Source organism: Esox lucius, chromosome 15 (assembly GCF_011004845.1).
Source record: "Esox lucius isolate fEsoLuc1 chromosome 15, fEsoLuc1.pri, whole genome shotgun sequence".
NCBI lineage: Eukaryota > Metazoa > Chordata > Actinopteri > Esociformes > Esocidae > Esox > Esox lucius.
The window spans coordinates 6972675-7207669 of NC_047583.1; the positions used below are offsets into that span (position 1 = coordinate 6972675).

Here is a 234995-nt window from a genome sequence, read left to right on the forward strand (position 1 = left end):
GAATACAAAAAAGATGATTGCACTGACTGTTGCTCTGGACGGTGGGTTTGATAAATGACCCAAATGGCCCTGAGACCAGGTTCTTCCTGAAGAGGTAGGCCAGGTCCAGATGTGTCTGTCTCATTTCTTTCCTCACCCTGAGATTCAGTGTTGTGTATAACTGTGCTGTGATCCACCCTGAGATTCAGTGTTGTGTATAACTGTGCTGTGATCCACCCTGAGATTCAGTGTTGTGTATAACTGTGCTTTGATCCACCCTGAGATTCAGTGTTGTGTATAACTGTGCTGTGATCCACCCTGAGATTCAGTGTTGTGTATAACTGTGCTGTGATCCACCCTGAGATTCAGTGTTGTGTATAACTGTGCTGTGATCCACCCTGAGATTCAGTGTTGTGTATAACTGTGCTTTGATCCACCCTGAGATTCAGTGTTGTGTATAACTGTGCTGTGATCCACCCTGAGATTCAGTGTTGTGTATAACTGTGCTGTGATCCACCCTGAGATTCAGTGTTGTGTATAACTGTGCTGTGATCCACCCTGAGATTCAGTGTTGTGTATAACTGTGCTGTGATCCACCCTGAGATTCAGTGTTGTGTATAACTGTGCTGTGATCCACCCTGAGATTCAGTGTTGTGTATAACTGTGCTGTGATCCACCCTGAGATTCAGTGTTGTGTATAACTGTGCTGTGATCCACCCTGAGATTCAGTGTTGTGTATAACTGTGCTGTGATCCACCCTGAGATTCAGTGTTGTGTATAACTGTGCTGTGATCCACCCTGAGATTCAGTGTTGTGTATAACTGTGCTGTGATCCACCCTGAGATTCAGTGTTGTGTATAACTGTGCTTTGATCCACCCTGAGATTCAGTGTTGTGTATAACTGTGCTTTGATCCACCCTGAGATTCAGTGTTGTGTATAACTGTGCTGTGATCCACCCTGAGATTCAGTATCTCTGTGAACATCTACACACGTCTATTACAACTAGGTAGTAAATCAGTCCGAGCTTGAGAGTAGAATCATCTACTCAGAGATTGCAAATGGACATCCCGTCACCTAATTGGTTTAGCTAAGATGTAACTAGATGCAGTTCAGTTCATGTCCTACAGGGACATGTACAGAGATGTGTAGTTCACATGATGTCCAGCAGGGGCTGTGTACATTAAGATGTAGTTCAGCTAATGTCCAGTGGGGGCTGTGTTGCTACAGTTTTAGATACTGTCGCTTGGTTCATGATTTCAGGCAGACAGGAGCACTTCCCTGGAGAACACTTATTCTGTTCCTCTGCCGTTGAACAAGATAATGATGTTCAGAGGTGTCGCTAACTTATTTGTCCCACTGCTTCTGTCTCCAGGTAAACCCATAAAGCGTTTGGAATTAAGCGTTGTAAATAGTGTTTGGAGCATCTTAAGAGGACAACCTCAGTGCGCACACGTAGATATAGCTCTGCTAGTTCTATTTCTAAATGTTTGTCTACTTATCTGAACTGTCCCATTTCACCTCAAAACGGTATGTATCCCCTGTCTCTCATGAAGGCATTTTGAGTGGCAGCGGAGTTTCCCAGTGGCCTCCAGCTGTAGTGGAGAGGGTAGCAGAAAGCAGACAACTCATTTGTAGCCACAACAATTCAGATGCCTTCTTCATGTACTGGTACAAGCGAAAGGAGCGGAGCAGAGCCCTCACACTGGTGGGCTACCTTTACTCAGATCTGCCCAACATGGAACCCGACTTCACTGAGCCTCCCTTCAGTCGCTTCAGTCTCCAGGGACACTCGGGGGGCCGCGGAGAACTGCGGATATCTAATCTTACCACAGAGGACTCTGGGGAGTATTTCTGCGCCGTCAGCTTGACACAACGCTTCAGACCCCTGTCCTTGCTCTACAGAAACCCCTCTCTCCCTTAACCCCATGTCGGCGCCTACGTCCTTTGTCCTGATCATACCTGATTCTGGCTATGCACGCGTTGCGAGGCAGGTGAAGGAGATGCTTTGTGATCTGATTGTGAATAAAACTATGAGTGTAAGCAGACAATGAGGATTAGGACAATGTCAGTACAAACGAGGCATGTTAGAGCCATGTATAAAGAGGGCTTCTGGGCTCAGCCCATACTGGAAATTACACCATAAAACGGAAAAACTGAAAAACTTAATGAAACTTAATCGATGTATTTGTGTGGCTTAGGGTGGTCCAGTAGTCTAAACCCCTCCCCCTGGTACACATGGACTAATGCAGCATGAGTTTTCATCTGTTAACCCATTCCTGTCCAATAAATCATGAAACATTTATTTGTGAACTTTTGAAGAGTCCTTTGTTTCTGATTCTTGTTCTTTGTTGTTTTTTCTTTCTTGCCATGTAAATAAAGATCAGTCAGACATCGTTGTTGTGGTTACAGACGTTGTGATGATGTTATTTCCTGCCTGTTCCCTTTCCCCAAACAGCTCAGGGATGCTAATACTCTGTCACCCCTGACAGCTGTCAACATGATCCCAGGTCTCATCTCTCTCACTGTCTTCTTGTGCTGTCTTACAGGTACTGAGGGGATTTATGGCAGACAAGAATAATAGTCTGTAGACTGGCCTGTTAGTGTCAGTATATTAGTCTGTAGACTGGCCTGTCAGTGTCACTATATTTGCCTGTAGACTGACCTGTCAGTGTCACCATATTGGTCTGTAGACTGGCCTGTCAGTGTCACCATATTTGTCTGTAGACTGGCCTGTCAGTGTCAGTATACTAGTCTGTAAACTAGCCTGTTAGTGTCCGTATATTGGTCTGTAGACTGGCCTGTCAGTGTCAGTATATTTGTCTGTAGACTGGCCTTTCAGTGTCAGTATATTAGTCTGTAGACTGGCCTGTCAGTGTCAGTATATTAGTCTGTAGACTGGCCTGTCAGTATCAGTATGTTAGTCTGTAGACTGGCCTGTCAGTAGAGGGAGACACAGCCCCAATTTTATTTCAGTTCTCAAGAGGAAGTGGTGGTGGATAAACCCTCTCTGCTCTCCACACCCTCTCTGTTCTCTCAGTTGTTTTTCCTCCTCTCTCTCACTTTCTTCATACATCACTGCACTGGAAGGTAACTGGTCATTTCTGAAGGATGTCTTCAACAACAAATGGACTTGGCTTGTTCTTTATCTTGTTTCTATGTGAGATTAATTCATTTGACATATAACTACATATGTGTATGACTGTGTCGATACATCTTAAAACAACTGTATCAACTCTCTCATTCAATTGTTTTGGTGAACTCTGAATGCCACTCTCTCACCTGTCTTTTCCACAGGTCCTGTAACGTGTGTTGAGTTCCATCAGTCTCCTTCCCTGATAGTTAAAGATGGGGGAGACGTGGAGATTCACTGTAGCCATGATGACAGTAGCCTGTTGCAAATGTTGTGGTACCAACAGAAACAGGCCAGTTCTGCTTTGTCTCTGATAGGTGATGAATAAACTCACATTGAGAATACATTCTCCCATTCAAATTGTAACTCCTACTCACTAGTTTTACAAGGTAGCGTTCAATGATTTCGTTTTTTCAACAGGGTACAAATACGGCACCAGTGAACCTACTAACGAGCCTCAGTTCAAGGAGAGATTCAAGCTGAACAAAGCAGGTGGTCTGAATGGATCTCTAGTTATCTCCAGTCTGATGGCAACAGACTCGGCTGTTTATTTCTGTGCTGCCAGTAACACAGTGATGTGGGTTCATATCATACCTGACTAAAATCCTGATGCACAGAAATTCTTCTGTACACAACACGCACACAGGAAATCCAGTCAGATATAAAATACTGTGGTTTATCCACCACATGTCAAGTGTAGAAACCGCTTGATTGGTGCTGTGGGAGGGGCAAGAGTCAGAACTGTTGTGTGAAGATCACAATTAACAGAAACACAAATCCAGAATGCAAGCCCGCCTGCTCATTTGGTTTGGTTGGCTCACAACAACATGCTTTCTGTTCATAAGTATGAAAATACCTGGTGATTTCTAGATTGGCTTGTTTTTTCTGACTTTTGAATCATTTCCTCATCTCTCCACGCCACTTTTCTCCTCACCACTCCTCACCACTCCTCACCTCTCCTCACCACTCCTCACCACTCCTCACCACTCCTCACCACTCCTCATCTCTCCTCACCACACCTCATCTCTCCTCACCACTCCTCACCACTCCTCACCTCTCTCCTCTCTACAGGTCAGTGTGGAGCAGGAGGCGAGTCGATTAACTGATATAATTTATAAAAACGCAAACCAGAAATGTGTCTGGTGGAGGGGCGGGGCTACCTTTATAACATGCTGTGGTACAAACAGGTCCGCTACGGTGGCCCGGTAGTGTTCCGCATAAAGGAATACGATGCCCCTACGGGCCAGTACCAGGTGACCTTGGGCCCGACAGGGAACAGCTTCGTCCTGCAGGTGATGGACCGGTGTCTGATCCAGCTAATTCCAGGCCGGGTTCTGTTGTATGAACCCTGTGACACTTCCTGAAGCATAAACATGTTTCATGAATCATTTGTATTGATTTGTTGATTGTTTTGTTCATTCATTAATTCACTGGTTTCTTTTTATTGATGTAATGACTGGTTAATTGGTCAGTTGTTTGGTCGATTCATTAATGGATTAATTAATTTCTGCATTAATTAATTGCAGGTCTCAGACCTGGTTGTGGAGGACACTGCTGTTTACTACTGCGCAGCCAGTCATAGTAAAGCAACAGGCTGGGGGGCCATACAAATATTTCAATTTTTATGTCTCTTTACTGTACTTGGTCTGTCTGCCTGTCTGCCTGCATTTCGGTCTGTCTGCATACCTGCCTGCATTTCTGTCTGTCTGCCAGTCTATCTGTCTAACAGATGGTGTATCTGGCAGGAAGACGTTGTTGATTGTGGTTCTTCTGGTTTGAGGATAGACTGTCTCTATATTACAGTACAACAAAGAGAAAAAAATTTGTGCAACATCCATTCATTATACTCTTTCAAGATTGACGCATGAAGCCATGTAACCATTACTGTTTCAAGATCACCCATGAAGCCGAATAGTCCTTTACACTTACACTGTTTCAAGATCACCCATGAAGCCGAATAGTCCTTTACACTTACACTGTTTCAAGATACCCCCATGAAGCCATATAGTCGTTTACTGTTTCAAGACACCCACATAGTCCTTCTCTGTTTCAAAACACCCCCATGAAGCCATAAGGACCTTTGCTGTTTCAAGATCCCCAATGAACGAATAAAGCCAAATCTAATAAGTAATCTGGCTTACCAAAGAGGTGTTTCAGACTGTAAAGATAAACTTCAAACTATAGAGCAAAAAAAACTCATACGGAAGCCAATGTTACAATATGAGAGAAAGAGGTGGATGAAAAGAGAGAAAGGGGGAGGGAGATGGAGAGGGAGAGAGGCAGTGGAAGGGAGAGAGAAGTGGAAATAAGAGAGATTGGGTGGCGTGTCCTTTTACAGTCCTCTTTTGGAAATATGAAGTTGCATTGTGTGATGGTGTTCTGTTTCCTGACCACCAGTAAGATCAATATCAACAGGACCTTTATCACCATTATTAACACTAGATTTGTTTAAATCATTAATAATGTTTTAACCCACAGGATCAACGTTAGCAGTAAACATTGTTCAACATCCTCCTAGTCTTCTCTCAGCGGAAGGAGGAAAGGAGACTCTAGAATGTTCTCATGATGATGCAGATCTCTACAGAATGTTCTGGTACAAACAGAACACCAACAGAACCATCCAACTGGTCGCTTATTCTCTGGGGAAGGGAGTGACAGAAACAGACCCCATCTTTGACAAGAAGAAGTACACGATGACCCGTGAAGAGCAACTGAAGTCCTTCCTGCTGATAAAGGACTTGAGGACCGGAGACTCTGCTGTGTATTACTGTGCCGCCAGCTCATCACAGTGGAAGAGACCTGCTCCCCTTCTTTGCAATAACCTGTAACAGCCAGATACTGGAGGAGGGGAGGGGAGTGAGCGACAGAGAGAGAGAGAGAGAGCGAAAGAGAGAGGGAGAGATAGAGAGAGAGAGGGAGAGATAGAGAGAGACAGCGAGAGATTTGATTTAGATTTTTTATCCTTCTTTAATAAGACTACATTACATTAAGAAATCCCCACCCACCTCCAGCACACACACAACCCAACCCCCATAAAAACATATGGTGTGCTGCTACACCACCTACACAAACATCTTACACCACACACAAATACATACCTCAAACCCCAATCACAATTGGACCTCAAAGCCCCCTTGTCCGACCACACAGAAGTCCCCAAACCTCCTCAAATAGTTCAACACTGTCAAAAAGTTTGTAAAATTCAAACTCGACCCTAAGGCGCACAGAGACCATCCCTCTAAATAACAACACCGGGTCCGTAACCCCTGACCCCCTGACCCGGTTCTTCCTTGTCCACCAAACAGACAACTTAGCTTGGGCAAAAAAAAAAAAAGCTGGGAGTTTATAGAGCACCCTCCACCTATACCCAGCCATGCCATCAGAGCCCAGAACCCCCTGCCATTGGTGGCCCCTAACACCCTCCAACTCCCTAATGTGCCTGACCTTCACACAGAGGGAGTACAAACCCTTGCTCCCCACCTCCCCACCCAGTTCAGGAGAGATAAAAGACAATATGTACCCCCGACCCCCCTGCCAGTCCCCCGTCTCTGCCGTCACCTGTAGTGGTGGAAACGGTGGTGGCGCCTCCCCTCGTGCCCACTCGAAGACTCCCCCCCGCCAGCACATCCTGTACCTCACCCATGAACCTCTCCAGCAGCCGGTGTGACGTAATCCCAGACTGCCCCAGCATGCAACATTTTAACCCAGGGAGAAAAACGCTCCCCACACCCAGAAACAGACAACACCCTAAACAGACAACACCCTAAACAGACAACACCCTAAACAAATATGTGATCCACCCTGTCAAACGCCTTTTCCAGGTCCAAAGAAACCAGTCCAACAGCCATCTTCGAAGACCCTGACAAATCCAACATGTCCCTGATCAAAAACAGATTGTCTGTGATAGTGCGACCTGGCACACAGGAAGTTTGGTCCACATGTACAACCGGAGTCCAGTAGGGATTTAAGCCGATTGGTGAGGACCTTTGCAAGGACCTTATAGTCCGCACAAAGCAAGGCTACATGTCGCCAGTTCTTCAGGTCGCTCAAGTCCCCTTTCTTCGGGAGAAGTCCCCTACGGCAGCTCAAAGGCAACTCCCCAACCCTGACACACTCATGCAAAACACAACATAAATCTCCACCAATGAGGCCCCAGAATGTCTTATAAAATTCAACTGGCAACACATCCAGTCCTGGAGCTCGGCCAGAGTTCATCTGGTTGACAGCTGCCTCCAGTTCACCCAATGTCAGAGGAACATCCATGTCACTCCTCTGTGACTGTGACAGTGTGGGAAAGTGCGTAAGCAATTCTTGGGAACAAGCAGGATCACACATTTCGGTCCTATGTAAATCAGAATAGAACTCCACAGCTCACTCCTGCCCCACAACAGAAGACACCGCCCATCTCCTCCAACACAGAAGACCCCGCCCATCTCCCCCACAACAGAAGACCCCGCCCATCTCCCCCACAACAGAAGACCCCGCCCATCAGCCATACGTAAACAGTGCATACGCTTCCTTTCTCCACTCTGTGTTTCCAAGCCAAAAAAGAAGGAGTTGGGAGCCTCCATCTCATTCAACATAGAAAACCTAGTTCTTACAAGTGCACCCTCTGCTTTCAACTGAAATGCACCCAGATCTCTACGCAATTAAGGCAGGTTTGAAACCAGCCCCACCCCGTTTTGCCTGAGCAACTCAGCCTCCTCCTCACTTAAGTTCTGTTCAAGCTTCCCCAACACTCTCCTAGATTCAGCTGAGGAAAAAGTAGCAAATTGTTGTCAAAAAAGCAAAATCTGTGCCTTCCCACCACAGACTAAGAGACTCATAATCATCCTTCCACTGCCCCCAACTCCCCCAAAATGTAAGAAAACTAGAGCAAAAAGCAGCATCTTGTAAGAGCTTTACATTAAATTTCCAATAGGACGAATGTGATTTCTCTGCGTTCTGGGTCAGACGTACTCTAACAGAATCAATACATCATTCAGCACCCCTGCAGAGACTGGATGTGGCTCCTCACAATTCCGGTCCCTGGTAGAATCAATAGTGCTATTCCATTCCCCCCCCCCCATACCAGCACCTCAGCCTGATCTATCAGTGCCAGCTCTGACACCCCACTCCCACCCTGTACTAGGTGCATACACATTTATAAAAACAAACAGTACATTGTCAATCTCTGCCTTAACAACCAACCTGCCGCCACACACTTCCTTTGATGATGTAATATTGACGCCCAGACCAAGGGAGAACAATACTGCCACCCCTGCACTACTGTTGGTACCATGGCTCAGCCCCCCTGCACTACTGTTGGTACCATGACTCAGCCCCCCTGCACTACTGTTGGTACCATGACTCAGCCCCCCTGCACTACTGTTGGTACCATGACTCAGCCCCCCTGCACTACTGTTGGTACCATGGCTCAGCCCCCCTGCACTACTGTTGGTACCATGGCTCAACCCCCTGCACTACTGTTGGTACCATGGCTCAGCCCCCCTGCACTACTGTTGGTACCATGGCTCAGCCCCCCTGCACTACTGTTGGTACCATGGCTCAGCCCCCCTGCACTACTGTTGGTACCATGGCTCAGCCCCCCTGCACTACTGTTGGTACCATGGCTCAGCCCCCCTGCACTACTGTTGGTACCCATGGCTCAGCCCCCCTGCACTACTGTTGGTACCATGGCTCAGCCCCCCTGCACTACTGTTGGTACCATGGCTCAGCCCCCCTGCACTACTGTTGGTACCATGGCTCAGCCCCCCTGCACTACTGTTGGTACCATGGCTCAGCCCCCCTGCACTACTGTTGGTACCATGGCTCAGCCCCCCTGCACTACTGTTGGTACCATGGCTCAGCCCCCCTGCACTACTGTTGGTACCATGGCTCAGCCCCCCTGCACTACTGTTGGTATCATGGCTCAGCCCCCCTGCACTACTGTTGGTACCATGACTCAGCCCCCCTGCACTACTGTTGGTACCATGGCTCAGCCCCCCTGCACTACTGTTGGTACCATGACTCAGCCCCCCTGCACTACTGTTGGTACCATGGCTCAGCCCCCCTGCACTACTGTTGGTACCATGGCTCAGCCCCCCTGCACTACTGTTGGTACCCATGGCTCAGCCCCCCTGCACTACTGTTGGTACCATGGCTCAGCCCCCCTGCACTACTGTTGGTACCATGGCTCAGCACCTGTGCCCCATTCCACCAGAGCCCCCAGTCCACCTCATTTACATCATCAGAGTGGGTCTCCTGCAAAAACAGGACATCTATATGTTTATGTTTGACATACTCCCCCAACAGACCCCTCTTTCCCTGGTCTCTGGCGCCATTCATATTAAGAGAGCCAACCCGCAGAGCCTCCATGAAAAAAGAGAGGAAAAGAAGCAAGAACAAACCCCAGTAGTGAGAACCAAAAAACCAACATGTTGGAAGAAACCAAGCCATTTAAGCTGTATCAGAAGGCAAGCCCTTTCACACCGCAGTGACCCATTTCTTCAACCGGAAACGTTTCTTAGGTGAGAGGACACCCAGGCCCTCAGTTCTCATAGCCTTTTGCACTGACCTCACAAACCTCACAGAGTCAGGAAAATGGGACTCCAGAACCACCTTCTTCTTACCCTTAGTACCAGTAAAAACTCAGCTCCCTTACTGTGTAAGTAAGGCTGCAACCTGACTGGCTGGCAGCACTGAACTCAGAGAGCAGTCACAGAAGGACATCTCCTCACGCTCCCCTTCACCAGATTCTCCTACCTCCTCTTCTCCCTGACCCAACACGGTACTGACCTGCACCCTTTTCTTACCCAGGCCCTGCTCCCCAATGCCAGGTGAAATACCCAGGGACGCCAACACCTCCTCCACCACACCTTTCTTCACACCTTTTTTCCTCCTTGGTGCGATCCACGCTACCACACCACCAACAGGCTTGTGAAGCCCCCCCTCACTCACACCCTCCACTAACACAGCATCCACGACCACGCCTTCCTTCCCAACAGTCCTCACTGGAGAATCTCCCAGCACAACCTTCTCCACTGCGACAGCACTATCCACCGATACCACAACCTCTGTACCATCAACAACACCAACTAACACCGTGGGCTGCACACCATCACTCAACCCAGCCACACTCTCCCGGCACCACGACCCCACCCGGTCTGCTGTCCCAAACCGGAGCTACAACCGGCCACAACAGGGAGCCCCCCCTCCTTCACCACCGGTTGGACACTCCGCCCGGCAGCCACAGGCGGCTGCTCTCCCTGTCCTTGAGTCCTGTGCGGACACGCAAACCTCTTATGCCCCAGATCACCACATTCAAAACAACACAGACTGTCTGTACTAGAGAAAAACCTGCGGACACGCCATCCCCGAGACGGATTTTAAAAGAGGCATTGAGCTGCTGATCCACATTGTTAAGAAACATAAACACCTGCCTACGAAAGGAGACAACATGCGTCACTGATTCTGCCCGAAACCCAGCCGACAGGACGCGAAAACAGCTAGTTCCTTTCGGATCTGCTCATCCGTAATCAATGGCGGCAAATTCGCCACAACAACCCTAGTCGAAAGTGTAGAAAGAGGCGAAACCAACAACAAGAAACCAGGCCCTCTCACCACACAGCCACCTCCAAAACTCCTCACACCCTAACCTCCCAGCATGCAACACACACACAGAGAGAGAGAGAGAGAGAGAGAGAGAAAGAGAAACACAGAGACAGGACATGAAGAGGTCAAACTGTGTTGTGTGCGTGCCAGTATGAATCTTCTGTGTGTGTCGCTGGCTCTCCTCACTGCCAGTAAGAATTGTTGTCTATTTTGACCTACATACATTGATACAAAAATCAGTCAGTTTAAAGAGGGCTTATTTTCTCTTCATTCTGATCATTTGTTAATCAATTATTATTATTATTTTACTTTAGGAAAATTAATAACTCATGAGGTTGCTTTTGTGTCTGTTTTCAGATTTCTGTGGTGGCTTAACCATTCAACAGTCTCCTGCCCAGTTCATGAAAAAAATATAATGGAATTAATCATTTTCTAACACCAAACCGTCTTCCGGCTGTTATCTTTGTATCAGACAACTGATCTCTGGATACGACCAGGTGTCCTGGAGGACCAGGTGTCCCTCTGTATCCTCCTCCCTGTGGAGATGTAGTGGAGGACCAGGTGTCCCTCTGTATCCTCCTCCCTGTGGAGATGTAGTGGAGGACCAGGTGTCCCTCTGTATCCTCCTCCCTGCAGGTTGGTACCAGTCAGAGCTGCTGTAGTTTCTAAGAGAGGAATCAGGAACAGTATGGGTGTCTGTCTGGCTGTCACACATCCCTGGTGAATGCAGACATACTCCTGTCATGAAATGAAAAACTGATTTATAAGATGTTTCTCAAAGATGATCACACACTGACATCTGGAGGATAGCTGTTGAATTACACATTTAAGTCTCACCATAAGAATGACCTACCCTACTTAATCCAATTCCATGGCTTGAGAAATAAAACGAAAATAGATACAATTTAAGATCACCCCTATAAACAATCATAAACAAAGATAAATTGTTCAAACGTCTCCTCTGGGACCAGCAGACAATTCTCAAACGACTCCTCGGGGACCGGCAGATGATTCTCAAACGACTCCTCGGGGACCGGCAGATGATTCTCAAACGACTCCTCAGGAACCGGCAGACGATTCTCAAGCGTCTCCTCGGGGACCGGCAGATGATTCTCAAACAACTCCTCTGGGATCGGCAGACGATTCTCAAGCGTCTCCTCGGGGACCGGCAGATGATTCTCAAACGACTCCTCGGGGACCGGCAGACAATTCTCAAGCGTCTCCTCGGGGACCGGCAGATGATTCTCAAACGACTGAGTCAGGCCCAGCTCCAGGATGAGATGACTGAGGGGGCATTTTTTATAAAGCCGAACTAAACGTGTGACTGTGATGACCGGGGGGGATATACGGGTAAAAATACTATGGCACAATATTAAGTTACGAAAACTGATTGAAGAAAGGCACGTTTTCTGTTGTCAGTCTATTGATGACAGTGATGATAATAAATGACAGGAGTAGAGAGGAGGAGGAGTGATTCAGGACTGTGATGATGATGATGAATGATAGGAGTAGAGAGGAGGAGGAGTGATTCAGGACTGTGATGATGATGATGATGATGAATGACAGGAGTAGGGGGAGGAAGGGGTGATTCAGGACTGTGATGATGATGACGAATGATCCTCCTCCTCTTCTTTCACCATCCTCCCCTCCTTCAGTCTCTCAGTGCTGCTGACAGAAATAGAAGTAGTCAGTAAAGAAGAGGGACAAACTCCAGCAACATCAGCACATTTCATCATATTCATCATAAACATTCACATTGGAATATTGTCTTTTCTATTCAAATGTCTTGTATTCATGGCATAAATAAAAAAGACAACAATCCAAATGTAAATGTTTATAATTAATATGATGAATCTGACTGACTATTTATAGAGCTACAACATATCCGGTCCCATTAAACCCCGTCTGCCAACACACCTGCTGGAACAGACCGATACCAAGAAACAGAGATGGGGAGACAGATAGAGGGAGCGACGGGGGGAGGGGGAAGAAAGACGAGAAAGAAGAGAATTTATGTTTTTGTGTGATGCTTTAACACTGTGGGGACAGGGGGCCACAGTGATATATTACCATAGACACGCCGTACAAAAACCTCCCTCCATTCACCTCCTGCAGGAGAGAGCTGGGGTCCATTCACACACACTGAGGAGACGCTTCAGGAGGTTGAAGAGATGCTCTGAAGACCACAGTTCTACTGGTGGATTAAACAGGATCTACTTTAGGCCCGAAACATTAACATTTATCTTCTAAACACAACTTCTTCAAGTCAAGTGTGTTCGAAATGTAAGTCCTGTTGTAGACAGCAAACCTTCACCTAAATGGTTAGTCAAGTAGGTGACTGCGTGTTTTTTGCTCCTGATGGATTATCGGAGCATCTCTGTTCATTCCTCTGGGTTTGATGAAACCTAGGGCTGGGCATTTTGGAAGAGGAGGATAATGATGTGACACTGGAAGTGCAGCCTACTTTGGCGAAGGAACTAAACTCACTGTTTTAGGTAAGTCTTAAAGATTCATGGCATGAATATTGATCTGAAAGCATGGAGATGTTTCATTTCTAAAAACAGTATATTCAAGTGTTCATGATCAACTGACCAAAATGGTTGATGTGAAAACACTGTGACGAATACCAATCCAGCCTACTTTGGCAAAGGAACTAAACTCACAGTTTTAGGTAAGTTTATGTCTTTAAGACTTGTAACATTTGTATTGATCTGAAACTGTGAAGACATTACATTGCTAACAACAGTATAATAAAATGTTCATGAAAAAGACAAGCTAAATGGTTGATGTGAAAACACTGTGACTAACAACCGACAAGCCTACTTTGGCAAAGGAACGAAACTCACTGTTTTAGGTAAGTCTTAAAGATTCATAGCATGTTTATTGATCTGAAGTTCATGTCTTTAAGACTTGTAAAATGTGTATTGATCTGGAGCCGCAAAGACATTACATTGCTAACAACAGTATAATAAAATGCTCATGACAATGACAAACTAAATGGTTGATGTCAAATCAGTGTGACTTATAACCAACCAGCCTACTTTGGCAAAGGAACTAAACTCTCTGTTTTAGGTAAGTTTGTGTCTTAAATATTAATTTAATAGATATTTAACTGAAACCGTAAATATATTTGCTAACAACAATATAAAAGGTACTTGTGGTAAACTGAACTAAATGGTTGATGTGAAAACATTGTGAACAACCTCCAACCAGCCTATTTTGGCGCAGGAACAAAACTCACTGTTTTAGGTAAGTCTTTACCCAAAACATTCATGGTATGAATATTGATCTGAATGGAGATATTTTGTTTCTAAAAACAGTATATTCAAGTGTTCACGATCAACTGAACTAAATGGTTGATGTAAAAACACTGTGACAAATACATATCCAGCCTACTTTGGTAAAGGAACTAAACTCACGGTTTTAGGTAAGTTTATGTCCATAAGATTTTTTTAAATGTATATTGATCTGAAACCGTGAAGGCATTATATTTAAGTGTTTACGACAAAGCTGAACTAAATGGTTGATGTGAAAACACTGTGACTAACTATCAACCAGCCTACTTTGGCAAAGGAACAAAACTCACTGTTTTAGGTAAGTTTCCGTCTTCATCAGATATAACATTTATATTAATCTGAAACTGTGAAGACGTTACAGTTCTATAAACAGTACATAATAGGGTTTACGACAAAGCTGTACTAAATGGTTGATGTGAAAACACTGTGAACAGTGGCCAACCAGCTTACTTTGGCAAAGGAACTAAACTCACGGTATTAGGTAAATACCAATTTACTTACTGTCCTTGACGATGTTATTAATATGACTCATGATTTATTAAAACAATTGACCAGTAATGACAAGGCATTAGTAGACAGACAAAAAGCAGTAGCGGTGACAAATTAAGGTTCAGTACATGTGCACTGTGACAACCAGTACCCAGCATACTTTGGACCTGGAACCAAACTAACTGTTCTGGGTAAGAGAATATTAACTGTGTTTGAAGTAATGTTGTAAATACCAATTTACCTACTGTGCCTGATGATATGGTTTATGATTCTGGATTATCCATGGTTTATTTATTAGAATGATTAACAATGCCGTTAATAAAAAACAGAACGTAATGGAAGAAAACAGTACTTAGTGGGAGAAAACAGAACTGAGTGGAAGAAAACAAAACTTAGTAGAAGAAAACAAAACTTAGTAGGAGTCTGTAGAAGTTGACATATTATTGCTCAGTACATGTGCACTGTGACAACTATGATCCAGCGTACTTTGGACCTGGGACCAAACTAACTGTTCTGGGTAAGAGAATATTTACCGTAAAAGAAAAAACTAATGTTGCTCTAATTGTCATTGTTGATAAAGTGATGGAGGAATTGGTTGAATGTGGAAACAGTAGATTGATACATGATGCTGGTTCCAGTCCACTCAGTGCTTTTTGATGTTAAGCCTGTGCACTGTGTTAACTATGAGGCATACTTTGGGTCTGGCACCAAACTGACTGTTCTGGGTAAGTAATCCATACAGGCTGCTATTCTGGTCTTACAGACAGTACATGTGACTGAGACAACAAACTTTAGGGACAAGATGTTTGATATCATAGTTGTGAAGTGTGTTTAGCTCATATGTTTTTATGTTTCAAACTGGTTTTATTACAGTGTTGAGCTGATGAGAACTAAAATGTTATCAACAGTCAGATTTTGATTGGAATGTAAAATTGAAGGGAAATTACTTTTATTTACTCAGTATAGCATGGCAGGGAACCAGTGTATTCAGTATATTACAGTAGTGATCCAGTGTACTCAGTATATTATAACAGTGATCCAGTGTACTCAGTATATTATAACAGTGATCCAGTGTACTCAGTATATTACAGTAGTGATCCAGTGTACTCAGTATATTATAAGAGTGATCCAGTGTACTCAGTTTATTATAACAGTGATCCAGTGTACTCTGTATATTATAACAGTGATCCAGTGTACTCAGTTTATTATAACAGTGATCCAGTGTACTGTGCTAGCGGTAGCTTCAGCCAGGCGTATTTCGGTGGTGGAACCAGGTTGACTGTTCTAGGTGAGAAATCGCACCAAAATAGTTCAAAAATCTATCTGGTTATGAACAATTTAAACTATTCAGTTGATGTTATTATAATGTATGTGACCGTAGATCCTTAAAAACATCTACTACTGTGAAGTATATTTAAATGATCTTGATACGTGGTCACATAAAGGTTGAATAAATCCACTGTGCTACTGGTGCTGGTGCCCAGGCTTACTTCGGTCGAGGAACCAGGTTGACTGTTCTAGGTGAGAAATCACACAAAAGAGTTCAATAATCTAATTATATACCTTCTTAACTATGCAGTTGATGATTTTATAATGTACGTGAGTGTAACTTCTAAGACAAAACGGTGTGAATTAGCTCGTTTCGTGTTTGCGTGAAGGTTGAATAAATCCACTGTGCTAGTGGTGTCGGCCAGGCTTACTTCAGTGGAGGAACCAGGTTGACTGTTCTAGGTGAGAAATCACCCTAAATAGGTCATGTTACATCCATGATTGACATAATGATCACAGTATTTTCATATTATAGCTAGAATCTGTAGACTGCAGTGTTTGGTTGATGTTGTATGGATTTGAAAGTTACGTTGGTCTGGCTGGAGGGGAAAAGCACCTATATGTCAAAAATAACACAGTAATATATGCATGAAGAAACAATGTCAGATTAATCCCAGGTGAAAGTTTTGGGAAGTTGGGTTACTGTAAAGGGAATCAGAATGAAGTTCAACAGAGAAACTCCAAAGTTGGAACTGAAGCTGAAGGAACTGGAGGTTCAGTAAAGTAGTAGACGCTTGTTATACAGCCTCGTAACTCTGTGCTCATACTCAGAAGCATACTTTGGATCAGGCACCAAACTCACCGTTTTAGGTAAGAAAATTACCAACAAGGTGTGGGGTACTCATTTTAAAAAAAAATTACAAATTGGAACAGCAAGGACAAAAATGTCTGTATAAGAAATATGTAATTTTAATATAAACTAAAAATATTAAACAATTACTGACAGAATATTTCGATTTTTGTGGGTCTCAGTAAAAGTAGGTTGCTAGTTCTGTTTCCAGGCTTGGTGATGGGGTATAAAGTGGTCTGGCTCCATGCCCAGAATGTCTCCACAACTCTCCCAGTTCTACTTGTCATCAGTTAACAAAGTTTCCAGAAATGACTTTAACAGTGGAAGTCAACTCACAGTCTAAGGAAGGAAAAACATGAGAATCTGGTTGTGAGTCTGCTGTAAATTATTGTCTGATGTACAGACTTCATAGAATCAGTAAATTAAATGTAACAGCAGATTATATATTAGGATGTACATTACTAATAAGGAGTAGTGAGGAGTTGTGAGGAGAGTTTTAAGGAGTGGTGAGGATAGTTTTAAGGAGTGGTGATGAGAGTTTTGAGGAATGGTAAGGAGAGATTTGAGGAGTAGTGAGGAGAGTTTTTCTTAAAAAGCTTAGTGGAATCTATATGATTATTTTGTGTATTTGAGATTGATGAAATAAACAGCAGCGGGTTAAGGTGTATTTAGCTAGAGTCCTGAGGAGAGGGTTTTAACTGTAGCCATGCATCAGTGTGACCTCTGGCAACCAGGCATACTTTGGCAGCGGAACCAAACTCACAGTTTTGGGTAAGAAACCTGTTTCTTTAATCAACCAACTGTAAAGACTCAGAAATCACCATATACCTGTAGATGGAGGTGGATGTTAGAGAGACTGTGGCGTATTTAAAATCCTGTGTGTAAACTGAAGAGAAAACCCCACTCGTTTGGGTTCTACTTATTCCCAGGTGTTGAATTGTAGCATTACATCAGCTTGAATTAAAATGTATTTTAGGTTGATGTGTGAAGTAATAGAAGTGTGGCAACTGAAATGCAGGACCATAATGAACATTAGGGTTTCTCTCTGTGGAACACTGATAAGGCAGTGTTTGCTCCAGGAACCAGACTAACGGTTCTAGGTAAGGTATGCACCTCTTAATAATAGTATTATCAATATGCAATAATTACATCAATAGGAATTTGAGGTTATTGCATTGAAAAATTATTTGAGCTACGAAATAAACAATAAAACAACAACTTGGTTTGTTTTAATCCAGTGAAAAGAGATAATGGACAAAGTCATGACTCTTGACAAAAACCTACTTAAAGTATTAGCCGCTTTGCTACAGGAGAATACAGTAGACTTAGCTACAACCATTCCTACAAACCAAACTGCTGTAAAAGCTAGAATCATGTTGGTTTTCTGTCGGTGAGTATGTGATGTGTTCTGGTGGTTATCCTGCTTACTTTGGAGAAGGAACTAAGCTAACTGTTCTAGGTAAGAATAATGTAGTAATGCTGTTAGAATACTAAAATAATTCTGTATAAATATTGTAAAAATACATTAAATGTACCGTAAGACTGCTATAAGGATACTGCAAGAATGGCTAATAATACTAAGCAAATTATTTATGAATACTTTTAAATTACTGTAATAATAATTTTAAGAATATTGTAGAACTTCTTGAAGAATACTGTAAGAACACTAAAATCATTTTGTAATAATATTTTAAGAATACTGTGAGGATAGAGTAAAAATACTTGAATATGAATGTAAGGATACTGTTTGAAATGTATAATAACACATTTGAATAATAATAATACCATTTGAATACTGTAATACTAATTTAAGAACACAGTATTTTGTGGTAATACTTCCAGAATACAGCAATAACCATACATTATAGCCTTCATGTTCAATGGTGTCTGATACGTCTTTGACAGTTGGATTTAAAGGTGTTCAATCGGATCTGCAACATATAGAATGTTTCTGTGTGCTTGTCTGGACACTGGACTCAGTGGGGGTTGATGTTGTCGTGATGGAAATGCTCAGAAAGACACGGTTATAGACGTCTGACCAGTATAACTCTGTTCTAGAGCACTCCGGTCAGCAACAAACAGAGCCACTGATTGACTGTTAACACGTTCTTCGTTCTTCCCTCCTAACAGATCCAAATAATGAAATTACTAAACCCAATGTGAAGATCCTGCCCCCCTCCTCTCAGGAGGGTAAAGGCAAGGGGGAGAAGAAGACCCTGGTGTGTGTGGCCACTGATTTCTACCCTGACCATGTCACTGTGTCCTGGAAGGTAAATGAAGTCTAACAAATACAGCGTTGGTGTATGTTGTTCTGATACCGGGAAGGATAATGAGTGAAAGACAAATCCATCTTTATGCAACATAGTTTGTCACAGACCCTTTATCATGTTCTCCTTATTAGATAAATGAAGACAAAGTTGTTGAGGGAGTGGGGACTGATAGCATGGCTAAATGGGATGACAACACCAAGAAATACAGCATCACAAGCAGACTGAGAGTCCTGAACAAAAAGTGGCACAAAGAGTCCAACACCTTCACATGCACTGTTGACTTCTTCAATGGACAAAGTAATGAAAATGTGACTGACTCTATAAACGGAAGCTCCGAAGGTATTGTCCTGATAGTAATATATTTGTATTATATTTGCATTTTGTCTTAGAAGTTACATTTACTATCAGAATGTATGGTGTTCTTTGATGTATAATGTCATGTAACTTTCTCCTGTTTGGGTTCCTTTAGGTGCTGAACATGATGCATTTAACGTTGGTATGTGTCCATATACAAACCTTTCATGATCATAGAACCTACTGAACACAGTTTATCAATGTTTTCCTGGTTCTGGGAACCCAAAGGTGTGGACATCTTTTCTCCCACACACCTGATTCCACTAATCATCTCAACATTCACTCTTTGAATAGTAGAATTAGGTGTAAAGGGCAAATAGGGCCCTTATTTATGTCCCCAGGATGAACAAACACACAAGCCAGATCACTGATTGTGAGGAATTTGTCTTATTTGATGATTGGCTGACAATATTACCTGACAGTCTTTAACAAGGTAATATGACTATTTTCACTTTCCTCACAGAAAACCTTGTGAAGAGCTCAGTTTTTGCCAAACTGGCCTACATCATCGTCATCGCTAAGAGTACATTCTACGGGCTAGTCATCACGGCTCTATTTTGGAAGTTCCACGTGGGTACAATGCAACTATGACACCACACTCCTCTATCTCTTCTTTAATGTGATACAGGACATCCACACTCCTCTATCTCTTCTTTAATGTGATACAGGACATCCACACTCCTCTATCTCTTCTATAATGTCATACAGGACATCCACACTCTTCTATCTCTTCTATAATGTGACACAGGACATCCACACTCCTCTATCTCTTCTATAATGTCATACAGGACATCCACACTCCTCTATCTCTTCTTTAATGTGATACAGGACATCCACACTCCTCTATCTCTTCTATAATGTCATACAGGACATCCACACTCCTCTATCTCTTCTATAATGTGATACAGGACATCCACACTCCTCTATCTCTTCTTTAATGTGATACAGGACATCCACACTCCTCTATCTCTTCTATAATGTCATACAGGACATCCACACTCCTCTATCTCTTCTTTAATGTGATACAGGACATCCACACTCCTCTATCTCTTCTATAATGTCATACAGGACATCCACACTCCTCTATCTCTTCTATAATGTGATACAGGACATCCACACTCCTCTATCTCTTCTTTAATGTGATACAGGACATCCACACTCCTCTATCTCTTCTTTGTTGTCATACAGGACATCCACACTCCTCTATCTCTTCTTTAATGTGATAGAGGACATCCACACTCCTCTATCTCTTCATTAATATCATACAGGACATCCACATTCCTCTATCTCTTCTTTATTTTGATAGAGGACATCCAAACTATTTTATCTCTTCATTATGTTAATCTGTATTATCTGTCTGTGGTATTCATGTTATATTAATCTGTCTGATATTCATGTTGTATTAATCTGTCTGTGTTATTCATGTTATATTAATCAGTCTGATATTCATGTTATATTAATCTGTCTGTGTTATTCATGTTATATTTATTTGTTTCTTATTCATGTTATGTTAATCTGTCCTTGTTAATCATGTTGTTTTATTCTGTCTGTTATTCATGTTATATTAATCTGTCTGTGGTATTCATGATGTATTAATCTGTCTGTGATATTCATGTTATATTAATCTGTTTGTTATTTATGTTATATTCATCTGTCTGTGTTATTCATGTTATATTAATCTGTTTGTTATTCATGTTATATTCATCTGTCCTTGTTATTCATGTTATATTCATCTGTCTGTGTTATTCATGTTATGTTAATCTGTCTGTGTTGTTCATTTTATATTCACCTGTCTGTGTTATTCATGTTATATTCATCTGTTTGTTATTCATGTTATATTCATCTGTTTGTTATTCATGTTATATTCATCTGTTTGTTATTTATGTTATATTCATCTGTTTGTTATTCATGTTATATTCATCTGTTTGTTATTCACGCAGGGCTCCTCAGAGAAACGTTGTAACTGATCACTGGCCAAGATCCATCAGTCCATGGAAGTTGGGCTCACTAAACTGGTTCCACAAACACACATTTCCTTTATGTGATTATATTGTACATTTTGCTTAGTTTCTGAACTACTATTATGATGTTCTTTATAATTTCCTATGAATGTAACCTTGCAATATTTGTCTATGTATGTTGTTGTAATTCATTTTTCCATTAAATTACAACACAAAGGCACATCATGTTTTTCATGAGTAATGTATAATTTCTAAGAATGCATTTTTTCCCTAAATTTATAATTTCATCAATGAAAAATAAAGGGTATATAATCAGTCTGTCTGAGTGTGTCAACCAGCAGTACTAGGGGAATATACTGTTACATCAAACTCATTTCTTATTCCATTATGCTGAAATGTCAATTTATGACAGAAAAACATATTTCGTCCTAAGTTAGTGATGTTGATACCTGGCAAGAGTCATAATTTACCACAAAGAGCCATTATCAGAAATCAATGCACTTACTCCCAGGCTATTTCCACACGCCATGACATGCATTTCTCTATGATTTGTAAGATAAAGTGAAAAGAAACGCATCACAGTGTAACAAACAAAATATCAACTGACTCAAAGCTCTGACAACTCTAGAGATCTTTAAATTGATGTCACATTATTTCCAGAACATGAAGGAGGATGTTTAGTGCAGGTGTTTTCATTCTGATCTGTCTCTTCCACTCCTAACCACAAACCTGTTTCTGCAAAACCCACCACTTCCTGTTTCCTGCCTACACAGACAGGAAGTTTCCATGATGCTCTGCAGGCTGCAATGTCTCATGGTCACATGACCTACCTAAGTGTTGTTTATCGGGGTCACCTCTTTATTCCTACTCTGCGCCAATTATGTTTTATATGTAGGCTACATTTAACAACAGTTTTTTTGTCAGTCTGAAATCATGAACACATTTTCCCTGCAGTTTTGTATGGCTGTATACACTTTTTGAATGTTTCAAAATTGATTAATAGATTTACAGTCTTAGGGGGTAATCAGCAGAGCAGCAATGAAGTGGTTAATACATGACAAAGTTGTACCTCGTACCAGGAAGTCAATTCTCCCTCCATGTGTTAGTGGAGGATGGGGTTAGTGTGTGTTAGTGGTCACAGTGAAACTGAACCTGTCAGCCTTGCAGCTCAGTGGGGGTGAAGTGAGAGGAGCAGAGAAAGCCGAGAAGAGGATGTGGTGTCAGACAAAACTCTGAACGCTGAAGAACAGGCAGGATGCTAAGAAACAGCACCCTTACATTTTGCTAGAACACAAAGCACAGCTGCACAGTTGGCAATCTCCTCTCCTCAGGTCTCTGCAAAAACAGCCGTTTGTCACAGAGGGTTTGACACTGGAGGTCAACTGTCAAAACATGTCCCAGAAAGCTACTGTCTAAAACATTGTATATAATGTAACCATCACATACACAGCTGTTTCTGTTAAATTTGGTCAAAAAAATTACGAAGTAATTTCTAATTTAACAATGGATTAATTGCAGGAATTAATTTAACAATTCATTCCTGCAATTTCCATATTTTACCATGCACTGGGAAAGGATTTCTCATAGTATTTCTTTTGTTTCTGTTTGTTTTCTGTTACATGTCACTTTTGTACAACGTCTTTGGGACCTGACTATATAAATATAATGTATTATTATTATTATTATTAAGGATAGGGTTAAGGTTAGTTAAGTAGTGAGGTAGGGTTGGTAAACTAGTGAGGTAGGGTAAGTAAACTAGTGAGGTAGGGTTTTTAAAGTAATGAGGTAGGGTTAGTAGAATAGTGAGGTAGGGTTAGTAAAGTAATGAGTTAGGGTTGGTAAAGTAGTGAGGTAGGGTTAGTAAAGTAGTGAGGTAGGGTTGGTAAAGTAGTGAGGTAGGGTTAGTAAACTAGTGAGTTAGGGTTGGTAAAGTAGTGAGGTAGGGTTGGTAAAGTAGTGAGGTAGGGTTAGTAAACTAGTGAGGTAGGGTTGGTAAATTAGTGAGGTAGGGTTAGTAAACCAATGAGGTAGGGTTGGTAAAGTAATGAGGTAGGGTTAGGAAAGTTTTTGTACAGTGCCCTGTCTGACTTGTCTTACTGTGGATGCTGGCAGCACAGTACCAGACAACCCAGACAGCGGACCGCTCCTCCAGAGCCACTCCATCTGACTCCAGGATAATCTCTAAAGCATTTGGTCTACTAGCTCTGAACCCATCTACACTGGCTGGGTCCATATTCCCTTCTACCAAGGAGCTGAACACAACCCTAAACCCGCCTTCAGGAGTCCAGCGGTACCAGTACAGATTTGGGTTGCTGTGTATGGTTGTATTGCAGGTAATTTTAACAGGGGAGCCAGGATGAAGAACCAGGCTCAGGGGGGTCTGGATGATAGACGTGGTCTCAAGGCCTGAGATAGAAGAGGGGGAGAAAAAGAGAGACAGAGAGGGGGAGAAGGAGAACTTTGGAAGATCAGAAAGATCCGACAGAACAAAAGAAACACTTGATGATCATCACTCTAGGTATAGTTCATCCCTGACACCTGCCCTATTCTGGATCATGTGGATGAACTAGTGAACTCCTGATTCTGATTCTGCCTTAATGGTCAACCGTCGTTATGTCTCCTAACCAATCGTCGCTATGTCTCCTAAACAACCATCGCTATGTCTCCTAACCAAGCGTCGCTATGTCTCCTAACCAAGCGTCGCCATGTCTCCTAACCAAGGGTTACACTTACACTTCCACTGAAGCGCCATGAGGAAGAGGAGACGGGACGACTGCATGTCTGGCTCCAGACCAAATGACTTGAGTGTCACCACAGGTGTTATAACAATTTAAAGCCTCACCGACGTGAAAGAGATCAGGTCGCAGATCCTGTCTCAGGTTTGGCCTGACATCTAGTGGTTATGAGTGGTACTGCCTATTATATCTAGAGTCACAGCTTCGTATAACCTGGGACACGTCTCCAGACGTCTGTGGGCTGCGCTTCCTTTGGAGAATCTGGAACTCCGCTTCTAGCCTATGGCCCAGTGTCAAAGCGACCAACACGCAATGCCCTTTTGAAGATTTGAGAGGATTAGACAGATGTAGGCAATAAGGTAACAGCTCCACCTAGCTGTCTGAAAGGTTAGGTGCAAGACTGACCATATTCCTTGCCATTCAAATACTCTCAGGTTCCTACAATCACACAGGGCGTAGAGCCAGGAGTCTTCAACTCTTACCCTACAGCAGGTCCCTACAGCAGGTCCAGGGCCTGCTGGTTTTCTGTTGTACTCTCATAATTAATGGCACCCATCAGGTGTTGCGATTAGAGGGTTGCAATGAAAAAATGGAGTGGAACTGGATTTGAGGCCCACAGTGGAGTTTAAAGGAGTGTAGAGTTTAGGGTGTGGGGCGTAGGGTTTAGGTGTTAGTGACTAGATTGGATTCAGCCTACAATGTATTAGATTCAGTCGCCGTGTCTATGGATACTTTCTATATAGATTTGACTCTGCTTTGTAGATTCTGAGTTTCTGATTATACTCAGGGAACCGAAGCAGCCTTGAAAAGTGTTAAATAGATTCTGTCTTTGTTTCGGTAAAGTATATTATGTCTTTGTGTCTGTAGATTGTGTCTGTTTCTATACATTATATGTCTGTCTGTAGACTGTGTCAAGAATGTATCTGTTGATGTCTCAGTGTTTTGGATTATGTCTTTAGATTTGGTCTTTGTTTCTACAGATTATGTCTCTGTATCTATAGGTTATGGCTCTGTAGATTATGTCTCAATGTCTGTAGATTATGGATCTGTAGGTTATGTCTGTGTCTATAGATTATGTCTCTGTATCTATAGGTTATGGCTCTGTAGATTATGTCTCAATGTCTGTAGATTATGGATATGTAGGTTATGTCTGTGTCTATAGATTATGTCTCTGTATCTAAAGGTTATGGCTCTGTAGATTATGTCTCAATGTCTGTAGATTATGGATATGTAGGTTATGTCTGTGTCTATAGATTATGTCTCAATGTCTGTAGATTATGGATTTGTAGGTTATGTCTGTGTCTATAGATTATGTCTCTGTATCTATAGGTTATGGCTCTGTAGATTATGTCTCAATGTCTGTAGATTATGGCTCTTTAGATTGTCTCGGTGTCTGTAGATTATGGATCTGTAGGTTATGTCTGTGTCTATAGATCGTCTCTGTAGGTTATGCCTCTGTGTCTGTAGAATGTTACTGTTTGAAAAATTTCAGGTAGACTCAGACAAAACAATGAATCAAAATATATTTTATTAATCAAAATATATTTTATTATTTATCAGAATAATTACAAACAGTAGAATAAAAGATCAGAAAGAATTGTGTAGTTTCAACAGAGTTGTTGTAAGGAAGAGCAGTAACATAGTTTAAGATTACAGTAAAAACAGTACTGTAAAAATATTGTAAACAGGTTGGAAACAGGAGATGTTTGTGTGGATCCCCAGATGATCTTCCTGGCATTCAGAAACACTGAAACGTGTATAGACTGGAACAGTCGCACACGTTTAAAATACAAGAAAACACAGAAACACAACTAAAACCAATGTGTGTAGAATGTTGAGGTCAATTTGCTAATCCTGAATAGATTAAATAAATTACTCATTTAGCTCACAGACTCCAAGTCAAGAAAGATTCCCGACTTACCAGATGTATCTGTGTGTTACTCTGTGAAAGGTAAATGGGGGCAACACAGGAAATAAGTGATATACAGTCCTCAGACCAAATAGTCCCTCCTAGCCAAGAAACTATCAAACCCGGTTGTAAGATTTCTGAAATCAGAATAGAATGTGCAGGAAACCCAGAATCTTCCTCACTGGGTTTCTGGAAAATCTGTGAATTTCCTACTGGAATTACGTGAAAATATCCTAATGACAGAGGTGGTTCTTAAACTTGAGTATATACATATACGAGCAGAAGCAAAGATTTTACAGCATATTTGATTCCCTGAACAAAAACATGTTCTTTCTAGATCATAAACCTCTATCAGGACAGATTCAACTACACGTCCCTTTCTGATTTTTGCCGTGATACATTTTAACATGATGACAGTCCCTTTCAGGACGGAGTCTCACCATAGATACAGAAGACTGGCTTCTGTATGTAATTCAGTTTGACAGTTTAAAACCCAGTTTCCCAGACTAATTAAGGCCAGTCCTTTAGATATTTAGCTACAAGCACTTCGAACATTACACAGCACTGGGCTTAATCTGAGTCTGGGAAACTGGGTTTTAAACTTTGGGTCTGGGAAAGGGTGGTTCTGAACATCCAGGGATGGAGGCCCTAACCTGAGTCTTTACCTGCCCACAGTCTGGCCCCGCTGGTGGAGAAAGCAGCTATTGCGCCCCCACCCCCCTGGACCTCACGGCCCGCCCGCAGGCCCCTCTGGCCCATGACTGTGTTCAGCCTCACCCTGCCTGGGTGTAACGGCCCTCTTCCTGGGCATGCCTGGCACAACTGGCACAGCAGAAACTGGAGTAGTACTGACTGCTACACAGCCGGGCATAGACTATCAGCTCACAGTTGGCCAACTCTGGTTGGTCCACACATTCTGCTGGCACTCCTATGCCTGCATTCAGCACTAGAATGAGAGAAATGGGGGAGTGGGGGGGGCAGAGAAAGGAGAGAGGGGGAGATAGACAGAGTGCGGGGAGAAAGGGAGGGGGAGGAGACAAAGGGAGAGAGGCGAAAGAGAGGAGACAGAAACAAGGCCAGTTACATATGTTGGACTGATGAATGTACTGACATTTCGTGTTTGTGGGTAATAACATCTACGCACATTAATGTTTGTGCGTAGATGTTTACTGACTGATGAATGTTGTTTAATGAATAATGTTTGTGGGTAGATGTTTACTGACTGATGAATGTTGTTTAATGAATAATGTTTGTGGGTAGATGTTTACTGACTGATGAATGTTGTTCAATGAATAATGTTTGTGGGTAGATGTTTACTGAATGATGAATGTTGTTTAATTAATAATGTTTGTGGGTAGATGTTTACTGACTGATGAATGTTGTTTAATGAATAATGTTTGTGGGTAGATGTTTACTGACTGATGAATGTTGTTTAATGAATAATGTTTGTGGGTAGATGTTTACTGACTGATGAATGTTGTTCAATGAATAAGGTTTGTGGGTAGATGTTTACTGACTGATGAATGTTGTTTAATGAATAATGTTTGTGGGTAGATGTTTACTGACTGATGAATGTTGTTCAATGAATAATGTTTGTGGGTAGATGTTTACTGACGGATGAATGTTGTTTAATGAATAATGTTTGTGGGTAGATGTTTACTGACTGATGAATGTTGTTCAATTAATAATGTTTGTGGGTAGATGTTTACTGACGGATGAATGTTGTTTAATGAATAATGTTTGTGGGTAGATGTTCATTGACTGATGCTCGTTACCTTGCTGTGAGGGCTTGCTGACACGTACTTCCGCGGTGGCGCTGACAGAGTAGGTTCCACTGTAGGCATTACAGGTGTACGAACCCTCGTCGGCCGGCTGCACGTCGTTCAGGATCAGACTACCATCTGAGGACAGCTGGACATGTCCGCTGTCTGGACGCACTGGAACACCATTCCTATGGGATGGAGAAGCAGAGGGATCAAAGCCTGACATTAAATAGATCAAGTAAAAGACCACTGATTTCTGCAGTTTTTATTGGGATATCCGCAGTGCCTGTTCTGATATCCGCAGTGTGTATTGTGATATCCGCAGTGCGTTTGTGATATCTGCAGTGCGCATTGTGATATCTGCAGTGCCTATTGTGATATCCGCATTAGGTTTTGTGATAGCTGTAGTGCCTATTGTGATATCTGCAGTGCCTACTGTGATATCTGCAGTGCCTATTGTGATATCTGCAGTGCCTATTGTGATATCTCCAGGATGGATTAGGGAGAGGCTCCAAAGCAGAACCATCACAGCTCCATGTCCCACCTGGACCAGCCCACGTTGAAGTTGTCCCCAGAAACCACACAGGGAAGCACGGCAGTGCTGCCCTGAGACACCTGGATGTTGTTAGGGGCTGTGGTGATCCTGAGGTCACCTGTGAAATAGAACATTTTTATAAACTCATTGATCAATTAATTATTAATTAATAAAAATTTTAAAAAGTACATTATTTGCACACATGAGCTGAGAGGAAGATAGGAGACTCAATGAGACAGGCGTGTCAGATGGGTTCATTTGGGAGGTGTGTTGAATAGATCACCTTGCACTTTGAGCATCAACTGTCTCTCCTCCCGCTGTTGATTGGTGGAGCCAGAACAGGTGTAGACTCCTGAGTCAGCTGACGTCAGCTGCTTAATCACTAGAGTGCCATCTGAAAGCTGCATATGTCTGCATAGCAACAGCCAATCACAATGACACGTGGAATGACAACAAAAAAATCACGGTTACACAAGCGACAGTGCTGATTGGGTATGAATGTAGATATAACTTAGCCAAACATTACAGTAACAGAATGATTTATCTGCCCTTTTGTCTTTGCCACATTCAAACAGGTGAATGGTAAGTCACGGTTTGCCGTTATGCTCTCAAAATGGGCCTTTGTCAGGACCGGCATAAATGGCCAGCGAAAATGCCAGTTATTTTTTTTTAAATGACAAAAATTTACATAAATGAGCATCTGGAATAACCCGGGAAAACAGACGTACATTCGGCAAGTTTCAGAATGGAACCACAGCCAGTGAGCGACCATGCTACCTGAGAGAGGAGAGTGGCTTTCCTCCTCTGGTCCAGTGGATGGAGACGGAGGAGAGGGCGGAGGAAGGGACGATCCTGCAGGGGAGTCTGACCGTCTGTCCTGCCTTCCCCTCCACCGACGATGACCCTGACCACTCAATACTGAACCTGACCCACACACACACAGACCGAGACATGACTGGTGGACTGATGTGTGTTTGACTGTTTGTCTGTGTTTATGTGTGTGTATATGCGTGTGTGTATATGCGTGTGTGTGTATATGTCTGTGTGTGTATATGTGTGTGTGTGTGTGTGTGTGTGTGTATATGCGTGTGTGTGTGTAAATGTGTGTGTCTTCCTACTTGGATGAGGGCGGGCGCCGAGGTACAGATGGCAGTTCTGTCCCTGATGGAAGTTCTGTCCCGGTTTTGTCCACTCCACCCTGGTGAACATTCCCTGAGGTGCCCAGGAATCATTGTGCTTAGGGTTAGGGTTATACACACACACACACACACACACACACTAGGCTTGGCTTGAGGACCAACTAGGCTTGAGGACCCCAACAAGCATTGAAAAAACTATTTACATTGCCACAGCTGAGTTGTTACCTGAGACACCCAGGTAAATGTATCGGTGATCTCTCTCACGGTCGCGTGTTGCCACGCACAGCAACCAACCAGAGTCTGCCGTAGTCAGAGGGCCCACCAACAGGGAACCATTGGGCTGCTGCTGATGCCTGGGGGAAACATTTGACAGTTGCGCAGTTATAACATGCATTATACAGCAGGGTCTGTGAGGGGAGTGTGCAGGTGTCGCGCGCTGCACTAACCTGGAGGTAGTCAGAGGGACGCCATCCCTCCTCCACTCCACCAGGACCGTGGAGGATGGAGGTGGGGAGACTCTGCAGGGCAACACCACGGTCTGACCCACCAGGGCCTCCACGACGGACGGGTCAGAGTGGTCAATCTTTACCCCCACGGGTTCGGTCAGGCTGGTGGAGGGGTGGGGGGGGGTTGAGATGGGGGAGGAGAGAGATGGACGCATAGGGACAGGAAGAGCGAGGGAGAGAGAAGGAAAGTGGGGGGAAAATACGAAAGGAAAGAGAGATGAAAAATAAAGGAAAACGGTAAAGAAAGAAAGAAAGAAAGAAAGAAAGGAGAGAAGGAAGAGTTGGAGGGGAAGAAAGAAAGAAAGAAAGAAAGGAGAGAAGGAAGAGTTGGCGGGGAAGAAAAGACAGATAAAAGTCACTTTATGCTTGATACTTCTGGCAACAGTAGGTCCCGTACTTTGCCACCAAAGCTAAGCATAAAGTTTAGCCTGCTTCAGCCTGGCTTGTGTCATAACGTCTTGCCTGGTTTAGCTTGGCTTGAGGCAGAGAGCTTAGAGACATAACAGAAATAGAATTACTAGAAAGGGGTAAGCACCTCAAACCGTGGTAGTTTGATATTCTATGTGAGACAGAGAGGTTTGAGAGAAGGCCCACATAACTGGAACACCAGAACGACAAAGGGTGACGGGTTCTACAGACCCAATGTCTTCAAGTGGTCATCGTGCTGATGCAGGAAATGAAGTTGATGTTTTAAGGCTTTTGAAGTATGTTATAACAGTTTCCAAGGACAACATAGATTTTCCCAAATTAAAAATGAAAAAAGGTATCATCTACATAACAAGTGACATTATTTTCCTTCTGTGGGAAACTGGCAGAATCTGTTGTAGCATCTTGTCTACAGATTAGTTGTGACCATTGGGATAATGTAATTAAAGGAGCTTGTGCAATACAGTAATCTGTGTTGGAATTTTTTTTTAAATCAAATGTGAATCTAACAGTTTGTTTGGATGACTGAGGCGCCCCAAGCCCAGGACAAGATGCCAATCAACCAATGATTCTGCTGATGAATGTGCTAATTATCCAAAATGGGGAAAAGAGGACAAGCAGGACATAAACATAAAGAGTGATGGGCAGACGGACAAATGTAAAAATGCTATTGGATGATGGAGGAGCTCAGCTTAGCATCCTGCAAATGTGAAAAACGACACAAAGATCACCCTGCGTGTATTAAAGATGAAAGAAGAGCTATAGCAACTAGACAGGTGGAAGGACATTTGGAGTCATAGACTTTATTAGTTTGATTGAAAGACATCACATTAGTTTGACTGGATGACATCTTAGATGACAGGAAACCCATAGACACAATGGCAACGCACAAGAGAGGTAGCACTAAGACAACAGTATCATCTATCTACAAGCAACACACAAGAGAGGTAGCAATAAGACAACACTATCATCTATCTACAAGCAACGCACAAGAGGTGGAGACTAGAAGAACACAATAACACAGAGAAAGTTTCAGAGTCCCAGAGGAAGCACAGTCCATCATGGAGAAGTAAAGAACGTCCGGGACAGGTCCAAATAAAAGCTCTTAGAAGGAAGCCAGTCGATATACCTGCGCAAGCGTGTGTGTGGCGTGTGTGGTGTGTGATGTTGGTGGTGTGTGCGCGTTGTTTATGTGTGCGTGTGTGGTGAGTTTAGGTGTGATGTGTGTGGTATGTTTGTGTGTATGGTGTGTGTGGTGTGTCATGTTTTATGGTTTGTGTGCATGGTGTGTGTGATGTGTGTGTGTTTGGTGTGTTTGTGTGTATGGTGTGTGTGTGTGTGTGTATGTGTGTGTTCGGTGTGTTTGTGTGTATGGTGTGTGTGTGTGATATATGTGTGTTCAGTGTGTTTGTGTATATGGTGTGTGTGTGTGTGCGGTCTGTGTGGTGTTTGTGTGTAATGTGCGGTGTGTGTGTGAGTCTGTCTCTGCTGTGGCGTGTTATTATGCTCCTCTGTTGTTCTCCTCTCAGGATCCTTGAGGGGAGAAGCAGTGCGACCCAGCGGCAGTGGGGCGGGGCATCAGGGGTGGGTGTGGCTCCCCCTTAGCGGTGGGGCGTGGCCGGGTGGCCCGTTCGGACCTCGGCATCTTACCTCGACGCAGGGTGGGTGTTCTGCAGGGCGTTGGATGAGGGGCGGCGGGGGCGGACGTGGACCCTGGCCCGGTGGGCGTGGCTGGCGGCACTGGTCCCCTGGCGCCCCCCGGTGGCGCCCCCTGAGCCACCGCGCGGCACCGTGAAAACTCTACTCAGGTCGTGACCTGGCTGGTGGACGTGACTTGTCTGGCTAACCAGGGCATCCGGGCACGTCCGCTGGCACTCGGCCAGCGTCAGGAAGTTATTAGCGTTGCCATGGCAGCCGCCATACCAGAAGTGGGAGCATTTGGAGGCGACGATGTCATAGAAGTAGCGGCCCGTCCAAACACTGCAGGAACCTGCGGCCTTGGGCAGAGAGCAGGTGGTTCTGGGAACTACGGAGGGAATAGACAGCATTATTTTCATATTCTGTCATATCATTTTCTACATTTTAATGACACAATCAGTTAATATTAATGCAATTAAGGCTAGTCCTGGTTAAGTGTCAAATACCATATCCCAGAATATTCACCGTCTGTACTGATTGCTTCTTTGATATTCACCAATGTGATTATTGCAGCTGCATTTTAAATAAATACCTGAAGTAGGAGATAATTTTCTCATTTCATCCATCACAGTGTTTTACAGGGTAGCTTACTCACCTAGAACAGCTGAGCAGCGTGTTCTCGTTACTCAAGTGAAAATCACACGAGATTGGCTTTAACTTATCAGTTAGTTAAGCGTCTGAATTATGAAAAGGCTTCATAGCGTTACAGCGGTAACTCTTTGCTGTGTTTAATAAGTAAACAAAATATTCTTTTTGTACCTTTTCATTTTATCTGATAAAATTAACTAACGTTAATACAAAATCGTTAGTTGTAATGCAAATCTTTTTAGCATTCGGAGAAGACACGTTCAGACTGCTTATTTTTCAAGTTTTTTCACAGTTTATCGTATCATTCCGGGATGGAAAGAGGGAACGGTAAGAAAGTCTGGATAGCGGCCAACCCTAATTAGGGCAGTCACTCAACCCCCCTGTCTGGTTGCCCCTCCCTCCCTCACCGCTGTGGGGCGGGGCCGGACAACCCTCTCCGTTTGGACCTATGGCGGCAGACACACGGTCAAAGCAACAGCCATAGGTGGTCAGGCGACACTCTACACTGTTCTCTGCTGGAAGGACAGGAGCAGCCTGGGGTGAGGAGATATGGAGGGAGAGAAGGAGAAAAGGAGGGCAGGGGTGAAACAGGGATAGAGAGGAGAAAAGAAAAAACAAAGAAAATGGAGCTAATTAATTCTTCTTTCAGGGGAAGACAAACTGGCTACCAAAAGAAGAAGTGCACTTCACATTAGAGACACACATTTTACCTCAGATCACACAGACCCACAAAACACTGATAAACTCCTTATGTAAGGCAACATTTATTTCATATTGTGAATCATTGCCATGAGAAAGAGGCAACCGGTGGGGCAGAAACATAAAGACACATGACCTAGGGTGGTGACCCAGATTTGGTGACCTAGAGTGGTGACCCAGATTTGGTGACCTAGGGTGGTGACCCAGATTTGGTTACCTAGGGTGGTGACCCAGGGTTGGTGGAGGGGAGGATAAAGGTGGACAATGGAGACTGTGGGTGGAGGATGGAGGATGAAGGATAAAGGTGGAGGACAGGTGACAAGGCTGGATGATAAGGGTGCAGGATGTACTGGGAATTACTTACCGTAGGAGCCAGGGGGACATATTCCAAACAACCCTCCCTGTTGAGCCCCTGAGCTGCAGTTACACCATCGTTGCAACAGCCATACCTGATGGACAGACAGACCGAGAGAGACAGGGATGAAGGATTGGTTAAGAGCCGATGGCTACAACAACTGACGACCAATATATTCACAGCTATAAAAATTATACTGACATGGAACCAACGCTTCCCTCTGTGTTTCAGCCTGTAATGAAAAGTGACCAGTACCTGGTGTTGACACAGCCATACTCCTGACAGCCCTCCCTGTTGGGCCCCAGAGAGGCAGTCACGCCATCCCTGCAGCAACCGTAACTAGGGGGAACAGGAAATACAACTAACTAACACAGTAACAGGTCCTCCCTCAGTAAACTGTCTATATGAAGTGTTACGGGACCTCCCACTGTAAACTGTCTATATGAGGTGTTACATTTCCTACCTCAGTAATGTGTCTATATCAAGTGCTACGGGACCACCCTCAGTAAACTGTCTATAAGAAGTGTTATAGGTCCTCCCTCAGTAAACTGTCTATATGAAGTGTTACGGGACCTCCCACTGTAAACTGTCTATATGAAGTGTTATAGGTCCTCCCTCAGTAAACTGTCTATATGAAGTGTTACGGGACCTCCCACTGTAAACTGTCTATATGAGGTGTTACATTTCCTAACTCAGTAATCTGTCTATATCAAGTGTTACGGGACCTCCCTCAGTAAACTGTCTATATGAAGTGTTACGGGACCTCCCTCAGTAAACTGTCTATATGAAGTGTTATAGGTCCTCCCTCAGTAAACTGTCTATATGAAGTGTTATAGGTCCTCCCTCAGTAAACTGTCTATATGAAGTGTTATAGGTCCTTCCTCAGTAAACTGTCTATATGAAGTGTTACAGGACCTCCCACAGTACCTGGTCTGTCTGCAGGAAGGCTGGGCAGGACGCGGAGCCACGTAGCCCTGGCAGCCCTCCATGTTGGGACCCAGGGATGCAGTCACACCATCCCTGCAGCACCCATACCTGACAGACATACAGACAGACAGACATGTACACAGACAGACAGGCAGACACACACACACACACACACAGACAGACCAACCGACAGACAGACACAGTTAGAGAACGGAATAAAACTCGAACCCCTGAGACCCAAACAGAGCCCACCCCGCCCCACAGCCTTCTGATGATGAGGGGTTAAGTGTGCCAGGACGGTGCCACTGCAGAACTAAGCGACGGAGGTCCAGGCGGGCGTTTGTGTGTTCACGTGGTCTACCTGGCGGTGGCGCAGAAGGACTCAGGGCGCCGAGGGTCCGCCGGGCAGCCCACACCCCCTGGCCCCCGAGATGCCGTCACCCCGTCAGGGCAGCACCCGTGGTACGACCGGCTGCAGTGCTGGTCCGGGCCCAGGCCATAAGGGTCGTGCACGGTGTTGGTCTGGGAGTCCACCCCATCCGGTCTGTGGACTGAGAGGGGCATGGAAAGGGCGTATGTGGGGGAAAACACAGACGGACGTTATTTGCGGGGCGAAGGCAAACGCCTCAGAAAGCTACAGATTCGGCATCTCTATCTGATCCTTTCTGTCTCTGAAGGATTCCAGCAGCATCAGGATGAGAGTGGACTGTCACAGTCCTGAGGGAACGGAATTACCTCTGTTTACACAGTAGCATGGCAAACACACCCTCCGGCAAACTTTGGGAAAGGGTACCATAGCAACTACTCACCTTGTCATGTGTAGTAGTTACGGCATGGTCATGCTGTAGCAACACACACTCAAAGACAAATATGAACAAAGCCAACACACATTTACACCAACGCTCTGGCGTGTCAGGACAAATGCAAGCAGGCATTAAGAGTTAAACAAACACACAGAAACACAGACACAACCACAAACTCACAAACGTACACACACACACAGATTTACACAAACACACAGTGTTTAATCCCCTGATCTCGGCCCAGCCACACTGGCAGAGACGGCCAGCAGAACGGTATAAATGAACAGGCCTAAATCAAACAGCAACACAGCAAAACAGACGACAAACACACACACACACACACACACACACACACTCAAGGCCAGCGCTCACTCACACACTCCACTGCATACTAAGTATTTCACATCACATCCAACTAAGCTGGTTACATAACTGGGACCCCCCCGAAAACATGTCCATCCGCATGGCTTAATTACACAGACTGTGCACAGGGGGAGGAAGCACGGCGACACAGTGGCAGGACGGAGAACAATACAGCCGGGATGGGTTTAGGTAGAGTTTAGGAGGAGTTACAGTGGCTTTTAGGGGTTCAGACTGAGCTTGAGCGGAGCTTGGGAGATGTTTAGCTGGGGTTCAAGATGTAAAATGTCAACAAGCACGGGAGGAATTTGATCAGTTAATGGTGAGAACGGTTCTCGCATGCCCTCCTCGCTCACTCCTCTAATCGCTCTGAACACACCAATTACAGTGGTTACAGTAGATACATGCAGAAACCTAAAAGGAAATCTACCTGAAGGGAGATCGGGGAGATAGCGAGTGTAGCCATGCTGAGAGTTCTCATGTCCTCTGGGATCCTGCATACTGGGGACCTCTACAGAAACAGGAGATCCACATATACACATTAAGATATATACATTACGGGGACCACTTTAGAAACAGGAGATCCACATACACACAATCACATATATACGTAATAGAGACCACTATACAGACAGGAAATCATCTTTTTCCTAATCCATAAAGTCTTTATTGGTGGAGTTCTGCAGAGGTGGTTGTCCTTCGGGCAGGTTCTCCCATCTCTGCAGAGACACTCAGAGTGACCGCTGAGTTCTCGGTCACCTCTCTGACCAACGCCCTTCATTCCCAGTTACATAGTTTGGCTGAACATCCAGCTCCAGGAAAAGTCTTGGTGGTTCCAAACGTCTTCTATTTCACAATGATGTGCTCCGGAGAACATAACGGGCTGTTTTCGCTGATTATTTTTGTCCTAGACTAGGCTTAATCCGTGTCTTTGAAACCAGCCCTAAATGCTTTACCAAGCATAACCTCCCTCAGATATCTGCCTCTGCATCTCGGAGCCCTCCAGGGAGCCCCTTGGACTTCATGACCTGCTTAGGCATGCCCTGTGAAGTGGGGGACCTTAAATAAACTGGTGTGTGCCTTTTCTTAACCGCGTCCCATCACTTACATTTGGGACCAGTGACGGGAGTACAACCTGAGTTCCCTCACCCTGTGATCTGTAGCAGGGCTGGGTGTTGCAAGCCTCCACCGTGGGGGGTTTGGAGACAGAGTTGCAATGTTCCACTGGGTACACGCTCCTCTCCATGTCAGAACAAAACACCTGACGCTCACGCAGACCCGACTCACAGCTCTTAGAACACTGAGGGGAGGAGAAACGGGATTAGCTGTGTGTGTGTGTGTGTGTGTGTTTTAGGTCTAACTATACTCATGGGGACCAAATGTCCCCATGAGTATAGTAAAAACAGAAAAAATAATACTAATGGGGAACTTTTGCCAGTCCCCATGAGGCAAAAGTCAATTTCCGGCTCAGGGTTTAGGTTTAGGGTCAAACTTACAATTCATTTTAGAGTTAGAATGGGGGTTTCTTTAAGGGTCCAGGCATTGTTGGTTAAGTTTAGGGTTAAGGTTAGGCATTATATCTAGGTAAAGTTTAGGCATAATGTTACTTTATTGAGGTTAGGGTTAGCGTTTGATTAGGGTTAGGTTAAGGTTGGGATTAGGGTAAGGGTTAGGTTTAGGGTTAAGATTAGGGCAAGGGAACATGCAATTTCTATTTTCTGGTCCCCCTGTGGATAGCCATACAAACGTATGTATGTATGTGTGCGTCTGTGTGTGTAATTTGTGTAGCACTCACCAGTCCCCAGTCGCCAACATGCCAGCTGACGGGCAGTGAGCACCCAGGCATAGAGCAGGTTTGGATGGCCAGTGGCCGGAGCGAGGCGACACAGGAGGTGTCTGCCAACTTGGCCGACCCAGCACCCACACACATGACCTCTCTGGTCTGTTCCCCGGTCCCACATGTCACCGAACACTGTGGAGAGTCACACAGACACACTGAACACTGTGGAGAGTCACACAGACACACTGAACACTGTGGAGAGTCACACAGACACACTGAACACTGTGGAGAGTCATACAGACACACTGAACACTGTGGAGAGTCATACAGACACACTGAACACTGTGGAGAGTCACACAGATATGCTGAACACTGTGGAGAGTCACACAGACACACTGAACACGGTGGAGAACTGGGATGTCAGGTCAACCCCTGTCCTCCTCCTGTCCTCCCCCTGTTCAGCCTGCCTGGCCTCGGTACCTACCGGGCTCCAGGCTGAGGCCCTCCAGGAGGCGCACCTCTGCATGTTGCATGTCTGCAAAGTGGGCGGGGCGGGGGTGTACGCTGCACAGACTGCATCCTCAACCACGCGGGGCCCCAACGCTTCATGGGAAACACACTGCACGCTGCGCACCTGGGAGCCCCCATCGCACGACACGGAGCACGCGTTCCATTCACCTGTCGTCCAGCTGGCAGGCATTAAGGACAGAGTTAGCGTGCAGATTTAACTAACCCCTGAGGAGGGTTCTAAATTCCAGGAACTTCCCAAACAAATTTCAGGTTTTCCAGACATTTCGGTAGGAAATCTTCTATCATCAGGAGGAAATGAGCAGGAAAACCAGAACTTTACTTGACTGGAATTTTACTGGTATTGACAAACCCTAGCCCTGAGATACGGCTTTACATAGAGTTGGCAAACTCAATACCTGCAGGACAGAGCGTCCGCTGGATTTTTCACTCCTGCCTTATACTTGATTGATCAGCTAGGGTTGTTGATTAGTGAGGAACTGCCTTCCCCTGGGTGTTTAGGTCTTAACTGGACAGATATTGCAAAGGATACAAACCAGCAGACACTCTGCTCTCCAAGTGACGTTTTTTTCCAAAACTATCCACCTGCATTACACATATCTGATAGAAAATCATTCAACCAAATACAATGAATGGAACAGGAGCCCCATACATATTAATCCTAAACTACTAGTGAAATCTCAGTAGATAGCTTTTGAAAAAACTTTCCCAGGCGATTAGTCTGACAACCCTTTCCTCTATCTACAACAGGAATGGAATGGACATCTCCAATCCTCCGGGCCACATCGGTGCCTCACATTTCCCCTTTCCCAGCCAACACAGCAGATCTGGGTGAACTAACTGCATTCTAAATGGAAGACAGTGATAGGTTGACGATTGGAGTAAGGTGTGTTAGCTGGAACTGGGGCAAAACAATGTGCCACCTGTGGACTTGAGACGTCCATCCTTGGTCTACAAGCATGTTGGAGGGTTATGTTATTCACAAATGCTATACTTGGTCAGACAGCCCTGCAGTCCATCCCAGCCTCCGGGCTCTAGCGAGCAACAGCCCCATGCACACCACAGCCCCAAAGCAGACGCAAGCAGCTAACCAGGAGAGCTACAGGTTATTTCCCATCCCTGGTCTAGACGATAACACACATACCACTAGAAGCGAGGGATGACTAAACAAATACAGACACTCCGCTATAACACAGAAACGGTTAACATAGAAACAGGTCTCCTGTAAAACAATTTACGTGAGTTAAGCGTAAGAATTTCGATCACTCCTGGAATTAAGCAGTGCATAACTAATTCACATAATCAAAGCTTGTTTGAGTTGATTATTGTGTAGTGAGCAAAAACTACAGATGTCCATCCCTTCAGGCATATGTCCCTCTTTCGGGCCCTCATATCTGCAAGTCATGTATTAATAAATAAGGCTTCAAATATTTTGGCTATTCAATGTTTTGTTTAGTGACAGACGTATTTTGACATTATAATGGGAAGTTAAGTGCTACGCAATTTTTTTATCATTTGACAGTTGCTCTAGATAATAGTGTCAGATTAATGAAAAACATTTAAAATGTTAAATATTACAGTCTCCTCTGCTCAGCGATTGGTTCACCTATATTTTTCTATCAATACCACAACTATTGCATGTGGAGACTCACCTTCATCCTTTTAAAGAAATGAGGTCACACTACACTCGACAGAGAACACACCTACCTAGGGTTGCTACCCCACTACCCAAGATACATAGCTGTCTCAGGTCTCTTAGCAACAGCATTAAAGGGAACCAAAAGTAAATACCCAAGTGGGAGTCACAAAGGGACAAAAGAGAGGAGAAAACTCCAGCTTTAATACACTGCTTCTAGACACAGCTAGCCCACTAGCTGGTGCTCAGATTAACTGATGTACAGACAAGCCTACACAAGTGTTTATGTTGCATTTCCACAATGACCAGTGCTTCAGCTAAAGCTTCAGGTTTACGTATTCATAACTAAGCTTAGGGGTACTCTTGCAGGTATTCTATCAGTCTGTGGTGGGCCAGTAACCAAAATAATCCCTTGTTCTGCCCTTGAGCAAATGGTAGTTAACCTTAATTACCACCTAGGTACCCAAATAAGCAGAAGTTGATTCTCTTTGTGAATACAGATCCAGAGTTCTACAGACCGAACAACCCCATTGTATTTATGATCTAACATATGTCCATTATGATCCATTATGCACACTACATAATGTGCATGGCCAATACATTTTTCCAAGTTATTTAGTTAATAGTGACTTGGGACACAAACATGAACCATGTAAACTGTCACAGACTGAATGACACACAGACAAAGAGACAAATAGAGACAGCAGGCTTTCTATGACATCACTAAAAACAACCAGACAGCTACCCAGCTTAGGGATCAGGGTCAGGTCAAAGGTTATTCAGAGAGGGGACCACTTTCAAGAAACTCAGCAAACACTTCCCCTCTCTCAGCGAATAAAACAGCTTCTTAAACCTGCCCAAGGACAAGTAGGAAGAGAGGATGGAGGAGACAGGATGGAGGAGACAGGATGGAGGAGACAGGATGGAGGAGAGAGGATGGGGAAGGTGGGAGAGGTGCATGATGGGGAGGAGGGCGGACTTGAACAAGGCAGGGATGAGGAGGAAGAAGGAGGAGGAAGAGAGGGTGACAGAGTTTGGATCTCTGAGCTGGATGGTTGCCCAACGCCTTGGTTCTAAAGTCCAACATTGAAGAACCGGCTTTTACACGGAACACAGACTGACACAGGACTCACAATGAACTCAAACACATGTCAGGGAGCAGTGCTGGACACGCTACACAAGCGTGCGAGATGTGTTCGCCTCAGATGTGTCCCAAATGGCACTTTATTTCCTGACTGGCTGCTATCTATTTACTGAGGACCGATGCGACGTGGTCTGTCAATGCGACTTAACAATGACGGACCAAGTCAGAAATGTTCCTACTACAACTGATCAGTGGTGGGCCCACCTTGCTATCTGAAGGTGTACGTCACTCCAGATGAGAGCACCTGTTAAAAGACTAAACGGTCAGTGTAATATGAATACTGCTCAAATGTAGTGCACTAGGTAAGGGGTAGGGTGCCATTGGGGATGCATCGTCATTTGTGAAGCTCTCCGTGTGTTTGAGGTCAAATGTCAAACGGAAGCTGTTTATGCCTGAATGTTTTCCGTTTCCCTGGGTTACCTGTACACATATGTTCTGGGGCTTTCAGAGGGCTTCCACACATGTGGCTGATACAGGAACGCCATCCTTTATGAACAGGGACAACAACATCATCACTCACTCAAGTGAGAACTGGGGTGTATTCACTGGCGCACACTGAGGCAAAAAATAAGAATTGTTTCGCAACAGAAAAGCCCCAGGCTATCTGTAGACCCAGGCTAAGACCTGGTCTCGGGGCTAGCTTATCCCGGATTCATGGAAGCATTTGTTAACCCTGCGCTAGGCTGTAACCTTTGGCGAAAGAGTCAGACATGTATCCCAAAGACCTGGTCTAAGTGCAGTGTGAAAGTTCTTCCATTTCCATACGTAGCCACACTCAATGCAACAATATTCATTAGCGCTGCATGCTGTTACGGTGACCTGCCTTGGTCGTGTCTAGAAGGGATGTTGCTAAAGATCTCAAGTGACGTCGAAATATGAATATTCGAGTTGCATTGTTTTCATTTCGACTAACACTAGTCCTTTTCTTCTACACTGTGGAGTGCGTTCTACCTGCTATGAAAAGCATCTACCGACAGTAGCAGCATCCCATTTAGCCGAAACCGTACAGACACCGGATAATACAGGGAAATTGGGGTCTTTATCTGCCTAAGAAAGCACAGCAGATGTATTACTTTGATCCAGCTTCAATGCACTGTCTGTAGCTAACACCATTCCCTGGGGCCGTCTCAGTGTAGTTTCACAGGGGTTTCCGTGAGATCTGGCGCCCCCTACGGGTGACTCACCTGCGGGTCTGGGGGCACGTCTGAGGGTTGCAGGTACGGTTATTGTGGGGTCTTGGCAGGGCGGCACACAGGTAGTCTGGGTATGCCTCGTTGTCAATGGTGCAAAACACCAGACGAGACTGGTACCCTAAGGGGTGAGAGCAGAAAGAGGAGGGAGAAGAAGGTGGAGGTGGCGGGGGGTAGTGTTCACATTAGTTCAGCAGGGAATACTGTGACTGTGTACTTTGGTCTAGAACAACCAGCGGTATGCCTCAATTCAGACTGAAATACACAGACATTTACATTTTTCTACAGTAATAATTTAATGGGCGTCTGACTATTTTGTCAAAACTATATGCAGGGTTTCTGGGAAATATCATGACTGAGTTTGTGGCAACTGCTATCAATGCTAATGTTAGCTAGCTACATTCATTGTTCTTCAAATCTATCTCAATCTTAGCTAGTTAGCTAATGTTGTACTGCAACTAAAGTCACTCAGGGATCAAAACATTGCCCTCTTTACAAATTTAATAGTTATCAATATATTAGCACCTACTGAGGGTGCCATTGACTAAAACATTGTAGTATCAGGCATAAGTTCCAAAACAAATGTTAAAAACTTGTTACGAAAAGTGTAGCATATAGATAGCCTGACATTAGATTCCACTGACATTCCATTTGAGTAGAGTAAGGAGGGACAAGGATTCCGATATTCCATTAACTTTCCTAGAATTCAGAGATTTTCCAGAAATCCTGGTTGGAGAATTCTGGATTTCGGGTTGATTTCAGGAATCTTGGAACCGAGATAAAACAAAAAGAGAGTTTGGACAAAGCCATCGCTACCGCAGTCACTGGTACCTGATCCACACTCCTTGCTACAAGAGGACCAGGAGCCAAAACTCCAGTAGTAGCCCTCTCTGGAGCGACCGTTAGGCAGGTAGTACTCATAGTCCACTCCCTGGTTGGGCTCCTGGCTGATCAGCTGAGGGGATAGACGAGACGAGTTCAGTAGGTACAAAACAACATTTCACTATTCTGGCCTTTTACCTCAAGCTTGATTTTAATTTACTCGGAAAGACGGGCAGAAACCAATGCCCTCATCACAAACGGCCTGACTGTGGTTTGGGGGAAAGAGAGGCTGATAAATTATTATTTGTGAGCTGCAGTTTATAGCCAGACAATTGGGACCATAACCGATTGATCAAGTACAAGGGAGGAGTGACCCCCCAGTCAGCAGTATGCGGAAGGAGTTCAACTAACTGACCTCTATGACCAGGGGCTCAGTGGTGGGTCCACGACCAATGATGGTCTCTGGAGTTCTCTCCCCCTCAGCCCCCCGCTGGTAGTACAGCATGGTGCCAGCCACAGGAGTGGCCCTGGAGAAGTCTATCACCCAGTGGCCATTCAGGTAGTACTCTCCCCGCAGGTTCTTCACGGCTGGCGGTACGGACACAGAAACAGACACGGGCGAAGAGAGTCGCGGTCACAAATGCAGTCACAGACAGCCACAGACACAGACTTGGTCACAGACAGAGAAATAGACACAGAGACAGCAACAGTGGGAGACACAGACAGTCAAAGAAACAGCCATCACAGACACAGACAGACTTGACCTAGCCTTGGTTAGAGTCACAGTTTTTACACCATTAAATACAGATTTGTTTATGCTGTACTACTGTATCAAGTCATTTCGTTTTAACTTCTGTTAGACTGTCCAAAGGCAAAGTCACCGAGGTCAAAGTCACCGAGGTCAAGGTCACTGAGGTCAAAGTCTCTGAGGTCAAAGTCTCTGAGGTCATGACCCCTTACTGATCTAAATCAAATCAGTAGAGGTCAGTATTATCTACCTGTATCTTCTCCATCTAGTCTAATCCTAACCATCCAGTAGTCCAAGTACCAGACTCACCAAGGTAGTTTCGGGTGGCGATGCTCTCTTTGATGCGGATGGAGGTGGCTCCCACTGGGATAATGAACATCTGATTATACCCTGGGAGGAGGGATGGAACACAGTATGGAGTGATGTCACCACAGTAGCATGGAAATATACCACTCCCTGACAAGCCATTCGAAGAACAATTTTGAGTTCCATGTAGAACTCTGTTAGGTTACATGTGGAACTGTGGTGGGTTCCATGTAGAGCCCTCTACAAAAAAGATTCTAGCTGGAGCAAGCAGATCCATGGATCCTGTCATACTGGGTGGAGAGCACTGATCCCTGGGCCTCGGGCCTTTGGGTAACAGGGTCTTTAAAAATGGACAAATACCTTTGGGCAAGTTGTTCATGCTGAAGGTGCTCCTAACGATGAAGCAGGATTGTCCATTGCCCCCACACTCCAGACAGGGGTCCTCCTGCTGAGGGGATTCCAACATGTTGTCACAGCCCAGGCGCTGGAGGAGAGAGAGAGACATGGTTTAGAGATACACCTGAAACACAGGGCATCACAGCCTGAAACACGGAGCATCACAGCCTGAAACATGGAGCATCACAGCCTGAAATACGTAGCATCACAGCCAGAAACACAGGGCATCACAGCCTGAAACACGGAGCATCACAGCCTGAAATACGTAGCATCACAGCCAGAAACACAGGGCATCACAGCCTGAAACACGGAGCATCACAGCCTGAAACATGGAGCATCACAGCCTGAAACACGGAGCATCACAGCCTGAAACATGGAGCATCACAGCCTGAAACATGGAGCATCACAGCCTGAAACACGGAGCATCACATCCTGAAACATGGAGCATCACAGCCTGAAACATGGGGAATCACAGCCTGAAACATGGAGCATCACATCCTGAAACATGGAGCATCACAGCCTGAAACATGGGGAATCACAGCCTGAAACATGGAGCTTCAGGCTGTGATGCTCCATGTTTCAGGATGTGATGCCCCATGTTTCAGGCTGTGATGCTCCATGTTTCAGGATGTGATGCTCCGTGTTTCAGGCTGTTATGCTCCATGTTTCAGGATGTGATGCTCCGTGTTTCAGGCTGTGATGCCCCATGTTTCAGGCTGTGATGCACGGAGCATCACAGCCTGAAACACGGAGCATCGCAGCCTGCAACACGAAGCATCACAGCCTGGAAGGATAGAGGCACTAGGCCTAGAAGATCTCATCAGTGGGATTGTCTTAGGGCCTTACAGGATACAGGAAGCGTTGGGGGCTGTAACTACTTAATACAGGCTGAAGTTATAGGCAATGTAAAGATGTAATGAAGTTCTAGTAAAACTTTGAGGTCTTTGTGAAACTGAAGTCACAGAAAAACTGCATTTTCTAGGGAGAGGTCATAGTGAAACTGGGATATTCAGACCTCAAAAGAATTTGAAAACAACTTTTAAAAACACAAACACACACACTTACCTTACAGACTCCATCCACACAGACGTCTTTCCTCCCAGGGTGGCAGGGTGTGCCATCAACCACAGAGCTCCTGTGGCGGTAGAAGAAGTTCTCTCCTCTGGGCATACAATTTAGTTCACATGGGTTCTCAGCTGGTGAAGACGGACACAAACGCACACATACACAAACCTATGAAATTCTTTCTGACCTCTAGATGTCAAAACTTGGAGGTTGAGTTTCCAACTTATAAAGACTAAACCCTATATTTCACTGGTCTACAAAACATTGTGATTCAGCACACTCTGTTATTAGTTAGAACTGAGTCAACACTGACTCATTGCCAAAACTTTACCCATAATTACTTGCCCAAATACCCCTGCCTCGGGCTCACTTGTCTGTAAAAAAAAAAAAATTCCTGCACTCCGTAATCTTAAGGCTTTACCTGTCCTGACTCACTTTCACAGCCCGTGAGACACTTAGTATCATGGTAACATGAATTAAAGATTATTTCAAGTAATGTACACATTTGTAGACGCACAGATGCAACCCACCTTTACTCAAACCAGTGGACCGGCTCCATTAATCCATTATTGCCAATCGGTCCGAGCTGTATGCACTTGTGTTGACTCAACACTGAATCCTGACACCAGTATTTATTATCTATTTCTCACCATCGGGTCTCATAAATAGTTGTTGAAGGGGCATTTCCCCCTTGGGCGTGCCCACTGGTGGTGTGTATTATGTTTGACAGATTTCTAGGTCACTGAGGTTTGTTTCACACATAATTGGCCTGAAGGAGTGCGGCAACTGGATTTGCGTGATAAAACAACACACTCCAGTATGTCAGAACCTGTACTGAAGAGTGAGCCACATGTGGAGAATAAATGTTGTGTTAAGGCAAGTCTGATTAGCAGGTACTGAGATGTATTTAGAAAAGTAAAGGCCCAATTTACTAGGTCATAATGAGGGCCATAGTGCAGTACTGGAGACCACACGAGCCCTTCGCAGCATCGGGCCTTGAGGTTCCATTTACGTTGCAGTCACAGTTATCCTTGTTTGATAGGGCCATTGGATGTCTTTCAGGCCCAGTCCCAACACTGAACGGGGCTATGCCTCCTACTCTGGCCTAGTCCCAACACTGAATGGGGTTGTCCCTCCTACTCTAGCCCAGTCCCAACACTGAACGGGCTGTCCCTCTTACTCTGGCCCAGTCCCACCCCTAAGGCAGCAAACTAGAGTGTACTGTGATGTATGTTTTTTTCACACAAGTACATAATTGCTAAAATGAGTAGTTTGTTCATTAACTAGATGAGCTATGGTGAAATTCCCCTTTGACAATAGTTCTCACCATTAGCCCTCATGTAGTCGTCACAAATTGAAGGTTTATGCAAACTGACCTCCATAGTACGGGAGCCACTTGTAGCGTTTCCCTTGGAAGTCAGATCCATCAAACTGGGAACACTGCTCCTCTCTGAAGTCCCTGGATCCCTCAGGACAGTCCTGTGTGATAAAAAAGGAGAGGTCAGAGGTGGATGTCCAAATATCAACAACTGCTGTGTTTTTACAGTGGCAATGGGTGGCAAGAACAACCTGAAGTCAGTCAGGGGTCGGGAGAAGCGGAACATTGAGAAAACTGCATTTACAGTATTTACAATAACAAATGAATGAAAAAGGATAAGGAAATACAAAAATAATAATAAAGAATGAATCATTGCATTTAAATTTGAAATCACATCCTGAGTATTATATTTTCTTGAATTCAACTGTACTGTGTCCCGAACGCGTGGGTCACATTTTGTTCACCTGGATGTTGCAGGCGCGGAACGATCTGTCAGGCCCCACACAGTTACTCCCTCCATCAGTCCTACAGCACACATTAAAGGAGACAGGGTCACATTATCTCATGAATGAGACAGAGATTACGTTTTTCACAGACAAAAGCAGTGGTTTTCAAACTTCTCCTCTGGGACCACAAGCTGTTCAGTGACCCGCCTCAGACCCAGCACACCTGATTCAACTTGCCAACTAATCACCACCTCCACTGATCCGCAGTGGCTGAACAGCACAAACTGACCCGGGACCAGGCTACCTGACGACAACAGCAGTCTGCGGAAACATGTAGCGTGTTCGTCCATTCACGGGAGACGACCTAAAGTAGACGTCACTGGCAGCATCATGAACGCTGGCTGACAATTTGCCTGCACCAGCTATCTATTCAGGCAGCCAGCCACAGCGTTAAAACCAGCGCCCAGGCCTCAGGCAGTCAACTGCCAGGCAGCAAATGCTTTGGTGCGCGCCCTATCCCCTCTGTGGTGCTCTACTTTTGACATGGGGCCTGTGGTATCTACATAGGGACTAGTGTACCATTTGAGCCACATCCTAGAGGTAGCCTTGTGCTCTGTCTTCCTGTATTATGTACAGGTAATGTAGGGTCAAATTGCCCCAAAGGCTGATCCTGGGTCTGTTTTTAAATTCCCCTCAGTAAAGGTTAAAGTCAGGACTGGAGTAGAGGAAGCTGACCCCTGGAGCTGACCCCTGGAGCTGACCCCCGGAGATGACCCCTGGAGTTGACCCCTGGAGCTGACCCCTGGAGCTGACCCCCGGAGATGACCCCTGGAGTTGACCCCTGGAGCATGTAAACAGGGATGCATAAGTGAGATAGAAGAAGACTTTCCCTCCAGACTTGTTCGTCATCCTCAACAAGGTCTTCAGACAGACTACCTCAGGCTCAATACCAGACATGTTTCATCCACATGGCCTCTTGGGTAAAGAGTTTAGAGCCGGAATATGTTAGTGAGAGGAGTGTTTCTCGTCCATGAGTAGTTAAAGCCTGAGGCTAAGGGAGGGTGAGGCTGCCTCCCACATTTAGTACCCTCATTTTGAGCTGAGGCCTATGGGTCCTACTCTGAACGAGGGCTCTATATGGGGAACAGGGTGTCATTTGGGAAACACGTTAAGTGTTGTTCACCTGAACCCAAGCTTAGACTAGCCTAGACACACTCCTTCTCCTCTGACTCCCCCTCCTCCCCCTCCTGTTCAGTCAACACAGAAACATCTGGGGAGGGAACATCAAGACTGCCTTTGACTGGGTGCTGGAAGAGTTCATGATAATAAAGTCATCTAATAATGAAAGGTATGCATACGGGAAAGGGGAAGCTGCTGACTAATGTTCCAGATGAAAGAGTTTAGCAGGTAGCATTAAGGCCAGCGAACTTGCCGTTGGGTTTGGGGGGGGGGGGTTCGGGGCAAGCAGCCCTGGGGGGGGACTTAGTAATGGACTCAGAACAGCAATGGAGAGCAGTATGTATGTCTGTCTGACTGGGAGTGTAAGTGTAATGTTAGAGGAATGGGATAGGAGAGGCGTGTTAGAGGAACACAGGTAAGGATTGAACATAAAGACGGGTTTAATGGTTGCTGAGGGAACTCGGGCGTGGAGGGAGACGAAGGCACAATACAGTTTTTCTCTTTCGCTCTTTCTCATCCGCCCGTAGCTCAATGCCCCTTGGCCAAGTCTTGGAAAAACACATCTTTTTTTACCTCAACCCTCCAGTCATCACTTGGATGGTGCGGCTCACAGCCACACCCTTAGTAACAGTTGTAGCTGTAGTCACACCCTTAGTAACAGTTGTAGCTGTAGTCACACCCTTAGTAACAGTTGTAACTATAGTCACACCCTTAGTAACAGTTGTAGCTGTAGTCAAACCCTTAGTAACAGTTGTAGCTGTAGTCACACCCTTAGTAACAGTTGTAGCTATAGTCACACCCTTAGTAACAGTTGTAGCTATAGTCACACCCTTAGTAACAGTTGTAGCTGTAGTCAAACCCTTAGTAACAGTTGTAGCTGTAGTCACACCCTTTGTAACAGTTGTAGCTGTAGTCACACCCTTAGTAACAGTTGTAGCTGTAGTCACACCCTTAGTAACAGTTGTAACTATAGTCACACCCTTAGTAACAGTTGTAGCTGTAGTCAAACCCTTAGTAACAGTTGTAGCTGTAGTCACACCCTTAGTAACAGTTGTAGCTATAGTCACACCCTTAGTAACAGTTGTAGCTATAGTCACACCCTTAGTAACAGTTGTAACTGTAGTCAAACCCTTAGTAACAGTTGTAGCTGTAGTCACACCCTTTGTAACAGTTGTAGCTGTAGTCACACCCTTAGTAACAGTTGTAGCTGTAGTCAAACCCTTAGTAACAGTTGTAGCTGTAGTCACACCCTTAGTAACAGTTGTAGCTGTAGTCAAACCCTTAGTAACAGTTGTAGCTGTAGTCACACCCTTAGTAACAGTTGTAGCTGTAGTCACACCCTTAGTAACAGTTGTAGCTGTAGTCACACCCTTAGTAACAGTTGTAGCTGTAGTCACACCCTTAGTAACAGTTGTAGCTGTAGTCAAACCCTTAGTAACAGTTGTAGCTGTAGTCACACCCTTAGTAACAGTTGTAGCTGTAGTCACACCCTTAGTAACAGTTGTAGCTGTAGTCACACCCTTAGTAACAGTTGTAGCTGTAGTCACACCCTTAGTAACAGTTGTAGCTGTAGTCACACCCTTAGTAACAGTTGTAGCTGTAGTCACACCCTTAGTAACAGTTGTAGCTGTAGTCAAACCCTTAGTAAAAGCTGTAGCCAAAGCTCTGCACCGTAGACTGCACCTTGAAAGGGGGATTACCAGGGAAGAAGTGAAAGCCACTTATATATAACCAAACACCGTGGGAAGGATGTCTGATGCAGTGACCCTAAGGAAGACTCCTCAGCTGCACCTCCACAACCAGTCCTAATGGGTCCTACGGGTCCTACCCTTCACCTCCTCAACCAGTCCCAATGGGTCCAACGGGTCCTACCCTTCACCTCCTCAACCAGTCCCAATGGGTCCAACGGGTCCTACCCTTCACCTCCTCAACCAGTCCCAATGGGGCCAACGGGTCCTACCCTTCACCTCCTCAACCAGTCCCAGTGGGTCCAACGGGTTCTACCCTTCACCTCCTCAACCAGTCCCAATGGGTCCAACGGGTTCTACCCTTCACCTCTTCAGTAAATTCTGATTACATTGTCATAAGGCACAAGAGGGAACATGTAGAGTGGATTCCAGCTATGTGATTTATGTAACAACACTTAGCCACTATGTGGACTAGCAGGACACAGTAGTCTCTCTCTCTCCCTCCCTCTCTCTCCCTCTCTCTCTCTCCCTCTCTCTCTCTCACCCCCCCCCCCCCGTTCTCTCTCTAAACCCTCTCTCTTCCTCCTCTCTCCTTCCTGCTAACCTAATCACAGGAGTTCACACATGATAAACCTCGTTAACAAGCCACAACCACACAATCACATATTCCCTCCAACACAGGCAGAAGAACACACACACACACCAAACCCCGGCTAGTCAAATGTACCACAGCCTAGAAAGTTGACGCTTCATCGGCGTGTAACAGCCATTCTGTGAAGTGACGATAATGTGACAGTTCTCATCCTGTCCAACAGAACACACCAGAACACACCAGAACAGGCTCCCTTCTCATTACCGTTCTGCTTCATGCTGACAGTGCGGGTGGCCCCACCCAACATAAAGATGGAGTCACTCCCTACAATCACACCCTGATATAGTACAAGGGAAACCGCATCCATAGCTTCAGGATGTTATTTGTAACTCATGCCAATCACACACACACACACACACACACACACGTATACAGTACACACACAAACACACACACACACCTATACAGTACACACCCACACACATGTATACAGTACACACTCACACACGCACACACGCACGTATACAGTACACACACACACACACCTACACAGTACACACACACACACACGTATACAGTACACACACACACATGTATACAGTACACACTCACACACACACACGTATACAGTACACACACACACATGTAGACAGATCACGCACACACACTCTTAGCTCTTACCTGTGGGTAACACATCTCCTGGTCCTCATGGTAACCCCACTGCCGCAGCTTCGACTACATTCTCCATACGCACTCCAATCCTCCCAGTAATCCTGACTGGGTACCTGAAACATACAAAACATCTCGGTAAACAGCTGAAACATACAAAACATGTCGGTAAACAGCTGAAACATACAACACATCTCGGTAAACAGCTGAAACATACAAAACATCTTGGTAAACAGCTGAAACATACAAAACAGCACTTTAAACACAGAACATACAAAACATCTCAGTAAACAGCTGAAACATACAAAACATCTCGGTAAACAGCTGAAACATACAAAACATCTCGGTAAACAGCTGAAACATACAAAACATCTCGGTAAACAGCTGAAACATACAAAACAAGTCGGTAAACAGCTGAAACATACAACACATCTCGGTAAACAGCTGAAACATACAAAACATCTTGGTAAACAGCTGAAACATACAAAACAGCACTTTAAACACAGAACATACAAAACAACTTGGTAAAGAACTGAAACATACAAAACAATTATTTAAACACTGGAAATACACACAAAAAACTATTTAAACATAACAAAAATAGTATATAAATAACTGAAACAGACAGTCTCTGTAATCAACTATAACATACAAAAAATTTACACAGCTGAAACATACAAACACTTAAATCAGCTGAAACATACAAATAAAATGTATCAACAGCTGAAACATACAAAACAAAACATGTTCTAATTGACTGCTAAATATAATTCACATGTTCTTACCAGGTGGGCTGGAACCAGGAAAAGCTGCAGAGCAGCCAATACCCACTTCATCCTCATATTTTACTGGTGAAGACAAGAGGACAGTTAGTAACTATTATAATGAAATGATACAACTAAATAGGACATAACCATTTAATAAATGTTATAATAAAGGGACAATAACTAACTAGGACATAACCAGTTATTTAATATTATATTTTTCAAGTACCTTTAAAAGATAATTTAGATACCTTTTCTTTTTTAGAGTGTTGGGTTTAAGATCATATTTTTTTTTTTTATCTGGTGAATTTTGGTTCTTGAAATATGTGAATTGACCATTTTGCTGTGTAGTTCAGAATAAACTTGGGTTTTAACCTCTCTGTCTTGTTTCATGGGGCTCACAGTCCTTTTGTTCTTGAATAGCAAAGCTCCAAGTCCAAGTGTATTTGAATAGCGGCAAAACATGGGGCAAAGTCGCATGCTCCCAGACAAATGTAATTGTTCTTTTCAGAAAAGTGTTTGCCGTTCTGGAATCTTTAAACACTCAGATTCCAACAGCATTGTTCAGTATTGGAGATATACATGAGGGAACATGCTAAGATCTTTACAGATGGCAGTAGACCCTAATGTTCCACCCGGCAGAATCTGCTAAAGACATAATTCTCCCGTCAAAGGTCATACATTTGTAAAAAAGAAACAGAAGTATTTTTTTACAAGCAAGTGTAGTTCATGTGGAATCACTCCAAAAGAAAAAGTACAAATAGTTCTTCCTGTCCCAGTTTTTCTAAGGCACATTGCACAGTTTTAGTCTTGGTAAATCATTAAAACTTATTTGATGCAGAAAAATACAATTATTTAAACGTTTAGATTGTAGTCATTTAGAAGATTCTGTTATCCAGAGCAACTTTCCGTTAGCACATTTATTGTAAGGTAGGTGGGACAACCAACAACCTCAGTAGTAGTTAGTACACCTCATTCAATAAGAAAGTGACCAGCAGCAAAGACAGTGCTAGAAGAAAAATTGGGGGAACATGTGGGTAACAGAATTCTCATCATATATTGCAGATCAAACTCACTCTCTTCAAGGAGTCCAATATCATCTGCCTTCATTAGTTACAGACTAACATTATTAAACCCCTTAGGCTGGCAGTCTTAAATTGGCATGTCCATTTACAAAGACGGGCCTCAAATGTAATAATGATAGAGGGAACTTTTGACCATAAATAGATTCTGGTACAGAAAGGTCTTTGGATAAAATGTATGATGACAAGCAGAAAGACAATTGAACGTTTCCAAGTGGTTGGCTGCCCACAAACGCTGGCAGAATGTCACAGGCTTCCACATTGTCATTTTGGTCTCTCTCAATTGCATCTAATAAATGTATTCACTCCATCTCTGTATCCTGCATTTCCACACCTCGGACCAGATATTTACTTCTTATCACATTCAACCAGAGTCCAGTCTGTAATGACAGACAGTTTGTGGAAACCAAATCCTTCCAGAGCTTTAATTCTGAATGGTCCCTCTGATTAAAGAAACCGACTAGTCCGTGGAGGAAACAGAAATGTTTGTACAATAAAAGAAAGCAACTCCCTCTCTCCTCTCTCCTCTCTCCCTCTCTCCTCTCTTCCTCCGCCTCAGAATCGGAAGGCTTAATTGAAATCAAACATACTGAGTGTTAACCGGCAGGAAAAGCCTGTTGTTTGTTTGTTTTCCCTGGCTGTTATGTTATCAGGGCAGCACAGGGGTTTCTGAACTAGCTGTCTTACCCCCCGCCCCCCGTGACAGACTCTGAAGACCAGTCCTGCCTGCTTGCCAAGTCTTCCGGGGCTGCCCGCTGTTAACCACTCAAGCCCACTGGAGGGGGACTGGATATTTATTTTCTTTGGGTGTTATCAGGGTAGCAGAGTCCCCCCCCCCCATACCCCCCGGTACAGTAACCAGCCAGTCTGCCAAACCCCATCTCTACCTATAGCCTGGTGGACTGGAGATGCCAGAGGGTGGTTGACACTGACCCTTTGTGAATGGGGCACAGACGTACCATGTTGAGGAGGACAGAGCAAGGTGGCAGAGCAGAGGGTAGCGAGGAGGGGCAGCCAGGCCAACAGAGTTTTGGGGCAGAGCCATGCCAAGGGGGCTGGAGGCACAGCAGGGCAACGAGGGGCAGCCAGAAGCCCAGCTACGCCTGCGAGTCTGGTGGCGTTGAGGGGAGGCAGGCGAACGGAGAGGGGCGAGGCGCGAGGCACAGTGAACACTTGGCTCTGTACACACACGACTGTCCAGAATTGCACTCGCTTGCGGCTTGTTACTGATGTCAGTAGTTCTATAAGCCTATTGTGCCAAAGTTCTTACAGGAACAGCCAGAGGTATGGGGGTTGGGGCAGATTCCCCACTTCAGGGGGCCAGGACAGGTCAGCACAGAATGCACGTGCACAATACAAAAGCATTAGAGACACGCTGAGAGAGCCGTTGATACATAGGGTTAAAACGTAGTGTTAAGGGGATACTTTTATAATTTATCACAGGCATTTTAAGCAGGGGTATTTTGTGTATCCTGAACACTTCAACTTTGTATTTACTTTTAGCGTGGTAATAAGGGCGCGGAATAAGAGTGAAATATGTGACGCTATTAGCACTGCCAGTCCGTGCATGCTGTTGAGAGTCTCTCAGCAGGGGAGTAGGTCCCCTAAAAAACTTTTAGGAAAAAAAAAAATGACCCAGCAAAAACAGTCGGCACTCTTGGTCGATTCACCGTCAGTTCAGCATTAAGGGCGGACGTATTACATAAATGTGACAGGCGAGTAAAACAAGGCCATATATCGATACAACTGTCCTCTGCGCAGTGACGATATGATTTCCAACAATTGCAGGGTATGCGCCACAAAAAAAATTATAGTAGGCTATGTAGAAAAAGAAAAAAAAAACCTACAAGTCCATGTACATTTAAAAACTGCGAAAATAAATATCAGTGTTTTAAGCTACATATGTAAAAGGTAACTGGAGCAAAACATCTTGTAGAACAATAATGTACAAAACTACATGATTAACTGACTTTGTTATTGTACAAAAATAGCACAAACTCTAACAAAAGTGGTACGTACCAGCTGAGCGTTCCTGCGTCCTTATTAGCTTCCAAAATACCTGGTGAATCCTTGTTGCGCTTTATTGGGTGGTTACCCAGCGCCTGGTCTAATATTCTGCGTGCTGCTGCCTCCGTTTGAAAACTGACTTCTTTCTTCTTCGATTCGTCCCTGGCCCAGTCTAAGACGTTCAGATGAAGTTGTCGCTGCTGGACTCTATTCCTTGCTCTTTCCGAAAAGGAAATTGTATCTAACGAGTTGAAACAGTCCACTCGGTGTTATTAAAACCTCCGCGTCACAGCATAACCGCATCGTGCCTGCGCGTATGGTGATTACAGAAGTCTTCTTGGGAGATCATTATTGTGAAGCTGTAATTTCAGATTTTAAAAATAACATAATGAATGTTTGTACATTTCAAGATCTTTCTTCTCAGAATAAATTATTCTCGGTTTACATGCCAGTGGTTCTCATCTCAGTTCTATCATTACGCTATGTGAGTTCAGCCGTGTCAGATAGGTTAATAGTGGAATAATGCGTTATGGTGTGTAATAAAAGTTCATTTGCTTCCAGTTTTGCAATGACTCACAAAAACACCTTATATCAGCAAGTTGCATATGTATGCGTGTAGTCGGCCACCCTATGTAAACGGGCAAAAGATTAAACCAGAGGACTAGGCTATACTCACACAACTAAACAACACTAGTTACTAAGATGAAGTGAAGAACCTCTGAACTCAAACTGTCAACATCAATACAAGGCCCAAAATCTTTACTCATATCAGTCTTGTCTACATTTTGCAGAATATAATTAAAAGAGAAAAAATACCTTTAAAGTGTGTATCTTTATTTTTACCTGTGGAAAGCCCTTGTAAGAAAGAAATGTTATGTGCGTTGACCACTCCTGAAGAATAAACTGTTTGATTTGATAAGAACTACCTAGAGATTATCCATTAGTTAATTTGTTCGTAAACAGAGCTACTATTTTGTGTTTTAGAAACAGACAACCACAAGAGCCGCTCAGGGCACTGTGTTTAGGAAACTGTCAACATGTGTTTCCAGAACTGGCATCCCTTCTCCTAACTCACCCCACCTCTCCTCAACCCTCTCCTCAACCATCTCCTCCTCACCCGTCCCCTAACTCACCCCACCTCTCCTCAACCCTCTCCTCCTCACACCTCCCCTAACTCACCCCACCTCTCCTCATCTCTCTCATCCTCACCCCTACCTTAACTCACCCCACCTCTCCTCAACCCTCTCCTCCTCACACCTCCCCTAACTCACCCCTCCTCTCCGCACCCCTCCCCTAACTCACCCCACCTCTCCTCCTCACCCCTCCTCTAACTCACCCCTCCTCTCCTCAACCCTCTCCTGCTCAGCTCACCCCTCCCCTCCTCAACCTTCTCTTTTGCGGGTGAAGAAAAGAGGTTGGTTTGGTTTCAGGAACACGGATCATATAGCCCCTGGAACCCATCAGGACAGATAGAAGGTGAAGGGGCCCATGGAACCCATCTTGGACAGATTGGAGGTCAAGGGTAGAACCTATGTGTACAGATAGGAGTAAGAGGTTCCCCTAGAACACATTAGTAAAGATAGAAGGTCTAGGGTCCCCTGGAATCTGTTCAGACAGATAGGTTAAGTGGGCCCTGGACCCGATCGTTACTGTTGGTACCACTGTTGTAACCATAACATTCTTTCAGACTAAAAAGAGACATTTTTCATGATAAACAACGGTTGTAATGGTGTAGTCTCCATGATCAACGCGTGTTTGGCATTTAACGATAGTCTGTCTGGAATAGTATGGTTGCCTGCTTGACACAGGGCTGGTTACACATTAACATTCCAAGGCAATTTTGAGGGTCTTTACAGAGGTTTTTCTAGGTTTACAATGGTTTTTAATTACATTTTTTGTAGAAGTATTGAATTATGCATTTACGCGGTAACTCCCTAGCACATGCAGGCGAGTTGAAGATTGGGATGTATTGAGACCACAACAGAATTCCTCCCTCAGCATTAATAGTGTGAGAAGAAAAACTCTCAAGAAAGATTGTCACATAATCATCAAGGAGTTTATTTAAAAGTCACAATTACATTTTGGTGAAATCGTTAACTTTATCATAAACTCTTGGAATGTGATGCACTTTTTGGGACATGAAAGTAGGAAATGTAGCAAAATAATATGTTTCTACATTGCTCAGTTGATAGTGCATGGCGCTTGAAATGCCAGGATGCTGGGCAGGAATCATTACTGAAAATACCTCTGTTGGAGTGTCTGCTAGAGTACTTGAATGTAAATGTCTTTATTCCTTCTGTGAGAGGCCAGGTCAGACCAGAAGAAGGTTCTCCCCATGCCTTGGCAGCATGATAGTCCACCCTCCACAATGTCTCCTGCAATTGGAAGTTCCGGTTTTCAGGAAAACGGATAGAGAGCCTGTGGAAAAAGATTTCTGCCTTTGGATGTTAAAAGGGTGGCACTCCTTATTTGCTCGTCGTCCACGTTCACTGGATGGTTTGCGCAGAAGAGAACCCAACCCATAATGGAAAAACATTACGTGAAGGATCTCATTTCAGGCGTTTCTTTGAACACTTGCTAGACTAGGTTAACCACAGGCAGAGTAGCATGGTGGGGGATGGGCATTAAGTCAGAGAGTGCAACAAATGATCTGTACCTAGTGGACTCTGATACTAGATCTGTACCTAAAGGAAACTGACCCTAGATCTGTACCTAGCGGAAACTGATCCTAGATCTGTACCTAGCGGAATCTGATCCTAGATCTGTACTTAGCGGAAACTGACCCTAGATCTGTATCTAATAGAAACATCACCCAAGAGCTCCATTGTCCATTGTGAAAAACGTCCATCCTGTGTATCCAACAAGTGTATGCGTGCCCAAATGAATATGAATAAAGGACAGCAGCTCCTGGGCCGGGCCCAATGCCCATCAGTGAATGGCTCCTTTGCAACAGTCAGGTGTGTCCTGATCTTCTCATTGTGCCAGCAGTTTTGTACAGAGGAACAGGTTGTGTAGAGGGCTCATCTGATTGCAATCTCAAGTACTGTGTTATACAAAACAGGGATATACAAATCCAATTCTAGTGGTACTGCTGATTTTCTGTTTTAGCTGGTAATCAAATGCACCTACATTTGATTACCTACATTTGATTTCAGTCCCTTATGAAATAGAACAAACAATGAAAAAAAGAACTGAAAATAATCAGCGGAACTTGCTTTGAGGTCCAGATTCTTAAGCACTTCCCAATGGGCCAGTTCTCACATGCCCACGTCCCAGGGAGAACAGAATTATCCAATCCAGTATCAGATGCTGTTTTCACCCTGTGAACACTATACCACCTAGTCAAACACTGAAGTTAAGTAATTGGATAGAAGCTAAAGATTTTCTCTGGTCCAGTTTAGCAGTTAAGGACTTGAGATCTCAGGGCTCAGGAAGATCTTTGGGGGGGGGGGGGGGGGGGGGGGGAGTAAAGGTCACATCACATAACTTGTAATCCCTCCTTGTCACTGTCCACACACTCACCCTAAGCATGTAACCACCCCCGCACACACACTTCCATTCACGGACAGAGATAACAACAATCTACACATTTCAGAAAGAAAAAGACATCTACATAGAAACCCTGACTCAAACCACAAAACAGGCCTTTTCCTCCAGAATGCAATCAACCCAATTTCCCAAGATGCTTTACAAAGTTTCACCCAACAACTGAATACCTAACCGTAGTCACCTAGACGGCCGCATCGCCCTGCCTCATCCCAAGCACCTCATCCACCCAGTCCCTTTTTCCTCACCCTATCCTCTGGGCACAGATCAACCTCTACATCTGGCTGATATCTGGTCAACTAGCATGAATTCAAAGTGACATCGACAGGTCTTACCACACCATTGTATTTAGGTTAACAGTTCGTAGCGAGTAGGGTTTCCCCCGCTCCCATTTCACCCACTCCCCCAGAATCCTTCTCAGAGCTGCTTGCTGAGTTTACGAGCCTGTCTTTCCTTGGCGTCAAATGCAAACTTGGTGTCCTGTAGTTGTTCTATAATCTCCCTGGCCTCTTTCATCTCTTGGGCCAGCTGATTGTATTTCTCCAGCAGCTCCTGGTTCTCCCTGCGGAGTTCCACCACCAGTTGGTTCAGTTCTTCACTCTGCTTCCCGCAGTGGATCTTCAAGGACTCCATCTCAGTCAGGGTCACCTCCATGCGCTTCACCAGACCCTCTAGCTTGTCCTTTGACATCTTGACTTTGATCTCAGTCAAGTCAGGTTGTGCTTCCTGTAAAGCTTCTTGTCAAGCTTGTTGACGATCTTCTTGTCGAAGCTTCTTTAACTCAGTGCTCAAGAGCTTCGCTAGGTCGTCGCTTGTTTGGTTGGCCCAAGAGAGACCAATGTCATGGGAAACAGCAGTAAGCCAGGCTTCTTGATCTCTCCCTGTTTGGCCTGCGGATATGCGGATGGTCGCTTGGTTTGTCCAAGAAAGACAACAGCGGGAAAGGTGTTTAGCGTCACTAATCCCTCTCTTGGCCAATTAATATCTGTGCTGGCTGGTCACCTGTTCTCTGTCCTGTTCCTTGTGACTAAAGCCTAATCTATTCCCTGAATGTTTCAGATGAGCTGTTCTCTCCTCACTGTCCTCCTACCACCCTAACCATCCATGCCTAATCTTGTTAGTGAGAGGTATCTTGAGCCATGACACATGCAGAGATACAGTCTCACACACTCCACACCTACACACACCTAAACCAGGTTAAACTGTAGAAATACAGTGCAATCCATAATTAACAAGGATCGTTTTCATCTTTTGGCTCTTTACTCTGAAAGTTTTCTCTGGTGACGGCTGAATACTGCAGCTGTGTTCCGCTGTTGTTGCTTCTGCCTTGTAGCTTTCATCTTGAGCCAATTAAAGGCATGTTCATCTGGATGTATTGGAAATTTTATGACAGTATGTTTGTGGCCACTGTCTTGTGGTATAACAAAGCACTGTTTAATTATAGTAGTTTGAAGGCATTTGCTAGTCCGCCACAGCAAACAAGACGGTCCTGTATGCTTTAGAAGGCAGTCTGCTGCTGTCAACAGTTACATCATCGATTAAGACAAATGGGCCGGTCCCAGTGACAGCCAGACGTAGCAAAGCCATAAAAACCCTGGGCAGTTGCCTTTGGACTTTCGCCTTGCAATCACTTTTGTATGATGTCTCAGCTGTCCACATTATCTTTTTTTCCACAACGCCAAGGGCTCTTTTAGCCAACTGTTAGCAGGCCATCTTGTTTCTGAGGCAAGCAGTTTGTAGCTTGCAGTGTGGCCTCTGTAGTTCTGCTGGTAAAGTCTTCTGCCAATGGTAGTGGCTGATAAATCCGGTCAACCTCCCAGAGCACTCCTGATGTGTCAGACAGTTGTTGTTTTTTTTTCTTCATTTATTAGCAAGCATTTCTCAGGACTCCAAATAGCAAAAGGTATTACTGTCCCAAAACTTACAGGGGGGTCCTTGTGGAACAAAGAATGTGTTGTTATTAACATGACAAAGGACATCTGATTTGCTATTTCTAAATCCAGATTGAAAGGAAAATTAAAACTGGGTCCAGGGTAAAATCTTGTCTCCTTCCTCCTCTCTCTCAGCCAGACACATACTCTCTTCTGGGTACCGAAATAAAGTACTTTCTATAGTCTCCAGATGACATCATCTAAACCACAGTATACCCTTGCTGAGAGAGGAATGAGGCAAAGAGCATTAGAACAGGGAGGAAGACAGCAGTTGAGCACTGGGACAGTAACAGAGTTTGAATCCCAAACCAATAAGGTAAAAAGTCTGTTGAATCATTAAACAAGGTGCTAGCTCTTGTAAACCGTTCTTTAAAAAATTTAACTCTTATACCAGAGTTGAAAAACGACTATGTTTAGTTGTGTGGGAGTTCCATTTCCAGTGATGTCTGAGCAGCATACATGAGTAACATTGACTTGGATGGACTGTTATGCAGACATCAGCATGATCAACACTGGTTGCCTGACAACCTTTACCCATCCACCTCACTCTGCCTGACAACCCTTACCAATCCACCTCACTCTGCCTGACAACCTTTACCAATCCACCTCACTCTGCCTGACAACCTTTACCAATCCACCTCACTCTGCCTGACAACCTTTACCAATCCACCTCACTCTGCCTGACAACCTTTACCAATCCACCTCACTCTGACTGACAACCTTTACCAATCCACCTCACTCTGCCTGACAACCTTTACCCACTCACCTCACTCTGCTTGTTACGGTGTGCCCAAATTAATACCCCCCAGTGCAGCCAATGGGCGCATCCATGGGGGTGAGGAGCGGGAGTTGGGGGGGGTGGCTGAGAGAGAGAGAGAGCGCGAGAGACACAGAACACCATCCTTGATTTCGAAACCTCACAAAATTACATCTAGGGTGGCAGTTTCAGTATCAATGTATTTAGTGATCATTCAGGACAAACATGTACTTCTCCTAAAATGTGCCTTTTCTAGTATTCAATACGAATTGTCCCGAAACCGGCCAACCCACATCGACCATGGCCTCGCTTGATTCTGTTGGCTACAAAAACATTTGCAGGTTAAATACCGAATAAACTGGCACAGCATGGATTCCTGTGCCTGCCGTCCTGTCCTGTCCGACTGGCTACCAACCAAGCGGTTCCCATGGTTACGGCTAATGTCTGTACACATCCAGGCATGGTGCCAGTCAGCCTGGCCGCCAACTGGCAGAGGAACCACATGGAATCCAAGCATACCAAATATTCCACAGAATTCCCACATTGTACCCACAGTGCCGACAGGGTCACTCTCGACTGGGGTAGAAGGATCAATAAGGATGGACCAAAACAAAGGGAGCCTCAGTTTGCTCAGAGCCGGGAGTGTGGGGGAGAAGGTAGCCACGACTGGACAAACACATTCCAAACCACTTCAAAAAGGCGAGTCAACACAGGTTAACCTGGAAATAACCTTGCCTCATGAATAACTACACATTGATTGTCGATTCAGTCAGACCATTCAGCCAAGATAGATCATGGGTGAGACACTCGATTCAACAGAATAACGAGGTACCATAAGAGACATCGTTCACAGCGATGCTAATTTGATGAAACATTCCAAGTGGGTTGTTTGAGATCGTGTACAGCCTAGGCTACTTTGCAACCTGTTGTTTCTGTTAAAACAGCAAAATGAAACAAAAAAACTAAGTCAGGGTTGTTTTCTAAACCTTTTTCAATCTGTAAAAAAAAGGACACTTACATACGACCATTCACTTATTCATTTATTTAAAAAAGGAAGTAACGTGAAATGAATAACCGTGCATAACGCACATGATCATGTGCATGTGGAGACAAAGAAAAGCCAGTTAACCAGCATCATAATTTCCTGGAAAATAAGAAAATCTGAGTACAACGATTTAATCATCGTTCAGGTGCAGGTACCTCAGCAGAAAAGCATTTAATCAGAGCGCAAAAATACACCTCGTCCTGGGGCCTGTATTCATAAAGAGCTTAAGAGAAGGCCAAGATGTGAAACTAGACAGAGACCATGGTCAACATTCAGGCGCTTGTGAATTCGGACACAGGGCAAAAAAAAGATAACGGACATCTTTCCTGTGCAGGACTAAGCCATGTCCAGGAACTTGGCCCTGAGACATCTATGGACCCCTTGTTCAGTTTTAGGCCAAGCATGACCAACCTTTAGCACTTCTTAACACTAGGAGAAGGCAGGTCAAATGTTGTTTAGTGAGTTTCTATAGGTCTAGTCTGTCACCACAATCACTCTTAGTCACTCACCAGAGTCAACTCCGTATCACCTGCACTCACTTCAGAAAGTAAAAAATTCTAATTCCTGAATAGACACTGTCGCTCATTGTAATCCTGACCTGTAGGCCTGGTTAAGATCAGCTGACCACTGGATGTAGATGTAGCTCTGAGAACAAAACACAGTCAAAAGTGGGGGGGCTGGTGTGTAGAAGTTCAAAGCTCCTAAATACTAAAGACATACAGTTTCAAAATGTCCTGGTCAGAAGAAAATGTTGTGGGACAGCCCACAGGGATTTGGAATCATGGATTGAGGGAAAAAGTTGAATAAACCCCGGAATGCAGGAAATAAGATACACCCTAGTTCTGACAGGTGGGCAAAGCAATCATCAACAGTTCAATTGAAGAAGCATAATCAATGGAAATCATTAAAAAACAAATACGAGTTATAATCACTATAATCGTCATCAGTTAACATTTCACATGTATATATTAAAGGCCTAAACCATGTGTAGTGATCACTCTCTTTTCCCCAGTGACTCTGGGTTGTGGGCTGGTTTGGTGTCCTGGTTCTTGGTTGGTTCGATGACTTCGTTACATGATGGTTATGTTCGCCAGGACAACATTAGAGCACCTTGATTATTTGGTAACCATAGAAACAAAATCGGAAATTCAACTTCTGGTTTCGGGGTAGTGCCGGCGTTTCCGGTAGACCGCGTGACCTCACTCCAACGGTAGGTGGCCCGTGACAATGCGTCAATCACTTGTGAAAAATGGACACAGTATGAATAAATCGAAAGTCATCATTGTTAAGACCTTGAAGCACAACAATAGTTGCCATGGGGATTGAGGAACCCCACCCCCCTTCAAGCCCTAAAAGGCAGATGAAAATAAATCTCCCATCCAGTCATGAGTTAATGGAAGTAAAGGGGCAGAAGAGTAATGCCCCACCCCGCACGGCCCCCGGTCCGCTGAAGGCTGTGGGCCAGGGTGTATTCACTAGGAAGCAAGGAGGGACAGGCCTTGATTTGTCCAATATGAAACTGTTAATTTTCATTCCAAAACATCTGCTGTGAAACATTTCGTTACGGTGTGCCCAAATGAATACCACCCCCAGTGCAGCCGATGGGCGCTTCCATGGGGGTGAGGGGCGGGAGTTTGGGGGTGGGGTGGGGGGGCTGGGTGTGTCCTGCTAAATGTAGAATTGATGCAGGGCCAGCTGGTCCATGAAGGGCCTGACCAGGTTGTCTGTAGCGAAGTAGAACACCAAGCCAAAGAAGATGGAGATGGGCAGAGCAGGAAGGGCCTTCTTAAAGATAGCCAGGAGGAGAAGAGTCAGACACAGACCCTGGACAGAGGGAGAAAAGCCACTGTTAATATCTAGAAAGAGAGAAAATAAACTAAGAAAGCACTGTAATTTAGGATATGTTGTGAAAATGTCTTGTTTGCAAGACAGTGAGTGAGCAAGACAGACACACAGACACAGAGAGAGAGACACAGAGAGAGAGACACAGAGAGAGAGACACAGAGAGAGAGACACAGAGAGAGGCACAGACAGAGACACAGACAGAGACACAAACAGAGACACAGACAGAGACACAGACAGAGACACAGACAGAGACACAGACAGAGACACAGACAGAGACAGAGACACAGAGAGAGAGACAGAGACACAGAGAGAGAGACAGAGACACAGAGAGAGAGACAGAGACACAGAGAGAGAGACAGAGACACAGGTAGGTGTTTTCTGTGTAGACGGTGTACTGACGATGAGGATGGCTACGAAGCAGGCCAGGGTAGTGTTCCAGTCTCCGCTGGCTGCAGCAGAGGCCTTCCCCACCAACATGCTGTAGAAGATGAAGTCCCCCAGACCCAATTTCACCCCGCCTGGGAACACAGAGACACAGGACATTTACATTCAGGCCACATTGACGAAACAGATGACTAAATACTAAAGACAGCCTCTATAGAACCCCACTAAAGACAGCCTCTATAGAACCCCACTAAAGACAGCCTCTATAGAACCCCATCTAGTATAGCAGGGATTTTTCTGCTGTAGATCCCTTAGGCGGGCCGTCTAAACGTTTTCCCGGCCTGCCCAAGTAGAAAATGACAAAAATACATTGAAATATACCGATTACTTTGGTAAGAAATTATACATGCATTTTTTTAAGGAATACGGTACCAGGGAGCAAAGTTGGCTGTCTGATAGCCAAACCAGTTTTAAAAACTCGTGCTTTGGATCTTGGGCAGAATTCTACCACCTAGCTAGCTCTGTAGTAAGATAGCAGTTTCTGTACAGATGGTGAAATGGTAAAGATTTTCGAAGCGAGAGAAACCTGACTGAAGACTCTACATTGTCTATAAGCATAAAAGTTAGCCATGGTAATGCTGCCGCCTGCGTTTTCGTTTTGTGAATAATTAGACAGGTAGCTAGATTATAGGTTCATATTTTGCCTGTGAAACCATGGAAAAAGGCAAACTACCGTAAATTTTCACATCTGAGTTAAAGGCCTCGAACGGAAACTACGTTAGCAAGGTGACCACAAAGCCTAAACATTTCACTGAGAAGACTTTAATAAAATGTTGAATCTAAAATAATATCTCATTTCAATAACCACCTGGAACTGCTTTACACATTTCAAGCAAGTTTTAAATTTTGGAAGATGGATTGTAAACTATCCAGTGACGGAAGCTATGGTAGTGATGCGGGAGGAAGAGCAAGCTGGGGGACAGCCGGCAGTAGTTGGAAGACTGAGGGGCCCCAGAGAGTAGTGAGACAGTGACTGAACCAACAGAGAGACTGAGTGGCCCAGAGAGTAGTGAGACAGTGACTGAACCAGCAGAGAGACTGAGTGGCCCCAGAGAGTAATGAGACAGTGACTGAACCAACAGAGAGACTGAGTGGCCCCAGAGAGTAGTGAGACAGTGACTGAACCAACAGAGAGACTGAGTGGCCCCAGAGAGTAGTGAGACAGTGACTGAACCAACAGAGAGACTGAGTGGCCCCAGAGAGTAGTGAGACAGTGACTGAACCAACAGAGAGACTGAGTGGCCCCAGAAAGTAGTGAGACAGTGACTGAACCAACAGATAGACTGAGTGGCCCCAGAGAGTAGTGAGACAGTGACTGAACCAACAGAGAGACTGAGTGGCCCCAGAAAGTAGTGAGACAGTGACTGAACCAACAGAGAGACTGAGTGGCCCCAGAGAGTAATGAGACAGTGACTGAACTAAGAGACATTCTTAATATAAGTGTAGGTAGTTATAAAGCCTTTAATAGAGAGGGGCTTAATAAGCTGTTTATTCAATATTTTCAAATTACAATATGTAATTTATTAGTTCTCTTATTTGTAACCTCCCCACCCCCTTTTTTTTGCCAACATGTAGGATAACATAGGGCAAGTGGTTTTGATACTGAATAGAATAACTTAAATGTAAATGATTTCATAGGACATTGATATCTGTAAAATATCCAAAACAGTGTGACATGGAATTTTACTGAAGGGCTATTCTCAAGAACATTTTGTTGCTACAATAATTATATAGGATTTTATACACATCTAAAATGCTGAATGTGTATGCTCTGTTACAGTACCATCATTCTCTGCCTCATGGGATCTTTTTGAATTTCAGTAAATTAGAATAAAAATAAACATATCCTTGGAGAATTTGAAATTGTTTTAAAATGTAATTAAGATAGGGAGCGGCCTCTAAAATTATTACATTATTGGGCTAACAATGCCTATCCACACCCCATGACCCACCCCTGGCCACACCCCATGACATGCCCCTGACCACACCCACAACCTAAGCCCCTTTTTGATCCAGGAAAAACCCTGACAGGCTCTATAGAACCACACATAAAAACAGGGCACTTTGCTGTTTATTTTTGCGAAGAAACAAAACGTCATTGTTTTAAGTTAAGAGATTCTTACTAAACATATGGCAGCGCTATTCTGAGAAGCACACACAAACACACACCAAATGATAATGAGAGGTTATAAAAAGTGAGAGGAGAAAGCTGTTGAAATGATTATACAGAGCCAAGTACCAATCAAGCCTCCAGGGTGAGATGAATACGGTGTGGAAGCTGGTGGCCTGGAAATCTGGGCCTGGCTGACAGCACTGATCCTCAGCCAGTACCATATATAGTAGTGTTAAAGATCCGTACTGACTTCCATTAAGGACATCTCTAGCCCTGGTGTAGAAGATCCGTACTGACTTCCATTAAGGACATCTCTAGCCCTGGTGTAGAAGATCCGTACTGACTTCCATTAAGGACATCTCTAGCCCTGGTGTAGAAGATCCGTACTGACTTCCATTAAGGACATCTCTAGCCCTGGTGGTAGAAGATCTGTACTGACTTCCATTAAGGACATCTCTAGCCCTGGTGTAGAAGATCCGTACTGACTTCCATTAAGGACATCTCTAGCCCTGGTGTAGAAGACCCGTACTGACTTCCATTAAGGACATCTCTAGCCCTGGTGTAGAAGATCCGTACTGACTTCCATTAAGGACATCTCTAGCCCTGGTGGTAGAAGATCTGTACTTACGCTCCTCGTCATCATCGTCCATTACCGGTGGTCTGGCAGAGGGGAGCTGTTGGATCTCGCGCCGTGATTCCTCCGTGGACTGCAGGGGGCCCAGCTGGTGCTCCTGCTGCCCCACCCAGTTAGTGGTGAACCCTCCGTCGTCCTCTGGAGGGCTGAGGGGGGCCGGACCCAGGACTACAGGTGGAGGGGCTGCTAGGATGGGGGAACGGGAGGAGAACGTCACATTAAAAACGGAGGGGAGCTTTGGACGCGGGGTCAGGAGACAGCACAGGGATTAAAATGAAACGTTAAGGCTGGTTACTTCCGGAGCACTGCATGACACGAAACGCCGGAGATCCAGCTTAATTCCTCCCACGAAGAACACCAGCATGAAGCGTATATAGACGGAATGAGGTGGCGCCATTATGGTTCGGTGTAATCGGTTTATGGACTGGCCTGCGGTCGGGTCGAAGCGGGCTCACCTGGACTCTCTGGCTCGGTGACGGGTGTCTCTGCAGAGTTCTTCCTGGTGTGGGGCCTGTGACCAAGGCCAGTGTCGGCCATGTTGACCAACCACACCATGGTCGCTGGGTGAGGAAACACAATCAGGGAGTTACACGAAGGACTGGGAAATCTGTGTGTGTCTGTCTTCGCGTCTCTCCATGTGTAGAGGTGTGTGTGTGTGTGTGTGTGCCTGCGCGCGCAGCTTACAGGAGTATATGAGAGCAGGGAAGATGGGTTCGTTCCTCTCCTGAGCAGTCTCCACCAGGATGCGTAGAGGTCCTTTGGGACAGAGCACCGCCAACAAATCTAGACACCAGAGAAACCTCACTGTCAAGATAGAATAGGAAGCATCTCGATTCCCTCATGTCTCCTCCTCTCTCCAAAGCACACAGCTCTTTAATAGAGGCCAAGACTAAGCCCAAATCCAAAACAAGGCAAGTTTAAATCGAAGTTAAAGTTTGTCCGGGACTGGCTGAATGAAAAAACACCCACCATCCATAGGTTTTGAGCTTGTAGAACTAAAACACAGAATACTGACCAGTGACACTTAACTTTAATTGGACTACTACCGCAACCTGACCAACGTTAAGTAAAATAAACCTAACACAAATACTACTCTGAGGTGCCAATCTTACCACTGCACGCCAGTTATTCTCAGACTGGATCAGTGTCATAAATGTCAAAAAGGTTGGGCACTAGATAGTGAACTGAGGGTCCTTTGGAAAAGCTCCTGAACTAGACAGATAGCTGAAGTTCCATGGAAAAGGTCTTGCACTAGATTTTTGGGATGCAAGCTACTGTGTCAGCCAGGAAGTGGCAGTCTTTTTTAGAAGGAAATGAGCTTGTATTTATGTAAGGTTTGTCCAAATTAAGATTCTTGATCTCAGCTGTTTTGCCTTTAGCTCTCTCCCCCAAATCCTGTCTCCTGGGTATTTCCTGTTTGTCGACCAGTTAGATCCTTCCTCTACACACAACAATTGTCAGCAAATCTTTGTGCTGCCATGTCTGTGTTTAAGAAGATATCCCGAATCTGATCTTTTTCCCACTCATTTGTACTGTGAAACGTTTTTACACCATTAAACCATCCGAATTAGGTTAATTTGCGTAAACGTGGCTTCTAATCTTCTCCTGAAGAGACCATTAAGGTCCTCTACAATAAAGGAAAATAGAAAAGTTTATCCCTCTAATATCTCTGTTCTCTAATACAAGTGTTCAATACAACCATCTACCAGCAGGTAGAAAACCTGGCGTTTCCTTAATTAAAAAAGGCAGGTGAACAGAGACAGGACAGATAACTGGGACAAGATCAGAAACAGCAGTACCAAACCTATCACAGGCTTTAAGCTGATACAGTTCTTTAATAGAGAATGTTTAATAAGAAATAAGAAATAAGGTGCTAATGAGGGTAATATTAAGGACATTTCACAGCAGCTTTAGGGAGAACCAGAAACAGCGGGTTTCTATTTACCATTAGTGCTTAAATTCATGCAAATTACCACAGTATGGATTTGGTTTGTTCCAGCTCTAGCCGGGACAGCGAGAGACCTCCCAGGGGTGGCAGTACTGACCGTAGACAGATATGACCGCCAGGATGAGCCAAGCAGTCCACTCCGGAAGGTACTTGATGAAGACGAGGGCCATGAGAGCAGAGATCATGATGAGGTAGGCCTGCTGCAGACGAAGGGGGCCCTTCCAGTGGATGCAGACCATCCCGACCACGCCGAAGTTCCAGATGATCACGGCCAGGGTGATCCAGTCCATCGCCACGTTGTACGTCTTGAACACCTCCCTGGAGGACGGAAGAAACGCGTTACGGCTCAAGGTCTCAGTTTCCTCCCCCTCCTCGTCTCCTTCTGAGTGCCCCCCCTGGAGGAGGGGGCCTACGGTGCCTCCCCACTGACCGCCCCCTCTAATTGGGCTTTAATGAACCGAGGAGACCAGGAGAGAGGATACACAGGTTTTTCACCTATCAGGAAAGCACGCATATAAATAGAATAAAAAATAAAAAAACAGACAAACTACTGACTTGAAAGGAGACTTCCAACCCAATCGCTCCATTTGAGATAACGGGTTATCCAGATTAACTGACTGCGGGCATTTGATGGTCAGGGTTTATTAAACATTTGACTTCACTGTTTCAGAGTGTAAGTAATGGACATGCGTTACCTCCAGATCACCAGGCTCGGCTAACATAACAATAGGATCTGCACTGTTGTAGATGCAGCCGTGCGATTGGACAGAGAGAGCCACTCACTTGAGGTAGATGAAGGAGAAGAAGAAGAGGAGAAGAAGAGAGGAAAGGAACAGCCAGCCAAGGATCACCTGGAATGACAGATATCGGTCAAACTGACTGTGTGAACATAAGGTATGTATCTCAGGGTCAGGGGTCAAGACAGTTCAGGAAGTATACAGAAAGCCTCATTTCAATTATCGTCATTGAAAAACCTCCAGAATTTGGTTTGTATCACTTATCCAAACCCAGGTTAGGAACACACTACACCAGGGCAAAGTTCATTAGAAACTAACAACAGAATGAAACAGGGAGGGCCTTCTCCAGGAAGAGAAAATATATGAAACATTAATTTACTGTTGCAGAACATTTAACATTGCCGTAATGCAGTTTCCCCCGTTTACTTCCTTCAGTACAGAACACAACTAACCATAACCCTTCAGCCCCACAAACCAGCACAAATTATTGTCATCACTGTAAACAAACAGATATATATATATATATATATACACATACATGTACATACATACATATATACTGACTAGTAGAACCAGACCCAGAAGGCGCTGTCGGACCAACAGTACTCACTCTGTAGCAACGGTACTTGTATAGCAGTACCAGAACCATGGTCATGACTATGATGACACTGATCATGATGGTGGCGTTGAGGACCGAGTTCAGGGCCCGCTCGCCAAGAGTGTCTGTGTCCTCAGGAAAGGGTGTGTAGATCCTGGACAAGACACAGAATATAATTACAGATAAACTATCCTAGAAAGACACGAGCAACAATACCTAAAATTAAATCATTCACATTAAGTAATATAACATTTTATTTGTTATGCATGGAGAGTCTGACATCAGATAATAAATTTTTTTCTCCTCTGTGTTATGTGTTAGTATGTACAGGCCATAGGTGAAGTAAATCTGTGCCGACTGATGTTTAAGGGTACATTATTGCCCCCTAGTGGCTCTGCTAGGACTTAACCTGTGAAAAACAAACAAATGGGCCAAATCATGCATAATCTTTCCCCAAATTGTGTCATTTAGTAGACATTTGAGGTTTCCCTATGTTTTCAGATTTTTGCTCTCAAAATCAGATATTCTTAGCAGACAGCCATCCACATTAGGCCCTTGTTTTACCAATATTTTCATAACCAAACATCAAATGTATTTACTTTAATCTGAGACAGCTATCTGATTAGTGCCTGTATCAACAAACCCAAACATTTCAGAGGTCATGGGTCTGTACCAGTCTATCTCTTGTAGGCCATTGAGCATTCATGCATGTGTTACCCATCATTCTGTCCTCATTCTCTTGTATAGGCAGTGCACCAGTACTTTGTCATCACACTGTCATCACTCACAGTCTCTGTCCGTCATTCTGGGTGTAAAAGCTGACAGACTTGATGGTTGCCACAACGACCACCATGCAGAGCGTGACGGGGACAAACAGCATGATGACGTGCTTGGCCCCATATTTCAGTGTCAACTCTTCGTCCTCATCTTCATCGCCCTCTACCACCTGAGCGGGGCGTTGCTGGGAAGCTGTGGAGGGGGGCTGTCCGTTCTGCGCCGTCCCACCACCACCTCCTCTGGACCGTACCCCTGTCCCCCCAGGCTCAGAGTGCTGGTTCTGGCTGGGCACTGGGGCTTCAGTCGCCTGGAAGAAGTACACAGATGGTGAAATATTTCCCAACATGTCATTTAAGGTAATGTTTTTCAATACTCAGCACACGGTACAGACCACGAACCAGGTAAAAGCAATATGGTGGAACGTTCGCCTAGCCTATCAGAAGTCAGGGTTCGGCGATTACCATATTGCTTACACCTGTAAAATCCTATGAGATCTCCAGGAGTGCATAGCGTGTAGGGCTTAGAGGTCAACTTGTGATTGTAAACAAAAAGTTGGTGGTTCAAACCCCTGAAAGCTCCTGCAAATAGCTCAGAATCAGAGCATTTGGTAAATGACAAATTAATTCCACAGGGTTATATTGTATCTCAACTAACAATTTTTCACTACTTAAAGCAAGCCTCGTCCTGGATCTGTTTCCACAAGTGCTGACTAAGGATTGGTCTAAATGATCAAATAATGATACTCAGTATGATCTAAATGGAAGAACAGATCCCAGATCTGCACAACGACCAATAATGAAGCTCAACGGAGACTCTCACACTGAAATGCTTCATACTTGAGGGATGTAAGTGACATCTTGGCCTCATTATTCCCTCACACAGATGCTGCCTCAATACAGGCCCAGACAGAGGCCTGTTCAGGGGGAGGAGACGTGCCCAGTCAGGCAACCTGGCGAGTCCAGGCATGACAGCCTTCAATTCTGATACAGTGGGTCATGAGTTACCCTGGCTGCCACTGATCCTCTTTTGAATAAATAGGGTTGAATAACTTCTCAATATTCCAAGAAAGCATTAGCTCGCTTTCACTGAAATTACTATTAAAGGGCAGATGTTTAGAGAACTGTTAGTTAAATAAACGGATTGCTATGATAACATGTTGAAGTTAGCAGTTTGGTCTGAGGTAACTGGAAGGAAAAACCTCAAGGACTTCTGGCTAGGCCACACCCTCAGGTTCCACCAGCAAATTGAATGACATCATCAAAGGTGTAACGGATTGGATGACAAACATATCCTTAATCAATCTATTTATTTCAGTTTGCATCATTTACACTGCAAATATACTGCTGGTAGCAGTCATTAAAGACAATAATTCCTTTTCATAATTGAACAATAAAATAACTCACCATGTTGTTTTCAATATCCTCCACAGTGTTGGCCATGATTGGCTGAGTTGACTCCTGCCTTCACATACAAGCCAAGTCTGGTCTGCCTGGCATACCAGAATCACAGTAAATGCATGGCAGCCAAATATGGTGGTATAATGCAAATTAATCAGAAGACAGCAATCATGCACAGTGTATAACTATATGCTTCACTAATGCATTACCAAAACACGGTGGAGGTGAAGTCGTGTGCAAACTGAAAATAACGGATTACTTTGTTTGAGAGGACATGAAACGCAGTATGTTAGCGAACTACAGTACTGTATTGGCTTAAAATATATAAACGTCCGGCAGCAGCCTCTCCTTTGGTCAACGTTAGGTTGGAGTTCGCTGGCCTAGCCCTTATTTAGCAAATGATCTATTGCTAGTATGTAGCTTTATTACAGTACAACGTACAGATGCTGCATAGCGCCCCCCCCCCCCCCAAAAAAAATAATTATTATAATAAAAAAACTGCCTCCTATGAGCGTGTGGTTACAGTTAGCAAGCTAGCTTATTCTCGCCCCCCTTCCCATTCACCGTGTTTTCAAAGCTTGATTGCTAGCTAGCATGTCAAGTTATAGCGGTTAACTCGCTAGCCAATGTGGTTATGTACGATCTGCTCTGGTCAGAGATGACCGACTTTGCTGAGAAGCAACCTTTATGTGGATTCGTACCTAATATCACCAGGTGGTTACTTGCTTCTGTGGTTTAAATATCATAAACAATTCTGAAAATGTGTTGAATTTCAGCGTTAAACCTCGGCCATTGACTCCCTTCCTTATTGTTCCTTCCGATTTTCATGAGTCCTTCCGACCGCTGTGTAGCTACTAGCCTGGATGACGCGTCCCACGTGATAATAGCTGTGGTCCAATCACAAATCATATACCCTGCGCACTTGTGAGGATCTGACTATTAGCAATAGTAATACCAATAACTTTTTACCTATAATTCAGTATGACTACACCAATATAATCCTCTTAGATTTACACAAGTAGATTTGTTTGAAGAGATTGTCGGATTTTGCCAGTGGCAGGTAATGTAATATACATCAATCAGAAACCTGCAAGTAACAAGTTTCTTAATGGTATATATATATATATATAAATATATAATATTAAAACTAACATTTGAACCTCAATGGAAAACATGATTAACCTAAGTCGTTAGGTTCGTTTATCACACACTCACTGGACCAATGCCCTGGACACACCCTTTTTCGCATTCCTAAAGTTATTTTTCCGGTGTCAAGTGTACGTAATTTCCGCTTTTACATTTCTGCTAGTAAATCGAGTAGCACGAGAATTTTTGGAGAAAGACCACCGTGAACCAATTATCAAAAACATGGTTAGTTTAAAAGTAACATTTCTGTATTTGAATGCAAGTAGTTTTCCAGAGTGAAAACGGAGTAGATTACTAACTACACTTATTTTGAAATTGAGCATGCATGTCAATCAACGGATGCTAGCTAATGTTCGCTAATCCTACATTAGCTTAACATTAGCAGTACTAGCTAACGGAACGTAGTGAAGTTAATTGTTTAAACATACGCAGTAAACACGTCTCAAATTTTTCTTGGTGGGGGATTGGTTCATATTTAGTTATATGTTGTAGTCTGCGTTTTAACTGACCCGACATTAACATCCTATCTATGTTAAATTCCGACTAAGGGTAAGTCGCTGAAGTTAGCTCCAGACGGTTTGTTTCCTAGCTAGCTAGGTAGCTAAAACTACAATTTAATCAATGGGGGATGGTACCTGAAAAAGATGCCTGGTTTTTGATAATGTCGTTATACTCCTTTCCTGAACTGATTAATGAACATTAATTTACTGAAGTTATGGCAGTAGATGATTAGTATAAATAGTTATACTAATGTCTCATCAGGTAAGAAAAAGACACATCATCACTTTAAAACTCAGAGGTACAAAAACACATGTCAAACTAATGATGCACGAAAATAGTTTTGAAACTTCAAATGGCAGTGTTGATTGAACTGAACGTTTCTACTATGTTTTGTAATTGTTGCAGTCTCACACAATCCTGCTGGTCCAGCCTACCAAGAGGCCAGAGGGAAGGACGTATGCTGATTATGAATCAGTCAACGAATGCATGGAAGGTAATTTGACAGGCACTTAAACTAACAGACTAAGGTATTAAACCCATTTTGTGTATGAAGCCTACCAAGCCAGTATGGTTTATGATCTAAAAGTGTTACTTTTAGATTATTGTGATATGTTATTGATAGTAAACCAAACACATTATATTTTCTTGGTCTCACAAATCTTGAAGTCACGACCCTGGACCCTTCACAGATTTAACAAGTCCTGTATAATAAATATATTGGTGTTTGACATGACACATTTAAAACACTTATTACTTATCTATTTTGATGTAAAATATTCCAAACCACTTTAATCTCTTGGATTATAGCATTACAATCTAAATGCAAGGAGCATCTTAGGCACGACCAATTTATACTATTTTATTACTGTAACAATCAATTTATTACTGGAGCTTTTAGGACACATCACAGGATAATGTGTCTGTTTATTTACAAAGTATTCTTGCAGAAATGTACAGCATATCTCACATCATAACTAAAAGTAAAACAAAAAACTTTGTACTTGATACTTGACGGATGAAGGGTGGTTTCTGAACTCATCCCAGAAGTGGAATAAGTAGCCGCATTAGGCCTAATAATCTTAAATTCATTTAGAGGACTGCAAGAGGTGTCACTTGAAGAAAACTCTTTGTTATGGATGGTTGTGTTTCTTTCTTTTTAATGTAAAAAGTTTCCTGGTCATCCACTAGAATCGTAATAGACTGCAATTGCTCGCCAATATGTACATTTATCTCAGTCAAAGATGTATTTCCAACAAACAGCGTGCCCCTGTTTGTCCTGGCTGGAGCTGGTGTTGTTTTCCCTGTGGCTGATTGTTAACTCTAATTCCAGGTGTGTGTAAGATGTACGAGGAGCACCTAAAGCGAATGAACCCCAACAGTCCATCAATCACGTATGACATCAGTCAGCTGTTTGACTTCATCGATGACCTGGCTGATCTCAGTTGCCTGGTGTAAGTTGTCACCTTCAGGCGTATTGGTGGGGTTTCCGGTCCACTACGTTGCTGAAGGGCTGCAAGATGTTTGTCAAAGTCCGCTCCCTTGGGCCCCCAGATGTTATCACTGTTCAGAGTTCTGGTCTGTTTCAGCTGATCAACCCAGGCAGGGGATTCTTAATTAGCTGACATGTTGAATCCGGTGAACCTGCTCTGTAATGGCTTACCTGGGCCCTTGGGAGAGGGTCCGAGGATCCCTGATAGATGGCGATCTGCCTATGTGTCTGAACTGTGTATCGTTTTATTTATTTGGCAGAGGAAACCTATTGTTTGGCAGACGTGTTGACTTGACCAGCAGGCTGTACCCACCTCATCTCCTTCTCTCCTTAGGTACCGCGCGGACACACAGACATATCAGCCCTACAACAAGGACTGGATCAAAGAGAAGATCTACGTCCTGCTTCGTCGCCAGGCTCAGCAGGCTGGGAAATGAGACCATGGCCGCGTTCCAGGCTGACCGGCCTGCAGGCGCACGCAGGACCTTGCCGCGCCGCCAACGAGAAGGCTTGCAGCCATTGGACGCAAACGTCTGCAGTGTGGTTTGCCTGTAACGTGACCGGTCTTTGGTGTCACTTCAGAGGTTATTAGGGTGGGGGTGGGGTTGTTGGATTGGAAGGGAGATGGGTTGAGTTGTTAGTCAGGGATATTTTACTGTTATAAGTTGCTTTAATGAGAGATCTTTTGTAGTGGGATGGGTCGATGCAGTGTGAATTGTTTTAATTGTTGGTATTTAAAAATGTTTCCTCCTTTATGAAGTTTTTGTCTTTACTTAAAATAAAACACCCCAAAAAGGATGGGTTTTTTTGTGTGTGTTCTGTACTCATTGAGACCCGAGGGTAAGAGGTGGCAACCGGGCTGTCCCATTGTGGCCCCTGTGAACAGGCAGGCAGCACACATATTTCGTAGTCATGTTCATAGTGGATTCACCATGACTCCAACGGGGTGGTCAGTCAGCCAAATAGGTTAAAATACACACTTAAGAGGTTTGGAGTTGTCTGACTTGGAAATATAAATATATGTAGCCTAAATGTATTTAAATTTATTTCACAATTTAACAAGGTAAGTCTGAGAGTTATTTTCAGTCATGAAATTCGTTCCAGTTAGGGCTGACGACTGAAATGATTGACTGTCAAAGCAAGTATTTAAACTGTTACCAGTTTAAGATGTTTGAAAGTACGTAAAACCATTTGAATAGCTGATGTTGAGGAGCGAACTGAGGTTAAGGGGGAGTATGTGTAAAAGTTATGTAATTTGTCTGTTTTTGTCATTGTGTGCGTACCGTCTGGCCACTGGAATGTGAAGGTCACAGCTGTTAATAATAATTATAAATAGGAACATCTTATTTTGGACTGAGCTGGGGCTTTACAGTATCGCCGAATAACAGCAAAGCTGCGTTAAAAAACTAAGATAAAATGTTAACTAGGATTTTGCCAATACGTTGAACCATACTTCCAGAGCCGTCTTGTTCTTTTTTATTTATTTATGCTGAAACGGTGTCTTGCTATTATGGTCAGGTTACTTTTAATCTCAGTGAAATTTGCCTACAAATGAGAAAATACCGTAGTAGTATTTTGGTCATATGTAATCTGGGTTTATTGTGTAGGCCTTTCAGTGCATCAGACATCATCTTATAATTATGCACGATTTGCTATAGCCTATATTTTTCTACAGGCCATTTATGCAATATTTTACATTTACAGAATGTAACATTTTATTGAAGACTGTCACTCAATATTGTTGGCTCCATCTACGAAATAACAATTAGTGACAACCGTTTGAACCTGATGGAACGCTGAAAATGGGACACGTATTTACATTGGGTTTCCATAGCCATCCAACTAATGAATAATTAAATCGCACTGTGATCATAATGGAGCATTATTTATCCAAGAGAGCGGGGATTTTTGAAGCAGCGTTTGTAAAACGCCAGACGAGATGAGCACAAGAGAGAGCGCACGCACTGAGCATCCTCACCTCTACTCTCCTCTACCACTGAAGGACGTAGCGGCAGCTGAGACACACTGCTGCTGCCGCCTTCTACTATTTTCTACCTTTGTGTTCTGATCAGCTCTCTCACTCTTGTTTCGCACCCACCCCTGTTCCCCCACCCCTTTCTCTTAGCATCTCAAAAGACCACTGAGTGAGAATCGATGGCGCAGAGGCCCGCCTTGCTGACAGGACAATAAACCACAAAAGGAGAAGGGGTGAGTTTTTTCCAAGTTTAATTGCGGAATTTCTGTAATGGAAGAATGAGAGGGAGACGGGGGATGAAGGAGTCTGTGTAGCCATGATATTTACAGAGCATCCTTTGTTGTTGCTTGAAGATGTGCGGGCAGGCAGGCGTCTGCGCCGCTGGTCCACCCCCCCTCTCCTCTCTTCTCGAAAGAAACAAGCACCAGAACACCACCGACCATGGCAACGATGTGTACATTATTTCACACGTTACATCAGTCTCACTCTTAATTCACTTTGCATTTATGAAATATAATGGCAAAACCACAGGTGTATCATTTAGAACATTTATACATAAACATTTAAATTGTGCGTGGTGGCGCCGCTGAATTTGAGGTCGCCTTAATTCACCAATGCTCGCTGCAGTACCCTTCACCGTGAGTGTGTTTGATGCAGCAGCGTGTTTGTCTGTGTTTGTGTGTGTGTGTTCTGTGGTTGTAAACAAAAATATGATAGATTTGTGGAGGAGGCTGGTCTATTTTCTGGGACCTCCCCTGAAAATTTAGCAAAAGGTGTAGGAAATGGGGCGAGAAATGTCGTTACAATTCGTTTGAGGTTTAATTCGCGTTCACTTCGCAAGAAGGAAGATGCTCTGCTTGCATAAGGTGGCAGCAGTCCCCATATTAGTCAAATGGAATTGATTGGTTTCAAATAAGATTGCATTTCAAAACCTATAACATGTGTGGGATGGGAAATACCCCTTAATATTAAACAGGAATGTTTTGGCCTTTTATTATGCTTCCAGACGTCAGCCGTCATATGTCTCTGTGTTGTGTGTCATTAGACCAATTAAACATGAACACACTGACACACAAACAAATGTTTTAGATACAAACGAGGAACCAAGCATCACACAAACACACGCACATGGTTTATTTGTGCAAACGTTAATGACAGTATCCAAAAGACTGACTCATTAAGGGAGAGGTCAGGAAGTTGCAGGACTGTGGTTGTGTTCAGTAACAGACACAGGTGTAAAACAGAGGACCCGTGGTAGCAATCTATGTCATCTCAACATGCCCGCCGTGTGTCCCCAGGCCCTGCGAAGCATTGTTGCGCTTCACTGTGAGACCCCGCGGTGCTCCAGTGATGCCCAGGCTGACGGAAGAGTTGCCCCAGAGTCCTGCCTCTGCAGCTGGGTGCCCACCTGGACAGAGCCCCTGAAGACACTGGAGCCTCTGAAATCCTGACCCCTCGACCCTGACCTCAGGGTGAAGCTTTCCATGAGGCCCCCGCGAGAAGTCCCTGACCCCTGACCCCTCGACCCTGACACCTCTGCATGGGGCGCCCTGCGTATGAACTAGGTACGCGTCCGCCCACACTGAACTTGAGCTTTCACGGTAAACCACGGATGTTGAATGGTTGTGCTCTCACGTCCAGTTCTGTCTGCTCCCGTTTTGCCACTAAACTGGCACGTATGTAGTTTTCTCGGTGGCCGCTTGTTAAGGCTGTGAATAATTCTGGCCCTTCTAGAAACGTTAAAGTGTCTTCATCCACAATACTCGTCGTGTGACCACACAGTTCTAATTGAATAGTAAAAGTATCTATGAGAGCGCTCACCTTGGCAGTAGCTGTAGGTTTGTGTACAGTACCCAATACCAGTCTGATTGTAGTTGTAGGTTTTCATACAGTACGAAAGAAAAGTTTGTGCTAATATGACCATTGTAAAAAGAGCTACTGTGTAAATTCTACAATCCTGGTTTGATTGAATTAAGCAGTAAGTAGTCTTCCTTTGCCCAATTAAATGTTTAGTGCTGTACTTCTAACATCACAAATGTATGTGATGAAAGAAGTTGGTGGATCAGTCGGATCTGATTTGACCTTTTCTCCTTCAGTTGACATGGAGGAGGAAGACGGGACGTGTCTACTTGATGTTTTGTGGTGAGTCCTGCTGACCAAAAGGTTTACATGAAACATGATTCAAGTTTGAAAGCAATCTGACACCAGTTTGTTTTTGGTTCTAACTCTTGTCCACATTCTGATTGCACCGACATTGTTAGACCATTTAGATGATCAAAATGAGAGCTGAGATCTCATTGTAATCAGGTCTTGGAAGGGTTAACAGACATGATCAGGATATGATCAAGATGAAATATTCATGTTACAACCAAATGTAAACAGGGAGTTAGATAAGCCACCATATTAACACTGTTTTATTTCCTTTTAGTGATCCTCAAGCCTTGAATGACTTTCTTCATGGGACCAATGAGGTAATCGTCTTTTTATTAAGCAGTATTTATCAGTACCACCTCTTAGCGAGACAATGATACATTTATTTGTTATTGAAACGCCTTCTCTTGGGCGTCCACACAGAGCCATTCAGATTTTTGCCGTACCATTCGTCCATCCAGGAAATAGTGTGGTTTAATGCATGCCAGGGCATTATCGGTAACCTCAGTCAGCTTTGCAGGTACCCAGGTCGCCTGAGGGAGTCAGTAGGTTGTGAGGAGACCAAGAAATCCCAGCTGATAACACCTCTCTGCTCCACCAGATGATAATGGCCACGTTGCTTTGCCCATTGAGGTTCTCAGCCGCCCGTCAGCTGGCAGCACTGACAAAACGTGAACCTAGACTGTGACAGTCAGCTTGGCACTGCGAAAGAGTGCCTTAGACCGCAGCGCCCCCCTGGGAGGCCAGTATAATGGATGTACTATGCGAATTGTTTATAATTGGCCGTAGGTGTGATTTGTAAAATCGTTGAGGATGGCGGGGGCGATGTTGTCACAGAAGAATAACGATGACATCATAAACTGCCTGGCATTGTTAGTGTGCTGGTGTGGTAACAAGCCCTTCCTCTGTCAGCTGCAGAATGAAGACCTTCTCATTGCCTGTTCATCTGGGGAGCCTTCCTCCCTCTTCACTGACACCCCGGTGAGTCTCCCCCTTTCTGTCTCTCACTCTCTCTCTCACTCTCTCTCTCTCTCTCTCTCTCTCTCACTCTTTCAAGCTCTCGTACTCTTCCTTCCTCTTTACTGACACCCCGGTAAGTCTCCCACTTTCTGTCTCTCACTCTCTCTCTCACTCTCTCACTTTCTCTCTCTCTCTCTTTCAAGCTCTCGTACTCTTCCTTCCTCTTTACTGACACCCCGGTGAGTTCCACTGTCTGTCTCTATGCCTCTCTCTCTCTCCCTCCATTTCTCGAGCTCTCATACACTTCCTCCCGTTTCTTCACTGACACCTCGGTGAGTCATGCTTTCTGCACACTTTGCACAGACAGACCCCCACCCACACAAGTTCAAATCCAAGGCTTACCGTTATCCCTAACACTCCCAGACACACTATCTTTTTTTTTATCCCAGGTGTCTGTAATATAGAGCAAGTATATATTCACACCAAGCAAACACACACTTTGTCTAAAAGGTGTTTAAAGTCCAAGACCTGCTTGAGCCTTCTAGAGGATTATTAAGCATTACTTCTCTCTCCCCCCTTTGTCTTTCTTCTTCCCTGCACCCCCCCCCCCCGCCCCCCCCGGCCCCCTCCCCTCAGAGCCCTGTGTCTCTGTTGGCAGATGACATCACCAGCTCTGAGGACACACCCCCTGCAGGATGCATGGACCTATCCTTCCTGGAGGAGGCTCTTCTGGGTTCACCCGAGGGAGGGAAGGGAGACACGGAGGAGGAAGGGGAGCAGGAGGAGGAGCAGCAGGAGGAGGAGATGGCCTGTGACATCCTCCAGCAGAGTCTCCAGGAGGCTGACATCACAGAGCACACCATGGCCCTGGAGGCGGGGCTCATCCAACCAGGACCAGGAGAAGGCCACGCCCAGTCCCTCTACACGCCCAGCCCGCCTGGCCCTGCACTGCTCCCTCCTCCCGCTGCTGTGCCGTTCCTCTCCAAACCCCTACCTTTCCCCCAGCCTCACCAGGCGCCCCCCACCTTGCCCCCCATGCCCCGGGATACCCAGGCAGCTGTGGAGCCTCCCCAGCCCTCCCTGCTGGCGGTAGGACCAGGCTGCCCCTCCCTGAAGCCTGCTATTACCCAGCTGATGGGACTTCTCCCCGGAAATGTCTTCCCTGCGCCTCCCCCAGAGACCTCCTTCTCCCTGACCCCTGCCCAGGCTTCCAGCACCTCCTTCTCCCTCATACAGAAGGCAGTTCCTAGCCTAACAGGGCTTACGGGGCACCCCTTGTTGGCTCCAACCATCAGAGGGGCTGCTGCTCCTGGGATCTTTCTCCAGAGAGGGCCCCTGCCCATTCAACCCAAACTACCTATCAGCATCCAGCCTCGATTGGTTCAGATCAGCCCCAAACCTCCTGGACCTCCAGGTCAGAACACCTCCCCAGGCCTAACCTTCCTTCCTGGGACACCATCGTCAAATATCCTCCTGTCCCCCCCTCCTCTGTGTTCCAAGCCTATTCCCCAGCCACCTCCCCAGCAAGCCCCCCACCTCAACGCCCCCCACCTCACCAAACCCCAGCCGCTCAGCCTGCAGCTCGTCAGCCAGGGGGGAGGATCCTTCCTGATCCAGCCCCAAGGTCTCTTCCATGGCCAGAACCAGTTCCTGTTGCCCAGCCAATCCCCCGTCACCCTGTCCCAGCTCCCTGGCAGCGCAGCGCGGCCGCTGTTCACCCCGGGCCGCCAGGGGGCGCCGGTCCAACCGGTCCAGGGTGTCAGCCCCTCCGCCGGCCACCACCTGTTGGATGGCTCCCAGATACTGACAGCCGTGCCTCACCACCGGCAGCTCAACTTCAGCCCGCACACAGTCTTCACCACCGCCACCCCCTCGGGGCAACTGTCCCTGCGCCCGGGCACCCTGCTCTCTGGGCCCCTGCAGCTGCAGACGGGCCCCCCCACTGTCTTCCAGATGCCGACCCAGCTGGCGGGGGCCTACGCCCCTCAGAGGGCCCAGGGCCCGGGGGCTCCGGGGCGGCCACAGCATGCCACCCTGCTCCACAGCCCAGCTCTGGGGAACATCGCCCTGATGCAGTGAGTGGGACTGCACAGACACGGGCCGTGTCCCAAATGACCCCCTATTCCATATGTGGATTTGTTCACAATTTGTGACGCTACACAGGGAATAGGGGGGCTAATTAGGGCACATTCGGAGTGACAATACAAGTCACCCTACAACTTCTGTGTCTTCTCATTCCAATGCTCTGTCTGTCCTTCTTAGCAGCTCCGGGATGCAGCTTGCCTCCAGCCACCCAGACAGTCACATGACTTCCATCTCCATCCTCAACGCCCCTCCTGCTGTAGTACAGGCCATGCCCTTCACCCCGCAGACCGCCAGGCCTCTAGTGGGCACGACGGATGGACAGATCAGCGTCCAGCAGGCCTCTGTGGTGTTGCTGCCTGACAGAGCTGGCCCCGGTGAGAAGGGGGACAATTCGCCACACGTGATCCAGGTGAGAGGTCTACACTGAGGACTGTGTTCTAGACACAGGTTGAGTCTAGTCCCGGTCTGAAAAGCATTATCTTTTAACAATTTGTATTATTATTTTGTAATACAATACAAAAAAATTTCTATGCAGCAGAAAAGTCTTAATCGGTTTGTGGGTTCTCCCAGTCGAGCAAGCAGCCTTTCCAGCATCATGCCTCACCACAGCCCTCCACCGCTGAGCTCCAGGCCGCTTCTCCTGTACTGACGCTCCTTGAGGCCCTTCAAGCCCTGGACCCACCCGGGACACTACCCAAACACCTACTGGATCCGGCAGGGTCGCAACCCAAACATTTCCTGCACCAGACCGAGACTAAATCAGGGGTGGAGGAGATTCACAGCACGGTCACGCACAACCAGTCCCAGGACTTTATCCATCAACTGCAGCAGGTCAGTAAAAAGGGAAAAGAAAGGAGTAAATTGAGGGAAATCTAGAAAAAGGGAAAACATTTCTGTCTGAAAAAATTGACAGAAAAGTTGTATTGTGTTTATTGAGTTAGAAGTTTTCTTGACTGTTTAACTTCCACAACCAATTCTACCACAGCAAGCACTTACTTCTCCAAGCCCCATCCAATGGCCTGAGGTCCTGGCTGGGACCGTAGCCCTGTCTGGGCAAGACCCCGATACCTCCCCTCTGGCCAGTGAGATGACAGCTGAGCCCCCTCCACCCATCCAGCCAGTGGTTCTCCGCCAGGCAGCATCCCTCTCAATGCCCTGCCCCAGTATGGTGCTGGCCTCTCCACTACACCCAGAGACAGAGGAGGCCAACCTGCCTGGCGAGTCTCCAACCCTGCTATGCGCGTCTCCACCTGGGCAGGGTTTAGGGTCAACACCCCAACCGGAGCGATGCTTAGAGACGACTTCCAAACAAGACAGTTTTACTTCTCCATTGGGACTACCGGGGCCTGGATCTGGGCCTGGAATTACTGGAGGCCAAACACAGACTGGCGTTTACAGAAGCCCCTCCCCTTTGTCTGTCAGACCCTACCCACATCCCAACAGCAACTCCCCTCAGGTCCATCCTGCAGTGTTCGGCAGCCCTAGCTCTTCCACCTCTCCTCTAGCTGCTTCTGTGCCTCAGGAGGAACAGCCTGACCACCTTCTAGAAACTCTTCAGGAGGAACAGCCTGACCACCTTCTAGAAACTCTTCAGGAGGAACAGCCTGACCACCTTCTAGAAACCCTTCAGGAGGAACAGCCTGACCACCTCCTAGAAACTCTTCAGGAGGAACAGCCTGACCACCTTCTAGAAACCCTTCAGGAGGAACAGCCTGACCACCTCCTAGAAACTCTTCAGGAGGAACAGCCTGACCACCTTCTAGAAACTCTTCAGGAGGAACAGCCTGACCACCTTCTAGAAACCCTTCAGGAGGAACAGGCTGACCACTTTCAAAAAACAGTTCACGAGGAACAGCTTGACCCACTTCTAGAAACCTCTGATGAGGAACAGCCTGACCACCTACAAGAAACTTTCCAGGAGGAACATCCCAACCATCTTCTACCAACTCCTCTGGAGGAACAGTCCAACCACCTTATAGAAACTACTCTGGAGGAACATCCCAAACACCTTCTAGAAACTACTCTGGAGGAACATCCCAACCACCTTCTAGAAACCTCTCTGGATGAACAGCCCAACCACCTTCTCAAAACTCCTCTGGATGAACATCCCAACCACCTTCTAGAAACTTCTCAGGGTGAACAGCCCAATCACCTTCTAGAAAATCCTCTGGAGGAACATCCCAACCACCTTCAAGAACCTTCTCTGGAGGAACATCCCAACCACCTTCTAGAAACATGCTCCAATGGTGAGGTGGACCAGGCTAACCAGCACCATGCTGTACAACAGCACATAGAGCAAAGCAGTGAGTCTGACCATACAGAGACTGCAGCCTATTCCATATACTAACTAGAGTCTTATAATATAGACCATCACAAATGTTATGTCAACAGTACTGCTATACTATAGACCATCATTTAACAGTTACACCAAAAGTACTTTTACATTAAAGACCATCATGTGTGTTTTATCAATAGTACTACTATATTACAGACCATCACGTATATTATGTCAACAGTACTACTATATTATAAACTGTCATATAACAGTTATACCAACAGTACTATTGTATTATAGACCGTCATATAACAGTAATTACAACAGTACAACTATTCCTAACCTTTCACTTTGTATCCCTCCCTTTCGCTTCCATCTCTCACCAACATCACCATCATCACCATCACCACTATGATCATCTTCTGTGTTATCCTGCTCACCAGCTGTCTTGGCCATGGATATGGAGAGACAAGTCTTTATTGATGTCCACCCACCTTCTCCCAGACTCCATGGAAACCAGGGGCCTCAAGGGCCCCAAACCCACAGAGACCAGGACCAGAGGCCCCAAGCCCACAGCCAGTATAACCAGGGTTCCCAGGCTCACAGCCAATACAACCAGGGGCCCCAAGTTCACACCCTGTATGGCCAAGGGACCCAAGCCCACAGCCAGTATGACCAGGGGACCCAAGCCCACAGCCAGTATGACCAGGGGCCCCAAGCCCACAGCCAGTATGACCAGGCGCCCCAACCTCACAGCCAGTATGACCAAGGACCCCAAGCCCACAGTCAGTATGACCAGGGGCCCCAAGCGCACAGCCAGTATGACCCGGGGACCCTTGCCCAAAACCAGCATGACCAGGGGCCCCAAGATCACAGCCAGTACAACCACAGGCCCCAAGCCCACAGAGAGCATGACCAGTGGCTCAGAGCGGTCCAGACAGCCCAGCAGATGAGGGTGAAGGTGAGAAACAGCTGGTGTACTGGCTACCTCTGAAATGACACGCTCTTCTCTGTACAGTACACTACTTACAGCATAAATATTTCAATACTTTCACACTGCACAGTCTTTTTATGTAGTGTGAGGATTTAGAGATTCTGCATTCGAGAATGTCTATTCATTCTGCTCAGATTCTTCAGCTTCCAGTAAACGTGCTGTATTTTTTTATACAAGGTGGCTGGCCCGGTGGCTGTAGAGAGAGAGCAGAGGTACACTCAAGCTATGCGCAAGCACAGGTAAGAGATGAGGCAACAATGCCATTTTCAGGTTGACTTGACATAGACAAAATCAATCAGATGTGTTTACTTTGAGATGCATTTTGGGACTTTGGCAAAATAATGTGAAATAGGTTGAATGTATAATAAGTTGTTTATAAAACATGTAAGTAAAATCACTATAGTAACTCAGTTAGCCATGAAATGTTCTTTAGAGTGTCTGTATTGTTCCCCAGAGGGTCTGTGTTGTTCTCCAGATGGTCCCTGTTGTTCTCAAGTAGGTCTGTGATGTTCTCCAGTGCCTATGTTGTTCTCCAGAGGTTCTGTGTTGTTCTCCAGGGGGTCTGTGATGTTCTCCAGTGCAGCTCTGAGTTGAGCTGGATGTTTAGTTTCCTGGGATAGTTGTTGTATATTACTATGTATCTTAATATATGAGTGTGCCTGTTGGTTTTAGGTTCCATCAGCAGCTTTGGCAGGACCAGGAAGTGGTCAAGAACCCCCAGACCTGTTCCTCCTTCTCGTCCGTGGAGGAGGCTGTGACCCACCTGTTACCCTACCACACCTGTGCCAGACACCTGCCGGGCCTGGACCACTTCGATGCAGGTCAGATCACCCTGCCTTTAATCCACTCTGTGACAAATAGTTTTTGTGGAAACGGTTCCACATGGAAACTAAAATAACTTTTTACCTGGAACTAAGTTAGGGTAATAGGCAACCAAATACCACTTAAAGTTTTTTGAATCATTTCTCGAGATAGTTTAGGTAGGGGCCTGATGGGAAATGTAGTTCTACAGTACATGTCTCTTTGTATGACTATCGTCTGTCCCTCTCTCCAGTGGATGAGCAGTTTGACTCTGTGTCAGGGTTTCTTCTGAAACGCACCAAGGACATGCTCAACAGATACAGACAGTTGCTGCTGGGGGAGGCACTGGTAACAAACAACCTGTTCAAATAGACCCCAAATGCCATTTTACAATGTATTTCTGTATTATGCTTTAAAAGCTTTGATTTATTAAATGCATTGGTCAATATTGCCTTGTGTTAATATCCACAGCAGGTAATGCCATCGGCAGAGATGGTGATGCTGGATCGTCTGTTCCTTCAGTCCGAGAGGTTTTCCCTGGCGGAGGACAGGAAGATGGCCCGCAGGGATCCAGGTAGGTGTCCTGCTGCCAAGGCAGAGTGGGGTTTAACCTGAATACCCTTTGATTACCCAGCAGACTTTTGAAGTTAAATGAACTCAATAGACATGATCAGTCAGTGTAAATGAATATACTGGTACAGATGGCGTATCGTAATTTCAGCCGGTTTGCTACCGCAGCACGTCCTTTAATAACAGGAGCTGAATTATGTGGATACAAGGTGAACAACGAGCTCAACTCACTACTTTGTATATGTGCTGAATACCCCCCAAAAAAACTCAAGTAGGACCATTTTGTAGTGGTGATCTTTTTTCATTTGGGTAAATCATGCCTGACATTTCCAAATGAAAATGACAAACATTTTACAGCCAGGAATGTACTACTTTGTATCTAGGATTCGCCCCCCCTTGTACTTCACGCTTGGATCTTTTACAGAATCCTTCCTGATGGCCCTGCATGCATCCGAGTCCCCCAGCGCTGGGTCGTCCCGTGTGGGCCTGGATGTGTCCAGATGCCCCCCATCCAATCCTGCCTGGACCAGACTCTCAGACCGGCCGCCGGGACTAAGGACTTACTGCTCCTCCAGTCGCGGTGGCCTCAGGCTTACAATAAAACACCAGTCTGGATCTCGGAAGGTTATTCACAACTCAGCATGCGACACCATGCAGCACAGCGCCCCCTCTGCTCACAAGCGGGACTACAGCGGGCAGCCGAACAATGGGAGCGGTGTTCTGAACGAACAGAACCTGCAGGGCTCCTCCCATAGAACCTCTTGCCTTGCGATCGGTGAAATCACGTCAAAAGGGGCCCCGCCCCCTGATGCGATAGACGTCCCACATGTTGCCTGTGACAACGGCAGGACCACCGTCCCGCCAACAAAGACGGCAGGGCTGGACTCACAATATGGAAGTGTCTCTAACACCCATACTACTCCGAGCTTAGAGCGACAGACTGACTGCCTACAGCAGCCGTCTCCAGACCAAGAGATGAGTGCCCCTAAGCTGAAACGTTTCCGGCCCACGCCTCAAGACATCCCTTTCCAAGAGGACAGACCGAGCCCTCGTCCCAAGCCTCCAGACCTCACATCTAAGGCAGGCGGACCCACATCTCCAGATCTCCTTTGTCAGGCCTTGCAGCCCGGCTACAGACTAGAGGCTTGTCCTGGCGCCACACCGCCCCACCTAGGGGAAAATGCCCTCAATGAACATTTGCAGAGTGCCATTAACAGCATCCTGGAGCTGCAGCGCTTGCAGGGTCCCACAGCTGCAGGTCAGCCCCGGCTCCAGGGGGCGTGCCAGACCACAGGCCCCACCTCAGCACTGGACCAGGCCCTCACCAGCATCCTTCAGGGGCGTCTATAGCAACACTCGGAGGGAGGGGCTTATAAAGCAACGTAGGCTGTTTATCAATATTTCTTTCCTTGATTACGCGCCTCGTCAAAACACGAGGGGGGGGGGGGGGGGTAAACAAGGAGACAAATGAGGAGGGGGAGAAGGGAGCGGACAGGAAGCACCCAAACACAGACAGACACTCTTCTAGATGTTGCATACTTTATTTAATGTACATGTTTGTGAGATTAATTCTAATTCAATATGATAGATATTGTTAGATAGTCGTAGTTTGAGGACTTTCAGAAATTCCTCCATGAGCAAAATACCTTGAAATTAATATTTAAAATATGTATTTTTGATTTATAAGATGTTGAGACAACATTTTGATGTGTCACTCAATGATTAACATCAGCATATTTATAAGTAGTTGTTAGACCAAGAAACAGAAGGACTAGACTGAGATTATTCATTTGATACTTAAAAAAAGGTTCAGTTCAATTAAAATACACTGTAGAAACGACATACAGTGTATTTATTTCAATAATCTGTGCCAACTGTGTAAAAACCGAGCATTGGATTGATCAAGAGCAGAAAGTGTGTGTGTGTGTGTGTGTGTGTGTGTGTGTGTATATATAATTTCTTGATGTGAATCTTTGTGCCTGAGGCTTGGTGGGGGGGGGTTAATGATTCTTAGATAGTGTGTGAGTGAATCGGTCAGACAGTATTTTAAGAAACGTCCTGAATGACCTGAGGATGCATTCATCCAAACTGACAGACTCCGGTTCAGATTGTCGTACCCCAAAGAAACAATGTTCATCCTGAATACACCAGCAGCCAATGGCAGCATTGCGCCAATGATGGAGCATGGAGAAAAGAGACAACATTCACCTTTCTAAGCAATCTCTTGGATGCGCTCGATCGGAAATTGCTGGAGGATGTAAAAGATGCAGTAGTTGGTTGGACGAGTGGATGTTTTTCATTCACGCTGGACTAAACAAGGGTGGGTCCATTGCTAAATGGGCTGGTCCATTCTTTTGCCCGGTAGACTTTCCTAACTTGAGATTTTAATGATGATGATGTGGGGGGAAAATGGGCTGGTGTGTTTAAAATGCCAGGTCCGATTTCTGGTCCAAGTCCACTGCTGAATCTAGCTGTCTTTAATGTCTTTAACTTTTGTTTTAAGAGAACAGCTCTCAAACATCTTTACAAGTCTGCACTGAGAGGAGGGCCACTATTCCGCAGTATTGTTGCAGCCCTTTCAAATCAGGCTCGTACCAAAATGGCTAAAAATGGCTAAACTAGCCAGAATACACACATTTTCGGAACTCTTGTGCCTGGTTATGAAGAATTTCCCTGAGGCTAATTGAACAGGCCCAGCTGGCCACAACTCGCCTGTAATGCCAGGTAATCACATGGCCTGCTGCCACACAGTAAGTAACAGCCTCTGTAGTGCACTACTTTAACCAGCGCCCTATAGGGTGCCATTTGGGATGCAGAATATCTATTACTGGCCAGTTAACTTGCCGCATCACGGCTCCAGAACCAATCACACGGTCTGGCTCTGATCTGGACCTTTGAGCAGCCTCGGACCAAAAAACAGACTGGAAGAATCATAAGCTTCATTTAGTGTAACCACAGAATTAGGCTGTTTTTTTATTACTGTTCATCAGTGAACTTTTCTAATAATAAGAAAAACAAACAGAAATGTGATTAATGTTAAAACAGTTGCTGTGAAGCAACTTCATTTGGTTTGTACACTTGACAATCGATGGTTTATGTTTCACACAATTCTATTGGCAATACTTTTGTGTTTTTTTGTTATATGTTGGTCTTTAACTATACACTGCATCAGCTAATGTTTTAATGGCCACCAAAATGAGGGTCCTGGAATTGTGAAAGCACTGTAACTCAGAATAGGAAAGAACAAAGTTAAACTCAATACATTTCTTTGCTTAAATATGACTGGGAGTCATCTATTCTATATCATAGTTCTAACTCACAGTTGAATGGAGTTTGATACAGAGTGACATGCAGTGTTCATAGAACACAGCCTTGCTAAGGAAGAATATATACTGCATTAATGATTAAATACAATTGTGATCGTTAAAGTTCATGACTGAGGATGCACTGAGAAAAAACACATTGTCCTGTTTGAATTCAATAATAGTTTGTAGTAGAGGCAACACTTCTGCTTATTGAGCCACGTCTGATTTGTCTTATTTACTGTAATGCATTTTGTTGTTTTGATGGAGCTGTGACACTGGGGGGTGTGACCAGGTCCCACCCTATCCTAAATGCACTACTTTAGACCAGGTCCAGTGAGGCTCGGATCACAAGCAGTGCACTCAGGAGGGGACGGGGTCATTTGGGATGCATTCCATGAGAACGACAAACCATTTGACTGACAGATTGTTCCTAATGCCAAAATCAAGAGGCCTTAACTCCGCAACAACCGATTGTAAAAACGTCAATTAAACTGACAAGATCCAACTGCTAAAGAGTACTCGGAGCTGAATGAGATGAAAGACGCGATTCACTCGTTCAAGAAATGTAAAGATGAATGATTTTGTACAACATTTTTTTACAGACTATTTATTAAACTGTGATTTTGTATGGAAACTAAATAAAAACTGAGAATATTTCATTGTGTTTCTGCAGCAAATAGGATTAATAAAAATGATGAATAAAAGTGACTTTTACTTTGGAATTCAGATTCACTAAGTTAATTTAAGTTGTCCCTTATTTAACTAAATTGTTAATATAAGAGTAGAAAGAGACATCATTAGGTATAAAGATTCAAGTCAGTAGTATTATTGTAGTGATAATTCTGCAATACATCCCATTTGAATAGTCACTCCTCACAAGCATACAAATATGATACTTTATTTAATTTACAATTGTAGGGAAACAGAACAGCTTTTACGGGGTTACATCTGGACAAATGTAAATAAAACAAAATGCTGCTGGTTTCTTAAAGACTAATCAAATGCAATATAGTCATGCCAGAAAACATGAACATCTCAGGTTTGCAAAAAGGTTCCCTGCTCAGTGACTTTAAGGTAGTCTTCACTAACCAATGGAGCTTGTCCCTCAGCATATTACTTCTCAACATTGAAATGATTAGGAGCTGATTAGGAGGCAAAAAGTAGAAAAACTGATTTGGGCTGGTCAGATCAGGGACACTTACCACCTGGACTGAAGCAGTAGTGTCCTGTTAATTGTGTGTGTGTGTGTGTGTGTGTGTGGTACACAGCACCAGTAAAAAGTAGTACACTATATAGGGACTGGGCTGCCATTTGGGACACATACTAGCCGGTCATCAGCTGGAGTAAATTCATGTCTGACTTGTAATCGAAGATCAACAAACATGACCAAAGTTAGTGTTATCAAATGTAAAAGTTACCTTTGCCAAGCAAACCAATGATTTCTGAACGCATGGAAATTATTCGTATTAGGGCTGAGACCTGCAGGGTAAATAATTTATATTTAATGAGAACCAAGAGCAGGTTTCAGCGACATCTAAAATACATTTTCTGAAAGTGATCAACAAGGGTTGTGTTTCCAGATTGCCGGTTAAGTATCGTTCTGGAAAATCTGAATGGAAATAGATTTTTAGACCAGGACACGGCCTCACCTGGCTCTGGAAACCAAACCATTAAGTTTTTTTTTCTTTTGTTAAAAAGTGTCCATATGCAATAATTCATCAGGAACCCTCCAACAGAGTCAGTGTTCCAAACGTTTGTGGTGTCTTTACCTTGGTCCAAACGAAAGCGGTCCGTCTCTCCTTCAGTGAGATTTGGCTTTGGGTCCAACAGAACCTTACTCCCCTACACACTGCTATACCTGTGGGCCTATGAGACAATCCTTACGGAATAAAAAGGTAGAATTTCACACCATTAAGAGTTCATTGAGATCCTTCAGGTTCTGCCCGGCTCACTAGCAGCGTCTAATGTTCTTGGCACTCAACACGTATAGCACCATATAGAAATAAAGCCAGGCTCACAAGTACATTTCCTCAACCAGCCAACATCACCAGACCGGAGGGAGACACTGGAACATCAGGGGCCTGCAGGGATCACCCAGGCGGGTTAACTCTCTCTCTGGGCAACGGTGGAGACAAGCCAGTGGTCACCCAGGAAGAGCTGCGGTCGTAACAGCTCAGCTGACTCCAGAGAAGTCCATGGATACAGACTAGCTGGTGCCCAGGCTACAGAGACCGGCGTAGTGTGGGCACCAGCCCGTTTCCTTAACGTTCCACCAAAACAGACCAGCCTTCCGGGCTAGGATAGACAGGACTGTTTCAGTTGAGCTGGATCAGAAGGTCCTCTCCGAACTTGCGTAGGAACTTGTCGTGGTTGTGACTGACCGACCAGAGAGGCGGGAGGAAGCGGGGCGTCATGGTGGACAGGAAGTGCTGCCTCCAGCGGCGCTCCAGGCCCATTAACCCTTTCAAGCCTTGGTCGGCGTGTGCCTGGACCACCTTCAGTCCGTGGGGAATATAACTCTCGTTGAAAATCCTGGGAGGAAGGAATGGTGGGGGAAGGAGGGAAAATTAACGAGCACCAACAGCCGTTGCACAGTAAGCCAAATCAAACTCTGAAGAGCCAGGGAAAGCCCGCTGTGCCGGCCTTGGGTCAGGCTTCATACCGTGTCTCCAGGCCTGCAGCCCTCTGCAGAATGTCTGGTGTCAGCTCCAAATCCGGGTTGTTGTAGAAGCTCCTGATGATGTCCTGCAGCTCCTGCCTCCGGGACCCCGGGAGCCCCTCCCCTGCGGTGAGGAGCGCTCGGGCTGCGGAACGAACCCTCCTGCGGTCGGAGTCCTCCAGCAGACGAACCCCTTCCTCACACCCCTGGCCGACATAGTTCGAAAACAAAATCCGTTATTCTAGATCAGCCACGTTTGCCATATCACAGCAAAGATGACGTTTCAAAAGAACAAACGCCATTTTTCTTTTCGTAAAACATTGTTTTCACCATGACAGACGCTCGTTTTCTCAAAACATTACCATGACATTATAATTGTGACACGTACAGGAAATAGACGGCATCAGCTGCTAACCACCATGATACCGACTGGCGTCCACCCTACCTGAGGGGCAGAGTACTCATCAGCCAGCTGCTGCTTCAGGAAGCCATCGTGGACGTTGGAAGCTGCGTGACAAGACGTACAAAGCAGCAAGATGTCATGGGAGTTGTGGTCCTTCATTTCTGTGGGGAAATGGCGCCTGTATTCATGAGGGACAATGTTTTTCCTGTAAGAGCAACAAGAAGGGAACCAGATTACTTGCACAATTTTTGCATCTGGATGAATCAGCCAGTTAACTAAACTCATGAGCAAACATTCCATAATTGCATGTACAATAAATGAGCCATCATGGTATATAGGCTAAATAGACCGTTTAGAGCCCCTGTATATAGGCTAAACAGACCGTTCAGAGCCCCTGTATATAGGCTAAACAGACCGTTCAGAGCCCCTGATATAGGCTAAACAGACAGTGCAGAACTCCTGATATAGGCTAAACAGACCTTATGTAAGAGTCACTCTTGCCACACACCACACAGAGGTTCTCCTTTGCAGTCAGGTAGTAGTCCTGCTGGGAGTCCGGACGACCTGACGGCTCAAACAGGAGACGCACGATAAATGGATCCTCATTCTGCAACACTAAAGGAAAGGAGGCAGAGACGTGGGGAGGAGATGAAGAGGGAGCCTGATAGTGTGTTCTGGGTAAACAGGCTGTACTATTGGGGTGTACCTCCTATTCCTTTGTCCAGGTACCACTTGGCCTTCTTTTTGTCACAAGTGCAGAGCGGCTGTCCGTCTGGGGCGTGGAGGAAGCAGTTGTCGTAAAGAGGGGACTTCCTGCAACAAACACAGAGCCCGCAGAAACATGTTCAGTTACCACACAATTAGACTGGCAGTCCGACAACTGCATTGTGTGGCTGTGTGCGCGCAAATGGACAGTAAAAACTTTGACCAAAGCAACTATCTGGACAACACTAACATGAATTTGAACACCCTTAATTGTGAAATATCACTTTAAGCTTCATACACCTAGTGGTGCCAGGGGCACACGGCCTTCCACGACACTGGTAGAGGGCAGGAATATACAACACTCGGGGCAGGTACAGCTTCTATCCAGCCCTACACTGACAATAATCACACTCGCCTTGGATGCAAACTGAGCAACAGAAAACACATCCTGTCTCATACTCAGACGTGGAACTCCTGATATAGACTAAACAGACCTTCCGGAACCCCTGATATACCGCTTAGAACTCCTGATATAGGCTAAACAGACCTTCCGGAACCCCTGATATACCGCTTAGAACTCCTGATATAGGCTAAACAGACCTTCCGGAACCCCTGATATACCGCTTAGAACTCCTGATATAGGCTAAACAGACCTTCCGGAACCCCTGATGTACCGCTTAGAACTCCTGATATAGGCTAAACAGACCTTCCGGAACCCCTGATGTACCGTTTAGAACTCCTGATATAGGCTAAACAGACCTTCCGGAACCCCTGATATACCGCTTAGAACTCCTGATATAGGCTAAACAGACCTTCCGGAACCCCTGATGTACCGTTTAGAACTCCTGATATAGGCTAAACAGACTGTCATGCAAAGAATAGTTACATATAGTGGAACTGTCTAAACAGACGTAGTCATCTAGCCCCAGCTGTTACCACCACCCACCCACCAAACGTAGTCATCTAGCCCCAGCTGTTACCACCACCCACCCACCAGACGTAGTCATCTAGCCCCAGCTGTTACCACCACCCACCCACCAAACGTAGTCATCTAGCCCCAGCTGTTACCACCACCCACCCACCAGACGTAGTCGTCCATGCCCCAGCTGTTACCACCACCCACCCACCAGACGTAGTCGTCCATGCCCCAGCTGTTACCACCACCCACCCACCAGACGTAGTCGTCCATGCCCCAGCTGTTACCACCACCCACCCACCAGACGTAGTCGTCCATGCCCCAGCTGTTACCACCACCCACCCACCAGACGTAGTCGTCCATGCCCCAGCTGTTACCACCACCCACCCACCAGACGTAGTCGTCCATGCCCCAGCTGTTACCACCACCCACCCACCAGACGTAGTCGTCCATGCCCCAGCTGTTACCACCACCCACCTTGCGGAGTAGCCCACACCCAGCGGTTTTCTCTTGTTGTTCCTTCTGGGGTCTGGAACTTGCTGGTCACCAGACTCTGGGCTTTCAAAAGTAGGCTTTCTATTCCTTCGTCTCCTCTCCCCGTCCTCGCCATCTCCTCCACCACGCCCCCTGAAGGGCATATCCAACAGGCCCTGGCAGCAATTGGCCAGCTCTGTATAGCCACGCCCACTGCCAGGTGAGGTAGGAGTGGTGTCAGAAGGTAGGCCGAGCAGGTGAAAGAACAGGGCTATGGAGACCTGGGCGTCCCTGGCTGCGTAGGTCATCTGGAGGTCACGGGAGAAGGAGGGGGAGAAAAAGTGGGTTATTTGGGAAAAAAAGCTGAATGGCAGATCCACTACTCTGTAATTAACATAACGTAATTGGCTCTGAACTGATTTGCCATTTTCAGTTGAAAACCTGGCCTTATACATACAACTGCCAGGGCACAGGATAACACAGAACCATATTATATAAAGAGATATATCCAACCAACAATAAGAAAAATACAGTAAAATACATTAAAGGAACACGTACAGACAGATCAGATGATTCAGCATGTGCACTGAACCTTCTCAGTGTGTTTTGAAGTATTTTATTCAACCCTTAATTTAATAGGCAAGTGGACTAGGAAAACACACATTCACTTAAATGACCTGGGAACACCTGTGTTTTGATCAGGGACAGAACAGATTTTTTTTTTAAACTAGCAACCGTTCAGTTATTATTTCAGCACGCTCTTACCTCAGGGCTACCTGGCACCTCTGGGGTGTCTATTGTATTTACTCCAGTCACACCACAAGGTATGGAAGTACCTGTTCCACAGTCAGCTGGTCCGCTTCCCAGTCACTGCAGCGAAGCTCCAAGGATTTATCCAGAGACACATTGAGAAGATCAGCAGCTAGAGACTTGAGGCTCAGGCCATTGCTCAGAACCGCCTGTCTGCACAGAAACATGCATCCAGGTTAAGAACGACTCGTCTTCACAAGAATACAGAGCCAGCGCTATTCAGGATTGACAAGAAATAGCCTAACAGTGTTGTGTGCGGAAAGTGAAAATGAGCACACGAATGTAGCTTTTACAGTGCACACACTCTCTAAGCAAATGTCAAATCATTGCCTTTTTACATGCGAGTTCCACTTCACAGACCCCAACTGAATTGAAGGGAGGCCACAGTTCGATGTGGCATGAATGTTATGCATTCAGCATCAGCATATAGCAGGGAGAAATGAAGGACTGAGACAACTACATTCCCGTAAGGCAGAAACACTTCGGTTTTCCATCCTCTACAAACGAGCGACCGGTTCAGAGTGGACACACCCAGAGCATCCAGAACCAGAGCCCGGTTCAGAGTGGACACACCCAGAGCATCCAGAACCAGAGCCCAGTTCAGAGTGGACACACCCAGAGCATCCAGAACCAGAGCCCGGTTCAGAGTGGACACACCCAGAGCATCCAGAACCAGAGCCCGGTTCAGAGTGGACACACCCAGAGCATCCAGAACCAGAGACATGCAACTGAAGCACATTTCAACCTTACATGCAGGGCTGGCCCTAAGCATAAGCGACATAAGCGGTTGCTTAGGGCCCCCGACCGCTAGGGGCCCCCGGACAGCTAGTGAGCCCCGGGCCGCTAGTGGAGAGGGGGCCCCCAAAAGGCTAGGACTGCTTACATGCAATCTCCAGTTCAGTACCTTTGTCGCAAGGCGAGGTACCTCAGGTCGAGCGTACACCCGAGAGCGAGGCCATAGTCACGGGTCAGGCGTTTTCCATCCTCATAGCAACCCACCCCTACCTTCAGGACATGAGGGTCTCTAAGGACCTATATTGTAAAACAATAAATAAAAAAATACCGTAAACAATCACAAAAACGAATGAGTCATCCATCCAAGGTCAGTTACAAGTGTGCTTTCCCTTTCACATTGGCAGAAGTCAAACCCACTACAGCGGCATTTAAACCACCATGCCCCACCAACACGGACACGATGGGCCCATACGCTACCTCCTTCAGGCTGAGAGGGAGGTCCTGCCAGGCCCCGCGGAATGGCCGCAGCCTCACCAGAACACACCGGCCGGAGTAGGTCGCCATCTGGAGCAGAGACACCGCTGACGTCCGGCCCTTGACCGACACCTGGGGGGGCAGACGGCCAGAGGGAAGGAGGCGACAAGACGGAGGGAAGAGAGGAGGAGGTCGCGTCAGGGATGAGAGGATCGGCTGGAGAGGATCAATGACACACGTTTTGTGAAAACAATAAACAAATTCTTACGCCCGGGCCCTCGCTTTGAGTCTTTACCCATTCACAGTCCAGCCCAAGGACCGGGTAGACGGCCAGCTCCTTCTGCAGCGTGGGCCACAGCTGCTCCCAATCCTCCTCACAGTGTACAGTCACCGGCTGGATCGCCAGGACCTGGTCAACAGAAGGCAGTAAAGACGCCTGGGGGAAGCCCAGACACTGCCCATCGGGTAGCTGTGACTGACAGGGTTTACATGGAATCTGAGGTTGGGACTCTGACACTGGCTTTTTACTCTCTACTACCACCGGCTCTGGTTCGACGGGGCACGGCTGTTCCACGGTTAAGGGACCAGAGATGACCCCAGCCGGACCCTTACGACCCTGAACAGGAAGCTGCTGCTTCTTCTTCTGGATCCTTAGTCGCCACAGCATCAGGCCTCCCAAGGTGGCCCCCAACAGGGTCACAACAGCAGCAGTTAGGGCGTTTTGCCTAGAAGACATCTTTAGGTTTCAAAGGTGCAGTGTCGGTTCGGGCTGGTTGGTTGTGTAGACAGGCGTAGGTAAGTGAGCCTGCACCCAATTTACAGAACAAATGTAAGTTTGCTCAGAGTGTTTGCATTGGGTAGAGAGAGATAGGCCAGTCTTTCCTTTGGTGGTGCCTAAATCCATGTAATGAGAAACGGCTGGACAGTAGGCTCTGCTCCTTTATTGAGGGCAGAGACCTCACTCTCTAGAAAATAAACAACAAATAGGCACGTTACATCAACCTGAATCTACATACACTGACTCCAACACACTGTCCACAGGCCACATCAAGAACAGCAACGCAGTACTGTGATTCACAATATCTATACGTCATCTATCAAAAACAGTAAATCACTTGTTTTCTAGTCGAACAATGCCACATGTTGTAAACGATGTTCGCTTCTTGCTTGACTGTATAGGACATGACAGCTGAGACAGCATTTTGCGTTGTTTACTACGGCAGTTGGCTAACTGGTGCTAAAAAAAAAGGAGGTTGTTTATGACATAAGAAATACTTGCCATCCGGGTTAAGGGGTCGGCTTAGCAGCAACTATGCACATTACTGATTGCTACCAGTATGTTCTGGAAAATCTTACGATTTGATTATTGACACCAATTTGGCTAGTGAGCCCACTGAACAGGCGAAATGCATGGCTAGGTATTTAGCTGAAAATTCCGAGCTAGCTAGTCATTTAGCACACAGCTGATGCTAACGACGGCGAGAGATGGCTAGCAAGAAGTAAACTAGCCACTTAGCTAGCTATATCGATTAAAGTGTAAAAAACCCTAGAGGGTCCTAAAGTAATGCACACGTCTAATGTTAGAATAGCAATTCGTTTGTTCGTCACGTTGCGGTGGTTGTCACTAGTGAGCAGGCGTTTGTTATCGTTTCCGCAAGTTTTTTTAGTGGAGTTTTAGCTTACTTGTACACTTCAGTAGCTTGGTAGCCATGCTAGCTAACTTTACTAGATGAAGATAGCCACGTTAGTTAACACATCCAATGTAAGCTTCATTAGTCAGTTCGTTAACCTACGTCAGTAACGTTAAACACCTTAGGTGTACAACTTCTTTGGACTAACAAATGCATTTAGTTTCTCACGACTTGCGTTTGCTTATTTTAAGCCTTGGCTACCTACCTTGGCGTTTCATATCAACATCATAACGCAACACTACTTGCATGCACATGTCCACTTGTTTTTAGAGGTGATGTATACTGCTTCCGGCTCTATTTATCATGATCCGAATAGGGTTTTGAAAGTAGAAGCCCTACCATTTCAGTTATACACATATATTATAATAAATATAATCAGAATGAGCCCAATAATTTTTTTGTTGACAAAAGCAGTCCTAAGAAGCATACAATTCAGAAATTGGAACCATATGATGGGATAGGTCAGACATGTCGGCTAACAACGGTTTGTCGATGCTGTGATGATCTGAATTTGAAATATGCATCTGCACTCTATATTTATTCGCTAGCTTGCCAGACAGCAACCTAGCTTTAGAGGAATGATTCCACACATTTGCGAAATTAATTATCTGCTTCACAATGACAGCATTCCATTCATTGGAGTCGGTCATCACTTAGAAGTTCTAAATGCAATAAGTACTGATGTTATATACCAGCAATTACAGCTTTCAATTAAAAAAAGAGGCATGAAACCTGTATAATCTGTATTTATAATTATCCAAAAATATTTTAAGTTGGCATTAATTCATTTGGACAATTTCTGACAAACAACATCAGAAGGATAATTAGAGATACTGCCATTCATTTCTATTAGGCTGGTTTAGATTTCTTCATAGATTTCAAATATTATTTAGCGGATGCTTTGATCCAGATTAGTAAAGTTGCCATCAAAGTATTTTTTTAAGAAACTGAACAATATGGCTGGAAATGGGTGATAATGACACAGCCTCCAGTCATTTAATAACATCACTACATAAAGATGTTAGCCATAATGGTCCTAAACCTTTCTCTAGCAGGGGCTCCCAATGTTAGTATGGAGACATGAAGATCTCGTTGATATTTGGACAGATCTCCGCTGTGATGGGCTACCAGGGACTTTGTCTAGAAGGTGTGAAAGTTACATAAAAAAAACCAATTCATTAAAACATTTGTAATGTAGGGAGTGCTTGGGTCCCATGGGCCTGTGCTTCTTTTCTATTCCGGGAACAGAAATCTGGGTCCTCAGTGGCACAGCGGTCAAATCAATGCCTTGCAGTTAGCTGTCTCATTATGATAACAGGGTTCAAAAACAGCTTGTGACTTAACTCAGAGGTCCAGTTGAGGGTAGTTAAAATTTAGTGTTTAGTAAACTATTGTTGTTGCCTTGCCTCATTGCGCTCTAGCAACTTCTTGTGTGAGCACAGTTGAGGTAGAAGGCCAGGGAAAACCTTTCTTCGGGTGCATAAGGATTCTGGTGTAGACGTCCAGGTTGAGTAAGCAGTGTGATGAGGAAAACACAATGGGCTAATTTCACAAATGTTATGAGTCATTCCTCTTAAGCTAGCTTGCTGTCTGGCAATTTTCTTATGTTTTAATGCAAATACTCTACATACGGCACCTTTAATTAATAATTCTCTCTGAGAAAAAAACCTCCTTTTAATATATATGTTGCTGTATATATTGCTGAGTAAGTATTTTTTAGTTCAGTTGCTATCTTAAAACATGGAAACTACTAGCAGCAGAGTCATCATAAATACATTAAAAAACAGAATAAAGAATTCTCCCAGAGCTCTTTTTCCTCTATCACCAACAATTTATTCAATAATTTTAGCTTCAATTGTTCTGAAAGAAGTGGAATAAAGTAATGAAATAATTACAAAATGGAAAATAAAAACTAGATCAGATAACAGATCATATTCACAGGATAATAAAAACAAAAAAACATGACATGTGAGATTGAGAAACAGAACGAGTCCCAAATGGCAACTTAGTCCCTATAGTGGACCCTGATGAAAGGAATATCACTATGTAGGGCATAGGGATCCATTTGGGACAGCATGGGGATGCAGACGAACAGATCCACCCATCAGGTCTCCCTGCAAACAGCAGGGGTGTATCCATTTTGCTGATCCTGTTACGAACAAACCATTTTGCAACAAAAACAAGAGGTTCTGTAGCACAAACTCAAGTGTCGTTGGAATGAATGAACCCAGAACATACGGTCAGAACCACAGTTAGACTGAAGTGGTGTGGACCACACCATCCTGCTACAGATAAAGTTGCGCCATTCAGGTGACCTTCCCACAAACTCCCTGGTTTTCCAGAGATCCCAGCCAGACTGGTATTCCACAGATCTACTGTATGTTACCTTGAAGTTGGCAGATTCTTCACACCAGGATGGATTTAGGAAAACAACAGAATTTAGGTCAGAGGTGTCAAACTGGTTCCATGGAGGGCTAAGAGTCTGCTGGTTTTCACTCTCATTTTGTACTTGATTGAATAATTAGGTCAGTAATTGGTTAGGAACCAATTTATCGGAAAAAACTAAAATCTGCAGACACCCAGCCCTCCGTGGAACCGGTTTGACACCCCTGGTTTAGGTGAAGATACCAGACTTGAACACTTGTTGTTAAAGTTACTGTAGCAAGAACCGTGACTCAACAAATTAATACAAACCCACAGCCACACAACCCCTGATCATCATTCACCACTGTGGCCAAATGATCAACTACTATATAGTGCTTGTGCAAATAAAATGTGAGATCAATCAATTGATCAACGCCATTAAAACATTATATTTGAAGGAGGAAAGAAATTAATTGTGAGATGACTGTCTATAGTGTTAAAATACAAAAAAGACAATGAACGTTACCACAAAAATAAAAGACAATGAGGATGCAAGACAGACGATGTAGTTGAGCACAACTGAGTACTAACGAGTACTAGACTATTAAAATCATAGTAAGGAGACCAGAGAGCGCAGAGCATTGATAGCCGAGGCAATCTGAGGGGCATTCAATAGTCGAACAACCTGGCAAAATGTTTCTCACCATTTCATCTAAACAGATAACGCTTTGCAAAAAAAAAAAAAAAAATAGAGTTTCTATGAGACGTATTCAGGTAGTTCCACTTGATTCAGTTTGGTTGCCAGTGAATCCACCCATGGGAAACTCCACAAAACCACCACTACCGTTGTGGTTCCACGCTGATTGTTGCTGCAATGATGACTTCCTATTTACAGTGAGGTGACATCCAATCCCAGGAAGCAAAAAAATGGCAGTGAGACCGAATTCCGTAAAAAGAAATAAAACAACTGTCGCTTCAACGCACACACTCTTCGTAGAACTCAGCAGCGCCGCCACGGGGTGCTGCCATGTACGCGATTATAGTCTTTACAGTTATATCTTTTATGTATAATATATGGTCATTTCTGGTATACACATCGCAAAACCACTCATTGCCATTGTCGCTAGCTAGCCTCTGTGCCTTTGGCAAAGATTACTTACATCTCTTTTGCTATTTAAAATATACCTTAATGCATAAAAATAAAGATTTTGGCATTCTCTCACTTCTGATTTTGAAGTTTTAGATGAGAAGCTCTGGTCTGGAAGCTCTGTCCCCTTTCAGTGCTGCAGTCCTTCAGCCTGCCAGATGGCCGGGGGGGGGGGGGGGAATCATAGTCCGGCCACCCAGGGGGCGCTGCGAGCTGGACCAGGAGGAGAGGGAGGAGGTGGGGCAAGGGGGACAGAGCAGGAGCTGCGTCTTCGGGTGGTGGTTTGAGCAGGCTGGGAGGGCTCAGGGGATAGGGTCAGTCTGAAGGCCTTGACGTCTTCCTCCCTGCTGACAGGTCCACCATCCACCGCCCTAACCCCTGCTCTTCCTCTCCAGTCCGGTCCTCCATTAAGCCTGACCGGGCCGGTGGGGGGGGGGCGGAGGAGGGGGCTTTGCCTTCTCTCTGCCGTCTCTAACCAATTTGTACAATCAACAGAAGTGCCTTCCTGGCTCCGCCTCCTCCTCTCCCAGTCTCTACAGCTGGATCTCAAAGGTCTGGTGCAGCTCGGTGGAAAAGGGGTTGGTGGGCGACGGAGTGGTGCGCTGGCGGGAGCGGCTTTCCAGGGCCGCCCACTTGGCCTCGAAGGGGTCGGCAGCAGGCTGGGGGGGGAGCGGCGGCGCCGGAGAGGATGGAGGCGGCAGGGAGGGAGGGGCCCAGCCGTCACCCGCCACGCCGTTAAAGGCTAAGCTCCCATTGGGCGGCTGAAGGGGGACCTGTGGAGGGTTAATGAAGGGGACGCCCACGGCGTGCTGGGCGGGGTCGTACTGGGTCACGGGGTACGCCTGGGGCTGCGTGGCCGAACCGAACACGTTGGCCACCATCTGGGAGGGGGTGATCCCCACCACAGGCACACTCGGCTGGCCGTAGGATAGCCCATTGGACATGGGGTAGGGGGCCGGAGTCTGGTAGGACGGCTGGCGAGGGGGCAGCAGAGGAACGGCAAGGGGAACGGCGGGCATGAAGGCCACTGGGGCAGCCGACGCCACGGGCATGGGGGCGGGGAAGGGAGTGGCAGAGAATGCCGGGGGGTTTGGGGCCAGGAGGTTTTGGGAGGTGTGTGAGGACGCGGGTTGCGGAGCGCGGACAGACTTGGTGACCTCTTCCAGCCAGCGGTCAGCCTCAGACGGTGTGCGGCGGTGGGAGTGGTGAGATGGGGAAGCCGCGGCGGAGGGTGGAGCTACAATCACTGGTGTGGTCCAATCACCACCTGGTGGAGAGCACAAGACACACACAGACAGGCAGACACACAGAAATGTCAAATGATCACCAGTCAAAGGTTTGGACAGTCACCCATTCACTTGAATGGTTAAGTGTGTCAACATTTCGGATTCATATTTGAAGTGCAAATGAATTACAATCAGTTTCTCTAGATTGCCTTGTGAAAGATGGCTTTTTACAACTTAGATAGTCATTTTGGCAATATTACTGTAGTGGCACTTCTTTTCATTCTTCACCATCGTAACTGTACCAGGTTCAGATGATTAATTGGAAAACACAAACTTATAATGTCCAACGCACGGTCAAAAAACTCCCAAACAAACCAAAGCTACGTCCACTCTAAGCTATTACTACACACTCGCATCATATTTATATATTCGGAAGTAATTTATACATTACTAAATTCAGAATTTTAACTAACACAAACCTTACAAATTATAATGAAATTATCATGACCAATTCTTAATTGATTTGAACTAAATTAGTATTATTAATCAACTAGTTCCTCATTGGTTCTTACAATTACAAACTTTCAAGTGTCAGTCTGACTAGCCCAGCTAGGAGATCCCTGGCAAGGAGATCATTCCTTCAAAAAGGTGCATTGAAGTGATTGTGATGGAAGAGATGTGCGTATATTTGGACACTCCAGGTGCTGACCAGACAGCAGTGTGTGGCGGAAACTCCACCCAACTCTGGTCTCAGCCTGTATTCAGAAAGTGTCTCACAGTAGTGAGTGATGATCAGCGCGTCCCTTTATGTGCCGACAGGAAGCTGACCGTCATTACTCCCACTGTGAAAGGCTTCATGAACACAGCTGTGGTCAGGTGCTTCAGTCCTCACCTGGGTGTGTGGAGGAGGACGAGGCGGGGGCCTCGGCCCAGGGGTTAGTGTCCCGGGCAGGCAGGGGAGGGGCCATTGCTGGGTGGTTGGCAGTGGAGGGATGGAATAGCGGCTCAGAGCCGTTCACTACAGCAGAGCGAGGAGCAAACAGGGTGGCGGATAAGAGCGAGCTTGTTGTCGTGGTTCTGGTAGTGCAGGCAAGCATGTCCTGGTTGTCTGCAGAGATGGTAGTATTGGATGTGAAGAACATTAATGGGCATGCAAGTAATGGACAAGTGTCTTGTACACTTCATAGTGCGTCAGTGAGCCAGACAGGCTTAAGTGAATAGGAACACATTCACATCAGGCGACGGAGACAGACAGGCGACGGAGACAGACAGGCGACGGAGACAGACAGGCGACGGAGACAGACAGGCGACGGAGACAGACAGGCGACGGAGACAGACAGGCAGTGTTATTTTGCGTCTCCCAGGTCGGTGTCATGGTTACCTGGCTGAGCTCCGGCCGGCGCTCCTGGGGACTGGGGGGAGGAGGCCGGTCGAGGCATGGGGGCCTGGGAGAACGGATCTTCGGGAGGCCCACTGAAGGCTGAGGTGATCTGGGTACACAACGAGCTGATGCTGTCTCCCTCACCTTCCAGCTCCGGGACTGGGGAAACATTAAGGAGGTTTTTTATATATTGTGCAGTCGGTGCGCATTGAGAACCAAGCAGACCCATTTCTACCGCGCTGGACCGCACTGAACGCCTGAAGGTTAAAGGTCACACAACAACACACTGATGGAACAGAGGGACAGCTGAGAGGAACAGAGGGTGCGAACTCTTGACTCACCCGTGTTCTTCATGGGGAAGTCAGACTTGCGCTGCATGGTGGAAGGCAGCTCGTTCATTCTGAGCGACAGCTGCCGTTTGAAGGGAGAGGACTTGTTGTTGAGGGCAGGGAACCCTCTGAAGGAGCCCTGTCTGGCCAGGGTCTCCACGGGGGCGTGTCTGCGGGGGATTACCTGGGGGCCGTGGGTGCTCGGCCCCAGGGGAGGGGAGGAGGAGGGAGGGGATGGAGGCCCGGTTAGGGGGGTCACAGCCTGGTTCACCACGCCAACACTGGGGCCCGAGGTCACAGGGACGGAGGAGTTGACATGGTTCTCCGCTGTCAGAGGGGGAACAGTGTCAGGGGACAGCACTGGGTGCACCATGCTGACGCAGGGCTATGAGGAGGGAGACACCCACACACCTTTCTTGTCCTGTAACTGCCTCATGACCTCCTCTCGCTCGGCGGCTTCGGTTGCCGTGGTGACTCGGAACGATCCCTCCCTGGTGAAGGTGGTTCTGTTGGCGTCGAACGTTGCCGTGACGCCGCACTCTTTCTCCCGCTTCTGTTTCCTCTCCAGACAGGCGGCAAAGGCACAGCCTACCGCGTGGCTCAGACGTTCCCCCTTGAACACGTTAATAACACGTTCATAACATGTTAATAAAACGTTAACACAACCCGCCACCTGGCTCAGACGGTCCCTGGTTCAGGGTCTAATCAGTCATCACTAATTTGGTCAAATCAGACCCTCACTCCTAACAACTTGTTCGAATGCTTTGCCAAATCTCAGAGGGTGACTTCCAGAGAGCGGCAAAGAGATAAACAAGCCTGTGAACTTGAGACTTGAATAATGCAATTGTTCCACTTTTAAAGGAGCGGTTAACCCAATGTTGCAATCCTGTTAAAAAGAAAAAAATCTGTACTTTGACTGGTACAATAATCACCACAAAAGTGTTCTCACAAACACGCATTAGTAATGTTGTTCCAAGCATCCATCCCCTTGGGTAAAATTAGTACACCATTTTTGCTCTGACCTGGGGAAAAGGCTACTCACTAATTTAGGAGGTATGCCCTCTATTTGATTTGAAAGCCAAATTAAATGCTTGCGTCATATAGGATGTGTAAACGTTCTGAAGTGTGAAATTGCGCAAGCTCCGAAATAAACTGGTTGCCTTGTGGTATTCCTCTTTGCTCATGGCTGAATCATTGCACACTTGCTCAATCATTTTGGTCTGATCTAAATTTGAACATGATAATGGAGGGCCAAGAGGCAACTCTGCTGTTGAGAGATTACAGCATGATGGGTTAGTACATCAAGGCTCTCACTAAATCCACGGCATATTAATTTAGGTTGGGGTTGGGGCCTGGGTTCAGGTAAGCGGGTCAAGGTTTAGGGTGTCCTACCGAGTCCTTAATGGCCATGAAGCAGTGACAGATCCATCTTCTGGTGGTTCCATCTCTACAGATGTAGGAGAAGGCTCGCTCAAAGTTCCGGTCCGGAGCGCAGAATGATACCTTCTCTATCGTCTGATCTAGTATCAGGTCCTACAGGGGCAGACAATATAGTTCATACATTACCATACCGACATGACTGTTGAAACTTCCTTGTCACATTACCCTGTTATAGCTGTCTGTCAACACAGAATGACATTACACTGTCATTAATACATTATCGCATTACTCAATAATTTATCACTGAATTATCATATTAACCTGTCCGTTATTACTACATCATCACAAACATCCTATGCACCTCCTGTTCATACTACTTCAGACTCAAAGTCCATTTGAGTGATCTTACCTGGATCATGAGTGCAAGTTTGGAGTGTTAATTGTTTGGTTATGCGGCAAGATTAGTTCACATGTAATAACGCCTCTATCCAGTAGGTGGCAGCTAAACATAGTTTAAAATGGACACGCTCTATTAATAGTCCATGAAGGAGTTTCTAAATTAGCTCACTGGAGTATAGTATTACAGTTACAAAAGAGGAACCTGCGGCTGACCAACCAAACGTCAGCAGACCAAAATCTTACAAACCAAGCAGTCATTACACCAGAATGTTACAAACCAGTCAGTACACCAGAATGTTAAAAACATTTCTGTATACAAATATCTTACAAACCAAACCATCAGAAGATCAAAATGTTACACACCAAGGTTTTAGCAGACCAAAAAATTTGCAGCTCATTGAAGTGAGACATTCCAAGTCATTGGTGTGTAAGTGTTCCCTCTTGGGGAAGTAGAAATGCTGCAAGCATTTCCTCTGGTTGAATTATGACATGCTGTGTGTGTTTTGACTTAGCTGCTAAGCTGTTACCTTAGTTTTGTCATCTACAACGCGTAGTCCATCTGCCGAGACCCACAGCACAGCTCTCACAGCCTTCTTCCCTGCCTGCAATGGGGGGGGGGGGGACAGACATGAGGCAGAGAGAGATGAGGCATGAGAGGGAGACAGAGAGAGAGAGAGAGAGAGAGGGCAGACCAGCCAAAGATCTCTCAGTTGTCTTCCTCCAGCTGATGCTTAAATCCTTATAACCCCTGCACACAACACACCCACAACATCACAACCTGGAAGAAAACAGAAAAACATTGTAGAGAGAGTGATTTGAAGAGGACAGAGGGTGTTGAGTTTAGTGTTCTTGTGCTGTGAGTACCCAGACTGGAATAAGAAAGAACAGGTAAAGGAAGGTTAAAACACTGCAACACAACAACTGACAGTGGCCTTCCCACAACATAAATAAGACACGCGCGCACACACACACACATACACACAAACACACACACGCGCACATCCCGCAAAGTAGTGTTTGAGACGTCCTGTAGAGCAGTCAGTCAGAACAGTGAGGGGTTATATTATATTACAGAAGGAGAGAGACAGGCACTCTGACTGACACACAAAGCAGAACTTACTTTTGTAAAGAAGCCTTTGAAGAATTTCCTGTCCTGTTGTTGGATGGTAGAGGAGGAGGGGGGACAAGGTCGCACAATGTTACCGGGGTCTGACGAAGGCTACACACAGGGTCTTGTGTATATGTGTGGGTGTGTGTGTGTCTGTGTACAGTACAGGGGTGCATTCACTCCGCCAAACAGTTGTGTTGCGAAACATTTTGCCAAAGAGAAGTAAACAACCAAACTAAAGAGCTAGGGACTGTTTCACCAAATAGATTTGGACTGGTTTTGTTAAGCTGACTGAAAACACGCCTGTTTAATTGTTTAAGGGGGGGGGGGGGGGGGTTTGAAGGAGCAATGGGAGAACAGAATGGAAGAATTAATGTTGTTTGAGAATGATAGATGGATTAATGAATGAGTGGGTGGGTGGTACATGAACAAGTTCACTGAATGTGATTCCAGCTTGAGTGCTTGGGGTAATGAACACCTCTGGAATTGTTGGGCACACCAAGCATTTCATTTTTTTTGTTAACATTTTTGAGGTGACAGAAATAAGACATTGCATTTGGTCATATACAGTGCTCTCCAGAATTATAATGGGCACCCTAGGTAAATATTTAAAAAATAGTCTGAGAAAAAAGGTCATTCTTGTTTATCAGCTGTTCATCACTCAAAAAGTCATAAGAATCTTACCTTGAAATTATTCAACAAAACAATTGTCATTATTGACAATTTCTCTTATTCAAAAACATGTGTGCCACACTATATCGCACCCCTGTACTTTGTGCACCCTCCCTGTGCCAACATTACAGCTCTGATGGATCATCTAGTTTCGTTGATGAGATGGCACAAGCCATTGAAAGGGTTGGGACCACTCCTCCATAGAACAACCATAAAACAACTTACTTCCTGCCTGCCCGTGGCTCTTCTTACACCAATCCCAGAAAAGCTGAACTTAAGTTTAATCAGATCAGAGAATATGGTTCCAATCAAAGTTCCAATTACATGCATTCAATTCCAGGCACTTTATGTTTGCAGTTTGGTGAGGCTCTCTTCTGGTAAACCTTCTAAATAACTTGTTGGCATCAAGGTAGTCCAATCATAGTTTTGGAGACTTGGTGACCCAAAGATAGGCAACGTCTGCAATACTCCAAATTGTGCTCCTTGGAGACAGGCGCAAATTATTAGAAAATGATTTGTGAGTAGCTTTGGAGACCCCTGCCTACTAAAAAGAGTAGAACCTTGGTGTAGTCTGGCCTTGGGTGCGTGGTAACACATTATGGCAAGATCAATAGACTTACTGATGATTCCTATGAGTCTGGTAGGGGTTGCCAAGCCATTTCCAAGCCATTTCCAAGCAAAAAAGTACATGGTCATCATTTCAAACCACTGGCAATCTACAATGGACATGTCTTCCTACCAAATTCAGCCAAAAAGATCACGAGCTAAGTGAAAGATGCTGATTGAAGCATCTAAGAACAACAGGGTAACATTACTAGACCAAAATTACAGGAACCATGTTTTCGGTTTTCTGGACAGATATTTCATCGTTGGAGTTGTGCAAAAGAACCTCATACCAACCGTATAGCGGGGAGGCGGTGGCATTATGGTTTGGGGCTGCTTTGCTCCATCAGGGCCTGGCCAAATTGGCATCATTCAGTAGCAAGGCTATAAAATCAACCATGAATTACATGTTGTACCAGAGAATTCTTGAAAAGAAAGTGAGGCCATCTGCCAAAAAGCTGAAGCTAAACCAAACATAAATCTTGCAACAGGAGAATGATCCAAAACACACAAGCAAAGCATCATCAGAATGGTTAATGAAGAAGAAATAGAGGGTTACGGAAATGGCCGAGTCAAAACCCAGATCTCAGTCCTTTCGAAATGTTGTTGGGGGACTTGAAACAGGCCATGCATGAAAGAAAGCCCTAGAACATGAAACAGTTGAAGCAGTAGTGTAAAGAATAGCAGGCAAAAAAATCCTCCCAGTCAAGGCAAGAAACTGACAGGCAGTTACAAAGAAACGGCTACATAAAGTTATTTCATTCAACACCAGCTATTAAACCTAGGGGTGTACTGACTTTGACCGCACTATGAAATGTCATTTCTGATGATGATTTTGATCAAGAAAGGATTACAAAGTATAATCTTTCAATGTCAATTGTTAAATTAGATTTAACCACTAGGTTTCCTTCCTCTGTCAATAGTGTTAACATTTCAGTCATTAAACTGAAGCCTTAACCAGAGCAAACATGAGACCCACCAAAAATGTCTGAAAACCTTTCTTAGGGTGAAATAATGTATTAAAAGTGTTGTTAAAGTAAATATAATTCACAACTATAGGCCAGGTTGTGACATCATTTTGTGCCCGACCCAGCAGAGCAAGATGAGGGGAAGCGCTCATTAGATCTTAACATCCGTCATATCAAAAGGACAGTTTTGTAATGTGATCAGAGTCCGACTCACGTCTGTACAGTTCCTCAATCACATATATACACCACTAGCTGTCCTAGCCAGCGAACCAGAGTCTGTTGGACCCAATCAGATCTTAAACCCCACTACTCCGACTGGCTTGGCTCAAGAACTTCTTCTCTGCACCTGTGTTAAAAACAGTAGGACTGACTAGGTGGTTGTCTGAGTCACTAGCTGACTAGCTGGCCTACACATTGATCCTGTTAATCCAGTGGCAGAGAGGAGATAAAACTCAGACTTGCAGAGCATTTCGTTAAGGCGCCATGTTAATGTACCATGATCACAGTGGGTTGTTACTAGCAATGGAGGAGATGGGAAGGGGGGAGGGGGGGGGCTTAGAGAGAGGGCAAGCCAGAGACAAAGTTAGTGTGACTGTAGACTGGTTTGGGCCTTCACTCCAAACTGCTGTTAGAGGTCAAAAGTTAGTTAAGTAGGTTAAACAATGCTGTGATGGTGAATTATTAGATGAGACAGGAGACATTTTGATGGGGACATTTCAACAGAATCTGCAAAAAACAAACAAGACAAACCAATAACATTCATGTATCAAAAGGAGGGGGAAGGGGAAGAGGAGAAACAGCAGGAAGTACAAAGTGAAGTAGATAAAGCAAGAGTGAGAGAACACCTGACTGCTATGACTGAGTCAAAACTAAGAAAAACCTTCACCATTAGAATGGCCTTGTTACGGAGAGACATCCAGGCCAGACCTGACCAAGAACCCCCTCTCCTATTCACTACTCCCCCACACTGCATAGAGTCATGGGTCTGGGAACAGTGAGAAAAATCTTCCCCACCGCTCCTAAGGATTCTGGGAGGACATTGAGTAGAGAGAGGCCCCTAGTTAGTAAACCTTTACTACTGCACAGAGCAGAAACGACACACAGTGTATAAACCGTACCGCTTCACACACTGGACTGAACACAGAAAGAGATACGGTATATAAACAGTACCGCTACACACACTGGACTGAACACAGAAAGCGTGTCACATGTCTCCACAGCCCCAAGCTGCTCGTCTGACATCTGGGTGGAGTTCATATTGTGACTGCCCTCTCAGGCCTCTGCCGGGCCCCCCTCTCGGCCCTGTCACAGTATTAGCCCCCTTCTCATTCTCTGAATCCTAACGGCCCCCGTATAAGGGCCACGGTTCCACACATAGGTCCTGTAAGAAAATGCAGCAGCAGGAAGATTGACTCTGGAAGTGTAAAAGGTGGTGTCTGCCAGTAGATGCCAGTAGCGAGTACCCTGCACAGGGTTCACTGTTTAACAGACTTAAACAGGCATCTTCCATGTTCTGGGTCAAAGTTTGGAACAAACACAAGGCTACACGTTTTATATATATATATTTCTCTGGCATGCTAGCGGTGGCCTAACAGGAACCTGTTTGCTCTCCCTCTTCCTGGCCCAGCAGGGCAGGACCCTCATAAAGCCTATCCATAAAACCACGCCTGTACAGGCCAAGCGATAAGGTGACCGGGCTGGTTCAGTAAGGTACACGTGCTTTGTGATGTCATTACTGTGACGTCTTCAGAGAGCGGTCTAGTGGTGGTTCAGGACATGATGTTATCAAACAAGACAAGGCTGGAGAATACGCATCCATATTAAGATGCACACATGCAGAGTGTGTGTGTGTGTGTGTGTGTGTGTGTGTGGTGACTCACTCCTGCAGGTTCTGGCTCTACAACATCACTAGAGCACAACCTTACCTGACACAGGAAGACCGTGCAGGTACTAATCCACTTGTCATCACGTCTTTACTACTGAAACCAACTGTTGGTCAAGATCCTCGCTGGCGCCGTCAAACCCCTGCAACTGATGCAAAGAGCCACAGCCTGCTTGGTGTTCAACAATCCAATGTTTGCCCATGTCATCAGGCTCCTCAATTTCACTTCCTGTCTTTAAATGTTTCCACTAGCGCCAAGTCACTCTGGATAAGTAGCTCTGGATATGATCTCCGCTCTGGATATGATCTCCGCTCTGGATATGATCTCCGCTCTGGATATGATCTCCGCTCTGGATATGATCTCCGCTCTGGATATGATCTCCGCTCTGGATATGATCTTTCACACTAGGTGCACTCTGCACGACATTCAAAACATCGCCAAGCCTCTCACAGTAATCTACAGCTTTCCTGTTGTTTTTTTGTCCCACCAAACGTAGCGGTTCACACAGTATTAGATGTGGCACAAAGGCACGTCACAAGGCTCCTCACCTGGTTGTTCACCATGATTCTGGTTACGGAGCAGCAGGCCGTCTCGAGAAGACGACCACACAGCCATGCTGTAACCATGGCCGGCTCAAGTCCATCTGAAACGTCTGGGATTTTGTCTACGACCTGATGATGCCGGCCACAGCTAAATCTGAGCCAAACCCACGTGGTGTACATCTGGCATCAGTTAACAGAGACATCAACTACAAGTTGAATCAAAGCCAGTCACGGCCAGGTCAACAGGTCACAGCGAACCTCACAAGAAGTGCACAGGTCAACCGAAGGCTACTCCGACAAGCCTCTACAGGGGCTGGTGAACCAAAACGCCAGAGGCCCTGCACACAGGGTGTGATGGCGAAGGGGGCTTCAGGCTAAACGGCCAGTGGTGAGCCTTCAATGGGAGCATCGAGGCTATCGGGCTGGATGACAACAGAGTATCAGTGATTTACCAGTGGTGGCTCTGCTCTATGTCAGAGGAAAGACAGGGTGTTACTGGACTGCGGGTAAAAAAGGAAGAAACACATCTCCCCTCCCTCCCTCCCCCTCCCCCTCTCCCTCTCCCCTCCCATTACAAAAGCCTAACCAGAACAGATCGTTCCCCCTGGTGATATCTGCAGTAGGCTACACAGCGGTGTGAATCACAGGACCGAGCAGAATAGATAGGAGACAGGAAATCTGCCTTCCAAACTAAACCCTATTCCTATACAGTGCACTTCTTCACACACTAATACCACAGGCCTCGGTCTACACATGACCTCACTATGTAGGGTGTCATTTGTGAAGCATGAGAGTCTGGAGAGGATCACAGAACCGTTCCTCTGTAGGGACGTCCCAAATGAAACCCTATTCCCCGAGTAGTACATGACTTTTGAGCAGGGGAATAGGGTGTGATTTGGGACATACTCAGCCTGTCATGCTAATGTAATATAGGACAGGGTGTAGGATCTGGGTGTGGCAGCAGGAACCCTGGATATGGAACAACATCACCCTATGCTTTTCCTCTTGGTCCCTATGTGGCTGCTGGAATGTGCCCTTTGACCTTACATCTCCAGACCCTGCGGTGGCAGGAAGTAACCTGCCTGATATCCGTTGGTCATGGGCTCAGAGAGCTGAGGTTCAGCCAGCAACACACGCGTGTGACCAAGGAGGGTCTGTAGCCCAGGATATAAGAGGGATAAAATAAAAGGGGAAGACATCAGAGGGACAAAGAAAATGTCCGTCCGTCCCAAAATGGTCGGTGTGACGGCCCGCAGCCCGAGGCATGCTGACCATACCAGCGCCGTCTGGGCCCCCTGTCTGGGCCCCCTGTCTGGGCCCCCTGTCTCGGCCCCTTTGCGACCGGTGCAGCCCTCTACCTTCATACCCAGGCGGAGGGCAAGCGTGCTGGGTGGAGCAGCCGTAACAGTCCACACGATGAATGGCTCAGGCCCACTGGGGGCCAGAACCAGCGAAGACTCCAGCCTACACAGAGGAAGACCGAGAATAAACAGGGCCAAAGTCTACAATGGAAAACACTACGTAACCAACAGTCACCAGGACATGGGCTGAACCATGGTGGAGAGAGAACAGGAGGACACAGGAGAGGACAGACTGGAAGGAGAGGACAAGAGTAGGAGAGAGGAGGGCTCCCAGACTGACAGACTCTAGGCACAGATTGGAGGAGGAGGTGTACCTACCGTCTTAAGCCGCTTCACTGCGTCTTCACATATATGCATGCCCCTTGACTCCTCCACCTCAACATGACCCAGGTACTGGAGAGGGAGACAGGGGGAGAGAGTTAGCATGGGCAGAACCAGCAGGTTAGGAGTAATGACGTCCCCTTCCTGTCACCCCATCCCAGAGGCCCCAGAAAAGGCCATGGTGCCACAGGGCCCAGTCCGCTCCCATGGGCTCCGGGCTGGCTCTGTGGATGAGTTGACCATGTGTCAGAGTCCTAAATGGCACCCTATTCCCTAGTTAAGCACACTAACCTTGGCTCAAGGCAGTGCACCATTTAGTGAATACGGCCTCATTTGGGACACCTAGCTGCTGGAACTTCTATCAATAGACGGAAAGAGGCTCCCACCCTGGTCCCCGAGTAGCAACCCCTCCTCCCTGTAGCCCCGCCCCCCCCCCCGATCTCCAACAGCCCCCTGGGACGTCGGGCAACAGTCCGTCCTGGAGCTCTGGAGGCAGCCAGTGTTTCGGCTTCAAGTCCACACAGGAAGCCCTCACACTTCCCAACCCTTCCCCTAGAGCATGCGCACGCACGCACACACCGTAATCCCGCCTGCCACTAAGGCGGACCAGCCCCACGACAGCAGTAATGATCCATCCTTTGTGTTTAAAATGTCAAAACCAAGGCTTCAGCCCAAACGGCACCCCATTCCCTATGTAGTACACACTTCTTTGATCCAGGACCCATGGAGTTATGTAAATCACTAGATGTAGGGAATATGGCTAAATTTAGGACACAGCCGGTCTAACATTACATTAAAGGCATCTTTCCAGACATATTCCCGGTTATCCAAAATCCCCAAAATAACCACAGTAAAGACACTTATTACGCTGTTTTTAGATTACTGCGAATGTTGGGCATTCAATGAGTTGTTCGGACAGGAAGTCGTGATGTAATCAGTCACCCCTTGCTTCAGGAACAAAGTAAGCATTTTATTTCTAGAGTTCACAAAGAGAAGTAGTAGCAGGTTAAGACACTGACAGACTTCCCCTTCCACCCCCTCAACTCTCACTTGTTCGGGGCCACGCTGCTAATCTGACCGCAACTATTCAAACCCACACGACAGAGCTTCTCAAGGGAACGGGGGGGGGGGGGGGGGGGGCAGAGAGTGAGAGAAACAGAGAAACAGAGACAGGGAGACATTTAGACGTTTTCAGGCATATTACCATGCACCGCTAACTCCACACAAGCATATTTCCGTGTCTACAGAGGCATTGCCACACACCACAACCCCAGTACCCTGTAGTACACAGACACATTACAACACATGGAGACCGGGAGGGGAGGGGAGGGGGGGGGGGGCGGGACTATCATGCTAGGTTGCACGTGCACAGTGTGAGAGCGGGATGAACATCAACGGATCCTGGATCAGAAAAGCTGCTCTGGACCCGGTCCGTTCAACACCTAGACAGGCCCACAGGACGGACACGCGCCATTCAACAGAGCTCCAAGGACATGCAGATGGCTACATTGTGGGAATAGATTCCCATGTAAAGGCCTAATCTGGGCTGAGAAGTAGGCCAGATCCGAACAGGAGCGTCCCAGTGTGTCTGCTGGCTGTAATTTATGAGGAACAGGTGGATGTCTTGCAGGACAGGAATCTAGGGAGAGTCAGAGACACTCATACCGACTAAAACATTCCCTTCATCTACGTCACCATTAAACCCCACATGCCATCTCTCTTACCCAGTCAAACCTCTCCCTCCTAACCTTCTGAACTCTCCTTCAAAGTCTCTCTCACCTCCTCGTTGCCACCCCCCCCTCCAACTCCCGAGGACTAGGCAGGTCGGCGTACAGACGAAAGGTTAGAGGGGCTAGCGTCGGGAAGGCGGATCATTTCATTTCTGTGTTGTTTGATAAAAGCCAACAGGTCTGTTGCCATAATACAGTAAACAGGCCGCTGTCCTGGCAGAGAGACGCTGGGGATATCTACTAACTGGGACGACGCGTCCCAAATGGCTACGCAATTCCGGAGCACACTGCTTTAGACCAGGACCGGGGCCACAGTTGTGCCCTTGATAGGGCGCGGGAAGCCATTTGGAACGTATCAGCTGAAATAAAGAGCGAGGAGAGCAATGTCCAGGGGCTCTACCACAAACATATACTACTAGGTGTCTGACCTGGCCGTCCAGTGGAAACGCACCAGCCTCTGACACACATTGTCAGCTACTGCCCTTTGACCCCCAACCTCTCCATTGTTCCAAGCTGACATATTTCCCCCCCCCCAACCTCTCGGCTCCACAAAGTAAAAACAGACCTGGAAATATTTCCAATAAAACTATAAGCACTGTGGCTGTGAGAAGGGCCATCATGTAGCCCAGATACCAACTGACCGGGCTCCGGTATCTGTGATTAATGGTGAGTGTGTGAGTCTCTCGAGGAGGCGCGAGGAGCTGGTGCTGAGTGTTAGAGCGGAGGCGCTGGTGTCACCTTGACTGCGAAGCTGCACTTGCCGCTGCGGACCGCCTCCTCATCCGTCTGCCACTGGTGGGGTCGACTGGACTCAGGAACGTACACGTCTTTCTTCCGGCGGAAACTCTGCCGTAGCTTATTCATCCTGAACCTGGGAGTGGAGAGGGAAAACCCATCAAAACCCAGCATGCAGAGCTGTGGAAGATTCTCCCACAGACAAAGGACCCAGGACCAGAACAAAATTAACCAAATGACACCACAGTCAAAACCACATGACCTATTAGGAAAAACAAACATGTACAACACCACGGCACAGTTTGACCAGGACCACTGATCAAAAACTAAAAAAATACAGGATCAATGAGCAGCCGCCTTGACACTGTCATGGGTAGACACAGGAAAACCTGGTTCCCTGTAGAGGAAAGGAGGTGCAATCACAGTACCGCAGCAGAACTTGAGACAGAGATGCATTTCCTGACAAGAGGCCAAACAAATAGAACAATGGGACAAAACCATTACTCAAGGTTTCAAAGACCCCAATGCAGAGAGTTGGTCTTTCATTCCTTTGGTAGAGAATATAGAGAGCTGCAGATTGGCAGCACAATACTAATGCTACCTGAACTAAAATCAGAGCCAGTTTCAGAGTGTGTTACTTTTGCTTTGTACCCTATAGGACCTGGGATTTGAACCATCAACAGTCAGTTTACTGGTCCTACACTCTAACCTAAAGATTTCACTTTGATATTCAATGTGATTCACCCTCCACTGATTAGCCGAGCAACACTGCATTAGAGAATCAATTGTTGTAACAGTAGTAGTGGCGTTAGCAGGAATGATTCCCCTTCTGAATGGCCTGCTGGTTAGCTGAGCAGCGCCGCGTTAGAGAATCAATTGTTGTAACAGTAGTAGTGGCGTTAGCAGGAATGATTCCCCTTCTGAATGGCCTGCTGGTTAGCTGAGCAGCGCCGCATTAGAGAATCAATTGTTGTAACAGTAGTAGTGGCGTTAGCAGGAATGATTCCCCTTCTGAATGGCCTGCTGGTTAGCTGAGCAGCGCCGCATTAGAGAATCAATTGTTGTAACAGTAGTAGTGGCGTTAGCAGGAATGATTCCCCTTCTGAATGGCCTGCTGGTTAGCTGAGCAGCGCCGCATTAGAGAATCAATTGTTGTAACAGTAGTAGTGGCGTTAGCAGGAATGATTCCCCTTCTGAATGGCCTGCTGGTTAGCTGAGCAGCGCCACATTAGAGAATCAATTGTTGTAACAGTAGTAGTGGCGTTAGCAGGAATGATTCCCCTTCTGAATGGCCTGCTGGTTAGCTGAGCAGCGCCGCATTAGAGGGATGTGTGAAGCACAGCCAGGCCAGAGGCCAGAGTGTAGCCGCAGTGAGGGGGAACACTGTCTACTGAACTTCATAGTATCAGGGCATGTTAGGGAGGGACCAGGCAGCTTCATCCTGGCCCGGCCCCAGCAGGGTGCTCTGGTCCTGGGATGGCTGCCTGGGGGTAGTGAGCCCACTACTAAGAACCCTGGTAGACTGGGGCTCAGACGGGGATAGAGGCAAAGCGAGACGCAGAGAAAGAACCATACGAGAGTATGTGAGTAAGAGAGTTTACCAGAGACGCCCCTATACAGAGCTACTGACAGGTGAATCAGGTTTAAGAGTCTTGCTCAAGGGTACAGCCTCAGATTTTTTAATCTTAACGGATTAGAATTGAAATCAGTGGTGGTGGGGGGGGCAGAGAGGAAGGACTGCAGATGCGATGTGCCAGGAGAACTATTAAAATAATCTCCTGAGGAATGGAAAATGGATTAATCCCTGAAAAAGGATCCTGTGAGAGACTACAGTACAGTATAATGGGGAAAGAGAGGGAAGGAAAAAGAGAAGGGAGAAAAGGGGGGGGGGGGGCAGAAGAGATGAGTGTGGAGAAAGAAGAAGTAAAGGATATTAAAGATTTAGGATGTTTAGTTTATAAAAGACATCTTAGTGAAAAATGAGTTGATGCTGACATTATTTACAAGGCATTTTACCCTTCCACAATATATGAGAGTGCATTGTCCAATTTGTATAATTAATTGTCAAAATGATTTTAACATTTTACAATCCTGTTTCCAAATATATTAGAAAAATATATTGCCCATTTTGAATTTGATACCAGCAACAAGTTTTTAAAAATGTTGGGACAGGGGCACCTCTTCTATTAACAACACTCTGTAAGCGTTTTGGAACGGTGGAGACCAATTGCTGTAGTTTTTAAAGTGAAATGTTTCCAAATTCTTGCTTCCAAAAGTTGCAGTTTATCAGCGTTACAACATACTTTTGTTACTTAACATAATCAATCTGTTATAAAATGCATTCTGGATACAGTTGGGCTCATAAGTTTGCCTACCCTGGCAGAAATGTAGGCATTGATTTTCAAAATATAACTGATCATGCAAAGAAAACTGTCTTATTTAAGGATAGTAATCATATGAAGCCATTTATCATCACATAGTTGTTTGGCTCCCTTTTAAATCATAATGATAACAGAAATCACCCAAATGGCCCTGATCAAAAGTTTACATACCCTTGAATGTTTGGCCTTGGTACAGACACACAAGGTGACACACACAGGTGAAAATGTCAATTAAAGGTGAATTTCCCACACCTGTGGCTTTTTAAATGGCAATTAGTGTCTGTGTATAAACATTCAATGAGTTTTGGTTAGCTCTCACGTGGATGCACTGAGCAGGCGAGATACTGAGCCATGAGGAGCAGAAAAGAAGACCTGTCAAAAGACCTGCGTAACAAGGTAATGGAACTTCATAAAGATGGAAAAGGATATCAAAAGATATCAAAAGCCTTGCAGATGCCAGTCAGTCCTGTTCAGTCACTTATTAAGAAGTGGAAAATTCAGGGATCTCTTAAAACAAAGCCAAGAAACCAAGAAAGATTTCAGCCAAAACTGCCAGAAGAATTGTTAGGGATACAAGGAAAAACCCACAGGTAACCTCAGGAGAAATACAGGCTGCTCTGGAAAAAGACAGTGTGGTTGTTTCAAGGAGCACAATACGATGATACTTTAACAAAAATGAGCTGCATGGTCGAGTTGCCAGAAAGAAGCCTTTACTGCGCCAATGCTACAAAAAAGCCTGGTTACAATATGCCTGACAACACCTTGACACTCCTCACAGCTTCTGGCACACTGTAATTTGGAGTGACGAGAACAAAATAGAGCTTTACGGTCACAACCATGTTTGGAGATTGGTCAACAAGGTCTACAGTGAAAACAATACCATCAATGTAAAGCATGGTGGTGGCTCACTGATGTTTTGGGGGTGTGTGAGCTCTAAAGGCATGGGGAATCTTTGATGTCAAGATGAACGCAGCATGTTATCAGAAAATACTAGCAGACAATTAGCATTCTTCTGCACGAAAGCTGCGCATTGGACGCTCTTGGACTTTCCAGCATGGCAATGACCCTAAGCACAAGGCCAAGTTGACCCTTCAGTGGTTACAGCAGGAAAAGGTGAAGGTTCTGGAATGGCCATCAAAGTCTCCTGACCTTAATATCATCAAGCCACTCTGGGGAGATCTCAAAACGTACAGTTCATTCAGGACGACCAAAGACCTTGCATGAAAGAAATACAAGACGTGTTTCACCTGCTCACTCATTTAAAAAAAGAAATGTCACAAATGGCATACATATTACCAATTCTCCAAGGGTATGCAAACTTTGAGCACAACACTAACTCATTTATCCCTGGGGGACCAAGGTGACCGACTGGTCCGTCTTAGTTACGAGGTATGCAATTGTAGTAAGTCATGCGATCACCAAATGGGCATCTGCATTTAAATTCCTGCCCAGGACAGTTAAGGACCCTGAAGACGGACTGTTAGCCAACCGCTTGGCTGTCATGCAGACCAGGTAATCTTTGCTATAGTTGTCAGTGCCTTTGTATCCTTCACTGCCTTCTTCACTTGAGTGACTCGCATGAATTTTTAAATGTTTAATTGAAAAACAATATCAGACTGCCACATCACATCACTCCACACTTGACTGGCCAACAGCACGCGCAAAGAGCTGCCAGGTAGTTATTTGTACGTGTGCCAGGTGACTAAGCAATTGGAGGATGTAGAGTTTATAATGCGATGATTATTTTCAATGGCCCAATCGGGACAGTGACTTGCTAGTTTTATTAATCCCGACTTAACGATGGCTCCGGGCCAGTAAAAAGTCATTGTCGAGCCCTGTTTTCAATGGGTGACAGGTAGGCCAGTTTAGCACTCGGCCTCTATTACTGTGGAGACATGCTGTTGTAACACGTGCAGAATGTGGTTTGGCATCGTCTTGCTGGAATAAGCAAGGCCTTCCCTGAAAAAGTTGTTGTCTGGATGGCAGCATATGTTGCTCCATAACCTGTATGTTAGTTTTTGAACTGATAACAAGCCGGATGGTCCTTTTCATTTTAAGCCCGAAGCATGCAGCGTCCATGATTCCCAAAAATAATTCGGAATATTGATTTGTCAGACGCCCAGGACAGTTTTCCACTTCACCACAATCCATCTTAAAAGAGCTAAGGCCCAGAGAATGAGGCGGCGATTCTGGATCATGTTAATATCTGGTTGCTTCTTCGCATGGTAGAGTTTTAACTTGCATTTGTGGATGCAGCGACAGACTGTGTTCACAGACAATGGTTTCGTGTTGAGTCCATGCAGTGATGCCCACTACAGAATTGTGTCCATTTGAATGCAGTGCCGCCTGAGGGCCCGAAGATCACGGCCATTCACTATTGGTTTTCGCCCTTGTCCCATGCATACAGAGATTTCTCCGGGTGCTCTGAATCTTAAATGATATTATGTACCATAAATGATGAGCTCCCCAAAGTCACTTACGTTGAGAAATGTCATTCTTAAGTTGTAGCACATGTTTGATTAACAGGCTGAAACATGAGGTTGCCCTATCAAGGTAATCATCACATACATCCTGTGATCTTCCAACTATTTAGCATCTTGGACATTTAATGTCCCCAATATCATCCAGGCCTACCTGTTAGAGTAAGGGACAATTTAGACTACAACAACTGTGGTGAAAACTATTTCACACCAACAACAGGAAACTCACTGCGTCAAAAGGAAAAACACATATGTACGGCCAGACCCCCGACCTGGAAGGCTTATGAACTTACTGACAATGTTGTAACTAACAAGTGCTGTTGCTGGTGACAGTAGAATTGTTCTGTTGACAGTGTGAGATGGTTTTGTTGATTCCCAAGGGCCGAATCCTTTCGTTTCGGATTCTGTTTTTGAGTCTGAATGGAGCAAGAGAACCAGACTCCCGGCGTCACCGGTTATTCCGCTCCAGTACACACCGACCCAGACGTCGTCTTTAGACCTCAGTAGCCGTGGGAAGTATCTTTCGGAAGTGTCCCGCGTCACCTTGGAAGGTGACATGCGACAACGGACATTTTTAAATCTAGCAACAAAGTCTTGTTCGTGTGAATGAATCACTCAGGGGCTCAACTGTGAAAGGAACATGAGTTTCAGCTCGACTTCCCTGTATAAATAAAACTGGGTAAAATGCCCTTGAGTTCCACTATCCTTACACTAAACATTTATCTGTCTGAGGGTGGCATTTTACTGCAAGTTAGCTGACAACTGACCCATGTTAAATGTATCCCAACTCTCCTGTAATGAACTGTGAAGCGTTAGTGCATTAGCAAAAGCAACTGCTAAAAGGGTATAAATTTGTGATGTTTGCTTTGAGAGATCTGTTTTTTTAAACAAAGCTATTAAAGCTGCTGTTTTCCCATGATGCACTTAGAGTGCTTGTGCTGTTCACGCCCCCTGGCACCCACTGCTCAAGCCACATTTCTCTCTGTAGAACACACGACAGCAAGCCAACGTAGCTATAAACTATACTACTATGGGGTGGTCTGTATTTTCTACTCATTACTCACTTTTGCAGAGGAAAATGTAATGTGGGCTGTTCAAGTAGCATCAGTAGACTGGGGCATGTTTAGCTCCCTAGGTAGTAGCATAGTCTGTTGTGTCAATGTCAGACCCAGCACTGCCTAACCACAGCAGGGCGGCAACTAACAACGGTTTTGATGAGTTACTGATTGAGACAAAATCGATCGTTAAGTGTTTTATTTATCACATACTAAATTAGTGTTTTTCCCACATTTGCACAATTCACACTTGAAAATCAAGTTGAGATAGAATTAATAAAACAAGAAAATATTTCTTCTGTGCATACAGTATAGCAACAAAAGCTTTACCTCTTAGTTTGAAAGGTCCTACTCTAAACTGCTTTGATAAATAATGAGTAAAGAAAACACTGTAAAATATGATGCTAAAATACCACTAAATAGTATGATTTAACATGTTGGAATTCACCTTGAATTGCAGTAAGGACGAAGAAAGAAAACTTGTGTCAAATTGATGAGACTGTTATAACAAGCAGCTTTAAGAGTAGCTGAAGTATCCAATAGCTTGAAGTACACAGACAACCTCCCTATAATTCAATAAACAGAGGTTGATGGAGATGGCATGGTCATGGCATTATCCTCCACATTAGAAACATGTGAATTCCTAGCATGCTCAAATGTAGACTCCATAGATGTGATAGTGGTAGCTCTGGAGTGGGGAAGAAATTATTTTACCGTAGTAATTCAATTTTCCAGCATTGTCAGCATTGGACGGGCATGGTTACATAAAGCAGGAGTGGAAAGGGGAGAGAGAACAGGAGCAGGAGAAAGGGGGGAGAGAAAGACAGTCAGTGGGACAGAGAGAAGAGGGGGGAGAGAGAGAGAAAGAGAGACGGTCAGGGGGAGAGAGAGAAGAAGAGAGACTGTCAGGGGGAGAGAGAGAGGAAGAGAGACTGTCAGGGGGAGAGCGAGAGGAAGAGAGACGGTCAGGGGGGAGGGAATGGGGGAGAGAGAGAGGAAGAGAGAAGATGGAGAGGCCTACCAAACTAACTAGAGATAAACAGGGTGGGATGGGAACTACGGGAACAGGCGCACTGGGCATCCAGCAAAGAGAGGTCAGGGGTTACTTAGGGGTCAGGGTGGGTGAAACAGGTTAGGCAGTACTAAGGGATTGGTATAGCCCACAACAACTGTAGAGTTACAGCACTATTTAAACAGTCTGATATTGTATGTTTATTGAAATAACTGAATGAATGAATGAATGACTTGATTTAGCTGGAGAGAGAAAAATCCCTTGTTTAAAAAGCCAGAGAATGCAAGAGGGAGAGATCAAGAGACAAATCCAGGTTTTTTTACAAATCCAAGGACACAGAAACTTTGTGCTTCTAGCCCAGCTGAGACCCAGCATGAGCCTTCAAACCCAGTAGCATTGTTCATTATGTTCTTCATTACAATGTTAGTCACTTGAAAAGAGTAAACATGGCACAAACAGTGGTGAGAAATCCAATGCCTGAACGGAACCGGCTGACAGTTCCAGGCGTGGACAACACTGAGCAGGGGTCAGCTGACACTTCACAGCTATTGACTTCATGAAGTTAATCAACATAAAGTACATAGTGGTCAAATTAATCAGACATAAAATCTAGAGATTGTGTAAGTAATTTGTAGAAACATGAAATGGGGTCATAATATGATGATCTTCGGTACACTAAGTAGACAGCATCAGCAGAGCATCTGACCAGTAACCGAAAGGATGTTAGATCCAAAACCCAAGCCTGCTAGGTGAAAAATCAGAAGCGAGATGCTAATTAACACTAACTGTTCCCTGAACGCCCAAACTGGTGAACCGCACAAAACGGAGAGATTGGGTACAAAGCGTAAATAAGTCTGGTCAGATATTTCACAATTGACGACGAAAGCAATTTTATTAACTTATTCCAATAAATCAATCCAACATCCACATAATGTAACTTAACATGTAAGCTGGACTGTTTAGAATAGATTTGAAAACAATGGCAGCCCACCTGTGTAACACACACGCACACAAGCACGCAGGGCCTTCAGCTGGAATGTCCCAGAATCCTGTAGATATCAAAGTCTTTCGAAACACAGCAATGTCCTTAGTCAGCAGATATTCCATTGAACCCACACACACCGCCGTTAATACCTAATGTATTAACCTGTGTGGGAGTGTTTTACACCACCAGTCTCAAATCAAAACCTTTAGAATTAGAACGTTTTAACTGGACAGACTATGTCAAGGTTGCCATTAGAATTAGAACCTTTGACCTCAACAGACTGTGTCACGGTTGCCATTAGAATCAGAACCTTTGACCTGGACAGACTGTCAAGGTTCCCATTAGAATTAGAACCTTTGACCAGGACAGACTGTGTCAAGGTTCCCATTAGAATTAAAACCTTTGACCTGGACAGACTGTGTCAAGGTTCCCATTAGAATTAGAACCTTTGACCTGGACAGACCGTGTCAAGGTTCCCCTTAGAATATTTGATTGGAGAAATCCACCGGTGCTCCATATGGACCGTGTGTGTGACCCATTAGGGGGTCGACCCGTGGTGCTCTGAACAAACAAAACCACTTCATTCATCAGCGTTTGTTGAGAAACCCAACAGCCTGAAAGACTGCAGCCTCTTTCAGCACCACCCTCTTAAAAAGAAGAGGTTCCCAGGGAGTCTTCGAGGGGTTCCTCAGGTTCATATTGTAGGAGGGGTATTCAACTCTGGACCCGGAAGACAGTTCCACCCTCTGATCAGGAACTTATTTAAACACTTTTCCTTATCTAGTACATTACTGTATAACCCCCTTTCCTTATCTAGTACACTACTTTATAAACCCTATTTCCTTTGTATAACTGGGTTACCTGGTCTATTCATGCTAAGCTTAGCTACCAGTTGGTTCTTGCCTCAATTAGACTGTGCCCATGTCGTGTTCATCTTTCAAAATAATATCTGGCTACGTCATTATTCTTGTTTTGTATTATAGTCCAGTCCTGGCATCAGACCAAGTCATGGCAGTAATTTTCACTCACAGCTTAAAATGATTCTGAACAAACGATCTGGACTGGTGAGAGCTGAGCTGGTCTGCTTCTCTGACTTCTGTTCAGCAGAAGGGGGTTTCTGTGGTAATGCACTTAGTACTTCCCAGTTCCATAGGTCTCCACTCTCCCAGTCCGTATTAGAGGCAGTTTCTCGGTCTCCACTCTCCCAGTCAGTATTACAGGCAGTTTCTGTCTCCACTCTCCCAGTCAGTATTAGAGGCAGTTTCTGTCTCCACTCTCCCAGTCAGTATTAGAGGCAGTTTCTCTGTCTCCACTCAGGCTTCACACCTCGTAGGGAACAAGTTAAGGGAACCCCTCCCTACAAGTTATATGAAGAAACTTCAAAGGATTTAAAGGTTTCCCACACATTTTGAATGTGAAAGACTACTGAGAGATCATCCAGGAATGTTTCTCCTCAGAGAGTAGCTTCTGAATCCCCTGGACGGCATTGAGAGGCTTCCCCTGCGTGTAAACTTAGTGAAGACTGTAGAGCAGCTCACCCCCACGGGAAGGCATTAAGCGGTACTCTGAACACACGCACAGGCAACAACAGCACTGACTGACCCTAATGCATGCTGTAGTATGGGTGTGTCTGTGTGTGTGTGTGTGTGTGTGTGTGAGCTTTTGGTTTATGTATGTAGCCTGTGCGTTTGGGAATGTTTGTGGATTGTGTATGTTGTGTTTTAGTTGTACGTAGTGAGGTTTACGTGTATGTAGTGTGTGCGTGTCTGTTAAAACTGAAACCGTTTACTAGCAGCATGACCCCAGGTATTAAGCCAGAAGTCAGACTATCTACTGATGGAGAGTAATTACAGAACAAAGCCAATTACCCGTCTCCCCTAATGAGCTTATGAATAAATCTGCATGGGATTAACCAGCATGGAGCTCGCTTGGGACATGATTTCTGCAAGGGCTGGGAATACCCTGAGACCTTGTGATAGAAACTGTCAAAATGCTGAGGGGGAGTGTGTATGGATATTTCAATTGTGTCCAATACTGTGATTGAACTGTATGATCCAAACATATATTATGTAAAATATGTCTGGTATAGATGGACAAAAGAGAGCCATGAGAAAATGCTAGAGGTACCAGAGTTTTGGCAGACGCAGCTTCTTTATCCATTTCACAGAGTGAATATAATAATGCAATGCCCCATCGGTCTCTGACTACACAACAGGACGCTCCTGTATGATGGCAGGAACAGTGCGTGTTAGTAGCAGCAGGAGCAACGACAGAACAGAGTTCAACAGGAACTTCCTGCTGGGAGAACAGATGAGCTACCGTACAACTAGCCTGCCCTTGTGAAATGGCCAACACACACACACACACACACACACACACACACACACACACACACACACACACACACACACACACACACACACACACACACACACACACACACACACACACACACACACACACACACACACACACACACACACACACACACACGGCCCACCTGTCTAGGCGCTGGCTAGGGCAGAGAAATCGCTGAAAGCGGGTTTTCCCCCCCAAATATGCTGACCCCAGCATTCTCCTCAGCACCGCTTTAGAGCCACTGACGAAGCCACAGCACAGACACACACAGCTGTTCTCCCAAACGAACGACATGAATCATGAAACCACTGGGACGCAAGTCTTTCCCACCTAGCTCTACCCTGTTGTCCCCAGGCCACGGGTGAAGACGGGGAAAACAGCTGCTTCAAGCTTCAACAGCCCTTACTGGGACAGGACGACAACTAATTCGGGGAGACGTTTCACTGGAGGGGACTGACATCATAACCTGTGTGTGTTTCTCTGTGTTTGTCTCGGTGTGTGTTTGTCTCGGTGTGTGTGTATGTGAGTGAGTGAGTGAGTGAGAGAGTGAGAGAGAGACTTCCTTCAGTTGCAGTATGGGAGGAAGAGAGAAAGAGGGAGAGACAAAGAAAGAGAGACTAATACTGACTGGGAGAGTGGAGACCGAGAAACTGCCTCTAATACTGACTGGGAGAGTGGAGACAGAAACTGCCTCTAATACTGACTGGGAGAGTGGAGACCGAGAAACTGACTCTAATACTGACTGGGAGAGTGGAGACAGAGAAACTGACTCTAATACTGACTGGGAGAGTGGGGACAGAAACTGACTCTAATATTGACTGGGAGAGTGGAGACAGAAACTGCCTCTAATACTGACTGGGAGAGTGGAGACAGAGAAACTGCCTGTAATACTGACTGGGAGAGTGGAGACAGAGAAACTGCCTCTAATACTGACTGGGAGAGTGGAGACAGAGAAACTGCCTCTAATACGGACTTGGAGAGTGGAGACCTATGGAACTGGGAAGTACTAAGTGCATGACAATAATGAAGACACTATGACCAACAGTCTACCATTACCACAGAAACCCCCTTCTGCTGAACAGAAGTCAGAGAAGCAGATCAACTCAGCTCTCACTTGTCCAGATCATTTGTTCAGAATCATTTTAAACTGTGAGTGAAAATTACTGCCATGACTTGGTCTGATGCCAGGACTGGACTATAATACAAAACAAGAATAATGACGTAGCCAGATATTATTTTGAAAGATGAACACGACATGGGCACAGTCTAATTGAGGCAAGAACCAACTGGTAGCTAAGCTTAGCATAAATAGACCAGGTAACCCAGTTATACAAAGGAAATAGGGTTTATAAAGTAGTGTACTAGATAAGGAAAGGGGGTTATACAGTAATGTACTAGATAAGGAATAGGGTTTATAAAGTAGTGTCCTAGCTAAGGAACAGGGTTAATAAAGTAGAGTAAAGTGTACTAAATAAGGCAGGGCTGCCCAACCCTGTTCCTGGAGATCTACTGTCCTGCCGGTTCTCTCCAACTCTAATTCAGCACACCTGATTCTTATAATTAGCTGGATGAAAGGCTTAATCAGGTTAGTCACAAATGGGGTTGAAGAGAAAACCTACAGGACAGTAGATCTCCAGGGACAGGGTTGGGCAGCCCTCAGATATGGAATGGGGTTTATAGAGTTTAGACACACTCATTCAAGGGTACGTATTTAGTTTTACTATTTTGCACACCGTAGAATAATCGTGAATATCGGTGACATCATCCGACTCGGTGAAAATCCCAACTGCATTTCTTTGCCTTCTCAAAAACCACGGAATGATTAAGTCAGATGCCCCGCCCCTTTGAACTACCACTCCAATAGGAATTGAGGAGGAAGAGCGCCAAGCATCCAGGAAATGCCATGAACATTCTCCAGCAGAGCATGAAAGGAGAGTTGTAGTAAGATGGTAGTAAGACATTGTGAGATATAGACATCACCACTGAGGTCTGAAGCCAACCAAACCAGTCTGGCTGCTGGCTCTACCTGAAACAGGAACTGTTGAGCAATACACCTGCCAGGCTGACACACACAGAGTTGAGTTATATACCTTAGTGTCAAAACCCAATAGCCTCCAACCCCGACAACAGCCTCCACATTGGGCCTTCTGACAACCTCCACCCCAGACAACAGCCTCCACACATTGGGCCTTCTGACAACCTCCACCCCAGACAACAGCCTCCACACATTGGGCCTTCTGACAACCTCCACCCCAGACAACAGCCATCCACTGGGCCTTCTGACAACCTCCACCCCAGACAACAGCCTCCACACATTGGGCCTTCTGACAACCTCCACCCCAGACAACAGCCGTCCACTGGGCCTTCTGACAGCCTCCAACCCCGACAACAGCCGTCCACTGGGCCTTCTGACAGCCTCCACCCCAGACAACAGCCTCCACATTGGGCCTTCTGACAGCCTCCACCCCAGACAACAGCCCAGACAACAGCCGTCCACTGGGCCTTCTGACAGCCTCCACCCCAGACAACAGCCCAGACAACAGCCGTCCACTGGGCCTTCTGACCAGGGTTGGGTATCAACACGGATCTCTCGGATTTGATTCAAGCTTGATTAACAAGGTCATGATTCGATTCTGATGACATTTTGATTTAATTTGGACACAATGATAATTAAGAGAGATCCTATAAGAAGGAAGGCTTTGAACTGCACAGGGAACCCTCTAAAAATCGATTTCAGATTGTCCAAACAAGAATCCCAATTAATCTGAAAATCATTTGCTTTTCTAATCCAAACATAAACCACGTTTGGCAGTCAGTAGGCCCAGTCTGTTTCCAAACCTTCCCACCCAGTCAGAGTTTCCATCTACAGTAATGACAATATGAAATGTGCATGCAGACAAAACTTGCTATTAACACATCAATCCTTTCTGAATTGGATGAGTGTGAAACGGGGCGGAGTTTGGAGTGGGATGCAGCAGACATGAGGGAGAGACAACTCAAGGAGCGAACACAGTGACCTAGAAAAGCAGATTTTACACATGCCCATCTGTGTACACCATTTAACACAAAAATGACCTTCAATTTCTGCCGTAGTGTGTAAAGGTCAAAAGCAAACCGGCCCGTGCATCAAGACCAAGTGTATATTGTAAAACACTCCAGAGAATAGAGAGGGGTCTGGCCCCCCCAAGTCCCAAAACAGACAGGGGGTCAGGCCCTGCAGAAAGGAGAGAGTTGCCCAGACCATGCCAGTCACCACCACGTAGATTGGACAATTAATGGGTCCCACAATCAGCTGGGATTCTGCTGAGGCAGAGCAGAGCTCCAATTATTCAGATCAGCAGCGGCAAGGGAGACAAGCCGGCAGGGAGAGAGACAGAGGGAGGCAGGCAGGCAGCAAGGGAGGGCGGGAGGCAGAGAGGGAGTCAGAAGGAGGCAGGCAGGAGGCACCCTCATTGGGCCTAATGGGGTCTGAGCAGAGTGACACTACGTGTCAGAGAACAAGCAGCAGAAACAGTCCCACCAACACAGACCAACCTGGCTGATGGTCCTGCTGCTTCTCTGAACACTCTGCTGATGGAGCAAAGCCAGTGGGCAGAGAGGAGGGGGAGGAGTACAGGGCATTGTTTCTGCCCCGTCCACTCAACATTGACACTGTCTAACCAGCCTGGCCACTGCCGTCTGTCTGTCTGTCTGTCTGTCTGACCAGCCTGGCCACTGCCGTCTGTCTGTCTGTCTGACCAGCCTGGCCACTGCCGTCTGTCTGTCTGTCTGTCTGACCAGCCTGGCCACTGCCGTCTGTCTGTCTGTCTGTCTGACCAGCCTGGCCACTGCCGTCTGTCTGTCTGTCTGTCTGACCAGCCTGGCCACTGCCGTCTGTCTGTCTGTCTGTCTGACCAGCCTGGCCACTGCCGTCTGTCTGTCTGTCTGTCTGACCAGCCTGGCCACTGCCGTCTGTCTGTCTGTCTGTCTGACCAGCCTGGCCACTGCCGTCTGTCTGTCTGTCTGTCTAACCAGCCTGGCCACTGCCGTCTGTCTGTCTGTCTGTCTAACCAGCCTGGCCACTGCCGTCTGTCTGTCTGTCTGTCTAACCAGCCTGGCCACTGCCGTCTGTCTGTCTGTCTAACCAGCCTGGCCACTGCCGTCTGTCTGTCTGTCTAACCAGCCTGGCCACTGCCGTCTGTCTGTCTGTCTAACCAGCCTGGCCACTGCCGTCTGTCTGTCTGTCTGTCTGTCTATTGTTTAAAATAGCTAAAACTTTTTACACAGGGAGCTGATAGTTCTCTGTTTTCCTGATATTAACTGGTTTCCTTGATATTGGATGACGTGTTACATCATGTTATTTCAAAGGAACTCAGCCTGACAGTGTGTTGCCTTCAGCTTGCAGACCTGTCTAAAACCCAAGGACACCAACTAGTGAGGCAGTCAGTGTCCTGAATTGATGTGTTAACGAGACATTTATTTATTTATTACATTAATATAATATAATTTAATCAAGTTGTCATGTAACAATCACCCATATTAGCAAACATATAATTTCAAACACAATCCTTTAGTATCAAATTGCAATCAACCATCTCAACACAACGCCTGCAGTAAGTGTTCGGGACTGTCTGCATCAACTGGCTCTGGTGTGTGGGTGTACCTATCTTAACAGCTGCCACCAGAATCCCTGATCCACAGCGTATTAATAATGGAAAGGCCATCATGTTGAGATGAGCTCATCACTGATTACTAACAGAACATCTAGAGCTAGCCCAGCTAATGCACTGTTAATCAGACTCTGAACGGAAGCTAAAAAGGCTGCTGCAATCTTCAAGCAAACCAGGCAAATGCAGTCACAATGCACCCAAATTTAGTTCTACAGCCTTTTGTGCAACTAAAATTTTGTAACTGACAATATAAAACACAACTGCCCAACTAACTATGTCGTAGCTTCTCAGCTTCTAGCTAGCTGGTTCTACGTCATAGCAGCTTAGCTTCTAGCCAACCAGTTGTATGTGGTATCTTAGCTACCTAGCTTCAAGCCAACCACCGCTTGGCCTTAATTGTAGCTACTTAGTTGCTACCCAACCAGTTCAATATTGTGGTTATTTAACTGCTGTCTTTAGACCAAAAATACTGCTGCCTGACACTGATCCATGAAAAGGACCGTAATCTCTTTAGCAGGACAACCGGTCACAGACAGACAGGTACTCTCCCACCTGAGTAAGCGTATCCAGGCCACAGAGACCAGGTCCTGTGGCAGAGCTCATGTTCCCACAGTCTGGCTGACCATGAAGAGCATTCTGCCTGCCAATCTGCCAAAGCCAGATATTATCTAACAGCGCTATTGTCAGCTGTCGGAGCGGCATTGACAGAGCCACAGGACACGGGATGAGAGAGTCTTGTGTTACACACAGAGCCGACCAATCACACACAGACAGGGAGCAGCCCGACCAGGGAACCATGAGTCAGGGAGCCAGAGGAGCAGGTGTAATGACCAGACAGGCAGGGGGAGATGACACTGTCCTATTACTGACCATGGAGATTATGTTGACAACAGGAACACAGCCACACAAACAGACAACGCAGGGAGAGTGACTAAGTGTGTGTGTGTGTGTGTGTGTGTGTCACAAAGTAAAAACACCATGCGGTATCTGTTTAACTAGGCAGCATGGTCCTGAACACGCCGACCTGGGTCTCCTCACCTCATCACCCAGCAACCGCTGTAGTTACCAGGGAACAAAAGCCACGGCAACAAGCACATTCACACAGTGAGGTCAGCAGGGTCCAGCCACGACGAAGGCAACCACACCACAATAACACACACAACCCCGTGTTCGGTAAGACTGTAAAACCGGTTGCCTGGTTACCCGATCATTGCAGCCGCACAGGAACTGGGCTGATGGACGTTTATTGAGGGTTTTCACAGGGAAACGCCACTGAAATTCAACACTGCTGTTTGCTTGCTCCTTGGGGTTTAAGGCCGGGTGTTTCGTAAAAGCACTTTGTGACATCTGCTGATGTAAAAAGGGCTTTATAAATACATTTGATTGATTGACATATCTACTATATATGTAGGAGATGTTACCGAAAGGCACAGACCACTCGTGGTTTTGAACAGGCAGAAACTCACCGTTTCTGCCTGTTCCTAACACAGGCCACAGACAGCTTAGTATAAACACACCCGCCTATAGCGGTCTGTTTTGTTGTCCAATGCGTCAGACCTCAGGCCTACTATGACCTGCAAAGGGCAAAGTCCAAGATGAGAACCCCCCCCACCTATAATGTGTACTCAGAAATCCTCCGTATCTGTTGTGGAGCCCAGACAGCACTGGTAAACAGATGAGCCTCCCTGCAGATGTCCAGCCCAGCCCAGCCCAGAGCAGAGCACCTACTGTAATAGGAGTAGGGTGAGGTCACTGCTACACGCTGAGTCAGTTCAGCGTGTCACCAACAATGGTCAAAGGCCAACTCGGGGCAAGTTACTGTGAAATGCTGAGTCTCTCCCCAATTAAAATCTCACCACATGAGTGTTGGTGAACGTGTGTTCGGTGGTTCTTCGATGACATCTTTAGGTTTCTCACACTTTGCATCCAGCATTTAGAGGACACTGTAGTTCCTGCCCACAGCTCCTTCAGGGGGCCATTTCTACACGTCTTTTTCACAGCATTATCTTTGGGACAGAAGCTGTGGTTTGATAATAAATGGCCCTTTGGGAGCCAAATCACATTCTAGACCATGTCTCATGCCCTTCAAGCAGTAGTGCGGTGGTTCATTTATCAGTCATACAGCTCAATGCCCATAGCTGTATGCATGACCATGGTCCTTAAAATACATCTCACACTGCCTTAAACCACAATAAATAAAAGTGCCTCAAAGTCAGTTCGAACACTTACAACACTGTCATTCAGCACAACGCATTCCATTTCAACTTCAGGAACAGGTCCAGGATCAGTTTTCCCTCCACACAACCATGAGTGTGGAAAATGCTAAACTGGCCCAAGATCAGTGTCTAGGGGCCAGCTGGCCTCGGTTCAGGGGGCACTGGAGCTGGAGCCAGTTGGGCTGTAACGGATATGGAATGCTGGGTTATGGTTATTAGTGAATCTAAATGTCCAATGGCACTGCTATAACCAGTGCAATACTGACCGCTCTGTCCTCTCAGTCTGACCAGCCACTGCGGTAAACAAGTCCAGCACAGCGGCGGCCGAGGAGTAGCGCAAGGCTGACTGACCATCTACACTGGCCAGCCTAGCATTTCAACTCTCACCACTCGATCTCAGATCCACATTCACCTCAATGTCCAGGCTCTCCCAAAGTTACATTTGGAAGGGGACTTCTGCAGAGTCGGGTGGCTTTCAGCGCAGTGTTTTCATCTTTACAAAAACAGATAGGACAGGTAGAGACAAAACATTTTTTTGAGGTTTTAAGAAACTAAACGCAACATTACAGATCAGGTTACAGCTCCAACTAAGCAGACTACAGGTTGCAGGGAGGAGATGCAGACAGGCAGACTGATGAAGGTAGAAGAACTCGTTTTAGGGGTGTAACGGTGCCCAGAGCCACTGAGCCAGGAAGACCCCGCCTCGTCAGTCACCGTGCCAACGGGCAGGCGGGGTGACAGCACCGACTGCTGGTCCCAAATGGCACCCTGGTACCTAGGAGTGGATTCGGGGAGTCAGGGACGACGTTGCTAGATGAATATAGGGAGAAGTGGAGCTGACGAAGGCAGGGAAAGAAGAACTTTGAACTAGCTCTTTGATTTCAGGAGGCCTATTTTAAGCTGGTTGTACTGAAAACGAGGTCACCACATATGCTGTCTGGTTCTTTCACTACCCATCAGTTGAATATTCACAGAGACAGAGACAAAGGGACAGAGACAGAAAGAGACACTGAGAAAGAAACTGCAGCTGGAAGATTTAGACCAAGCTGTATCTGGGTGTTTTAAATTGGTCCAAATGCTTTGAAAAAACACCTAATATAATGCAAATGACCCAATTAACACATGACCCATTAATGGTTATGACTTCGTTAAGTGATCAGCCTGCATTAAATATGCTGTCATGGCACCAGTCCCTGGGGCACCAAACCCATGTTATCAACCACCAGCTCTGGAGGAGGAGCGTCTCCCTCAATCATTAACAAGTGTTTCTGCAACCCTCTGACTTGGCTGGGCAAGTATTACAATGTGACCCGAGGATGTCATGATGTCTGTCTGTTTGTATGTCTGTTTGTCTCCGCACTCCCCTCCTTCTCCCTGGAACGCGGAGAAATGTGACAAAGAACTATGCTGTCGATGTTTACCGGATGATTCAGTCCTGAGTGTCAGACTGACGTGAGCCACTCCAACAACACCAAGATTGAAGGACTGAGCCTCACATCCTTGCGGGCTACCAAAACTCTTCCAGTACAGGGCCCCGCCCCCATCACTCAACAAATATGGGCAGCACAGTGTGGCCTTGCTGTTTCCACTCTTTCAGCGTGCTACCATTGATACACTGAGCAGAAAGACATTCGACCCCCCCGATGCTTCTTAATATGAACCCACATGGTTTCAGCATTGCATGTGTACGATCAGTGTGTCTTGCGTGTTTGAAAATCACAAGTCAGTTGGCATTAGAATGAGGAACCAGACATTCTTCGGAATCATCTTAATTGCTAGCTTGTAAGGGCACTGGACACCGCTCGCTAAAGCAAAGCTAACGTTAACTACAGGTGGCTACTAGTGGAGGTGTAGTTCAGCATATTGCTTGGGATGTTCGGAAACAGACAATACTGCATTATATTTCCAAGGGACAAAAGTGAGCAACACTTTGGTTGCTACCCTGTCATAATTCATACCTTCAATTATAATGTGTTGTCCTGTCAAATACCACCAACCATACAACTAGAATAAAACACTTAATACCTTTTATTATATTATACGCTGCATCGTTGAATCCAAAGGACTGGTTACATTTTTCAGAAAAAAACAATCCCTTGCTGATTATTTCTTACATCACTCCAACACTTTTTATTGTGTGAAGCAACAGAAATTCTCTTTTGGGTGTGACCAAATCTTGGGTCGGTGCCACCAACCAACCAAAGTTAGTGGCGCCAGTGCCACCAGGGTATAATGTTGAGTGCAGTGTCTTGCTTACGCCTGAACACACACAGACAGAAAGACAGACACACCCCTCAAACATGTTACAGCTGATACCTTATGAATAGAAGAAGCACAGGGATATAGTAGATACCTGATAAATAAAACAAGAGTTAACACACAACTACATAATGTAATGTAAGGTAATGTACTGCTACTGGGTACAGGTCTTAGGATTTGCTTACATTATGGCACAGAGAATAAAATGCTAGGTAGACTTGTCTAATTGTGCATAATCATTTCCACAGTGTTTGAATTTACACTGGCATGTTCAAGACAACGCAGGATTTGGGGCATCAATCAACAGAATAATCAAGATCGAAGGATGTTAACCTTTTCTTTTAATTGTTTTATTCATGTTTTTAATTGCTTCAAAACATTGTTGAAAAATAAATGGCAGTTTCTCAGAAAGGGTATTGACATTGTTGTATATAAAAAATAAGAAATCCATAGCTTTTCGCGCATACATTAATCTACAGTAATCTGATGTTTTGCTCCACAACCACTAACATTGTCAAAACGCTGCAGAAACCCTAGGCACGCGAAAGCACGTTTGCAATGGTGAACACCCGCACACAAATATGTTTTATCCGCGCGAACATAACATGATTATTAGGGCCACCAGCAATTTATTTTTAAAACGCAAATGATAGAAATAAACTGTGATAATACACCTGCACTCTTAGCTTTAAGTCAATGTCCTCAGCAGCCAATGATCACCAATGGATTCAATATTCTGAGAAGCAAAGCAAGCAGAACCACATTGCCTGCCTGTATGGACAGAGTTGAGGTGGTTGCGTCAAATACATAATCATCCTTCGGTAGAGTGCTTCCCAACACACCTTTTCTCCTTAAAATTTCGTAATTAATTCCACATAATGTTTTATTTTGAAGGCAGCCCATGTAACAGCTAACAAATAGTTGCCTAATCTTCAAAAACATTTCCTGTCTGAGTATCAGTGCAAATCTTCTCGGCTGTGTTTTTCGGTTCATTTGACAAATAAACCTTGAAAACTGAACTATATAATATATAACACGAGGTAGGCCTATCGCCTATCATTGTTCTGAGAAAGATGCGCCAAGTAGATAACTAAATCACTTTTAAATGAGTCGGCTAATATCGATTGATTTACCAATTCAACTAGCGCTTCATCAGTCAATAACTGCTTATAAGCGTCCACGTTTACTGCGCGCATAACGATCACACACAACAGCTGAGGTGTTCAATTGTTATTTTGGTTCTGTTTAAAAAATATTTTATAAAATAAAAACAAGTCATTAGTTCGCACACCTATTATTTTTCAATTGAAATATTTCAAAAGTTATCATATATATTTTTTTTTATATCTGTAATCCGATTACAATATTTTAGTTGGTAACGTAATGGATTACAGTAAAAAAAAAAATGTATACTTGTAATCCGTTACTCCACCACTCTGCTCAGAAGGTGGTATCTCAAGCAACCGAAATCTGCAAATGTACACAACAAAATAATCTAGCGACTCTGGTCTTATTCGATATGTCTCAGGAAATGTATTAGATTAATCTTTATTGTCACTGAACAAGTACAGTACAACCAAATTCAGTTAGCATCTAACCAGAATGGCAAATAGAAGAGGGCAGAATATATACAAGTATGGTAATGCAAATAACATTACAATGCCTCCAGAACAATGTGCTTTTCTTTTATATATTATATTACATTATATATATACACACACTTCTCTCACAAACCACAGAATTGCAGATTGCTAGTGCCAGATAAGCGTGGTCCCTTGACCACATCTCTGAATGAGATGCGATGCAAAGGATTGGCCCACAACAGCAGAACCCCAACTGGCAGGACGGAAGACACTTTGTTATCACACAGAGGAGTGACTGGTAGGGATCACATCAAACATCAGTAGCAAGCAACACACTCTCAACACGATCTCTGAATGCACCGCCATAGTTCAGCCAGCCATTCTGTGATGCTTGTGTAGGGGTACTGCGTCACTGATCAGTCAGTCAGGTAGATGGACGAATGCCAGGAGGGTTGGCCCCCAGAAAGCCAACCACACCAACCACAGGCTGCCCTAACAGCAGTCTCAGTAACCAGAGTACTAAATGGCACCCTCAACCCCACTGAGCGCATAACTTTTGACCAAGGCCACTCTGTTCAAGATAAGTACACTACGTAGTGAAAAGGATGCCTGCAAGCATTACGGTCTTCTGTCACGCTGCTGCCTGTCACAGCCAAGGGCTTTGATACAATGTCACACTCACTCATTCTCCAGAGAGGGCCTAAATATATGAGCTCAAACCCTTTTGAAAGACTGGTTGTGTTGACTTAGTCATCGCCACAGAGATTCCATTAAATTACCAGAGTGGCTGTTATAATCTTTAAAAGTTCCAGACCTTTTTAGTTCCAGACCTTTCATCCCATCAAAAAGAAGGTTCACGTTTAATGTTCTAAGTCCTTATTCTATGGATGTTGCTCTCAAACGACCGGCTAAAAACGGAGAATTGGCGAGAGTGGTATCCGTGCAGCAGAGAGACTCATTTCTAACTAGAGCATCATATTGACCAACAAAACAAACCGGATATTTTCAGCAACACAATCAATAGTAGCCGGGGAGGAGGGGGGGGGGGGGAATAATTAAAACAACAAACGAACACATGTGTTGCCGTCATTTCCTTCCCCTAATGGCAACACACAAACCGATCATTATCGGTTGTCTAACGAGTAATCAAAATGCATCACAGGAACACGATTCAAACGATCTGTTGGGTGGTTGTTCGACCACATCACCACAGGAGAATAGGGAGAAGATGGTTGCTAGGAGTTAAGGTGGTACATGTTGAAAGCCAACCAAATAAAATAATCCCTGTGGGAATTTATTTAAAAAAGGGGGTAGAGGTAAAGCGAGTGAGCCATGAGATGGATCGAGGTGGAGTTTGTGTCAGTCTGATCACATTCCTCGCTTTTATTTTTGACTCGATTACAGTGGAAAATCTCAACGAGAAGCTACTTTCTCATTCAACGGAACATGCCCTCAACTGGGTTTGCGACAAATGTTCACTCCTGGATGATAAGATTTATCGTGGTGTTAAAAAAATTAAATAAAGTCAGAAAGAGTACGCTGTAGTGCCACACAACCGTGTACATTTAAGGCAACATTTGGGAAACTTGCTTCATGGCAAATACTTTACTCACATGTTCAGTTTAATCCCAAACACAAATGTTGTTGACTTTTTCTTGACAGTCATCAACAATAGACGAAAGAGATTGGCTGTAACATTTAAACAAACAGTAGCGAGCGACATAAAAACAGAGCCCCAACCATCAAGTACTGGAAGCCGTGGAAAGACATCAAACAGGTTTGCTAGCATTCGAGCTAGTTAGCTGGCTAATTGAGAGAGCTAACTAATTAGCCAGCTAACGTTGGTCACGAAGTCTTTTGGGACTCTATTGCACAGATACGCAGTGAGATAGCTATGCTTTACTGTATTATACGGTAGCTGCGACCTGGTCTTTATTGCATATGTTAACGTGGGGTACAGTATTTCTCGTTAACTACTCTAGCTACCTATGAAGTAGCTATCGCTACCTGATTAATAACCTAAAATCAAAGGATATACACATATTCACCAAATTTGACAAGCCAGCTAACATTGACTAGAGGTATTCAGCATACAGCTAGCACTGTCAACCCAGCAGTAGCGAAGTTAACCAGAGTACAGTAGTTACGTTTACGGTACTGTACCTGGATGGCTAAGTTAACTAGTTAGCTTATAGAGCCGTCATAACCCTTTTTGCCTCGTTACTGGGTTTATTCGCTTGTAAACTAGAACAGCTATTTTAGTTGACTAAAATGTTGTATAGTTCGCTGACTACAATCTACTGTGCTGTAATGGTGTACACATATCAACTAGCGATCAGCTTATTCGGTTCAATATGTACAGTACGCAGCTGTAGCTAGCAATGTAGCATTTTCTGTAGAACTACAGTACAGTAGTTGGCTAGCGTTAGCGTCGCAAGCTAGTATTGAACACAGTCAAATCAAAACATACATTTTCTATCGTTAATCGTTAAATATCTAGTTTAAATTTATACAAAGACGTGTCTCCTTACCTATGATCAGCGCCCCGACCCAGAAGTCAGTAACGTTTATTATTCAATCACCTATATGTTGAACCTTGCCGATTCAATTTAAATTCCAGAGAAGTATTGGGAATTAACTCTATCCTGCTGCTGGTGGCAACTAACGTTAGCAGTCTAGTTTCACCTGCCAGTTCACTAGCGGATTCAACCAAACCTCGCCCCTAGCAACGGACCGCCTTGTTCCTTATCCATTGGGTAATGTCTGCAAGTTTACACTGAAATTCAATGTGGTCGATTGGGACAAAGATGTGATAGACATAAAAAAAGGGGCGGGACCTAAACCGTTTATTTTGTGATAAGCACTTTCAAACGCGTTTTGTATCAAAAATATTTACATATGAGTTGTACATCTGTACGTCTACTAGTAAGGCAATTTTACTTTGAACTGAATGAAATAAATCAGGTGTAGCCTTCCACGATATTATGTTGGGATGAGTGAGACAATAACAAAAACAACTCCTTTGCGAGACACAGGGATATATAAATAATCCCCTGGAACTCTGCTATGAACCAATCAATGGGACAGCTTCTTTTTTTTTATAGAACTACTAATGAAAAGTTGCTTGTGCAATATTTAGTTTAGTTTTTTGGGTTCCCCATTAGCTTTCGCCAAATGAGAAACTATGGGATGAACACAGAACATGCCAAATAACAAAACAATGATATACTGACTTGCAGGAAAGGTCAAACACATTATAATAACGTGAACGTATATTGTACCAAACCAGGTATTGAAATGTAATAAAAGGAATATGGTGTTTTTAAGGTTACGATCTCTACGTGGTGGCCAGAGGACACCCAGATAAACAGGTTGGAATCCAAGAACAATGTCCACAAAGGCCAGCTCACTACGCCCACCCAGTTTCCCGTCCTGTCCATTCAACCATTCTCTAATCAATTCCTAACTGGCCGTTCACATTCACACACTTTCTTGTTCATATGGGTTTTGTAGCTCAACTTTGAGGACAGAACGGTATATGCACGGTTTCATCAAGCTCACCATTATGCTACACAGAAATGGCCACACCAGTCCATTGTGTCTGGTTGAAATATCAGTGACTGCTGAAGAGAAAAAAGCAAGTACAAATGGCTCCTTTGTTGTCCATTCTGTGACTCCCTCAGGTCCCATTCATTCTGATAAGAACTGACTCCTGTCAAAGGGCAACCTGCAATTGCTACATTCCTTTTTCTCAAAGTTTACAGTATAACTTAATACATGTGTCACTAGCTGAGTTGAACAGTGGCCTCCAGTTATATAACCTAAGCTTTTTTACTCTTATTTAATTGTATTTTAAACATCTTATAGTCTCTGTGCATGGTTAAAACTATGCTGTCATTTTTTATATTAGTGCTAGTCCTTATATCATGACTTAGTTGTAGGAATGGTTACATTTATTCAGACCCATTGCATTTTACATCTTACATTCAGCTCCATGATTCAGCTGTTTGTCAAAACAGTGGCAGACTAGATTTACCACTTCGTTATTCTTTGAACTGTAGATTGGCCCTTTAAATTCCTGTAGTTTATCAGTGTCAGGCTGCATTCCACACATACCTGAGTATTGGGGATAAAAAAGGGGTTTTAGCAGCCGACAGAGGAAGCTAGAGCGCACACACTTCACAAAGCACATGATGTGCTTCTCAACAATGTGGTCAAGCCTGTTGTCCTTATTTATCTCCTCAGCCTCTTCCTACCTGCCTATCTATGTTTACACTAGGATACAGACAAACAACCTCGCATATACACACACACACACATGTTGGCACGCACATGGTGAAATACAGACTATGTCACCCTTTCTGGCCTGGCGAAGCAGGTTTCCCATTACCACCAGGCCAGTTGCTATCAAATCTGTCACAAAAACAGATCAGTGACAGATATGAACTGAAACCTGTCTCTGTGGGTCCCCATTAGGGTGCCCTGGGGCTACAGCATAGGTCTTCTGGGGACCCCCCAGCCGTTCCATCTGTTAGATGTATCCCCGAGCTAGCACACCTGAATCAACTTATTAACTAATTAACAAGCCCTTACCTGTTGAGTCAGGTGAGCTATCTCAGGGCAAAAACTAAACTGTGAGAAGGCTGGGGGGTCCCCAGCAAAGAGTTGAAGACATATGGGCTACAGGGTGCATGTCACAGTAGGTATGCCTACTTGATTTATTTGGGGTTAGTATGCCCTCTAGTGGTTTTCCACTGCAGTCTAAAGTTCTCAAAATAGTGCTTCAGTATTTAAAAGGCCCATAAGTAAGATTTATATTGTACTACTAGGTTATATACAAGCATACATTAACAGAAGACATCTGCAGCTAATATTTTAAGTTAATGTTTCAGATATATTTCTCTACAAAATTCTTGCCGGTCTATCATCAGTTTGCATTAATGTTAATGTCAAATTTTACCAGCCTGGGTATGGTCTGTTTGTGCAACCATCCTAGTTCTTGTTATGTTGTTCATTTGCAAGAAATGCAATAATAGCACAGTCAGACTGGTACCTGGCTACAGTTTTGAATGAAGAACAAAGAAGACCTCATAGTGTTAACATAGTTTATTTCTGGAACAACATATAGGGTACTATATAACTTTACACAAAATCCAAGCTAACTTTAGCTTACAATATTTACATAAAATCACAAAGAATAACACCACCTTCTTTGGGCTTGACCATGCAAAACAATAAATAATGTTCCTGAAAATGCTTTGCATGGCACTTTTAAAACAGCTATTCAGTCAAATCTAGGTACTCTGCTCAGTCATATCAGTGAACTGGGGGAGTCCATGGTCTACGGTCTGCTTCTGTCACAAACCCTGGCCAGACAACAGCCAGACAGATCGGACTTGGAATCAGTTAACTGTACTGTAAGTGCATTCAGGTGCGTATTCTACAATACATTACCTTCTGGGCAGGGGGGCTATAATCATCATCCCTAATTTGATATTTAGTTATCCAGGTTTTGTTGATGGAAAATAAAATGCGAGATGTGCAAGAAGAGTTACGATTGGTGAGAGGCTTGGACAGCCTACTGCAGGAGAAACAACGACCTCTTATACGCGGCGGACAAAGGACTGTACAGGTACAGCATTTGACCTCTGTATCCGTCAAATGAATTAGCAGGAGTGCTGATCTAGGATCAGGTCTCTTCGTGTAATTACTCATTAAGATTTTACGGCCAACACTGGTCCTAGATCAGCACTAATCCCACACCTCTGACTGTGTATAGATGAGGACCTTAGCGGTAAAAGCCTGGTGTTCCCCCCAGGTGGGATGGTGCCGCCCGGCCTTTCATCTTGGTGTTGTTGGAGTGGCTCACGTCAGTCTGACACTCAGGACTGAATCATCCGGTGAACATAGTTTTAAGCATAGTTCTTTGTCACATTTCTCCGCGTTCCAGGGAGAAGGAGGGGAGTGTGGAGACAAACAGACATGCAAACAGACAGACATCATGACATCCTCGGGTCACAGAATATGACTATGCATCTCTCTGGTCATCACAGTCCCCCTCCCCACATCACTCCTCCTCCTCCTTCTCTTTCTCCCCCATTCTACCCACCCACACACCCATCCATCTCCTGCTCCCAGCCCGCCCCTCCTCCTCTCCTCTCCCCCTTCTCTCCACTCCCCGCTGCCTCCTAGGTTTGGGTGATCAGGTGATGAGTTGGGGCTCCCAGGCCTGGCTGGCCAGTTGGGGGCGACACTGAGCGATGGCCAGGGGGCCGTCCGGAGGTTGACTGTCCAGACACAGGCCACTGACCATGTGCTGCAGGGCTGGACCCTTAGGCTTCCACTTCTAAAGCAGGAGGACAAGGGAGGGAGGGAGGGAGAGAGGGAGGGAGGGAAAGGAAGAGATAGCGAGAGGGTAGGTGAAGAGAGACAACCCATTAATAAGCAGCTGAATTGGAACAGCAAACCTACATCTTACATTGCCCCATGACGCCCTTTGGACAGCATACCATGAATACATCCTCCATATCTAAGCAAAATATAGCCGTTCCTATATGCCAAGTGGTGTGCAGGATGGATGAACAGACCCTGCGTAATGTCTGGGGTGTTTTGGTATCTGAGCGGACCAGAAGGTTTGAGTTAGAGTTGAGTAATGGGTTCTGACTCAGCCGTGGATTACGGCAATCAGAGTGATTGAGAGTTTCTCCATGGAGAGACCAGAAGCGGTCAGAGTAGAAGGACCAGCTGTGGACCACAGAAATACAATCACTGCATTCTTTTTATTTTGACAAGGCAGAGAGATCGTAGAATTTAACCTAGTTCACAAACACACAGACTGACCTACAATATGGACATCTCAGCTTATGGGTTTTTAATGAATAGTTCTGATCTTAGGACAAAAACATAATTTTAGTTCTGATATTAAGTGTAAAACCCCTTAATTGGCTTGGCAAATTGGCCTAGATTGGAATGCTTTGGAAATGGTCCTGTTATGTCATTCATGTTTGTGTAGCATATGATTAATCAACAAATCAATGCACATGCTAAAATACAGCTGTTAGTATCCTAAACATCTACAGACCATGGAGGGAAATATGAAGTCGGTGTCAGAATGAATTAAACTCATTCCAGACAGATTTGTTGATTCAAAGTACAAATGTAAGGAAACCACCTCCAACAGGATTGCGGGTTTGCCTCAGCATATAGTTGATCCAACATACAGTGTTGCCTTCCAAAGACAGACATCATTTAGAAAATGACTCAGCGAGCCTTTACTAATTCAGCTCATTCAGAGAAAAATTTGCTCAGATGCTTCTGTCCTGGGGGTCACATTACAGATGAAACAGTGACAATGACAGGTCAGTGAGAGTATGACAGAGGTGAGACAGCTCTGTGGGAAACATGTGGGGGGTGAGACAGCTTTGTGAGAGCATGACGGAGGTGAGACAGCACTGTGAGGGCATGTGGGGTAAGACAGGTTTGTAGAGAGCATGAGGGGGGTGAGTCTCTGAGGTACACAAGGGTGTTTTGAGAGGAGTCAAACTGCACCCTATTCAGTGCATTACTTTTGATGTTAAGTCTTTTGTTTATGACAGCCTCTTAGGTTCTGGTCAAAAGTAGCGTACTATGCAGGGATTAGGGTGACATTTGGGATGCAGACGTTTGGCTTGAAGATAAATGGAGTGATTCTGAATGGCTTGGCAGAGATGAGACAGGGTTTATCCCCTGGGCTGATGATAAATGAATAAGATCACACTTCAAACAACAACAGTCTCTGATGGGCCAAAATACAGCTAACCAAAACCAGCTTAGTCTTGTGCCTGTGTTGATAGTAATGTTCTAAGGCTATACTGGTTAAAGTAGTGTCCTGGTAATTAGGATTTAATCAAGTCCACACTCTATGTACATCCAGGAATGTAATCATCCCAACATTTCCACATTGTTACTGGAAGGCCAAAACCCATGTGGTCAACACTGTGTATTTCTGGGAGCTACTCTGGACTCATTTGTTTGTTCTCATCTCCCGTTTAATGTTATTCATCACTAGGGGTTATTCAGCCATAGTTTAGTGTTATTAATCTATATGTTTAGCATTATTCATCTCTGTCTTAATTTTATTAATCTCTAGTTTTATTTCTCTCTATTTTAGTGTTATCTCTACTTGTTAGCAGGGCTGGATGTAGATTTTTGGGAACCCTATGCAACATTTTATTTGGGGCCCCATCCCCAAGGGGTTGGGGGCCCCTTAACGGTTGGAGGCCCTAAGCAACTGCTTATGTCGCTTATGCCTGGAACCGGGCCTGCTTGTTAGTGACCTGTTATTCAGGGTGACCCCAGCTCCTGTCCTTTACCCCTAATATTTAATGCTCCCACGGAAATGCGTTGAGTATATATAAACAGTGTAGGACATTTCTTTTCATTTTGCTTGACTTTTTCTATTCATTCATATTTTCTGAATGTTTAAGCATAATTGGATGGAGAGGGGACAGAGTTTCTTTTGCAGAAAGAGCAGTCGGCCAGATTCGAATCGCTGCTGCAGCAGTACATGTGATCCGAGACACACACACACACACAGTCCACCCTGATCCCTGTTGACAGTGTGCATGACAACCTCTGACTCACAACATCTGGCCCCTCAACATTACTGACATGTGGCTTTATGGCCAGTCTCACAGTGGGAAACGTGTCTCTAAACTCAGTGATTTGTGTTATTATTCTGGAATAATAGTACTCTTTGGTTGCTGTGGGGTGGACCTCTCACCAGGAAAACTGCCGCCCAAAAGGCACCCAGTTTTCTACACAGCACACTACTTCTGATCACAGCCTGGTGGTCCTAGCGCACTATCAAGGGTGTAGGGGGAGTGTTTAGGAGTCAGGCCAGGGTTATTCCGTAGAGTAGAACTACATGAACCCATATTGTGGGACGGATCTCCTGGGACCAAACAGATGGAGAACGTGTCCAGAATGGCCCCCTATTCCCTACTTAGTGCAGGTCTTTTGAGCCCAGGAACACTGATGGTAGACTGACGGGTAGACTGACTGAATACTGATGGTTGTGTATGTGAGGACTGACTGGCTCAGGTCCCACATATACACTCACACACATGCACTCGCACAAACGCACACACACATACACGTACACACACATGGTTCAAGTTAGAACTCCCGCTTTGTTCCCATAAATCAACAACGGAGCTGGTCCAACTCCAGGAGAGACGGACTGATGGAAGCATGGAGGAAGAGAGGGACGGACATGTAAAAGAATATAGAGACAAAGGGACGAAGGGATGGATGAGGAGGAGGATGGACAGATGATAGAGAGATGTAGGACTGGAGGTGAGGTGGACGGATAAACTGTCGGGTTGGACAAAGTGAGAGATTAAGTGACGGAGGGATGAAGAGAGAGAGTTGAAGGGCTGGAGAGATAAACTGATGGAAAAATGGAGGGATGAAGAGAGAGAGTTGAAGGGCTGGAGAGATAAACCGATGGAAAAATGGAGGGATGAAGAGAGAGAGTTGAAGGGCTGGAGAGATAAACTGATGGAAAAATGGAGGGATGAAGAGAGAGAGTTGAAGGGCTGGAGAGATAAACCGATGGAAAAATGGAGGGATGAAGAGAGAGAGTTGAAGGGCTGGAGAGATAAACCGATGGAAAAATGGAGGGATAAAGAGAGAGAGTTGAAGGGCTGGAGAGATAAACTGATGGAAAAATGGAGGGATGAAGAGAGAGAGTTGAAGGGCTGGAGAGATAAACCGATGGAAAAATGGAGGGATGAAGAGAGAGAGTTGGGCGCATGGAGAGATCAACCCCATTGGAACTTCCACATGTATCTTCTGTTATATACAGTCGATTTTATCCTGGATTTTGATTACTTTTTACTCACATAATTACAATGGAAAAGCAATGGAACTGGTTGTTCTAAGACCATTAGTGTATTTTAGATCTGGATGAACAGTTTTATTTAGCTTTAATCAGGCATGGGGCCCTTTTAATGCCTTGCTGGCCATAAGATCACACAGAGTGACACACATACACACATAGGATGAAAATGAATGCCAGATACTGTTGGGTTTGGCTTTTTAAGCCTACAATGACTGAACAGAGTTGGGGGGACATCAATGTTATGCTGGTCAGATATTAGATCAGAGCCTGCAGTGTCTGGTACGGTATGAGTTCTATGATGGGTTCTGACAGCTTTTTGTGTTACTACCGTTGTTGTCTGTCTGTCCGTCCGTCTGTTTGACTCACCTGACGGGGCTCCTTCATGCTGCATGGCTCCATTCTGACCTTTGACCCAGCAGTGAAAGCGGTGATGGCGAGACACAGGTCCTGCTGGCGTAGAAGTGGTTCCATCAGCTCCCATTTCTGGACATGAGGGAGATATTAGTAGTGGCAAATATTAACCGTCCTAAAGAATATTTAGTAGGAATAGGGCAGAAACCATAATCATTCAAGTAGTGACGGTCCTCTTAAACACTGCCCATATGAGCGGATACACAAACACAAATATTTCATGTTACTCCCCTTATCATGAACCTAACCCTAAGCTGAAAATAGCCTTTTTCCTCATTGGCCATGGCAAAGGTCACGTTTCCTTTTATTTACCACCCTGGGATATATTTACGTAATGTTTATCACAAAAAATATAATTCAGATGGTGGTGTGGGGATGGTACAGACCTACAGTAGCCCTAGAACTACAGTACCCCTAGTGGTGTGGGATGGTACTGACCTACAGTACACCCTGGTGGTGTGGGATGGTAATGACCTACAGTGCCCCCTGGTGGTGTGGGATGGTACTGACCTACAGTATCCCTAGTGGTGTGGGATGGTACTGACCTACAGTACCCCTAGTGGTGTGGGATGGTACTGACTTACAGTGCCCCTAGTGGTGTGTTGTGGTACTGACCTACAGTACCCCTAGTGGTGTGGGATGGTACTGATCTACAGTACCCCTTGTGGTGTGTGGTGGTACTGACCTATAGTACGCATAGTGGTGTGGGATGGTACTAACCTGCAGTACCCCCTAGTGGTGTGTGATGGTACTGACTTACAGTATCCCATAGTGATGTGGGATGGTACTGACCTGCAGTATCCCCTAGTGGTGTGTGGTGGTACTGACCTACAGTATCCCATGGTGGTGTGGGGTGGTACTGACCTGAAGTATCCCCAAGTGGTGTGTGGTGGTACTGACCTACAGTATCCCCTGGTGGTGTGGGGTGGTACTGACCTGTGACTGTGGCCTCATGGCACCAGCACCTCTACACTCTGACAGACTCAGGCTGTCGGAACCATGACTCTCCAGACACAGCCCTCCCTGTCTCAACACACTGGACAACGCATCCTGCTCTGGGATCCTGGGAGTGGGCGGAGGGCGGCAGAGTGTGAGAATGGGGGAATGTATGAGAGAGACAGAGAGGGAGGGAGATGGTTATTTAGTGCATTGCCGTCGTAACTGAGAAAGCCAGGGTGTGTGACATTCTTAATGTATTCATGACGTATGGTTGATAAACTTGAACAGTTGCTCCATTTTGTATAATAAATCAGGTGTTTCAAATCCTTTAGGCTGATTGTCTGACGTGCCATGTGTCCAGGCACTCTGCAATGCGTTGTGTCTAAGAAAAGCTCTTAGCCATGGTATACTGGCCGTATACCACACCCCCTTGTGTTTTATTGCTTAAATATAATCTGTTGCCAAAGAAACAACAGAAGAGCATAAAAATAACGAAACAGGATTCATTGAAGTGGCATCGTTGAATATGGATGAATATTGTTAGTAGATCAAATGTCTTTATCTGATGAAGGTGCAACCGTGGGGTCGTAATTTGATCAGTATCTCATAGCACAGCAGGAAAATAATCTTGCAGCAAAGGGACTTTCAAATTATTGAGTGGAATATAAATAATGGACACTTTTGGATGGGCTAATACATTTTAAATTAAGCCTTTGAAAAGTGGAAATTACAAACATTAGAAGAGTTTTTATGAGGTGACCATAACGGTGTGACAGGTCCCCTGGCTGCCCAGGCAGTGAGACAGGTCACCTGGCTGCCCATGCAGTGAGACAGGTCCCCCGGCCAGAGAGTCAGGTCAGGTCTCCTTGGGTGAGGAGGTATGAGGTGAGGAAAGACGAGGAGAAGTAAGGAAGTGGAGGGGTGAGGATAAGTCACATGGAACAGCCGGGTGGCCAGGACCAGTACAGTCAAGGGCCAGGACCAGTACTAGGTGGTCCTTAACGTCTCAGCCCCCCAAGCCAATCCACCACTATTCATTGTGCTGCCAATCTGCGCACTCCAGGAGGTAGGACACCGTGTCTGGACAGAACCCGAGCCTCTCACCTGAGTTCAGGGTAGACGTTCTCCAGGTACCACCGGAAGGACTTGCAGTTCAGCTTGCGTCGTAGAGTCAGACGGTCTGCGATGCTGCCAAAGGCCTTGCCCTGTGCTGACGGCCGAGCAGAGTAGTAGTACTGTTTATACTCGTCCATCCACACCTCTGCTGCTCGACGGGTATTCCTGACAAGACACACATAAACAATTCAAACACTTAATGCGAACGCGCATATTAAACATTTAGTGTAAAAAGTACTTAATATTTTCACGGCCTCCGTAATTGAGGACATGGCTGTCCACGACCAGGGGTACAGCACAGCTGTCACTAGTACAACACTTCACTGTCTGTTGCTCCTATCAGAGTTGACGCTGAGAGATCTGGCCAACTCACTTGATGTATGTGAGGGCGTTGCCTTCTGGGAAGTCGTAGGGGTGGCGCTTCCTGAAGACGTGTCCCACCCGACTGCAGGGTAGGATCTCCAGGCTGCCTCCACACATCCACACCCTGAAGGACAGCTCTGGTGGAAGGAGGGAACAGTGTTTCTAATGAACACCCTGAAGGACAGCTCTGGTGGAAGGAGGGAACAGTGTTTCTAATGAACACCCTGAAGGACAGCTCTGGTGGAAGGAGGGAACAGTGTTTCTAATGAACACCCTGAAGGACAGCTCTGGTGGAAGGAGGGAACAGTGTTTCTAATGAACACCCTGAAGGACAGCTCGGGTGGAAGGAGGGAACAGTGTTTCTAATGAACACCCTGAAGGACAGCTCTGTTGAAAGGAGGGAACAGTGTTTCTAATGAACACCCTAAAGGACAGCTCTGGTGGATGGAGGGAACAGAGTTCGTAACGAACACCCTGAAGGACAACGGTGTGTGGTGTTCAGACAGAGCTGGGAGCCTGATCTGCGTGTGTGTGTATCTCTGTGTGTGTGTCTGTGCGTAGTCTTTACTCAGTAGTAACATGCCAAATACTTGGAAAAATCCCGTCAACATTATAAATGCTTTCAACATTTGCATTAGACCGTCTGGAGTGTCAGATGGGGGTGGGGACATTTAGGAAGACAGCAGATCTCTAACAGGCAAACGTCCAGCTCAGGCCTTCCAGGTGGACGACACACTGACCCATTCACGCACCACAGCGACATGCTCTCCCAGTCACAAACCTTATGGGGCAACATAGAGATAATCCAAGAAGAAATCTGGTGAAATTCCAATCCGACATTTGTAGTTTACGATTGCTCTTCCTGTCGGGGCTGGTCTGAACAGATGCTCATTTTAAATAACTCATTAAGCACCATTTTCACGTTGCTTTCTTTTTACTGGCAAAGCGAGAATGTGCAGTATATCTGATGTGGACACAGCTGTTATCACAATGTCACGTCACAACTTCTCCTTCACCGTCAATTGGTCAGTCACCTATTACCCTGTGGCCAATCAGCTTTGACCAATACATTCCTTAGAATGTGGATCCTCACAGCATCCTGCCAGGCCAGGAGAAGGACAGTTTGGAGGCTGCTGGCTTTTACGGGATGTACAGGACCTTTTCTCCAGCCACCGCATACCTGGTCCCATTCCAAGTATGCGGTGATGCTGTGAAGCTGAACATGTGACTTGGTAAGTTGACTTAAAACTCAGGTCCTGATCTGCGATTATTTCTTCAGGTAGGCCGACAGGTGAAATTAGTTGATCTGGAGCTTAGCTGGAGTGTTCCTCAACATTCTTTCATATTGGAAAATGGCTCTTCCATCACAGGCAGCGGACACAGAATCCCTAGCAACAGCTGACGTGTGGAACATGACTGGAAAAAATCTGCACCATCTGTAACTGGAAGTGTTATTCTGTACAAGTAAAACCAATGCTGGACAAATGCCTTCTTTTACCTTGGTGACCTGCCTCAGGGACACAGGGACCAGCCTTAGAAATACAATGACCAGCCTTAGAGATACAATGACCAGCCTTAGAGATACAATGACCAGCCTTAGAAATACAATGACCAGCCTTAGAGATACAATGACCAGGCTAAGAGATACAATGACCAGCCTTAGAAATACAATGACCAGCCTTAGAGATACAATGACCAGCCTTATAGATACAATGACCAGCCTTAGAAATACAAAGACCAGCCTTAGAGATACAATGACCAGCCTTAGAAATACAATGACCAGCCTCAGGGACACAGGGACCAGCCTTAGAGATAAAATGACCAGCCTTAGAGATACAATGACCAGCCTCAAAGATACAATGACCAGCCTCAAAGATACAATGACCAGCCTTAGAGATACAATGACCAGCCTCAGAGATACAATGACCAGCCTCAGAGATACAATGACCAGCCTCAGGGACAAGGGGACCAGCCTTAGAGATACAATGACGAGCCTTAGAGACACAATGAACAGCCTTAGAGAAACAATGACCAGCCTTAGAGACACAATGACCAGCCTTAGAGACACAATGACCAGCCTTAGAGACACAATGACCAGCCTTAGAGACACAATGACCAGCTTTCCTATGTATCACCCGGTACCTTGTAAAGTCTCAGTGAATAAAAGTGTTAACTTACACATTCACACACACACACACACACAAAGACATGTACATACATTAACAGTGACCTCACCAAAGTTCTCTCCACCCCAGATGTCCATGTGTGTGTCGTACTGGCCCAGGTGATTGAACCAACTCTTGTCCATCACAAAGATCCCTCCAGCTATCACTGGGGTTCTGTTCAGCAGAGAACAGGGAGTACACAGACTGTCACCACACACAAACACCTGGGCCTTCAAAATCTATCCGGATTTTGCCTACTGGATAAGATTAACTGCATAGACGTATAAATACTAGAATAGACACATCATTGACTTGAATGGGTGATTCAGTATTCTTGACTAAACCGCAGTGCAAATATTGGTCGACGCAGAACAGGTGGAAGACGTGGGACCACAGCAACATAACTGTCTACCTAATGGGGAGTGTCGGGTCACTCCTGGACATCTTCTGTTCAATAGGAATCTGCTCCCATTTAAAGTGCAGGCTCCAGTCAAACCCTAGACGAGAAGAGAAAGAGGAGCAAGGGAGAGCCTCTTCAGTTAGAGATTTTCACTGTGAATTTGTGGGATCACATTACGTATTTAATATGTGTGTGTGTGTGTGTGTGATGTAATACAGTAGTACTGACCTCCACGGAGGTCCGCTGAAGCTGCCAGGTAGGCAAAGTTATCCAGACTGATGACATCAATGATGGGGCTGACCACCCGGGTGTGGTCCTGTGGAGAGAGGCGCCTGTCACACGCTCATACTACACGCATTTGCTAGGATCGTCAAGACAGAACGGCCCAGAGGGCAGCTATCTTCTGTTGTTACAATCTGGGGCAGAACTGCCCAGAGGGCAGCTATCTCCTGTTGTTACAATCTGGGGCAGAACGGCCCAGAGGGCAGCTATTTCCTGTTGTTACAATCTGGGGCAGAACGGCCCAGAGGGCATCTATCTCCTGTTGTTACAATCTGGGGCAGAACGGCCCAGAGGGCAGCTATTTCCTGTTGTTACAATCTGGGGCAGAACGGCCCAGAAGGCATCTATCTCCTGTTGTTACAATCTGGGGCAGAACGGCCCAGAAGGCATCTATCTCCTGTTGTTACAATCTGGGGCAGAACGGCCCAGAGGGCAGCTATCTCCTGTTGTTACAATCTGGGGCAGAGCGGCCCAGAGGGCAGCTATCTCCTGTTGATACAATCTGGGGCAGAGCGGCCCAGAGGGCAGCTATCTCCTATTGTTACAATTTGGGGCAGAGCGGCCCAGAGGGCAGCTATCTCCTGTTGTTACAATCTGGGGCAGAGCGGCCCAGAGGGCAGGAACCCATCTCTAATTAACTGATCTCAGTCATTTACCAGGCACTGTCATCCAGAGACACTCACAGAAGCAGTTAGGATTACATGCCAGTTAGGGTTAAATGGCTTGCTCAAGGACAGGTCACACAATTATTATCACCTCATCCACTTATGGATTCGAACTAGCAAACTTTCCGGAGAGAGTGGACAAACCTAGGTTTACACTGTGTCCCGGTTTAAAGCAGGCTCTGTTCACTAGAAGCGTCTGTCCTGAGCAGCAAGGCATGAAATTAAGGTTGGATGGCCACATCCGGGAAAGAAGATGATAATATAATGGCTACCAGATCCAGCTGGGCCCAGCCTATCCATATATGTGGCCTCGGGAAAGAACATATTAGAAACCCACCTCTTGGCGGCGGAGACAATATTTCCAAATTTCCTGCAATTCTAAACATTATGCCATGGGGCTGAGAGAAAACGATGCCATTTTAAACATAATTTCCTGCAATTCGACAAGTGTTGCAGGTGCCAACATGGCAATAACATTTAAACCAATGGAACCCTTAGGCTGACCTGTGACCTGTGAACCCCAGGGTCAATACAGCTCAGAACAGTGTTGTGAGTGGCCTGTGTGTTTAACAAAGGGACAGTCTCTGTGTCTGTTTCCAATTAAAGCAACATGCGTGCGTCCTAAATGGCTCCCTAATCCCTGCTCAGTACCCCTGCTTTTCAAATGCAACACCCCAGGAAAAAGAAGACAGGAGAGAAGATGAGGGAAGAGAACGAGGGGGAAGAATGTGCAAAGGAGGAGGGAAAAGAAGGATGGGAGAATTGAAAAGAGGATGGGAGGAGAGGGGAGCGTAGAGCAGGCAACAAGTGAGAGGAAGAAAGGAGACAGGAAAGAGCAGAGGAGACAACTGAGAGAAAGAAGGGAAAGGGGAGAGGATGGGAGAGAGGAGAACTAAGGACAGGGGAGGGGAGGGGCAAAAGAGAAGATGGAGAAGAGGAGAAAGGAGCGGAGAGGAGAGAAACTCACAACAGCTTGAATCAATAATCCTTTATGATGTCTGATTACATTTCCATATGGATATCAATAACAACATCATGTATCTAGATCTCCTCCTCCCCTCCCCCTCTCAAAATTATCTTTTCACTCGCTCCCCCTGCCCTCCTCACCCTCTCTAAATAAGGTTTGCGTTTCTCCTTCCTTTTCTAGACAGCATCCCAGTGTAATCCCACAGTGTCTTCTGATCGTCAGGCAGGGACAGCCAGCCCCAGGGACCTAAGGGAAGGTTGTGAGCAGTTGTGTGTTTTTCAGAACGTTGTGTGACATTCCTCCATGGGGGACGTGTTGAAAGGAAGAGATTGTGCGGCGTTCTGTGGAATCCAGAATAAAGGAGGGCAATGGAAGCCCAAAGGAGTGACGCTTTGCTCAGAATGAGAAGGAGGAGAATCACGTTGACCCAGTGATGCAGAATCTGACAGGATGTACTGTGGGAAACGATGTAGCGGAAAGCGATATGGCCACCAGCAAAGACGTTATAGAGGAAGTGGGAGGACTGTCTATGCTAGGACAGGACTATGCAGGGGAGAAACACGGGGGGGAAGGGGAGAAGTCGTTGACAGGAGGTGATGGAGTAACTGGAAATGTGGGATGGTGCCTGGGAATGGTTGGCCGGCTGGGGGAGGCATTCGGTACGGGAGGTCGGGGAGTAATTTGGGGTGGGGAGCAGCTGTGAGGTGAGAGCCCAGCCAGAGTGACACCTCTCTGGGGAACGAGAGAGAGAGAGCCGGGTATACAAGAATGAGGTCAGGATCTCTTCATACAAAGCATGCCACTCCCTAAGAAAGAGTGAAAGACAGAAAGAGAGAGAAAGAGAAAGGAAAAAGACTGACAGGAAGACAGAGCGACTGACAGCGCGCGTGTGTGTGTGTACCTCTTTGACTCTCTGTATCATGGGCTGGAGCCAGTCAGTGTTAACTTCACAGTGGCTGTCCAGGAAGGTCAGGATGGAGGCGGAGGCCGCGCCCGCCCCTCGGACCCGAGAACGGATGAGACCTTGTAGGAGAGAGCAGGCAACAGTAACAGAAGTGGCTAGAATAGTAGCTAGTCCTGGATTACAAAGCTACAGAAACTATTCTTATGGTAACTCACTTTTATAATCATTGTTTTTTCTTAGAAATAAAAAATGTGTCCTGTATGTCTCATGGCCAGGCACACAAAGATGTGCACAAAAATGCACACACACACGTACACACACACACACCCACACACACACACACACACACCCACACGTACACACACACACACACACACACGTACACACACACACGCACACACACGTACACACACACGTACACACACACATGTACACACACACACACACGTACACACACACGCACACACAAAGGCACAAACACACCCACCCTCTCTGCGTCCGTTCCTCAGACAGTGAACTTTGGGGATCTGAGAGAGCAGCTGGCAGTCCTCAGCTGGAAAAGGAGAAAGATGACGTCACAAACAAAATATGCAACACAGAACCACACACACATACAAACTAAGCAACGTACACTTCACAACAACACAGAATTACACACACATACAAACAAAGCAACATACACTTCACAACAACACAGAATGACACGCACATACAAACAAAGCAACATACACTTCACATTTTACAACCCAAACATTCTCATTCAAAAACATAACTTAAAAGCGAATTCTAATTTATAACCCCAACTCTAATTCTCACCGTAACTTTAATTAAAACCCCTAGGCCCAAAATAATGGTTGAATTAACCTTGTTACACTGTCCTTGTGGGTATTTTTTTATCATTAAAACCAGCACACACATACACACAACCGCAGAACTGTGATTTGGATCTTATCCAAAGCAATTTACTGCTATGCATGGAGCTAGGTAAGACAGCCATCATTTAATGTAAATAAAATAAATTAGTTACAATGTGATTGGAATATATTAAAGAAGTTACAATTTGTAATCTAAATATAATAAAGAAGTTATAATTTTATATAAATAAAATAAAGAAGCTATAATTCGATATAACAAGTTAGCTAAGAGGATTACGAGCAGAAAGAACTCCTGAGGAGATCAGGTGAATGTTCTATCAAACACACAGACACAACACACACACACACCTACTGAGACACAAACAAACACACAGGGATTACAGAGGTATCACAAACACACATACACACACTCACACACTGAGAAACAGACACACAAGGATTAAACACAGTTATCACACACACACACACACTTACTGAGACACAAACACACAGGGATTACAGAGAGGTATCACACAAACACACACTTACTGAGACACAAACAAACACAAAGAATTTACAATGGTCATATGGTTCGGATTAGCTTATTCCTTAAAGATCAGCGAAAGCATCCCCGATGAAGGACAGCCCAGTAGCGGTTATTTATTTACCAGTGTTTATTTATCCACTATTATTCTCAACACATTCTCATTTACAGTTAGGACCTGGAGAATGGTTACATGGGCGAGGAGGGGGAGCCTGTCAGAGGCAACGCCTGTCTAACGACTGAAACAACAGTCCTTCACCGCGACACAGATTAAAGTTAGCAGTAACACCATCATGTCTCTCTGATCCGCCCAGTCTGTAGGTATAGAGCACGTCCCAGATAGCACCTTAAACCCTTTATAATGCACTAGGTCCTTTAAGGCTTTGGTCATGACTAAGCCACAAGCAGGGCACTTACTTGATCCTAGATCTTAACCAGGCTGTCTGTCTGTCAGACTGTCTGTCATGTGTCTGTTTTTCTGGTGTCAGCAGACCTCTAGAATCAAGATTAAGCTCACTGACAATAACTGACCTGTCTGGCCTAGATTAAAGAATACAGATTATATGTTTTATTACACAGACAAGGTGTTTTATTATACAGATGGTGTTTTATTATACAGACAAGGTGTTTTATTATACAGACAAGATGTTTTATTACATAGACGAGGTGTTTTATTATACAGGAGAGGTGTTTTATTATACAGACAAGATGTTTTATTATACAGACGAGGTGTTTTATTATACAGACGAGGTGTTTTATTATACAGACGAGGTGTTTTATTATACAGCTAGTGTTTTATTATACAGACGAGGTGTTTTATTATACAGATGAGGTGTTTTATTATACAGACGAGGTGTTTTATTATACAGGTGAGGTGTTTCATTATACAGACGAGGTTTTCTGAGGGGTTTTATTTTACGGAAGAGGTGTTTTATTATACGGAAGAGGTGTTTTATTATACAGACGAGGTGTTTTGAGGTGTTTAATTTTACAAATTAGGTTTTCTGAGGTGTTTTATTTTACAGATGAGTTGTTTTATTATACAGACAAGGTTTTATGAGGGGTTTTATTATAAAGACAAGGTGTTTTATTATACATGTGGGGTAGGTGAGGTACAGAGATAATAAACCTGGCCTACTTCTAACCAGGTTCCAAAGACAGTTAGCAAACATCACGACTTAGCAAAGTGATATATGACTTGGTTCCCCAGCTAGTTAAAACCCCCAAGTCAGCGAGGTAAAACACCAACTCAGCCAATTTTGCCCACAACTAGCTAGGCAACACCCAATTGGCTGTATGACCTGGTTCCACAGCTGGCTAGTTAACACCCCTACTTAGCAAGGTGACAGGTTGTACTTTTAGACTGGGTACTGGCGATATGACAAGGTCGACACAGCTAGCTTGAAATACCCGGCCAGAGCCACAGCCACAGCCGTGGGAAGTATGGGAGCTTTAGACCGCCCCGACGTAGCCTCCGCACTCCCCGGCAAGACTCCCGCAGTCTGTTTTTCGTTCCACGAGACGCGTAATTTCGTCTGAAGGGCGATCAATTCCTCCACGCGGAACATTATCAGCACTGACGCCTATATTTCCCAATCTCACCCGGTCGTGTGTGTTTGAATGTGTGTGTGAGTGCTCGTGCATTATGGACAGTTAATGGTTCCAATAAGGGGAGCGTTGGTTGGTTCCCGGAGCGAGTGTTGTGGATAATGTTCTGAGGTCATGCAAATATTCTAACAGGGATTGGGGGGGAAATCGATAATAATGACCCATATGCCACTTTCCCTGATCTTTACAACCCGGGAGAAATACTACTTACGTGTTATTAACGTGACACCTGTTCCTCTGTGATAATCTGTCCCCAACTCATCTCTAGACAAAGCCTCTATGACCAGGTGAACATGTTTTTTGTATTCATTCTTGCACTCTCTCTCTCTGCCTGTCCCATGTGTTTCTTGTACGTATCCCGACAGGCAGACAGGACAGGCGGACACAGAACTACTCATGAGTCTCACGTGTCTGTGTAAAGAGGCAAAATAATTGCTGGATAAAAATCTCCCAACTAATAAAAAAGGATTTTGCTCCAAAACACCAAAGAGGGGATTTTTTAAAATGTGTTTCTGTAAAGACATTCCTAAGTGTGTCCACCCAGTTGTATAATGGTTTTAGCATTGTGTTCTAACAGTCACCCACCAGGAGGGTCTCCAATATGGTCCATTAAAAAACCGTAATTATTTAATGGATATAAAACAACAAACATTAATTTCCCCAAGGTAATGTACAAAATAAAGGTGTTTATTCTGCTTCCAGAGTATAAAAACAACCAAGTAAGCAAACATTTAATCCTAGAAATGATGTATTTTCATTTATATTTCCATGGGTTTTATTAATGAATGTATGCTTTATAAGGTTTATCTATGTGTGTGTGTGTGTGTGTGTGTGTGTGTGTGTGTGTGTCGGTCTGAATCTGTATGTTTGTATGTATGTTTGTGTATTTTACTGTCTTACAAAATAAAATCAACATGGTTTTGGAAACTCAACAACACAAAAACTTCCATATTGTCAAAGTGAAAAAGGTATACTAATTATTCTAAATTAGTAACAAATAATTAATTGCATAGGTATTCACCCCCTTCAGACAATATTTGAATTTACTGGCAGCAATTGCAGCCATAAGTCTATTTGGAAGTCAGAACCCGCTTTGCACATCTGGCCACAGCAATGTTTGTCCATTCTTCTTTGCAAAATTGTTTAAGTTCCATCAATCTGGATGGGTCCTTTGGTGAACAGCAATTTTCCACATATTTCCACATATTCTAAATTGGACTGAGGTCCAGCCTTTGACTGGACAAACTTGCTAAGTAGGGGTGTTAGCTAGCTGGACAAACTTTATCAAACTCTTTTTCTGAACATATCAAAAACAAGGAAGCACCTTTTCATTGTAAGACAAACAGCAACTTCCAAGACATTAATGTGTAAACAATAGGAACCACCTCTTCTTGCAGACAACCTACAAACTAGCTAACCTTTGGGGATTTAAAAGGAGAGGTCAACTGATGAGGTTTACGGAAATCATTCTCATTCAAAAAACCTCAATTTTCTTTGGCAAAAGCCCACGTAACAGGACATGCTGGGAAAACGTACTCTGGACACATTACAAATAACCAGATTTGGTGCAATCTCAACACCAACCAATAGACCAGCTTCATGTGCAGTTAGGCCTCACTCCAAGGACCCCTGAACCAGAAACCAGATCAGACTCTAGTTCCACATTATAGATAATAAACTTCTATGCAACCACACCCTGAGCTAACACAATGTCACCAGTTGGTGTAGTATCAGACAAAGACAAAACACACAAAAAAATAAAGGACTGGGCTCTGTGAAAAAGACATACTATTTTCACTGAATATTTTTTAACAGCATCACACACTGCACACACACAAACCTAACTGAGACAAAAGGTTCAAACATATTTGACCCATACTCTTGTTCGGGGATTAAACCAGTCCCAACCACACGCTTAGAGCTCTAAGAATAAATTGTTTATGTCAAATATTTTATTCCTTGAGCGACCATGTGGCTTTTCTCATGGCACTAACAACAAACTAGCCAAAATAATGAACTATTTTCTTGCCTATCTTTGTCTTTGGGCCAATGGGGAAAAAGACTGAAACCTCGGTGGGGGAGATCATTGCCTTGTTTGTGAAGTTAGTTTTATGTGTCAACAAAAACACATCTGCAAGGCTGGCTCCGAAGAAAGAAATCTTTGTTTTCACCAATATAGGTAGCAACCCTTTCATTGACGCAACTACACAAATAGTTTTATTGTTTTAAACCCACAATGTTCTTGACATGAGATTCACAGAAAAATACATTCCTTGCAACCTTAAAGATTTATCATACATTTGTGACTAACTTTTGCAATTTGCTAAACTTTTGCTTGTATGCTTCTGGTATAAACAGGTAAGCCCAAAGGATTGGTTCATAGACTGAATTTAATTCAGTTTCATAGACTGATTTGAACTCTGTTGAGGGTGTGAGATGGCCTGCCTTGATTAAAAGTGCTTCTATCTACATAGTTCTATCTCATGTAATCCAGTGTCATGCTCATATTCGTGTTGCTATTGTTCTTGTCTTTCAATGTCCTCAAGTTCTATTCTTTTGTTGCTTTAACTTAGCCTTTAGTTAACTTTCAGTTGCACTCATAAAATTGCAAACTTTCCATCAGCCTATCTCTCGGGGAAGCTTTTCCTCTCTCCCAAAGCAGCACAAAGCAACTCCTTGATTACTGGACAGATGTCAAAATGCTTTGCAATTGTGATTAGATTTTGCATTGTATTATTATCCAGAATTAGTGGATTATCCAGAAAAGTACAGTCTTGCTTAAGTGAAAGTCCATATTTTTAAAAGCCTCTGTGATGATGAAACTTTCAAAATGATTTAGCCAACCTGATGAATGCTATGTTGGTTCGTCAGGGACAGAACCTCTGCAAAATAAATGGTAGTGATGAACACGTAACTATATCAGCACAGGAGAGTTTAGGAGTAGGCAAATGGAGTGGAAACATAATCCCGGACGAGACCGCTTTTTCAATATTGATTGCACACTTTTCAACAGTGATATAAAGCCAATAGAGCCTTAAAAGGGAATAAACAGAGAACTCGTAAAGAGCAGGGGCAGTTAATAAGACTGACAGCGTAGGCAGGTAAAAAAGCAGAACTATGAAAAAGGAGAACAAAGAAAAAAATGAACAGACTTACGATCGGTACTGAAGTCATCTATCAGGATGATCTCTTGGATCAAGGAAGGAGGGCTACGCATCAGGACACTGTAAAAAGGAGAGAATGTAAGGATAGAACGAGAGGATGGAGATAGTAAGAAGTTCCCAAAAAATTCATCACAGAGGGAAATGAAACATTATTAAACACTACATTTAACAGCAAATGATATAGTCATTCAGCATTCCTTACCTTTTGATGGTGCGTAACAGAGTGGAGCGAGCCTCATTGTGAAAGGTAATGATGATGCTTGTAGGAGGCAGGTTAGCATCATAATTCACTGAGGCACACCTACAGAGAAGTAGAGGAAAAACGTTATAAATTATTCCCAACTATGGTGCATCCATTCCTGTGTACATCCTGCACTTGATCGCTATTGTCCTTTAAAACCTGATTCATGCTATGATATTATGAAAACAATATCACCAACTCCATGCCACAAACAGGATAATTGTTATAGGATGAAGGATAGTGCATAATGGACGGATAATGGATTAAATAATGGTTGATGGATAATGGATTATGATTGATGGTTGATTAATAAAAGATGATGGATGATTTTGATTGATAAAAGGTCATGGACGATGTTTCATTATAAAGGGATCACGGTTGACGGAGAGAGAAACCAAGATGTTTGACAATGCAGACATTGTGTTATCTCTATGTGTACGAGTGAACTGCAATGCAGTGTGTCTCTGGCGACCTGGAACTGAGGTGATCATTGAGCGGATGTGTGATCACCTGTAATGGCGTGTGTCTCGGATGGCCCGCTCAGAGCCCAGACGGTCGCTCTCGGCCAGATTAAAGGCGTGGTCCCTGTACGGGTCATCGCCCGTCTTCAGCTGTTTCTCCAACAGGTACGCCTTCTCATCAAAGCTACCAATCAGCCGACCCTGCTGCTGTTGCTGCTCCGCCCGTGGAGACTGGGTCACCTAAACGGGTGGACAGACCACATAGAGGTCAGGGGTTAGAGGTTAGAACACAGGATGCAGAAGTCATAAGGAAATATGAGCTGCCACAAGTTAGTGGACATATTCTAATGTAATCTCTTGTATCGCACACAGCAGAGTAAATGGTGACTTAATCAACCCTTGTTGCATGGATTGGATTGTATCCAGATTTACATTACTTCCAGATGTCAGGGTAAACCCTGTTTTATGGTTTAGTGGTATCCAGATTTACATTACTTCCTGATGTCAGAGTGGAACTTAGAAGCCCCGCATCGTACTCACAGGTAGAAGACACGCACAGATAGGGATCTCAACAACAAACCTGTACAATATCTCTAAACTTTTAACTTAGTTGTTTAGTTATTACAAGGTTTTCCAGTCCAGAGTTATATAATATAACATTTGCAATGCCTACATCCTTTTGAAACTTGTAGCTCTTAGATGATATATACTTTCAGATCTTTTTCTTATTTTCCACTTGCTTTGGCAATGTAAACACTATATATGTGCCATTACATTTACTTCAGATTAAATTGTAATTGATAGAAGAGTGGAAAGAAAATTACATTCTCTAGTTCTGTGTTATTAATGATCTGTCAGGAGACACACACACACACACACACACACACACACACACATACATACACACTATACACACGCACACTACTAGACTTAGGGACCATCACTGCCTTACTTCTGTGTCCCAAATGGCAACCCTATTCACTAACAGTGTATTACTTTAGACCACCCTATTACTTATATAAGGTACTACATTACCACCCAATTCACTATGGTAGACTACTTTAGACCAGGGCCCATATGTAGAGACTAGGGTGCCATTTTGGAACATGACTTGACAGGAGCAGCCTAAAGCACTTTCCAAATCCACTGAATTAAATATGACCTTCCATTAGATGCTGTTGAAACTAAATTCACATTATATCTGCAGTCTCCCAGACAGAGAAAGTTTAAAAAATGTCCATATTAGCAGCTTAGGCACATAAAGTAAATATAAAGTTCGAGTTCACTTAGTTTACTTTTTGGTTATCCAGACACGATCGACATGGAAATATCCCTTTGGGGTGTGTGTTTTCTTGAAACTGGACCCCAAACTGTTCAGCAGTGGATGCTGCAGGTCAGCTGGTGTAGCAGGTTTTGTGTTTCTGCTCAACATTGGATTGACAACCTGTGTGATGTATACTAATTCAGTTACTTTGGACACAAAGCTCCCCATCCACACAAAACCCAACCAAACTGACTGAGGCTGTGTGAATCTATATTAATGGCTAATAAAAAGAGGACCATGGCTCTTGTGCAAACAGGTATTTGGTGCTTATTCAGATAGAAATTAGGCGGGCGCACTCTTAAAGGTGTCATGAAGGCAAACGCCTTTCTCTTAAGGCCGTAAATAAATGTGTAAAGGTCTTATAGTGCGGACTCCTCTCAGCCGGTTTATCTACACGGTTGGGTATTCATAAAACACAACAAAACCAGCTGGGGAAAAGCAGGGAAAATACTTGAGGGGATTTGGTGAAATGACAGATGCTCCTGACAATTGCAAATGTGAACCCCATGACTTCAACTTTCCTTCTAACAGGCTTGACAGTGAGTTTGACATATTTGGTCGCCATGCCAGAGATTATATGTGGGAAAGCCACCAATGCACACAAGCTTCAGTAATGGTTACAGATCACTTAAGCAGTGGTATTACAACACTTCACTATTCATCTCAGACGCAGAACTGAGGTCTTGCCTAACTGGTCACGTGCATAATCCAGTTCTGAATCCATATCTGTTATGCCTCTCAGCCAATCACAAGCATGTATTTGGGCCATCCAAAACGTGAAAGAAAGATGCTAATGTCAGCACCACTGTCATTCGTCCAAAGCAGCATAACTAATGGTCCTTGTCACCTCAAGAATAAAACAACCAGTCCACGGCACCATTCATGTTAACGTGGCCTAAGCACAAGAGATTCCCTCTTCCGGACCTCTGTCTGATAGCTTGGAGACTGCCTCTGGGCATTCTAGGGACATAACTGGCCATTTTGTCCCAACGTGGGCTCCCGTGGCTTTGTCTCGGCGGTCTCGGTGTGTTCTCAGATGACATAGCCCGGCATGTGGAGACTGGGAGAGACATCGCAACATGTAGCAGCCGGACAAGAAAGAATGCCACGCACGCCCACACGCATGCACAGTATTGCCAAAAACACACATGGTCCCTCTAGGACTTAGGGCTCTGTTCTCACTAGTAATTATTTACCACCCTCGAGTAAGCTAGAGGAAAAAGACGTATAAAAAAAACAAAGGCTCACAGAGAACACAAGCAGTCAGCATCTTCAGTTGGACCATGTTACGGATAAAATGCACTAGTTTTCACTAAAGTGGTGAGTTGGGATGCCATTAAAAGAAGCGTCTTCAGAGAAAGGCCCGGACCAATTGGATTTAAGAAGAATTTCGGTGCTCAGCCAATACAGATTTTCAAGGCAAGAGATGTAGGTGTGGGCTCAAGGCAAAGTAAATATAATCTAGCCTTGCACAGCAGAGAGTTGCAAACTTCAATTACTTTACTGCAAAATGTTATCATAACATCAGAGAATCTAATTCATCACCATGGTTACCAAGAAAAATTATTATTATGTAGACATGCACCCTGAAGACGAAATGTAGGAAACAAAGAAACAGAAAAGAAACAAAGAAGAGAGGGAGAGAGTGGATTAAAGCTGTTATGTGTGCAACAACCCGTTGTTTGTTTCTTGTTTCCTATTGGAGTGAGATCTGGCCTTGTTGTCATGGTAGTGTGATTGGGGTCACATTACCGGAGAGAGGGCCAAGATGAAACATCACCCAACCGACACATTCTGTACACACACACACACACACACACACACACACACACATGACACAGCACACACAGCATGACCACCACAGATTAGGGTGAATTAATGTGCTAGTTCAGAGATCAAATTCAGCAGAGGACTGACATCTGTTCATATCAATGATCAGACACATGTAGTTCCTTTCTATCGGTCTGAAAGCTACAGCCTCATGACAAACAGAAAATAAAATGTATTCCATATAAAGGAAAATTACCACATTTTGAAATTTCAACAGTATCCAGAATAGGCCGTATTTATAATTAATATTAGTTGAGGGAAACTTTGAGGGATTGGTGTTTCTTGTCTTCTCTTCCATCTCTGAAACAAAATTATATTAGGCCTACATGAAATAAGTAATAACAATAATATTCAATGTAATTTGCAAAATCCTTAAAGAAAAGTGCTTTACAAATTACATTTAACAGTATTGTTATTATTTTTTTCAACGCTCCAGTACTATTAGATATGCCCTATTAACAGGCCATCCGATTCCCTCCTGTTCATGTAGGCCTAATATAATTTTATTTCAGAGATGGAAGAGAAGGCAAGATACACCACTCCATCAACTTTTCTGGTTCAATGCAAGTCAATGAACTAAGTAGACGGTTAACATCTGCTATCGCTTTGGCTTTTAGGGGAGAAATACCCTGTTAAGCAGACCGGAACTGTCATTTTTTGTTTTTAAATCTTCAATTCAAACCCACAACCTTTGACTGAGTGTGATCTGAGGCAGGGAACAATGACTGGGCCAAGACATTAGTCATCATGTATGATGTCATGATCCCTGGATATAGAGGGTACCCTGTTGCCATGGAGTCAATGGAACCACACACTGAGAGACAGAGAGAGAGACCGAGAGAGAGAGGGACAGAGAGGTAGAGACAGAGAGGTAGAGACAGAGAGAGAGAGACAGAGAGGTAGAGACAGAGAGGTAGAGACAGAGATAGACAGACTGAGACAGAAAGAGAGACAGAGAGAAATAGAGACAGGGATAGACAGGAAGACAGAAAGAGAGACAGAGAGAGATAGAGACAGCGATAGACAGAGCAAGACAGAAAGAGAGACAGAGAGAGATAGAGCAAGACAGAAAGAGAGACAGAGAGAGATAGAGCGAGACAGAAAGAGAGACAGACAGACAGAGCGAGACAGATAGAGAGACAGAGAGCGATAGAGACAGGGATAGACAGAGCAAGACAGAAAGAGAGACAGAGAGAGATAGAGACAGAGATAGACAGAGCGAGATAGAGAGAGGCATAGTCTTATGGTCTTATTGGATGTTTAAAGAACAGGGGTTAATGTTATTTGTCAGATTTGTCATAGATATTCATATCCAGAGGGTTATTTACATGTGAACATCCTGGAAGGGAGCAAACCTTAATAAACCTTGGACTGTGTCCAGGAATGCACTGGAATATTTAAATAATAATATTTAAATAATGCATTGCCTTGCAAAGTTATTCAGCCCTCGAACTTCTCTCTCATATTACTGCATAACAAATGGTACACTGAAATGTAATTCAATTTGAGATATTTTTATAACATGGGAGTACTTTGAATGTATAAGTATTCACCCCCAAAACACTTACAGAAAAGCAACTTGTGCTACAACAACAGCTTTAAGTCTTTAGGTATGTACCAGCTTTGCACACAGTGTCAGAGAGATTTTGGTCCATTGTTCTGGGCAGATTTACTCCAGGTTATTCAGGTTGGGTGGACAATTCTTGTTGACAACTATTTTCAAATAGTGCCGCATATTCTTAATTGGATTGAGATCAGGACTTGGTTTGGGTCACTGAAGGACATTCACCTTTTTCATCTCGTGCCACTCCAGTATGTTTTTTTGGCTTTGAGCATGTGACTGACCTGCTCCATCCATTCTTTGTTCAAATTTAGGAAGATGCCCAGTCACATCTGATGAGAAGCATTCCCACAGCATGATGCTGCCACCACCATACTTCACCATAGAATGTTTGTCTTGAGGCATGGGCAGGGTTAGGTATACACCACACATGGTATTTTGAGTTTTGGCCAAAAAGCTCTATCTTGTTCTCATCTGTCTATAAAACCTTTTCCCAGATAGCAGTTACCTCAAACCTACCGGCTCCATATGGAGACGGAAGCACATTGTAGCCCACTGTGTCTTATAGCCTGAAGGCCCATTGTAGCTTATAGCTTGGAAGCACATTATAGCATATAGCCAGGAAGCAGAAACTAGAATATAACCTGGAAGCAAATTGTAGAATATAGCCTGGAAGGATATTTTAGCCTATAGTCTACAGTATAGGTCAGAATCTACAACCTTTTCCTTTGGCAATGAAGAACAGTTTTGGCACAGAACCGGAAGCCACAACAATGCAGCAGTTTCTTCTGATATGTGAGACCCTGGAACACAGCTGAGTAGATTTTTCGGGAATCTTGTAAAAACTCTCCATAAAACTCCCCCCAAATATCACCCTTTTTACAGCTCCATCCAGGTCCTGTCATTTACAGTTTTGAAAACAGTCACGACTCAGGAGTTATATAGGCCAATGTGTAAGGACACTGACAAGGTCATAGAAAAGAAAATCAAGCAAAATATAATATGATGTCTCAGAACAGATCATTAGCAAATACGATGTCTCAGAACTCATTAGTGAACATTTCAAAATGTTCCTATATCCCTAACGTTAAACCTGGTACTAGGCAACTATACTTGACAACACAATCCCAGATATGCAGGAAGGACAATGGCCTAATAGATGTATACTGTGAAATAATTTTCCTTTCCACTGCTCTTGGGGCCTTTGCTAAGATTAATTGCATTATGACCTCTCCTAATCAGCAGGATATTTTAGCTAAACATCTCTGCTAGAAGGCTGAAATTTGGAAACAAGTGAATCTTCCAGCAAGGCTATGACCTCAAGCACATATCAGAATTCACAATAAAAGTTTTAATTGACCACAAAATTATTGTTTTTTAACTGCCATGTCAATCTTCAGACTTCAATCCCATCAAAAACCATGTGGTTTGAATTAAAAAGGGTGGTCCGTAAGCGCTTACTGAAGGATCTCAAGGATTTGGAAATATTCTACCAGAATAAATGGTCTAAGATTGATTGCATTGTTTATATGGGGGTGGAAGGATAGCCAATTGGTCAAGAGCTTGAGGCCTTGACGAAAAACCCAGTCCTTCTGTCCAAGAGAACGAGTTAACCCTAACTGTTAAATTGCTGTAAATAAGTATGAGTTTTTAGCATAATCCCCTGATAAAATTACTGTAAAACAAATTCACCTAAAAAAGTAAATACAAAATCTCAGTTGTTTTATTCTTGTCTGGGGGAGCAAATACAGAAAACAAGGATGCCAATGATTTTAACACATACTGGAGGTATCTGAAAGGCTGCTAAAATATAGCATAATCTCCATACATAACGTGTCAGTAATTCCCCCACTGTTACTCAAGACAGTGTAGCCCAGAGATGTCAAAGAAGAAGACCTAAGCCTTGTACCACCAAGCATGAGTTTTCATTTTAGATCATGACTGATCCTTTTTCAACACACCTGGTCTGACTGGATTGTCTTTCGCATCTAGACAAAATACAGCTGAACCGGGAATAAACAGATACGGCAGTCTGTACATTCTTCGATCGTTTTTCTCTCTACTAATTTATTTAAACGCTCCGTGTGTACCGCCCTTTTACCGGACCAATGGGTCTCGGTTTTTATTCTCTGCAGAAACAATGCCGTAGAAGACAGAATAGGCGGCCGCGGACCACTCGCCCGAGGGTTGACTAGGTTCAGTGTCTTACACCGAAAGCCTCTTACGCGTTATTCAGGGCATGCACTGCAAGCATTGTAGCCAACCGACCACACCGCAACTGATGAGAGCGACGGGCATGAAAATAATGCAATATCATCAGTAGCAGAGGAATTATATTTTGAGCTCTGAGTTATTATGAAATTGACCACAGCGTCGACGTACATACAGGTTATTCACGCCCAATACATTCAGGTATTATATGCTCTTTGCTGAGATGTGCCGGTGAACAACACCCCCAGCTGTTCATCACAACACAGATTAGGCTACCCCCCACGAATTAACATGCTACACACTCTCCTGCAGCTCCGCACAGCCATAGCTATCCGCTTCCCATCAGTGAGACACAGCGCAGCATCTCTTTCTGTCTCTCTCTCCACCCATCCGTCTACCGCTCCCTCTGTGCCCCATACCGCTCCTCTCCTGTCACTTACGATCAGCGGAATGGTCCTGTCATCTCGGTGAATGTCCAGTCGCCCGCCGGCGGCATGGCTCCTGCTGCCACCTGCTCGAGGCTGCGAAGCGGAGGACGGGGATGAAGTGTGCGGCTTATTGTCCTGCCACAGGTAATAGAATGTTCCCAGGATCCACGCTACGGTCAAAATAGCGATGGCGTTGGCCCGTATCCTGCGCATTGTGAGCCCATAAGGAGGGCTCCGTCCTCCGGAGATGAGCCCAGGTGGATAGTCTCCGTTTCAGGTTCCGTTTCAGGTTCAGCGAAAACCAGAGCTGGAGCGGGGTGAGAGGTGTGCGCTGCAGAAGGTGCTTCCCCGGTGATTGCTCACCGCACCGCAGCAAACCGCCTCTCTGGAGCTATGATGGAGCGAGCGAGTGGTCCCTCGGTGTCTGCTGGGCTGGGATTTGCGCACTTACACCGACGTGCGGTCCTAGCGCAGTACGGTTCCTCTCCGAGGTGTCGTCACTTATAGCTCAGAGGCTCAGCTCAATGTGTCTGGCTGCATTACTCACAGCCTTTCTGACATTTGGTTTCCGTTAAAATAACACTCTCCGTTCCGTTTGCTTAATCAGCAAAGACAAGACTTAATGAATACAGATGACTGGATGAGCTGTCTATCGTGGTTCTAATAGCCTTTTTAACCATCTTTAACTCAGTCCAATAAGCAACCCAAGTCAGGCTAAACTAAATGCGGGTTCTTTAAGATTGTGAACGAAGTGATAAATACTCCCCATTCCTTGGGGGGAGGGGGGGGGTCAATTTGTAAGGCTGGCTGACCTGGGTGACTTCTGATGCTGTCAGTGCATTGCCCAGCCACCAGACATACACCCACACGGCAAGTCAAATCGGGACAGACACGGTAAACTAAGCAATAACTTTGTCCCAAATTGCAGTGCATTCCCCCAACGGCAGGGGTTTAAAGTTGTACACTTTTTAGAAAATAGGGCTCCAGTTGGGACACAAGGATGGTCAGGGCGAACGCCACTGTTATGAAAAGGCCCAGCGAGCTTAACGGAACAGACATTCCTAGGCACCGCAGAACCGCAGTGCAGAACCTTGTAATAATAGCCTGCACCTAATGCTGGGAATTTGTTACGTATTCCTCTTAAAAAGTGCCCAAATTCTGTATCCCAAATAACACACCCCTTTTTACCCTTTATGATGCGTTATTAATGGCCAAAGGTCTATGGGGCCCTATACGGGACTCTGATTGATACTAGCGCGCTATAAAGGGAATAGGGTGCAATTTGGGCTCAGAGAAACAGAGCGGATGATGTAATTTGTACTCCACCTAACGACAGTATAGAACTCTGTGAAATTCGCCACAGCTGCTCCACCGGGCTTAAATTCACACCATTAGAAACTGAGATTGCCAAGTGTTTAAAAAAAACAAAACAAAAAAACAACACTAACATCTGCAACATGATCCAGAGGGGTTTGGGCGAACAGCGAGAAGTGGGGAAAATACGGGTAAAACTTATATATGTCCGTCACAAATGGAAGCCTTTTCCTTCTGTAGCACACTAGTTCTGGTTGGATCCATAGGGCTGGGCTCAAAAGAAGTGCATTGTAATGAGAAAGGAGAACATTTGGGGAATGTTATTACTGTACATTTAGAACATACATCTGGTTCACCAAAAATAATGCAGTTTAAAGGTTTGCTTGATTTAACTGAATCACTTAAAATGTATTTAACTTGGATTTAAATTGCAAGCCTGGTACAATATGTAAAACACACACATGAAGTGCTTTCAGCTACGCAGAATAACAGCAACCCCACAGTAACAGTAGTTCTACACTAACAGCATCCCAGACCAGACCTCAAAGAAAATTCCTCAAAGATCATGTTTTGATTCAGAGGTGGTCAGTGGCATCAGTTTCCCATAGTGTGATGAAGTCTCTATGAAGCCTTGCCTTTGGATAACCTCCTCGTGTGGCTGGGTAATCTCATTATACAACACCCGTAAACCCTGCGGCTCAATGTCAGGTCCCACCTCACTCTGTCCCGGCCCGGTTTAAACGGACACCAGACCAAGAACCACCGTCAAGACCTGTGCGACCCTACCCGGTGCTCCGATCAGGGGGACCGCATTTCGAAAGTACTGCCCAAGCCAGCTAACCACAGCGAGCCACCTCCAAACTCAAGCGTGTCTGTTCATCTGACTGTATCATAGTGACACTGAAAATGGGTTTGTCTCTCCATGTATGTGAGTCATAGCTCATAATGTGATAATTTAAAATAATGAGATTATCTAACCGTGTGTGTTCAGCGCTCATTGTGTGTGACAGTAGGTCAGCGTTGCACTGACGTTTTACCTTTTGTCCCGATGTGTCCCTACAACTAGCAGGACCATTAAACCATATATAATTCTCCCTCTGTTGGTAAATTGACTTAGCGAATAAAACCAGCTCTGAATCTGTGAATGTGTAAATGGACTATGATAAAACAGGTTCTAATTCTGCAAATGTGTAAATGGACTATGATAAAACAGATTCTGATTCTGTGATTGTGTAAATGGACTATGATAAAACGGGTTCTGATTCGGTGAATATGTGAATGGACTGAAAAGAAAAATTCTGACTCTGGGAATGTGTTAATGGACTATGATAAACCAGGTTCTGATTCTGTGCATGTGTAAACAGACTTGGATAAAATGCTTCTGATACTGGGAATGAATTCCACACCCAGTAAAATTCTGACCTGGTCCTGGGAATCCTTCAATGTACTTAGTGAATAAAGGAGGTTCTGACATCCAGATTCCCTCCCTGTTCTCTGACATCTGAGCATCAGTGCTGTGCACTATGTAGTGTTTCTATAGATATATCCACAAGGCCTAGTAGTGTACTACTTGGGGAATAGTGTACCATTTGTGACCAGCATCTGCCTGTTATGTCTATACTGTTTCTCCAGGCACACAGCTGTGTGTCGGTGTGTGTGTAGACGGTCAGACAAGGTCAACATTTGTCTTGTCTGACAGCGGGCATCTAACCGCCTCTCCCTAACCGACATCAGTGAGCCTTTAATTCCACCGAGAAACCCTGACGGTATTTGGGGCAGCTTTGCCAACGCAGTATTGTCCCAGGCACAGAGGAACAAATTCAGACGGGCGCGCATTCATTCGATTTCCAGTCATTAGGCAATCACTCGAATCCAGAGCCAGTCACAGGAATATAGATGTTTGTACTTCATGTAAAGTGCTTCATTACTCCTGCAAAATAAATGACAGTAAATTAGACGAGATCTCAACATTTGCTCTATTCACTTAGCACACTGGAAACAGAGGAGTCAATGGAATTTCACTGCGATAATATTGGAAATTTAGCATGGGGCCCCAGGCTATAAAGTGCCGTCAGGATGCTGGAATGGTGTGTGATTACTGTGCTATGGCTGTGCAAATACACAGACAGCCAGACAAACAGCCAGACAAACAGCCGGAACAACAGCCAGACAAACAGCCAGAGAAACAGCTGGAACAACAGCCAGACAAACAGCCAGAGAAACACACGTAGTCTGTATGTCCGACAGACTGTCTAACAGACAGACACCAGGAATGTGGACAGCAGAATGGATGGAGCTTTTGTTCAGTCAATATGGGGTTTAATAATACAACCGTATTGAAAGTGTACGAGGAGTGTTTTAACAGAAGTTACTGTGTTGTGTGTGAACAGGATTCATTATGAATGAACCAGGAAAAGAAGACAAACTGAACTGGGACATTTCTGAGTCCAAAGTGTACTAACTTTTATATTTAAAAAAATATATTAGGAGAACATAACCAGGCTAATGTGCATGACAAGCTGCTACAAGGAGCTGTCTCAATAAGGCCACTGCAGTGGTCTAGTGGGTATACAGGGCCAGTCTCAATAAGGCTGATGTAGGGAAGAGGGGTACACAGGGCCAGTCTCAATAAGGCTGATGTAGGGAAGAGGGGTACACAGGGCCAGTCTCAATAAGGCTGATGTAGTGAAGAGGGGTACACAGGGCCAGTCTCAATAAGGCCACTGTAGGGAAGAGGGGTACACAGGGCCAGTCTCAATAAGGCCACTGCAGGGAAGAGGGGTACACAGGGCCAGTCTCAATAAGGCCACTGCAGGGAAGAGGGGTACACAGGGCCAGTCTCAATAAGGCCACTGCAGGGAAGAGGGGTACACAGGGCCAGTCTCAATAAGGCCACTGTAGGGAAGAGGGGTACACAGGGCCAGTCTCAATAAGGCCACTGTAGGGAAGAGGGGTACACAGGGCCAGTCTCAATAAGGCCACTGTAGGGAAGAGGGGTACACAGGGCCAGTCTCAATAAGGCCACTGCAGGGAAGAGGGGTACACAGGGCCAGTCTCAATAAGGCCACTGTAGGGAAGAGGGGTACACAGGGCCAGTCTCAATAAGGCCACTGTAGGGAAGAGGGGTACACAGGGCCAGTCTCAATAAGGCCACTGTAGGGAAGAGGGGTACACAGGGCCAGTCTCAATAAGGCCACTGCAGGGAAGAGGGGTATACAGGGCCAGTCTCAATAAGGCTGATGTAGTGAAGAGGGGTAGACAGGGCCTGTCTCAATAAGGCCACTGTAGGGAAGAGGGGTACACAGGGCCAGTCTCAATAAGGCCACTGCAGGGAAGAGGGGTATACAGGGCCAGTCTCAATAAGGCTGATGTAGTGAAGAGGGGTAGACAGGGCCTGTCTCAATAAGGCTGATGTAGTGAAGAGGGGTACACAGGGCCAGTCTCAATAAGGCCGATGTAGTGAAGAGGGGTACACAGGGCCAGTCTCAACAAGGCTGATGTAGTACAGAGGGGTACAGAGGGCCTGTCTCAATAAGGCCGATGTAGTGAAGAGGGGTACACAGGGCCAGTCTCAACAAGGCTGATGTAGTACAGAGGGGTACAGAGGGCCAGTCTCAATAAGGCCGATGTAGTGAAGAGGGGTACACAGGGCCAGTCTCAATAAGGCCGATGTAGTGAAGAGGGGTACACAGGGCCAGTCTCAATAAGGCTGTTGTAGGGAAGAGGGGTACACAGGGCCAGTCTCAATAAGGCCGTTGTAGGGAAGAAGGGTACACATGTTTCTTCCCAAACTTTCCCTCGCTCGCTCTCCTTCCTGGCTCTCCCTACAAATGAGCCTACCATTAATACCTACAAACCTCAGCAAAAGTGTGCAGAGGACAAAACACTAGCTCACACTCTCTTCTCCACCTTCCCCTTCCCCTCCACACTCCCCACACACCTTTCTCCTCTGCCCTCCCCCTCGATACGCATTGGATTTATTTATTTATTAGCAACAATGCTTCCTCTCAGCGTAGTGTGCCGTAACTGCATGGTTGCAGTTATACTGGTTGCACCTCTTAAGTAGGTGCTAGCCAATGATCATATAATCTGCAGTCCAAATGGCACCAAGTTCGCTACCAAATGCACTGCATTTATAGACTGCGGTTAAAAGTAGTGCAATAAATAGGGAAAATGGTTCCATTGGGAACTTAGAAATACAGTATGGAATCCAGGTGAGCAGTTTCAGACTCAGTCACGTCAGAGATAGTGCGTGGTATTATTCTGATAGGGCAATTGCAATGGCTCACGCTGAGACTGTGGGTGTCAGACTGTGCACCAGGCAATCCTGTGTGTGTGCTAGAACAAAAATCAATGTGTGTGTAATTCTGTGTGTATGTGTGTAATAAGTCCAGGCAGGAGGCTTTGCTCTAATCCCCTGAGCAGTGAGAGTGGGCATGTGAACTAGAGATTAAAACCCAGCCTGCAGCTCTAGGCGAAAAGCAGCGCTGAAATGCTCTCCATTTGATCAGAGCAAGGGAGACTCAACACAGTACAGGCCAGGGAAATTCAGCACAGTACAGGCCTGGGAGACTCAGCACAGTACAGGCCTGGGAGACTCAGCACAGTACAGGCCAGGGAGGCTCAGCACAGTACAGGCCAGGGGGACTCAACACAGTACAGGCCAGGGGGACTCAACACAGTACAGGCCAGGGGGACTCAATGTGTTGATTACATTGAACTGAACTGCATGAAGATTGATTAAAGTCTACATTAAAAAAAAGGGGATGTCAACACAGAACCACTGATTAAATTTCCCAACACATCGAAACAGGACATCACCTAAATTCCTATACTTTCGATTAATGTAAAAGTGTTGGCACATTTTTCCATCAACATTTGAGAGAGAAAAAAAACACTGACACAACAGTCATTTTTTTACGTTGCATTTTTCTATTTTTTTATTGTTTTGTTTTTTCTCTCCAGGGAATCACAATTGCAGATTTTTAGTATGTTTGGGCTGATGTGTAAAAGTACAAAGCCGAAGTAGTTGGTTGTGTTCAACAGCTGAAGGAGGTTCCTTCTGACAACCTAAATTGCCAGGTTAAAGGGATTTCATTGAGTTCATCATTAGGAACTTCCCCTCACCTGGCGAAACACAACCAAGTACAGGTGAACAATGGTTAAGTAGTTTTACTTTTTACACATCTGAATTTGAGATTGTGTTTGGATTTAAATTTACTTTTTGGAACAAATTACATGAAAGGGGACTATTTTGCTGTGGCTTCATTTAAGCTTAAAAAGTTGAGATGAGATTAGCCCTAATTGTTGAGCTAATTCTACTGCAATATAAAATGTAATCCATGATGTACATAAGCATTTTAAACCCACCAATTTAACTTAAATTGTCCCCCAAAGCCACTAAACCAAGCATAGCAGAATCTATTTTAGTTAGGAGGGCAGATAGCTTTAAAGAATGATAAATTCTTAAAGTCTTATCACCCACACTTTTGAGCAGTAGGTGACCAATATCTTGAACCTGGGAATACAACAACAATGCAATGATTATGATAACTAATGTTAACAATCATCTCCAGATCCGGGTCAAATACATACAGATTTCACTTGAAAATCTGTATGTATTTCAATATATATATATACAATTTAGGTAAAGTATATATAAAGAGATAGAATAAATAAAGTAATCTTTATCTCACTGAAGGATTGACCCAGATCTGATCTGCGCAAGGCAACTGTGTTTGGATTCTGATGGACATCTGGTACAAAATGTAAATACCACATTATGTGGACTGGATTCACTGTGCCGCTCTGTGAACACAATGTTAGCAAAGACGCAAACAAAGCTGTTGACGGCATTCACAATGTGACAGTCCTCTGGTAGATGTCCCATCTTCCAGGATTGGTCCTTAAACCATCCGTACTTCATAAGGTCGAATTCTGCATCGCTGACCGGGTTTCCTTAAGATTGCCTTGAAGTTTTGCCGGCACAGTGTGCTACCCTGGGCAGTAGCATGTTATTTCCTGTGGAGAAACATCTGTTTTAAACAACACCGTTAACAATGCTAGGCTACTTCATCGTATATGTAGCATTTACAATCTAACCCGACGACTTGTCAGTCGATACAGGCTATGACATTAGGCAAAGCTACTGTGTAAACTACAACTAACGATAATAACCAATGACTCACTAAACCATGTGTAAGGTCAAATAAAAACAGTGAATTAGGAACAAAACAGAAAATGACTGGGCTGTACCATTGCTACATCGTTGCTAAGTAAACGTTGATAGTGAAACGTTGATAGCTACCTTGTATGAAGTGAATTGTAGGCATGGTTGCTGTCATCACCTTCATTGTCATCCTAGTCCATCTCATCTGCTACCTTCTACAGAGAGAACCAGGTGTGTTAATGTATGTAGACAGGCTTCTGCGATCCACATGTGGGTACTACTTATGTAGCACTGTAGCTTACAGATAGTATTAAACAGGGTTTTTATGAAACAGGGTTAAGTTGCGGTCGACAAACGGGCTTCGGGATAAATTCTCCAACACATCAAAACAGGGAATAGCCTATATCACAAAACATTCCATTATGACTCAGTACATCTCTCACGGTAATTGCTAGGCCTTTTGTAATTGGCTACATTTTACTTCCCTCAAAACCAAGTCAGCGTCAGAATGTTGCACAGAAGTTGAAATGATGTTGTCATTTATGTTCATATTTTAAAGGAAAAACCCAAATCTTACCATAAGAAGTATTAGATGTCTCTATAGGACTTAGGAGAGTTTAGAGCAGACTGGAGGGTTAACTGCAGCCTGCAACTGCAAAGACAAAGGGCACATTCCAGGTCAAAGAATTCTGCATTGTCCCGACACATGAAGATGTGGTATTTAGCACACAGTTTGTGTATCTGGAACATGTCCAAACCCAAAATCTCTGCTTCCTCAACAAGATCTGATGAGGGACTTTCCTGTGCGCCTTCTAAGCATGCACAGGCAAACAAAGATCTTGGTGTTTTTTAGCTGTTTGTCTGTCCATCCTTTAGTTACATTTTCTATGCTGAGGTAGGGTGTATCTTGGTTACTGAGGTGTAAAACGTACAACGTAAAAGTACTTGGCTGTGTTCACCAGTTCAGAGAAGTTACTAATTCTGAGCAAAATTACCAGGTAAAGGGCTTTAACCAGTGATTCCCTTAACCCAGTGATTCAGGAACTCTACATACATAACCCAAACCAACACAGTAATTGTACTATGCACCTTTTACACCCCTGCTTGGTTACTAGGTGCAAAATAACACAAAACAAAATGCCTCAATCCAAACAAACTCTGCATTACAGGATATTCACATTAGCAATGTTTAAAATGATCACATTCAGATACTAGTCCTGACTCAACACATGTTTTACCATAATTACTAGGGCTATTGTAATGAGCTAATGTTACTTCTCTGGAAAATAATTCAAAGTGCGAGAATGCTGCACATAAGTTATAAATAAGTATTTATTGATGTCAATGCTTTAAAATATAAAGATCAGTCTCACCTTTATGAAGAGTCATGGATGACTGTAGGAAAGAGAAGCGATCAAAGCATATTTGACAGTTCCTGCAACAGCAGAGTCAAAGAGGCGCGTTGCAGATCAACACATTTGGTTGTGGCCGACACATTGAAACACGCGAGGATGTAGTATTTTGCACAGTTTATGCATCCGGAAACGTGCCCAAAAACTAGTCTCCACCTCTTTAACAAGATTGGTGGAGAGATTTTCCTGTGTTCTCTGCATAGTTTCCACCGTGCAATTACAGTTGTCTACGCCAGCTAGCTTTCTGTTTCATTTCTGTCAAAGTCTATTTTTTACTTTCTATTTCTATACTGAGGTAGAGTAACTTGTTGCTTAACAACCCAAACCAAACTAGCTTGATTCAATCAAACCTGTATTGCTGTATTTACACAGTAGATCTTCTGATAACTCACTGACTGGGATTTGGGGATTGTATAGAAAACTACAATTAAACACATTAAATATTTTGGTCTCATATGACCAATATAGATGAGGCATGTCCAACCGTCAAACAATCAACTATTCAGAACTAAAATAGTTATTTTCACATATCATAAAAGTTCACAGCACACGTTCTGTCTCACAAACACACACACAAACTACACAATGAGCAAAAAAAAACAACAACCAGAAAGACATAATTTTAAGGTATTTTCAATGACCTCTTAGTGGGTAGCTGGTCTGCTGAGCAATGATAAAAGTGACAATGTAAACCCTGGAAAAGTGACAATCCATATTCTCCCTCTGTAGTTTGTCACATTCAGGACAGGTATCAGTGGTGATACTATGTCATTTGGCTTACGACTGTATAATCTGTGCAGGATCTTGAATGTAATATGATATGAGTTGATTCAACAGGCATTCCAAACTCCCAATTCTTCAAAAATACTTTCGGTCCCCTAAATTGGGGTGACTTTGTACAGGACGTAGTGTAATTGTAAATGGTTCATCCTACATTGATCAAAATAATCTTCACATTTACGATGAAATGCTGCACTTTTACCCCGTCGTAATTGTATCTTATCAGAGCGAACGTTTGGGAATACCAAGCCAAAAACAACACAAGTCATTGTCCAAATACTTTTGGAGTTAACGATATCCATACATATAGTTACAATCAGTTTTATGAACATTTATCCAAAAATATTTTACCATCTACATTACTTAACCACACATATCATATAAACCATTAAGAGTAATGGCACTCCAATTTCCCGTACCTTCATTGTTCAAGAATTTTCTTTAATTTCCGACGTGTATTAAGCTAACACTTACAATAATACGACAGTTTAGCAATTTTATTCAGTTTTAGGTATTAAGAAACCAATGTTGAATAAAAAGTTTAATTTAATGCTATGCCTTATGAAAATAAATCAAAGCATTTGTAAATGGCTAAATAGGTATTAAAAATAAATCATAAAGTATCAAGGTGTTGAAACACCCGAGAGGTTTACTTACTCTCAAGACCCGTATTTGAAACTTTTCCCATTTTCATGCTAATATTGTTAATTAAACCCCTCCATTTGAAATACCTCAGCACTTGCATTCCTTCAAAATGCTCCTCTGAAGTATGTGTGCATCAATAAGAAACAATCTCTTTTCCTAAGAAGCCACTGAATGTAGCCCATTCGACTCAGTTCTGTTGGTTTAGCAAGAAGACAAATTCAGGAGAAAGTCACAAGCATCCCTTGATGAAGCGAACAGAAGTCAGATATTCAACCAATTTATTAACAGCTTGCCAATGATACATTGATCACCTTGCTAGAGTAAAGCGTTCCTTCTAAAGTCTGTTAAGAGTTCCCAGCCACTTGCCAGCTAGTGGCAGAGTGAAGGCCCAAATCTTCATTGTGGTGGTCAGCCTGGCACTATGAAAGAGTACCTCAGAGCTCTGCGCCAGCCAGGAGGCCAAACGCACTGTTTTTGACCAAAAAGGGGATGCCATTATGCTGCCTTTGGGACGTATTTCACTCCAATCAGATCAATATTACACATAATGTACAGTATCTACATCAGACTAACACTAACTTCAATGGAAACCTTTCCAGCGCCCAACATCTGTGGAAAGGATAAATAAGCCTTGTTGACTTCATCTTTCAGGATCTTTCAAAACAAAGGATTAGATGCTGTGTCTGGTGAAAAGAAAGACACTTCATAGGCAATAAGTTGTAATTCTGGTTGTGCCAGTGCGGTATTGTAACAGTATGTGCATGGAATTTGGACAGACACGAAATACACACATGCAGACAAACACTTTTCATCTCAGTTGCACATGAAAACAAAAGGCGCCGATCTGCAACTGATAGGTGCTGGTACCCAAAAGGTCCTGGTTTTCCAGAATGAATCCTGGTTGGAAAACTGCCCCATTTTAATGTGATACAACTGGAATGCTCAACAGTGTTTGAACTTCATCAGGCTGGGTTTGCTGTTCCTTTAAATAACCTATGTGGAAAAAAAATACTTTTCATTTATTTGCATTCCATTACCAGAAGTTGTGTGAAGCGTTTACAAGTACAAATTAATTTTAATGATTTCTTACTCTAAAGGGAATTAAAAATATATATGTATTTTAAAATGAACAGCACAATGAACATCTCTGCTTAGACTGCTGCCCCCGCGACCCGGCCCCGGATAAGCAGAAGAAGATGGATGGATGGATGGATTGTGTTTGTTTAGTTATTTGATTGGCTCAGATTAAAATCTACCAAGCCCTAACATGTAATTACAATGTTTTGTCACATTTGTAATAAATCAATTCACTTACATTAAGAGTAGGTTAGAATCTTGTATTGTAAGTATAATCATTATATTTATATGAACGCTGTTCTACTTATGAGTTATTTATAACAAGTAATGTGTTTTAGAGGGCAAATTGGTCAGGGGAATTAGCCAGGAACAGAGATGTACATAATATTACGTCCTTCCTAAGATTAGATGGGGTCTGGTGCAGAGAAGCAAGACACAGCATGTATTTCATCAGCATGTGACCCTTATTGTGCTAAAAACAGGATAGAACTATAAAGGCATGAGTGTGACGTAACCTTTTGTATACTGTGGACTGCGAGTATTTCGGGGTGCTCTCATGATGGTAACCAGTGGAATAATGAATATACTGCAGTGTTTCCCAATCCTGGTCCTCGGGACCCCAAGAGGTTCACTTTTTTGTTTTTGCCCAAACACTCACACACCTGATTCAAATGTTGCCCTACCACTTACACACTTGATTGACATAATCAACCTATCATCAGGGGTCATCATCTTCCACTTATCCGGGGCCGGGTCGCGGGGGCAGCAGTCTAAGCAGAGATGCCCAGACATCCCTCTCCCTAGACACTTCCTCCAGCTCTTCCGGGGGGACACCGAGGCGTTCCCAGGCCAGCCGGGAGACATAGTCCCTCCAGCGTGTCCTAGGTCTTCCCCGGGGTCTCCTTCTGGTGGGACGGGACCGGAACACCTTCCCAGGAAGGCGTTCCGGAGGCATCCAAAACAGATGCCCAAGCCACCTCAGCTGACCCCTCTCGATGTGGAGGAGCAGCGGCTCTACTCTGAGCTCCTCCCGCGTGACCGAGCTTCTCACCCTATCTCTAAGGGATCGCCCAGCCACCCTGCGGAGAAAGCTCATTTCGGCCGCCTGTATCCGGGATCTTGTCCTTTCGGTCTTGACCCAAAGCTCATGACCATAGGTGAGAGTAGGAACATAGATTGACCGGTAAATCGAGAGCTTCGCCTTGCGGCTCAGCTCTTTCTTCACCACGACAGACCGATACATCGACCGCATTACTGCAGAAGCTGCAATGATCCGTCTGTCAATCTCTCGTTCCATCCTTCCCTCACTCGTGAACAAGACCCCTAGATACTTAAACTCCTTCACTTGAGGCAGGCACTCTCCACCAACCTGAAGTGGGCGAGCCACCCTTTTCCGATCATCAGGGATTTCATTTTAATCAGGCATGTGAGTTGTTGGGCAAAAACTAAAATGTGCACCCCTTTGGGTCCGGAGGACCAGGATTGGGAAACACTGACATACTGTATTCAATAATGCTCAAAACGTTGTTTGGAATGGACTTGAGTTTTGCCTCAAAACGTTTTCTGTTATTTTGAGTATCAAGTGGATAAACAACAATGTAATTTTTCCATAACCTACTGTATCAGGCTAATCTTTACTAAGGATTCAGTAACTCTGGAAGGCACTACGTACAGTAAAACGCAAAATCGGTGAAACTAAATATAATTTTAAAATAAATGACATCACAATTCAGGGCACAGGGACAAATCTGCTGAAGGGAAGGTTTCTTACTCCATTTGTACGGAACAGCACCATCCGCAACCTTTCGTTTATAACAAGACATTTTGCGACCTATGGTTGTGTGTTAAGAATGAATAGGGGAGAGGACAGCAATGCACGCATTAAGATTCAGAGGCAAGCCTGCATTCGGACTTTTTGATAAACATCACTGACCGGTTTTGTCATCAGGGACCGTGTTTGCATCCGATGAAAATACACCAGACTGGTTTTGATGCTCAACAGAAAGAGCTTCATTCCAATGACTTATATTTTTTGCCCTACCACATTTCTGGCTACGCCCTTCGCATTGTTACCAGTGCATATTTTAATGTTCGATACAAATCACGAGTAGTCACATTTCACCAGGGCTTGTGTGTTTGCCACAGATAAGAACTCACCTTTGTAATTTTTACTTTCGTTCGAACAGCAGCAGTCAGGTGAAGAGTTGAGGCGAGGTAAAACCTTTCAATTGTTGCTTTGTTTTCCTGTTCATATTAACTGAGCAAAAACTATTAACACAATTAAGCTCCCTTTCTATAAACTGTTTGGTTCATAGCAGCTTAATTGTGTTCCAGACGACTTCCATTTGTAATGAGACAGGGATGTGACTCCTGAAATCTAGTAACACACCAATGTAATATCTTAAAAACTGAAGAAGGGAGAGAATGGCAAATACCAAAATAGCCACCAGTGATGTGACCTCCGGTTCTGGTAAGTAATGTACCTCAGATTTGTGCAAAGGGAACTGACGGGTACTGTATGTTGAATGTATTTTGAACTGTTCTCTATCACTGAAAAAAAATCTGACTTCAAACTCAATAATAGCTTGATTTGGAATTAAATCCCCAAAGTCCAGGACTTAAAATAACCGCTCCCCCTTTTTCGGAGACTACAACTCCGCAGGGGCGGTACTTCTCATTCTGGCCCAGGTACACTCTCCCACTCTCCCATTAAATATCCCGGTAGACTGACTGGGTACAGCTAGCTAGCTGGTTGACTAACTTTGTTGCTTATTTACCACTGAGATGTGCCACGCAATCTTACACTCGATGGATGCAATACTCTTCTGTTATGGCTACAGTTGATAAACTGGACTCCCAACATTTGATCGCTAGCCATGCTTGGTAAATAGGGACGGGTCTGCCTGTGTACTGTCGCTTTTATTGTCTTTAAACATTTGCTTCTATTCTGACCAACGCACGTTTAGTAAAACAGTGGCATCCTTCATAGAACTAACAACACGATTTAGTGGAAAGATGAGAAAGCATGAATTTGCTTGTCAAAATAAAATTGAAAGTTATTTCTACTGATGTGTGTTAATGTTGAAGGTAGTCTACGCAGTATGTACAACTCCCCTGTGACTCTCAGTCCAACACTAATCTATAGCGTCAAAGTGAAAAATGAAATCTGCCAATTGTGCTAAATTAATTACTAATATCATACAAAACCAAAGATAATTGATTTCAAGTATTCGCCCTCTTGGCTATGGCAGATCTGAATGAGCTGTGGTGCAACCGGCTGTACCACTTCGTTTCCAAAAAGGTTGGGACGCTGCGTAAAATGCAAATAAAAACAGAATGCAATGATGTGCAAATCATTTATCCACATATTTAATTGAAAATAGTACAAAGACAATATCAAATGTTGAAACTGAGAAATTGTATTGTTTTTGGAAAAATACATGCAACATGTTTCTAAAAAGTTGGGAAATGTTTAGGAACCGAGGAGACCAACTGCTGTAGTTTGGAAAGAGAAATGTATTCCCATTCTTGCTTGATATAGGATTTCAGCTGCTCAACAGTTCGGGGTCTCCTTCCTCTTTTCATAATCTGCCAAATGTTTTCAATGGGTGACAGGTTTGGACTGCAGGCAGGCCAGTTTAGCATCCAGTCTCTTTTACTACGGAGCCATGCTGTTGTAATAGGTGCAGAATGTGGTTTGGCATTGTCTTGCTGAAATAACTAAAAGATAAAGAGTCAGTTAAGAGAATTATTTTAGAAATGAAGTGTCCAGATGTGCTAATTTGGTATAGATTTCACCAAATCTTTCATGACTATCATTGCTGCAAGAAAATTGAAATGAGGTACACTCTATATGGCCAAGGGAATGTGGACACACCATGACACCTGTATGAGCTTGTTGGCCGTCCCATTCCAAAACTGCAGCCATCATTATGGAGTTGGACCCCCCTTTGCAGCTGTAACAGCCAAACCTTTCCTGGGAAGGCTTTCCACAAGATGTTGTGGTGTCACAATGGGATTATGTGTCCATTCAGCCAAAAGAGCATTTGTAAAGTCAGGCACGGATGTTCGACGATAAGGCCTGGCTTGCAATCGCTGTTCCAATTTATCTCAAAGGTGTTCAGTGGGGTTGAGGTCAGGGCTCTGTACAGGCCACTCGAGGTCCTCCACACCAACCTCATCAAACCATATCTTTATGGACCCCACTTTGTGCATAGGGGCACAGTCATGCTGGAACAGGAAATGTCTTTCCCCAAATTGTGGCCACAAATTTGGAAGCACCCAATCCTCTAAAATGTGTCTAAAAAGTGTCTTTTAGCATTATGATGACCCTTCACTGGAACTAAGGGGCCTAGCCCAAACCTTAAAACACAGCCTCAGACCATTATCCCTCCTCCAACAAACATTCCAGTAGGCACTGTGCATTCCAGTAGGCAGTGTTCTAACTGGCATCTGCCACACCCATATTCCCGCCAGATAGTGAAGCGTGATTCATCACTCCAGAAAACACATTTCACTGCTTCAGAGTCCAGTGGCGTTTTGCTTGGCATTGCACATGTTGATGAGAGGCTTGCGTACAGCTGCTCGGCCATGGGAAGCTACCGGCGCACAGATCTTGTGCCAATGTTGCTTCCAGAGGCAGTTTGGAACTCTGTGGTTAGTGATGCAACAGATGATTAGCAGTTTTTACGGTACACGTATCAGCACTCAGCAGCCCCACTCAGTGAGTTTGCCTGGTCTACCACTTCGTGGCTGGGCTGTTGCTCCTAGACGCTTCCACTTCACAATTATAGCACATAGTGGATTGGAGCAGATCTAGTAGGGCAGAAATTTCATAAACAGACTTGTGGAAAAGGTGGCATCCTAATGAAAGTGCCATGTTTAAAGAGCTATTCAATATGACCCATTGTATTACCAATGTTTGTCTACAAAGATTTCATGGCTATGTGCTGGATCTTGTGCACCTGTGAGCAATGGGTGTGGCTGAAGCACCTGAACTCAATAATTAGTAGGTGTGTCCACATACCTTTGGTCATTCGGTGTACCACTACCAAATATTGACCAAAGTTACCAAAAATCTACACCTGGAGCTTCTCAGTGAGTCAGTCTGGAGTTACACGATACTGCTGTTCACCTATGGGGACTGTCTGGGAGACAAAACCATCGAGCAGCTACATTAATAGTGAAGGGAAGGCCCTCCAGTGGCTTGTTGAGAAATGTGGGAACAGATATCATGTCTTCAACAATGAGAACAGGGCTTCTGCCACTCAGGTCACAGAGCTGCTGGAGAAGATAGAGGAGGTGGTGGCAGGAAACAGGGGACATTTAAAAATAAACAGAAAGACGTTAGAGACATTTCAGAGGAAGATGAAAGGTGACCTCAGGAGAGCAAATCAAAGGCTGATGGAGTTGCAGAAAGCAGTAGTAGACATCAGAACTCACCCCAGACATCAGATCATTTCTGTCTCCTTTATAGGTGTGCTCTAGCAGGTTATGTTTATAGACCTTAACGTACTACTGTGTTTGTCATAGCAGGCCTATTCCACCTATCAGAGCTGAGGATTGTGTTGCTGGGGACCAGAACATGTGGGAAGAGTTCAGCAGGAAACACCATACTGAACAGAGAAGAGTTTGAACTGACACAAACTGACCAATGTTTGAAGAGACAGGGTGACGTAGCAGGGAGGCGGGTCACTGTGGTCGACACTCCAGGATGGCGGTGGAATGACCCGGTAGAGAAGACTCCTGAGCTGGTGAGACAGGAGATAGTGAGAAGTGTGTCTCTCTGTCCTCCAGGACCTCACACTCTCCTCCTGGTCATAACGTTGGTTCTTCCATTCACTGACAAAGACCAAAGATCCGTAGAGGGACACCTGGAGCTTCTCGGTAAGTCAGCCTGGAGTCACACTATAGTCCTGTTCACCTATGGGGACTGTCTGGGAGACACAACCATTGAGCAGCACATTGAGAGTGAAGGGAAGGCCCTCCAGTGGCTTGTTGAGAAATGTGGGAACAGATATCATGTCTTCAACAATGAGAACAGGGCTTCTGCCACTCAGGTCACAGAGCTGCTGGAGAAGATAGAGGAGGTGGTGGCAGGAAACAATGAAGGTCACTACGAAATAGACCAAACAGACGTCTCACAGACTCACCAACAGCATCCACAGCCAGAGTTTGTAAAGAATCCGATCAGCAAAAGCATTGTGAAGGAGGAGAAAACTGATGGGGGCCAGAGGAAGAAGCTCACCAAGGAAATGATAAGTAATCCCACTAACTTCAAGCATGTCGACCATATTGGCTGGGGGCCAACGTTAAACTCTTAATGCTAGGTTTAAAAAAGGGGGGGGGGGGGGGGGGGGGGGGGGGGGGGGGGGAGAGAACTATATTCACTGAGCAAATCTAGTTTGAATCAAAAGTACACACCTCACATGAATATAGGCTTCAGTTCCCACATTGGGATATCAACAACAGTGTGTGACAACAAAACACTTAGTGTGCATACACTGATGAGCCAAATCATTATGACCACTCACAGGTAAAGCAAATAACGTTGATCATCTCCTAACAAGGACACATGTCATGGTTTGGGATGGTGATGCATAAAATCAGTTTTTGAAATCAGTGCCCTTGGCATAGACGGTCGCTTAGAGCCCCCAACCTCTAGGGCGCCCCAGTCCGTTAGTGAGCCCCAGAACCAATAGGGAAGAGGGCGTCCCCAAATCAAATTTGGCTTAGGGCCCCAGAAGGCTAGGGACAGCCCTGCTTGTAGTCAATGTGTTGGATGCAGTAAAAATGGGCAGGAATAAACACCTGAGCGACTTAAACCAGGTGCAAATTGTCATGGCCCCACAACTGGGTCAGAGCATTCCTGAAACAGCAAGCCTTGTGGGGTGCTCCCGGTCGGCCATGATGAGTACCTACAGTAGACAAACCACAAAGCGATGACAGGGTGTTGGACGCCCAAGGCACGCCGACGTTTGAAGGCAATCCGGTCTGGTCTGAACCGACAGAAGGTTTACCGTGGCACAAGTCACAGAACATGTTAATGATGGATACAGGGGGAACGTGACACGACACACAGTGTATCACACCCTGCTGCATATGGGGCTGCGTAGCTGCAGACCGGTCAGTGGTCTGCAGCTACGGTCAGTGGCCACTGTCGAAAGTGCCTACACTTGGCACGCATGCATCAGAACTGGACCTATGAGCAGTGCAAAAAGGTTGCCTGATGAGTCCCGTTTTGGTTGACATCGTGGACGGCCGTGGACGTGACGGCACCAGGATGCACTGTGGGCAGACAACAAGCCGGTGGAGGGAGTGTGATGCTCTGGGCGATGTTCTGCTGGTTCTGGACGAACATGAACAGTTCAATGTGTTGCCCTGGCCTCCATATTCCCCAGATCTCAATCTGATTGTGCATCTGTGGGATGTGCTGGACCAACAAGTCTGATCCACAACGTCTCTACAAAGCAGCTTACAGGACTTGAAGGATCTGCTGCTAATGTCTTGGTGCCAGACACCTCAGGATACCTTCAGGGGTCTTGGAGAGTACATGCCTCGGTGGGTCGCTGCTGATTTGGGGAAGACCAACAACATATGAGGCAGGCAGTCAAAATGTTTCTGCTCATTAGTGTAGCTATTCATCAACTCTCTGAATTCTATACCTCTCTCCTGGTCTTCTGGTGTGAAATGCTGACTACACATACATTCTGACCACACACGCATACATTCTGACCACACACACAGACATTCTGACCACACATGCAGATATTCTGACCACACACGCATACATTCTGACCACACACTTATACATTCTGACCACACACACAGACATTCTGACCACACACGCATAATTCTGACCACACACACAAACATTCTGACCACACACGCATACATTCTGACCACACACACAGACATTCTGACCACACACGCATAATTCTGACCACACATGCATACATTCTGACCACACATACAGACATTCTGACCACACACGCATACATTCTGACTACACATATAGACATTGACCACACATACATTCTGACTACTTCAATGGCAGTGGGTTCAACACTATTTCATGTGTCAAGTAATAAACAGATTATAGAATTATCCTGAAAACAATAACCAGCAACTGCAGTCATTTCGATCTTAGCAATGATTTTGCTTAATGTGCTTGTTCTATAAATGTTGCTGTACAAGTAAAAAACAAGCTTTGTTGCCCCAAACCAGAGTTAACTAATGTCTTAATAGCAGCCTACTATTCTCATACTCATGTTACTAGAGAACGGTTTGGTTCCAATGTACCTCCTGTCAAGCTTCTGTCAATAAAAATTATATTATATTTCTCTGATGTAAACTCAAAAACATTCTTCACTGATGTACAATTTAATTAAACCATTATTTTTGACATATACTCAAATCAAGCCACTATTCTCTGATATATACTCAAATCAAACCACTATTCTCTGATATACACTCAAATCAAACCATTATTCTTCCCTGATGTGTGTTAAAATATGGCCATGTGATGGAGATGACGGAGGCATAGATTTTAACATTGCTTTCGATAGCCATCTAGAAATCCGGCTTGGAAATTGTCATCACTAGACACCTCCACCCATTTGCACCATCATTTAAAAAACAATAATCCACTGTAAGGGAAATTAAGAAATGTGAAAACCACTTTCCTCTAGGAGTGAAATGATTTCTGCCATCCCTGCATTTAATAAAAACATGACAACTTCCATGTGTGTAAATATGTTTATTATTTCAAGCAACAGACACACCTGTTGATTTGCTCTGTAGAATAAGAAATAGCAATAACAATAAACACTTTATTATCACTCACTCATTATTTACATAATGGTACCAATGATTTGAACTTCCAACAGTGAGATGTTGCAACAGTCTTAGACTAAGATAGTAGCAAGCTACTGACCTTCATAACAGTTTCAGCTAAGAGGGGAGCTAGGTACAGACCTCCGTTAACAACTGCCAAGGCAAGGACAGTAGTCAGCTACAGACTTTCATTAACAACAGTCAGGTTGAGAAGATAGCAAGCTGCAGACCTGACTAACAAACAGGTGGACCGTCGGCTGATGCTGTAGCTATCCGATTAAAATGTTGCTAGAATCTGTGATACACAACTTACTTCTTATCCAGTGCATTACCTACTTTGTCTCAGGGGCCCCGGTCTAAAGTAGTAATATAGGGAATAGGGTGCTATGGACCCTAGTGAAAAGTAGTGCACTACACTGTTAATAGGGTGCTATGGACCCTAGTGAAAAGTAGTGCACTATAGAGGGAATAGTGTGCCGATCACATCCTTGATTCCATTCTCAAATACATCTTCCTCCAGTCCCAACACATTAGAATAAATAAAGACATAACTTAAGAGCAACCTTTTAAAGTGCCATACTTCGGTGTTAATAAACAATAAGCAGTGTTTCCAAAATGAAGAAATAGGAATCAATAAAAAAAAAAAGAGATGGATTTTGAAACTCCCAAAACAGGCTTAATGCAGGCAGCAGAACTACAAAAAGAACAAAAATAAAACCGTTGTCGGAGCACATGGAGCAGACTGGACGAGCGGTGGAGTCTGGCTTTCAGAAAGACGCTAACTGGAAACAATAAAAAGTGTAAAGCAACAGGCTGCCGTTAAGTTACATTCTTAAAAGTCCCACAAGGCATCAGGTAAGTCAAGTTAGACCATGGCGTGTTGAGTCAGAGGCGGCGGCGAGGAGGAGAAACAGAACAGCAAAGGGAAAAAAAGCAAGAGCAGTGTTTGTTTTCCGTTTTCTCACACAGGCAACATGTTACATACAACAAGGACAAGAACAGAAACGCACTCGTACCGTGAGGTGCTCTTTATCTCCGGCAGGTGTGAGCAGTTTGTAGCTACATTAGTGATCCATGCTTAAATGTTAACATCTTCTCACACAATTGGCCACGCATCTTCCCCCACCACATCTCATTCCACCTGCCACCTCATGCAAACAGGGAGAGCTGGGGGGGGCTAGAGTAATATAGAGGGAGGGGGAAAGGAGCGTCCTGGACACGGGGCAGTCTTCCGATTCCCGATAGACCGTCTGCAGAGGAGTGTTTCGGGAAGAAAAAAAACTAAAACAAAACACTTCCTGCCTTTTCCTCCAGAGTGCAGTTTGGGATTTGTAGTCCACAGGAGGGCACTATTCTGTACCATTCTGACTTGAGTACACAGGGAACATTCTGTTAGTCTCCCAGAATACTTTGCATCCAACGGGGTGGGGGACAGAGGTGTCACTGCTCCGTAGGACACACTCCTCGGTCCTTGCAGCAGAAGTAGTGGACTACAACACCATTAGGATACCTGGCAAAGGCACTGAACAGAGACAGACAGACAGAGACAGGTGTTTCAGGATCAGAATATCCTCAGAACCATTCATTCTGATTTACTAGTAGGTAAAAACACATGCAGGGTTTTACCCGTTTCCTACAAAGACCACAAGTTCAACAACCGTCTTACCTGTTTCCGATCTTCTTCTTACAGACCCTGCAAGTCTTTTCCTCAGTGATGATGCACTTGACTTGCTGGTGGAAGATCCGCTCCTCCTGGACCTGAACACACACACATACACTTTTAGAAAAAAACCAAAATGTAGCAGGGGTAGGAATATACAGTGACCGTAATAAGTAACTGTGGCAAGATTTTGTCACATAAATGCTAAAAAAGTTTAAAGGAATTAATTGGAGCTTGTCAACAGTCAGAATTTGTGGATCACATTTTAAATGTCTAGTTTGAAATATTCTCAGTGTTGAGTCTGAAATATTAGACAGATAGTTCCGCAACTACTGTTAGCGAAATGACTAGTAGCCTTCGGGATCAGCTTGTCTGGCCAGCCCACCCCCAGGTCTCCTACCCGTAGGAACTCAGCCTGCAGTAGACTCTTGAGGACCTGGTCAAATCGTTTCCTCTGGGCCTTCTCCTCCAGGACACTCTCCAGAAACACACGGATCTCTCTTATCTGAGTGTTGGCTGGCAGCAGGTTGATGGCCTGGTACAGAAGAGACAGAGCTAAAGACAATATAACACATTGATGGCCTGACGGATAGTCTGAATGTACTAAATACTACTAACTGAATGTACTAATAATATCAAATGTATTTATGAAGCCCTTTTTACATCAGCAATTGCCACAAAGTGCTTTTACAAAACACCTGGCCTTAAACCCCAAGGAGCAAACAACTGTAGTGCTGAATTTCAGTGGCTAGGAAAAACTTCCTAAAAATGCTGAAATTTAGGAAGAAACCTAGAGAGGCACCAGGCTCCGAGGGGTGACCAGTCCTCTTCTGGCTGTGCTGGGTGAACATATTAGGAGTACAAATGGTAATAATTCATAAACGCACGTGGGCTAACTACTACTAACTGAATGTACTAACTACTACTAACTGACAACACTAACTAATATAACCCCCATTATCCAGAAGAACAGGTTATATATAGACATGGATCTTAATAACCCACATGATGAGGGGATGACATAAAACCCTGTGTCCCTCAGGGATCTTAAAGGTGAAAACCCCCTCTTCATATCCCCTAACCCTCAGCAAGGCAGCCAGGGGAAATTAAACTCTGTGAGGAGGCGGAGCAGAGAGGAGCTCCACTCTACAGGTTACAGAATCCTGTTTATAAACCCTCAACTCTGATGCCAGAAACAGCCTAAAAACAGTTTTAGGGAAGGATTAAAACAAGAGCCTTCCCTCACCTTGGTGGTATTCAGCTTGCTGTGATGCAACTCCAGAACCTGCAGGGCTGCTTTTAGATTGGCTTGTGGTTCGGACAGCTCCATTTTGATTGGTCCGAGGCAGTGGACGTCAGGAGGGGACAGGTACATGCGCAGTAGAGACAGGTACACCTGTGTAACGGTAACGCTGGAATTCAGACAGGTACACCTATGTAACGGTAACGCTGGAATTCAGACAGGTACACCTGTGTAACGGTAACACTGGAATTCAGACAGGTACACCTGTGCAACTACAAGATCACTGGAATAACACACCTGTAAGACTATAAAAAACTGGAATGCTTATGAAGCCCAGTGCCTTGTAGCATTTTATATTGCTCATTGGGTGTCAATATTACAGACGGACCAGAGAGATACTCACATCTCGGTTTCCTTCGGTCTCTTTGTCGTAATGGCTGTGGCAATACCTGAGGAGACCGAGAGAAAAGAACTGAGATATATATGAGCAATGACCTGTGGCTTACCCTCCCGGTGGAGGGTGTCAGTGAGTGTCTTCTGGACAACTGTCCAGTCAGGAGTCTTCCCCCTGATTGTGGTTGTGTGTACTGAAGGCTCAGGGAGTTAATTAGCTGATTAGAGCTCCTCTCACGTCGACATTTCTGTATTATACATTTTTTATTCAAATATTTTGAGATACTGGATTTTTTATTTCCATGAGCTGTAAGCCGTAATCATTGGATTGGGGGGGGGGGGGAGGCTTGAAATGTTTCCCTTCATGTGTAATGAATATAGAATATACGAATGTGTCACTTTTTGATGGGAACTACGGAAATAAATGTACTTTTTGAGATATACTGTAAATATACATGGATGGGTCAGTGGCGGAGAAAAATCTTTCCTTCCGTCGGATTCCAGGTGGTTCTGGGAAAAGATGTAGGTACAAAAGAACTGTCCCGGGAAGGACCTGACCCCCCTGACCCCCCCCCCCCCCAAACAAGAAATGACTTGTGTATCATTGGTCTGGTCTGAATGTGACCCTGACGTTTCTCAAAAGATGGGAAGTGTGTCAATCACCAAAAATGTACAACCGCCACATTAACGCCTATCCTTTTCTCTGCCGAAGTGACAGCTAACCTGACAGAGTCAAATCGGCCAAGCTAAAGTAAAGTGCTTCAGCAACGTGACGGGTGTAGAAGAAGTCCAAAACGCCAAAGGCCAGGGCCGTGAAAACCCTCCCAATCCAAAGTCTGATCGGAAGAGGTGCTGGTTCTGGGGGATACCAGGCATTTTGAAAAACATGATCCATGCTGTTGAAACACTCAGTGTTGTTTTCCGTTAAATGCTGCCCGACAGTCAGGGCGTTACAGTGATGAAGCTTGTGTGTGTGAGTGAGTGAGGCAATTGCCAGGCAGAACTACTCACTCCTCTGCCATCCGTGTGTCCTGCAGGATGTGTACATAGATGAAGAGGGCCTGTTCATGTTTCCCCATCCGTCCCAGCAGCAACGCCCGCTCCTCCAAGAGACCTGAGGCGGCAGCAACCAACCACAGGTTGTAGTGACAAACTCTTGGTTTCAGCCCAAACTTCATGAGTTGTCCATAACCGTTATTCAGTGATAGAAACAGCCCCGATAAAAACGACGTTTAGAATTGGCGTGGACTCATTCCGGTCCTACGGTCTACACCACAGTGTCCTTACCATCGAAGGGGAAGTCGCTGATCAGCTGCCCCGGTTCATAACTTGTGGAAACCTCCAGGAAGCACAGCAGCTTGTTCCGGAACTCCCCCAGGTCCCCCTCCTCCTTCCCAGCAGCCACCGCTGGCACCCCTAGACAGAGGCCTCACACATCAATTATAACGGGAGGAGAATTCGCTCTCAAACTTCAAAAAAAGCACAGGGCGAGAATTAAAATGGAGTAGCATACAAAGTACGCGGCTCCAGTGAGGTCTGAAAGTAGGTTTCACTGCTTAATGAGGCCCGGGATCGTCCCGGGGACCAGAAGTATTATTGGTGCTAAGTAGTAGTATCGGTGTTAATAGAAGTAACTGGAGTTACCGTCAGGAAGGGAGTTGAGGTACTGCTTCATGAGGCCCTGGACTCTCTCCAGGTACAGCTGGACGAGGACGTTGTGGAACTCCGGCCCGGTCTCGTCCCAGACGTGGATGATGTGCTCCAGGTAAGGGATTGCGAGCTCCTTAAAGCCCTCCTTCAGGAAGTTCAAAACCTTGTCCCGGGGCAACGTCTCCACCTCAGTCAGGTCCTCTGTGAAGATCTGGGACAAACGTGAACTCTGAGATCATTCCGTCCCTCAGAATCCCAACACCATCCATGCAATGGATTTATTGATCCTCTCCTTCGATCACGGATTACGCGCTACTAAACATGAGCCTCACGCCGTCAGGCGGGGTCAGGGAGGGGCCGGGTCAGAGAGGGGAGGGGTCAGGGAGGTGGGGGGGGGCTTACAGAACCACTCATACCTTCAGTCCATCTTCAGGACACATTTTCAGCACCCAGGGAGAGAACTCAAAGATGATGCCCAGATTCTCCATCCCTGAGGACAGAACATTGTATCACTCAGGGCAGCACTACTGAGAGTGTGTGTGTGTGTGTGTGTGTGTGTGTGTGTGTGTGTGTATGGCGCTTGGTCGTGTTGTTGTAATCACAATGGCTAGGGCGCTGGCGGACTCACCCAGTCTCTGGAGGTACTGCACAGTCCTCTCATGGCCCTTCAGAGGGGAGTTAGCCTTGGTGGACTGGTCCAACAGAACCTGCAGGGCTGGAGGAACAACAGGGTCAGGAGGAGGTGAAGAGGAGGATCAAAAAGTGACACAAGAAGAGAATGAAGGTAAAAGGGCATGAGTGGCTGCACAATCAGATCAGTTGTAATGCAAGAAGGAACTGGCAGGAGAGAGGAGACGGGGAGCAGAGGAGACGGGGAGCAGAGGAGACAGATGAGTGTGAGAGAGGGCAGAGAAATATAAGCAGCATTACATCACTGGAACAGCTTGTGGCAGACTGATTAAAAACCCTCTGGCCCAGAACCACAGCTATAAAATAAGTTAACCCAACATAAACAGCTGTTCTGAAGGGTTCAGAGATGACTGGTTCAATGGCGTGCTGGGCCGGCATCCAACCCAGTCCCAGGAGAGCAACAACTGGATCTATCTGGGGAATGCATCTCAAAACAGGAGACCTTGTGTGACACTGTTTGCTTTTTATTAATATGACAGATGGCACATGGTGGCTATTTTTAAAAGGTTTAACTTGCAATAATTGTAATGGGATTTAGTCCCTGCTCTTTTTTATACTGATAATCAGGTGTGTCTACTGAATGACTTCCATGTTAACATAGTGTTAGTGACCTACAGTGCCTTGCAAAAGTACTTCTGACCAATTCTCAAATGTTACTAAATTACAAACGGTACATTGACATTTCATCCCATTCATTAGTTTATATTAAATACTGACACACCAAATCACGGGCCAACATTGGCTTAGGTTTATGTCCACCTTCTGTGGCCATAACAGTTTAAGTATTTTGGCATGATTCTGGCCCACTGGCCAGCACCACCACACTTCCCGGCAGGATGGCTTGGGTTAAGGCATTGGCCGGGTTAGGTTGGCGTTTGAGTTCTGGACAAAGATTTGGTCTAATCTGACTAAACGACCTATTCCGACATGGTACGCAGTTCACTCACGTGCTTCAATTATATTTTTTGAGAAACGGCCACCCTCCAATAATAATCAGTTCAATGCAGAGCCCCTAATACGATTGCTCTGTGCACAATCAACCCCATACAATGAAATCTGTAGCTCCTTCAAAGTGATTATTGGCCTCTCTGTGGCTTCTCTCATAAGTCCCCTTCATCTTTGTGAGCAGATTTTTTAGGGAATGGCTTTTCTTGACAGCACCTGGCTGGTGAGATGCAGCTTCCACTTCCTGATTGCCGATCCACCTGTTGTCACTGGGATATCCAAACACGTGTACCATTTAAGACCCTTTCCTGTCTGTGTATTTGTATTATTTCTCTAACCTCCACAGAATTCTTTATGGTCTTAATTTAACTACCAGAAGATCTTAGACGAGCCCCAATTGTATCCATTTTTAAATCCAGGTTAAAACACTTCTTTTCATGTGCCTATGACTGAGCACTTAAACTTAACCACACTGTTTAGCCTTACAGCTCTTATAGCTTCCATGTTTTTATTCTATTATCTTATTCTATGTTTTGTTATTATGATGTTGTTTTGATGTTTTCATTTGATTATTTGTTTGCGATTGTATTTTTTACAAATAAAATTTAATTGCATTTATGTATAAGTTGTGCTATAGAAATAATCTTGCTTGCTTCAGACACTCAGCCTGAGCAGTGACATTTAGCAGGGCAGTTTTTGTCGAGAAACACCACAGTAACGTCAACGGTTCACACGCGGGGGCCAAAAAGTAGCGGTGTCTTGGTTTCTTTAATCTGTCCCAACTGGGAGCTTTCACAGCACAGGGGTTGAGTACCTGGAAGTAACATGTTTCCCAACATAAATGTCAGCATGTAATAGATTTTGCAGTAATAATAAAAGATCAGATAGATGTTTGTAAAATAGAGGTTTGTAATTCAATTCAAATGTTTGTAATTCAATACTAAGAGAGATTTGATTAGTGGTCTGAACACTTTTGCAAGGCACTGTGCATGTGTATTTAGTCTAGCTGTCCTTTTGACAATGCGCCATACACCAACTCATTACCTTTCTGGAACAAGTCCTTCTCCATCCACCAACTCATTACCTTTCTGGTGCAAGCCCTTCTTCTCGTAGAGGATGATGAGTTCGCTGTACTTGTGGGCTTTCTTCAGGACGTACTCGCTCTCCTCAATGTGACAGTGGTTATTCTCCAGACGCAACAGAGGGGACACCAGGGCCACATTGGTCTGAAAAGACAGAGGGGTGACGAGCCAAGTCATGTGAGGCCAAAAGCAGCGCGCTACATAGGGCACAGGGTTGCATTTGGGACAGAGGTTCTGCCATACGTACGTGCAGGTAGCACTTGAGCAGTGTGGTGTCAATGATCTGCAGCAGTTTCTTTCGGCTCTTGATGGTGGGCGTCCCTTCCATGAGGGGGGAGGGGGTGGAGGGGTCCGAGTCATTCAGCTGCTTGACCAGGTGACTGCGTTTCTGGGACACGAGACGGATAATTAAATCCAGGTCGGGGAAACACACACACACACACACACACAGAGAGAGAGAGGGAGAGAGAGGGAGAGAGGGAGAGAGGGAGAGAGAAGGCAGGCACACATCTCCCTGCCGCACAAGTCCACCCACCTGTGTCAGGTAGTCTATGAGAGCCAGATGAGCCTTCTCCAGCTCTGCTCCAGACAGGGCAGGCAGGGGGTTTGGGTAGTGCAGCTGCTTGCGGTAGTCGGAGGGCAGCAGGTCAGGGTACAGCCCAATCACGTGTGTCGGGTCTGGGGGGGGGGCACGGTTAGAATACAGCAGGTCAGGGTACAGCCCAATCACGTGTGTCGGGTCTGGGGGGGGGGCACGGTTAGAATACAGCAGGTCAGGGTACAGCCCAATCACGTGTGTCGGGTCTGGGGGGGGGGCACGGTTAGAATACAGCAGGTCAGGGTACAGCCCAATCACGTGTGTCGGGTCTGGGGGGGGGGGGCACGGTTAGAATACAGCAGGTCAGGGTACAGCCCAATCACGTGTGTCGGGTCTGGGGGGGGGGGCACGGTTAGAATACAGCAGGTCAGGGTACAGCCCAATCACGTGTGTCGGGTCTGGGGGGGGGCACGGTTAGAATACAGCAGGTCAGGGTACAGCCCAATCACGTGTGTCGGGTCTGGGGGGGGGCACGGTTAGAATACAGTAGGTCAGGGTACAGCCCAATCACGTGTGTCGGGTCTGGGGGGGGGCACGGTTAGAATACAGTAGGTCAGGGTACAGCCCTATAGCATGTTGTGTCTGGGGGAGCATGGTTAGAGTACAATGTAACCATGAATGTTATCGATTTGAGATGCGTTTAGCCAGACACAACTTATAATGAAGTCTGCCTCAAAGACAATTAGTTATTAACACTTGTGACCTAGCAGTTAGAGCAACTGCCCTGTTGCTAGATTGAATCCCAGAGCCAACTGAAAAAGACTGATAACTGCAATTGCTCCAAACATGGCAGCGCCACACACTACTCCACTTTGGAGGGTTTGGGTTTCAACTTGACGACTAGGAACATTTTATATTTATGTAATTTACTCATACATCAACACCTCTTGGTGTAATACAAAAATCACGCCTAGACCGAGACATAAAACCTTACTTAGATAAAATGCCAAAGCCGTAGCGCGATAAAGGCCAAAGCCGTAGCGCGATAAAGGCCAAAGCCGTAGCGCGATAAAGGCCATTGCCGTAGCGCGATAAAGGCCAAAGCCGTAGCGCGATAAAGGCCAAAGCCGTAGCGCGATAAAGGCCAAAGCCGTAGCGCGATAAAGGCCAAAGCCGTAGCGCGATAAAGGCCAAAGCCGTAGCGCGATAAAGGCCAAAGCCGTACCTGTGCCGAGCTTGGCGAACACTTGCATGGAGTCATCAAACCTCTTCTGACAGAAAAGATTGAATGCGTAGAGATTCTGGATGTGGTGAATCTGTTGCCTCTTATCTCCCTCCGCATCATCTTTCATCTTCTGGTGGAGAGAGAGGGAGGACGGGAGGAGACAGGGATGAGGGGAGAGATAAGAGGAGAGACAGGGTCGAGAGAAAGGGACGAGATAAGGGGCGAGACAGGGATGAGGGAAGAAACAGGAACGTAGTCAGTCACACTTTGACAAGCAGGTGTTATACCTCAGTCCTTTGTCCTGTCCTCTGGGAACAACCATTAAAACAAATCCACAAAAGAACACTTTTGGGTTCCTGAAAAAACCTTTCGAGGGAGCAAGAATCCTTCTAAAGGTTACTTGTTGGAATTCCAACTCCACATTCTGAAAACAGTCGCCGGCTGAGAAAACTTTTTGGCATGAATGCACTGAAATATATCACGTATGTGATGATAATGACTGACAACTCACCGCCAGCTGCAGGGCCCGTTCAAACTGAATGTGATGGTAATGACTGACAACTCACCGCCAGCTGCAGGGCCAGTTCTAAGGGCATGTGATGGTAATGACTGACAACTCACCGCCAGCTGCAGGGCCAGTTCAAACTGAATGTGACGGTAATGACTGACAACTCACCGCCAGCTGCAGGGTCAGTTCAAACTGAATGTGATGGTAATGACTGACAACTCACCGCCAGCTGCAGGGCCCATTCAAACTGAATGTGATGGTAATGACTGACAACTCACCGCCAGCTGCAGGGCCAGTTCAAACTGCTTGTCCTGTAGGAGCTGTCGGATCTGGCTGGCGATGGACACCGGTACCAGGCGCCATACAAAATGGTTGCTGGCAACGTACACTATGTTGGGCCTGGGCCGGACGACAGAACCATGTTGTTTCAATTAGCCTGGATTCACCCCCGAATGATTTGCATATTGAAGTAGCTAGCCAGGATTCTCCCACAGCTCATGTGTATATTCAGGTAACTAGCCTGGATTCTCACCCAGCTGATGTGATGAAACGAGGTCTCTGCAGTTCCACACTCTGAACTAGCAGCCTGGGTTCAAAGGTCCTGATCTCTACATAGCGAGGCAGGACAGCTATGATGTAGGGGGGCTGGTGCTCTGGAGGGAGGGGAAAAAAATAATAGAGAGATGAGCACACTGTATTAGAAGGATTTAAAAAAAATCACCACAATTATCAACAAGAACGGTCCACAGGACTGCTGACATCACCAATGTCAAACGTACCTTTATCAAGTCAAATGTTTTCACACAAAATGTAATAAATGCTCCAATTCAAGTCTGAAGGTGCATGAGTTGTGATGTACGGACTGAGACATGGAGGCTAGTGGCGTAGGCAGGACATCCTAGTGGGGCCAGCCATCTACTGCCCAGGAATAACATAGCACTCAAGCTACAGCTACCCAGACAGGACAGGGATGAAAGATCTAAGACTGAAGGCTTATTTTACTGAAGGTCTTTTTTAAGACTGAAGGCTTATTTTACCAGGAGGGTTGTACACATTCCTATTTACATTCACAACACGGGCTACAATAAGGAATAGTGAGGAAATGATAGGCAATCTGAGGAGGACTCTGTGGCTACGATAACATGAAAGCCAGAATGTAAACTTAGCCGGGAAACCAGGGTTAACATCCCTATTCATACGATAAGTGCCATTCAGTGATCTCAAAAAGCTTTCCGTCAGAGGCAAGCCAGCAAGTGCAGGGCGTTCAGTATGCCAACACTGAACAGAGGCCCATTTGGCACAGACTACCAACTCTAGGGGGAAATCCAAGGTCTTAGCAAACCAGTCATGCAAAGAGATAAGAAAGTGTGCATGACTGCATGTGATTGTGTGTACACCATTCAAGTATTAGCGGTTGCAGCGGGACTGAGCGAGGCGTGCAGGGAGAAGTGTAGACACTTATGGCAGGGCTGCATGATTAACATTACCCACAGGAAGTGGTCTGATCATTTGAAAGCCACACAGGGGGCATCTTATGACAAGCTGCTTAAGAACTAGCCCCTCGTGTAACACCCCAACAGCCTCGACTATTCATGCAAACTTGCAAAACTGATGTCCGGAGGTCGGGGAAATATTCATAGGATGATAGTACGAGCCTCAGATTATCTTCCTGTCCAGTTTCATGCCAGAACCACATGATCAGGCAGTTCAATCTAAAAAGGGAAATTGCTGTTTGAATTCAAAACCCCAATAGCTTCAAGCATTCATTTCCCCTTTAGACAGCTACCGCTGCCTTCCATGATATGAAATACAACAGAGACGTAAAAAAAAACAAGAGTATTTTTAAAAGCTCTGTTCGCTGTCAAGCATATTTGTCTCCAGGGTCATTTGAAAACATAATATGTCCGTAATATTAAAAAATACCAGTACTGTTGTCCAGCTTCCTTCGTCCTCAAAGTGACAACATGTAGTGTTTTGTGTTGCAAGTCAAAGGTGATGGCGTCACACAGAAGACAACAGACACGTTTGTTGTTTGCTCCTTGGGGTTTAAGGCCAGGTGTTTTGTAAAAGCACTTTGTAACACCTGCTGCTGTAAAACGGGCTTTATAAATACATTTTATTGGTCCATGTGTAACCTACATGTGCTGAAGAGGATGTGGGTGTTCACTAGCTTGTCTTGTATTACTGGCGGTGAAATAGGTTCTACAAGCGGTAGTGAAATAGGTTCTACTAGTGGTAGTGAAATAGGTTCTACTAGTGGTAGTGAAATAGGTTCTACTAGTGGTAGTGAAATAGGTTCTACTAGTGGTAGTGAAATAGGTTCAACTAGTGGTAGTGAAGTCAGTTCTACTAGTGGTAGTGAAGTCAGTTCTACTAGGGGTAGTGAAATAGGTTCTACTAGTGGTAGTGAAGTCAGTTCTACTAGTGGTAGTGAAATAGGTTCAACTAGTGGTAGTGAAATAGGTTCAACTAGTGGTAGTGAAATAGGTTCAACTAGTGGTAGTGAAATAGGTTCAACTAGTGGTAGTGACTGCAGTAGTAAGGGCGGTGACTGTAAAGAGAGTAATCCCAACATAACATATAGTGACACCCAATAAAAACACGGAGGACTAGTTGAAAATTCCATTCTAACCCCCCTGCCGGGTAGGAACCAACTTATACTTCCTCTGCTGAACACAGAATATTCCAAGGTCAGGTTTATCAGCACCGAAGTATCTCAACTAAAGAAGACCAATATGGCTGACGGTGTCTGACAGCAGCCAGGCATAAGACAAAAAGGAGAAGGAGGTGGAAGAATGAGATGAGCGTGCCATTACACGTCCACGTGAACAGTAGTGCTGAGAGGCTTAGTACCCATAGCGATTGGGATGTCGGTCCAGTTGAGGGCACACTTCTGAGTGCAGACACCTTCCTCGTTGAGGACCACCGTGAGGTCATCCTGACCCACAGCCACCTTCCCATCAGCCAACGGGGCCACCAGCGGCTCCAACTGCTTCCCGGTGGGAAACAACTCCTTTATGGAACCACGACCATCCATCTGGAAGACAAAAGACCAGAGAAAAGGACCGAGAGGGACAAAAATAGAAAGACACAAGAGAGACTCATTTAGAATAACCACTAAACAAGAGAAAACTGACAGACATGGGAAGAACAAACAGGAATTAGAGGAAAAAAAGTGTCTCACTCCATTGGTTTGAACATGCTTGAATTGTTTCTGTTCAGAAGATGGATAAGGACAACAAAGACAGCACTCACTCGGATCAGGTAGTAGTCTCTCTTGAAGCCCACGCATATAGAGTTCTCGCACCAGGCCATGGACTTGGGGATGTCTGGGGCAGTAAAATCCCCCTAACCCGCAAGCAGAAGAAACACTGATCCAATGAATACATACTGGTTAACAAGCTATATCAAACGGGAGGTCTGAAGAGTCTTCTGTTAATCCCGTGACCCAGCTATCTTGTAAACCTCTCTCACCTGAAGCTCATAGAACTCTCTGTCCTTCCAATAGTACATCTGAAGCTTCTTCTTTACCGCAACACACAGCCTCAGACTGGCCTCTCCTGAAGGGGACTGCTACAGACAGACAGTAGAGGAATATAGTGTTGTCACCGGGAAACTGAACATTTGTGATTCAATTATGCAGGTTTGACAGAATATGCATATTGACAGACTAGCAGTTGAACTAGTGCAAGTTAAGACTGCCCGAGATAATCAAGATTGTAGGGGATGCCGACTGGGGTAATTCAAAACAGCGGTCCTCATCTGAGAGCATAAACATGGGCCCAGAACTCCTTGTTTACCTGCAGATCACAGGCAAAGAGTGTTGCCCCTTTGGCCTTAGAGACCACTGTTATCTGCTGAAAGGTCAGAAGGTCATGGACATGGACGTTGTTCTCTGTAGAGGAGAGAAGGGGATGCAAACAAACAGAGGTTTAGAAACATGTGAACAACCCACCACATACGGACTAATGAGATGAAAAACCAAATGTGTGTCCGACTGTCTGTTTTACTGTACCCAGGAGGCTGACAAGAATCTTGTACTGGGACACCACAAAGAGCTGAGGAGGAGAGACGAGAGGAGGTTAAACCTAGGATTGGGACACTGGTGACCTGTGTTCCAGTGTGTCTGTGATCATGTCAATAATACTCCTAAGACAACACAGGACACAGCCTGTCCTCGTAACGGTATGACAAAGAAGCTGGTGGCTGAGTGTTGTGTTTCAATTGTTAGGTTTGTAACCGAGATGTCCCTGGTCCGAATCCCAGAGCCTTAAAAGTGAAAATGTAGTTGATGTGCCTTAAAACAAAGCTCTTAACACTAATCAATAATGTTACCTTTAAACAAAACATGGTGCAAGCACAAACAGATGGGAGCCTGCAAACCGTATTTGTTTTATTCAACAGAAATATGTCCCATCCTCACCACATCTGCCTACATACCTGCTGGATTTTCTTGGAGAAGTTCTTGTTAGATTTCTCCAGAGTCACCTCAAACCTGTTGGTGCCTACAACAAAGAAAGACAGCAATCATTTGTTTCAAATACCTGCTAGTAAATAACCCGAAATTACTCTGGATACTACAGTATGCTCACCATAGCAACACACACACACACACACACACACACACACACACACACACACACACACACACACACACACACACACACACACACACACACACACACACACACACACACACACACACACACACACACACACACACACACACACACACACACACACACACACACACACACACACACACACACACACACACACACACACACACACACACACACGTCTCTTATTCACCTGCATCCTTTTTGATCCTGTAAAGGAGAAGGTGTCCTGGTTTGGTCCCAACGAGCAGCCAGTCATCTGTAAAGAGATAACGAAGGGCATCCATAAGTATACGACCCAAATGGCACCCTTTTTCTACGTGGCGCTTAGGGCTCTCCCCAAAACAAGTACGTAGGGAACCTTTTGGGGGGACAGCCTATGCGATCATCACTGGCATACACAATACACAGTGGTAGTAAATATAAACTGTTCTACTACATTAATGCTTTCCGACGAATGTGGTATCTCTCTCCAAAACGGCAAAGAAACCAGCCATTAGTTAGCGTCAACCACACAGTTAGTACCTAGGCTACACTAGCTAGTTCATGTCAAGAAATTGCTGTTAGCCAGTCAATGTTGGTTTGCTGACAATATCAACTTACCCCAGGCCGCAAGACAGTCAATCTGGAGAGGCAGTTTCTCCAAGATAGGGACCGGTTCGTAAGCATCATGCATTATGAAGATTTCTCGGTTGTCAGGTTCTGATAAATTAACAAACCGGATGATGGGAACTCTGATTTCAAGTTAGTTAGCTATTTACTAACGTTAGCTAGCCAGATAGCTATCGACAACAACACTCACTTTGCCGCAACGTAGCAAGGCACACCTAAATGTCATGTCCCGCCAACCGATCAAAACATTTCTGTATTGCTCGACATAAAGATTCCAGTTTTATCAGCTGAAGTCATGACACCCAAAGAACAGTCAAACACTAAATGCCTTGGAAGCTAGCTGACTGGCTGGAGCAAAGAAAACGCTAACGTTAGCTAGCTAGCCAGCTGGGGTAGGTAAATTCCATATCATCCCATGCTAGTATATCGACCACTCGAAAACTTGATATTTACTACTAATTCAAAAAGCCGTTAGTCGTAGTGCACTTTTTTTCTTCCTGGTAATAAGCTAGTTAGCAAGCTAGCTGCCTAGTTCCTTTCCAACTACAGAATGACGTCTAACTGCAACTGACTCGGGTTTGACAGACACGTGACTAAAGTCAGCACATTCACGAGGGACGAATTTACAAGTGACTTAAGGACTTGGGTGTAGACTACGTTTTATTCCACATGGAATTTCCTAAAGGTCAGTTTTATTGCAAATTGATGCAAGACAACTAGGGTTTAATATAAACTTTAATCTTAGAATAAACAACAAAAACCCCATACAATAACGTTACAAAGAAATCACAATGTTCCGTAACATTTCCTGCGACAAAATCAAAAACTCTGCGATGTATGACAAATAAACAAAAAAGAAAAACATTAAAGAATAAGTTAATTGGCCTTGCCCAGCCACATTTGCACAATTACACAGGCTTACCAATTCATGTTTTCCCTCCTAATAATTAGCAACGGATCTAGTTAGTCAAAATCCCAATTAGTGGTAAACAGCCTGTGCATAATGAAACATGTTACAGTAGATTGCACTGGGAGTGATGGCTCTTCAAGTGAATTCTCTTGGGATTGAGTGGCAAAATAAAGTCATGTGACAGAAGGGTGAAATACACAATAAAGTGCAACAATAACAGATATTAGCTACTATCAGACAAATTGAGAAGATTTTAAGGTGTGTGTGTGTCAATATTATTACAAACAGGTGGCACTAAATCAGTGGCAACCCTTTCCCCTACATAGTGCATCACTTTGGACAGTCAAAAGAAGTGCACTACTTAGGGTAAATGGTGTCATTTGGGAGACAACCAGATTGACCAGATCAAAAATCTTCAACATGTTCACAAACGTAAGACATCACACTCCTGTATAGTATTTTCAGCCCAGACGATCCACTCCTCAGCTGTCTTCAAGTATCTGTCCTTCTAGTCCCCACACTGGTTTAAATTTACCAGTCCAATTTGAGCAAGTACTGTAATTTGCAACCCATTGCCTGCTCTCTCTCATTAGAATAAAGTACAATAGGCTCTGTCCCAAATGTTACCCTAGATAGTGGACTACTTTAGACCTGGACCATGGTCAGTAGTAATACACGACATAGGGAATAGGGTGACATAGGGAAAGAGCCATAGAGCTTATTAGCGCTGCATGGCGGTGCTTAAAATGAAGAAAAATAATGTACATAAATATAGGGATGTCACCTGTCACTTCATTCAGGGCAAACATAAACACAATGTTCATCCAACCATCCATCCACCCAACCAACCATCGCTGTGCTTCGTACTTCTTTCATTCTTCATCTCTCTACTCCATTTTGGATCTCTCCATCTTGGTTTTGAGAATTTCCTGGAAAGTGCAGAATGCAGAGAGGAAAAGAGAGGATGAGGGAGGAGAAGAGAAAGACAACGAGACAGAGGAAGAGAGTGGAAGATTGGAAATTAAAATGTTTCCTATGAGTCTCGTGACATTGTATGACTGGTAAGAGCATTTAATTTGACAGGCAGCCGTGGTCATGAGACCAATACAATAGACTTCCTTATTTACCTCCTCCTCATCCAGCATAACAGGGAGGGCTCTGCGGAGCGGAAACAGAGAGAGACAGAAACAGAGGAAGATAGAAAGAAAAATGTGTTTTCAGTTAGAGAATGACGGAAGCCAGACTTGGGCTAGTGTCAAAAAAACATTTTGGTGTCCCAGTAAAAAAAAACTCATACTCACACATCAGCAACAGTGGTGGGAATGTTCTCCTCAACCCACTTCAGGTCTTCATCCTTAGAACAAGAAAAAGGGCACTTTATTTATCTAGAACTAAGTTAGTCAGCTTTTCAAATTATAGTCACAGAATATAACCTCTGAATCAGTAGTTTTGAATCTGACTGAATCGACTCTTAACTCAGGAGTTTTGAATTGAATCACCTCTTTGCTGAGCAGTTTCTGTGACTGGGATCCGTTTGTTTCTATCTTTGTGCCTCTCATCTTCATGCCCTCTGGAAGACACGACAGATTTGGAATTGGACAGAGATCCCTTTTATATTACAGCACTGTGGCTATAAAAATGGTTACTACTTAAATATTCATCCCGGGATAAGTTACATGGTGTGTGTGTGTGAGTGCTGGGGCAAAACCATAAATGGTGCAGCACTATTGGTTAAAAACAATAATGGGTTTGATTAAGACCCTCACCAAAGGCTTCATTAAGCATGGGCTCCTTGGCTTCATCTTCCTCATCATCTTCATCCAACAGAGGGGAATGAGAGAATCTGGGAATGGGTACAGCATAGGCTCAGACAGGTGGACGTTTCAACACTTTAATTAAAGTGGCATGTTCACCTAAATATTGTATTACTTTTACATTGTACCAGTGTTATTGTATCGCATATTCTGGTAAATATTTTAGTAGTGTTACTGTAACGTGTAGTACTGTGCAAGAGTCTTAGGCTCCTGAAAGTCGAACTACAATCCTTTATTGGGATAGTATGTGTTTATTTGTAAGAAATAATAATAATATATATACAGTGGATATAAAGTCTACACACCCCTGTTAAAATGCCAGGTTTTTGTGATGTAAAAAAATTAAACAAAGATAAATCATGTCAGAACCTTTTCCACCTTTAACGTGACCTATAATGTGAACAATTCAATTGAAAAACAACCTAAAATCTTCGAGGGGGAAAAATAAAAACCTTACACTAACCTGGTTGCATAAGTGTGCACACCCTCTTATAAGTGGGGATGTGGCTATGTTCAAAATGAACCAATCACATTCAAACTCATGTTAAATAGAAGTCATTACACACCTCCCCTTTATTTAAAGTGACTGATTAATCACAAATAAAGTTGAGCTGTTCTAGTAGGATTTTCCTGACATTTTCTTAGTTGCATCTCAGTGCAAAAGCCATGGCCCGCAGAGAGCTTCCAAAGCATCAGTGGGATCTCATTGTTGAAAGATATCAGCCAGGAGAAGGGTACAAAATAATTTCCAAAGCATTAGATATACCATGGAACACAGTGAAGACAGTCATAAAAAATTTCTGGCATGATTTATTTTTGTCTCATTCTTTTACAGAACCTGGCATTTTAACAGGGGTGTATCGACTTTATACCCACTCTATATGTTTTTATACATATGTTAAATTCTGACCTCTGACTGTTGGCGGAAGGTCGTAGAAGCACCATGATGACCAGCAGGATGGTGGAGAAGAGCAGACGCCAGAAGGCATCATCCACCCACAGGTCCCTCCAGCCCTGACACACGGGACAATGAACACAGCCAGACACACCCAGTATAATACAAACAGGAAGCACAGACACAGGATAATAGCAAAAGTCACAAAATACACTGGATAATAGAACTAGTGAGAGAGACAAAGGATAATAGTAATGTGAAAAGGCATCCCTGGACAGATGCCTTATTTTATTTTTTTTACAGATTTGTCTATATGAGCTAAAATGAACTAACTCACAGTCTGGCAGTCCACCATCTTAAAGACTTTGGTTGTCCAGATGATGAAGATAATAGACGCTACAGGAACAAAACAATATTGTCTTGGTTCAGATTACAGAATCTATTTTTTTGAATAACACCAGAGACTGCAACAAACTAAATTAACTATCCGAAGTCATACACCCACCTTAGCAAAACTCATACCCCCCCAAAAAAATAAAACAGAGAGCGATATCCCTCCAACTCACCCAAAACAGAAAAGATGAGAGTGTTGGTGAAGTGCTGGTACAGAGACAGTTTCACCACATTTCTACGCAGCTTCAGCAGGCGAGTGGTCTGGGAGAGGCTAATGAAGATCCACCACATCACACAGGAGTCGATGAGGGACAGACTAAGGTTAGCCACCAGCGCTACGGTCCCGTAGAATCCCTAAACAGAGAAAGAATATCAGGAATAAAGACAGAGGGTAAGAGAGCAGAGGAGAGAGAAAAACGAAAAAAAAGGCGAGGAGCCAAGCATTTCAGATTAAGATTGATGAACACAAAGAAGCAAGGCTTCGAAATAGTTTAATTTTGTGATGGTCACAACTGTAGCTACTCACTCCTGTGACACGCAGCACTCCCTCGACCGAGGAGAACAGCAGGTAGAGTAGGCCCACTGCTGCCAGCCGGTGAACTGATGTGCCCAGCCTGGGTCTAAGAGCGAGGAAAGGAGGACAGACAGCAGGAAAATCAGGGGGATTAGGGCCTACACAGTCTCAGAGTACTGACCTGAGATCAGATTACGTTTTTAGTTTACACAGGCAGCCCAATTCTATTTTTACACTCATAGACCTTTTGACAATCAACACACCTCTTTCAAAATGATATACAGCTCCAGAAAAAATGAAGAGAACGCTGCACCTTTTTCTTTCCTTTCCAAAAAAGTTGAAAAGGAAAGTTTTGAGTGAGGAACACAAGCGTTCACTTTGCAGTGGTCTCTTAATTTTAACCCTTCTGTTCCTCACTCAAAACCTTCCTTTTCAACTTTTTTGGAAAGGAAACAAGAAGGTGCAGCGGTCTCTTCATTTCTTCTGGAGCTGTATTTTCAGAGCCGAGGGAAATAAACAAGAATCGAACTGCCTTTGTAAACAGCCTTAGATCATCATGAACACGGTCACACAACGAGGGTCACCTGATCCTGAATCAACACTCCCAACTGTCAGACGCTTTGTGTACAAGGATCCAGATCATTATTTAAAGCTAAGCTGTGAAGCCAAGGTGTGTGTGTGTGTGTGTGTGTTTGCTTGCTTGAGTAGATTCAAGACACTTCCAGGTGTAATAACTGTCAGCCAGGGAGAGACCGTATGGTGATAGTTGTAAAATAGTGACAAATACTGTTGGAAAAATAACACACAGGAAGTGTTGAATGATGGCTGGCCAGACCTCAGTTTGGGAAGGCATATAAACTGACTGACAATGTTGGTTGCCTGGTAACTAACATGGCGCTCTCAGCTGAAATGCTGTTGCTGGTGATTATCGAGTTATTGAAAGTTCTGGTGCGAGATGTTTGTCGTTGCTTCTCAGACATTTGGTTTTAATGTCCATATTGTTTGGTAAAGGTTGTGTTTAGGGGGTGGTGAGAATACGGCGCAGGTATTGGACAATGGCTGCGTCTGGTGGGGGTTTGTGTACCAAGTTCTGAACCCTCAGCAGAATTCTAAATGTCAGCAGCATTCAGACATGGAACTCATAGAATTTGGGCCTTCAGTGTTGCAAGCATTAGCATTATTTTGATCGACTCAGTTAGCGACGCTAACATCAATAATTAGGTTTAACTCACTTGACGATGCCATAGCCCAAACTGACGATGAGCACAAGGATCCGAGCCAGAGACCTCTTCAGGGCAGAAAGCAGCTCAGCAAAGACCACCGCACCTTGTACTGTGGAGGATGACGATGATTGGTGGGTTAATTCATACTTCCGGCTGAAGGCGTGTGGATGGTCACCATTTGTGAATGGATTGAGCAACTTTAGTGTGCTTTGGTTCACGTGCACATAACATCTTCGCGTGGCACATAGTGTGTGAATTTTAGGATTCATGACAGATACCACCCACTAATGTCTGGTGGTAATATTAATACTCCCAACTGCCCCCCCCCCCTTTTTGTCAGATTAGAAGCTTGCAGGCACAGCACTGGAGACAAATGGTGCTGTTGCGCTAGACGAACAAGCTATACAAGAACCTTTGCGGATTTCAATCAACCTGTCGACCCACCATAGTCCCCCTTGTAACGGATGTTCTGGTACTCCGAGTAGAAGACGGCTTTCTCCAGCATCCCCAGGATGATGACCCCTCCAATCCAGAACTGGATCCTCAACAGGTCTCTCCAGTAACACACAAGCCAGAACAGCCACAGTGCCCCGAAAAACACATACACAATGCACATCACCATGAAGAACTGTGGAACACAGGGGGGGGGAGACACCCCCAAGAAAATTAAACAACAAAAATAACTTTGGGAAAGTTAACAATTTCTGTGAAACACAGCATCACCACTGAAACAAGGTTCTAGTTCTGGACAGTGAAACACAGCATCACTGAAACAAGGTTCTAGTTCTGGACAGTGAAACACAGCATCATCACTGAAACAAGGTTCTAGTTCTGGGCAGTGAAACACAGCATCGTCACTGAAACAAGGTTCTAGTTCTGGGCAGTGAAACACAGCATCGTCACTGAAACAAGGTTCTAGTTCTGGGCAGTGAAACTCAGCATCATCACTGAAACAAGGTTCTAGTTCTGGGCAGTGAAACACAGCATCATCACTGAAACAAGGTTCTAGTTCTGGGCAGTGAAACAGAGCATCATCACTGAAACAAGGTTCTAGTTCTGGGCAGTGAAACACAGCATCGTCACTGAAACAAGGTTCTAGTTCTGGACAGTGAAACACACCATCATGAGGGGCCAGTCTGCAGGGGAGGAGTACTGCCGAGGTCCTTTCATCTCCACTGTCACTGTCACAGAAACAGATGGGAGGTCGCACAACGTCAGTTTGTCTTTGACCTGTAGACGCAGGGACAGTTAAATGGTACGTGTTAAAAGAAGGACACAGGTTACGATGCGTTTGACACTGACTGGTGAAAGCAAAGTTGCCCTGGGCATCGTTAGACTCCTCCTCCTCCGCTCCCTGGCGCCCTCCGCTGGCATCACCTCGCTGCTGCGGCTGCACCTTCACTATGAACAGGTAGGGGCTGTCGGCCCACGCCTTCGCCACTGCACCCATTTCCTGCAGAGGACAGGTGACACGACACTCCATCTCACAAATCGAACCTCTGTTTACTTTTTCCGTGGCTATGGGCCTAGAGTCAACAGGAGTGCACGCATTTGGCTGCAGACATCATATAACACTGTGTACGCTTCTGATTAGCTTACCGGCTTCTCCAGCCAGCCCTGTGGAGCAGTCTGATTGGATGTACTGCCTTCGTCATTCTGAAGAGCAACAAAGCGACCGTTACAGAGCACAGAGAAACATTCTAAAACAGCCTGCTGGACACATTTACATATATGACCAGAACTAAATAAAAAACACAATTCAGCTGAAGCTCTTACGTGTGGGCTGGTGAGAGGCTGGTGTGTGCTGAAGTCTGTATAGAACACCTAGAGAAAGAAACAGTAAGAGAGGAAAAACAGAGAAAGGTAGGAGGATATAAGCCATCAACCATGATGAAAGTGTTCTTTTATCTGGTTACAGTTTCATACTGTAAATCTCAAGCCTATTTAAAAACACAGGTGACAGGGATTGTAAGGCTGTGTATGGACATCCTCCAGAGCAATGCAATCAATGACCACAACAGTTTAGCCTGCCTTGGTTAGGAACAGCAAACACAGACAAACCCACCAAAGACAAACACCTGGATAAGACGGACCAGAACCAAGGTCACCTACAGAACACCAAAACCCCAAATTAAAGGTGAGAAGAGCTTTCCGTATGAAGGCTCTGGAACTACTTGTCAGAAAGCTCTAAAAACATTCATTCATAGAACATACCGAAGAACCAAGTTATTCGTACAGATACTGAAATAGGGGAGGGGATCTGTTTTTGTGGTTAAAATGTAGATTGCAAGTCACCAATCAAGGACACATTTTGTACTTTTATCTAAGACTTGTAAGAACCAGTGGTCTGTTCAGCCTTGGAAGTGTGTCCAGTGGTCTCACAACGTCACGGCTGTCGAGTTTTGAAACTCTACCGAAAATGTTCTGCATTAACCCACCTTGGGCAGGAAGAGGGAAGAGCAGTTGTCGAAGTACAGGTATCCCTGGCTGTAGTATCCGCTCCAGTCATCCTTCAGCATGTGGTCCAGGCCGAACATGTTAATGGCCTTGTTGTCCTGCAGGGAACGAAGAGGCATTCGAGGATAGCAGAAGAGCAATCGTGTGTCTCGGCACTAGACCACAAGACAAACTCTCTTGTTGCGGAAATCTATAATTATCCTCAAGTATGTCAAGAAACACAAAATGTAATGACACTGATCTTAAAGCGATGCGCGACATCATCACATTCTAACACGTGCGCTTTGTGACCTGGCCACGACTCACATACGCGCACAAAGCAAAGTACTACAAGTGCAAATTTATAATCAGACGAACAAGTAATGCTTTTGCTCTGTGTGTGTGTGTGCGCATGTGTGTGTTTGGTGGGAGTGATTGTGTCCACCAAAAGGGGCCACTAACAAAAGGGCCTGTACTCACTGGAGTGTTAAAGACTTCATTGTAACAGATGGAGGAACGGAGGTACCAGCTGATGTTGAACGCCAGGCCAGGGTCACATGATCCCAGGTCATCCTGGACTGTAGGAGAAGCACAGAGACAGTGGGAAAGGTTAACAGCCAAGGTACAGGTCACGTTCAAATGGCGCCCTGCTCACTATCTAGTGCAACCTTTTTTCATCAAAGCCTGTTTCCTTAAATGGCACTCCTATTTATAGGCCAGTACTTTTTATTTTATTTTATTTGGCGTAATTTAGAAGACACTCCTATTCAAATTGGCTTATACTAGTGAGTGGATAAATTTTCATACATTTGTAACTCCCTCCCTGGGAATGGAACCCACAATCCTGGGGATGTAAATTAATGCTCTTATCAAGAGACCAGCACCCATGTGACCAGAAGCCAATGGGAGCGCCCGTCAAACAACTTGAGAACTAGATAGTAAATAGCAGTGCCATTTCAGGGAAAGTCTTGGGTAATATTTGTAAGGTGACAACGACACATTCCACTGCTGCCAGTCATTATTGGTTGTCTGTCAGCAATGAGAATGTGCCATCTCCAAATACTTACAATTCATGAAGATAGTTGTGTTGGCATACAAAGTCCTCCTGAAGACGACATTTTGAGACTGAGGGAAAATGAATAGGAGTTAACATATCAGCAAACAGATAATCCTCCAACTCGCAAGTTTTTTTTTGGGGGGGGGGGGGGGTGGAACTGCAAGGTTCACGATAGTACTTATGTGCTAACACAGGACAACCCGAAGCAAGCATTATCCTAAAATTCACTACACGGGACAGTCTGACGTTAAGAAGAAAAAAAAAGCTTTATTTTACATATATGAATTTCATTAGGTTCAGTAAACCGTGAGCAAGAATTAATAAACGTGAGGTGAAATACGTTTCCATTGTCCCTCTGTGAACATATGGTGAGTGAAGATACATGGCAACCATCTCACCCCTTATTCACAGGGACAAGACATGCAACATTACTGTCAGTGAAGAGTGCAAAAGGAGTAAGGTTTCTCAGCTGAAAAATCAAGGGCCAATATGTCATCATGTTGGGTTGTAGTTATTTAATACAACTAGCGTAGCTACAAAACAATCAGACAATGTAGCTTTACTAAGGTTTGTCGGGGGTACTGAGGACAATGGCAATGCCTAACCTCTCATGCGACTAAATATTGATCACCAAGGTAAGAAAGCAACAGTACATACAGACCGTCTGATCGCAGGACTCCAACCTAGCTAGATCACCTGTCAAATGTTGCAGTGAAACACCGTGAGAAAAACGCTGTCACTCGGCAACCTCACAGTGTATTCGCCTTTTCTACGCGAAGCCCACTGGCTTGCTTGACTAGTAGGCTGGCTGAGGTTAGCTAGCTTACGCTGGACAGCTCCAACTGACAAAACGTTTGGCCGTGTAATAATGAACGTAAACAAGACACATGGGATAGCAACAGCAGCGTGCACTCACGGAGTTTATGTGGATATTCCATAGCGACACCTCTGCCCGAATCCCTGAATGCAAAATTGAAATTAAAAACAACCAACATGACAAATACACCGTGACATCTGGCATTTTCATTTGTGTACTATCTACGAACCAGTTCCGGGTTCGGTTTAGCGAGAGTGCTACGTCAAGACGATAGAGGCGTAGTCTTATCCTTCCACGTTTCAAAATACAAAGTATAGAGATCATACGAATGTGAACTATTATGGAAATGGCAGAGGAGACTATCGTAAGGTAAAATTAATGTTCGCCTCATAATGTGCATAGTCCCATGGAATGGCGTTTGGTGTTAGCGACGTCTGAAAATACCCAGGGTTCACGTGAAAATGTCAACCGATGTCAACTGAATGAGCTGACGCAATGCACTACTCATTCGAACAAATGTACTCCTTTGCAGCTTGGTGCCTGATGACGAAGGGAAACAAAAGTTCAGGAAATGTGACCAGATATCGTTTTATAGGTGTGTTCAACGATTTAAAATGAATTATTTACGAACTACTACTACTGCCCTACTAATATAATCATAAAATTGATACATTTCATATTAGAGATTATCTAATTATTTCCAGGAGACAGACCCTTGGACCTAACCTGCAGTACCGTGCCTGTCTGGACACCCTGGTGCTGACAGAGAGGGGAGCCAGGGTGGAACTAGAACCTGACTGCGGGGTAGCTAGTACAGGGACATTCTTTTATAGTAATGTAGCGACCAATTTTTTGAGAATCCACACGTTTTAGACACCAGTGTAATGAAACAGAGATGGTGACGAATCTTGTCAGCAGCTTGACCCCATGACCTTCAGTTCTGGCCCCTAGCCCAGCCTACTATAAATACTGGTGGCTTCAAAATAAATACCCTTGCTGAGGGAGTTTTTGTACACTTGTAAATTAAGTTGTAAATACAGTTACACATCTAGACCTAACGTCTCTAATCTTCATTACACACCTGTCTCTAATCCTCATTAAATATTTCCCACCATACAAAAGACGAAAAGGAATTTATTTTGTTTTCTCTTTCATGACGGTAACAGGTTAGGCTGATACTTTCTTTATCAGCCAGTGATGAAACAGTCAGGGTTCAAATAGATGAGCTCCAGCCCATCAGAACACGCTACAGCGTTCCTGATGTTCTTACAAAAGAACCTGTTGGAGAACCGTAAGACTTTCAAACAGCACCTCTCTGATTACCTGGGGATCAGCTTCCCATTTTAACCTTAACCACTCTGACCCAAGATCAGCCTCTAATGACAATCCTACCCTAAACTGTTGTCTCCCGCCAGTTTGAGAGTGGCAAAGGAGACAAGAGACTTGGTCAGCCTCACATGGGGGGAGAAACAGTACCAGGTGAGAGTGTGGGCGTGTCCTTTCAGACTGGAGGTGCTTTGTGGAGAGGAGGCGATGGTAACATTCAACTCCAGAGACAAACTACACTTTGATACGCTTCAGGACAGGTGAGGAGGGAGAGGGGAGCAGGACAGGGTGGGAGGGAGAGGGGAGCAGGACAGGGTGTGAGAGAGAGGGGAGCAGGAGAGGGTGAGAGAGAGAGGGGAGCAGGACAGGGTGGGAGAGAGAGGGGAGCAGGACAGGGTGGGAGGGAGAGGGGAGCAGGACAGGGTGGGAGGGAGAGGGGAGCAGGACAGGGTGGGAGGGAGAGGGGAGCAGGACAGGTGAGGAGGGAGAGGGGAGCAGGACAGGTGAGGAGGGAGAGGGGAGCAGGACAGGGTGGGAGGGAGAGCGAGGCAGGCAGGGATTGATTAATGGAGAAGAGGATTCTGCATCAAATTAAACTCTACCTTCTACCTCCAGACCGTCAGCTGAGCCAGGACAGGTGAGAGGAGATGATGTCGCCCTGTCAACTGTTATTTCACCTCTGTGTTTATTCATTCTGTTCTGCTTATATTGTACCTGTTGTTTGGGACCTTGTGAATAAAATGTATCTGGTCCACCTGTGTCCAGCGTCAACAGGATGACTCCAGTCTGTGGCAGGAGACTTGGAGAGAGTTTGTGGACATTAAAGCAAATGGTTGGTATTCCATCCAGGAAGCACACCATCTACACTAGGGATATTCAACCCTATGAGGTCTGAAGATTGCTGGTTTTTCTCTTCTACCTCATCATTAATTGCACCCACCTGGTGTCTCAGGTCTAAATAAGTCCCTGATTAGTGAGTCATTCATTTAATTTTATTGATTGAATCATTCATTAATTTACACCATCATGCCCATTCTGCAGGACCCAGTAGCGTGGGAGCTGACTTGTGTCTCCATGGTTACAACCATGTGTATGGTCTCCCAGAACATGCGGACAGCCTGAAGCTGAGCGACACCAGGTGGGAGAGAACAGGCAAAGCTACTCAGTCAGCGTGCATCACTCCTCATATTATATAATATATATATATATAATACAGTGGGAAAACCTGCAAAATCGGCAGTGTATCAAATACTTGTTCTCCCCACTGTGTATAAAGTGGGGAGATACACAGCCGATTTTGCAGGTTTTCCTACTTACAAAGCATGTAGAGGTCTGTCATTTTTATCATAGGTACACTTCAACTGTGAGAGACGGAATCTAAAACTACAAACCCGATTACAAAAAAGTTGGGACACTGTACAAATTGTGTGTAAAAAAGGAATGGAATAATTTTAAAATCTCATACTTATATTTAATTCACAATATAATATAGATAACATCAAATGTTGAAAGAGACATTTTGTAATGTCATGCCAAATATTGGCTCATTTTGGATTTCATGAGAGCTACACATTCCAAAAAAGTTGGGACAGGTAGCAATAAGAGGCTGGAAAAGTGAAATGTACAGATAAGGAACAGCTGGAGGACCAATTTGCAACTTATGTCAGTTGGCAACATGATTGGGTATAAAAAGAGCCTCTCAGAGTGGCAGTGTCTCTCAGAAGTCAAGATGGGCAGAGGATCACCAATTTCCCCAATGCTGCGGCGAAAAATAGTGGAGCAATATCAGAAAGGAGTTTCTCAGAGAAGAATTGCAAAGAGTTTGAAATTATCATCATCTACAGTGCATAATATCATCCAAAGATTCAGAGAATCTGGAACAATCTCTGTGCGTAAGGGTCAAGGCCGGAAAACCATACTGGATGCACGTGATCTTCGGGCCCTCAGACGGCACTGCATCACATACAGGAATGATACTGTAATGGAAATCACAACATGGGCTCAGGAATACTTCCAGAAAACATTGTCGGTGAACACAATCCACCGTGCCATTCGCCGTGGCCGGCTAAAACTCTATAGGTCAAAAAAGATGAGGGTATCTAAACAGGACCCAGAAGCGCAAGCATTTTCTCTGGGCCAAGGATAATTTAAAATGGACTGTGGCAAGGTGGATAAGTGTTCTGTGGTCAGATGAATAAAAATTTGAAGTTCATTTTGGAAAACTGGGACACCATGTCATCCGGACTAAAGAGGACAAGGACAACCCAAGTTGTTATCAGTGCTCAGTTTAGAAGCCTGCATCTCTGATGGTATGGGGTATAGAAAACATTTGGCGGATCATAAAGAGGAAGGTGCGACAAAGAAGACCTAAGACAGTTGAGCAACTAGAAGCCTGTATTAGACAAAAATGGGACAACATTCCTATTCATAAACTTGAGCAACTTGTCTCCTCAGTCCCCAGACGTTTGCAGTCTGTTATAAAAAGAAGAGGGGATGCCACACAGTGGTAAACATGGCTTTGTCCCAACTTTTTTGAGATGTGTTGATGCCATGGAATTTAAAATCAACTTATTTTCCCCTTAAGGTGATATGTTTTCTCAGTTTAAACATTTGATATGTCATCTATGTTGTATTCTAAATAAAATATTAAAATTTGAAACTTCCACATCATTGCATTCTGTTTTTATTCACAATTGTACAGTGTCCCAACTTTTTTGGAATCAGGTTTGTAAAATCCAGAAAATCACATTTATAATTAATTTGCATTTTATTGCATGACATAAGTATTTGATCACCTACCAACCAGTAAGAATTCCGTCTCTCACAGACCTGTTAGTTTTTCTTTAAGAAGCCCTCCTGTTCTCCACTCATTACCTGTATTAACTGCACCTGTTTGAACTTACCTGTATAAAAGACACCTGTCCACACACTCAATCAAACAGACTCCAACCTCTCCACAATGGCCAATACCAGAGAGCTGTGTAAGGACATCAGGGATAAAATTGTAGACCTGCACAAGGCTGGGATGGGCTACAGGACAATAGGCAAGCAGCTTGTTGAGAAGGCAACAACTGTTGGCGCAATTATTAGAAAATGGAAGAAGTTCAAGATGACGGTGAATCTCCCTCAGTATGGGGCTCCATGCAAGATCTTGCCTCGTGGGGCATCAATGATCATGAGGATGGTGAGGGATCAGCCCAGAACTACACGGCAGGACCTGGTCAATGACCTGAAGAGAGCTGGGACCACAGTCTCAAAGAAAACCATAAGTAACACATTAAGCCGTCATGGATTTAAATCCTGCAGCGCACGCAAGGTCCCCCTGCTCAAGCCAGCGTACGTCCAGGCCCGTCTGAAGTTTGCCAATGACCATCTGGATGATCCATAGGAGGAATTGGAGAAGGTTATGTGGTCTGATGAGACAAAAATAGAGCTTTTTGTCTAAACTCCACTCGCCATGTTTGGAGGAAGAAAAAGGATTAGTACAACCCCAAGAACACCATCCCAACCATGAAGCATGGAGGCGGAAACATCATTCTTTGGGGATGCTTTTCTGCAAAGGTGACAGGACGACTGCATCGTATTGAGGGGAGGGTGGATGGGGCCATGTATCACGAGATCTTGGCCAAGCATTGAAGATGGGCCATCCAGCATGACAACGACCTGAAACACACAGCCAGGGCAACCAAGGAGTGGCTGCCCAGCGACAGCCCGAAACCTGAAAGATCTGGAGAAGGTCTGTATGGAGGACTGGGCCAAAATCCCTACTGCACTGTGTGCAAACCTGGTCAAGAACTACAGGAAACATATGATCTCTGTAACTGCAAACAAAGGTTTCTGTACCAAATATTAAGTTCTGCTTTTCTGATGTATCAAATACTTATGTCATGCAATAAAATGCAAATTAATTACTAAAAAATCATACAATGTGATTTTCTGGATTTTCGTTCTAGATTCCGTCACTCACAGTTGAGGAGTACCTATGATATGACTTCTACATGCTTTGTAAGTGGGAAAACTGTAAAATCGTCAGTGTATCAAATACTTGTTCTCCCCGCTGTAAATAAACTTACTTCATTGTTTACCCTAACCCTGAGATCTACGAAAACACTAAACTATAACTCAAAAATATTTCCATATCATTTGCTTTTAAAATCAAAGTTAGATGGTATCTATACTTTGTGTTATCATCTGAGACTAAAATGTATTAACCCAATAATACATTTATATTTCATAAACTTTGATATAGATATTCTATATTTTAGATTGGCCTTTTATTGTGGCCAGCCTAAGGCACACCTGTGCAATATTCATGCTGTCTAATCAGCATCTTGATATGCTACACCTGTAAGGTTTATGGATTATCTTGGCAAAGGAGAAGTGCTGACTAACACAGATTTAGACAGATTTGTGAACAATATTTGAGAGAAATAGGCCTTTTGTGTACATAGAGAAAGTCTTAGATCTTTGAGTTCAGCTCATGATAAATGGGGGCAAAAACAACAGTCTTACTTTTATAATTTTGTTGAGTGTATATATATCTATCTATCTATACGATCATCTGAATCAGGCATTACGGGTCTAAAGCCATGTCCCAGGTCAAGCTAATTGTTGGGTTATTGCATTGCATTGTACGTTCTGGTGCCACGACTAATGTCTATGCCGTGTTATTCCCAGGCATGGTGAGCCATATCGGTTGTACAACCTGGATGTGTTTGCCTATGATCTCCACAGCCGTCTGGGCCTGTACGGGTCTGTCCCGCTGGTTCTGGCCCACAAGACTAACCAGTCTATTGGGGTGTTCTGGCTCAACACATCTGAGACCCTGGTGGATGTCCAATACAACCCACAGGAGACGGAGGTAATCTCAGACTTTATTTTTTATTTATTAATTTATTTATTTTACCAGGAAACATTGACTGAGAGCACATTATTATTTACAGCAACGATCCTGGAGCAAATAGTGGGTCTAATTTATAAATATAACTATTTTATTCCCTCCCATACCATACTCTGTATTCTATTATTTACCATTCTTCCAGATGGTATGTAGAATGTCTTAAATAAACTGGGGGAATTACATTACCATTATATAATTTTTCCCCCCTTACTCTTTATTTTCCATTCTATTCCATGTCATCTCCTTATCTCTGTGTACACCAGGAAGAGGGGACCCCCCCAATGAAGAGGCGTAGGGTTCCCCCCCAGACAGACCTCCGCTGGCTATCAGAGAGTGGCCTAATCGACTGCATGGTGCTCCTGGGGCCCTCTCCATCACAGGTCATGTCTCAGTATGCTCAACTAACAGGTCAGCAAAACTACACATACAGTAGTGTGAAAAAGTACATACAAATGCCAAGAAGTAAGATACAAATTAAGAAAATCACATTGGACAATAGAAAAGTAATTTACCAGAAAGTCCAGCTTAAGGTTACTCTGCAAGCCATTTCTTGAGTAGGGTGAATATTAGACAAAAGCAATTCCTCCGGTCTCTGAGGGAGCCTGACCTGAAACTCACCTGAAGTGTCTGTCATCCTCTCGTCTGGTTATTAGGCTACCAGGCCCTGCCACCTCTGTTCTCCCTTGGTTACCACCAGTGTCGGTGGAACTATGAAGATGAGGCGGATGTCAAGGCTGTGGATGCCGGATTTGACCACCACAACATCCCCTATGATGTTATCTGGCTGGACATAGAGCACACAGACGGGAAGCGTTACTTCACCTGGGACCCCGTCTGCTTCCCCGACCCAGTTAGCCTGCAGCGCCACCTGGAGGACAGGAAGCGGAAGGTCAGTCTTCCTGAGTAGGAAGGCCAGGCTGTGTGAGGCTTATCTGGCATCCTATTTTCCATGTGGTGTACTCGTTGTAATGACAGGGACCTAACAATATTATATTATCCCCACGCTTATGGGATGGTACAATATGTATTCATGATTCTACGCGCACTGCAATTTGACTATGTGATCTTATTGCAATTCCATGTTCCAAATGTATTACTCTCTGTCTGATGCAGAGGTACAAGAGAGCAGTTAAACACATATTGATCAGCCATGGAAATAGTAGGGCTGTAAACAAACCAGCAAACACAATGATATATTTACCGTTATCAACATCTTGCTAGGTAACTATACTGATTTTATCTCCCGTTGCTAATCCCACTGCCTAGTATACAGAGGACTGAATGCTACATAGTTTAGCATTAAGGGAATAGGGTGCCATTTTAGGTACAGCATGGCTCCATTGTTGATTCAGTGCTTGATGGTACTTGAGGAGTACAGGTGACTGATGCCATTTTGACCCCTGCAGTTGGTGGTAATCAATGACCCACACATCAAGGTGGACCCTGATTGGTCTCTGTACTGCGAGGCTAGAGACGGAGGCCATTTTGTTAAGGACAGAGAGGGACAGATCTATCAAGGCTCCTGCTGGCCAGGTATGTGTTTCTCTCTCTCTCTCTGTCTCTGTGCGTGCGTTACCTAGCTTCTCTTGCCAATCTCTGACTTCTCTTCCTGGTAGGTGATTCTAATTACCTTGACTTCAGCAGCCCAGCCACGCGGGCCTGGTACTCACAACGTTTCGCCCTGGAGAGGTACTCAGTAAGTATGGAAGAAGAACATACGGTCAGATCCAAAACATGTCTACAACCTAGCTTCTCCCAACTCCGTTATGAATTATATTTTCTATCTCACAGTGTATGCTTGTTTACATCAGGGCTCCACCTCCTCACTGTTTGTGTGGAATGACATGAATGAGCCCTCTGTTTTTGGGGGTCCGGAGCAGACAATGCCAAAAGACGCAATGCATCATGGGGGCTGGGAGCACAGGGAGCTACACAACCTATATGGCTTTCATCAGGTGGCCTGCCTGTCTTTCTGTCTGTGGCCTGTCTATGAAAAAGTTTAATCTAAACATTTGATTTCATCAGTCTAAAACTTGTCTTTCTGTTTATAATCTGTCTAACTATGTCCTCTCGGATGATTCACCTGTGTGTCCCCCTCAGCACATGGCCACAGTGCAGGGTCTGATAACCAGGTCCGGTGGCCTGGAGAGGCCGTTTGCCCTATCACGATCCTTCTTCGCTGGCTCTCAGAGACTAGGTTTGTTACTGTGGCAATGGAGAACGCTATACTGAGCATAAAACCCCTAATCAGGGTCAAGTGAAATGTTTTAATGCATGATCTGCAGGTGCTGTATGGACAGGGGATAATGTAGCCTCCTGGGACTACCTGAAGATCTCCATTCCCATGATTCTCTCCCTGAGCCTGGCTGGGATCTCCTTCTGTGGAGGTGAGTGAGTCCAGTCCATCACTACATCCGTGCAGGTGGCGTAGGATGATGCTCCTGGTTCTGTTTAGCGCTTTTTCCACTAATAGTCATGGTTAGTATTAGCATTAGAGGGGAGGGGAAGGTCCAGGCGATACTGACCAAGTCAAGCCATGAGAAACCAAAATGTCAGCCCTGGAAACACATTGGCCGTCAACCAACTGTGGATAAGACGTGTTTTTATATCAGTGTTTTCAGGTGATATTATTGGCCAATATTATTTGGACCCCCCCCCCCCCCCCCCCAGCTGATGTAGGTGGGTTTGTAAAGGACCCGGACCCTGAGCTGTTGGTACGGTGGTACCAGGCCGGCGCGCTAACTCCTTTCTTCAGGGGCCACGCTGCCATGAACACCAAGCGAAGGGAACCGTGGCTATTTGGGGACCAGGTCACCTCTGCAATCCGCTGTGTGATCCAGCAGAGGTACCTCCTGCTGCCTTACTGGTACACCCTGTTCCACCAGGCCCACACCGCCGGCCTGCCGCCTCTCAGGTATGTGCTGCCACCTGCTGGGCTGTTCGGAGTACTGCCACGCTATGCGACCATTACACCAGGTGGATGACAATGGCCTTAGGGGCCAGGGTCCTTAAAGGTGCCCTATGCCAGTTTACTTGCAGTTGAATATTGGTTCTATAACTGCTTTAGGATCTGACACTATCATTACTAGGAGCAGTGTAACCTGCACCTGTTGATCTTGGAGCAACGAATGCAGACATTCCTTTTAGATGGGGTTGAAGTTGATGGGTCCTGTCCATAACTACGGAACCCAGAATAAACAATTTAAACTGCTAAACCAATCAAAACATCATCTGGGCTGTCTATTGCGTTAGAAGCATTGCCATGTTTCAGAGACTGGTTAATGGCTAGCTTGCGAGCATGAAACCGTAATCGTGCTAGCTAGCGCTAGCTGGAATGTTAATATCCGCGTTTTGACCAGTTTGCACAAGGCTAAATCTAGCAAAAAAGCCAGTGTAATTGCTTCATCCGAGCAATAGTCGCTTGTGTATTAGGTTTGGTCAAACAACCCACAATGCGCGCTAGTATTTTCTTGATCTTTCGCAGAGGACACCGGGTTGTAACACCGTTTTCGGTTTTGTGTCGTTAGGCCGCTATGGGTGGAGTTCCCCGCAGATCAGGATACCTTTACTGTGGACCATCAGTACATGATCGGTAGGGATTGGATGCATCGCAAACGACACCTTATCATTATGTCCTACAGACCAGGGCCTGTCGAACCACAACACTGTTTCCAAAAATGTTGGGACGACCTGCTTAAAATGCAAAAAAAAAAACGCAATGCAATTATGTGCAAATCATTTATCCCTGTATTTATTTGAAAATAGTACAAAGACCACATATAATATAAACATGTGTTGTGTATGTACAGTAAAATGTGTTGTATGTGTATAGTCATGTGTTGTATATGTATTGTAATATGCGTTGTAAATGTAGGTGGGGCGTTGATGGCTTGTCCAGTCACTGAACCGGGAGCAACCGAGGTCAAGGTATTACTGCCTGGATCTGAAGTAAGATGATGTGTATTTTGAACATATAAAAATGTATGTATGGATAAATGGATATAAACTGTATGTGTTACATTATTATACCAATAAACTGGGTAGTTTGAATCCTGAATGCTGATTGGTTGGTAGCCATTGTATATGAGACCGTATACCACAGTTTTTACTGCTCTAGTTGTCTGATACTGGTTCATAAGAGTAGTAAGGCATTGTAAATCTTGGGAGTCTGTGATGGTTAATGTTGTCAATATACTACTCCATGGTGCATTGTACCCAAGAAGAGCTGTTGTCATATAGGTGCCCTGCCTTGCCTTCAGGTGTGGTACGACATCCAGTCAACCAAGCTGTTCAGAGGGAACAGGGGCCTTCTGCCACTGCCTGTAACCCTGGACACAGTACGTACAGCACATACACCCATGTTAACCTGCCTGTAACCCTGGACACAGTACGTACAGCACATACACCCATGTTAACCTGCCTGTCACCCTGGACACAGTATGTACAGCACATACACCCATGTTAACCTGCCTGTCACCCTGGACACAGTACGTACAGCACATACACCCATGTTAACCTGCCTGTCACCCTGGACACAGTACGTACAGCACATACACCCCTGTTAACCTGCCTGTAACTCTGGACACAGTACGTACAGCACATACACCCATGTTAACCTGCCTGTCACCCTGGACACAGTACGTACAGCACATACACCCATGTTAACCTGCCTGTCACCCTGGACACAGTACGTACAGCACATACACCCATGTTAACCTGCCTGTCACCCTGGACACAGTACGTACAGCACATACACCCATGTTAACCTGCCTGTCACCCTGGACACAGTACGTACAGCACATACACCCATGTTAACCTGCCTGTAACTCTGGACACAGTAGGTACAGCACATACACCCATGTTAACCTGCCTGTCACCCTGGACACAGTACGTACAGCACATACACCCATGTTAACCTGCCTGTCACCCTGGACACAGTACGTACAGCACATACACCCATGTTAACCTGCCTGTCACCCTGGACACAGTACGTACAGCACATACACCCATGTTAACCTGCCTGTCACCCTGGACACAGTACGTACAGCACATACACCCATGTTAACCTGCCTGTCACCCTGGACACAGTACGTACAGCACATACACCCATGTTAACCTGCCTGTAACTCTGGACACAGTACGTACAGCACATACACCCATGTTAACCTGCCTGTAACTCTGGACACAGTACGTACAGCACATACACCCATGTTAACCTGCCTGTAACTCTGGACACAGTAGGTACAGCACATACACCCATGTTAACCTGCCTGTAACTCTGGACACAGTAGGTACAGCACATACACCCATGTTAACCTGCCTGTAACTCTGGACACAGTAGGTACAGCACATACACCCATGTTAACCTGCCTGTAACTCTGGACACAGTAGGTACTGCTTGTCTCTCAGCTGCCAGTACAAGGCCTGGTTTTGCCCTCTCTCTCCATCCCACTCCCCGTCTGTTTCTGCCCTTCTGTCTGTCTCTCCCTGTCGGTCCCTGTCTGTCTCTCCCTGTCGGTCCCTGTCTGTCTGAATCTCCCTGTCGGTCCCTGTCTTTCTGTCTCTGCCCCGTCCCTATCTACCTGTGTCCAGGTTCCAGTGTTCCAGCGTGGGGGTACTGTAGTGTCTAGGAGGACGGGGTGTGGCTCTTGTACTGCGGACCTCCAGAAGCACCCCCTCTCCCTGACCGTGGCTCTGGACTCTCAGGTGAGACGGGAGGAGCATGTGCCATGTAGTGTTATTATTTATCCTATAGAGGGTGCCGATTTAGAGCCATACCTAGACGATAATATAGTACATGTATTTCTCCTCTCATTCCCGTTTGTACCTGGATGTTAATATAACCAAGTGTTTCATTGACTGTCTCCTACAGGGTGGTGCTGAGGGAGAGCTGTACCTGGATGACGGACACTCTTTTCGCTACAGAGACAGAAGAGAGTTCATCCTGAGGAGATTCAGCTTGCGTTCTGACCGCCTCATCTGTCGGTGAGCCTATAAGCACAAACGTTATAGCTGTATGTTCCTGATCTGGGTAACAGACCTCCAGCTTGTGTGGCGTTGCCCCGTTGCCCCGCCCTGAGGTATCAGTGCTGCCGTGTTATGACAATAAGACCTGGCACTGCAGCTGGCCCTGATCCAGAGTGTGGCTCTCTGCCCTCCCAGCTGTGCCAACCCGGAGGGGCGCTACCAGTCCGATGACGTGGTCCAGTCTGTTACCATCCTGGGAACCAGGAGGAGACCAGCCAACGCCACCCTGCAGCAACCTGGTGACATGACATAAGATGACATTTACATGACACAAACTGACATGGCGGAAAATAACCGAGATCACCCTGTCAGGGCGAAATCCATTCACAATATAACATTATATCACAGGACATAATCTAAAATATCATAACATGGGACAGCATAGCATAACAAAAAAACATAATGGCAATACAATGAAACATTACATTCTTTTATTTTTCCACACCCATTTTCTTCAGTTACCAGTTTACTAATATCCAACTCTTTTTATATTCTTGTCTCATAGAAAACAACAGATTCGGGCGAGTTTAAGATTGCAGGCTAACTTCCTTCCTAGTTTTCTGCGCCAACAGCCTGCCATTTAAAAAAACAGAGAACTCTTGTGTTGTCTTGACAGGATATCAAGACGTCCCTGTGAAGTTCCTGTTTGACGAGGCTCGGCACATGCTGACATTGGAAGATCTGAACGTTGGACTGGGGAAAGACTGGGATATTAAGATCCTGTAGAGATGCCCTCAGGGATCACCTGCATTCTACAAGTGAAAGTCAAGAGTTTGATCGTTAGTTGATTCATTGAATAAAGTGTGTACGTTTTGGATTTAAACGGAGGGTACTGCTTTAAATCCCTCAAATCTAAATCTGGACCGTGATTCTGGTTTCGCTGTAACCCCTCAAATCAGTTACAGATTCATCAAGTGTGTCCAATTTAATTTTGTTTCAGTTAAGGACATTCTGTGAGAGGATGCATCTTGATGTCTGTCAGGCTAGTTGGAGTTAGCTAGCTAACCTGGGAGTTAGGAAACAGATAGGTACCCTGAGGATCACAAGAACAGTATTGTCAGGATCTCAGTCTCCTCCAGTTTTAAATTTTAGGAGGAGATGAGGTCCTGGTCCACACCTGCGGAGTACCTGGTTTGGTGGGCCCGTTGCTGTCCCTGTCCTTATCCACCTGGTCATACTTTTGACCTAGTCTAAAATCAAATAGACTCTGGATTTAGCCCAGAGAAATGTATTAATTATTCGAATTGGACTCTTAATATCTCACCCGGCACAGCCAGAAGAGGACTGGTCACCCCTCTGAGCCTGGGTCCTATCTAGGTTTCTTCCTAAAATTCGGCCATCTTAGGGAGTTTTTCCTAGCCACTGAAATTATTTTTTTTAATTTTTTTATTTGATTTGATTTGATTGGGACAGTGCATGTTAATGAACAAGACATGGAGTACATGCATGTAAAAATGCCGGATTATAGCCAAGGGCTAATTTCCATCCGTAGTCCCACGGGCTAAGATCAGACAGCTCACAAAAACATTGCAAAATAAAATTTACATCTACAGTCAGTTCATAAATTTGCTAAATCCTATATACAATATTCACACAAAACTACATTCAACTTCACAAACACTAATCCATATACACATTACAAAGTAAAACTATTTAAAAAAGGATAAAACATACATACTAATGTGTGCAACTTTGATTTTCCCATAGCCATTTCTTCAACTGGACTTTAAACGAGCTATATGTAGTACATTCTCTTAATGTTAGAGGATCTCTTAATTCAACACTACTGTTGTTTGCTCCTTGGGGTTTAAAGCCAGGTGTCTCTGTAAAGCACTTTGTGACAACTGCTGTTGTAAAAAGGGCTTTATAAATACATTTTATTGATTGATATTGAAGAGTAGCCACTCTTATCAACTTGGGACATGTTCCAATCTATGCTTCCCGGCACCATATTGTAAGACAGAGTGATCTACTCATGGGTCAAGATAGGTTGATTAAGGCATGACCTTTGGTCTTGTGTTCAGACCCTACAGGAGTATCTGTGTAGTACTGGCATTCCAGTGGTGGCATGTGATCAGACACACAGGGTGTAGGTTAGGCAGAAAATCGAATACATTGACATTTTCCAGTTCCTTCTGTGGTATGGTGAGGAGCTGAATTAGACTGGTCAGATAGCCGAAAACAGAGACACCCATGGTCAGTGGAGAAGAGTCAAAGGGAGGGAACTTGGGATTTGTTCATGTTTCATTATAAAAGGACTCCTAAACTGTATTTCGTTGCCATACACTTTTGTCTTGCACTGATGTCATACACTGATGTCATACGTTGCTGAACACTTAGTGTTGTATCACCTGCAAGCTTGTAATAAATAATCTCAAGTAGATTATATTGGTTTCTGGAATATTTGCTTTTATTTATTTGTTTATTTTTTTTTTATTATAGTTTAGTCTGTTTTACTAAGTTTCTGGGAGAACTCACAGACGAACCTCAAGAGGAGGACAGAGTTTTGACCACTTTAGAATGCTGACAGTGGATATAAAATGTCTACACACCCTGTTAAAATGCCAGGTTCTTGTGATGTAAAAGAATCAGACAAAGAAATCATGTCAGAACCTTTTCCAGCTTTAATGTGACCTATAACGTGAACAATTTAATTGAAAAACAAACTGAAATCTTTGAGGGGGAAAATTAAAAACTCACAATAACCTGGTTGCATAATACTTTGTTGAAGCACCTTTTGATTTTATTACAGTACTCAGCCTTTTTGGGTAGGAGTCTATTAGCATGGCACATCTTGACGTGGCAATATTTGCCCACTGTTCTTTGCAAAAGCGCTCCAAATCTGTCAGATTGCAAGGACATCTCCTGTGCACAGCCCTGTTCAGGATCACCCCACAGATGTTCAATTGGATTCAGGTCTGGGCTCTGGCTGGGCCATTCCAAACAGTTAATCTTCTGGTGAAGCCATGCTTTTGTGGATTTGGATGTGTGCTTTGGGTCATTGTTGTGCTGAAAGGTGAACTTCATCTTCCGCTTTCTAATGGATACCGGAAGATTTTGTGCAGAAATTTCCTGGTATTTGGAACTGTTCATAATTCCCTCCACCCTGACTAAAGCCTTGGTTCCAACTGAAAAAAAACAGCCCCAAAGCATGATGCTGCCACCACCATGCTTCACTGTGGGTATGGTGTTCTTTGGGTGTTGTTTTTGCACCAAACATACCTTTTGGAATGATGGCCAAAAAGTTCAACCTTGGTTTCATCAGACCATAACACATTTTCCCATATGCTTTTGGGGGACTTTATGTTTGTTTTTGCAAACTTTAGCCGGGCTTGGATGTTTTTCTTTGTAAGAAAAGGCTTCTGTCTTGCCACCCTACCCCATAGCCCATTCATATGAAGAACACAGGAGATTGTTGTCACATGTAGTACACAGCCAGTACTTGCCAGAAATTCCTGCATTTCCTTTAATGTTGATCTATGCCTCTTGGAAGCCTCCCTCCAGTTTTCTTCTCGTATTTTCATCAATTTTGGAGGGATGTCCAGTTCTTGGTAATGTCTCTGTTGTGCCATATTTTCTCAAGTTGATGATGACTGTCTTCACTGTTCCATGGTATATCTAATGCTTTGGAAATTCCCTTCTTCTGTCTGATACCTTTCAACCTCCCCAGACACTTCCTCCAGCTCTTCCGGGGGGACACTGAGGCGTTCCCAGGCCAGCCGGGAGACATAGTCCCTCCAGCGTGGAGACCCCAGCGTGGAGACCCCGGGGTCTCTTCCCGGTGGGACGGGACCGGAACACCTTCCCAGGAAGGCGTTCCGGAGGCATCCGAAACAGATGCCCAAGCCACCTCAGCTGACCCCTCTCGATGTGGAGGAGCAGCGGCTCTACTCTGAGCTCCTCCCGGGTGACCGAGCTTCTCACCCTATCTCTAAGGGATCGCCCAGCCACCCTGCAGAGAAAGCTCATTTCGGCCGCCTGTATCCGGGATCTTGTCCTTTCGGTCATGACCCAAAGCTCATGACCATAGGTGAGAGTAGGAACGTAGATTGACCGGTAAATCAAGAGCTTCGCCTTGCGGCTCAGCTCTTTCTTCACCACGACAGACCGATACATCGACCGCATTACTGCAGAAGCTGCACCGATCCGTCTGTCAATCTCCCGTTCCATCCTTCCCTCACTCGTGAACAGGACCCCTAGATACTTAAACTCCTCCACTTGAGGCAGGCACTCTCCACCAACCTGAAGTGGGCAAGCCACCCTTTTCCGACTGAGGACCATGGCCTCGGATTTGGAGGTACTGATTTTCATCCCCACCGCTTCACACTCGGCTGCAAACCATCCAAGTACATGCTGAAGGTCCTGGTTAGAAGGGGCCAACACGACAACATCATCCGCAAAGAGCAGAGATGAAATCGTATGGTCCCCAAACCTGACACCCTCCGGCCCCTGGCTGCGCCTAGAAATTCTGTCCATAAAAATTACGAACAGAACCGGTGACAAAGGGCAGCCCTGCCGGAGTCCAACATGCACAGGGAACAAGTCTGACTTACTGCCGGCAATGCGGACCAAGCTCCTGCTTCGGTCGTACAGGGACCTGACAGCCCTTAGCAAAGGACCCAGGACCCCATATTCCCAAAGCACTCTCCACAGGATGCCGCGAGGGACACAGTCGAATGTCTTCTCCAAATCCACAAAACACATGTGGACTGGTTGGGCAAACTCCCATGAACCCTCCATCACCCTGTAGAGGGTATAGAGCTGGTCCAGTGTTCCACGGCCTGGACGAAAACCACACTGTTCCTCCTGAATCCGAGGTTCTACTATCGGCCGTATTCTCTTCTCCAGAACCCTGGCATAGACTTTCCCGGGGAGGCTGAGAAGTGTGATCCCCCTATAGTTGGAACACACCCTCCGGTCCCCCTTCTTAAAAAGAGGGACCACCACCCCGGTCTGCCATCCCAGAGGCACTGTCCCCGACTGCCACGCGATGTTGCACAGGCGTGTCAGCCAAGACAGCCCCACAACATCCAGAGACTTGAGGTACTCAGAGCGGATCTCATCCACCCCCGGTGCCTTGCTACCGAGGAGTTTCTTAACCACCTCGGTGACTTAAGCCCGGGTGATGGACGAGTCCACCTCTGAGCCCTCATCCTCTGCTTCCTCAATGGAAGACGTGACGGCGGGATTGAGGAGATCCTCGAAGTACTCCTTCCACCGCCCGACAACATCCCCAGTTGAGGTCAACAGCTGCACACCTCTACAGTAAACAGCGTTGGTAGGGCACTGTTTCCCTCTCCTGAGTCGCCGGATGGTTTGCCAGAATCTCTTCGAGGCCAGCCGATAGTCCTTCTCCATGGCCTCACCGAACTCCTCCCAGGCCCGAGTTTTTGCCTCCACAACCACCCGGGCTGCAGTCCGCTTGGCCTGTCGGTACCCGTCAGCTGCCTCTGGAGTCCCACAAGCCAACCAGGCCTGATAGGACTCATTCTTCAGCTTGACAGCATCCCTTACTTCCGGTGTCCACCACCGGGTTCGGGGATTGCCGCCTCGACAGGCACCGGAGACCTTACGGCCACAGCTCCGAGCGGCCGCTTCGACAATGGCGATGGAGAACATGGTCCACTCGGACTCAATATCTCCAGCCTCCCTCGGGATCCAGTCAAAGCTCTGCCGGAGGTGGGAGTTAAAGATCTCTCTGACAGGAGACTCGGCCAGACGTTCCCAGCAGACCCTTACAGTACGCTTGGGCCTGCCGAGTCTGTCCAGCTTCCTCCCCCGCCATCGGATCCAACTCACAACCAGGTGGTGATCAGTTGACAGCTCCGCCCCTCTCTTCACCCGAGTGTCCAAGACATGTGGCCGCAGGTCAGATGAAACGACAACAAAGTCGATCATCGACCTGCGGCCTAGGGTGTCCTGGTGCCACGTGCACTGATGGACACCCTTATG

At 45.0% G+C, this 234995-nt stretch overlaps 11 protein-coding genes, 1 long non-coding RNA gene and 3 gene segments (V, D, J or C); 6 read left to right on the forward strand and 9 right to left on the reverse strand.

Moving 5' to 3' along the window:
- Nucleotides 1-4243: 4243 nt before the first annotated feature.
- Nucleotides 4244-21417, forward strand: LOC117592777. The segment is given in 9 exon segments: nt 4244-4402; nt 4637-4685; nt 6565-6569; nt 14637-14679; nt 18738-18877; nt 19009-19216; nt 19347-19373; nt 19695-19801; nt 21172-21417. Coding segments are annotated over 9 exon segments (765 nt in total).
- On the forward strand, nt 5369-5960 carry LOC117595597. The segment is given in 2 exon segments: nt 5369-5506; nt 5589-5960. Coding segments are annotated over 2 exon segments (483 nt in total).
- Nucleotides 21418-22519: 1102 nt separating the features above from the next.
- LOC114840943 lies at nt 22520-26595 on the reverse strand. The segment is given in 5 exon segments: nt 22520-22527; nt 23290-23598; nt 23926-23992; nt 24141-24244; nt 26502-26595. Coding segments are annotated over 5 exon segments (582 nt in total).
- Nucleotides 25439-55304, reverse strand: paplna (papilin a, proteoglycan-like sulfated glycoprotein). 2 transcript variants are annotated; one of them, XM_010879395.4, is made up of 30 exons: nt 55008-55304; nt 51928-51990; nt 51155-51258; nt 47033-47093; nt 46627-46729; nt 45251-45381; nt 44150-44273; nt 43793-43873; nt 43151-43323; nt 42745-42868; nt 41908-42034; nt 41144-41209; nt 37900-38104; nt 37431-37607; nt 36785-36935; nt 36066-36146; nt 34834-35023; nt 34473-34580; nt 33801-33884; nt 33555-33639; nt 32899-33025; nt 31856-32231; nt 29720-29881; nt 29499-29626; nt 29253-29346; nt 28912-29058; nt 28418-28545; nt 28144-28252; nt 27612-27787; nt 25439-26782 (listed from the first exon to the last, which is right to left on the reverse strand). In XM_010879395.4, exons 2-30 carry the CDS (start codon nt 51982-51984, stop codon nt 26610-26612), a joined length of 3852 nt encoding a protein of 1283 aa, XP_010877697.2. In that variant the 5' UTR covers nt 51985-51990; nt 55008-55304; the 3' UTR covers nt 25439-26609. The 2 variants fall into 2 exon arrangements, with proteins under 2 accessions (XP_010877697.2, XP_010877699.2); XM_010879397.4 differs by lacking the exon at nt 41144-41209.
- Nucleotides 55305-62256: 6952 nt separating this feature from the next.
- Nucleotides 62257-73619, reverse strand: psen1 (presenilin 1). Of its 4 annotated transcripts, none has more exons than XM_010879392.4 (11): nt 73469-73619; nt 72774-72855; nt 71382-71677; nt 70606-70747; nt 70042-70109; nt 69356-69576; nt 67995-68093; nt 67766-67870; nt 67305-67496; nt 64519-64637; nt 62257-64098 (listed from the first exon to the last, which is right to left on the reverse strand). In XM_010879392.4, the coding sequence occupies exons 2-11, from the start codon at nt 72807-72809 to the stop codon at nt 63943-63945; spliced, it is 1434 nt and encodes a 477-aa protein (XP_010877694.3). In that variant the 5' UTR covers nt 72810-72855; nt 73469-73619; the 3' UTR covers nt 62257-63942. The 4 variants fall into 4 exon arrangements, with proteins under 4 accessions (XP_010877694.3, XP_010877696.3, XP_010877693.3 ...); XM_010879394.4 differs by having other exon boundaries at nt 67305-67493; nt 72774-72859; XM_010879391.4 differs by having other exon boundaries at nt 72774-72859.
- A 419-nt stretch (nt 73620-74038) lies between these two features.
- LOC105015908 (ERH mRNA splicing and mitosis factor) lies at nt 74039-76707 on the forward strand. Of its 2 annotated transcripts, none has more exons than XM_010879389.2 (4): nt 74039-74138; nt 74817-74907; nt 75745-75865; nt 76238-76707. In XM_010879389.2, exons 1-4 carry the CDS (start codon nt 74136-74138, stop codon nt 76338-76340), a joined length of 318 nt encoding a protein of 105 aa, XP_010877691.1. In that variant the 5' UTR covers nt 74039-74135; the 3' UTR covers nt 76341-76707.
- A 909-nt stretch (nt 76708-77616) lies between these two features.
- On the forward strand, nt 77617-91365 carry si:ch211-168d23.3 (BRD4-interacting chromatin-remodeling complex-associated protein). 4 transcript variants are annotated; one of them, XM_029125764.2, is made up of 15 exons: nt 77617-78111; nt 79177-79443; nt 79975-80020; nt 80307-80349; nt 80942-81010; nt 81626-83064; nt 83252-83483; nt 83645-83905; nt 84060-85377; nt 85793-86310; nt 86521-86582; nt 87016-87164; nt 87398-87492; nt 87616-87718; nt 88139-91365. In XM_029125764.2, exons 2-15 carry the CDS (start codon nt 79419-79421, stop codon nt 89062-89064), a joined length of 5286 nt encoding a protein of 1761 aa, XP_028981597.2. In that variant the 5' UTR covers nt 77617-78111; nt 79177-79418; the 3' UTR covers nt 89065-91365. The 4 variants fall into 4 exon arrangements, with proteins under 4 accessions (XP_028981597.2, XP_028981599.2, XP_028981598.2 ...); XM_029125766.2 differs by having other exon boundaries at nt 84060-85320; XM_029125765.2 differs by having other exon boundaries at nt 83255-83483.
- Nucleotides 91366-91901: 536 nt separating this feature from the next.
- On the reverse strand, nt 91902-100184 carry exd2 (exonuclease 3'-5' domain containing 2). 3 transcript variants are annotated; one of them, XM_010879388.4, is made up of 11 exons: nt 100092-100184; nt 98491-99160; nt 98199-98327; nt 97891-98018; nt 97013-97139; nt 96180-96484; nt 94788-94894; nt 94561-94696; nt 94124-94286; nt 93682-93884; nt 91902-93551 (listed from the first exon to the last, which is right to left on the reverse strand). In XM_010879388.4, exons 2-11 carry the CDS (start codon nt 98929-98931, stop codon nt 93335-93337), a joined length of 1956 nt encoding a protein of 651 aa, XP_010877690.1. In that variant the 5' UTR covers nt 98932-99160; nt 100092-100184; the 3' UTR covers nt 91902-93334. The 3 variants fall into 3 exon arrangements, with proteins under 3 accessions (XP_010877690.1, XP_010877687.1, XP_010877688.1); XM_010879385.4 differs by having other exon boundaries at nt 98464-99160; XM_010879386.4 differs by lacking the exon at nt 100092-100184 and adding an exon at nt 99879-100053 and having other exon boundaries at nt 98464-99160.
- A 1521-nt stretch (nt 100185-101705) lies between these two features.
- numb (NUMB endocytic adaptor protein) lies at nt 101706-141725 on the reverse strand. 5 transcript variants are annotated; one of them, XM_013137584.4, is made up of 11 exons: nt 141545-141725; nt 118039-118171; nt 115568-115642; nt 109233-109265; nt 108640-108714; nt 107726-107866; nt 106745-106946; nt 106346-106660; nt 106005-106163; nt 105516-105641; nt 101706-104664 (listed from the first exon to the last, which is right to left on the reverse strand). In XM_013137584.4, the coding sequence occupies exons 2-11, from the start codon at nt 118162-118164 to the stop codon at nt 103931-103933; spliced, it is 1986 nt and encodes a 661-aa protein (XP_012993038.2). In that variant the 5' UTR covers nt 118165-118171; nt 141545-141725; the 3' UTR covers nt 101706-103930. The 5 variants fall into 5 exon arrangements, with proteins under 5 accessions (XP_012993038.2, XP_012993036.2, XP_012993040.2 ...); XM_013137582.4 differs by having other exon boundaries at nt 105516-105731; nt 141545-141723; XM_013137586.4 differs by lacking the exon at nt 105516-105641.
- Nucleotides 141726-144104: 2379 nt separating this feature from the next.
- Nucleotides 144105-172063, reverse strand: galnt16 (UDP-N-acetyl-alpha-D-galactosamine:polypeptide N-acetylgalactosaminyltransferase 16). 2 transcript variants are annotated; one of them, XM_034297402.1, is made up of 15 exons: nt 171347-172063; nt 164030-164220; nt 163481-163579; nt 163271-163338; nt 157596-157661; nt 157106-157227; nt 154519-154606; nt 154303-154387; nt 153961-154064; nt 152099-152112; nt 151736-151848; nt 151351-151527; nt 150244-150370; nt 149263-149379; nt 144105-145359 (listed from the first exon to the last, which is right to left on the reverse strand). In XM_034297402.1, exons 1-15 carry the CDS (start codon nt 171545-171547, stop codon nt 145216-145218), a joined length of 1716 nt encoding a protein of 571 aa, XP_034153293.1. In that variant the 5' UTR covers nt 171548-172063; the 3' UTR covers nt 144105-145215. The 2 variants fall into 2 exon arrangements, with proteins under 2 accessions (XP_034153293.1, XP_010877678.1); XM_010879376.5 differs by lacking the exon at nt 152099-152112 and having other exon boundaries at nt 151736-151862; nt 171347-172062.
- Nucleotides 172064-177557: 5494 nt separating this feature from the next.
- On the reverse strand, nt 177558-184965 carry LOC105015902. Its single transcript, XR_828410.4, has 5 exons — nt 184889-184965; nt 180191-180252; nt 179395-179469; nt 178956-179032; nt 177558-178669 (listed from the first exon to the last, which is right to left on the reverse strand). It is a non-coding gene; the product is annotated as an uncharacterized LOC105015902 (long non-coding RNA).
- Nucleotides 184966-185113: 148 nt separating this feature from the next.
- LOC105015903 (GTPase IMAP family member 2) lies at nt 185114-189070 on the forward strand. Of its 3 annotated transcripts, none has more exons than XM_034297403.1 (2): nt 185114-185201; nt 188264-189070. In XM_034297403.1, the coding sequence occupies exons 1-2, from the start codon at nt 185156-185158 to the stop codon at nt 189052-189054; spliced, it is 837 nt and encodes a 278-aa protein (XP_034153294.1). In that variant the 5' UTR covers nt 185114-185155; the 3' UTR covers nt 189055-189070. The 3 variants fall into 3 exon arrangements, with proteins under 3 accessions (XP_034153294.1, XP_010877681.2, XP_034153295.1); XM_010879379.5 differs by having other exon boundaries at nt 188267-189070; XM_034297404.1 differs by lacking the exon at nt 185114-185201 and adding an exon at nt 185213-185614.
- A 2404-nt stretch (nt 189071-191474) lies between these two features.
- Nucleotides 191475-207335, reverse strand: vps39 (VPS39 subunit of HOPS complex). Of its 4 annotated transcripts, XM_029125524.2 has the most exons (25): nt 206922-207334; nt 206723-206821; nt 206313-206378; nt 205941-206005; nt 205516-205558; nt 205301-205395; nt 204975-205073; nt 204756-204848; nt 204354-204537; nt 202033-202153; nt 201779-201899; nt 200993-201122; nt 199765-199907; nt 199477-199617; nt 199232-199373; nt 197141-197227; nt 196929-197002; nt 196507-196723; nt 196150-196278; nt 195874-195976; nt 194873-194918; nt 194473-194622; nt 193627-193761; nt 193233-193324; nt 191475-193088 (listed from the first exon to the last, which is right to left on the reverse strand). In XM_029125524.2, exons 2-25 carry the CDS (start codon nt 206793-206795, stop codon nt 193007-193009), a joined length of 2631 nt encoding a protein of 876 aa, XP_028981357.1. In that variant the 5' UTR covers nt 206796-206821; nt 206922-207334; the 3' UTR covers nt 191475-193006. The 4 variants fall into 4 exon arrangements, with proteins under 4 accessions (XP_028981357.1, XP_028981358.1, XP_034153140.1 ...); XM_029125525.2 differs by having other exon boundaries at nt 200993-201119; nt 206723-207334; XM_034297249.1 differs by having other exon boundaries at nt 206723-207334.
- A 113-nt stretch (nt 207336-207448) lies between these two features.
- LOC105015897 (transmembrane protein 87A) lies at nt 207449-217127 on the reverse strand. The gene is made up of 19 exons (XM_010879369.5): nt 216890-217127; nt 215984-216041; nt 215397-215494; nt 214919-215035; nt 214257-214304; nt 214080-214136; nt 213783-213933; nt 213600-213661; nt 212925-213108; nt 212490-212589; nt 211270-211363; nt 210917-211097; nt 210688-210746; nt 210366-210469; nt 209408-209484; nt 209141-209211; nt 208943-208995; nt 208769-208799; nt 207449-208570 (listed from the first exon to the last, which is right to left on the reverse strand). Exons 1-19 carry the CDS (start codon nt 217112-217114, stop codon nt 208529-208531), a joined length of 1812 nt encoding a protein of 603 aa, XP_010877671.3. The 5' UTR covers nt 217115-217127; the 3' UTR covers nt 207449-208528.
- On the forward strand, nt 217071-230182 carry ganc (glucosidase, alpha; neutral C). 4 transcript variants are annotated; one of them, XM_029125523.2, is made up of 24 exons: nt 217071-217159; nt 217323-217385; nt 217495-217594; nt 217957-218081; nt 218206-218376; nt 218732-218753; nt 218882-218948; nt 219158-219254; nt 222794-222977; nt 223280-223424; nt 223670-223905; nt 224423-224549; nt 224633-224712; nt 224828-224971; nt 225117-225213; nt 225302-225403; nt 225687-225930; nt 226544-226608; nt 226891-226964; nt 227276-227353; nt 228609-228722; nt 228889-229001; nt 229179-229282; nt 229660-230182. In XM_029125523.2, exons 1-24 carry the CDS (start codon nt 217131-217133, stop codon nt 229767-229769), a joined length of 2691 nt encoding a protein of 896 aa, XP_028981356.2. In that variant the 5' UTR covers nt 217071-217130; the 3' UTR covers nt 229770-230182. The 4 variants fall into 4 exon arrangements, 3 of the variants coding, with proteins under 3 accessions (XP_028981356.2, XP_019909721.3, XP_019909722.3); XM_020054162.3 differs by having other exon boundaries at nt 224897-224971; XM_020054163.3 differs by having other exon boundaries at nt 222851-222977.
- The last annotated feature ends 4813 nt before the right edge of the window (nt 230183-234995 follow it).

Coding starts and splice junctions, on each gene's coding strand:
- paplna (XM_010879395.4), bottom strand. CDS start 51,984: ATGAGGATGAAGTGGGTATTGGCTGCTCTGCAGCTTTTCCTGGTTCCA. Junction 37,608..37,899: donor GGGCCTCAGCCTGGAGCCCG/GTAGGTACCGAG, acceptor GACTCTCCACAG/TGTTCGGTGACATGTGGGAC. Junction 33,026..33,554: donor ATGTCCCCCTGGCTCCTACG/GTAAGTAATTCC, acceptor TCCTCACCCCAG/GCTGCTCCTGTCCTTCCAGC.
- psen1 (XM_010879392.4), bottom strand. CDS start 72,809: ATGGCCAACACTGTGGAGGATATTGAAAACAACATG. Junction 67,871..67,994: donor CCCTGCTCTCATATACTCCT/GTAAGCTGCGCG, acceptor TTCCTCACCCAG/CGACCATGGTGTGGTTGGTC. Junction 64,099..64,518: donor GCTTCGTAGCCATCCTCATC/GTCAGTACACCG, acceptor CCCTCTGTCCAG/GGTCTGTGTCTGACTCTTCT.
- LOC105015908 (XM_010879389.2), top strand. Junction 74,908..75,744: donor AGTCAACGAATGCATGGAAG/GTAATTTGACAG, acceptor CTCTAATTCCAG/GTGTGTGTAAGATGTACGAG. Junction 75,866..76,237: donor GCTGATCTCAGTTGCCTGGT/GTAAGTTGTCAC, acceptor TTCTCTCCTTAG/GTACCGCGCGGACACACAGA.
- si:ch211-168d23.3 (XM_029125764.2), top strand. CDS start 79,419: ATGGGGCGCCCTGCGTATGAACTAG. Junction 86,311..86,520: donor CCCAGCAGATGAGGGTGAAG/GTGAGAAACAGC, acceptor TTTTTATACAAG/GTGGCTGGCCCGGTGGCTGT. Junction 87,493..87,615: donor TGCTGCTGGGGGAGGCACTG/GTAACAAACAAC, acceptor TAATATCCACAG/CAGGTAATGCCATCGGCAGA.
- exd2 (XM_010879385.4), bottom strand. CDS start 98,931: ATGTCTTCTAGGCAAAACGCCCTAACTGCTGCTGTTGTGACCCTGTTG. Junction 98,328..98,463: donor CTCAAAGCGAGGGCCCGGGC/GTAAGAATTTGT, acceptor CTGCCCCCCCAG/GTGTCGGTCAAGGGCCGGAC. Junction 94,895..96,179: donor GGTGTGGGCTACTCCGCAAG/GTGGGTGGTGGT, acceptor TGTTTGTTGCAG/GAAGTCCCCTCTTTACGACA.
- numb (XM_013137582.4), bottom strand. CDS start 118,164: ATGAATAAGCTACGGCAGAGTTTCCGCCGGAAGAAAGACGTGTACGTT. Junction 106,947..107,725: donor TCATGGCCATTAAGGACTCG/GTAGGACACCCT, acceptor AACGTGTTCAAG/GGGGAACGTCTGAGCCACGC. Junction 106,661..106,744: donor GCAGTTACAGGACAAGAAAG/GTGTGTGGGTGT, acceptor CCCCTCTGACAG/CGGAGAACCATGTCAACTCC.
- galnt16 (XM_034297402.1), bottom strand. CDS start 171,547: ATGCGCAGGATACGGGCCAACGCCATCGCTATTTTGACCGTAGCGTGG. Junction 157,228..157,595: donor GAGGAACGGACGCAGAGAGG/GTGGGTGTGTTT, acceptor CTCTCCTACAAG/GTCTCATCCGTTCTCGGGTC. Junction 151,528..151,735: donor AACGCCCTCACATACATCAA/GTGAGTTGGCCA, acceptor GTGTCTTGTCAG/GAATACCCGTCGAGCAGCAG.
- LOC105015903 (XM_034297403.1), top strand. CDS start 185,156: ATGGCAAATACCAAAATAGCCACCAGTGATGTGACCTCCGGTTCTG. Junction 185,202..188,263: donor TGATGTGACCTCCGGTTCTG/GTAAGTAATGTA, acceptor TGTTTGTCATAG/CAGGCCTATTCCACCTATCA.
- vps39 (XM_029125524.2), bottom strand. CDS start 206,795: ATGCATGATGCTTACGAACCGGTCCCTATCTTGGAGAAACTGCCTCTC. Junction 199,618..199,764: donor TCATAGACTACCTGACACAG/GTGGGTGGACTT, acceptor CTCGTGTCCCAG/AAACGCAGTCACCTGGTCAA. Junction 194,919..195,873: donor GACACACGGATGGCAGAGGA/GTGAGTAGTTCT, acceptor CGGTCTCCTCAG/GTATTGCCACAGCCATTACG.
- LOC105015897 (XM_010879369.5), bottom strand. CDS start 217,114: ATGATCTCTATACTTTGTATTTTGAAACGTGGAAGGATAAGACTACGC. Junction 215,495..215,983: donor CACAACTATCTTCATGAATT/GTAAGTATTTGG, acceptor CTTCTCCTACAG/TCCAGGATGACCTGGGATCA. Junction 213,662..213,782: donor GGGCAACTTTGCTTTCACCA/GTCAGTGTCAAA, acceptor TTTCTGTGACAG/TGACAGTGGAGATGAAAGGA.
- ganc (XM_029125523.2), top strand. CDS start 217,131: ATGGAAATGGCAGAGGAGACTATCGTAAG. Junction 222,978..223,279: donor ACAACCCACAGGAGACGGAG/GTAATCTCAGAC, acceptor TGTGTACACCAG/GAAGAGGGGACCCCCCCAAT. Junction 225,214..225,301: donor CGCTGGCTCTCAGAGACTAG/GTTTGTTACTGT, acceptor CATGATCTGCAG/GTGCTGTATGGACAGGGGAT.